We start from the raw sequence: 231,037 nt of genomic DNA, 5'->3' as shown, positions 1-231,037 counted from the left end.
GGACCAAGAGCATCACCAGCCTTTCAGGATGGCAATTGGTGAGACTGCACCGGGTCTCGTGCCTACCGAGACCTTAAGGTAACAGGGCCGAATACGTTATGAATTATAATCACATTAGTGATTTTGTGACTCCGTGAGGAGTCTCAAAGAAAAATACACGAAATGCACAGTCGAGACTTTCGAATGTGGCTCTTCACTTTGCGTGGCTAGCAGTTGTAAAACTGTCAAAACCTTTTTTTTAGGGCGTTCTGGCCTTGCTTACAAGATAAATGTCCTTTCCTTTTGTTTGTTTAGTAATTTAATTTATCTCACTCTGGAACTCCCTGTGGCATCCCACCCCCATTTTTTTTCTACTTCGTAGTCTCTGGTGTTTCTGAGCAGTCCCGACGCAGAGGTGGCTGCACACAGAACTGCACTCCAATAAGTTCGCCTCTACTCAAAAAGATTTCGATAGTTCTAAATACTACTTCAGAATATTCGTTCCTGCATTAATTCAAAAGGACAAGCCTCAACCACTCAAATACCAGGATGAATTTTTTTCCAAACCTCCTTCAAAATAAGGATTATAAGTGAAGCAGTGAAGGGTCCCCGAGCTCAGTCTTCTCAAAACTTAAGATCTTCATAATCCACCGATAATTTGAAAATATCGTCCCTTAAAAAAATGCTCTAGTATATTTTGAATCGTAGAACATTCCAGAAAATTCTATAGCTTAGAAATCAAGGCTTTATGCCAGAAAATGGGAAGGGATTCTTCGTACTTCCATAAAAGACAGGGGCAGTGTAATTTCACTGACGGGAAAAAATTTTTCAAAAAAATTGGTTTTATAATTTTGAGATTTCTCTAAGAGCGGATTTAACACAAGAAAAATTTTTCACGCGTAAATTATACATCAGAAAGATAATAAGGTCTATAGTCTTGTAGGTTTAATTACACTCATATGAATACAAATTTGTATCAATGAGTGATTTCTTCCGAAATCTTATATTTGATAATTGAGTTACATTCCTCCGAGTAGACTATTTAGTCCTTTCTTATGCTTAAACTTGAAAATGCTTAAAATAAAAATGAAGGACGTCTGTGGCAGCAATAGTTTTCAACATGACACAAAAGATATTGAAAATAATTATTAAACCAGCAATATGTTCTTCACAGTTATGACTTGAGTTATCAGCTCATCAGATTAGGACACAAAAGGGAGCGTAAAAGCCTTGTACTAGTCTTGGTACAAATGAAAAATACTTAAAAAATGATAGATAAGATATGAAAAACAATATTCATTTATCCAAAAATTCAGAATTTCAAGAAAATACTTGTTTTAATATAAACCTTTTTCAGTGAATTGTTGCAAAAAAAATCGAGAATTTCGTATATTGTTTTCAAAATGACCATGAGAAAATTTGACTACTTTAACAATTTTGTTTAATTTTTGGACTTAATAATTCGCTTTCATGCACAAAATTACGCCTAAGATGAAATTTTAATTCCGAACCATCCGATGTATTTAAGGATTTCTTGCTATGTGGCTAAAGAAACATAAAACAGAATGGTATAATAAGTATGTTCACGACCGTGCCACCTCAAGAAAGATCAATGGCACGAAGAACCACATGGAAAATATTTTAACGTTCATCAAATGAATCATTTTTAATACTGTTTGTCTATCTCTTCATCATTCTCTAGGCGTTAATTTTATTGTTTTTTGCAAAAATGTCGATGTTATTTTAATTATAATATATATATATATATATATATATATATATAGAATGATTAGAATGATTAGATCTTAATGAAATTTGATATTTAGAAGGATCTTGTGCTTTAGAGTTCTTATTTTAAATTCCGACGAGATCCTGTGGCATTGGGGGGAGTTGGAGGGGAAACCGGAATTCTTGGAAAACGTGAAAATTGGGTTATCTTTATCTTATGACTAGGTGATCAGATCTTTGATACATAGAAGGATCTTATGTCTCAGATGCTCTATTTTCGACTCGAATCGGATCCGGGGACATAGAGGATTGGAGGGGGGAAACAGAAATCTTGGAAAACGCTTGGAGTGGAGGAATTGGGATGAAGCTTGGTGGGTAGAATAAGGAAATGTCGTAGATACTTGATTGTAATCGTATTGGATTCGCTCTCTTTGGGGGAGTTAGGGGTGGGGTTCAGTGCTTTGGCAAGTTTGATGCTTCTTGACGTGCTAGGACGATGAAAATTGGTAGGCGTGTCAGGGAGCTGCACAAATTGACTTGTTTAAGTTGTTTTCCCTGATTCAACCATCTGGGGGCTGAAGGGAGAGGAAAAATTAGAAAATATGAGGTATCAAAACTTACGAGTGGGTGATCGGATCTTAATGAATTTTGATATTTAGAAGGACATCTTGACTCAGAGCTCTTATTTTAAATCCCAACCGGCATTAAGCCTCTGATTTTCCTTTTAAGTCAATTTATTGATTCTTAGAATTTTGTTAGAGCTCATACGATATGAGCTCTTGGCTCTTGTTTCTGCTGTGATTGTTTGTCTAATTTTTGTTCGTTTTGGGTTTCATTTATTCTTTACTAGTAATTTCTGGTCGTTTTTAGTTTGAGCAATTATATGTTTTTATATCTTCTGATCTTAAGTTGGATATGACCTTTACTTTTGTTTGAAAACTTCTTTTTCGGGAAGTTTTTTTAAATCAATCTTTCAAAGCATTCCAAGCATACGGTTTGGACTTTCTATCTATACTAGAAAAACAATTTCGCGTAGTATTAGAAGTTGAAACTTGCATTTTTATCGAGAACAGTTGACGCAAGTAACAAGATTTAGGATACAGAACCTCTTCCATGTAAATTAATGTTAGATTGGCCATTAGCTCTTATGATTTTTGCTGTGTTCACATTTTCACTACCCCTTTTACTTAATTGAAAATTCAACTTCCTAAATTTTTATCAATCATGTTTGATTTGAATGTTGAAAAAGGTAAACGCAAAATGGTATTAAAATATTTATTTTTAGGCTGTAATTTATTACAAGAGCTCGAAAATGAAAGACTGAATAAACATCGTAAATGAAATTTATATACACTATTTACAATATCATACAAATTATAATTGAAAAGCTTTAAAGGGGTTATCCACTCAAGTATCTAGGGGGAGGATCCGTTTGTACTCTAGAATTCTTATTCAGCCATATTCTTGTTGGAATGTTTTGACAACCCATAAAATGAGAACGTAGCTCTTGTCTTGTAAAAGGTGGGAGGACGTCACAAGGTGCACCAAATATGTTCAGTCTTTTTGAGCCATTCGTGCCATCATAAATATATGGAGTGCTGTGAGCCATAGTTGATATTGAAGCCTAAAAGATAAGTAAGCGCTCTGAAAAGATAGTCTTAAACATTATCTTTTAAATAGGAGTATTGATTCGCATAGAAGACACAAAATATTCAGGATCTTTGCGTGAATATCTTTTTGTCATAGACAACACCATTTCTACTCACTCAAAAATTTTCCTGGATATTTTATTTAGCTGGCACACACGTATTAAAAGTACTAAACGAGTGAATTTACAAATGAGCCAAATTACAAATTATAAACATCGCCGTGTACATTTTTAGAGAAAATTACTTAAAAATCTTACAGGCTACAAACAAAATTTAATCTTCTTGCTTTGATGTTTTTCTGGCTTTCGAACATGTTTTCATTGAAGTTTTTGGTTCATTTTGTTGCAGACTAACAATTCGTTATTTAAATCCTGATTTATGTGCGACAAAATTCACCATAAATTCAAAAGTTTTCCGCGGGGAACTATCAGGGTTGGAATTTTCCAGGGGAATTTTCCGTAGGGGAGGTCTTTTCCAGGAAGAATTGTTTACGTGAGGGGAAAATAATTTTACATTATTTTCCATGCCAACAATGTACTGTGGTGCAAAAAATGTGCTGAGGGGTTGGCATTTGCTACTTCCCGAAAGAATTACACCCCCCCTTGACTTTGAAAACTGCATTGTATTTCGAGCAAGATTTAAAGGGAAAATTTGGAAGTGGCATACTGACAAAAAACAGAATATCATGCAAGCAATGTAATATATTGAATGAATGAGATGGTGCCGTTTCCACCAAAACTATTTTGGTTTCTTACACCCCTTTGAGAATATTTTTTGCCATCATTTTTCAGTTTTCTTGAGAAGAAAGGATCTATCAGGCCAATTTTAGTGAAAGTGAGAATCCCTTCATCCCTCCTTCTGTATTTAGCTCGTTATCGTGGATTAATAGGGGCACAAAAGCTAAATATTTTCTGAGTACAGTTTATTGCTTCTGAAGCATTATTTCGTGGGTAGTTTGTTCGGTGTTCGTTGTTCGTTGCATTAACCAATTCCAAATGCTTGTAAAATTCAATGAAGAAAATCAAGATTATGTAGGTTCCTCATATTGAGAGTGCAAACGGTTGTGAAATTAGCTAATTGGGTAAGCCATATTAATATAAAGAATATATTGACAATATAGCGTGTTTTATGCGAATACAGAAAACAAAAATATATCGTGGTCACTTAAAGTAGCAGTTTATGGTGTGTACAATATTTAAGGTCTTTCACTGCAACTCAACAGTACGATCAATTAAGATGAAGATAGTTAAGTGAAATAAATTGCTTTGTAAGCACTATTTAAAATATAGGAAATACTTACGTTAAATACATCCGTGACACAGATATGGGCATGCTTAAATCCTGTCCAGTGCCTAGTAAATTCATTATTCATGGATATTTGGGAAGGTCGGCCACTTGCAAGAACAATGGCATTCTTGTGCTTTTTAGACTTAGCTATAATGTCAACTAGAATCCCTGCTTGGGTTTGGTCTGCTATAATAACCAGATGGCGAGCTTGGCAATCCTGTATATCTCGGAGGAATTCGCGAATAAGGTAAACTTCTGTTTCGTCAGCCTAAAAACATTTTGCATGCTAAATTTAACATAATAAATGACAGAAAGTAATTTTAAGCTAATGGTTTGAAAGTATATAGGGTGTCGAGAATAATTTGGCCTATACTAAATTCCATTCTCTACAAAATTAATACGCAAAAAAGAACAAAAAAAACAAACAAACAATAAAATAAGATTCCCTACTTAATAAGTGGGTACATAGAGCTAAAAAATCAATAAAAAATTAAACATTAAAATCAAATGCATGATCATTATCCTTCGCAGAGCTCTATTACCAGGAATGCAGGGAGACGAAAGACAAAGAAAGAAAATGACGAACAGCCTCTTTAAATGAAAGTCATAAAAGTTACAACGAAACTTTGAAGTCACAAAAAAAAGTTATGCTCATGAACATTCTATTCGGGCCTGCCCCAAAATATCCAAAAAAGTGGAAAAGACGACTTCCAGAATCTCGGTATGGAAGCATAGAAAACTATAGTAAAATGTGCTCTATGTTTCAAGTGGTCTCAGGAAAACATTGGCGTCAATTGGTTTGAAGGGGGGGCGCAGGGAGACATAAACCTTAGTTGTTTTGCCACGTCCCCCAAGTTTAAAAAAAATGTGTCATCTTTATTTTGTGAAATATACTATTTTGGGTAGCAATTAGTGTGGCGGGGGAATAGGTGGGCATAATGCTCCCCTAAATTTTTGCGAAGTCCCCCTAATTTTTGGATATTTTTTTTTGGTATCTTCACTGGAGTATGCATTTCTTGTAGTACTCACTGTAAAAACCTGAAAAAGAGCAAATTTGCCTACTTGGATTAAGATCAATACATTTTTTCCCCCTAAAATTTTTCGTGAATTGACGCCACTGCAGGAAAATGGAAAAGAAAATGTTTAGAAACAGAATAGTCATGTACGCAGAAATACAAATTAAGGGAGCAAACTATTTTGAGGGAAGGTTAGTATTAATTAAAAGGCAGAAAATAGATGAACTGTATGAAATGCACTATACAGTATTTACTGCATACGATTAAGCTCAAGATTCTTAAGATTGAGGGGGAAATAGATGGTCTTAGGCTCAGAACCCACCCTCTACGTTTGTTCAGACCTGTAAAACATTGAGGCTAATTATGGATGCATGTAATCCTTATTAAAATGTTGAATATTTATCATCAAGTGTTCTCCTCATACACATAAACCACTGTTATACCATAGCCATACCCATAAGATACCATTCTATTGAGACCAGAGTGCAGGTCTTCAACTTGGGGAAGGCGTATTTTGTCGCCATAAATGATGCGTCATTCCTGCGATACTTTTATTTTTGGTCGTGCTGTAGGGGATTTAAATGAAATTGCAACAATAAATAATTTATTTGTAATATTATTTACAATAATAAATAAAAGGCAGAAAATAGATAAACTGCATGAAATCCACTAGACAGTATACACTGCATACGATTAAGCTCAAGATTCTTAAGATCGAGGGGAAAGTAGATTGTCTTAGGCTCAGAACCCACCCTCTACGCTTGTTCAGACCTGTAAAACATTGAGGCTAATTACGGACGCATGTAATCCTTATAAGGATGTTGAATATTTATCATCAAGTGTTCTCCTCATACCCGTAAACCACTGATATACCATACCCATACCCATAAGATACCATTCTATCGAGACCAGAGTGCAGGTCTTCAACTTAGGGAATGCATATTTTGTTGCCATAAATCATGCGTCATTCCTGCGATACTTTTATTTTTGGTCGTTCTGTAGGGGATTTAAATCAAATTCAAGTACAAAACAAGCGTCCTTTATGTGCTACACCAAAAGACTCAAATGGAAGTTCTGTAGTTATTTTTTGAAAGATCCGTACCTGAAACAGCTTTTATTTGTGGCTAGAAATTCCACGTGTGGCTGGAAATGAAACGAAAATTTCGCTTAAAAATATAAACAATATATTCCCTTCAGTTTTTCACTGATCATATTGACCTTCTTCAAGATACAAAACTTCTCCTAATTATAAACTGACACAAATTGTTACTGGTCACTGTAAAATAAATTCTTTTTTTTCTGCAGAAATAATAAAAGTAGCTGCTCCGCTTGTGATTGCGATGATGAAGAGACTTTATTTCATTATCTTTTTAACTGTATTTTTTTAATGAAAGAACCAAAATACAATATAAATTACAAGAGTTTTCTTACTTCGATATATGACTATCTACCTTAGTTCTTCTGCTCTAGGAATGATGCAAGGATGGATAATAGATAGACTTATCTATTAAGAAATGAACTAACATCATTTTTATACAATCCTAATAAGGGGGTAATGCCAGATTTGCCTCTCACTCAATCATACTATCCGTCTTGGTTTTTTCAACAATTAGCATACTTGAGCCGAACAAAGAGACTGGATATTGTATATATATATTTGTTTTCTTACTCTCCTTCATTAATTTCTGTTAGTAAATGTTGTCTATTTATTGTTTTTTTTTTTTTTTTGTATTTAGCATTTTGTTTTTCAGTTTCTGATTTTTTATCCTGTATTTTGTAGATTAGATAGTGAAATAATCTGTACGGGTTTAATCACTGGATAAAATCATTCATTCATTCATGTCAAGTCCTTACTTTTGGTATATATTTTGAAAACTTTTGGCAAGTCTCTTAATTTGAATCATTGGAACTTTTTGACACTTTTCGAGGAAACCAATGTCCTCAAATACAAAACAAACACCATGGTTTTCGAAAAATTTTTTTCATATTATTTTTTTTTTCAAACATCTCTTTCGTGAAATAAACTATGATGTATGCATGTTTTAATTAAGTATTTGGTTCTTATGTCTTATAGCCCCCTCACTTAAGTTCTTCCCCACTTGAAGGTGACACATTAACTAATCGAGAAATTGTTATTGAGTTGGAGTAAGGAGCGACTCGGGGTCAATTTTAGCTGAAACTCTAAAAAACAGAATTTTGATATCAATAGATACATCAAAAGAATTACTTTATTATGCTGATTCTAGATACATAAGATTCATCAAGTTAGTAGTATCCATCAAAAGTTACGAGCCTGAGAAAAATTGCCTAATTTTGAAATAGGGGGAAACACCCCCCTAAAATTTGGATAAAAATCACATAATCAGATTCAGCATACCTGAGAATCCTACTGTGGAAGTTTCAAGCTCCTATATACAAAAATGTGGAATTTTGGTATTTTTGCCAGAAGACAGATCACGGATGCGTGTTTATTAATTTTTTTTTTCCAGGGGTGATTGTATTAAAATAAATCCTAGTAGATCCGGCGAGGGCACATTCAAACGGAAATTGAAAGTTGTAGTGCCATTTTTAAGTGACAAAAAAGGTTGGAGGACAAATGGCCCCTCTCTCACTCCCACTTATTTCCAAAATGTACCTGATCAAAATTTTGAGACAGCTATTTTTTCAGTATAGTAAAAAAATCAAATAACTATGTCTTTAGGGGTAAAATGACACCCAACAGTCGATGGAGAGAGGCTTGTAAGTTATGGAATTTGCGCATTGCTTACGTATACTATTTATTATTGGGAAGCATAAAGACATTTTTTGAAGGGGGGGATTTTTCGCTTGAGGTAGATTTCCATTGGGATAATCTTCCTTGAAGAGATAAATTTCCAGGGGAGGGGTGAATTTTCCAGGGAAAATCTTACGCTGGGGGGACCTGACAGAATTACTATACAAAATTTCTTTTAATTGTCTTACATTCTATTTGACAACTCAATTCTGCATGTGGAGATGTTCCGAAGAAAATATCCAGGGGGTATTTTCCACGTGTTTTGATTTCCAGAAACAAATTTCTACGGAAGGGGACACTTCCAGAGTGATCGAGAAACCGATTAGAGATTAAAGTCCTTTTCAAATGAAAGTATGGTAAGGAAAATTCTTCTGGCTGAATCGTCCACAAGAAATATTACGGGTAGGGGGATTTTCATTGAGGGTGGAATTGTCTGAAGGGAACATGACAAGGGGAGTGTACTTTACGTTGGATGAAAATTTTACGGAGAAGCTTTCCGTGAAGGGGGGTTATATCTTATGGAGGGTCGGCAAGATGTACCTGCATTATTTGAAAAACGAAAATAAATTAAATAAAAAAGCAATTGTTTTTTTAACTGAAAGTAAGGAGGAACACTAAAACTGAAAACGAACAGAAATTATCCTGTATTTGAAGGGTTGTCCCCTCCTCAATACCTTGATGTTTACGCTAAAGTTTGACTGTTTTTCTCAATTATTTAAGAACGGCTACAGAAACACAGGGGCTGTTGAATTAGAATAGGAAGCTTTTTTAAAACTTCTACCAGCTTTAGCCTAAACAGCAAGGTACTGATGAGGGGACAACCCTTCATATTAGGAATAATTTCTGTTCGTTTTGAGTTTTAATGTTGCTCCTTACTTTCAGTAAAACAAACTTTTTTTTTATTTAATTTATTCACAAGACTTAATTATAACTCAGAAATTTACTACAAGGCCGTCGAAGACTTTGGTAAGCTAAGATCGAATTTGATGGGATAGCTTTTCTTGTCACTGCTCCAAAGATAATTTCTTGCTATTAACAAAAAATACTATAAAACATTAAACGATATATTTTACACTTGTATTGAACTGTGTTACATCACACTTAGTCCGAGTTTCAAGCAAAGCAAAAAGCGTGTCCCATGAAGTCTAGGAATAATACATCTTTGTCTCGTAAATTGGAGCCGATAATTTCCTCATATCTAAGTGGGAAGATTTATTTATTAAGCAAAAATTCTTTAAAGGTTCACTCCGAGTGAAGCTTAGACTAGAGGCGATTTTAGAGGAGGAGCAGAGGGAGCACTTTCCCCGCAGAAATTTCAGGGGCACAAGATTTCAAATAAATAATCCAACGGTTGTAATCATTTTGCAATTTTTTAAATTACATTTTTATCACAATAAAACAGAGGGCACAGTTAATAAAGGAAAATGATCAATAGGCTATTAATTAATTAATAAAGCAAATAGAAAAAAAAAATACTAGTTAAAATAATTAATAATTATTAAATAATTAAAACAATAAATCTAAAAAATATTCATGGATTAATATATTAAAAATAACTTTGTTAATAAATGAAATTCTGTTAAAATTTGGCCTGAAAATTCCTTTGGAGACAGGTGGATGCTAATCAGTATTTTTCTCCAGGTGCAAGAGAGGACAGAAGATTAAACAGATATTTAGAATTTTTTTGTTTTCATGGTATCAAATTAGTATTCAGCCACTTTACTTTCCTTAAAGTTATTCCCCTGTTCAGCAGAGAGAAAAAATCAGTTAAATTATTTAGAATATTATCAAAGGATAGTAAAAAACTTCTTCATAGACTTCATGCTAAAATCAAGTTAGAATTTTTAAATACTTTTTGAAATTAGTCCCTTCAATCTTGCTCTTTTAAATTCAATTAAATTGGAATCAGAGAATGACAATCATTTGGTTATGCAATTTAACCACATTGTATATTAGATCGTCCGACCATGTAGATGACGCTCAAGTATTTAGCACAAACAAGAAAAAATACTTAATTTATTGCCTATCAGGGAGCTCGACTGTCCTCTACCAAAACATAATTATGTTTTCATAATTATTACAATAATTTTATTTTCCTAGTTTTCAAGAGAATATTGAAATAGTAATTTTATTATAGAAGAAACAGATGAAGATAAAGACTTTTATCTTCGAAAGGTAGAAATTAATAATATAAATGATAAAATATGAATAACACAATTAAAACGAAATACAAGTAATTATATGACGCTTGGGCATATTTGTAATAAACGTAAAAAACCAGCACCAATGACCTCGTAACGATTCTCAGAAGAACTAAACGAATTTTAAAAAAGATTAAATTAATTTTTACCCAATATGTATTCGGTCACTACTGATTATGCTATGCTGGTATGCAGAAAAGCAACAAAACCGACGGTTCCCTTTACATGTAGCGCAACTTCACAGAGAAATAAAGAGGATTCATCACCCCCCTCCCCGAAAAAAATCAAAAGGACTAGATTTCTACAATGAAAACTCAAAGTTGAGATGTGAAACGAATATTTTCCTATTTTGACCACCTTCCCATGGCAAAAATCTTCTAATCTCTTCTGTGTTTCGATATAATAAGGAACAACTTACGATTCCATTTCCGTCAGAGTCCCAAAGGTACATGGCACCATCACTTCTAGTTGGACTTGATAAGTATATTACAAGAGAATCAACACAATGGGAGGTTGAGCATAAAGTCCTAGTATGATAGCGTAGAGCAAGCTTAAGAGCAGAGGGGTACATTGCAGGGTTCTGAGGGGGTGATAAGGACGGCTGATGTTCCTCGTCATTGACTGAAGCTCTTTCAAGTTCTAAAATATACAAACATATTTATTAACTATTAACTATTAGCATATATTTCATGTTTTTTTTTTTTACTATACTGTTTATTTAGAAGAAATGATTTTTAGCTAACAAAGTTACTATAAATATTGTGTAAAAACTATTTTATAGGAATCAGAACTCTAACAGTACTACAAGGTCTTAAGAATCAAATATTGCTCAAATCTTAAAAAAAATTGTTCCTATTTGAGAGTTGACTTGCCCTGTTCTGCATTTTTCTCCTTTTTAATAACGAGTTATCTTGAGAAGCTATCTTGAGAAGATATCAGCCTCCCGAGTTTTGACTATAAGCCACGCCGTACCACATAGTAACAGGTTTTCGCCATTAGAAGAAACTGATTTTGCAGACCCGTTGGAACACTAGAAAACTTTTATCCGCGGCTCTCTCAATTTACCCCCAACTTTTAAAATTGAACCTCTTCCGCTCCCACTTCAAAACTGGTTTAGTAGTCTATTGGTCCTGGGTGGTAAGTTTGAGCGTTACGACAAACCTATCTTTAATACCCCGAATCATAATATTTCACTTTTAGGTGATGTTCTCCCCACTCCCATTATTAACTTTAACACTTACAACCCACCAAAGTTGCCTGTAAATAAAGCTTTTTTGAAAAAATCTGTCGTTAAACAGTTCGATAAAAAACGTCATCATTTCCTCGTTTTCCTCCTTACTGACGTAGAAAGTTTGAATTTTGAAAAGTTAGTTCAGTTAGAAGCAAGAGCAAAATTGAACCATATTGATATAATTGCAGTTACTGAAGTCCAGGCACAAAATATACATCTCCTTAAAATGACCTTTTTCAGGAGTTTATAAAGCTATGCCCGGTTGACAACCCACTGGGGGAAAAGGAGGAGGGGTAATGGTTTTCGCAAAGGATTGCCTATATCCTACCCTTATCCATGTGCCAGGGCTAGGTGATTGCGATGAAATCATTTGGATATCTACTAAGCCCAAATGCCTGCCTCGGCGTTACACTAATTTAATCATTTACTCGTTTCATTATTCACCCGGACAGAATACTTGTTCTCATCGTAATTTTCATGAGAGGTTACAAGGAAGTCTTGACTATGTGACGAAAAAGTATCCAAATGCCAGCATTTTTATAGCAGGAGACGCAAACGAACTAAGTTAATTATCAGTGCAAAGATCAGAAGCTCAAGCAAATTTTTGATTTCCAAATTATAAAAGGTTGAACCAGTTCGGATGTTATTTGCACCAACCTTAAAACCTTTTACAATACTCCAACTACCCTTCTCCCTCAGTGGTAGCTATCATTTCATGCTACAATTGAAACCACTGCTGATTTTTAAAATAAATTACTCAGTTTCTGGATTTTCTTATCGGCCAATAAAAAGTAAAGGTCTTTTTGATTTAGGATCTTGGATTACGTCTGAAAGTCGGAAAGATGTTGTGTCATGTGTAAACCTTAATTTAAAGGTTAGTTTGTTTCAAACAAAATTAATGACAAATTACAAAAATTATTTCCCAGAGGTTACCAAGAAGATATGCTCCTCGGGCAAGCCTTAAACTAATGAAAAAATAAAAGGACAAACCCCGTTTGAAATTAAAACTTTTTCGCCACGGAAACAAAGATGATGTCTTAACCCTCCGTAAACAAATAAAGAAAGAAATACATCGTGCTGCTTCTCGTTATGGTAAGAATAAATTAAATTACTTAAAACAGAGCAAACCTCAGCAATGGTGTAAGAAATCGAAAGAAATAGGGGGTCGCTCGTGCAAGAACCTTGATTTCCTTCTGGGTGAACCGCCTGAACAGACAGCCAATGAGCTTAATAAACACCTAGCTAGCATTGCGCAAGCGATCACCCCTTTATCGGAAAACCATCTAATCCTTGAAACTCCAAAAGATAAAATCCCGGAAATTTCAGCGAAGCAAATAATAGAAAAAATACAGAATCTGAAAAAAACTAGTATTTTTCCCATTGATATCCTAACTGATCTAATAAAAATTCCTGATAAACTATCAACACCCCTTGTTACTATTTTTAAAAATCCCTGATAAACTAATAAAAATCCCTGATAAACTATCAACACCCCTTGTTACTATTTTCAAAAATCACTGATAAACTAATAAAAATCCCTAATAAAAATCCCTGATAAACTATCAACACCCCTTGTTACTATTTTTAATGATATTAGTAATTCCGGATGTTACCCCTCGTGCTGGAAGCTGGGCTATTATCCAAAAGAAGGGAGACCTGAATGATTTTACTATTGAGTAATAGAATTTTACTATTGAGTAATAGAGACCTGAATGAGTAATAGAAAAAATACAGAATCTGAAAAAACTGGTATTTTTCCCATTAATATTCCAACTGATCTAATAAAGCATTCGCTGATAAACTATCAACACTCCTTGTTACTATTTTTAGTGATATTAGTAATATATCACTAATAATACAAGTACTTCTACTAGTATTAGTAATACTACTAGTAATAATACTAGTACTAGCAATAATACTAGCAATTCCGGATGTTACACGTCGTGCTGGATGCTGGGCTATATTACTCCAATCCAAAACAAGGGAGACCTGAATGATTTTATTTGAGTACGACCAATCATCTTGAACTCAGTTTTCTCTAAAATGCACGAGAGTTTCTTAACTAAGAACTAAGTAACTTAACTAAGAATTAAGAATTAACTTAACTAAGTTTAAACCTGAAGGAGACATCTGCTTCACACTCCCTCGTTAGTCTTCTCGACACCGTTCTTAAAAATCTTAAAAACCCTGACACTTGGTTAAATCTTCTACTAATTGATTTCCAGAAAGCGTTCAACCTAATTGACCACAATATCCTTGCAAATAAACTGCTGACCGAGTTTCAAGGGAGTCCCTTTCATTTTAAAATTGTTGCCTCCTTTTTAACATATCGTTCTCAAGTGCTTAAATATAAGAATGTGTATTCCTGCACCATTCCTCTTTTCTTCCTATCTAAAAATCTTGAGACTATTTGATATTCAAACCAGTCAAGATTATAGCTGTTCCACAGATTGGACCATTGCTCTTTTCTCCATGCAAAGAAAAACAAAACATTGTATTTGGCTAATTTTTAGTAAATTAAAATCCTCTTTTTTTAGTGCATTATGTTGCTCGATATCCTATGTTCTTTATAAAATTCTAATCTTTAATTGAATTCTTTTGTGCAATGAATGTAGTTGCAAAGAGAGAGATGAAGGTAATGATACTTTGAGAACGGATTGTAAACGCAAAAACCAAATATTAAAAAAATATTTTAGAAACATTTTAAAATATTTTCCCTAACAGGACCCCTCCAGGAAGTAGTTCAACGACTAAGTGGCATCCACCTAAAGTGGGTTTGAATCGAAGTGGATTGGCATACCCCTGAAGTGACATCCCCCGGAATTGAATGAATATTGTTGCGTTAAATTTTATGTATATATATAAACCTTAAGGAGGTATCATGAATCGGAATCCATCAATCAGAATCTCGATATATTTTTTCTAAGTTTGGTATCGTTTCTGTAATCAAGTATGTTTTTGCGATTGTTTCATAATTCGACTGTGTAATTCTGCTTTTCTTAAAAAAATTGTATATTTTCTTTTTGATCAAAAAAGAAACCTCCCTTTTCTCATTGTATCAACTAAGTAATTTTTCGGGCAGTATCTTTTTTGACAAGTAAATTTCTGATGTATTTTGAATACACCTCGAATTTATTTTTTAAAGATCCTTCCCACTGATCAGGCGTTTTTGAAGGATTCTATTTTGTAAGGGAACCACTTGTTTAAAATAAGTAAATTATATGGAAACTATGAGATGCATGAAACAAAGAAGAGGAAATATAATAGGTGGAAAAAAATCAAATAGCAGAGAAAAACGAGCCAGTAGAGAAATATGAAGCGAAAATAAGCAAAGATTTCGACAAGGACCTCTGCCAAGTCGTCCTCAGTGCTAAGAAAAATTAAAAACGATAAAAACCAAACAAAACAATCTGACCTTTTGAAGCGGACTTCGCAAGAGACAAATAGCACAGCTTAGATACAAATACAGTTATGAAAACTCGATTTATTTTTGTAACACAGTGTGTGGTAGCGATGCTAGCGGCTGGAGACAGGAAACTGGCAGTCTGAATCTAAAAGTCGGAGCAATTCACAGCTTAGATACCAATAGTTCAGAGCTACGGTATTCCCGACTATGGTGTTGTAGTACGGTCTACGCGTCGGAGCGCGTGCTTGGACGAGGTGCCAAGTTCAAAGCTCTGTGCCAAATGCTTCTCACGGGCAAGATAGGAATTTTCATAACTGTATTGGTATCACAGCTTAGATACCAGTATACAGTAGTGAAAATTCCTATCTTGCCCATGAGAAGCTTTTGGTACAAAGCTCTGAACTTGGCGCCTCCTCTAAGCCCGCTCCGACGCGTAGATCGTACTAAAACACCATAGGCGGGAACACAATTTTGTTTTGTTGCTGCCAGTTTCCTTTCTCCAGTCGCTAGCATCGCTACCGCGCACTGTGTCCCAAAAATAAATAGAGTTTTCATAACTGTATTGGTATCTATGCTGTGATTGGTATCTAAGCTGTGACAAATAGATGCTGAATCAAAACAAACCTGAATAAATGAAAGACACATTCACCAATTTGATTGCGCAACAATTCTTTGCTCAGCAATCGATTTAGTCCACTTGCCTGAGTGTTTCTTTCTTCATCTTATGTTTCTGGTCAACCATTAATCAGCCAGATTTTTATATTGAATAGATAAAATGTATAGTGACTATTTTGCATTTTCATCATTTTGCTAAAGTGGACATTTTCATTATGGGTTTGATTTGTGACGGAAAAATTGGAGTGTAGCTAGCCCCCACCCCCCCCACGCCCTTCTCCCCAAAGACATCCGATGAAAATTTAGATATAGCCATTCGGTTCAGCACAGTTGAAAGCTACAATGACTATGTCTCTGGCCATGACATGACCCCCACTAGCCCCTGGGGAAAGTGCCGTAAGTTACGCAATTTGCCCACTATTTCCATGCAGTATTTGCCTTTGGGAAATATACTGAAATTTTGGGGAGGGGGGGAATTTTATTTTTTTTTCCATAGAAAATATTTTTTAGGGATTCCCCAAACTTCTCCAAAAGAAGTTTGGGTCCTCTTAAGTCGTATCGAAAATGAATACTAACGAGGACTATTGATTTATATATTGTGTTAGCGTCAGTATTTAAGAACACCAATTGTCGGGCAGAATTTGTAGATCATAGTTTTCTTTTCAGCCAACTCAAAAGTCTTCAAGTCTCTGGGGGAAAGTGAAAGCACTGCGTCGCTTTGTTAAGCAGAAACGCCAGAAAAATTGACAGAAGGTAAAAACGTTAATACACACACGGTGTAAACACGAAAGGTGACGGGGGAGGATCTGAGGAATAGCTGGATATGAGTCATAATTGGTATAAAAGATAAATCAGAATCTCTAGGTGCAAGACTAAAAACGCTATTTTATCAGTTATTCGAGTCAGCTTGGCGAGTCATTAATTTATATTTGGTGTCAAATTACAACTGTTGGATACAAAGTTTAAGTTGGCATACCGAAGAGTAACTGCCCATTTTGGCACTAGAAAAAAAACACAACCGTTTAGAGGGGTCACAGTAATTTTCTCGCGGTCTTCCAAGCGATTCTACTGATGAAAACAAACTTGAACTTCATGACATCTGATTAATTTTCAGGTATTTTTGTTATTAGAATTAAACCTGAAATTCGTAAACAAGAAATTATTGAGAAAAATGCTTCAGAAACCTTTCTTGTACAAGATTGATTGTATTATGTGACTAAAGTGTTTCTATCTTTTGTCAATACCGTAGAAAATTTTTAACATTCTTAGAACAGGCTATTATATTGAAATCGAGATATCAACCTGTAATTGGATTCAATCAGAATCTATAAAAATTCTGGCATCATTCCCTCGCTAATATATACTCCTTTTAGGGAATAGCCCGTTGGGAATATTATTCTATGTGGTTTTGTTAGCTTTTTTGGAGGACAGATGATAGTTTCTTCAGAGAACGTCTAAAGTAAGTAATTTATAATTGCTCAGAGTCTTTTAAAATAGACTAGCTTAATATCTGCTTATTATATTCAGTAGTAATTAGTTTGATGATCCTCTCATGGTAAGTTCTTAAGAAAATTAGAAACATGTATTTTCTTTCAAAAGAGGGGGAAATGATGGGATAATAAGGAGAACAAAAGAACTAAGGACTATAATAAGGATTAGATTAGTGTCTTTTGGGAATTTTGGTGACAGTAGAGATTTCTTTGTTGCTTAGTCAATGGTTTGTTAATAGCTTTTGTCCCCTTTGAAGACGTAGAAGTGGAACCACTTGCGAAAGCAGAGTATTAAATTGAAAATGAAAAGGCCATTGAGAGAAAAGTAAACTTTTGTTGATTGAAATTGTGCTCATCCCTAATTGCATCGCACAGTTACTGAATTAAATTACTTTTTTATTCATTTATTTTTTATTTATTAAAATGTTTTATGTTTTTTATTTATGTAAGCAGAGCATTAAGTTGAAAATACAAAGGCCATGTTGAGAGAAAAGTAAACTTCTGTTGATTGAAATTGTGCTTATCCTTAATTGCATCGCAAAGTTACTGTGTTAAATTAATGTTTCTTTATTTATTTATTTTCACTAGCATTCAATTAACCTCGACTTAATGGATGATTATTGGTTTTGAACAGAAAAATTGATACTCATCTTGTCTTTACTTACACACGTCTTATATATATATATATATATATATATATATATATATATATATATATATATATATATATATATATATATATATTATATATATATATATAAATATATATATATATATATATATATATATATATATATATATATATATATATATATATATATATATATATATATATATATATATATATATATATATATATCCCGAACTTCGTTTGGTATAAAGTGCCGTTTTAGTTCCATTGCCTTATGCATTTTCACAAGTCAATCGCAAAATTTCCCATTTTTTAGAGACAAAAACCCCGCCTTTCCAAATCACCCTATATGTATCAAACATCCTGCAGAACCGGTTCTGCACCAAAAGTAAAGCCGAACCTGATTGACTCTTTTGTGTGAAATTAAGAAAAAAAACCAGGTTTTTTCAAATCAAACAGTTCGTGGTAACGAACTGTAGTAAGGAGCGACCCGGCTCAATAGTAACCAAAACTCTAAAAAATGGAATTTTGATACCAATACCTACATCAAAAGAATCGCATTTTAATGCTGATTTTAAATATATAAGTTTCATCAAGTTTAGTCTTACCCATCAAAAGTTACGAGCCTGAGAATATTTGCGTTATTTTAGAAAATAGGAGGAAAAGCCCCCTAGAAGTCATAGAATCTTAACGAAAATCACACCATCAGATTCAGCGTATCAGAGAACCCTACTGTAGAAGTTTCAAGCTCCTATCTACAAAAATGTGGAATTTTGCATTTTTTGCCAGAAGGCAGATCACAGATGCGTGTTTATTTGTTTTTTTTGTTTTTTTGTTTTTGTTTTTTTTTTCCCAGGGGTGATCGTATCGACCCAGTTGTCCTAGAATGTTGCAAGAGGGCTCATTCTAATGGAAATGAAAAGTTCTAGTGCCCTTTTTAAGTGACCAAAAAAATTGGAGGGCACCTAGGCCCCCTCCCACGCTAATTATTTTACCAAAGTCAACGGATCAAAATTCTGAGATAGCCATTTTATTCAGCGTAGTCGAAAAACCTTATAACTATGTCTTTGGGGACTACTTACTCCCCCACAGTCCCCATGGGAGGGGCAACAAGTTACAAACTTTGACCAATGCTTACATATAGTAATGGTTATTGGGAAGTGTACAGGCGTTTTCAGGAGGATTTTTTTGGTTGGGGGAGGGGTTGAGAAGAGGGGGATATGCTGGGGGAAATTTCCATCGATAATTTGTCACGGGGGAAGAAAATCTCCATGAAGGGAGCGCAGGATTTACTACCATTATTTAAAAACACAATGAAAAAATAAATATGAAAAAGTTCTTTCAGCTGGAAGTAAGGAACAGCATTAAAACTTAAAACAAACAGAAATCATTACCCATTTGAGGGGCTCACCTCCTCCTAATACCTCGCTCTTTACGTTAAAGTATTTTAAGTAATTTCAACTATTTATTCTACGGCTTTTGTGATTCTGGGGTCATTCTTAATGAATTGGGACAAAATTTAAGCTTTAGTGTAAAGAGCGAGGATCTGACAAGGGGGTGAACCCCCTCATAGTAATAAAAATATGAGAATACAAAAGTTCTTTACGTAAGCTAATTTATAAGTTGCGTAAATTTTTTACTAATAAAAATATTCGCAAAAAATTAAAAGTTCTAGTTCCCTTTTTAATTTAATTTTAATAGTTCCCATTCGATCAAAATTATGAGAAAGCCATTTAGCCAAAAAAAAAAAAAAAAAAAATGCAAATTTCGTTTTAATTATTCCTCTGCGGAGAGCCAAAATCAAAACATGCATTGATTCAAAAACGTTAAGAAATTAAATAAAAAAAAAATAAGTTTTTTTAACTGAAAGTAAGGAGCGACATTAAAACTTAAAACGAACAGAAATTACTTCGTATATGAAAGATGCTGCTTCCTCATCAACGCCCCGCTCTTTACGCTGAAGTTTTTTACTGTTTTAGAAAGAAGAATTGAGAGACAGAGTCAAAATTTAGCGTAAAGAGCGGGGCGTTGATGAGGAAGCAGCCTCTTTCATATACGAAGTAATTTCTGTTCGTTTTAAGTTTTAATGTCGCTCCTTACTTTCAGTTAAAAAAACTTGTTTTTTTTATTTAATGAAAGTAAGGAGCAACATTAAAACTTAAAACGAACAGAAATTACTCCGTATATGAAAGGGGCTTTTCCTCCTCAACGTCTCGCTCTTTACGCTAAAGTTTGACTCTTTCTCTTAACTCTATTTTTAAAACAGTAAGAAACTTTAGCGTAAAGAGCGGGGCGCTGAGGAGGAAAAGCCCCTTTCATATACGGAGTAATTTCTGTTCGTTTTAAGTTTTAATGTTGCTCCTTACTTTCATTTAAAAAAACTTGTTTTTTTATTTAATCTCTGGACGATTTTGAATTAATGTTTGTTTTGATCTTGGCTCTCCGCACATAAATAATTAAAACGAAATTTGCATATTAATTAATTGCAATTAATTGGAATACTTTGAGAAAAAGGAGTGAGGGAGGAGGCCTAGTTGCCCTCAAATTTTTGGATTACTTAAAAAAGCAACTAGAACCATTAATTTTTTACAAACGTTTTCATTGGTAAAAAATATACGTAAACTTACGAATTAACTTACGTAACAAACTTCTATATTCGTATGTTTTTATTGCGTTTATGAGGGGGTTCAACCGCCAGCGATACCTCGCTCTTTACGCTAAAGCTGAAATCATGTCTTAATTCCTTAAGAATGACCTCTGACTCACAAAGACCGTATAATAAATAGTTGAAATTACTAAAAAATACTTTAGCGCAAAGAGGGAGGAATAACGAGGAGATAAACCCCTCATATGCGTAATAATTTTTGTTCGTTTTAAGTTTTAATGCTGATCCTTACTTTCAGTAGAAAAAACTTTTCATATTTTTTTTCCTTGCTTTTTCAAATAATGCTAGAAAATCCTGCGCCCCCTTCATTGAAATTTTCTTCCCCCATGAGAAGTTTCTCCATGGAAATATCCTCCCGCGTAACTCCCCCCTCAACTTTCCCCCTAAACCAAAAAAAATCCCCCTGAAAACGTCTGTACACTTCCCAGTAATCATTACTATATGTAAACACAGGTCAAAGTTTTTAACTTGCAGCCCCTCCCACGGGAACTGCAGGGGAGTAAGTTGTCCCTAAAGACATAGTTATTTTTTCGACTATGGTAAATAAAATGGCTATCTCAGAATTTTGATCCGGTGAATTTTGGGAAAAAATGAGCGTGGGAGGGGACCTAGGTGCCCTCTAATTTTCTTGGTAACTTAAAAAGGGCATTAGAACTTTTAATTTCCGTTAGAATTAGCCCTTTCGCGACATTCTAGGACCACTCAGTCGATACGATCACTCCTGGGAAAAAAACAAACAAAAAAACAAATAAACACGCATCCGTGATCTGTCTCTGGCAAAAAAAAGCGAAATTTCACATTTTTGTAAATAGAAGCTAGAAACTTCTACAATAAGGTTCTCTGATACGCTGAATCTGATGGAGTGACTTTCTTTAAGATTGTATGGCTTTTAGGGGGTGTTTCGCCCTATTTTCTAAAATGAGGCAATTTTTCTCAGGCTCGTAACTTTTGATAGGTATAACTGATCTTGATAAAACTTATATATTTAAAATCAGCATTACAATGCGATTCTTTTGATGCAATTATTGGTATCAAAATTCCATTTTTTGGAGTTTCGGTTACTATTGAGCTGGGTCGCTCCTTACTACAGTTCGTTACCACGAACTGTTTGATAACAGTTTGTAGTAACGAAGTGTAAGTATGGAGTGACGCAGATAAATAGTAATCGAAACTTAAAAAACTGAATCTCGACATCAATAGATTCATCATAAAAATCGACTTATTGTGCTGATTTCAGGCGTTTAAAATTTATTAAGTTTAGTTTTAGTAATCAAAGGCTATGTACCTGAGAAAATTTGCCTGATTTTTGAAAAAGGGGAGAAACACTCCCTAAAAGTCAAGGAATCTTCAGAAAAATCACACTACCAGAATTAGTCCATCAGAGAACCCTACTGTAGACGTTTCAAGCTCCCATCTTCGAAAATGTGGAATGTTGCCTCTTTTTTTTTGTTAAAAGAAAGATCACGAATTCATGTCGATTTTTTTTTCTAATTATTTTTTTGCCTTCACAAGTGGTGATCGTATCAAACCATTGATCATAGAACATCCAGAAATGGCTTATTCAAACGGAAATTAAAAGTCCTAGTTCTTTTTTTTAGTGACCAAAAAGTTTGGAGGGCATCTAGCCACCCTTCACTCCCCTTTTTTTCCCAAAGCTGTTTATTCAACATTTTGAGATAGCCATTCAGCATAGTTGAAAAGCCGAATATCTATGTCTTTGGAGATGACATGACGTCCCACAGCCACTGGGGAAAGGCATTTAAGTTATTAAATTTGCACATTGTTTACGTAGGTTATAGTACTTGTTATTGGAAAGTATGCATACATTTTTTGGCGAGGAAGGGTAGGGTGAATTTTCTACTGAAGGTATTTCCTGTAGGGGGATTTTTTTATGGGGAAGGAAGTTTCGAGGAGGTAAGCTTTTCAGGAGAAATTTAACGCTGAGGGAATTTGCAATAATTCTTATAAGAAATTCTTTTTACTTGTCTTACTTTCCATTTACCGACTGAATTTTACATGTGGAAATGCTAATGGTAACTGTCCGCGGTAAATTTTCATCGGGATTGAATTGTTTAGAGGATCGTTGCGTTGAGGGGAAGCCGAACTTTCCAGTTTTATTTAAAATGCGATCAGAAATCCAAATAAATCACTTACTTCATTTGAAAGTAAGAAGCAACATCAAAACTTGAAACAAACAGAAATTATTGTCTGTTCGGGGAGTTTTCCCACTTCTTAATACCTAACTCTTTACTCTAAAGTTTGACATTTTGTCTTGATTCTTTAAGAACAATTCCTGCAACACAGGGGTCGTTTAATTAGAAAAATAAGAAGTTTTTTCAGAGACTAAAAACTTCTTAGTCCTTTTAATTAAGAAAACTCTCAATTAAGAAAAGGCAGTTTATCAGTTTAATCCACTGAGTCTAATGAGAGGATGAGGTAGTCGGACTCAAAGTAAATAGTTGTATTAATCTGTGATGTACTCAGAAAATCTTTGTTTTTCGAATATTTTATTTGCAGAAGCGAGTTAAAACTTGGACTAATATCCAAGTCTTAGGAAAATATTTGGACCCATGAAAAATTTTTCTTCTCAGAAAAAAGAAATTGTCTTTAAAAGAGGATTAAGACAGAAGAATTTATGATTCTTGTAGTCCCATTCTTAAGAAATTTTTTCCTTGTCTTGTAAACTTCTTAATTTATAGCCATGGGTTATACAGCATTTGGTGCAAAATGATATGGCGTTCCTTATTGATGGATGGGAATTTTTTCCTATAAAAGTGTGAAGAATATGTTTTTCTTGACTATGATCGTGTCTAAGGTTTTATGCTAGGGGGTCAGAATCTAGCCTTACAGACGCTTTTAAGGAGTTTCTATGAGTCTAATGATTTTTCTAGGGGTTATTGTTCCCCTTTTGTGTCTTGCCCTTGTGCCCATCGTGTGTACTAGTCTTGAAACATGTCAAAATTTTCTCATAAGATGCATGAAAAACAACTATGCTAACAAAAACTTAAAACCATGGAGCTATGCTTATAAAAACTTAGTACCGTAAGTTGATTCTGAAACTGTTTAGTAAAATTTTTATGGCAAAACCTTTGAAATCAAACCAAAAATATTTATGTGACTGCTTGGCAAAATAGTTATTCAAACTTCAAACGCATGGCTTATGGCTCTGTATATCTATTAAATAAAAAAAAAATCTGCCAAAAAAGAGGAGAAATTAAAAATTAAACCAAACAGGCTTCCCCCTGCTCTTTACGCTAAAGACTTATAGTGTTTTAATGATACTTGTCACACTGATTCAACGACCCTTGTTTTGAGGAAACGTTCTTGAAAGATTAAATAAAAAAAAAAACAATTGTTTCAACTGAAAGTAAAGAGCGACATTAAAACTTAAAACGAACAGAATTCATTCCCTATATGAAAGGGGTTGTCCCCTTCTCAACGCCCCGCTCTTTACGCTAAAGTTTGGCTCTTTCTCACAATTCTACTTTTTAAAACAATAAAAAGTTTTGGTGTAAAGAGCGAGGCGTTGAGGAGGGGAAAAGGGCTGTTCTTCGGGAGAACGCAGAACACATAACCAAATCATGGCGCTCGACCCATCTTGTTTCGCGAAGTCCGGCCAGGTTCGGTTTTCACGAAACCAGCAAGAGTTAGTTCATCTTTTCTTTCAGATTTTGGGTTCTGAGTGGCGAAGCACTGTAGAAATTGCAAATTTGCAATAAGGTCCCAAAGAATTGCTCAAATGCTGGAATGGAGCAAACAGATGAAATGACAAAGTTGACACTGTGTGCGCTACAGTGGACGTAAAGTGCCTTTAAATACAGTTGGCATACAACGGCCTGAACGTCCCTTAGATGGCCACTCTTCACTGCCGCGCCATCATACCCCTAGTCAACTATCTTGTTTAAGTCAAGTTCAAGGCTTTCCAAAAAATGCAGAATTGCCGAAGCGAGACCTTTGTCCTGATAAATCCGTAAGTGGGACAAAACCAAGAAAATCCTCGTGAAGATTTCCAGCAGAGGTGTATCCGACGCAAACACATAGCTATTCCGTATCGGGAACGTACGCCATTTCGTCAGCAAGCACCAAAAGGCAAGGACTTGCGTTTACTTTTTTGACAATTATGAATTTCTCAACAATCGGCAATCAGACCATTCTGAACCTTTGGAGAAACATAAGTGGCATTTACTGCTGTTTCACCAGACTTTTTTCACCAATCCTTGCCCTTAGTCGAAAAGAGATCGGAAATTGACATAATTTTGAGATGGTTCTGGATCTGTGAGTGAAATGGGACCGGAATCATCCGTACCCCGAAGGGCAAGCTGTTGCCTTCCGCAAAATATTCCGCAAAAAAAAAGATTTCTCATTTTTGTAGATAGGTGCTTGCTTGAAAACTTTAGAACAAGGTTTTCTGATACGCTGAATTTGATGTGTAAATTTTATCATGATAAATCAAGGTGTAAATTCTACCCCCTTTATCGAAAATAGAGCAAATTTTCTCAGCCTGCTTACTTTTGATGGGCGATTTTAAAATTAATGAATTTTAAATGTTCAGAATTATAATGGAAAGAAAATTCTTTTGATATATATATTGTTATTACAATTCACCTTTTTTATATATATATTCAGCTTACTATTACCCCATGTCACTTCTCATCTGAAGTTCATCACCGTGAACTGCTAGAGATTGAGATAAAGGATCTCGTACCACTGTCGATATAATGGTTCTGCACCATTATCTGGAGTAGCTCTTTCTAGCGCAGCGCCTTCTTATTCTCGTGATCCGTGGTGCAAATTTTTCAATTAATTTTTGCGACCAAAGACGAATCTTGTTTGTTTATTAAATAAACAAATTTAATTTTGTTTTCAAAATTTAGCAAATATACAAAACATTGTTTAATTTCTTTTTATAGTTGCCAGTCGGGGTTTGAGTCATTGTTATGGTATTAGAGGGCTAACACAAATTCTGCTTTCCCCATTGGGCAAATTCTTCAAAAATTTACTAGTTGAATAAAATTATACTACCCCAATTAGCTGAAAATAGCCTAGCTCCGTAGCACTGGTCTTGACTTACAAAGGCATCCATGGGGGGGGGGGGTAAGGAATTTTAGCATTCCCCTTTGAATGAAAGCTAAAATATCCGATAGTTAAAATTATATGATACTTCCAAAAAATTTATATTTTTAGGAAACATTTTTTTTAACAGAACCAACATATTTCGAAAAAATACGTGCATACACCCTTGTTGGCTATCTTCACTTTAACGACGATACTTTGATTCACATTTTGCCTACTTTTTAAAATCTCCTTTGCCAAACTCGGATTATTCTAGACCCCTTGGCGGCAATAGTCTAAACTTGTGGCACTTACCTTGACTTATCCTTACTCCATTGGCAAAAAAAATCTTCACATTCGGCTTTCCAAAGCCATTGTGTCGAAGCAGTTTGTACATGGACAAAACATTTGACAGTGAATCATAGCCACTCATTTGCCAATTCCAGCCACCCGCTAGTATAACAGCTTGATCACACGTTTCAAAAGCCCGGCACCTTGTTCGCACATATTCATGAGTTGTATCACACCTTTTTGTATTTGTACTCAAAGGGTCACAAATAATTTCCGCTGTTTCTTCTCGTGAGCGTAGTGACGGACAATTAGCATACCCTTAAAAAGAAACTAATTAAATCTAGAAAATGATTAATTTCGGCATAATCTACACTGTACATATACCGCATTAATTATTTACAGAGCAGAAAATCTTGAACAGTATTCAAATAGAGGATAAGAAGCAGAAGAGATGCTCGGAATCGTTGTCTCTTGTCTATAGTTTATGGATGGCGTATGGACAAACAATGACCATACTTTAGCTTCCACCATAAGCCAAATAAATGATGATTGGAATATTGTAAAAGCTATGTTTAAAATACACAATACAAAAAGAAAACTCTTCCACATGAATAGGAACACCCGACAGAATGAGGCTGTCCTATGAATCAGCCTCTGGTGTCACACTCTTCTGGTGTTATATTGTTGAATTTTTCATCTTGGACCGTATGAAGAAGACGATTTACATTATACCTATGTGAGAACTTTAGGACTTATTCAAAGGCCGTTATAACGCAGGAGGAGGTTGTTTCTAGAGCAATAAAAATCTTAAGACTCGCTATATTCTGGACTCTTTCCCCAAAGATAATTTCCCAAATTTTAGAATTAATTCCTACCTACTTCCGGGCCTGCATTGTGCAAGGCATTTTCAGGAATTGGGCAATGATAGAGATGGAATAGAGATTAGACTTCCCTCATGTCACAACAGAGACTATTCAGAAAGTGCGACGATTTCTATTATTTTAAAAACCTACGTAATTCAACTGAAATTTTGCTGGGTATTCAATGCTAGAAAGCAATAGTTCGTCGTACAAGAAAGGTATTTTAGAGAGTCTTTAAGGCCAGGGAGGCACAGTTGCATAGTCAGGAATTTATAGTGCAAAAAAAGTTTGGGAGGGTTAGACATAAAAATTGTCTTTTATAAGTCAGTCAATATAATGTCAATAAAAGTCTTTTTCCCCCAAAGTCTTATTCATCCCCAAAACTGTTGCCAAGACATTGTAGATATGCTAATTCGATAGTCTGGGTGCACTTAGCGTGTTTTGATCTACCACTCCCCCTCCCCAAGTCAAAATCCTTAATTCATTGTTCCCCCTTTAACACGACCTAGAAGTTTCTATTTTATCCTCCAAGGAATTCCTGACACATTGCATTCAAGTGCGCATAACGTCTTTTAATGTGTTCAGTTACCCGTGGGGTTTCCACATCATATCCTTGTGCAAACTTGGGAATCTTGTCCAAATGAACGATCCCTAAGAGCTTTTCTACTAAAGTCTCTGTGAACAATGGCTAATTAGTGTAGTGCAAGGCTATTGGTCCTGGGGTTGGGGATTTCTTTGACCTGGGAAGCATGATTATTAGAATTTTCATCATTTCTGAATAAAATCATTGTCTCCAAATTCAATACAACACCATGAGATTAACGAGAGAGGAGTAAAAGGACAAGGGAAGGAGGTTGGTTGCCCTTAAATCACGTTTGGCCCTTAAAAGAGCGTTTGAAATTTCGGTTTCCAGTTGAATGAGCGTCCTCTCAAGCTTTTATTACCAATCTCCCATGACCTCCCTTGAGAAGTGGCCGAGCAAAAGTCTCTTCCCTCTTATTTGACCCTTTATCGGGCATAATTTGGGGAACTAATATTTTTTTTTTCTTTTTCCCGTTTGCATTGAAGTCTCATTATCTCACGGATGCAAGTTTTGAGCCTATAAAAAAATGTTTTAACCCCTTTTCAGGCCCATTTTTCGAAGGGGGCCGTGCCCCGGAAATTTTTCATCTACATTGGATCCATTGCCCTATGGACCTATGGTCGTAAGATTTAGACTGGACAGAGTCAAAAGTTTTTTTTTACTGTTTCCAGATCCCCTACCATCCCTCCCCTTCTAAAACAAATTACGTAATTCCTGGAGGTTTATCTACTTGACCTTACGACTATTTCAAATAATATTACTAAATCAAAAATTTGATCAGATGTCTTTGGAGTTTACATAGGGGTCGGATGGCAAAAAAGGTATGGGACGGGACTGGTTGCCTTTACTCACTTTTAAGTCTTAAATATACACTAGAAATTTCCCAAAGGAATGATTTCCTCGGAAGTTTACGCCATCACCTCTTCCCCGTGTTCCGAAATATATAAAATGAACGACGTTTCAAAATAAAATGAATTTAAAAATGCGCTGACTGGCCCTTTATTTAAGCAGCGCTATTTTTACTGACGGGGTGTTAAAGATTATATCGATGGAAGTTCTGCATAACTTAGATCTTCTACGCGGCTGAAGCCCTCGCGCCCTCTACAACAGGGCTCTCTTGTGTCTAATACATTGTATATATACGCTCAAATACATTGAAACATTGTATATAAAAGCACAATGAGTCTCGCAACGAGGCTCTTATACAGTATTTTAATGTATTTTAGTATATGTATATGTTACCGTGAATGTCCGAAATCTGGTTAATGTCGACATTCACCGTCGAATATTCAAAATTCCTTTTTCTCTGGCTGGATTCAATTAGCTTTGCAAACCAGCTTTTTCAGTCTTATGTAAGCTATTAAATGAAAAAAAAAAAAAAAAAACAAGTTTGTTTTAACTGCAAGTAAGGAGCGACATTAAAACTTAAAACGAACAGAAATTATTCCGTATATGAAAGGGGCTGTCCTCTCTTCAACGCCTCGCTCTTTACGCTAAAGTCTGACTCTTTCTCGCAACTCTACTTTTAAAACAATAAAAAACTAGCGTAAAGAGCGAGGCGTTGAGGAGAGGACAACCCCTTTCATATACGGAACAATTTCTGTTTTTTTTTTAAGTTTTGATGTCTCTCCTTACTTGCAGTTAAAAAAAACTTGTTTTTTTATTTAATTTCTGAACGTTTTAAAATTTTGGCTCATGTTTTGATTTTGGCTCACCTACTACTACTACTGCTACTACTAATAACTCACTGCAGCACCAAGCCGCCTGAGGCCAACACAGCTACGCACGCTCCTCCTCCAACCTAATCTATTTATAGCCTCCCTCTTTACACCCTCCCAGGAAGTTCCCATTTCCTTTAAATCTTTATTCATGACATCCTCCCAACCCAGACAAGGACGACCTGCTTTCCGTGTAACCCCAGACGGTTGGCCAAAAAGGACAACGCACATGAGAAATTAAAACAAATTTGCATATTAATTTTTTTTTGTCTAAATGGCTCTCTCATATTTTTGTTCCGACGATTTTGATAAAAAATGGTGAGGGAGGAGGCCTAGTTGCCCTCAAATGTTTGGTAGCTTATAAAAGCAACTAGAACTTTTTAGTTGTTTTTTTTTTACGAACATTTTTGTTAGTAATAAATATACGTAAATTACAAATTAACTTACGTAACGAACTTCTATATTTGTATATTTCTATTACACATATGAGAGGGTTTGCCCACTCGTCAATGCCTCGCTCTTTACACTAAAGCTTAAATTTTGTCCTGTTTTTTTAAGAATGACCCCAGAATCACAAAGGCCGTAGAATAAATAGTTGAAATTACTAAAAGTACTTTAGCGGAAAGAGCGAAGTATTTAGGAGGAGATGAACCCCTCATATGCGTCATAATTTCTGTTCGTTTTAAGTTTTAATGCTGCTCCTTACCTTCAGTTGAAAGACTTTTTAATTATTATTTTTTCAATTTTTTAATAATGCTAGAAAATCCTGCGCCCCCTTCATGGTATTTCTTTTCCCCCATGACAAATTTCTCCAAGTAAAGATCCTTCAACGTAGCTCCCTCCCCTCAACGAAAAAAAACAACAACTTGAAAACATCTGTACGCTTCCCAATAAGCATTACTGTATGTAAACACTGGCAAAGTTTGTAACTTGCAGCCCCTCCCCCAGGAATTATGGGGGAGTAAGTCGTACCCAAAGACATCTTATTATGTTTTTCGACTATGCTGAGAAAATTGCTATCTCAAAATTTTGATGTGTTGACATTGGGAAAAAAAATGAGCGTGGGAAACAAAATTGTGAAAACTACAACAAAGAATTATGGAAGGAATATTGTTCCCCTCTGGAGGGAATTATCTGCTCAGAGCACATCATATTAAACACATAACCAAAATACCAACTAAATGTTTAATTAGAATATAGCTACAATATATTTTCCCAGCGAGCCGAAGCTAATTGTCTCGTATTCATATCGTCAAAAACGGATTTTGTCTCATGTTCACGATCCAAAATCTCGAGCGTTTCTCGTATCAAACAGTTCGTGGTAACGAACTGTAGTAAGGAGCGACCCGGCTCAATAGTTACAAAAACTCTAAAAAATTGATTTTGATATCAATAGCTACATCAAAAGAATCGCATTTTAATGCTGATTTTAAATATATAAGTTTCATCAAGTTTAGTCTTACCCATCAAAAGTTACGAGCCTGAGAAAATTTGCCTTATTTAAGAAAATAGGGGGAAACACCCCCTAAAAGTCGTAGAATCTTAACGAAAATGACACCATCAGATTCAGGGTATCAGAGAACCCTACTATAGAAGTTTCAAGCTCCTATCTACAAAAATGTGGAATTTTGTATTTTTTGCCAGAAGACAAATCACGGGTGCGTGTTTATTTGTTTGTTTTTTTTTCCCCAGGGGTCATCGTATCGACCATGTGGTCCTAGAATGTCGCAAGAGGGCTCATTCTAACGGAAATGAAAAGTTCTAGTGCCCTTTTTAAGTGACCAAAAAAATAGGAGGGCATCTAGGCCCCCTCCCACGGTCATTTTTTTCCCGAAGTCAACGGATCAAAATTTTGAGATAGTCATTTTGTTCAAAATAGTCGAAAACCATAATAACTATGTCTTTTGGGATGAATTACTCCCCCACAATCCCTGGGGGAGGGGCTGCAAGTTACAAACTTTGACCAGTGTTTACATATAGTAATGGTTATTGGGAAGTGTACATACGTTTTCAGGGGGATTTTATTTTGTTTGGGGGTGGGGCTGAGAGGAGGGGGTTATGTTGGAAAATCTTTCCTTGGAGGAATCTGTCATGGGGGAAGGAAAATTCAATGAAAAGGGCGCAGGATTTTCTAGCATTACTATAAGAAAACAATGAAAAATAAACATGAAAACGTTTTTTTCAAATGAAAGGAAGGAGTAGCATTGAAAATTAAAACGAACAGAGATTATTACGCATATGAGGGGTTCTAAAAATACTTTAGCATAAAGAGCGAGGTATTTAGGAGGAGATAAATAACTCGCTCTTTATGCTAAAGTATTTTTAGTAATTTCAACTATTTATTCTGCGGCCTTTCTGATTCAGGGTGTCATTCTTAAGGAATTGGGACAAAACTTACGATTTAGTTTAAAGAGCGAGGTATTAACGAGGGTACAAACCCCCTCGTATACATAATAAAAATATAAGATTATGAAAGTTTGTTACGTAAGTTAATTCTTAAGTTACGTATATTTTTTACTAATAAAAACGTTCGTTAAAAATCAAAAGTTCTAGTTGCCTTTTTAAGTAACCGAAAAATTGGAGGGCAGCTAGGCCTCCTTCTACACCCCTTATTTCTCAAAATCGTCTGATCAAAACTAAGAGAAAGCCATTTAGCCAAAAAAGAATTAATATACAAATTTCATTTTAATAATTTATGTGCGGAGAACCAAAACCAAACATACATTAATTCAAAAACGTTCAGAAATTAAATAAAAAAAACTAATTTTTTTAGCTGAAAGTAAGGAGCGGCATTAAAACTTTCCTCGCTCTTTACGCTAAAGTTTGACTCTTTGCCACAATTCTACTTTTTAAAACCATTAAAAGCTTTAGCGCAAAGAGCAAGGGATTGCGGAGGGGACAACCCATTTCATATACGGAGTAATTTCTGTTCGTTTTAAGTTTTAATGCCGCTCCTTACTTTCAGCTAAAAAAATTAGTTTTTTTTATTTAATAATACATAAGTATCAAAAGATATTTCGGACTTTCACCGGTGAATGTCGACATTTACCAATTTACGGACACTCAGGGTAACATGTACATCGCAAAGAATTAACTACAACAAAGAATTATGGAAGGAGGGCCGCCCAGAGCGCATTGTATTAAATACGTATCCTAAACTAACATAACCTAACCAAAGTACCAACTAAATGTTATATAGAATATAGGTACAATTTATTCTCCCAGCAAGCCAAAGCTAATTGTCTCGTATTAACATCGTGAAAAACGGGTAATGTCTCATTTTCTCGATCCAAACTATCGAGTGTTTCTCGTATAATACATAAGTATCAAAAGATGTTTCGGACATTCACCGGTGAATGTCGACATTCACCAATTTGCGGACCCTCACGGTAACATGTACATCGCATTTAAACATCAGAGAACCCTACTGTAGAGAACACGAGGCCTTCAGCCGCGTAGAAGGTCTAAAGTCGCGCAGAATCTCCCTCGATGTGAATAATAGAACCCCTATCCCTCCACCTAAAATTCTGTAACAAAAACAGGATTAAGAACTGATTCAACAAAACTACTGTTCATAGAGCATTTTGACGAATATTCAAATTTTGTAACATTTTAAATTTTAAGCAGAAAAAACCGAAAAAGTGAGACGCTGCTAATGCACTTATAATTATCGATATTTCCAACTTAACAGCAAGAAATAGGCCTGGGTATGATTTGAAAAACAATCAGAAAAAAAAACTGAAATAAAGTAGTAATATTAAAACTTAAAACGAACAGAAAATATTCCGTCAATGAGAAAGAATCCCCCATCTTCAGCCCCTTGCTCTTTTCACTGAAGTTCCACTTTTTGTTTCATTTCTTTAGGAGCGACTGTTTCAACACAAGGGCTATTGAATTGGAATAAGAAGCTATTTAATGGCATTGAAAAATTTAGCACAAAGTGCAAGAGGTTGAGGAAAGGTCAATCCTCAATATGTAGAATAATTTCTGCTCGTCTTTAGTTTTGATGTTTAAATAGCTTCTGTTGAAACACAAAGGCTATTGAGACCCTTGCTTTGAGTTGAAAAATCTTTGGTTTTTATCTAAAATTTTAAAAAACTCTAGTTGGCTTGTTCGTTTGTAATATAAGGAACTAAGGAAGTGTCCATTTAAAACTCAAGTCGACTTAGATATTCTAAAACACGAAGTTTTTTGCAAGAAAATTTAGCTGAAACAAACATCGTGAAACACTTCATCGATTACTCCAGTCAGTTTTTATGTCTGTTTAGCCTATTGTTAGCTTGTCTGTTAAACTTGTTTTCCTTATTCCCAGATAAATTTTCAAATTAATATTCATTTTAAATCTAAATAATTTTGGTTGGATCTAAGAAACCAAATGATTTTTTTCTCAGCAGCCATAAACGTTCTCAGCAGTTAGGAAGAAATCTGTTTTTCGCTAGAATCTATGTATAATCTTCATTCCTTTATTTCTGTACAATTTTAATACTCCCCTTAGTGCTGACTTGAACTTACATAAAACGGAAATTTCAACTTGTTCGTGTCTAAAATTGAAATTACACACTTCTAAAAATATATCACTTAAAAATAACATCCAAGTGGCGAATCGTAACGAATATACATAAATAACAAGACTATATTATTAGACCCCTAAGCTGGTGGAGGGGCCAGTAATTTGACTTGTGACAATTTGAATTACAAGTGGCCAAGAATTTACAAAAGCTTAGGATTTCTGGGGGAGGGTCGAGCCTCCCCCTCAGGTACGTTCTGGCTCGTTATAAGATAAAAAGAACAAAATTACTAAAATACAATTTATCACGATTTCTTTAAACAATCCCTTTTTGGACGGAAACCAAGAACCTCCTTACGGCAACATTCCTTTAGCTCTCGAGAAAGGAATGAAGTTGATGACATTCTTAGGTAAAGTAAGAAACTTGGAGAAATTAATATCCAAGTAATGTAGCTAAGATCAACAAAACTCACCTGGGATATTGTCCCTGCATACAAGTCTCTGTTCAATTTGACGAGGAGCGGAATTGACAAGATGAACTAGAGGTAAAAAATCAATTTCACATTTTTTCTGATGGAATGGATGGCGACGACGTTGATTTGTTGAGCGTCTTCGATCGATGAACTGATTGCAGCGGCTCTTCAAAATACGGAACATACATTCTCTTGGGCCTAGAAGCCGAGCCGGGAATTAATAAATAAAGTCAGTTCGCATGAATAGTTGTTTTATATGAGGTTTAAATTGGCTGAGGGTTTTAAGCTTGATTTCTAATTCTAACAGTTTGACTTCTTTTTTTTTTTTAGCTAAGGAAAAGTATTTCTATGATGAAAAATTGTATGTTTGACCAAAGGCCAATGTGACCAAATGTAATATATGTACGCTACTACTACTACTAATATAGCAACGGCTCTTCAAAGTACGTAATAAACATTCTCTTGGGCCTAGAAGCCGGTTCAGGAATTAACGTTTAAAGTCAGTTCGCACAACCAATAGTTTCAAGCGAGGCTCAGATGAAGGTTTTAAGCTTGCTTTTTAATTTAATTTGATTTTATTTTTTAAATTTTTTTTTGTTAAGAAAAAGTATCTCTTTTAACCATGAAAAATTTTATGGTTCCTGAGACTCAATCTTACTCTTAGTTCAATGTATAGTCACTAGGAAAGCAGTAGGTAGGGTAACACATTGCTAAAGGAGAAAGAGACAGAGAATCAAAGAAAGAAAGAGAGAGAGAGAGAGAAAGAACTATTGTTCTCTTTTCCTTTGTAGATTAATTTTCAAAAAGCAAGGTTTTCTTACAGAAGTAAGGAGCAAATTTGAAACTTAAAGTGAGGAAAAATTACTGCTACGTTGGCTTCTAGCTTAAATAAACAACCGACATAAGAAAAACAAGATGCTCTCTGGATAAAAAAAAAAATTCAATGAGTAGCCTGGGGAAAATAAAAGACTAATCTGTAAGTCCCCCAGTGATCAAGATATCGATAACTTTTAGTATACAATTATAATTCTCTAAGAAACTCAAACAAGTTCTCAGTGAAACGTTAGGTTTTAGAATTCTATATATATATATATTTTGAAAAATGTCACGAGTCAACTTGTTTGAGCTAATTGTAGTTGCATCTTTTCTCATTGGGGAAGCAATAATTTTCATTCGTTTGAAGTTCCAACTTCACTCTTTTCTTCCGTAAGGCATATTTTGACTTTTCAAAAATTCATTTTGACTAGATTACATTTTTCTTTAAACATCGAAAATAAACCGCAAAAAAGATCTTTAATTTAGGTGATGAAACAAAAAAAAGTCAAAATAATTTTAGCTTAAATACAACATTATATATAGGTTTTTCTTTCAACCTTGCTTAAACTCTTCCACCAAAAATATAATACTTTGTTACAGAACTAGAAAGTCAAAGGTGTGTGTTGTCACTAATATCTTTGATAATTTTTTCTTCTTAATTTTTTTTTCAAATGCTTACAATGGCCTGCGTAGCGCAGGTACCGGTTTCCTGATTTTCTGCCTTCGGCCGGGAGTGTAATGCGTGGTTAGGAGCAGATCATCCGACACTTCCCGTGTTTCGCCCCAGATATCTCCAGGTACCTATTTGGTCAACTCTAGTGGAATTTTTCACTCAGCCAGGCAGTTTTACTAGCCAGGCAATGTTTTTTTTAACATGCTTTTAGTTGTTGTTTACTATTAGGGTTAGGAGGGGAAAAACAAGAGGGGGATTATAAATTTCATGTTATAAATTTTTTACCATGTAGATTATAGTGACCACCATGGAGGCCAAAAGCCTTGTTATGGTTCCTAGCCTTTTCATTCAAGAAGGGGCCTTATAGCACTTTACGACGGAGTTACTAAGACAAACCTATGAGAGCCACATAGATAGGCACATTTAGACAGTTCTCTGCCATCTCGTTGTAACCCGCTTGTCTTGGCAAAAAAAGTAATTATAAATATATATTGAGATGAACTTTAAGCACATATGAAAGTGGTTTCCTTCCTTTTGAAGAGGGAGGACTAGCTCATAGTTACTGCAGACTTTGTGTCATTACCAGCTGATGATTTATCATGGTTTCTGCAGTAGCTGTAACAAGGTAAAGAACGAACCGCGGCCCATAGTATAAAAAACAAAACAAAAAAAGAACTCGATAGTGACCAAAAGTTCTGTTTGTACCTGATTTAGTATTGGTAACTATTATCGCGGTTAGTCTTAATAGTAAAATGCTATTCTGAAAACTAATTTATGGGAATTTCAAAAAATGGCCTGAAATCACTGCAAAATAGCATCAGATCTAAGCAGAAAGTATACCACTAGAATCGCCATGGTTGAAAACCGTAAACAGAAAACTTACAGTCCCTTGGCTTAAACAACAAGGAAAAGCACTGTTTTGCATGGGTAGCACTGCTGTGTTTTTCCTTCTCCACCGATAGCGTGGCATCGATACATTATAAACAGCTTTTTAAGGACCCAAAAGCACTGTTTTGCATGGGTAGCACTGCTGTGTTTTTACTTCTCCACCGATAGCGTGGCATCGATACATTATAAACAGCTTTTTAAGGACCCAAAAGCACTGTTTTGCATGGGTAGCACTGCTGTGTTTTTCCTTCTCCACCGATAGCGTGGCATCGATACATTATAAACAGCTTTTTAAGGACCCAAAAGCACTGTTTTGCATGGGTAGCACTGCTGTGTTTTTCCTTCTTCACCGATAGCTTGGCATCAATACATTATAAACAGTTTTTTAAGGACTCAAAAGCACTGTTTGCATGGGTAGCACTGCTGTGTTTTTCCTTCTCCACCGATAGCGTGGCATCGATACATTATAAACAGCTTTTTAAGGACTCAAAAGCACTGTTTTGCATGGGTAGCACTGCTGTGTTTTTCCTTCTCCACCGATAGCGTGGCATCGATACATTATAAACAGCTTTTTAAGGACCCAAAAGCACTGTTTTGTATGGGTAGCACTGCTGTGTTTTTCCTTCTCCACCGATAGCGTGGCATCGATACATTATAAACAGCTTTTTAAGGACCCGAAAGCACTGTTTTGCATGGGTAGCACTGCTTTGTTTTTCCTTCTCCACCGATAGCGTGGCATCGATACATTATAAACAGCTTTTTAAGGACCTAAAAGCACTGTTTTGCATGGGTAGCACTGCTGTGTTTTTCCTTCTCCACCGATAGCGTGGCATCGATACATTATAAACAGCTGTTTAAGGACCCAAAAGCACTGTTTTGCATGGGTAGCACTGCTGTGTTTTTCCTTCTCCACCGATAGCGTGGCATCGATACATTATAAACAGCTTTTTAAGGACCCAAAAGCACTGTTTTGCATGGGTAGCACTGCTGTGTTTTTACTTCTCCACCGATAGCGTGGCATCGATACATTATAAACAGCTTTTTAAGGACCCAAAAGCACTGTTTTGCATGGGTAGCACTGCTGTGTTTTTCCTTCTCCACCGATAGCGTGGCATCGATACATTATAAACAGCTTTTTAAGGACCCAAAAGTACTGTTTTGCATGGGTAGCACTGCTGTGTTTTTCCTTCTCCGCCGATAGCGTGGCATCGATACATTATAAACAGCTTTTTAAGGACCCAAAAGCACTGTTTTGCATGGGTAGCACTGCTGTGTTTTTCCTTCTTCACCGATAGCGTGGCATCAATACATTATAAACAGTTTTTTAAGGACTCAAAAGCACTGTTTGCATGGGTAGCACTGCTGTGTTTTTCCTTCTCCTCCGATAGCGTGGCATCGATACATTATAAACAGCTTTTTAAGGACCCAAAAGCACTGTTTTGCATGGGTAGCACTGCTGTGTTTTTCCTTATCCACCGATAGCGTGGCATCGATACATTATAAACAGCTTTTTAAGGACCCAAAAGCACTGTTTTGCATGGGTAGCACTGCTGTGTTTTTCCTTCTCCACCGATAGCGTGGCATCGATACATTATAAACAGCTTTTTAAGGACCCAAAAGCACTGTTTTGCATGGGTAGCACTGCTGTGTTTTTCCTTCTCCACCGATAGCGTGGCATCGATACATTATAAACAGCTTTTTAAGGACCCAAAAGCACTGTTTTGCATGGGTAGCACTGCTGTGTTTTTATTTCTCCACCGATAGCGTGGCATCGATACATTATAAACAGCTTTTTAAGGACCCAAAAGCACTGTTTTGCATGGGTAGAACTGCTGTGTTTTTACTTCTCCACCGATAGCGTGGCATCGATACATTATAAACAGCTTTTTAAGGACCCAAAAGTACTGTTTTGCATGGGTAGCACTGCTGTGTTTTTCCTTCTGCACCGATAGCGTGGCATCGATACATTATAAACAGCTTTTTAAGGACCCAAAAGCACTGTTTTGCATGGGTAGCACTGCTGTGTTTTTCCTTCTTCACCGATAGCGTGGCATCAATACATTATAAACAGTTTTTTAAGGACTCAAAAGCACTGTTTGCATGGGTAGCACTGCTGTGTTTTTCCTTCTCCACCGATAGCGTGGCATCGATACATTATAAACAGCTTTTTAAGGACCCAAAAGTACTGTTTTGCATGGGTAGCACTGCTGTGTTTTTCCTTCTCCACCGATAGCGTGGCATCGATACATTATAAACAGTTTTTTAAGGACCCAAAAGCACTGTTTTACATGGGTAGCACTGCTGTGTTTTTCCTTCTCCACCGATAGCGTGGCATCGATATATTATAAACAGCTTTTTAAGGACCCAAAAGCACTGTTTTGCATGGGTAGCACTGCTGTGTTTTTCCTTCTCCACCGATAGCGTGGCATCGATACATTATAAACAGCTTTTTAAGGACCCAAAAGCACTGTTTTGCATGGGTAGCACTGCTGTGTTTTTCCTTCTCTACCGATAGCGTGGGGTCGATACATTATAAACAGCTTTTTAAGGACCCAAAAGCACTGTTTTGCATGGGTAGCACTGCTGTGTTTTTACTTCTCCACCGATAGCGTGGCATTGATACATTATAAACAGCTTTTTAAGGACCCAAAAGCACTGTTTTGCATGGGTAGACTGCTGTGTTTTTACTTCTCCACCGATAGCGTGGCATCGATACATTATAAACAACTTTTTAAGGACCCAAAAGCACTGTTTTGCATGGGTAGCACTGCTGTGTTTTTCCTTCTCCACCGATAGCGTGGCATCGATACATTATAAACAGCTTTTTAAGGACCCAAAAGCACTGTTTTGCTTGGGTAGCACTGCTGTGTTTTTCCTTCTTCACCGATAGCGTGGCATCAATACATTATAAACAGTTTTTTAAGGACTCAAAAGCACTGTTTGCATGGGTAGCACTGCTGTGCTTTTCCTTCTCCACCGATAGCGTGGCATCGATACATTATAAACAGCTTTTTAAGGACCAAAAAGCACTATTTTGCATGGGTAGCACTGCTGTGTTTTTCCTTCTCCACCGATAGCGTGGCATCGATACATTATAAACAGCTTTTTAAGGACCCAAAAGCACTGTTTTGCATGGGTAGCACTGCTGTGTTTTTACTTCTTCACCGATAGCGTGGCATCAATACATTATAAACAGTTTTTTAAGGACTCAAAAGCACTGTTTGCATGGGTAGCACTGCTGTGTTTTTCCTTCTCCACCGATAGCGTGGCATCGATACATTAAAAACAGCTTTTTAAGGACCCAAAAGCACTGTTTTGCATGGGTAGCACTGCTATGTTTTTCCTTCTCCACCGATAGCGTGGCATCGATACATTATAAACAGCTTTTTAAGGACCCAAAAGCACTGTTTTGCATGGGTAGCACTGCTGTGTTTTTCCTTCTCCACCGATAGCGTGGCATCGATACATTATAAACAGCTTTTTAAGGACCCAAAAGCACTGTTTTGCATGGGTAGCACTGCTGTGTTTTTCTTTCTTCACCGATAGCGTGGCATCAATACATTATAAACAGTTTTTTAAGGACTCAAAAGCACTGTTTTGCATGGGTAGCACTGCTGTGTTTTTCCTTCTTCACCGATAGCGTGGCATCAATACATTATAAACAGTTTTTTAAGGACTCAAAAGCACTGTTTGCATGGGTAGCACTGCTGTGTTTTTCCTCCTCCACCGATAGCATGGCATCGATACATTATAAACAGCTTTTTAAGGACCCAAAAGCACTGTTTTGCATGGGTAGCACTGCTGTGTTTTTCCTTCTCCACCGATAGCGTGGCACCGATACATTATAAACAGCTTTTTAAGGACCCAAAAGCACTGTTTTGCATGGGTAGCACTGCTGTGTTTTTCCTTATCCACCGATAGCGTGGCATCGATACATTATAAACAGCATTTTAAGGACCCAAAAGCACTGTTTTGCATGGGTAGCACTGCTTTTTTTTTCCTTCTCCACCGATAGCGTGGCATCGATACATTATAAACAGCTTTTTAAGGACCCAAAAGCACTGTTTTGCATGGGTAGCACTGCTGTGTTTTTACTTCTTCACCGATAGCGTGGCATCAATACATTATAAACAGCTTTTTAAGGACCCAAAAGCACTGTTTTGCATGGGTAGCACTGCTGTGTTTTTCCTTCTTCACCGATAGCGTGGCATCAATACATTATAAACAGTTTTTTAAGGACTCAAAAGCACTGTTTGCATGGGTAGCACTGCTGTGTTTTTCCTTCTCCACCGATAGCGTGGCATCGATACATTATAAACAGCTTTTTTAAGGACCCAAAAGCACTGTTTTGCATGGGTAGCACTGCTGTGTTTTTCCTTCTCCACCGATAGCGTGGCATCGATACATTATAAACAGCTTTTTAAGGACCCAAAAGCACTGTTTTGCATGGGTAGCACTGCTGTGTTTTTCCTTCTCCACCGATAGCGTGGCATCGATACATTATAAACAGCTTTTTAAGGACCCAAAAGCACTGTTTTGCATGGGTAGCACTGCTGTGTTTTTCCTTCTCCACCGATAGCGTGGCATCGATACATTATAAACAGCTTTTTAAGGACCCAAAAGCACTGTTTTGCATGGGTAGCACTGCTGTGTTTTTCCTTCTCCACCGATAGCGTGGCATCGATACATTATAAACAGCTTTTTAAGGACCCAAAAGCACTGTTTTGCATGGGTAGCACTGCTGTGTTTTTCCTTCTCCACCGATAGCGTGGCATCGATACATTATAAACAGCTTTTTAAGGACCCAAAAGCACTGTTTTGCATGGGTAGCACTGCTGTGTTTTTCCTTCTCCACCGATAGCGTGGCATCGATACATTATAAACAGCTTTTTAAGGACCCAAAAGCACTGTTTTGCATGGGTAGCACTGCTGTGTTTTTCCTTCTCCACCGATAGCGTGGCATCGATACATTATAAACAGCTTTTTAAGGACTCAAAAGCACTGTTTTGCATGGGTAGCACTGCTGTGTTTTTCCTTCTTCACCGATAGCGTGGCATCGATACATTATAAACAGCTTTTTAAGGACTCAAAAGCACTGTTTTGCATGGGTAGCACTGCTGTGTTTTTCCTTCTTCACCGATAGCGTGGCATCGATGCATTATAAACAGCTTTTTAAGGACTCATTTTAAATTAAATTGCTAGTTCTACGTGCTTTTGTAGTTGAAAAAACATAAAGTTAAAAACAAATATAATTTTTTGGAAAAACTGCATTATCGCATGCAAAATGATGTTATACTGGACATGTCATATTTGAGTGACTATGCTGCCTATTCCCATCGTTCTTTACTATACCCAGCTAAGAAAAGGCCGAAGGCTTTTTCCTATGTCTATTACTTCAGTAATTAACAACACAAATTTACTAACACAGTTTTGGAATTGACTTACGGTGCTAAGTTTTTATAAGCATAGTTGCTTATGGAAACTGATAAAAATTTATAAAATTTAAAACTTCTAAAAAGTATAGTTGCTTATCATGCACGAACTTTTTTGCGACTGTGACTATTTTACGGCAGTCAAAATTCAGAAATATATGGTGGTCTCAGTGTATTTACCCACCCATTACCGTAATGATACAGTAGAAAGATAATTTGATCAAGCTTGCACCCTAGTCAGTTCCTTCGTGTCTGATTGTGAAGTGCAGAACTTAGCAGTAGTCCTTGCTGGTGATATAAACTGTTATCTTTTTGACGACAGTACCAGTCGCGCAAATATCCTGAATAGTATCTGCCCTCAGCTGTTGGTGGTCGAGAATGCCTAAGGTTTCACATACAACCATAACTCTGGCAGTACCTCTTCTCTGGACTTTTTCATGTTTCTCATGTTTTCTCTGAATGTAAAACCAGACTCCGGATCCTCACTTATCTCCACTTTCCAAATCTCAGACCATACGCCTATCAGTAATATATTCCCTGTTCAACTTATTGCACCAAGTGATCCAGGTTCAGAAAATTGTAGTAAATGACGTGAAACCACTGAATGGGCTTACGTTGAATATGTTTACGTTACGGGCTGTTAGTGATTCTATTTTGAAAAAGATAAAAGTGCTGTTTCATCTACTTTCCCCCCCAAAAAAAACCTATTAACCTTTGCAGAGAAGCAAACCTTCCTGAATGTTTACTGTGCTGAGATCGTTCACGCTCTACGCGCTGCCGAGCGTGCTATTGTACCCATAAGAAGAGTACGTCTTGGGACTGAGGAGCATGGTTGGTTAGGTAACCCTGACCTCGTTGATTCTTGTGCGAAATCTAAATTTTGGTTTTGTGTCTGGAAGGAGTGTGGTATGCCAGGGCAAGTTTTGGTAAATGAAATTCATCTGAAAACAAAGCGACATTCCGCTAATGTGCTTAGGCAACACCTGGCTAAATCAGTAGCTGAACTATCAAGTGAAGCAACAAGTGATCCTAATTTCCTATGGAAAGTGCTCAAAAGAGATAATTCAAAAGCCGATAATTCTGTCAAAATTACCAGTGACCAGGGGTATGGTTATTTTAAAAGCTCATTTTCCAAGTTTGATACATCATTGTCAAATCAATATGAAAGGAAGCTTGATGGTTGCTTTGGCCAATCAATTGATGAGATCAGTTTTACTGTTCCTTGATCAGCGATTACTGAGTACATTTCTGAGCTAAAAAAGAAAATTTCTCGTGGTGTTGATGACCTCTTGCGCAAAGCATCTAAGATTTGGTTCCCCTCTCCTGACTGAACATCTGACTTTACTCTTTCAGATAATATTCTGTTGTGGTATAGTTCCTGATTATTTCAGTACTGGAGTAATAACCCTGGTATTAAAAAGGGGAAAGCCCTCGCACAAATGATCTTCTTTTAGGCTAATTACGGTGTCACCGGTTTCGTGCAAACTTTTTGAGTTACTAATTATTGACGAGATATCTGATAAGTGTTAAAAACCGGATAGCCAATTCGGCCTCAAGAAAGGAGTAGGCCGCGACCACGCTCACCATTTGATTGCTAATTTACTTCCACAGCTCATGAAAATAATGAGGTGTTATCTTTTGCTGTGTTAGACTCATCTAGAGCTTTTGACACAGGCGTATACCCGCATATCTTATTGACTGCTTATAAACGTGGAGTTAATATTTCTGTCATCAAATCGATATGTGATATGTATAAAAAGCTAAATGTCAGAGTTAAGGTCACCATGTCACCTGGTACGGTAGAACTCACTCCTTCAATTCCTATAAAAAAAGGGTATTAGACAAGGCGCTGCTATTTCTCCGCCCCTGTTTAATAATATTGTTATTGTACCGCAACAGAAAGTTCAAACCACATGTATATCTAAAGATACTGATGTTTCGCAAGCTAACTATGCGGGTGACATCCTTAATATTAGTAGAACAGCCTTTGCAATTGGGGAAATTTTGTGAATTCTCGATAAGGAGTATAAACGTAATGGTCTTCGATTTAATGAGGGTAAGACTGAGTTCCTGGTGTTCAATCACCGTTCAGATTGCCCGAAAATTATTCATTTAGGTGAACATGTAATTAAAGTAAAAGATACACTAACGTTTCTTGGTGTATCGATTGGGTCAAATCTTAGCGCCACGCGTCAAATTCTGACAGATTTTTTTTTTTTACCGGAAAATTTAGGAATGCGTATGGTTTACTAGTTGAGTTAAATTTTAAATTTAACCGCTGTATCTTAGCTAGCGTTTATAATGCATTTGTTGTTCTGCATTTACTCGCCCTTGTACCATTTTGGTCTCTTCTTACTACTTTAGATATTAAAGATGTACGGAGACGTTTCTACAAGTATGCGAAATATTTGTTATGGCTGCCTCTGTGGACTAGCAACAGCTCTCTATCCTCGTGGTACGGAGTTGCTAGTCCAGTGTCCGCAGTACAGAAAAAAGAGAGGCATAGGAGGCAGACTATTGGTGAAAGCTCCTCTGAAACTGTTCTTCGCTGAAAATATGTTTGTTCTTACATATAATTGCCATAGTTTGCATTTTTTTCTCTTTTTTTCTTGTCAGTTCTTCTAAATTTTGGTTTTGTTTGTATTTGCCAGAATTTATTTGTTTCTTTCTCTTATCTTTCTTTGTGCTCCATCAGTGTTGTAATCAAACAGTTCGTGGTAACGAACTGTAGTAAGGAGCGACCCGGCTCAATAGTAAACGAAACTCTAAAAAACAGAATTTTGATGCTAAAATATACATCAAAAGATGGACAGTAAATTTATATATATGGTGGCAATATATATGTGGCAATTATATATATGGTGGCATATATGATGGGCAATATATATATATATATATATATATATATATATATATATATATATATATATATATATATATATATATATATATATATATAGCTGTAAGTTTTTGCAAGCATGGTTATTTTTTATCTATCTCATGAGAAATTTTTTATATGTTTCAAGATTAGTAAAGACAACAGACCAAAGAGCGAGGCACAAGGGTGAACAATAACCCTCTGTACCCATTAATCCAGAGCATTAATGAAAAACTATTGTTAAAAATTGTTGCAAAACTTTGTCCAGTAAATAAATGGTAAGTCAAAATGCTGATTCTTACAGAGACAAAAGGAAAATATTAGAATAGTTTTCTAATCAATTAAAAAGACTCTGTCAATAAAAAAAAACAAACAGAAATCGATTTCAAAAAATATTTTCTACAAAAGAAGTTTTTCAAAGAAAAATAAAGAGTTACTTTAAGCCAAAGATGAGCAAAAATACAGTCGAATAATTTTTTAGGTGTAAAACCACCATAAATGAATAAATAACACCTAAAACTAACAGAAATTACATTGATAAGTCCAAACTCAAAACGAACAGAAACCGAGAGGACTAGGGCTGACACTTCCCTCGCTTTTTAAAGACCAAAACATAACTTCCGCTTTAGTGAAAACAAAATGCATTTTAAATGTTTAATTTTTTTTTAACTTTAATTAATCGAAAATCTTTAGGTATTTCTGGAATCAATTGCAAAATATACATTCATATATATATATATATATATATATATATATATATATATATATATATATATATATATATATATATATATATATATATATATATATATATATATATATATATATATATATATATATATATATACTAGCTGTTGGGGTGGCGCTTCGCGCCACCCCAACACCTAGTTGGTGGGGGCGCTTCGCGCCCCCCCCAAGCCCCCCCGCGCGCGTAAGTCGTTACGCGCCATAATAGTTACGCGCCATTGTAGTTGTGTCCCTATGTCCCACCTGTGAATATAGATATATATATATATATATGGTTTTAACTACGTAAAACTTGCGAATATACAACATTCTTTGCTGTCCCATTGTCTTTGCATATAAATAGATTGTCAGGTTATCCCCCTGTTTCCCCCGGTGTCCCCGTTGTAGTTGTGTCCCTGTGTCCCGGTCGTCATTTATATTCCCTGTGTCCCGCGTCCCGGTCATCATTTGTATCCCGGTGTCCCGGTCTGTATATACATTCGTTTTTTAGTTTTGTTTTTCTCCTTTATTTTTTTCCTTTTTTTTTCTTTTTTAGCTTATTTAGATTTTTAGATTTTTTAGTTTTTTTTATTAGTTTTTAGTTTTTATTTCTTTTTAGTTTTTTTGTCCCGGTCGTCATTTATATCCCCCTGTTTCCCCCGGTGTCCCCGTTGTAGTTGTGTCCCTGTGTCCCGGTCGTTATTTATATTCCCTGTGTCCCGGTCGTCATTTGTATCCCGGTGTACCGGTCTGTATATACATTCGTTTTTTAGTTTTGTTTTTCTCCTTTATTTTTTTCCTTTTTTTTTCTTTTTTAGTTTATTTAGATTTTTAGATTTTTTAGTTTTTTTATTAGTTTTTAGTTTTTTTTTCTTTTTAGTTTTTTTGTAGTTTTTACCTTCTTTTTAGTTTTGTTAATTTTTTTTTTTACTTGTGTCCTGGTCGTCATTTATACTCCCTGTGTCCCGGTGCTTTGTTGATTGCTAATCGAACATTCCTTTTGTCCTGGTCGCTTTCTCTTTGAGTGTCGTCATTTATTTTTTTCTTTTTTAGTTCTTTTAGTTTTTACCTTTTTTGTTTTTTTTTAGTTTTTAGTTTTTTTAGTTTTTTACCTTTTTTTAGTTTTTTTAGTTTTTTAGCTTTTTTATTTTTTTTATTAGTTTTTAGTTTTTTTGTAGTTTTTGCCTTTTTTTTTAGTTTTTTGTCCTGGTCGCTTTCTCTTTGAGTGTCGTCATTTATTAGTTTTTTCCTTTTTTTTTTTAGTTTTTTATTGGTTTTTACCTTTATTTTAGCTTATTTTTCAGTTTTTTCCTTTTTTTTAGTTTTTTTATTTTTTATTTTTTTTAGTTTTTTACCTTTTTTTAGTTTTTTTAGTTTTTTTAGTTTTTTAGCTTTTTTACTTTTTTTATTAGTTTTTAGTTTTTTTTTGTAGTTTTTGCCTTTTTTTAGTTTTTTCAGTTTTTTTTTTAGTTTTTTATTGGTTTTTACCTTTATAGTTTTTTTAGTTTTTTAGCTTTTTTATTTTTTTTATTAGTTTTTAGTTTTTTTTTGTAGTTTTTGCCTTTTTTTAGTTTTTTCAGTTTTGACGTCACCTAATCCAGTTTTTTCAGGTGACGTCACCTGACACATCCATCCACACATCCATCCACACATCCACAGACAGACAACTTATTTTTATATATATAGATATATATATATAAGTTGTTTCGCATTATTTACACAGAGATTCTTCAGACCCACTGAAGGTGCGTAGGGTGTGGACAAGCTATTGCTGAAGTTTCAGTTGCTAAGCCTTCTTTACAGAGACAGAACAGCCTATATAGACACATGACAGACTATATCTGTCTTTATAGGCTGAGGAGACAGGCAGCAAGCCTTTTGCCTAACCTTGCAGCTGTGGGAATTCAATGCCTGGTGCCATATTTCCACCAGAAGATCAATCCAATATGCTACCACAGGTTAGGGGTCATTATACAAGGCAAGAGAATATCTCCGTGATGTTTTTGGTAATTCTTTATAATACGACGGCTCATGTTTAGTTGGTTAGACTCTGAAAGAGTAAGGAAGGATATAACAAATTATGAGCTATTACTCAGTCGGCTATTAACATGCAACTTTTGAAACTAAGATGCCGAACCTGGTAGAAAAATCCAAAACTTAAAGTTGAATCGACCATTACTCTTTTGTTACAAGTTAGATTTCCTGTAGAGACCAGTAACCAGATGAACCATGAGAGACTTATTTCCATTACGATAATCCACCGTTAAAAGGATTTACTTCGGTCCTTTGGTCGGCGGCAAAATATTAGCTTCTAAAACCCCGTCAATAGCCATGTAAAAAAGAACTATATGAGAATATAAGTATAATGCTCTTTACAGAACACTGTAGTATCTTTTACATTGAGAAAAGCTTAGCTTCCACACTAGTTTGTGTCGGTATGTTCCTCTCAAAGACGAAGGCGTTAAACACGCATTGGCGGTACCTTTGATCAAGTCTTTGTCGGCATGTATCCCGGGTAGTGATGTGTATAATCGGCTATGATGTATGAGAGCTCTTGGTAAATACAAGCTGCGTTACGAAATTGGAGAAAAGTAGAAATCTTTTCCATAAATGAAAATAAGAATACTGGAAACGTCGATGACTTGTATTTGATATTACTGTTTACTATCTGTCCAGACACTAAGGCAATTGGCATAGAACTCGTAAAAGCACAATGGAAGGAATTTATTTTGTGGGGTAGGGGAGTGGGGAAATCCGAAAAAAGCATCGACAAAAAGAAAGAATTATGAGATCATAACAAATGATATAAATCGGGATTTCTGGGGTGGGTATGGACACAAAGTTTAGTCCGCCCTGCATAGGCTAGCATGGAATGGGTAATTGTGTCTAACACACGGCAAATACTCAAGTGCTTCATTTAATTAGAGATTAGAACCTGTTTTTTTTACGTTGAATCCTAATGAAATATCACAAAATATGATGAAATTACAAGACTTTAGTGCTAAATTTGTGCTATATATTTGCACATTAGGGAGGGGGTGGGGGTGGTTAGGTACAGCAGATCTGCATGAAAAATGTGTTAGATAAACTTATTCTGCATATTATGCAGTAAAAATTGTTTTATAACTTCAAACTGTCCAAATACTTTACCCAAACCCCCTAATGTGAAAATATATAGACCAAATTATATATTTTACATCTATTCTGTCACTTGTATTTGTCTTGTCTCAAGCTAAGCTGAAAGAAACTAATGAAGAAACCAGTTTCTTCTCGAGTTTTACACACTAGAAACTTGAGTGTTTGCCGTATAATTCACAAGTACAGTTGAAAGTTATTATCCAGGACTGGCACTTACGGCAGTTAGCTACCAGCTAGGCATTTATATTTTTTTTCTTCCAATGTCAGGAAATTGCGAACATAATCGGAATAGGGCATTGAGTTTTTACTAGCGAGCTTACCTACAAGTATTCCTTTGTTTTTTAAACAGGCCTGCTCAGTCATATTTGTCTCGATGCCAAATAAGTAAAGTGTGTGACCCATCATCGCATGCGGAAAGAAATCAAGCACCAGCCACGAGTCGTGCGACCTGACACGTTTTAAACTATTATCTGGCAATATGGCATGCTGTTTAGCATTGGTTGGGGAAGCGAAGTAGAGAGCAGGCACATCGTTGTGTCTGAAAGAGAAAATTTGAAATAAACTGTTCTATCTGCAATGGAACAGTGAGCTATCTGCAATAGAACTGTCTGCAACCTCCTATAGGGAGGTGCTTTTATATCGTATATACGATATAAAATGTATCAAAAGTGAATAAGTATCACATTGAAAAAAGTGATTATTATCTTGTAGAATCCTGATGAATACACTTGTTAAAAGGATAGCGTGGGAAGTACTCCACAGATTAATGACTGACAAGGAGATTGCTTTACAAACAAAGAAATTAGTTCGATCGTGAAAAACTGTCCAAAATTTAAGCATACTAGAAAAGAAATTGCTTGCTCTTCTACCCAAGTGAAGATGACAGGATGCTACGCTTCCTCCTTCCCTAAGTAAACTCAACAGTTTGCCGATCAAGGGTGTTTCCAGGAATTTTGCTCAAGGGAGGGGGTATTTTCGTTCCAGAGGGATCCATAAAAACCGTTACAAAACTTATCAAAATCAGTTTAGATGCATGTTTATTCATTTTTTTATTGGTCAATTTTTTCCTTCCGGGGGGGAGGGGTCAAACCCGGTAATCCCTACCCCTGGATACGGCCTTGTTGACAAGACAAAATACTTTTTTTTATCAGTTTACATACAAGCAGAGTTTTTGCAATGAAAATTGTTGGATCATTATGCAGATTTAAGGTGTCAATTGTAGGTTCAAGGGGAAAACCGATAATAGAAGGAAGGATTAGAAGAAACATCAATTAAGCATGGAAGTGGATAAAATCTGGGGAAGGTAAACAGGAAGGGTGTGCGAAAGCACAGGATGGTTGGCCCCCAACCCCCCATTGCACTTCCTGGATGAACGGCCAAGAAACGGAGATTAGCACCGCCGGTAGGAACTGTAAAATCTAATACCGTATTTTTTTACCTTTTAGTTAGAAATAAAAAGCGAGAAACTCAATTAATGACTCTTTCCGCATTTTATAATTGCTCCTGAGGCAAGTTATGTTTTTGTCCTTACAGGGGCTGAAAAAAGGCCCGTAGTAACCGAAAGTTCAAAATAGCACATCTAAAAAAAACTATCTAGTGAGAAAAATTGCCATTTGTAGCTGATTCAGGAATGGCAATCACTATTTCAATTGTTCTTAATGATAAAAATTATTTTGAAAATAAATTTGCATGAATTTTAAAAAATAGCCTGAAACCCATTGAAAACGGCATCACAGCAAACTAAAAAGTAGAGCATTAGGATCACCGTTGTTGAGCATTCTAATCGGTAGACCTACAGCCCCCAATTTGAACAGCAAGTAAAATCCTGTTTTTGTATAGGTAGCACTGTCCTCTTCTTCTTTTATTCCTACTCCCCCTTTTTATTGCTAGTAGGGCACTGAAATATCATAGAAAGTTGTTCAAGGGCCCATTTAAAAGTTAGTTTTTACAACTAATTATTTTTGAACTAGTTAAACAAGAATAGAGACAGTGTAGTACCTTTTGGGGCCATATTAAGGGTTCAAAGAGGAATTTCCCCCGAAAGCGCTTATTATATTTTAGAGAGCATGGAAAAGGCACCAAGTGATGTGTCTAATTTCTTCCTAGACATATAATATATAAAAATATAAATTTACTGACTCTACTTCAAACAGTTCTCCTAAATAGCATTGCGAGAAAAAATGAATGGAGACCGAACCGCAAACGATATTAAACAATGAGGAGAAACTAGCCAATCCAAGGGAATAATCATTGCAGTATCAAACACACATACGGGATTTTGTTTAAGGGATGGGACAAAAAACATGGAGAAGACAGTTAATAAAAATAAATGACTGGATAATTCTCAAAATTTTTGGTCGGGTGTATCTGACAACCCTCCTGGAAAGGATAATTTTTGTAATAGGAAAACCGCTCCTAATTTAAAAGCCCCGAGTGCATGCACATACGCCAAATTGGCTTCAAACACTCCCTAAAATATCCCAAAATTTCTTTGACACAGGTTTCAATTCTAGCTAGCACTGAAAAATAGTGTAATTGTGCTCTCTTTTGTGTCTATAAACGTTCAAAGCTTAAATTGAAAAAAAGTTCTTATGATATTATCTGAAACCTTCATTCTGAGTCTAAGCCCTTCAATTCATAGGTATATCCAGGGCTTCGTGCCGAGAGGGAAAGGGAGAGGAAAATTTTAACTAATTTTTTATACTCTAGTTTGGAATGGAATTGTCAGTTAAAATACCTGCAATATATTTTTTTTTTAACAACTTGGATGAGCATTCGTCTAGTCAAAAAGCCAAATTTGACAATTTTGATTGCAAATTGTCATTTTTTTTTGCACTAGAGATCTCTTTGCAATGCTATTTTCTTCTCGAGAGCTTCCTTCCAAAGCTTTATTCCTTGGTACATCTAGAGTCAACGAATTTGTTAAGTAATTATTTGGAATCAGCCAAGCACTGGTTGATTCTATTCTTCCGAAAAAGAGCTGCAAAGATTACTGATTATTTAAAAAATAAACTTTTAAATATTTTTTTTGTCTTAAAGAGTTAGTTTTAACACTTAAAAGGAAATAACTTTCTTGTTTAACTAATGTGGAAATACTTTTAAAAAGCACCTTATCTGTCCTAGTCCCAAGCAGATCTTCAACGCGGCACTTCCCCATCTAGCAAGCTGCTCGCTGTCAATATTATCCTCTTTTATCTCATCTCCCATTCTTTTATATTCAGCTATCCCTTCATCAATATTTTCTACTTCATCTTCTTCTATACTTAGACTTTCACTTCCGGTTGTAGTCTTTGAAGGTACTTGAGGTCGCTTTCTTGGTCCGGCGGTATTAGTGATCAAATTCTCATCTTCTCTTGGCTCACACCATGTTCCTATCTCGTCATCGATAATCTTAGACAAGTCGTCTTCGAGTTGGCTTTTTCTAGAATTCAGTTTTTGGTAATTATTCCCTGGGAATGAGCCATAACAACAAACATATAGAACAGTTATAACGGATAATGCTTTCTTCATGGTTTAAAAGCAACTAAAAGAGTAACTTGGCTGTGGATGGGATACTTCTGTTAGTTTTTTCGACTCTCCTCCTATTGGTTCCTTTGTTGACTATTCAAGGCAATTTTAATGCTTAGTTTTGCTACACAAAGCATGCCGGCCCCTCAGGGCATTTATAAGGTGGAGATCCGTCTTCTAAAATCCACCAATCGGTATACATTTCAATTTTAATCGCAAAAGGGTGCATCTTTGGATGATAACTCAATCCCCAGCTACCGGTGTTAACTGTTAGCACGGTTGCCACAAGCCAGTAAAAAGAATAGCACTAAATTTTCAAGTTAGTTGAAACAATCAAACAAAACTGGTAGCATTATTTCTGCAAACATAGTTGTGCAGGTTGCAAAAATATGAAACAAGTCCCAGTAGGGATACAGAACTGAAGATTCCCACCTTCCGCGTTTAGATGCCTCTGAATTAAAAAGAGTTGGGAGCATCTTAAGGATGACAGTTCAATCCTCAGCTACCGGTGTTAACTGTTAGCACGGTTGCCACAGACTAGTAAAAAGAGTAGCACTACATTTTCAGGTTAGTTACAACAACCAAACAAAAACTTAATGTATGGGGAGTTTTACAGACAGCGATTACTGGCGGCAAGAATATTAGGTACTTATCGGTTATATAATAGACACTATAAGATTTCGACACAGGAAACTGGTCACGTAACTTCTTTATACTGTTGATCATTTGGATTTACAACCGGTTAGCAGGCGGCAGTAAAGGCAGAAGGAATACCTCCTTTTAATGCCATTCTTAATGACATTTCTGCGTTCTGGGTACATGATTCTAAGTTGTAATTTTACAATTTTCCTAATAAAGTATTATATTTTCACCCTATTTTGTTTTATTTCATTAGCTTTATCAAGAATTTGGGCTATATATTTGCACATTAGGGGGGCTGGGGGGGGTAGGGGTAAAGCATAGCATATATTAAATACAGCAATGGTTAGTTTACGAATTTAATATATGCTATGCTTTACCCCCCCCCTAATGTGCAAATATATAGCCCAAAATTGTTTCTGAACTATTATATATTCACCATATTTTGTTTCATTTCATTAGCATTAATCATACTTCACTTCCCCAGTGTCTATTATATAACCGATAAGTACCGAAAATTAAGATCCCGTGTAGACTTAGGCCTGAAGATCATCACCTTACGCACTTACATAGAACTCAAAAGAAGCTTCACTACGGCCAAGAGTGTAATTTTAGCTATTGAACAAATTTTGACCAAATGTGACCAAATTTTAGCAAGTAAAAACCCTAATAAGTGAGGTTTATGCTCAGATTTTTGAGGCAACCTCAACTAAACCAGCTATAAAACAAAAAAGGAAGGAAGAATTACATTTTGAGAAAAAAGAGAATGACAGTAGAAAAGAGACAAACCCCATACATATAAAAAAGCTTCTATAGCACAAAACACTGAAAATAACAAGATAAAGAGAAGAATAGTTTTGTTAATCAGTTTACATGGTTTTAAATCTTACTAGGTTAAGTTTCTGACACTGATTTTGAGAATAGGATAATTTCTTCCGTTTTCAAACCTAAAAGAAGCCCCTCAACTCTTAAAAAAGTATCGTCCCTTGAAAACTAATGTTTAAAAAAATACTTACAAAATAACTATTAGCAAATTTTTTCGCCTTTAATCTATATTTTAAGTGGGAGAAATATAAAATTTTCCTCAGTCATGTTATCCCGGATTAAGGCTGGATTTATGGGGTAGGATTAGATGGTTGGAGCTTCCTCTCCGAAATCTTTGCCCACTTGTAAAAATGTGACAATACTTATTAACTAAATTCTTGACGCGATTTTTAGAGTTTCTTTTTGTACTCCCCCTAAAAACATCATAGACATGGCCTTGTCCTGGATACACGCTATGTTAGGATAGAATGAATGGCAAAAACTTAAAAGAATCTGCATTTCTCTATTTTCGATTACAATGCATTCTATAAATTTTGTTTTTATTTGTTTCAGTATTATTTCTCTTCCCTTGTTTAAATGCGATCGCAGAACTAGCTATATATTTTATCTTTGAATTTGTTTATTATTTATTTACATTATATTTTGAAATGTATCTTATAGTTCTTATTTTTAAATTTTCTGACAGAAATGGATTAATAGTACTGACAAGGGCGCCGGCAGAAAATTTTCCAGGGGGGAGGGGGGCAGACACCAAAATAGCAATGGTGGTTGGGTTACAGGAAATATATTTCAGGATGCTTTTTCGTAGGAATAAGTTTTTTTTTAAAATACTTTTAGGAAAAAATACTCAAATAAAAAACAATTAAATTGCATGCAAAATGAAACAAAATACAGTAAATTTTAAACGATAAGGATTCCCGGCGAAGGGCCCAATTTATTTAATCAATAATTTATTTAATTACTATGGATTTAATCTGAAAAGAAAATCAAACTCAAACTAAAATTACAGAAATATTTATTGCTTTGATAGATTATAACAGGTGTAAACTTGTCTTTGTACACTTTCCTACGCCTTAGAATAGTTTACAGAAGGAGTAGAGATACTCAAAAATCATCCTGCCTGCATAGATACCACGTTTTGATTTTATAACGGCCATGTAAAATGCACTTCTTTCATAACCTGACAATTCTCCCCCTCGAACTTCAAAATCCCTTATATATTCGGACATTACAAAAATAGAATAGCAAAAGAAAAAACAAAATTTAAACAGGGAAAAGCTTGTTTTCTGCAATTTTAGGGCATCAAACTATGACTTTACGCCAAAGAGGACGAATTTGCAATCAATTGAAAATTTTGAGAAGCTAATTGCTTTAAAAGTATCAATAACTATATTTTAGGCTTCCCAGTTGCAAAAGAAGTAATTCCACATGGTGGCAGTACTAGATTCAACCAAGTTGATTCGCTTTATTTGTAATGAAATTGGGCTACGCTTGGTGATCTATAATTACGTATCAGCTATAATGAGGGGAGGGGATGAGTCATTGTTTAGGTGGTGTTACGGTGATTCCTAATAAAAGTACATTTTAATAAAGAAACTGCTTACTCTTCATAAGGCTTCAAATAATTGTTGAAAGAAGTAGTGAGGAGTAGGAATTAATAAAATGTTTTTCTATACAGCTAAAATGTTATATTCAACCCCAAAGGAAATTTCTTCGAGGTGGCAAATACTGCTAGGAACTTAGTTCTCAGCAATTTTAAATGGTAATACTTTTCTTTTTCTATTTATATGAAGTACTTCAATGTATTTGAACAAATGTATGTAATGTATTTCCTGATAAGAAAATACTATTGTAGAGGTTGCGATGGCTTCAGTTATGTCGAAGAACAGAAGTCTCACATAATTTCCATCCATACGAACAATAATGCTCGTTTTCATCCATGGAAATTCTTTTGTAGTAATATTAATATGAACTTTTTACCAGAATTGCTATTCATCACCAATTTTTTAAGTATATTCAAATTTTATCCAAAATTGAAATTGCAAATTTATACTTGGTGCGGTACTAATCAACGTTAAAATTATTGATTTACACATTTTAAAAGCAATTAACTTAGGATTTAAAAAACCGGTACCTCAAATTAGATTTTGGTTCGGCCATGGTATGATTTGGAAAATAATCAGAAATCAAACAGTTCGTGGTAACGAACTGTAGTAAGGAGCGACCAGGCTCAATAGTAACCGAAACTCTTAAAAATAGAATTTTGATACCAAAAGTTACATACAAAAATCGTATTTTAATGCTGATTTTAAATATATAACTTTCATCTTACAATTAGTCTTACTTATCAAAAGTTACGAGCCTGAGAAAATTTGCCTCATTTTAGAAAATAGGGGAAAACACCCCCTAAAAGCCATACAATCTTAACGAAAATCACACCATCAGATTCAGCGTATCAGAGAACTTTATTGTAGAAGTTTCAAGCTCCTATCTACAAAAATGTGGAATTTCGTATTTTTTGCCAGAAGACAAATCATGGATGCGTGTTTACTTGTTTTTTTGTTTGTTTGTTTTTTTTCCCAGGGGTGATCGTATCGACCCAGTGTTCCTAGAATGTCGCAAGAGGGCTCATTCTAACGGAAATTAAAAGTTCTAGTGCCCTTTTTAAGTGACCCAAAAACTGGAGGGCATCTAGGCCACCTCCCACGCTCATTTTTCCCCAAAGTCACCGGATCAAAATTCTGAGATAGCCATTTTATTCACCATAGTCGAAAAACACCATAGTCGAAAAACTTAATAACGAGGTCTTTGGGGACGACTTACTCCTCCGCAGTCCCCGAGGGAGGGGTTGCAAGTTACAAACTTTGACCTGTGTTTACGTATAGTAATGGTTATTGGAAAGTGTACGGACGTTTTCATGGGGATTTTTTGGTTCGGGGGAGGGGGAGGAGAGTTGAGGGGGGGGGGGCTACGTGGGAGGATCTTCCATGGAAAAACTTCTCATGGGGGAAGAGACTTTCAATGAAGGGGGCGCGGGATTTTCTAGTTTAAAAAAACAATGAAAAAATAAATATGAAAATTTTTTTCTACTGAAAGTGAGGAGCAGCATTAAAAGTTAAAACGAGCAGAAGTTATTACACATATGAGGGGTTTACCTCCTTGTAATACCTCGCTCTTTACGCTAAAATGTTTTTAGTAATTTCAACTATTTATTCTACGGCCTTTGTGGTTCAAGGTCATTCTTATGGAATTGGGACAAAATTGAAGCTTTAGTGTAAAGAGTGAGGTATCGACGAGAGTGAACCCCCTCATATACGCAATAAAAACATACGAATATAGAAGTTCGTTACGTAAGTTAATTTGTAAATTACGTATATTTTTTACTAATGAAAATATTAGTAAAAAATTAAAAGTTCTAGTTGCCTTTTTAAGTAATCAAAAAATTGGAGGGCAACTAGGCTTCCTCCCTCGCTCCTTTTTTCTCAAAATCTTGCAAGTAAAACTATGAGAAAGCCATTTAGCCCCCCCCCCAAAAAAAATTAATATGCAAATTCCGTTTTAATTATTTATGTTCGGAGAGCCAAGATCAAAACATGCATTAATTAAAAAACATCCAGAAATTAAATAAAAAACAAGTTTTTTTTTAAATGAAAGTAAAGAGTGACATTAAAACTTAAAACGAACAGAAATTACTCCGTGTATGAAAGGGGCTTTTCCTCTTCAACGCCCCGCTCTTTACGCTAAAGTTTTTTTACTGTTTTAAGAGGCAGAGTTAAGAGAAAGAGTCAAACTTTAGCGTAAAGAGCAAGGCGTTGAAGAGGAAAAGCCCCTTTTATATACGGAGTAATTTCTGTTCGTTTTAAGTTTTAATGTCGCTTCTTACTTTCATTTAAAAAAACTTGTTTTTTTTATTTAATTAAACAAAAAAACGAGTTTTTCACCTGAAAGCAAGGAACAGATTTGAAACCTATTTAAACAGGTCATTCTTTATATGAAGGAGGCTGGCTTCTTTTTAGCTCTTTACTCTTTACTGTGAAGTTTGACTTTTGTCCAAATTCTTTAAGAAAATTTGCTATTTGAAAAATAAGAAGGATTTTTCAAAGCACTAAAAACTTTTGTTTAATGAGCAAGGTGTTGAGAAGGGGGTTTTTTGCCTTATATACAGAATAATTTCGATTTGTTCTAAGTTTTAAACTTGTTCCTTAATTTAGTTGAATACCTTTTCGATTTGTTTAATTATATTTCACGAAACTGTCAAGTTTTATGAATACAATAATTTTTTTAACTTAGAAAAACGATCAGTATTTCAATGATTTCTGTTTGAATTTCGATGGGTAATCAAACAGTTCGTGGTAACGAACTTTAAGATAGGGGCGCCCGTTTCAATAGCAACCCAAAGAAACGGAATTTTGATACCAATAGATACATCAAAATAATTAGCTCATTATGCTGATTCTAAACACATAAGTTTTGTTAAGTTTAGTATTACCAATCAAACGCTAAGAGCCTGAGAAAATTTGTTTGGTTTTTGAAAAAAGAGGGATAAACCCTCTAGAAGTCATAGATTCAGCGTCATAGATTTAGAAGTCATAGATCCAGATTCAGTGTATCAAAAAACCGTTCTATAGAGGTTTCAAGCTCATATCCACAAAAATGTGGAATTTTGTTATTTTTGCCAGATGAAAGGTCACGGATTCGTTTTTATTTGTTTTTTCCCCAGGTTCGTATCGACCAAGTAGGTCTAGAACGTCGGGAGAGGCTCCATTCTAACTGAAATGAAAAGTCTTAGGGCTCTTTTTAAGTGACCAAGAAATTAAAGGGCAACTAGGCCCCACCCTCGCCACTATTTATCCAAAATCCTCCGATCAAAATTTTGAGATAGCTAGTTTGTTCAGCATAGTGAAAAGGCCCAATAACTATGTCTTTGGAGATAGAATGATCCACTAAAGCCCCTGGGGAAAGGTTTGTAAGTTTTAAAATTTGCCCATTGTTTACTCATAGTATTTGTTATTGGGAAGTATATATACATTCTTCGGGTGACGAGGAAAGGATGAATTTTCTACTGGGAGGATTTCACGGGAAGAATTTTCCATGGACAGAGAAGTTTCCAGGGGGCAAACTTTTCAGGGAAAATTTTACACTGGGTGAATTTACTAGAATTCCTAAACGAAACTATATGTCTTGTTTTCTCTTTACTGATTCAACTTTACGCGTGTAGATGCTAAAGGTAATTGTCCACGCTAAATTTTCGTCAAGATTGAATTGTCTACAGGATGCTTCGGCGGGGAGGGCGAATTTTCCGTGGAGGAGAAGCTAGATATCCTGGCGTTATTTGAAAAACGATCAGAAATATAAATAAACAGGTTTTTGAACTGAAAATAAAGAACAACATTAAAACTAAAAACGAACGGAATTTATTACATATATGAGGAGGGGTGCCCCCTCATCAACACCTCGTTTTATTTTCGTTCTATTTATTTTATTGAGCCGTGTCGGTCCTTCCTACAGTTCGTTACCACGAACTGTTTGATTCTAAATATATAAAAAATTTCAGTTTATTGTTACCCAAAACAAAAAATCTGAGATAATTTGTCTTGTTTTTCAAAAAAGGAGACTTTCCCAAAAGCGAGCGATATTATTGAAAATCCTTTACTAGAAACATCATATCAAAGAACCCTACCGTGGAGGTTGCAATCTCTAGTCTCCAAATGTGGAGTTTTGCATTTTGTTTTCACAAGAAACATTGTTGAAGTATGTATATTTGTTTAGTTTTTTTGTATGTTTGTTTGTTTTATTTATTTGGTTTTATTTGTTTATGTTTATTCGTTTTCTTTTGTTTATTTGATTGAACTGCCCAGAAGATGTTTCTGTAGGGAGGGGGATTTTTCCATGGAGGTGGAGCCAGATATCCTGGTGTCATCTAAAAATGTTCGGTGATTAAATTAAATAACAAGTGTTTTGCCCTTTCCTCAACACATCGGTCTTTACGCTAAAGTTTAAATTCTGTCCCAATTTTGTAAAAACAACTCCTGAAACACAAGGGTCCTTTAACTAAAACAATAAGTAACATTTTTTAATGTCGAAAACCTTAAGCGTGAAGAGCGAGGGGTCAAGGAGGGGGCAACTCTCCTCATATACGTAACAATTTCTGTTCGTTTCAAGTTTTAATGATGCTCCTTACTTCCATTTGAAAAACTTGTTTTTTTATTTAATGAAGCTTGGAGACATTTTTCAAAATTTTTCTAAAGGCAATAGAAAAAGTATTTCAATTTAAGTAAAAGTAAATAAATTTGAAAAAAGTAAATGATTACAAAAACACGCAAAACAATAGCTTACTAACAAAAACTAGGATATAAACTCCCAGCATTCAGTTCTGTTGAGGAATGCCGAATCATTTAATGGATATTTCTTAGGAATATCGGCAGTTTTGAACTCGGTTATCAAACACCAAAATATTTAATGCCTTTAGATTCAGCGTTTGCAAGAAGTATCACATCATCAAAGTAGTTTGTTCAAAGCAAAACATTAAAACTAAGATTAAGAAAATCAAATAAAAAGTTTTAGTTCAATATTTCAAATTTAATATTAAATGAAAAAACAATGTAATTGACACCTTTATGCTTTATAGCAGTAAAAAATTAAATGTTTTTCAAAGTGACAACTAGATAAAAACAATTACTCACGGAAAAAAATAAATAAATAAATGATAATAAATGACAAAAACTCATCCGTTCAGGGGAAAATACAGAAATTTTCAATATTCCGCTCAGGGAAACATTTCTGACATTTCAAGATTTCAAACATATAACATTTCAAACATATAGTGGCTTCATATGATAGCTAATGGATACTCTTGCAATGCAAGCAAAAGTTGAAGGCATATTTTCACCAAAGTTGCCCCGTATTAAGTTGTTTTCCTTGTGCTTTCTATAACTAGACCTCCGTTGCCTGTGCAACGGGAAGTGTTGCAGCAACTGTGCCCTGTTCCTTAGGGCACAATTGCGGAGCAACACGTGCAACTGTGCCCTACGAGACACAGTTGCGGAGCAACAGTCTCCATTATGTCCTTCAGAGGACATTTTTCTAATGCGGCTTCGATTGTCTTAACTTGACGCCAATTCGAAGTATTATGTTTCGAGACGCACATTTCGGGAATTATTTCCGGGAAATCTGAAAGAGATACGGAAATAACGTTTTATTGTTTTCTGCTTAACTTTTGATGGTCTAAACTAGGAATTATAAAACAAACCAAATTCACCAAAAAATTTAAATTGCCCCGAGGGCATGACAAAACTTCCAAATAGAAAAACCCAAAGAAGGAATTTTATTTCGGAGAAACTATTATGAGCTCCAGTTGTTAGGAGATCGAGACCTGTCGAACCGCGTTGGAAAAAAAATTCTAGCTGGTCCAGAACAGAAGTTACCTCTAGAACGTCGAAACTTCGGAAATTATTTCTTAGAGAACGAAGCAACTTGGTATATAGAACACTTCACTTCTTCTTGCATACTTTTCATAGCACTACTCTATAAAAATATAAGAAACATCAAAATCGAAAATTTGAAAAAATTCCAAAAAAAATCGGAACGAGATGGACTTTTCCGGATTTATTTCCGGGAAATCTCTAAGAGCTACGGAATTTTGTGCTCCGGTTCTCGAAGAGACAAATGAAAGTTCTACATGAGTTCAGCATAACTGTATTTCTAACAAGTTTATTTCCGAAGCTAGGGTCATCTTAACTTGACGCCAAACATCGAACGCAGAGTTTCTAAGAAAAAAACGGTTTTATTTTTTTTTTATGAAAAACTGTTAGAAATTTTAGGAACTTCTCTGGAACTTTTTTACTCTGTTTCACGTTTCCCCTCCCTCTGAAAAATCTCAAATTTTTAACTCTTACCACTTCGGAGCTACAGGTCGCTGATCACGGTGAAAAAAAAAAAAAAAAAAAAACTACGAAAGCAGTAGTGTTGCTCCGCAACACAATTATTCTCTGATTTAATGTTATCAATAGTTAGGCTCTTGTATTTTCGTTATTGACAAGGATCGTTAATTACTTACAATTCATTGCTATGAAGAATATGATTTTTTTTATTAATCTAACCAAATCATATAAAAAAATCTTTGTGGAAAACTAGAAAGGGGTCACTCAGTCACAAATTAGAACTTATATTTTCCTTGTTAAGGGTCAAAATCTATTGGCAGGCAGCCATCAAAGAGGCAACACACATTTTTCAATGTTTTTTTCCTATTCCACTCTCTTTTCTTTGGTTTCCTTATAGTTACTTTATACTCCCAAATTTCCAAGAGGGCCATGGCTCTCTTTCTTCTTCCCCTACAGGCGTTATGTTTCCTATGTGTTTTCTGGTTCTCGATCTCGTCACAGTCAGTTCAGTTTAGTCAGTTTAGTCTCGATTTCGTCACAGTCAGTTTACTCGTAAACCGGTTTAAACGAGTGATGCTAACAGGGTAATACTAAGTGGTATTTAAAATATGAGAAAAATTTATCATTTTTGAGGGTTCTTAAAGGGTTTAAAAATGAATTTCTGAATAAAGCGATTATTATGCTCGGAAAGAGCAGAAAAAATGCATCGAGAGGTATGTTCACCTTATTCGTAGGTCACTGATATATACCGCCCCAAATTTATTAACTTCGTATGAGAGCTGTCCCCTCCTCAGCCCCCCTACTCTTTAAGTTAAAGTCTGACTTTGTGTCCCAATTTATAAGAACGGCTGCTAATACCCAAGGGTCGTAGATTTAGAACAATTCAAGCTTCGGCATAAAGAGCGAGGGATGAGAAGGAGAAGCCCTCCCCGCATTATACACACAATAATTTCTGTTTTTCAAGTTTAATGTTGATACTTACTTTCATTTGAGAAAACTTGCTTTCTTTTATTGATTTTCTGCTTGTTTACACATAATATAATCAAGGTTACAAGGGCACCCGCTGAAAATGCTCTAGGGGGGGGGGCAAAATAGCATTAGTAGGTTGAGGGGCACTGGAATAATTCTTAGGTTACATTTTTAGGAATAAGTTTCTTTTCAAATACACTTGTAAATAAGTTTTCAAAATAAAAGAATAACTGACTTTACAAGCAAAATGAAACTAAACTCGGCAAATTTTATACGGCGTGAATTCCTGGCCAAGGGATTAAACCGTATAATCTATTATATACATATTTTTTGCTGTTTATGGCTAAGTGTATCAAAAAGGAATGTTTCTTGGATTACTAAGTTTATCAAGTTAAAACTCTCATTGAAGGCTGAGGGAGATAACGAACTACGTCAAAATGCACTATATGCATCCAGTTTGTAAAAACTGAGTGTCTGCAAAATCTCATGGATAGTTAAGGGCATTAAGTTGAAATTTCTCAGGAGCAGTTTAAGGTTTTAAGTTGAAACTTTCAAGGAATGTAGAAGAGATGTTGAACTAGATCTAAAAATACTTGATGTAGTAGATTGTCCAAAGTGCGTATGTGCAGCTGCGCTTCTGGGGTCTCTTCTGCCCAGGACTAAATTTGGTTTAGATTTATTTGATTAATTTGTTAGTAATTTATAAATTATTTTCATTTATTAACTGTGCCCTCTATTTTACTTTTATAAAGATAAAATTTTGAAAACTGCAAAATGATTATAGCCGTTAGACTCTTTATGTGAAATTTGGCGCCCCAAAAATTTCTTCGCCCTGGGTAAGTGCCCCTCTGTCCCCTTAAAACCTCCTCTGTGTGTGTGAAACGCCTCAGGGGCGGCTATGGGTATTAAGTTGAAACTGTCAGGCAATCTTGAGGGAGGATAATCAATTGGAAGATTTTCAATTTGTAGAAAAGACAACTTTTCTAAACCACGCCATAAATATGTTCGCGTCAGTCATAAATATTAGATTTTAAAAGTTACCAATAAAGAAAGGTGAGCAATCAGTTATTTGTTCTTTTATACCGTTTTGACTCATGCATAATTTTTGGAAGATTCTCTCAGGAGGGTTTTTATGAGTATGTTATCTGAAAATTTGTTTTTTAATCAAAAGCTTAGTTCAGAAACACTATGAACATCGATTTCAAATTGAGCCAAATTTATACAATGTTTTTTTATGCATTTTTTTATCCATTTTTTTTTATAAATTTATACAAATTTATACAACGCTTAGACCCCCTTTTGCAACGTAAGAATTGAAATGAGAATCAATGAGCAAATTGATCATTAAGCAAAAAATGTGCAAACTAGAAACACCCACAAACCTTCGAAAGGCTAGTGCGTCTTTTGCGCATTGCTGAAGCCAAATATATTGAAAACATTTTTTCTTATTCTTATAATATTGAAATACAGTTCTGTGCTTGCGCAATGGGATTGGTCCCAGCTCGATAATATAGGAACCAGAGTTCAAAAACAAACTGTTGCAAAACATCGCAGGACTTACACAAGGACCTTCGTAGTCAAGAAGCATCAATCCATTAAAATAAAATATTGAAATATAAGAAAATCTGCTAAATCAGATTTTTAGGTACTGAGATTTTCAAATATAATTGCACATTAAACCATCAGTTTATTTTCATTTGTTTTTCCAGTCATCTCAATTTCTCCAGAGATTTTATTTCATTTTATTGGCAGTAGCTTTACTTTTGTGCGTAGTGATTCCAGTGCGTTTTAAGTTTGACTCGAATGTCAAATCTGATGAGTAAGTCAAAGGTATTCAAAAAAGACAGGATTTATGACATTATTGCTGCAACCGTTCAGCTCGGGAGGTAAAAAAAAGGGGGAAGTCTTTCTTTTTATCTGTGCTTCGATTTGATTTCATCTTCATTTCAAGTCCATGTCTCACACTGTTTTCCTGATCGGAATATATTTCTTACTCAGGTTTCTTCTGTCAGCCTACTACTACTCCGTTGAACTACTGATTTCCACCGTAAAAACTGCAGCCGTTAAGAGGTGTCATATTATCTGGGAGAAAATTTTGTTGTAAGTTTCTGTTCTTGTAAAATAAATGATTTTTTTTTGTATTTATTGATGCCTAAGAAACAAGAAATGGAAACTGAATCATGAGAACTAGATATTAGACTGTAAGCCTAGGAAATTGAACAACGCTAATGATGAAAATCCAATAAAAGAACAGAAAATCTAACAAACAAGATGAAAATCCAATAAGGATCTTAAAGTCCAACTTGTTGTTTTGTCAACAAATTGAAAATTCAATTCGGGCATGGGAATCCAAAAATTTTGTTTTTCAACAAGTTGGAAATTCAGTAATGATCAGGGAATCCCATGGTCTTTAATATTAAATTCTCATATTTTCAGGTGTTGAAATTGCAATTTTGTTGTTGATATACATTAAAAATAATATTTGCTGAATCTCAAACAATTTGTTTTTACAGTGTACACCCCGATACCTACCAATGAAGTAATTACCCCTTTACAAACTTGAATTGGAAGATTTGACTTATTTTTTGAAAAAAAAATGAATAGCTTTGTCAATCATTTCTCCGAAAAACGATGATTTTATCAATGAAGATTACTTTGAAATTCGTTTCAAAACATTATCTACCAATAAAATAATAGCACCTTTATAAACTGATGCCGAAGATTTGACTTTTTTTTTAGAAACGATGATCAAGTGTTGCCTCATGATGCATCGAAAAAACCTAATTAATTTTTCTCATGACTCAATTCATCCTAAACTGGGAGGTTATTTTCTTTTTCCTCTTTGGAGAATATTTTCTCCCAGTTTCTACGTGTTCTGAGATATTGACTGCAAATAAGCCCTAGTCACTAATTTAAAACTCATACACCTACCCCCAGAATAGGAATTTTCTAAAATGTCAATCAAATTTTATAAGAATTGGGCTAAGACATTCCCCACCCCCTTTCAACAAGAAAACCTTCTGGATAACAGTTATATTCACTAAAGGCTTTTAATGAAATTACAAGCCTTACACCCAGCGCATTAACTTATACTCAACGCCCCGCTCTTTACACTAAAGTTTGACTCTTTCTCTTAACTCTACTTTTTAAAACAGTAAAAAATTTTAACGTAAAGAGCGGGACGTTGAGGAGGAAAAGCCCCTTTCATATACGGAGTAATTTCTGTTCGTATTAAGTTTTAATTTCGCTCCTCACTTTCAGTAAAAAAAAAAAAATGTTTTTTTATTTAATTTCTGAACGTGTTTGAATTAATAAATGTTTTGGTTTTGGCTCTCCGCACATAAATAATAAAAACGAAATTTGTATAATATTTTTTTTTGGCTAAATGGCTTTCTCATTCTTTTAGCCGGAAGATTTTGAGAAAAAAGAAGTGGGAGAAGAGGCCTAGTTGCCCTCCAATTTTTTGATTGCTTAAAAAGGCAACTAGAACTTTTCATTTTTTACGAATGTTTTCATTAGTAAAAAATAGACGTAACTTACGAATTAACTTTCGTAACGAACTTCTATATTCGTATGTTTTTATTACGTATATGAAGGGGTTCCCCCTCTTCAATACCTCGCTTTTTAGACTAAAGCTTAAATTTTGTCCCAATACCTTATGAATGACCCCCTGAATCCCAAAGGCCGTAGATTAAATAGTTAAAATTACAAAGAATACTTTAGCGTAAAGAGCGAGGTATTACGAGGAGGTGAACCCCTCATATGCGTCATAATTTCTGTTCGTTTTAAGTTTTAATGCTGCTCCTTACTTTCAGTTGAAAAAACTTTTCATATTTATTTTTTTATTGTTTTTTAGATAATGCTAGAAAATTCTGTGCCCCCTTCATTGAAATTCTCTTCCCCACAGAAAATTCCTCCATGGAAAGATCTTCCCACGCAGCCCCTCTCAACTTCTCTCCCCCCAAAAAACAAAAAAATCCCCCTGAAAATGTCTGTACACTTCCCAATAACCATTACTATATGTAAACACTGGTCAAAGTTTTTGTAACTTGCAGCCCCTCCCATGGAGACTGTGCGGGAGTAAGTCGTCCCCAAAGACACAGTCATTAGGTTCTTCGACCATGGTGAATAAAATGGCTATCTTAGAATTTTGTTCCGGTGATTTTGGGGGAAAAAGAGTGTTGGAGGGGGCCTAAGTGCCCTCCAATTTCTTTGGTCACTTACAAAGGGCATTAGAACTTTTAATTTCTGTTAGAATAAGCCCTCTAAAAACATTCTAGGACCACTGAATCGATACGATCGATACAAATAAACACGCATCCGTGATCTTTCTTCTGGCAAAAAATAAAAAATTCCAGATTTTTCTAGATAGGAGCTTAAAACTTCTACAATGGGGTTATTTGATACGCTGAATCTGATGGTGTAATTTTCGTTAAGATTGTATGACTCTTAAGGGGTGTTTTTCCCCTAAAATAAGGAAAATTTTCTCAGGCTTGTAACTTTTAATGGGTAAAACTAAATTTGATGAAACTTATATATTTAAAACCAGCATTAAAATGAGATTCCTTTGATGTAATTATTGGTATCAATTAGAGTTTCTATTTTCTAGAGTTTCGGTTACTATTGAGCCAAGTCGCTCCTTACTACAGTTCGTTGCCACGAACTGTTTGACAAAAGTGAATAGAGAGCAACCAGCCCCTTCCTTATAAGCCTATCATTTTTCAAAAAATGTATGATCAAAATTTTGATCAGCAGAATTATTTTTTTCAGTACTGTTGGAAGATCCAGCAATTATATCTTTCGGGATATCAACCTCCCAACAGTCCTCAGGGCAAGGGCTTCAAGTTAAGCAATTCAGTTGAATCTTTCAGAGAATGTTGAAGGGGGGTGTTAAACTAAATCAAAACACGTTATGTGGATACAGATTGTGAAACCTTCTTATGCTAATACTCCTGCCACTATTATTACTGCTTTGCAACTACTACCGCGACTAAAGCTAAGGCTACTAGTATTAATTTTATTATTACTGCTGCTACTGCTGCAACTAAAACTAAGGATATTAAGGCAAAAACTTTAAAATTTAAACTTTATGGAACTAAATCGAAACATACTATACCCACACAGGTTGTCAAGAGGACGTATCAGAACGTTTCAGGAACGGTTGCTGGTATTAAGTTTAAACTTCCAGCGTATATTGAAGGGGATGTTGAAGAAACCAAAGGTGCTATGCGTGTAATGCTACTAATGCAACTACAACTGTTACAGCTATTACGCAATTAAGAGTGTTAAGATAAAGCTTTCAAAGCCTTCCTAGGCGGATGTTGAACTAAATGAAAAATTTCTAGTGCTCTTTTTAAGAGTCGAAAGAGATTGGAGGGCAAGCAGCACTCCTACCAAGCCAATTCATTTTTCTAACACGTCCTGTCAAAATTTTGAAATAGCTATCTTGTTCAGCTAATATGTTGCTAATGTTGCTAAACTGAATGTTGCTTTAAAACTAAATTAAAAGGCACTGTTTATATAGTTGCCAATAAAAAACCTCAGAATTATTTCTAGATGGACTGAAGGCATTGAGTTGAAACTTTTGGGGCTACTACTATTACTGCTTCAACTCTTAGAATTTAAATAAAGCAAAAGAGTTTAAGTGTGTTCAGGTTGTCAAATTACATAGATAGAATTTTTTGGGAGTGATTTATGTTTTTTTCAGGTCAAATTCATGAGCTATAAAATTAGATTTAAATAATTCTATTTGCGTTAGGATTAGACACTGGTGAAAAAATTTCTCCAACATGCAAATAGCCAGCCAAACTATGGATTTCATGGGAAAAAACCGAAAAGAAATAAAATTTATTTTTTTCACGAAAAAGCTTATGTCAATAATCAAAGAGAAATCAATTTAAAAAAACAAGTTTTTCGAAGAAAAGTAGAGCTCCATTAAACCAAAAATGAGCAAAACTAAAGTCAAATGATCCTTCAATCGTGAAACAACCAAAAATTACCATCAATAAATACATGAAACTCAAAACGAACAGAAATTACAAGAAATAAGCGAGTCAAGAGTTTTTTTTTAGGTCAACTTGAGAAATTATAAATTAAATCAAACAATACTATTTTTTCAGGAAAAAATCCGAAAAGATACACAATATTATGTTTTTCCACAATAAGACTATGTCGATAAAAACGAACTGATATTAATTTAAAAAACTTTTGGTTCAAAATAAGTTTTTCAAAGAAAAGTAAAGGTTTTCATTAAGCCAAAATGAACAAATATAAAGCCAAGTAATCTGCCAAGCTTAAAATTACCACAAATCGTTTTGGGTAAATGAAACCCAAAACGAATACAAATTACAAAAAATAACCGAGTCAACCTCAAAACGAAAAGAAATTGCACGAGTAGGGCTGACAACTCCCATAAATTCTCAAGTCTAGAAGATAATTTGCACTTTAGTGAAAAACAAAATACATTTTAATGGTTTTCACTTTTTTACTTTACCAATTTATTTAACCTTAAGGAATAAATTAAATAAAAAAACAAGTTTTTTCAACTGAAAGTAAGGAGTGACATCAAAACTTAAAACACACAGAAATTACTTCGTATATGAAAGAGGCTGCTTCCTCATCAACGCCCCGCTCTTTACGCTAAAATTTGACTCTTTCTCTCAATTCTTATTTCTAAAACAGTAAAAAACTTTAGCGTAAAGAGCGGGGCATTGATGAGGAAGCAGCCTCTTTCATATACGAAGTAATTTCTGTGCGTTTTAAGTTTTGATGTCACTCCTTACTTTCAGTTGAAAAAACTTGTTTTTTTATTTAATTTCTGAACGTTTTTGAATCAATGCATGTTTTGATTTTGGCTCTTGGCAGAGGAATAATCAAAACGAAATTTGCGTATTTTTTTTGGCTCAATGGCTTTCTCATAATTTTGAGAAAAAAAGAGCGGGGGACGAAGCCTAGTTGCCCCCCGATTTTTTGGTTAATTAAAAAGGCAACTAGAACTTTTAATTTTTTACGAATCTTTTTATTGGTAAAAGATTTACGTAACTTATAAATTAGCTTACGTAAAGAACTTTTGTATTCTCATGTTTTTATTACATATATGAGGGGATTCGCCCCATCGTCAGTACCTCGCTCTTTACACTAAAGCTTAAATTTTATCCCAATTCATTAAGAATGACCTGCTGAATCACAAAAGCCGTAGAATAAGTTGTTGAAATTACTGAAAATACTTTAGCGTAAAGAGCGAGGTATTAGAAGGAGGTGAGCCCGTCATATGGGTAATAATTTCTGTTTGTTTTAAGTTTTATTGCTGTTCCTTACTTCCAGCTGAAAAAGCTTTTTCAGTTTTATTTTTTAATTGTTTTTTTTTTTAAATAATGCTAGTAAATCCTGCTCTCCCTTCATGGAAATTTTCTTCTCCCATTACAAATTATCGAAGGAAAGTTCCCCCAGCATATCCCCCTCTTCTCAACCCCTCCCCCAAACCAAAAAAATCCTCCTGAAAACGCCTGTATACTTCCCAATAACCATTACTATATGTAAGCACAGGTCAAAGTTTGTAACTTGTTGCCCCTCCCACGGGGACTGTGGGGGAGTACGTCGTCCCCAAAGACATAGTTATAAGGTTTTTCGACTACGCTGAATAAAATGGCTATCTCAGAATTTTGATCCGGTGACTTTGGGAAAATAATTAGCTTGGGAGGGGGACTAGGTGCCCTCCAATTTTTTTGGTCACTTAAAGAGGGCACTAGAACTTTTCATTTCCGTTAGAATTAGCCCTCTTGCAACATTCTAGGACAACTGGGTCGATACGATCACCCCTGGGGAAAAAACAAAAAAACAAAAAAAACAAATAAACACGCATCCGTGATCTGCCTTCTGGCAAAAAATGCAAAATCCCACATTTTTGTAGATAGGAGCTCGAAACTTCTTCAGTAGGGTTCTCTGATACGCTGAATCTGATGGTTTGATTTTCGTTAAGATTCTATGACTTTTAGGGGGCGTTTCCCCCTATTTTCTAAAATAACGCAAATTTTCTCAGGCTCGTAACTTTTGATGGGTAAGACTAAACTTGATGAAACTTATATATTTAAAACCAGCATTAAAATGCGATTCTTTTGATGTAGCTATTGGTATCAAAATTCCATTTTTTTGAGTTTTGGTTACTATTGAGCTGGGTCGCTCCTTACTACAGTTCGTTACCACGAACTGTTTGATATCAGTTTATGTATATTAAACTGATAATCCAGGGCAATTTTTTTTTCGTTTTTCGTTTGTTACTTGTCTTTGAAAATTTTGTTTCGTCCGTAAAGTTTTTTAAATTAATTTTCTAGAAATAACGAATAGCATCACATATGTTCTATGTCCACTCCATGTATACTTACGCCTCGTTTGAAGAATACAGACATGAACGGTAGAAATCTATTTTTACCATTAGCTATGAAGGTACAACCCCCTTGTAATTGTATAAAGATATTTTAGAATTGACTATGGTTACTTAATATACATTATGTGATATTTTATTTTAAAGCCTTGATTTGTATTATACCCTCTTTATAACCAAAAAATTCCTATCGACTGATTCCAACCTTTTATTTCACACCTAAGAGCAAACGGAACCCTGAAGGATGACCCTACCTCGTCCGCTATCGACTTTTTTCATTTGTGTCGCCAATCTAATTAGAATTGATTGGGCGGTCTTGCCATAACAAAACTTGGATAATATAACAAATTATATAAAGCTTGGATAAAGATCCAAATAAATGACTGAAAACTAAGAGCCAGCATTTTTTCCAAGAATTTTCAAAAACAAACATTTAACATTTCGTATTTTTACCGGAGATAGTAAGCTTCAGTTTTAGTGGAAGTTTTATCATCAGACAGCCAAAAGTTTTGTATTCAAGCGTAATTTTATTTTTGAAGCTAAGGAGAGGGCAGTTTCTAAGAATACTCTCGTTTTTTTGTATTTTTCATTTTAATTTTTAAGTATTGTATTGTATTATGTTGTATTTTTTATTGTATTATATTTTTATTTTATTTTTAAACTCAGGATAAGGCAGTTCCTAAAAATGTTCTCGAATATTGTATTAGAGCAGAATTTTATTTTTGAAGCTCAGGATTAGGCAATTCCTAAAAATGTTCTAGCATACCTCTTAAGGAACCACTAAAAATTGGCTGCAATGAATTATCATTTGAGTAATTTGGCCGCTATAAGAGTTCCGTGTGGTGCTACCCGCTATGTTTTATAAGCTTGCCAAAAAAGGGACAATATTTGCAGGAATTTTCAAAAACAAACATTTAACTTCTCGCATTTGTGCCGGAGATAGTAGCTTCAATTTTAGTGGAACTTGTATCACCAGACAGATCATTAACTGTATAAAGATGTATATAAATACAGAGATATTCGAGCAGAATTACTTTGGAGGCTCACGATAGGGCAATTCCTAAAAAAAGTCCTAGCATGCCTCTTAAGAAACCACTTAAAATTGGCTGCAATGAATTACCATTTGAGTAATTTGGCCGCTATAAGAGTTCCGTGTGGTGCTACCCGCTATGTTTTATAAGCTTGCCAAAAAAAGGGATATAATATTTCATGCTTGATATCTTGCATACCGTCCTTGTACAAAAATCTAGTCCTCGATGCCACTCAAAAACCCCGACCAACTTTTACAGTTTTCCGCTGTCATTAAAACTTGTACCACAAAACATATCACCTCTTGGATTACCGTAGCCAGACTTTGAAATGAAGTCAAAGATCTATCCAAAATTTTTGTAGGGGGATGGAATGTTCGGATGGGGGAGGATAAAAAAGCTTTAAAGACGCATAAACAATTTGCTTATATGCATTTTTACCGGTCAACTAATCTTCTTTTTTTTGGGGGGGGGGGTTCAAACTCTAAAACACCCCTAGATGCGGCCTTGAATGGGGTCCACAAATTTCAATCTATTGACGTCTGATACAGACAGTTGACTCAAAAGTAAAGTTGTCTATTTTCTTTCCCTGAAAGAAGAAGCAGAAATTGTAGCTCCATATTTACAACCTTACTGATCTCGTTCATAAATTAGATTTATTCGGTAACCCAGCAGCCAACAAGAGTCCATTGCTGTTACTGAATAAGGTAAAATTGTTTAGTCGGTAATCAGGACTTCGACATAACAAATCTAGTACCAAGCCCACATTATCCCAGTTAAGCAGAGAATTATTAATTTTATCTATTACTTGCTGGTGCATTTACTCATCCTGCTTCTGTCGGCAAAATCCTTAAAGATACCGCTCATGAGGCAGCTTAGCAGGGGTCCTGTTTATTACACGCGACTACAAAGACGCCGCTCGCCACTCCTCTGTCCGCCTTCTGCTACCTTCAACACCCCACCTGTAGCCATTATATACCTCTTCATTATAGGAACAAATTACTGGGCTAAATTGCTAACAAAAAAGCACTTTTTTTTAATGACCAAGACAATTCTATGATAGGGTATTCATCTCAATTCTATCATAGGTTAGAATAATACTTTCTATGCTGTATTAGAATAATATTTTCAGTGAACCAAGGACATTTTACAGAATGAATTTCACTAGGGACGGAGTTAAAAATCATATTACCAATGCTAACACATCCCCCCATTCCTCAGGAAAGATCTAGCTTTTTTTCCTCTACAAGTGGTTAATTATATACACCGCTCAAAAAAAAAAAAAAAAAAAAAAAAACTGTTACCTCTCCAACGGATATTCCTCCTGCAAGACTACACTTTTTATCCGAATAACTGTCTGTTTCCCCTCCCGCAATTTAAACGTAAATCATATAAAAAATATTTCAGGTGCTCACCCTAAACTCACATCAAAGAAAGGCTCTGTTACACCAATAAAAAAAGATAATGATGGCTTTGAGATTTTTATAGGTTGTTTGGGAGATTTCTAGCAGATTGGCTAAAAGCAAAAGATACGCATATCGTAGATGATTAAGGGGAAGAGTTTTTTTCAAATCAGAGTAAGGAGCAGCATCAAAATTTAAAACGAAGAGAATTTTACCACATATGAAGGGGAGGAGCACCCCTTTCTCAATACTTTGCTCTTTACGCTAAAGTTTGAATTTGTGTCCCAATGCTTTATGAATGACTACTCAAGTACAGGACTAGTTTATGTGGAATAAGATGGATGTTTTCCAAGCACTGTAAAATTTCAGCGTAAAGAGCTAGGCCCCCTCATGTATGGTAAAATTGCTGCTTTTTTTAACCTTCAAAATTGCCCCTCGCTTTCAATCGAATTTTTTTTTAATTGTTTAATTGTTTTCTTGATCCGGGAAGAGCTGGAAAAACTGTAATAATATATTTAAATTTCTAAATTTCGCTCTTTCTCCTTTGAAAAGATACGGTCACTCCTGTGCATAATTAAATAAAAAAACAAGTTTTTTTAACTGAAAGTAAGGAGCGACATTAAAACTTAAAACGACCAGAAATTACTTCGTATATGAAAGAGGCTGCTTCCTCATTAACGCCTCGCTCTTTACGCTAAAGTTTGACTCTTTCTCTCAATTCTTCTTTTTAAAACAGTAACAAACTCTAGCGTAAAGAGCGGGGCGTTGATGAGGAAGCAGCCTCTTTCATATACGAAGTAATTTCTGGTCATTTTAAGTTTTAATGTCGCTCCTTACTTTCAGTTAAAAAAACTTGTTTTTTTTTTATTTAATTTCTGGACGTTTTTGAATCAATGCATGTTTTGATTTTGGCTCTCCGCAGAGGAATAATTAAAACAAAATTTGCATTTTTTTTGGCTAAATGGCTTTCTCATAATTTTGATCGAATGATTTTGAGAAAAAAAGAGCGGGGGAGGGAGCCTAGTTGCCCTCCGGTTTTTTGGTTAATTAAAAAGGCAACTAGAATTTTTGATTTTTTAAGAATATTTTTATTAGTAAAATATTTACGTAACTTATAAATTAGCTTAAGTAAAGAACTTTTGTATTCTCATATTTTTATTACATATATGAGGGGGTTCCCCCTTGTCAGATCCTCGCTCTTTACATTAAAGCTTATATTTTGTCCCAATTCATTAAGAATGACCCCAGAATCACGAAAGCTGTAGAATAAATAGTTGAAATTACTAAAAATACTTTAGGATAAAGAGCGAGGTATTAGGAGGAGGTGAGCCCCTCAAATGGGTAATAATTTCTGTTTGTTTTAAGTTTTAATGCTGCTCCTTACTTCCAGCTAAAAGAACTTTTTCATATTTATTTTTTCATTTTTTTTTTAAATAATGCTAGTAAATCCTGCGCTCCCTTCATGGAGATTTTGTTCCGCCATGACAAACTATCGATGGAAAGTTCCCCCAGCATATGCCCCTCTTCTCAACCCCTCCCCCAACCAGAAAAATCCTCCTGAAAACGCCTGTACACTTCCCAATAACCATTACTATTTGTAAGCACTGGTCAAAGTTTGTAACTTGTTGCCCCTCCCACGGGGACTGTGGGGGAGTGAGTCGTCCCCAAAGACATAGTTATAAGGTTTTTCGACTACGCTGAATAAAATGGCTATCTCAGAATTTTGATTTGTTGACTTTGGTAAAATAATTAGCTTGGGAGGGGGCCTAGGTGCCCTCAAATTTTTTTGGTCACTTAAAAAGGGCACTAGAACTTTCCATTTCCGTTAGAATGAGCCTTCTTGCAACATTCTAGGACAACTGGGTCGATACGATCACCCCTGGGAAAAAGAAAAAAACAAAAAAAAAAACAAAAAAACAAAAAAACAAATAAACACGCATCCGTTATCTGCCTTCTGGCAAAAAAATACAAAATTCCGCATTTTTGTAGATAGGAGCTGTAAACTTCTACAGTAGGGTTCTCTGATACGGTGAATCTGATGGTGTGATTTTCGTATTCTATGACTTCTAGGGGGTGTTTCCCCCTATTTTCTGAAATAACGCAAATTTTCTCAGGCTCGTAACTTTTGATGGGTAAGACTAAACTTGATGAAACTTATATATTTAAAACCAGCATTAAAATGCGATTCTTTTGATGTATGTATTGGCATCAAAATTCTATTTTTTAGAGTTTTGGTTACTATTGAGCCGGGTCGCTCCTTACCACAAACTGTTTGACAATCATACCTTTTTTTGTAACTTTTTTCGGCTTTAGAATTCAAATGTGTAATTTATATGATTAAACATGGCATCCATGGTTCCATACCAATTGGACATTACCTTTACAACCTTTTTACCTGCATTAAAAATTAATGCCTCCAAGGTCACGAATAGGGCATAGATCAACGAAAAGTATAGCATGGCTTGACATAAAAAGTATTGTACCAAAGGGGGGACAAAAAAATACTTACCATCGTATTTAGTCAAGGGAGGTTCAATCTAATTTTCACTAAAATGGTGATATCCCCATCAACCTGTGAAATGCAAGCTTTCCAGAAGCCAGGAGCCGGCGTATCCTCCCCCCAGAAAATTCCCCTTTTGAAATCCCCCTCCCCGCAGAAAAACTGAAAATTCCTCCACAGAAAATTCCCCGGTGGAAAATCAACCCAGAAAACTCCCAGGATAAGTCCCCTTGGATAATCTCCCTATGGAAAATTCCGTCAAACACACAGCTGAGCAGCCACAGAAGAAGTATAAAATTGTACCTCAGAATGTCGATCAGACGTCCTAAGCGATAAGAAAAGGACCAGATACCAAAAACGGTTTTAGGACAGGGACTATTTGGTCTCCAATCACTTTCGGCTTATATATATATATAAAAAAAATTAGTAGTCTCTATTTTCAATTGAACTAGTATCCTTCGAAATGTGTATAACCACGAAGGGGAGGCTAGGGATGAAGAAAGGACAGCCCCTTCCTATGCGGAATAAATTTTGCCAATTTTGGGGTTTAATGTTACAGAAATATTCGTAAAAATCAAGAAGCATTCAATATTAATTTCTAATTCCCTCCCACCCCTCCCTTAGAACTAATTCTGCATTTATCTGAAGGCTCAATAAGAGTTAGGATGTTTCGGCATTAAAATGAGCCCTTTGACGCATGTGCCCACCTCCAAAGTTTATAAGACCATCCTTCCCATGAAAACTCTATTTTTTAGCAATGGCAGCCTGCTTAGCTTAAAGCCCTTGTCCGTCTGGCTGGATGGAGGGTTGTCAAACCCGGAAGCAGGGTTATTTGACCTTCAAACTATTTACACAAAATAGCTAATTTTGCAATACTTTCCTAGTTGTGTTTGAGAAAAGGGGGGAGGAGTTTCCAGGGGATATTTTTCCGCGAGAATTTTCTGTGAGGGAATTTTCCGGGGGAGGAATTTACCGAAGGCAAATGCTTAGGTCCCTAGAATCCAATCTTGCCTAGCTTTTTCTTTTTTAGTTTTGAGTTTTTAGTGTCAAGTCATATAGCAGAACACACATAATTTGAAGAAGGAGATAATTAGTTATCATCTTGGAAGATTTGCTACAGTTTTCCAGGCTGAAATGTTTGGATTAAAACAGGCAGCTGGAACACTGATGCAGAAAGCAATTACCGGTAGAAATATATGTATTCCCACTGATAACCAAGCAGGCATTAATGCTCTTCAGAATATATAGAGCCGTCAAAGAAGCGAGTTGGAATGTAAGAAGCATTGAGAAGTCTAGCATCCAAATGAAATAGAATCATTCTGATTTGGACCCTGGACGTTCCGGGATTGAAGAAAATGAGATAGCGGACTATGCCGCCAAGACTAGAAGATCAATGACAGGCTATGGACCAGAACCTTTTATTCCCGTTTCTCAGAGCTGCCGCAAAGTGGCAATAAGTAGATGGAGCATTAGAAGAATGAATCAGAATTGGCAGAGGAAGATAGGATATAATGAAACAAAGGTGGCCAAAACAAATTAAATAAACAAAGGTGTTGAAACCAATGAAACTGGTTGCTAGTCCAATGCGTCTACACTCTAGAGGTATTGGAGACTTCATTGATCACACCTTTTAGATCATGAGAGCCTGATACTTAAAGCACTGTCGTCTGGAAAATTCATATCTGTCAAGAATTGCAAGAAGCCTTGTGCTTGTCCACAGATGCTCCACTTTGATTTATCAGTTCATTAACCAAATTTCAATCTACAGCGCAGTTTAAAAATACGGAGGAGTGGGGAGATCCCTCTTTAGCTTCAAGCTCCACATGAAACTTAAAAGTGTCGTGCTATCCTTTTACGCACTTCAGAGTATCTTGACGAATTCTTGTGGTGCATCTTCTTCAGCCACAGCTTTACATAGCTCCTCCTTAACAAGAGAGTCAAATTCCATAAGGCGATGAGAAGGGGTGATGGAATATGTTATTCCATTATAGGCTAAGGCAAAAAAGCCAACACCTATTCAGGGGAAACTCTGCCTGATATGAAGACTGCTTATTACAAACAGTTACTCGTCGTGTTATTTTTGAATTGCTTCAAAAGGATGACACTGAATATTTTATGGCTTGGTCAATCAGGGAGATGGCCTTATAGTTTCCAGAAGTGGCTTTGTTTCTTCAAAAAAAAGGTGCCTGTAAATGATCTGGCACGCCAGAAAGTCAATATTGAAGGAAGGCTGTTCCGCTTGCTAGGATCGCAGCAACACGTTCCAGATGAACAAACTCTATTTTCCTAATCTAAGAGCAAAACTTGTAGGAAGAGGTTGACTATTGTAGTACGTTGCATACTCTGATTGGAATTAATAGAGATCCACTCAGTTCTCTTGTGCTTCTTTATTTACTGATTATGTTATTCTGATTCATATTTAAAAACATTGATCTAAAGCTATTTAATTGATTTGCCCTTTTTTTTATGTTAATTTGCCTGGGTTGAAAACATTAAACCAAGTAAGATCTGTTTTATATGAAGACAGGCCTGTTATCTTTCCGAAAATAAAGAGAGAGAGAGAGGAAGAGAGAGAGAGAGAGAGAGAGAGAGAGAGAGAGAGAGAGAGAGAGAGAGAGAGAGAGAGAGAGAGAGAGAGAGAGAGAAAGAGAGAGAGAGAGAAAATAGCAATCTATATATATAAAAATAAGTTGTCTGTGTGTCTCTTTGTCGAGTGACGTCATGTCATCAGGTCATCATGTCGTCATTACGACGACCTTAATGACGACCGAATTCCCGGTCACACAAATGACGACCGGGACAAAGGGAATATAAATGACGACCGGGACACTCAAAGAGAAAGCGACCGGGACACAAGGAATGTTCGATTAGCAATCACCATCAACAAAGCACCGGGACACAAATGACAACCGAGACACAGGGAATATAAATGACGACCAGGACATAAGTAAAAAAAAACTAAAAAAACTAAAAAAAGGTAAAAACTACAAAAAAACTAAAAAGAAAAGAAACTAAAAACTAATAAAAAAACTAAAAAAGCTAAAAAACTAAAAAAACTAAAAAAGAAAAAAAAAATAAAAAAAGGAAAAAAACAGAAAAATAAAGGAGAAAAACAAAACTAAAAAAAATAAAAATAAAAATAAAAAAACTAAAAAGGTAAAAACTACAAAAAAACTAAAAAAAAGAAAAAAACTAAAAAAACTAAAAAAAAGTAAAAATAAAAAAAAATAAAAAGAACAAAAGGGGAAAAACACAAAAAATTATTTCATCATATACCAATTCAAAAACGAATGTATATTCAGACCGGGACACCGGGACACAAATGACGACGGGGACACAGGGAATTTACAGACTGGGACACCGGGACGCAAATGACGACCGGGACACAGGGAATATAAATGACGACTGCGACACAGGGACACAACTACAACGGGGACGCCGGGGGGCAAAGGGACACAACTACAATGGCGCGTAACTAATATGGCCCGTAACGACTTACGCGCGTGGGGGGGCTTGGGGGGGTACAAAGCGCCCCCACCAACTAGGTCCACCCCCAACAGCTAGTTAGAAAATAAGACTGATATCCAAAAAGTGAAGCAGTCTTCTGGAAGATCCTTGAACCGCTACTGATTATGCATTGAAAAAAAATGGCTTCATTTAAGCTTTTATTCTTTTTTTTATGGCTACAACAATCTTTTTGAGACTGTCATCTGCTTAAAACCAAAAAGAAAAGTCTACAGTCCTTTAAAATAGTCTAAAAACTAACTTGTATTCAGAACGTGAATAAGTCCTCTGGAAGGTCTTTTAGCACCTACTGTTTGTGCATTAGGGGGAAAAACATTATGTTCTTACAGTTACAAGCTAGATTGGTTAAAATTAGCCTTTTTTTAGATTTTCATCTGTTTAAATGAGGAATAGCGCCACCCCAACACCTAGTTGGTGCACCTTCCTTTGGCCATGCATGGTGATTTTTCATTCAGTGCACCGCATGGTCCATATTTCATATTTTTACAACAATAACTAACAATAATATTAATATCAATATCAATAACTAACATTACAACAATAAATATCAACATTTTCATCAGGAATTTCAGTGGAAATCACATCGTCAATTTCATTAGAAGTAATTTTATCATGTAGCCAGATTAAAATATGTGCGTGTGGCATTCCTCGTTTTTGCCATTCCACTGAGTACATCCAGCATCGCACTGCCCCAAATACTACTCTTTGAGCAGCTTCCTCGGCTGTTGCCATGTCAACAAACAACTTCATGACGGCATAATGCTCAATCCTTATGATGACGTCAGTCAACAAACATGCATGACGTCAGTCAACACACAAACAAACAACTTATTTTTATATATATGGATAGATAGATTACTCAAAGATAATAATTACAAAGTTATTCACATATATTTTGACAAGGGATTACAACAATTCAAAACATTAAAAAAGAAAAGTAGAAGTTTGAAGCTTAGTAGAAATTGTTGTTAGAAATTGGACTTCGTTGATAATTAAACATCTTTGAATAGACTCCGCATGAAAATGTATTAAATTGCATAAGCACCAAAAAATAGTAATTGCACAGATATTTCCATATATTTTAACCAAGGATAACAACAATACAAAAGCCTTAAAAATAAAACCCGAAGTTTGAAGCTTAGTAGAAATCGTTGTTAGAAAAACGTCATTACTGTATTACTTTTCTTATAATAGTTAAGTTACCGGTAATTTGCCAAGCTAGAAATGATATCTTTCAAAGCTATATTATTCCTGTATCTAGCAACTTTCGTCTGTGCAAAAGAGGATGATGTCATCGTTATTGGCGAGGATAATTGGAAAGACTTGTTAAAAGGCGAATGGATGATTGAGTTTCATGCTCGATGGTGTCCAGCATGTAGGACTCTTCAGCCTGTCTGGGAAGATCTGGGATCCTGGAGTGATGATCTTGGCATTAAGGTCGCAAGAGTAGATGTCACTGATGCTCCTGCTTTAATTGGAAGGTTTATGACCACAGCTCTACCGACAATATTTCATGCTATTGACGGGGAGTTTAGAAAATACAAAGGACCAAGAGGAAAAGACGATTTTATTACATTCATTGAAGAAAAGAAATGGAAAGAAATTGAGCCACTGTCTTCATGGAAAGCACCTGATTCAGTTTGGATGTCTACTGTAGCTTGGTTTTTCAAAATGTCAATGTTTTTGAGGGGAGCTTTCATCTACCTGACAGAAGATGTGGGTGTGCCTTATTGGGCTGGCTATTGTATTTTTGCAGCTCTTAGTGTCACCGTTGGTGCAATTCCAAGCTTAATATTCTTGGTATTCTTCACCCACCTTCTTTGCCCGCCAAAATCTGAACCAAAGAAGAAAGCAAAATCAGATGATGAAAAGGACAATGAACATGAGGACAAGGATAATGTCGTGGCTGAAGATTTAATTGACCAGGCCGTAGAAAAGAAAAACCGAGGAGACTGCGCAGCGAGATTCTGAGCCTGATTTAGATGTAGAGCAGATGGGTAGTCCCCGAAGTCTTAGAAAGCGAAAGTCCCGGAAAGATTAAAGCTCCTGTGAACCTCATCAATCTGGAACATTTTCTCCTTTTTTTTTAATTATCTTGATCTGATGTTTTTTTGATTGGAAATAATCTATGTCTCTTTGGAATGATAATAAAAATAAAGTCTTGATTCAGAGTTTGTTGTGTGAACACATTATTTCTGGATATTAACCTATCAATAAAGTAAGGCTTCTCCCTGCGTTATTTTCCCTAGAGACAATTATAATCCGATTGTCTTATTTAACTGCTATTGACATTAAATCGCATGGGATTTAGTGACTTAATAAGTACAGAGTCGTGAAGAAAGAGATTCAATTAGCAGTATCTATCAATGAAAGTTCTTAAGCCAAATCTATTAAGTGAGCATCTATTAGACAACATATTTATGATAGCTGTATAGGAAAAATAGTAAATAGTGTTTTTTGAAAAAAAAAACCTGTAATTTTTTTGGCGAAAAAAGGGATAAAAATCGTCGAGTTTTCTAACTTTGCAGAAGGGAGCGGGAACGGTACAGAAGTGCCGTAGTACCAGCCGTACTTTTGTACTTAAACTGCTGGGGATAAGTGTACTGGGTCCCGCACTTCCCATTTTGTTAGAAAAGTGAGAAGTTTAGTAGAGTGCGCAATATGCAGTAGGTAAATTAATATTAATTTTCAACCCGATACTGACCTTTATTACAAGATCGATGCTGGACGGCATAAAAATAGACACAATATGCTCTAAAGTTATTGGTTACTACGATCCTGAAGTGATTCAAGAAGCCCAGCAAGTGGCTCATTCCTAACTGAATGTTTCTAACCGTATGGTTAAGCATAACAAATCTGAAGATACTGTGCTTGACATGTGCAAATGGCTTAATCTTGCTGCTAAGGAAAAACATCAAATTCCAAAATTTCTGATTTTCTCACCTTGCGAAGTCCCAACTATTGGCCATGCGGTAGTTGCTACTCTGACGTCTAAAGTTAATGAATTAGCTTCTAAGGTTGACGGTTTTTCTGCAGTCTCTAGCCAATCTGCTGTGAATTGGACCTCACTTGAATCACCGCCAAAACCGGTAGATCCTATGCCTGTTACCTGCTCATTGGTCCTAAGAAACTGGCCTAAGGATCTCACATTCCCCCGTTCCAGAAAATAATTTCTGGATAGCCTATGCCTGGCAGTCAGCAGTAATATAGCCGAGCTGAAGCACTCAGATAACGAATGAAAAGTGGTAGTTAGGTCAAAGGCTACTGCTAACAGTCTAGCTGATAAAGCAAAGAAATTTCAGCGTGACATAATTGCATCTGTGAAGTCCCCCGCGCATATTGGAATTATTCAAAGTGTGCCTCCTGAAATAGATGAAACTTCATTTCAGAGCATGATCTCCAAATGCACGAAAACCGTACGCCGTAGATCTTCTCAGGTTCATAAGACGTACTTTGAATCATGGTATGATCTGGAGGAGTTTCTCGAAGACTCGATTAAAATCGGGTACAAAAGACTTCACATTCAGGAGTATTTATTCCTGCCAAAACGCTTTTTTCGTGTCATACCCGTGGGCATTTATCTAAAGACTTCCTCAACAGACCCACCTATTAAAGATGTGGATCAGTAAATCACACTCATCAGTAGTGTGATCGGAGATTTACTGGATCAGTAAATCACCGATCGTAATAGTCCCTGGTCAGAGCGTATGTTTTGTTCTGAATGCAATATAGCTGGGCATACTTGTCACAGCGTAAAATGCCTGAATAATTAACAACCTACAGAGAAGACCACGAAAATAGCACCTAGATCTTGCTACGTCTACCGACTTATTAAGGACTTTTTGGTTTATTTCATGGAATATTAACGGTAATGTTGTTGCAAAGATTCCTATTTTTGAAAAAGTACTAACTCAATCTGATGTGCTCTGCATCCAAGAACACCTTTTGACGGTCCGCTCCCTTGGCCTTGTCAAAATCAGTCCAAATTACGCTACGTATTCTGTACCAGCAAAGTCAATTCATTCCCAAGGTAGACTCTCCAGCGGTATTACCACTTTAGTGACGACCAACCTAAAATCAAGTGCCTTCGATTCTAATGATGCTTACATAGCTCTCCGTGTGGAAAACACTGTCATTATCAACGTCTACCTCCCCACTGACTATCGAGATGAGAATTCAGAAAGGTCGTTTGCCCTTGCTTCAGAGAAGCTTAGTTCGTGTATTGAGGAAATAAATAAGCTAAGCATTCCATGCAGAGAGTGAAGGGGGGGGGGTAGCCCTTAATAACTTAGAAATGATTTCTGTTTCTTTCAAGTTTTAACGTTGTAGTTTTGTTGTTGTTTAAGTTTGTTATGTTTAAAGGTATAAAAAATATTTGGTTCAAGAGGCACTTCTAGGGCCAGACGAAGAACAAGAATAACATTCGAAATAATTTTATACTATTTTCCTTAAAAAAAAATCCAGGTGGCAATTCGTGCTCCAGACTTCGTGCGCTGCGTGGTAGAATCACTCGAGCAGGAAAACGCTTGCTGAAACACGAACGAAGGATTTTCGGGAAAACTCAGTGAAGGAAAAATATGTTGAATAATTACTAACACTTAATCCTCTAAACTTTTTACTGAAGATTCCAAAGAAAATTCTGTCAAGTTGTACATATTTTTTTTTCAGAGGAGAACAATGGGTTATTCAGAACCCTCTCCCATGTTATCCTTGTAAGATTAAATAAAAAAAAACAACTAGTTTTTTTAACTGAAAGTAAGGAGTTACATTAAAACTCAAAACAAACAGAAATTACTCCGTGTATGAGAAGGGGTTGTTCCCTTTTCAACGCCCCGCTTTTTACGCTAAAGTTTGACTTTCTCTCAATCCTACTTCATTAAACAGTAAAAGAATTTAGCGTAAAGAGCGGGGCGTTGAGAAGGGAGCAGAACCTTTCTTGCACGGAGTAATTTCTTTTTGTTTTAGGTCTCTCGCCCTCTTCATTGAATTTCTCTTCCCCCTTGACATATTCCTCCAAGAAAAGATCCTGGAAAATAAAATAAAATAAATAAACATGCACCCGTTATAGCAAAATATACGAAGTTCCACATTTTGTAGATAGGACCTTGAAACTTTACAATAGGGTTCTCTGATACGCTGAATGAGATGGTGTGATTGTTGTTAAAATTCTATGACTTTTAGGGGGTGTTTCCGACTCTTTTCCAAAATAAGGCAAATTTTTCTCAGGCTTGTAACTTTTGATGACAAAGACTAAATTTGATGAAACTTATATATTTAAAATCAGCATAAAAATTCAATTCTTTTGATTTATCTTTTAGTATCAAAATTTCGTTTTTAGAGTTTCGTTAACTATTGAGCCGGGTCGCCCCTTACTACAGTTCGTTACCACGAACTGTCTGATAGGGGCTAGGCTTTATTACAAGAGCGATTACCTGGGTTTAATTTAAAAAGTGAAAGTGCAAAAATATCTCATATTTTCAAATAAAAATTTAAACATTAGTTTTTCAAGGTATTTTGAATCATTACAATCATTCAAGGTTACTCGACAAGACTTTTATTCAAGAGGAAAACATGTAAAGTATATGATAGCCCCTCGAAATTAAATAGACGGTAACACAATCAATACATGTTGATCAATGACCTAAGAGTAACCTTGCTCTTAGGTCAGGAGCTCTTAGCTGGAGAGCATTTCTTACTCTCCAGCAAAAAAAATGCTTGATTTTTTCTTACCAAAGTTACATAAAAGTTCGAAAATGAAGTTCTAATAAAAGCTCTTCGTGATGTTTTGTATCGCTGTAGTTGTTTAAGGCCGCTGTTCAAAAATTTAGAAAAATAAAGTGAAGCACTCTATTTAGAAAGCACTCTACCCAAGAGGGAAAGTGCACGGAGTAAATGATAGCCTTTCAAAACTGAAAGTTCGGTTGCACAATTAATCTATCTCATGAGGAATATCCTGGATTTATGTCAGAAATTTTAAATATGTTAAGGTTTGAAACAAAAGTTCAAATATAAGCTCTGCACGGTATTTTGTTTCACTATAAATCTTTATAAAAATCAGCATAAATAATAACAAACTTAAAAAATCTGACAAATAAGGTAAGACAATTTTTTTTAAAAGCACTCTACCAAAGAGGGCAAGGGAATGGAGTAAATGATACCCCTCCAATACTGAAGGTTCGGTGGCACAATTAATCTATCTCATGAGAAATACCCTCTATTTAGGTCAGAAGCTTTAAATACGTTAAAGTTTGAAACAAAAGTCCAAGTATAAGCTCTGCGCGGCATTGTGCATCACTATAAATCATTAAAAAATCAACATAAATTATAACAAACTTAAAAAACCTGACAAATAAGGTAAAACAATGTTTTTGAAAGCACTTTATTCAAGAGGAAAGTACACAAAGTAAATGATAGCCTTTCAAAATTGAAGGGTCGGTAGCACAATTAATAGCCATGTCTGTAAGTGGGAGAGCGGAATACAGAAGATTAAAGGCCGTCATCTATGACTTGAGGTGTAGTTGTATAGAGCCTTTAATTTACTTACCGGCACCTATCTGCTCAGCCTCACCAAATTACATAATTGTGAGGGTTGGTTACAATGAAGCTGAACGACTGAACGACATGCAAAAGAATTATCTTCCCAGATTTTGTGCATTTGGATACAGACCTGTCACGGGATTTCGCTGAAATCTCATTAACCTTGTGATTATCTTGATATAGTATTTTCTAATGAATGGCAGCTATCAAAAACAAACTAACATCAACAAAGGTGTTTAATTGACTTTGTTTTCATGGTTGGCGCCTATTTTATATGGCTTATATTCAGCCGCTGTTAATAACATGGGATTTGTTAGCGTAATAAATATTCAAATTTAAAACTCTTACTTTTTTATTTGTATAAATCGAATTTCTTTTTAATTACTTTTTTTTATTTTTGAGCCGTGTACACGGGGTTGATGTTTTATATTTCATAGTTGTAGTTATGTTTTACGAAATACTGTTTACATATTGTGATTTCCAGGGACAACATTGCTTTATAAGAAAGGCAAATAAATTCCTTCTTATTGCCATAAAAAGAAAATAAACACCAAAAAAATGTTGTTCTTACGTGCAGGCGCGTACGCAGACTTTTGTTTCGGGGGTTGCATAGCCTACCCATTTTACAACCCATGTAGTGGGCTACAACCTATTGCGGGTAGTCCAGCATATTTTCTTTGCTTCCTGTTATTCTTTTGCTATAATAATTTTTTTTTAATATGTCTCTAACTATTAATTGTTTTCCATATGATTAGATCTTAGACAAATAACTATAAAAGTGGCAAAACCGGTAAAAGTAGCAAAAGTGGCAACATACCTTTGCAGTGGTGATATGAGGGTGAGAGAGAGAGAGAGGGGGGGGGCTTAACACGGAAAAAACCTGCAAAGTAAAATCTGATTGGACAACATTGAATAGTGACAGAACCATTGTAAAAAGTATCAAACAGTTCGTGGTAACGAATTGTTGCAAGGAGCAACCCGGCTCAATAGTAAACGAAACTCTAAAAAACGGAATTTTGATGCTAAAACATACATCAGAAGAATCGGATCTTCATGCCGATTTTAAATATATAAGTTTCATCAAATTAAGTCTTTGTCATCAAAAGTTACGAGCCTGAGAAAATTTGCCTTATTTCGGAAAACAGGGCAGAAAACCCCCTAAAAGTCATAGAATCTTAACGAAAATCACACCAACGCATTCAGCGTATCAGAGAACCCTATTGCAAAAATCCCTATTCCTAAATTCCTATCAAGCTCCTACCTACAAAAATGCAGAATTTTGTATTTTTTGCCAGAAGACAGGTCACGGGTGCGTGTTTATTTGTTTATTAAATATAAAAAAAACAAGTTCTTTAAATGAAAGTAAGGAGCGACATTAAAACTTAAAACGAACAGAAATTACTCCGTATATGAAAGGGGCTTTTCATTCTCAACGCCCCGCTCTTTACGCTAAAGTTTGACTTTTTCTCTTAACTCTACATTTTAAAACAGTAAAAAACTTTACCGTAAAGAGCGGGGCGTTGAGAAGGAAAAGCCCCTTTCATATACGGAGTAATTTCTGTTCATTTTAAGTTTTAATGTCGCTCCTTACTTTCATTTAAAAAACTTGTTTTTTTTATTTAATTTCTGAACGTTTTTGAATCAATGCATGTTTTGATTTTGGCTCTCCGCAGAGGAATAATTAAAACGAAATTTGTATATTTTTTTTTTTTTGGCTAAACGGCTTTCTCATAATTTTGACCGAATGATTTTGAGAAAAAAAAGAGCGGGAAAGGAAGCCTAGTTGCCCTCTGATTTTCGGTTAATTAAAAAGGCAACTAGAGCTTTTAGTTTTTTACGAATCTTTTTATAAGTAAAAGATATACGTAACTTATAAATTAGCTTACGTAAAGAACTTTTGTATTCTCATGTTTCTATTACATATATGAGGGGGTTCGCCCCCTCGTCAGTACCTCGCTCTTTACACTAAAGCTTAAATTTTGTCCCAATTCATTAAGAATGACTCCTGAATCACAAAAGCCGATGAATAAATAGTTGAAATTACTAAAAATACTTTAGCGTAAAGAGCGAGGTATTAGGAGGAGGTGAGCCCCTCATATGGGTAATAATTTCTTTTCGTTGTAAGTTTTAATCCTGCTGCTTACTTCCAGCTGAAAAAACTTTCATATTTATTTTTTCATTTTTTTTAAGTAATGCTAGTAAATCCTGCGCTCCCTTCATGGAGATTTTCTTTCCCCATGACAAATTCCTCGATGGAAAGTTCCCCCAGCATATCTCCCTCTTCTCAACCCCTGCCTTCAACCAAAAAATCCTCCTGAAAACGCCTGTACACTTCCCAATAACCATTACTATATGTAAGCACTGGTCGAAGTTTTGAACTTTTAACCCCTCCCACGGGGACTCTGGGGGAGTAATTCGTCCCCAAAGACATAGTTATAAGGTTTTTCGACTACGCTGAATAAAATGGCTATCTCAGAATTTTGATCCGTTGACTTTGGTAGAATAATTAGCGTGGGAGGGGGCCTAGGTGCCCTCCAATTTTTTTGGTCACTTAAAAAGGGCACTAGAGCTTTTCATTTCCGTTAGAATGAGCCCTTTTGCAATATTTTAGGACAACTGGGTCGATTCGATCACCCCTGGGGAAAAAACAACAACAAAAAAAAACAAACAAACAAACAATAAACACGCATCCGTGATCTGCCTTCTGGCAAAAAATATAAAATTCCACATCTTTGAAGATAGGAGCTTGAAACTTCTACAGTAGGGTTCTCTGATATGCTGAATCTGATGGTGTGATTTTCGTTAAGGTTCTATGACTTTTAGGGGGTGTTTTCCCCTATTTTCTAAAATAACGCAAATTTTCTCAGGCTCGTAACTTTTGATGGGTAAGACTAAACTTGATGAAACTTATATATTTAAAATCAGCATTAAAATGCGATTCTTTTGATGTAGCTATTGGTACCAAAATTTCAATTTTTAGAGTTTTGGTTACTATTGAGCCGGGTCGCTCCTTACTACAGTTCGTTACCACGAACTGTTTGATTTGTTTGTTTTTTTTCCTTTTCCCCAGGGGTCATCGTATCGACCAAATGGTCCTAAAATGTCGCAAAAGGTCTCATTCTAACGGGAATGAAAAGTTCTAGTGCCCTTTTTAAGTGATCAAAAAAATTGGAGGGCACCTAGGCCCCCTCCCACGCTCATTTTTTCCCCAAAGTCAACGGATCAAAATTTTGAGATAGCCATTTTGTTCCAAATAGTCGAAAACTACTATAACTATGTCTTCGGGGATTTTTTTGGCTTGGGGGGTGGGATTAAGGGGAGGGGGCTATGTGGGAGGATCTTTCCTTGGAGAAATATGTCACGGGGGAAGAGAAACTCAATGTATAGGGCACAGGATTTGCTAGCATTACTATAAAAAAAAATGAAAAAATAAACATGAAAAAGTTTTTTCAATTGAAAGTAAGGAGTAGCATTAAAACTTAAAACGAACAGAGATTATTACGCATATTAGGGTTCTAAAAATACTCTAGCATAAAGAGCGAGTTATTTAGGAGGAGATAAATACCTCGCTCTTTATGCTAAAGTATTTTTAGTAATTCAACTATTTATTCTACGGCCTTTGTGATTCAGAGGTCATTCTTAAAGAATTGGGACAAAACTTAAGATTTAGCTTAAAGAGCGAGGTATTGACGAGGGGACAAACCCCCTCATATGCATAATAAAAATGTATGAATATAAAAGTTTGTTACGTAAGTTAATTCTTAAGTTACGTATATTTTTTACTAACAAAACGTTCGTTAAAAATTAAAAGTTCTAGTTGCCTTTTTAAGTAACCGAAAAATTGGAGGGCAACTAGGCCTCCTTCCCCACCCCTTATTCCTCAAAATCGTCTGATCAAAACTAAGAGAAAGCCATTTAGCCAAAAAAAAGAATTAATATGCAAATTTCATTTTAATAATTTTGTGCGGAGAGCCAAAATCAAACATGCATTATTTCAAAAACGTTCACAAATTAAATAAAAAAACTAGTTTTTTCAACTGAAAGTAAGGAGCGACATTGAAACTTAAAACGAACAGAAATTACTCCGTATATGAAATGGGTTGTCCCCTCTGCAATTCCTTGCTCTTTATGCTAAAGTTTGACGAAAGCAAGCGCTTTTTCAGTGTCTACCCTCAGTATTTAAGGTCCTAACGAAAGACCTCAGTTTTACATATATCCACTATAGTGCTTCTGTCTCAAATTTAAACCGCTGTATCTGCTATCATTCATTACAAACTTCAGCAGAACATCTTGATGAAGAGGAGAGAGATTATGATCATTTACCTCTGTATTTTGATATTATGGTTTCTTCTGGCATATACTCTACCAACCCTCAATGTCGCATAAGTGGTTTGAAAAACATGATTGGTCTAGTGCGAACATGCCTCTTTACCTTGCTACACTTGGAGCTCTACTGTCCACCGTACGTGTCCCTTTCCATCTTCTTTGCACAAATGCGTACCGTATTATTGACAATACTCGTGCTGATTTGAATCGCTATTATCGTGACATTATCTTATGTATAAAGCAAGTTGAAGATGTGGCCATCCCGCTGATCCGTGTCAGGCGGAAATACCAAAAAACCAATTTGGAAGTGTGATCCTTTGCTGAAAAAAGTCAAGAATAAGGCCAAATTCTGGTTAAGAATCTGGTCTGCCTGTGATCGACCTTCTCGGGGTACTGTGTTTGATCTAAATCAAAAGACGAAACTCGAATATAAACGCCATCTTCGTGCCGTTCGTTACTCCGGTGAAACTTTTCCGAAAAGTAATAGTGAGTGGCGAAAAGTGATAAATTCTGCCAAGTTTCCGGATGCAAGTTCTAGTGATATTATATCTCGTCCATCTTGGATCGAACATAAATATTTTCGAAAGTTAATTATGCAGTGCATAAGTGTTTCTCATGTTTGCTCGAAAAAAATTTGCCGTTACGTTTATGTCAGAGACATGTGATTTCATTTGAAAAGTGGGCTATTGTTAAAGGTATTAAGGGTTTAAAATCAAAATCTTTGGATATTGATGGGATTAGTGTTTTGAATCTTGTTCCGAATTCTTTTGAACTGGTATCTCATCTCAAACTGTTTTGTCAAATGTGTTTGAGTAGTTCGTGTGTGCCCGACTCGTTCTTATGCGGTAGCGTTACGTCACTTCTAAAAAAAATGAAAAGATCCGGTTTCTTGTAGTTCTTATAGGCCCATAACGGTAGCTTGTACTCTTAGCAAGCTTTTTGAACATCTCCTACTACCTTATATCACTAAGCTTGTTCTAAATGATGATAATCAATTTTGTTTTAGATCTGGGCTAAGCTGTCAGCATGTTCACCGTGCTTTGACTTATTTATGAAAAGATGCCCATCGCACTCGTCGCGTACTTCATTTGGCAACCTTAGACTTGACTAAAGCATTTGACAGTGTTTTTCATACTCAAGAATGGACAGCATTATGCCAGAGAGGAGTAAATCCGTCGGTAATTCACGTGTTTCGTTTTTGGTACTCCCATTCTTACCTTCGCCTTAAGTCATTAGATAATTCTTATTTTGGTCATATCCCTGTTCGTTGCAGTGTAAGACAAGGGGGAGTTCTTTCGCCGTATATTTTTAATGCTTGTATTGAAAATGTATTATCAAAAATATCGACAACGTGCCTGCTAGGACCATCTGATATCTCATATCTGGCTTATGCGGATGACCATCTTCTGATTAGTCAAACTGAGTCTGGTCTTGCCCGTTCAGTGAAGTCAGTTACTTCTGCTTTCTGTGATATCGGCCTGTTCCTAAATATTGACAAGTGCGAGTTTCTTGTTTTCAACGGTAATAATTGTTCAGAATCACTATACTGCGGTGGTTTTAGTATTCCTCGTGTTAAATCGTTTCGTTGGCTTGGTATAACAGTTTGCGATTCTATGAATTCTCTCCGGTCTCGTGCTGTCAAAGACATTAGTGATAAGCTGAGGCTCGGTTCTCTAAGATTGTAGCAAATCGTGGACACTATAGGAGAAGAGCGCTAACTCGGCTTTACTCAAATTTTTGTGATCATTCTGTGCTCTTCTGTTCTCGTATTAGGCCACTTCTGTTGACTGGTGATCTAAAACGTATTCGCATAAATTATTACCGGTACTGTAAATTTCTTTTATGTCTACCTCGTTCTTACCTGAATACAAAACTGGTTAAAAAGTATTGTGCGACAGATATTACTGGTGCTTTCGAAAAATTATCTGCGAAGCTAGCTATTGAAGCGCTTTATAGGCTAGGATGTTTTCATCGCCTTATCCGTCTTTTTTCTGTATGTGATTAAATTTGTTTCTTTTGTATTACTTTTGCTGTTTTTCTTTTGTATTTTACTCCACTTAACCTCTGTTTTGTGAAGTGGGTGATAAATAAATTACTATTATTTATTATTAATTCTACTTTTTAAAACAATTAAAAATTTTAGCGTAAAGAGCGAGGAATTGCAGAGGAGACAACCCATTTCATATACGGAGTAATTTCTGTTCGTTTTGAGTTTCAATGTCACTCCTTGCTTTCAGTTGAAAAAACTAGTTTTTTTTATTAAATAATAGCAGACGCTGAACTTGAACTTGAAACGTACTATAATAGTAATTGTTATTATTTGATAACTCTTCCATATTCTATACCCTTCTAATCCCTGTGAGGCAATTGGCAAAAGTGATCAAAGAGCTCTTTCTATCAATCGCAATGGAAACCATATGGTAAAATTTTCGTAAACAAATTATGGTTTCTGTAGTGTTTAATAATGTGAACTTGACTTGTTATAAATGAAAAATGAAAAATGAGCCATTTGGTACCATGAGAGTACTATATGGTACTATAAGTAATATAAAGATACTTTATAGTGCTAATAAGGTAAATATATACTAAAAAAATTGAGCCGTTTCTTTTGATGCTTAAATTATGCAGGCTTATCTTAGAATTGACAAGATTTTTGAAGAGACTAAATTTCAGCTGGGGGTGCAAATTCGGCTCTGGGGGGGAATCGAGGTCTAGGTGGGGCAACTACCCCTCCTAAATTTAACTACATCTGCGTGCATTAAAAAATTATAAGTTGTGTGTTAACATGCTAGCCTATTGTCAATATAGATTATTCAAAACAAAATGAATCTAGTAGTCTAAGCCGTATCTCGAATTTTCGTTCGGGGGGGGGGGAATAAAAAAACACTTCAAAAGTTGCTTATTTGTTACTTTTTAGTACATCGGGCAAAAATATTGGAATGATTGTTCAAACAGGGCAATCCCCCTCGATACGGCCCTGCTATGAGTATTAAAAAATTCTGGTTAGGCCAAAATAAATTTAGATCCTTAATTGAAATCAAAATTTTATCAGCTAAAGTTAAGCTAATTATATATTTTTCTTATTCCGCTGGGTATTGCACCATCAGTGATACTCGGAGTTCTAAATTTCCATGAAACTCGTTTTTAAGCGCCACACTTTTCGCACTTGACGGTTTGCTGTTGTCTTTGGGTATATCACTAACACTGGGCCTACTGAACAATTGTTGATGCTTGGAGTTCTAAATTTCCACGAAACTTCAAGATAGTTCTAATGACAACAGACGCAAAGCTAAGGTTAACATTAATAATTTAAGGTATCTGTAACTTCTACTAGTCCGAATGTTCGTATTTCAGGATTCAAATGCATGATTGAGATCAAATGTATACTAGATTAAATGCAGTGTTGTGGAAGTAACTAATTATAAGTATTTAAGTACGTATTTAGTTACAAATAAAATCAAGTAATTTAGATACGTTTTTTTTTTGTATTTTGTGTTCCTAAATACTTTTGTCTATCAAACATAGTTTTCAAGAGTATTCATTATTTTTTGGACTGCATAGTTTGTATGGTTAGGTTTTTATGGCACTTGGTATTAACCAAGTGACATATAGCAGTCGCCAATTCTGTCGGTCTGTCTGTCGGTCTGTCGGTCCCGGTTTTGCTACTTTAGGCACTTCCAGGTAAGCTAGGACGATGAAATTTGGCAAGCGTATCAGGGACCGGACCAGATTAAATTAGAAATAGTCGTTTTCCCGATTTGACCATCTGGGGGGAGTGGGGGCCCGGTTAATTCACAAAAAATAGAAAAAATGAAGTATTTTTAACTTATCAGCGAGTGATTGGATCTTAATGAAATTTGATGTTTGGAATGATATTGTGTCTCAGAGCTTTTATTTTAAATCCCGACCGGATCTGATAATATTGGGGGGAGTTGGAGGGGGAAAACCTAAAATCCCGGTTTTGCTACTTTAGGCACTTCCAGGCAAGCTAGGACGATGAAATTTGGCAAGCGTATCAGGGACCGGACCAGATTAAATTAGAAATAGTCTTTTTCCCGATTTGACCATCTGGGGGGGGGGGAGAGTGAGGGCCGGTTAATTTGGAAAAAATAGAAAAAATGAAGTATTTTTAACTTATGAGCGGGTGATTGGATCTTAATGAAATTTGATGTTTGGAATGATATTATGTCTCAGAGCTCTTTTTTAAATCCCGACTGGGTCTGATGACATTGGGGGGAGTTGGAGGGGGAAACCTAAAATCTTGGAAAACACTTAGAGTGGAGGGATCGGGATGAAACTTGATGGGAAAAATAAGCGCAAGTCCCAGATACATGATTGACATAATCGGAACTGACTTGCTCTCTTTGGGGTAGTTGGGGGGGGGGGAGTAATTCTTAAAAATTAGAAAAATGAGGTATTTTCAACTTACCAACGGGTGATCGGATCTCAATGAAATTTGATGTTTAGAAGGATATCGTGTCTTAGAGCTCTTATTTTAAATCCCGACCGGATCTGGTGATGGGGGCGGGGAGTTGGGAGGGGAAACCTAAAACTTGGAAAACACTTAGAGTGGAGGGATCGGGATGAAACATGGTGGGAAAAATAAACACAAGTCCTAGATAGATGATTGACATAAACGGAACGGATCCGCTCTCTTTGGGGTAGTTTGGGGGGGGGGTTAATTCTGAAAAATTAGAAAAAATGAGGTATTTTTAACTTACGAACGGGTGATTGGATCTCCATGAAATTTGATTTTTAGAAGGATATCGTGTCTCCAAGCTCTTATTTTAAATCCTGACCGGATCTGGTGACATTGGGAGAAGTTTGGGGTGGGGAAACCTAAAATGATGGGAAACGCTTAGATTGGAGGGATTGGGATGAAACTTGGTGGGAAAAATAAATTGGTATGAAACTTCATATTTAGAAGGACCTCGTAACTCCGATATCTTATTTTAAATTTCAACCGGATCAAGCGTAATTGGGAGGGGGCAGTTGGGGGGACCGGAAATCTTAGAAAATACTTAAAGCGGTGAAATCAGGATGAAACTGGATGGGAAGAATAGAAACCTGTCTAAGATACGTGACTGACATAACTGGACCGGGTATGCTCTCTTTGGTGGAATTTGGGGGGGCGGGGGCGGTAATATTGAAAACTGAGGTATTTGTAACTTACGAAAGGGTGACCAGATCTTAATGAAATTTTATATTTAGAAGGATCTTGTGCTCTAAAGTTCTAATTTCAAATTTTGACCAGATCCTGTGACATTCGGGGGAGTTGGAGGGGGGAACCGGAATTCTTGGAAAACATGAAAATTGGAGTATTTATATCTTACTAATAGATGATCGGATCGTAATGAAATTTGATTTTTAGAAGGAATTCATGTCTCAGAGCTCTTATTTCAAATCCCGACCAGATCTTTTGACATTGTGGGGATTTGGAGGGGGAAATCTTGGAAAAAACACTTGGAGTGTAGGAATCGGGATGAAGCTTGGTGGATACGTGATTGACAGAATCGTACTGGATTCGCTCTCTTTGGGGGAGTTGGGGGGAGGGGTTCAGTGATTTGGCGAGTTCGGTGCTTCTGGACGTGCTAGGGCGATGAAAATTGGTAGGCGAGCTGCACAATTTGACTTGATAAAGTCGTTTTCCCAGATTCGACCATCTGGAGGGCAAAAGGGAGAGGAAAAGTTAGAAAAAATTAGGTATTTATAACTTACGAGTGGGTGATCGGATCTTAATGTATTTTGAAATTTAGAAGGACTTTGTGACTCAGAGCTCTTATTTTAAATCTTGACCGGCATTAAGCCTCTTATTTTCCTTTTTAAATCAATCTATTTATTCATAGAATTTTGTTAGAGCTCATACCATATGATCTCTTGGCTCTTAGCTCTTCTCGCCTCGTCACGAGTGCCATATGAGCTCTTAGCTCTTGTTAAAATACTGAGTTAGAGGAAGACCCATAGGAGCACTTTACTGGAGGCCAGCTATATTTATAGAGTAGGTACATATAAAAACAACAAAAGTTCAGTAGCCAAGGGAAAATTTTAATTGGTCGTCATTGTCAGGCAAGGTTTTATGCGTAGGACCACTAGGCGTAGGTCCAAGGAATAAAAATTAGGTGGAACATATGTGGAGATGCCGTTTTTGAGAAGTTATTAAATTTTAGTCTCCGCTTCAAGCTTTTACTTCTTATGAGACAAATGATAACATCGGGTTGAAACAGAGATTTATGTGGAGATGAGACAGGTGATAAACATCAAAATGGATATTGTTTTAACATCTAACCACAAGTAGACTTGTATGCAGCCATGATACTACCTATCCACGTCACCTAGCCTACTCCTGCATCCACTTCCACGTGGTTAACCTGACATAGCAGACTTGTAAATGTCTACTTGCCAGTTGTTTCCCTACTGGTTGTAACTCTTTTCATAACAAGTCTTTTTCCTCTCCTAGCTGAAAAGGTTAATTAAGCAATTTTGAACCTGTTTCTTAAACATTAAAAAATAGGTTTGAGAAGCAAAATAACATTTAATTCAGATAAGAATAAGTTTGTGGGTCTTTTGGATGCAGTATGTAACAGAATCACTTTAGAAGACTCAGACTAAAGCGTGGATGCGCAAACTGTAAGGGGATTAAGGCTAAATTTTTATTGTCAGGGTATAAGGATGAGGTTTTTGGACTTTGGTACTTCCGTACCCCTTGACTGCTTTGCCTTCTTTTGCAACAAACAATTCGAAATAATTGACGAATAGGGAAAGAAAAAAGAGCCAAGAGCTCATATCGCACTTGTGACGAGGTTGGAAGAGCCAAAAGCCAAGATTTTCTTCCCCCCGAGTTTCATTACGATCCCTTCACTCTAAGCGTTTTCCAAGATTTCCGGTTTCCCCCTCCAACTCCCCCCAATGTCACCGGATCTGGTCGGGATTTAAAATAAGAACTGAGACAAGAGGTCCTTCAAGATGTCAAATTTCATTAAGATCCGATAACCCGTTCGTAAGTTAAAAATACTTAATTTTTCTAATTTTTCTGAATTAGTCGTCCTTCCACTCCCCCCAGGTGGTCAAATCAGTGAAGCAACTATTTCAAATTTAATCTAATTGGGTCCCTGATACGTCTGCCAACTTTCAGCGATCGCTACTATCGATCACGTATCTAGTTTCGGATCTTCTTCATGCAAAAGTTGGGTGGTCCGGGATTCAAACTTGAGACTTCTTGCACCCTAAGCGAGAATCATACCCCTAGACCACAAGCCATGCTTAAAAGAACAATCACTTGTTTAATTGGCAAATAAATTTCTTCTCAACTATCTTGTTCGCTTCCTTCCCCCCCCATAAGGTCAAATCGGAGAAGAGACTATTTCTAATTTAACCTAGTCTGGTTCCTGATACGCTTGCCAACTTTCATCGTCCTAGCTCATCCGGAAGTGACCAAACTAGGAAATCCCCCCTCCCAACTTCCCCAAAGAGAGCGGATCTGGTCCGGTTATGTCAATAACGTATCTAGGACATGTGCTTATTCGTCCCAACAAGTTTCATCCCGATCTCTACCCTCCAAGCGTTTTCCAAGATTTCCGGTTTCCCCCTCCAACTTCCTCCAATGTAACCGGATCTGTTCGGGATTTGAAATGAGACACAAGGTCCTTCTAAATATCAAATTTCATTAGGATCTGATCACCCGTTCGTAAGTTGAATATACCTCATATTTTCTTTTTTTTCGAATTACCCCCCCCCCCCCCAACTCCCCCAAAGAGAGCCAATCTAGTCTGGTTATGTCAATCACGTATCTAGGACTAGTGGTTATTCTTCCCACCAAACATCATCACGATCTCTCCACTCTTAGCGTTTTTCAAGATTTGCGGTTTCCTCCTCCAACTCCCCCTAATGTCACCGGATCCTGTCAGGATTTAAAATAAGAGCTCTGAAACACGACACTATACCTGACAGAAACAGTGATAATAGAAATTCGGAAAGTGGAAATGACAGCTCTGTAATTGTTTCAGTTGGAAATTTACTTGACTAGCAGACATAAAAATGAGACGAAACAGAAGAATACGGAATTGAAAACTACTTATCCCCTCCCCTCACTTGCGTTGTGCGATCCAAGCCCTGATTCTTGTTACTAGTAAATATGGTGAAACAGCTATTCAAATGTGCCATGTAAAGAACTGTACCATGATTCAATGGGGAAGTGTCCTGTGAAAGGCAACAAGGTAGAGCTTAAAAACCCTCTGATAAAAAACAAAATTCAAGGTCAAAGCAGCTGATTTTTTCCCAATGCAACTCGGTGGAATTTTCGAATTGATGCTGTGAAAGAGATTGTCGAAGTGCAGGACCTCAAGGGAGGAAAATGAGTTCTGAGACCATACTGGCTATGCATGACGTATGAAAACAAAGAAAGGAAATAATAAATGAAAAGAGAAAAATCAAATAGGTGGAAAACGTGGATTTTATCAGCCAGTAGCAAAAATATGAAAAACAAACATATATTTCCACAAGGACCTCCGTCAAGTCGTCCTCAGTGCTAAAACAAAAAAAAATAAGAAAGAAGAAATAGAAAAAAAGAAACAAAGAAGAAACAACAACAAAATCTAACCTTTTTAAGTGAACTGTACGAGAGGCAAAAAGACACTGAATCAAACAACAAAAACCAACTTGAAATCAATGAAAGAGAAGTTACCAATTAGATTGATTAAGTATCCTTTGCCTTGCAACAGATTTCGCCTGTCTACAATTTTATTTTTCATTAGATATGTGTACAGGTTGTCTTAAATTAGACTGGGCGAAAATATTCATAGAGTCTTTTAATATTAAATAATTATAAATTAGGCTTAAGGAAACATCTCCCGTGTCTCTATTTATAGAGACACGGACTCAATTATAGATTTATAGATTTATAGAGACTCTATTCAATTTCTTGGAAACTTGCGAAAGAAATCGAATTGTTCCTCCTTCTTTACGTTACAATTTACACTTAGGTACACAATCTGAAGGCCCATTTAGCCAGAGAATAGGTTTCAAAACTCTAACACATATTTTAAAAGACCATAGACTCAAAAGATATATCCTTAGTAATAAAATATCTAATTTCAAATCTTTATTACATCAGACTTTATCCGTTCCAGATTTTCTCCAAATTTTAAATATCTCACAAAGGTCTTTCCGACACGTTTTTAATTTAGCGAAAACTCGCTTATCAGAAAAATTTTCAAAACTCGAATTTCAACATTTTCAACAAACACAGATTTTCCTTCCTACATTTTGTCCTGGTTCTCCTTTGGAAAATCCATCTTCCAGAACGATTGCATGAACACAAAATTTCAATTGACAAGTCCCTGAGATTGGAAAATAAAAATGACAACTTTAATTCAGCTCTGGCCCAGCATATATACGAAAATCCTGACCATTTAGCTCTTTTTGAAGAGGCAACTTTAATATCTACCGTAAATGGCCTACCACAATATTTTAAAGAGGCAAATGAGATAAAAAACAACAACATATAAATAAAAATTTTGCTATAAATAGAGACATGGGAGATATTTCCTTAAGCCCGATTTATAATAATTTAATATTAAAAGACTCTATGAATATTTTCGCCCAGTCTAATTTAAGACAACTTGTCCGCATATCTAAGGAAAACCGAAATTGTACACAGGCGAAATCTGTTGCAAGGCAAAGGATACTTATTCAATCTAATTGGTAACTTCTCTTTCATTGATTTCAAGTTGGTTTTTGTTGTTTAATTCAGTGTCTTTTTTCCTCTCGTACAGTTCACTTAAGAAGGTTAGATTTTGTTGTTGTTTCTTTTTTTCTTTTTCCTCTTTCTTAATTTTTTTTTTAGCATTGAGGATGACTTGGCGGAGGTCCCTGTCGAAATATTTGCTTGTTTTTCATATTTTGCTACTGGCTGATACAATCCTCGTTTTTACCTATTTGATTTTTCTCTTTTCATTTATTTTTGTCCTTTCTTTGTTTTCATACATCCAGGGAGGATGGATACTGGGACAAATCTGTGACCAAATCATTGATTTGATTTATGAAGAATTGATACATATTGTGCTAGCCAAAGCTGGAGATCAATTGACTGATTGTGATGATATGTTGACTGAATTGATCAAAGTGACATTGATCAATTGTGATGAGCTTTAATTTCAACAGTGATGTCGTTGAACGAGCACGGATTCTTCTTTAGGCTGTAACATCAAAATTCAGTTACTGAGATGAAAACCGTTGAACGGTAAAAACTGTTAAACGGTAAAAACCGTTCGATTGAGGTTTTGAAATAATACCCTGATCATGCAAAGGTTTTCTAAAAGTTCACTACTGCCATACCATCGCCTGATCCAGTGGAACGTCCGGTTCTCACTACAAAGCAGTCAGATTGGAAATAAGAGGTTTGAGGAACTTTCATTGTTAAAAGCAAACTCCCAACTTTGAATAATGAATTTCTTAAGAATTTTCATCATAAATGGCACGCTTTGAGAAAAAAGGTGTTATGTAGCTAGAGTAATTTGCATTTTTTGGTTTCCATATGATTTATTATTATTTCTTTTTTGTTTTCTTTATTTGCTTTTTTCTCTTTTCTCTTTTTTTATGTAGCATCCATTGGAGTCTGGTTAATCTATTTAATCTTGTTTAATTTATTTGATGTGTTTAACTTTTTCATTTTACTGATTTAGTACTTAATTGAATCGTACGTACCCCTCCTTCTTTTTACAGGCCTAGGAGCCTTTGGGGGGTTAGCACAATGTAAAGGGGTTGAAAAATGTATTGTAAGAACCAGACACTGAAGGCCAAATACATGAATTGGCTATTATAGGATTTTGGATTTTAGTGACCTGTCTTTACTTAATTCTCTCAAGCTTTAGTATAATTATTACATAGCTCTGACATATCTGTCAGGTTTAAAGTTTTATTAAAAGTCGAGGAAATTTAAAGAATTACGGAAATACAAACAGTAAATACTAAATATTATACATTGCTATGTTTCAGTATATTTATTAAATGGCCAATTAATACATACACAGTTGCAAATTTACTGGCTTAACGGACAACGATTGCAAGATTTTGCAATGGAGCCTATGTGTCGCTTTCCAGAAGTCCCAACAATACCTAAAACAGAAGAAAAAAATTCAGTTAAATCCTCAAAGAGCTTACACTTTTTCGCGGTTTTCAATAATTGACATTTATCAGAACAAATTTGAATGTCTTCAAAAGTAAGACCGAAATGTGGATGTTTGCCACATACCTACCTTTCTACTAAAAGTTTTGAAATGGGTAAAAGAGGTTGAGATTTGGAAAGGCCTTGCGTCCAATTTAACCGTTCTTCATTGCCCTTAATCCTTGTCATGGTTGCAGCAGTACATGCAGCCTAGTAAAGAGCGAACCACAGCTCATAGTAATCAAAAGTTAAAAAATCCGTTTAGAAAAAAATGCATAGTAAAAAAAAATGCCATCTGACACTGATTCGGGAATCATAACTATTATTTCGGTTCGTCTTAAAGGTAAAAGTTTCTTGCGAAAAGAAATTTATGGTGATCTCCAAAAAAACTGAAACCCCTCAAAAATGAGGTCAGATCAATGTCGTTTTCATTTGCCTTTCTTCCTTTTCGGATGCACAATCTTACGTACGGAGAAAACATTACAGTGGAATTGTCAAGTAAATAATTTGAATAAGTAAGTATAATAATAAGTAATCGTTCTTTCAATATACAACTTTGAGGAGTTCCAGAACCACATGCCTACACTTCTCCAACCACTAAGTGTCAAGGGGTTGGGGTCAAGGGTGTAATTTCCTATGGGACAGAGGGAGAAACTGCCCCTCCCTGACCTCAAATTTTCCCGGATTCCAGTTTGCCCCCCCCCCTCTGCTGAAATTATAAGAAAGAAATTATAGGAAGGTCGTAAACATAGTAATATCTTTTATATGAGCTATTAAAAATCCGTCTAAGATGCCTGCAATACAATACACCCAATAACAATACACCAATACCGATACATGTGATATCGATACGCCCGATACCGATACAGCATACAGCCCTTTCCCCAGGGACTATGGAGGGTCATATTATCACTAAAACCAATGAGAGTTGACCTTTGAACTATTTTGAACACAATGGCCTTCTCAAATTTTGATTGAATAACTCTGGGGGGAGGAGGTCCTTAGGGAGAGGGGCTAATTGCCCTCTAATCTTTTTGGTCACTTAAAAAGGCACTAGCATATTGAATTTCTGTTCAAGTAAGCCATTGAACATCTCTCTATGATGTTCTACTAATTCGCTAGCCCTGGTAAAAAAAAAAGAAAAAAAAAAAGAGACACATCAGTGCTACCCATGCAAAAAAGTGATTCCCCTTGGTGTTCAAAGTGGAGGACTGTAATTGTCCTAAGAAATATTTTCAACCATTCTGATTCCAATGGTACACATTTTATATCGATCTGATGCCATTTTCAAGGGGTTTCAGGTTCTTTTTCGAGGCCACCATAAATTTTTTTGCAATAAAATTTTACTTTGAAGATTAACCGAAATAATAGTTACCATTCCTAATTCAGTGTCAGATGGAAATTCCTTTTCACAAGGCAGTTTTTTTAACAGCGCGTTTTTCAACTTATAGTTACTATGGGCTGTGGTTCGCTCTTTACTAGGTTGCAGCTACTGCTGCAACCATGGATTTTTTTATTTTTTAAACAAGATATTGGTCTTTAGTTCTTTACTTTAATATTGAAATAGATTTTCTTAGTTTTAAAAATTAAATTTAGTAGCAACTAAGAAAGTTTCTCCAGGCGAGTAGCTTCGGCGCAGAAGGTTAACTAAGTAGACAGCTTTGTATATCCAGACATATTTGTGGCAAATTTTGCCAGCTCAGCAGAAATGTGCCTTTAGACTTAGGGAGTTATTTGACCTGTCCCTAAATAGAAAAGCCACTCATTGCTTAGAAATGAATCGAAATTTCGAAAAAAGATAATTTCTTGCATAAGTAGGATAAATGGCATCATAGAATAAGCTTGTTTTCATTAAAAAAAAAACGTGATATAGATCTTTAATTCTTTGTTTTAACATTGAAATAGATCCCTTCCTGGGACATGCTTTAAAAAATGAGACTAGAAAATGACTGAAAAAAAGCACAGGATACCGACACCGATATGCCCGACGCGATATATGTGATACCAGTACGCCCGATATCGAAACTGCGATACTGATACGCCCGATAACACGTACAGCCATTCCCCAGAGACCATTGGGGGTAATAAAATCACCAAAACCATATCTACTGGACCTTTGAACTGTGTTTAACAAAATCGCAATCTCGAAATTCTTATAGGACGACTTTAGGGGAGGGGCTCTTTAGGAAAGGGAAAGGCTATTTGCCCTCGAATCTATTTGGTCGCTTAAAAAGTGCTAAAAAATTTAATTTCTGTTCAAAAGAGCCATTAAATATCTCTTTATGATCGCTAGCCCTGGTGGAAAAAAGCCCTGGTTGTCCTAGGTTAGGTGTTCGACCATGCTGATTCCAATGGTTAACTTTTTGTTTCGATCTGACACCATTTTCAAGGGGCTTCAAGCTCTTTTTCATAATCACCATGAATCTCTTCCCGGAATAAACTTTTACTTTTAAAATTAACGAAAACGATAGTTACCATTCCTGATTCAATGTGAGACTAAATAATAAAAACAAGTTTTTTTAACGGAAAGTAAGGAGCCACATTAAAACTTAAAACGAACAGAAATTACTTCGTATGTGAAAGGGGCTGCTTGCTCATCAACGCCCCGCTCTTTACGCTAAAGTTATTTAGTTTCTGAACGTTTTTGAATCAATGCATGTTTTGATTTTGGCTCTCCGCAGATGAATAATTAAAACGAAATCTGCATATTTATTTTTTTTGGCTAAATCGCTTTCTCATTGTTTTTATCGAATGATTTTGAGAAAAAAAAGGAGTGGGGGAGGAGGCCTTGTAGTCCTCCGATTTTTTGGTTACTTAGAAAGGCAACTAGAACTTTTATTTTTTACGAATGTTTTTATTAGTAAAAGATATACGTAACTTATAAATTAGCTTACATAACGAACTTCTGTATTCTCATGTTTTTATTACGTATTATTTTATATATATAGATATGAGGGGGTTCACCCCCTCGTCAGCACCTCGCTCTTTACGCTAAAGCTTAAATTTTGTCCCAATTTTTTTAAGAATGGCCCCTGAATCACAAAAGCCGTAGAATAAATAGTTGAAATCACTAAAAATACTTTAGCGTAAAGAGCGAGGTATTAGGAGGAGGTGAGCCCATCATACGCGTAACAATTTCTGTTTGTTTTAAGTTTTAATTCTGCTCCTTACTTTCAGTTGAAAAACTTTTTCATATTTATTTTTTCATTTTTTTTAAATAATGCTAGAAAATCCTGCGCTCCCTTCATGGAAATTTTCTTCCCCCATGATAAATTCCTCCAAGTAATTTACAAGGAATTTTCTCCAACATCCCCCTCTCTTCTCAATCCCCCCTCCAAACCAAAAAATCCCCCTGAAAACGTCTGTACACTTACAAATAACCATTACTATATGTAAACACTGGTCAAAGTTTGTAACTTGTAGCCCCTCCCACGGGGACTCTGGGGGAGTAAGTCGTCCCCAAAGACATACTTACAAGTTTATTCGACTACGTTGAATAAAAATGATATGTCAGAATTTTGATCCGGTGACTTTGGGAAAATAATTAGCGTGGGATGGGGATTAGGTCCAATATTTTTGCTCACTTAAAAAGGGCACTAGAACTTTTCATTTCCATTAGAGTGAGCCCTCCCGCAAGATTCTGAGCCCTCACTGGGTCGATACGATCACCCCTGGGAAAAACAACAAAAAAAAACAAAAAACAAACAAAAAATAAACACGCATGCGTGATCTGCCTTCTAACAAACAAAAATACAAAATTTCGCATTTTTGTAGATAGGAGCTTATTCTCCTTGTGGAAAATGCCCCCCCCCCCTAGAAAATTCCTCCCAGAAAAACTCCATGTGTTGCCCAAAAACAAATTCTATATTTAAGCAATAGGAGAATTTTAGAACTTATAGCCTTTTCTCCAGGAGCATTTGGGTGATATCACCCCTGGGGGTAGAGTTATTAGACCTAACAGTGCTAAATTAAATGGATATGTTAAAATTTTGATAGGATTTCTTCGAGGAAAAGAAGGGCATGGGAAGTCGGCAAACTACCCTCCAATCTTTTTGGTTACTTAAAAAAGGCACTAGAACTTGAATGAGCCCTCTCTCAATCTTTTAGGACCATTGATTCAATACGAAAAATCACCCTTGGGAAAAAAGCACGCATCCGTGATATGGGAAAAAAACATGTATCCGTGATTCTGACAACAAATACAAATACAAGTTCTTAGATAGGAACATGAAACCTATACACTAGGATCCTCTAATATGCTGAAACTGATGGTGTGGTTTTCATTAAGAACGATTTACTTTTTGTGGGTGTTTCCACCCTTTTTCAAAAATAAGTCAAATTTTTTTAGGCTCGTGACTTTTGATAGGTAACATTAAACTTAACGAATTTCTTGCATTTGGAATCAGCATAGAAATCCAAGTCTTTTGAAGTATTAATTTTTATCGAAATTCTTTTCTTAGAGTTTTGATTAATATTGGGTCGAGTCGCTCCTTACTTACATTTTGTTACCAAGAACCGTTTGAAAAAAAAGATTCTGTCGTCTGGACAAAACTTCCAAATAATATTATAATCCTCCTCCAATGACCAAACATAAAAGAAATTCTGGATAATAATAAATTAGGGGAGGAAAGATTTATTTGTCAATTACAAGAAAGTAATTATGTTGTTTCCATTAATTACAGTTCATTCATTAAGATTTTCACAAATTTAATTTTTGCTGAGTTTTGTGTGATTTTATACTTTTTAGTATTTCTAAATTTCAAGGCACCATCATAGCTTTCCATAGATGGCACTTCATTTAGATTCCAAGGAATACCACTAGAATGCCAGTCATTTTAACTGTAGTAATGTCTATAAACATTGTTGTGGCACGAAACCGAACGTCCCCTGTGGCTTGTATTTTTAAAACTGTATCCATTGCTTGATACAAAAAAAAAGTTTGATAGAACCATTAATTGGATTTTCTGTATTTAATGGGGACTACCAAGGGCAATAGTTTTTATACAACTATTTATAGTGAATTTTTTCAAAATAGTGAATTCTTGGTGCGCTGGATTCGGGATCCCTTGTCTGAGAGGACGCGGGTTCGAATCCCAGTGTACCCAATTCTTCAGTTTGGGACGGGGGTCAGTGGCGTGACTCTGTAAGCTTAGCCAGAGTCGACCCAGCTCTAAATGGTACCTGGAGAAATCTGGGGAAGGTAAACAGGAAGGGTGTGCGAAAGCACAGGATGGCTGGCCCCCAACCCCCCATTGCACTTCCTGGCTGAAGGGCCAAGAAACGGAGATCAGCACCGCCGGTACGGACTGTAAAGTCTAATGCCGTTTCCTTTACCTTTCACTTTTTTTCTTAATTTCCGTTGAAGCTAATAAATCTTGAAAAGCAGGTATTTTCTACCTAAAAATTTCTCATTTTGCACCTTTGATTAGTCTTCCTTGTCAGTTTAAGAGTAAACGCAAGAAAAAATTACGACAGCACTTTTTTTCGTCTTGTAGTACTTTTTTCTGGTAAGATTGTGATCACGTGACAAAGTGAAGTGGTAGCTCCGCATTAAATTTACCAAAAGTTGGAGAATACCAGAAAATGAATGAACAATCCTGTTGAAATCTTAGTTAATTAGACACTTCACTTAGTAAAATGTGTCTAAAGTTGGATATAGGTTCTGTACCAAAATTGCATCAGCAAGGACGTAACACCTGGCAGATGGAAAAATTTATCACAAAAAAAGGGCACGAGAAAGGCTACAGAAATAACCCAACGCCAACTGCAATTATAACCTAACTGAAGTAAAACGTTGTACATTCCAAAATTTATAAAGGAACGCTCAAATTGTTTACATGAAACTGCATTGGAATTTGCAGATTTAGACACCATTTGGATTAGAAAATCCGATTGAGCTTGCACATCAGGAAATCTTTACTAATGCTTGCCATTAGTGCTGTAATAAATAGTCAGAATAGTTATTTAAGTGGTGATCTACGAACATCATCATTTTTAACTAATTATTGAATATTAAGTTGGCAGGCTACCAAATTTTCTTTCCACATAGATGAAGTACTCAAAGTGAGATTGCCACTCAACTATTAGGAATTCATTAAATTTTTATATAGATCCATACTTACCTTATTACCTTACTTTACCTAGTTACCCGCAAGGTATTACGTACTTAAATATGTCGTACTTACCTCTTCTTAAAGCAGAGGGGAGTCTGGTCTTCATACTTATCTTACTTTACCTAATTACCCGCAAAGTATTTCGTACTTAAATGTATCGCACTTACCTCTTCTTATATCAGAGGAGAGTCTGGCATTCTTCATTCGTCTATTGTAAGCCGCCGGATTAATTATCGTTCTGATTCCCCTCCGTTGCCGAAAAGCTTTAAGAAGGTATGTGTCAATGGGAGAGGTAGAGGGGGGATGTCGAGACCATGCTGCAACTGGTAATTTACTTTCAAGGTGATTGCTGGATTGAGCACGTCCACCACTATAAATTTTACGTACTTGACCATAGCCTCGTATTTGAGCTTGTTTAAAACTGGGACTATTGTAGTACCTCAGACGCTGTCCTGATTTAGCCGCAAGGGAACCAATGTGACGCTTTTCCAGAATGAATTTAGCGTTTTGATCGTTTAGTCGAGAGTCCTGACATAGGATCTATAAAAGTAAGTTTCATGTACTTATTCCCAAAACAAAAGAGTTGATATCACATTTTCATAATCTTAAAGGAGATTAAAAGAGTGGTTTGAAGCTATTGATAGGTGGATAGGTAGATTTTTACTTAAGCCTTTATATCACGTACATACCAATTAGTCGCAAAAAGGCCGTTCTGGCCTGTAATAGCGACTATATTCATGTTACATTAATCATCAATAATACTAACTCATTAAATACACAAAAAAGAAAAAAAGGCCTAAAAAATTCTGGATAGCCCACTCTCATTCAATAGCCCACTTCTAGGAGATAGTCCGCTTCTCTTCACAATCATGATGACGGGAAATTTTTTTTAAGGGGATTTAGGTTAAAAGAAAACATTTAAAAGTTATATTTATAACAAAATATTTTTAACCAGTATCTTATCTTCTCCAAGAGGGGGATTTCTTTTGGATGAATTGGTATATGAATTCTCCTACTTTCACCAACCCTTGTATACAGTATATATTTTTAAGATTATTAGTCTTCGAGCCACAAAATATACCTCCAAAATAATAATCAGTTAAAATTAGCCAGCTGTAGCACCGTTAGAAGTACAATATTTTCAGCAGAAGATAGCAATAACAAGGCTGTTAACCCATAGTGTAAATGGTCACAATAAGACACTAAAGTGTGTGTAAGATCGGAAGAGAAAAAACAAAAATACCGAGTCAGGCTCAATATTAGCTCACATGCACGATGTGAAGTTTCCACAAACCTTCATTTGTACCGTTATCTTTAGGAAAGGTATGATACTGTGACACATAAAATTGACCTGTTTTTACTGAAGTACCTAGGACAATGGGAAATGAAGCTCACTTTTGAAGAAAACTGCAAGACTAGTCCCTTTGGGTTTGGATATGATAAAATTCTTCTGTGATAGTTTTCTTTATACATTAATTCCATTCTTAAGATTGAAATGTAACTTAACATGGAAGATTGTCTTTTACCACTAAAAGCTATGTAAAATTTCTCACTTACAACTAAAATTTTGAAATGTGATAAAAGAAGATGAAGATTTCCTCGAGACTAATGAAACCTATAAGCTCCTCAATCAAGTCGGAATCAGAAATTATCAGAGATTATCAATGATAGCTTCTCAGACATCCCAACAATCGAATAAAATTTGACAGTGCTTTCAGTAAACAGCATAAGAGCACCATAATCCCCCTATAGTACGAATTTTTACGTCACAATTTTGTAATAACTGTCTTATCATTAATTGCTACAAAAAAAATACTATTAACCCTTATGTATCTTTCTTATCTTCAGAGAGGATAAGTAAAATACATAAACATGTTAATCTATCTCCCCCTCTGCAAGAAGAAGGGGAGATAGATTAACAGGGTGGTAGTGTGTGACTCAACCGCAAAATCTCTCATCTCAGAAGTACCATTACCTGAAAGGGTAAGTGCTACTGAACTAACGGTTATGTAATTCACTCCTACCAAAGAAATACCATTAATCCTCTACGTATGTTACTTATCTCAGAGACGAGCAGAAGGAGGGATAGGGTAACAGAGTGGTAGTGTGGGAGGGAATTTTTTGAGGTTAAATTAGTTAAAAAGTCTCTTTTGTTTCAGCAGAAGGTAGCAATAACAAGGCTGTAAAACCATAGTATAAATCGTCACAATAAGACAGTATAGTATGTGTAAGATTGGAAAAGAAATAACACAAATACCGAGTCAGGCTCGATATTAACCCACATACACGATGTAAAATTTCCTCAAATCATCCTTTTTACTGTTTTCTTTAGAAAAGGCATGATGCTGTGACACATACAATTGACCTGTTTTACTAAAGTACCTCGGACAATGGAAATTAAGTTTGATTTTTTTTTTTTTGATTGGTCAAACAGATACACGCACAACCATTTATGCCTTGAAAATTCGATAGATTGGGAACTCAATTTTCAATATGAAATACACTGCAGCTGAAGATACAAAAATCACTGGCGAAATGTCTACAATAAATAAGCCAAATACACATGGTAGTAAACGGCTTAAGAAGGTAAAGCTTTCACTTTGGAAGGTGCAGTTGTCTTTGGAAATAAATAGGTTGTTAATCTTTTGGATATTTACAGAAAAAAAGTCGTAACAATAAGGGAAATGATGTACAGCCCTAAGAACTTCATAACTTTCAAACAACAACAAAAAAATATAAGAAAACTGCTATTTTCAGGTGCGACTTTACCTAACATAGGCTCAGGGGGTAAAAATTGTTTTAGTTTTGTGGGGCTTGGTACACAAGTCTGTTCTATTCTTTGACACAGACAAACTAATGACATCTGTTGCAAATGCACTCAAACGATCATGAAAGATCGAAAATATTTTGGAAAGCTCAATATATAGTTTTTCAATAAATTTAAATTGACCGACGAGCCTAAAAATATTTTCACGATCACGTTCTGGCACCCTTTAAGCTAAAACTGTCACCTTATGCAAAACGGTGCTTTAGCACAATCTTTTTTGACAATTAAAAAGGTCATTAAAAATTATAATTTTGTGATGAATTTACTGGTAAAGTTTTTCATCAAAATCGCTAACCTTTTTGGGACTAGTTTATCCTTTTTCCTAAACTGGGCACAATTCTCAGACTCGTAAGTTTGGAACTTAATGAGTGTTAAATATGTTGAAGAGTCGTTAAAATAAATATCATTAGTGTAATAATGTAGGAAAACTGCTTCCACAAAAATTTTTTTTAAAAGAAAAGTTAAAAGCTACATTAAATCAAAGATGAGCAGTAATAAAGTCAAATGTTAATTCCAGTCATAAGCAATTGCAGTTGCAACCACAATTAGTCGCAGTGGCAAGCAGTCATAGCCACAGTCGCAAGTATTCCAAAGTAGTAGCAGTAGCGGCAGTAGCAGCAATAATAGCAGCAGCATTGGCCCTGATAGTTTCGAAATAATAACTTTAACCGTTCCTAAAATGTTCCAGATACGCCCTTTTAATGAGCTCGATGCACATAATGTCGTTTGTTGTAGTTCATTATCCTTTCAACATTCCCTGAAGTTCTACTTTAACACACTTATAGCCTTTTCGGACAAACCCCAGATCAAACACCCAATAGTAAATCAATCAATCTTATATATAAACAATGGGCAAATGACTTAATTTATAGTCTTTGCTCCAGAGTCTGTTGGGGGCACATTATCCTCGAAGGCATAACTATAGGAAGGCATAACTATAGATAAAAGGCACTGTAATATCAATTAATACAGCCAAAAACTTGGATTTTCTAAATATTAAGAGTTTGGATTAATCTAAATATTTATTAAGTTTGAAGGGACCTTGAAGTTAAGAAGATGAGAAAATTTGCCTGATTTTGGAATATTGGGGAAAATCCCCGAAAAATACGAATGATCTTGTTTAAAACCAGACCATCAAACTCAGTTTATCATAAACCCTGTTGCAGATGCTTCAAAATCCTATCTACAAAATGTGAAAGTTTGCACATTTTTCTCCAAAGAAAGACAGTGGATGTTTTCTTTTTCGGGAACGACCACACCAAACCAACGGCTCTAGAAAATCTGGATAGAGCTCATTGGACCAAAAACTAAAGTTCTAGTGTCTTTTTTAAGAAGCCAAAAAAATCGTGCCACCTGAAACTGGTGTTTTCTGCCGTAGTTGTAGCACAACTTTATGATTTTGCCCAAAAATACAGATTTTTATCGATTAATAATTCCGACCTATCCAATCGATGTAAAAATATAAAAAATAACATGCTCGACCTTTTAGTTTCTAATGAAATATAGCCGTGGAATGACACATTCATTTCTAAAAAGTCACGTAATCCATTTAAGATAAGAATCTAATGTAGATATCAAACAGTTCGTGGTAACGAACTGTAGTAAGGAGCGACCCGGCTCAATAGTAACCAAAACTCTAAAAAATGGAATTTTGATACCAATAGCTACATCAAAAGAATTGCATTTTAATGCTGGTTTTAAATATATAAGTTTCATCAAGTTTAGTCTTACTCATGAAAAGTTACGAGCCTGAGAAAATTTGCGTTATTTTAGAAAATAGGGGGAAACGCCCCCTAAAAGTCATAGAATCTTAACAAAAATCACACCATCAGATTCAGCGTATCAGAGAACCCTACTGTAGAAGTTTTGAGCTCCTATCTACAAAAATGTGGAATTTTGCATTTTTTGCCAGAAGGCAGATCACGGATGCGTGTTTATTTGTTTTTTTTTCTTTTTCCCAGGGGTGATCGTATCGACCCAGTTGTCCTAGGATGTTGCAAGAGGGCTCATTCTAATAGAAATGAAAAGTTCTAGTGCCCTTTTTAAGTGACCAAAAAAATTGGAGGGCACCTAGGCCCCCTCCCACGCTAGTTGTTTTCCCAAATTCAACGGATCAAAATTCTGAGATAGCCATTTTATTCAGCGTAGTCGAAAAACCTTATAACTATGTCTTAGGGGACGACTTACTCCCCCACAGTCCCCGTGGGAGGGGCAACAAGTTACAAACTTTGACCTGTGCTTACATATAGTAATGGTTTTTGGGAAGTATACAGGCGTTTTCAGGAGTATTTTTTTGGTTTGGGGGAGGGGTTGAGAAGAGGGGGATATGCTGGGGGAACTTTCCTTCGAGAATTTGTAATGGGAGAAGAAAATTTCCATGAAGGGAGAGCAGGATTTACTAGCATTATTTAAAAAAAAAATTAAAAACTAAAAGTGAAAAAGCTTGTTCAGCTGGAAGTAAGAACAGCAATAAAACTTAAAACAAACAGAAATTATTACCCACATGAGGGGCTCACCTCCTTCTAATACCTCGCTCTTTACGCTAAAGTATTTTCAGTAATTTCAACTACTTATTCTACGGCTTTTGTGATTCAGGGGGTCATTCTTAATGAATTGGGATAAAATTTAAGCTTCAGTGTAAAGAGCGAGGTACTGACGATGGGGCGAATCCCCTCATATATGTAATAAAAACATAAGAATACAAAAGTTCTTTACGTAAGCTAATTTATAAGCTACGTAAATCTTTTACCAATAAAAAGATTCGTAAAAAATTAGAAGTTCTAGTTGCCTTTTTAATTAACCAAAAAATCGGGGGGCAACTAGGCTTCGTCCCCCGCTCTTTTTTTCTCAAAATCATTCGATCAAAATTATGAGAAAGCCATTGAGCCAAAAAAAAATATGCAAATTTCGTTTTGATTATTCCCCTGCGGAGAGCCAAAATCAAAACATGCATTGATTCAAAAACGTTCAGAAATTAAATAAAAAAAACAAGTTTTTTTAACTGAAAGTAAGGAGCGACATTAAAACTTAAAACGCACAGAAATTACATCGTATATGAAAGAGGCTGCTTCCTCATCAACGCCCCGCTCTTTACGCTAAAGTTTTTTACTGTTTTAAAAAGAGGAATTGAGAGAAAGAGTCAAACTTTAGCGTAAAGAGCGGGGCGTTGATGAGGAAGCAGCCTCTTTCATATACGAAGTAATTTCTGTGCGTTTTAAGTTTTAATGTCGCTCCTTACTTTCAGTTAAAAAAACTTGTTTTTTTTATTTAATTTTCTTTAAGGCTTCATTTAACTTCATTTTAGGGCTTTATTGAATGTGTAACTGGAGAAAATGGGCACCTGGGGAAATCTGGGAGGGTAAACAAGAAGGGTGTGCGAAAGCACAGGATAGTTGCCCCCCCCCCCACCCCAATTGCAATTCCTGGCTGAAGGGCCAAGAAATGGAGATCAGCACTGCCGGTAGGGACTGTAAATTCCAATGCCGTGAATGTCACTCTGAATGTTTGGAGGGCAATTACCGAGTATCCTCAAAGAAGATTACGTTGTTTGAATGGGAGAATTAGCATCTAGGGAAGAGATTTTGTTTTATGTCAGGGGCATGACTTCTTCATAAGCTCTCTGCAGATAAAAAGTCATACTTTCAATTTCATCAATCACAAATGAAAGTCTTCAATTATCTGTAGGGAAAAAAATCCATCAATAGTTCATCATCCCAATCCCATAACCAATCCCAGACAATATGCCCGAATTATTGCTGAAACTAAATGCATTTAAATTACAATCATAGGCTCAGATAAGATACTATTGAATAAAAAGAAAAATATAAAAAATGCTTTCTAAAATAAAAACATGCTACTGGAAGTGTTAATCTTGCAATAAAAAAAAGATCTTTTTGGAATTTTGCTACAATATGATTTGGTACATTGGCCATGGGAGAGACAAGTGGAAGTTTAATATAGCGAAAGAGATTAATTGCTATCTAAAGTAAAAATCAATAAATTAGTGAGAGGTTTAGGTAGTGGGAAGATCTATATTTACCCGCTTATAGATGGACCACATAAATTAGAACAAGGTAGTCTTTCCGTAGCTGGTAAATCTTTGCGTTTCAAATCAACTAATATTTTTGAGCCTGATAGGGAAAAAGTGGTTTCCAAAGGTATTCTGGGGTCTAAACATCTGCTTTATAGTGACACACTCACGAAACCCTCAAACGGTATGCCCACCAAGAAAAATTGATGCTGCAATAAAGAAACAATTGAAGTTGTAGAAGAAATGAACTTAAAAACAATGAAGTTACAAATTGCCCACCAAAGAAAAACTGACGCTGCAATAAAGAAACAATTGAAGTTGTAGAAAAAATGAATTTAGAAACAATGAAGTTGCAAATTGCCCACCCATAAGAAATTGATGCTGCAATAAAGAAACAATTGAAGTTGTAGAAAGATGAAATTAAAAACAATGAAGTTACTAATTGCCCACCAGTAAAAACTGATGCTGCAATAAAGAAACAATTGAAGTTGTAAAAAATGAACTTAAAAACAATGAAGTTGCGAATTGCCCACCCATAAAAATTGATGCTGTAATAAAGAAACAATTGAAGTTGTAGAAAAAAATGAACTTAAAAAGAATATATATATATATATAAATATATATATATAATATATATATATATATATATATATATATATATATATATATATATAATATATATATATATATATATATATATATATATATATATATATATATATATATATATATATATATATATATATATATATATATATATATTTTAAATAAATATATATTAAAATTATATAAAATATATAATATATTTTAAATATATTTTAAGTAAATGTATATATATATATATATATATATATATATATATATATATATATATATATATATATATATATATATATACGAAAAGAAAAATCACCAATGCAACAGCACAAACACATTAAAAAAGAAAAAAAAAAGGAGACAGAAGGAGAAAAGGAAGACTGTTTTCCCAAATTAGTGACTAATATAGATCAGCACTTGAATGAGGCCTTAACCCTACTCATCCATACAATCACATAGGTCAAACAGCATGCCATACACAATCCACCATAAAGAATAATCCATGGACAGGCAGTCATGTCGTCAATAAGTATAAGTCGTCATTTACCAAACAATAAAAATAGTAAGGACAAATAATTCAGAGGCAACAACCCAACACAAGGGCTCATCAGGAGAATACACTTGCCTATAGGGTTTCGGCACTTTAAATTCTCTACCCAGTCAAGTGTTGTGCCTACCACAGAATATCCATGGTGTCCCCGTGTCAGGTATCACCCCCAAAATATATGCCTATGAAAAAAAACCCAGCAAATGTAGAACAATTAAGTAACACCAAAACAAGCTTACCCTGTTAATTCTAATCCCTATTCGCAAGTTTGGAGGTTTTATCCTTCCTCCCAATATTCAATAGACTTAAGGTAAATTATTTCGATTACCATTACTGAATCAGCTTCAAATGGTAATTTTCCTCACTTGAGAGGTTTATTTTCAAAAACTTTTAAAATTTTGGTTACTATAAGCTGATGTACTTTTTTTCCTATAACTTAATTTCGGAAAAAACTTTTCCTACAAGAAAAAGTGTTTTGAAGAGAAATTAAAAGCTAAATTAAATCTACGACAAGCAGGAATAAAGGCAAATAGTAATTGAAGTACAAAACAAACACAAATAACAATAAATAAACAAATCAAACCCATAACAAACTGAAATTACAATAAATCATCAAGTCAAACTTAAAACGAAAAAAAAAAAACTACCAATAACCGAAGAAGCTCTAACGCCACCTGTTTCTCTAAAGACAAGAGCTTTTCTATTTTTTTCCATGTCTTATGTTTTCATTTGTCGTATGATCAACAAAAAAAGAAACAAAATCCTCATAATAATCAAGACTACTGGAAAGAGCTAACGAACTTTAGATTGATAGTTAAATATATATCAATATTCATTCCTGAAAGTCTCAGTTTGTTGTTAGCACTGCTCTAGTTTCTGGTAGTTCCTATAACAGTAGTAGCCACAACATTAGTTGTAGCCGTACTAGTAGTAGCCATAACAGTCGCACTAATAGATTTCGTATTAGTTGTAATGATACTAGCTGTGAAAGGAGTAAGAATAGTAATATAAGTAGACATAGTCATAGTAGAAGACGTAATAGTTGTTAAAGTAGCAGTAGTCATAGCAAGAGTAGTCGCCACAGTAGCTGCAGTAGCCGCATTAGAAGTACCCTTTGCAGTAGCAGTTGGAATAGCAGTAGTTTTGTAGAATTAGCAGTCGTACTAGTGGCAGTCATGGAAATAGTAGTCTTAGCAGTAGTAATTGTAGTAGCAGTAGTCGTAAAAGTATCAATGGTAGTGTTATTGGTCGTAGGAATAGTAATCGTAGTGGTAGTAGTTGTAAAAGTAGTACTTATATATGTCATAGTAGCAGTTATCATAGTTGCAGCAGTTGAAGCAGTAGTGGTCGTAGTAAAAGTGGTAGTAGTAGAAGTTGTAGTCTAAGCACTAGTGCTTCTAGTAGTTACAATAACAGATATCGTAAAAGTGGCAGCCCTAGCATAGTAGTTATAGCATTAGTAGTCTTAGTAATAGAAGTAATAGGGGTCACTGTATGTGTTGTCATAATAGTGGTATTTGTAGCAGTGGTTGTAATAGTAGTAGTTGCAGTTACAGGAATAGCAGTCGTAGTAATAGTAATCGCAGCAGCAGTTGTTGTAGCATTAGAAATTGAAATAGTATTTATTGTAGTAGTAGCAGTAGCAGTCATAGTCCTAGTAATAGTAGCCGTAATAGGTGTAACAGTAGTATTCGTAGAAGTACGCGTAGTAAGAGCAACAGTTGAAGTCTTACAAGTAGTTATTGTAGTAGTAGCAGTGATAGTTGCAGTAGTAGTATACACATAGTGTCTTATGGTTAATTCAGCATACCCCTCAGCACACCCTAAAAGTTTCGTCTTAACAGCCTAAACCGTAATACCCTAAGCGTATCAGATATTGATGATACGCCTTTTCACAATCTGAATATACGCAACGTGTTTTTATTTAGTTCCATCCCTCTCAACATAAAATTGTATCTTAATACCTTTAGCCTTTATGGAGACATAGGATCAAACACTCTCTGTCTCCCCAATAACAAACCTTTATGTCAACAATATGCAGCAAGTATAACTATCTTTCCTTGCCTCAAGGACTTTGAGGGTTATATCACACCCGAACGTATAGGTATAGTTTGGACCTTTCGACTATTTTGAACAAAATGGCTATCTGCAAATTTTATCCAATGTCCTTGGGGAGAGGGAAGCAAGAAATACAGAGGGAATCGGGTGGGGATTTTCACCTTCCAGTTTGCTTGGAATTTTAAAAAGGTTGCTAGAACTGTCAATTTCCAGTTGATTGAATCCCCTCCGAAGTTTCTATGCCAGTTACTTCCATACGAAGTTGCCTGGTGAAAACAATAATGCATCACGTTTTTTTTTTTTACGTCAGCTCTACGGCAATGCCAATGATTTTGCAAACATGGTTAAGCGTTCGAATTTGATCTTTATTTGTCTTGCTTCTAGTGACGAGTGAAACACAGTGAATCAGGAAGTGCAGTCACTCAAATATTGCATCATTTCCCTGTGAAGCAACGTTTCAAAAGATACATGTATTGTATTATCTCGACAAAAGGTAAAGGTGTTACATTATATTTTATATCAAGATTCCACATTTATCACAAATGGCGTGGTACTTATATTGTTACTTATAAGGTTACTTAACCTCAGTTTCTCCAAGTTGGGTGGAGCAGAAGACGTCGACGGTGCTTCTCCACGACAAAATTTCTTAGAGCTTGTGGCCACAGATTTTCAAAAAAATATTGCTGCCAGTACAGCAGTCACTCAAATATTGCATCATGTTCCAGCGAAACAACGTTTCAAAAGATGCATGTATTGTATTATCTCGACAAAAGGTAAATGTGTTCCATTATATTTTATATGATCATTCCATTTTTATCACAAATGGTGTGGTAACATTGTTGCTTATAAGGTTACTTAACCTCAGTTTCTCCAAGTTGGTTGGCGCAGAAGACGTCGACGGTGCTTCTCAATAACAAAATCTTTTATAAGTCGTGACCACAGATTTTCAAAAAAATATTGTTGCCATTACAGCATCCTTCTCAAAGCATAAGGAAAACGTTGCTTTCTGCGACCCAAGTCTTCCAATGCCAAGGGGGGCCCAGACTCAAAACCTTGGGGGAGCCTAACATCGCCCATACAGACTTCGTGGCTATGATAAGGCCATCTGCTACTCTTGATTTTCTGAACAATTAATGGCTGCTTAGTTTTTTCACGTACGAAGGTATACACAATAATGTCAGACCAGTTAATTCTTAGGGTAATCCAGAGGTAGTTATTTTTAAAACCCCATATTTGTTTTTCTGTCGTTTTGTAAGTGCCTATGCCTAGTATCCACACATTAATTCAGTGATGACATTATTATTTAGAAGTTGGTGCTTTAGCTTCAGAGAGTATGCAGTTTTTCCAGACTTTACTCGGTTAGGTAATAGCCATGCCAGTATAGGCAATGCGTTTAGTAATTGGGCTTTCCAGGCTTTGACAATTGGCTAGCTGTCTAAAATGCTACATGAGGTTACCAAGGGCTGCCTTCAACTTGACGGCAATTGGAGCTCTTCATTTACCATCAAAACTGGTATGGGACGAGGGTATTCTGCCATCAAGGAATTTTTTGACTGTGCCACAGATTAGGTCATGATCCGGACAATTGACCACTTGTCTTTTTCCCTCTAATTTGGAGACCAAGTCCTTACCGTTGAAAGCTCCACGCATGACCTTGCAGTGGTTACCAACTCTATCCAAGGGCTGAAAGATGTTTTCAATAAATGCAGAAAGAATCCGCAAAAGTTAAGCTTAAAGTAAATTGGGGAACAAAAAAGGATAATGGTAGGGGAACCACCAGACCCGGTTACGACATCATAGCTTGATAAGCCCATGTTGAAGTTGCTTCAAGTTTCATCTATCTTGGCTCTATCATTTCAAACGAAAGCTATGTGGATGCAAAACTCAGTGGAACAGCTCCTTTTGTAATTGGAAGACTCAATACCGTGTAGAGATTGCATTATATTTCTAGACACACAAAGATGTGCATATACTACTCATCATTAGGTTATCCCTACTCCATGTGGCTGAGACAGAGCCCCCTTAATCCTACCATCAAGTTTATGATAGACTTATGCTCGACTTTGACTCCATATCTCATAGTTGGTCTCCCTCAAACAGCAGACCTCAGGTCAGGTGAAAGGACAGCCAAAAAAAGTTTGGCAGAATGGCCGATATTGAAGTTGACAAGGCCACCCTCATAGCAGCAGATTAGCTCACATTGGAGAGGTAAATTTGTGATGCTCTCTACGTTACGTGGCAGAAGTCCTGTGCAAAAGCAAGTGACTAAACTAATTAGAGGCTTTGGTTAATTTCTGATAGCTAACGACACAGAAGATAAATGCGCAAAAGACAGAAACTTATATAACAAGTTTTATTAGAGACATACTAAGTCTGACCAGAGTCTTTTTTTATTAAAGTCTTGTTTGTTCGTAAGCAGAAAAAGGTGAAGAGCAATTGGATAAATATTACATAAATCTTACGTTATCTGTACATTTCTTATTTTCTTGAAGATTAGTTGGCAGGAACAAATAACTTGCTAGTCTCCCCGTCATCCCCGTCTCCGGTCATCCAAAGAGGCACTTCAATTCCTTTTAACAATTAAATAAAAAAACGAATTTTTTTAACTGAAAGTAAGGAGCGACATTAAAACTTAAAACGCACAGAAATTACTTCGTATATGAAAGAGGCTGCTTCCTCATCAGCACCCCTTTCTTTACGCTAAAGTTTGACTCTTTCTCTCAATTCTTCTTTTTAAAACAGTAAAAAACTTTAGCGTAAAGAGCGGGGCGTTGATGAGGAAGCAGCCTCTTTCATATACGAAGTAATTTCTGTGCGTTTTAAGTTTTAATGTCGCTCCTTACTTTCAGTTAAAAAAACTCGTTTTTTTTATTTAATTTCTGAACGTTTTTGAATCAATGCATGTTTTGATTTTGGCTCTCCAAAGAGGAATAATCAAAACGAAATTTGCATATTTTTTTTTTCTTGGGCTAAATGGCTTTCTCATAATTTTGATCGAATGATTTTGAGAAAAAAGAGCGGGGGCGAAGCCTAGTTGCCCTCCGATTTTTTGGTTAATTAAAAAAGCAACTAGAACTTTAAATTTTTTACGAATCTTTTTATTGGTAAAAGATTTACGTAACTTATAAATTAGCTTACGTAAAGAACTTTTGTATTCTCATGTTTTTATTACATATATGAGGGGATTCGCCCCATCGTCAGTACCTCGCTCTTCACACTAAAGCTTAAATTTTATCCCAATTCATTAAGAATGACCCCTGAATCACAAAAGCCGTAGAATAAACAGTTGAAATTACTAAAAATACTTTAACGTAAAGAGCTAGGTATTATAAGGAGGTGAGCCCCTCATATGGGTAATAATTTCTGTTTGTTTTAAGTTTTATTGCTGTTCCTTACTTCCAGCTGAAAAAGCTTTTTCACATTTATTTTTTAATTTTTTTTTTAAATAATGCTAGTAAATCCTGCTCTCCCTTCATGGAAGTTTTCTTCTCCCATGACAAATTCTCGATGGAAAGTTCCCCCAGCATATCCCCCTCTTCTCAACCCCTCCCCCCAACCAAAAAAATCCTCCTGAAAACGCCTGTATACTTCCCAATAACCATTATTATATGTAAGCATAGGTCGAAGTTTGTAACTTTTTGCCCCTCCCACGGGGACTGTGAGGGAGTAAGTCGTCCCCAAAGACATAGTTATAAGGTTTTTTGACTACGCTGAATAAAATGGCTATCTCAGAATTTTGATCCGTTGATTTGGGAGAATAATTACCGTGGGAGGGGGCCTAGGTGCCCTCCAATTTTTTTGGTCTCTTAAAAAGGGCACTAGAACTTTTCATTTCCGTTAGAATGAGCCCTCTTGCAACATTCTAGGACAACTGGGTCGATACGATCACCCCTGGGAAAAAAAACAAAAACAAAAAAACAAATAAACACGCATCCGTGATCTGCCTTCTGGCAAAAAATGCAAAATTCCACATTTTTGTAGATAGGAGCTCGAAACTTCTACAGTAGGGTTCTCTGATACGCTGAATCTGATGGTGTGATTTTCGTTAAGATTCTATGACTTTTAGGGGGTGTTTCCCCCTATTTTCTAAAATAACGCAAATTTTCTCAGGCTCGTAACTTTTGATAGGTAAGACTAAACTTGATGAAACTTATATATTTAAAATCAGCATTAAAATGCAATTCTTTTGATATAGCTATTGGTATCAAAATTCCATTTTTCAGAGTTTTGGTTACTATTGAGCCGGGTCGCTCCTTACTACAGTTCGTTACCACGAACTGTTTGATACACCTAATTAAGGATATAATTCATGGGACATTTATTGAATATTTGCCATCGAAAAATATAACAGAAACAGGAGCTTAGCTTTTATGACACAGTTTTCCCTTTTATGAGGATGTTAATTTTTAAAGTTGCCAAATCAATATGAAGGTCATGGGAGTGAATATTAATTATATGCTGTTATAAATTAAAAATAACAAAATTATTAGAGAAAATGAGCCAAAGAGATCAGTTCTAATGACTGAAGCCTCCCCTGATTTGATCCCAATTTTGTTTTGCCACTTCATGCTTTTCCAGCTACTTATCATATTTCATACTGTCAAAAATATTGAAGCATTGTCAAATCCTTCAAAAGTGAAATTTTTCATCCTCTATTGCTATTCAGAAAAACAGTCATAGTTACATGTATATACATAGATTTGCCTCTTTTTCCAAATTCTGATTTTCATTGGCCAAATCTGTGCTAGCTAGTAGGATATTTGGTAACAATATAGCTGGACTTACTTTCAAACTGTTAGAACCCACCCCCTTCCAAGGTAAAAAAAACAACAACAAAAAACAATGAATGATTACTTTTCGGAAAAACTACAGAATCCTCGTTGATGAAACCATACCATAAAAAATTCAATACGTACAATATGAAAAATAAATAATTGTTTGAATGCATAAAAAAGAACAAAACAGATAGGTTGGTAAACAATATAATCGGGTTTTATTTTATAATACATTAAGTGTAATTATTTGGTAAAAAAAAAACTGTTTTTTTAGTAACTAAGATAAACGAGCACTTGAACAAGGACTTGACCTTACTCATCCATCCAACCACCTAAGACAAAACAGTATAACCAATCCATCAACCAAGTGCCCATCGTGCCCATCATGCCCATGCCATTAACCAAATGCCCATCATTAATGATGTCCAAAATCGAGCTAAGTTAATGTAAGTCGTTGTACAACTACAAGTAAAAGCACCTTAAATCTAATAAAATATTCCCCAGGTGACAATTTGCTATGTGCCTGAGAAAATTTGCCTGGTTTTTGAAAAAGGAGAGAAACAACCTAAAAAAACGATCAATCATCGCCTCACCAGATTAAACTTATCGATAAACCCTATTGTAGAAGTTTCAAGCTCATATCTACAAAACAAAAAGGAATTTTGATTTTTTTTTTTGCCAGAAGAAAGATCACGTAAGCGTGTTTATTTGTTTCTTTATTTATTTGTTTTGGTTTTTTTCTTTCCCAGTGATAATCAAACCAAAGAAATGGTCTGAATCGGAAGAGGGCTCATTTATTTCTAAAAAAAAATTTGGAGAAAAAAAAAATCAAATTCTTCATAGTAATTAATGGAAACTAAATAGCGATCTTTATCATAGGCAGCGCAGTAGCGCTGCCTAAGTAAAGAACGCTGTTGGCACAATCTATTATTTATTTTTAGACCAGGAAACTTCGTATAGAAAGAGTTGCCATACAAACTTCAAAAAGGGCTCATTTGGTCGGAAACTGCAATTTCTAGTGCCATTTTACTAGTCGAAAGTGATTGGAGGGTAACCAGTCCCTCCATGCCAATCATTTCCCAAATAAATTCAATCCCTATTTTGAGATAGCAATTTTGTTCAGCATAGTTGTAATTATGGCTTAGTAATTATGTCTTTGAAGATTACAACCCCCCAGAGCCGGGCTTAGTGCAAGGGTTGTAAGTTATGTCTTGGCGGCATATAAGGTTTTTTTTTTACAGAAAGGATGGTTCCTATAAACTTCGAAGGGGGCTAATTGGATTGGTAATCAGAAGTTCTAATACCCTTTTTAAGAGCCAAAGTGATAAGAGGGCACCTACTCCCTCCCCCAAACGTCGTATTTTCCAGAAATACATCCAATAGGAATATTGAGATAGCCATTTTATTCAAAATAGTCCAAAGATCAAATAATAAGGTTTTTGTTGTTGAAACAAACCCCAAGAGCCGGAGTGTAAAAGTTGTAAGTTATGACCCGGGGGTGTTTAATATTCTTATGAAAGGGATGGATGTACAACCTTTAGAGTAGGCTCATTTGGTTGAAAATTGGATGTTCTAGTTTCCTTTTAAGAGTTAAAGGTGATGGAGGGCAACTAGCCCCCCTGACTACCCCTCTCTTCACCAAACACGTCTGATTGAAATTATGAGACCTATATTTATTCAGAATAATAAAAAAAACGCATAACAATGCCTCCAGGGCTGCCAAAACCCCCAGAGCCCTGGGGTAAGGATTTTAACTTATGCCCTATGGGTATAAAAGGTTCTTATGGAATAGGTGTTCGTATAAACTTCAGACGGGGCTCATTTTATTTGGAATTAAGAGTCATAGAGCCCTTTTTAAGAGTAAAAAGTGATTTAAGAGCAAACGGCCCCCACATCCACTATTTCCCCAAACATATCCAATCAAAATTCTGGGATAGCAATTTCGTTAAGCGTAGTTGAAGGGTCTGAAACTTATGTATTTAAGGATGAAGATCCCCCCACAGCCCTCAGGGCAAGGTTTGTAAGTAATTTCCGTAGGGCAAATAAGGTTATGATAGAAAGGGTGGTCGCAAATACTTCGGATGGAACTCATTGGATTGGTAATCTGAAGTTTTTGTGGCCTTTTTAAGAGTCAAAGTGATCATAGGGCAACTACCCCCCACACGTCTTGTTCTCCCGAAATACATCCAATCGAAATTTCAAGATATCCATTTTGTTGAAAATAGTCCAAAGATCATATAACAAGGTTTTTGGGGTTGATACAAACTACCAAAGCCTTGGGGTAGGGGCTGTAAGTTATGCCCAAGGTGCATTTAAGGTTGTAATGGAAGGGATGGGTGTATAAACATTAGACGTTGCTCATTTGGTTGAAAATCGGAATTTCTAGTCAAACAGTTCGTGGTAACAAACTGTAGTAAGGAGCGACCCGGCTCAATAGTAACCGAAACTCTAAAAAATGGAATTTTGATACCAATAGGTAAATAAAAAAAGTCGTATTATAATGCTGATTTTAAGTATATACCTTTCATCAAGATTAGTCTAACCTATCAAAAGTTACGAGCCTGGGAAAATTTGCCTCATTTTAGAAAATAGGGGAAAACACCCCCTAAAAGTCATACGATCTTAACTAAAATCACATCGTCAGATTCAGCGTATCAGAGAGCTTTATTGTAGAAGTTTCAAGCTCTTATATACAAAAATGTGGAATTTCACTTTTTTTTGCCAGATCACAGATGCGTGTTTGTTTGGTTTTTTGTTTTGTTTGTTTGTTTTTTTCCCCAGGGGTGATCGTATCGACCTAGTGGTCCTAGAATGTCGTGAGAGGGCTCATTCTAATGGAAATTAAAAGTTCTAGTGCGCTTTTTAAGTGACCCAAAAATTAGAGGGCACCTAGGCCCCCTCCCACGCTCATTTTTTCCCCAAAGTCACCGGATCAAAATTCTGAGATAGCCATTTTATTCATCATAGTCGAAAAACTTAATAGCGATGTCTTTGGGGACGACTTAATCCACCGCAGTCCCCGTGGGAGGGGCTGTAAGTTACAAACTTTGATCTATGTTTGCATATAGTAATGGTTACTGGGAAGTGTACGGATGTTTTCAGGGGGATTTTTTTGGTTTGGGGGGGGAGTTGAGGTGTGGGGGGTGCTACGTGGGAGGATCTTCCATGGAAAAACTTTTCATGGGGGAAGAGACTTTCAATGAAGGGGGCGCAGGATTTTCTAGCATTATTTAAAAAAAAACAATGAAAAAATAAATATGAAAAGTTTTTTCTACTGAAAGTGAGGAGCACCATTAAAACTTAAAACGAGCAGAAATTATTACACATATGAGGGGTTTACCTCCTCGTAATACCTCGCTCTTTACGCTAAAGTATATTTAGTAATTTCAACTATTTATTCAACGGCCTTTGTGATTCAAGGGTCATTCTTATGGAATTGGGACAAAATTTAAGCTTTAGTGTAAAGAGCGAGGTATCGACGAGGGTGAACTCCCTCATATACGCAATAAAAACATACGAATATAGAAGTTCGTTACGTAAGTTAATTCGTAAATTACGTATATTTTTTACTAATAAAAATGTTCGTAAAAAATTAAAAGTTCTAGTTACCTTTTTAAGTAACCAAAAATTGGAGGGCAACTAGGCTTCCTCAATCGCTCCTTTTCTCTCAAAATCTTACAATTAAAACTATGAGTAAGCCATTTAGCCAAAGAAAAATTAATATGTAAATTTCGTTTTAATTATTTATGTTCGGAGAGCCAAGATCAAAACATGTATTAATTAAAAAACGTCCAGAAACTAAATAAAAAAACAAGTTTTTTAAATGAAAGTAAGTTACGACATTAAAACTTAAAACGAACAGAAATTACTCTGTATATGAAAGGGGCTTTTCCTATTCAACACCCCGCTCTTTACGCTAAAGTTTTTTACTGTTTTAAGAGGTAGAGTTAAGAGAAAGATTCAAACTTTAGCTTAAAGAGCAAGGCGTTTAAGAGGAAAAGTCCCTTTCATATACGGAGTAGTTTCTGTTGGTTTTAAGTTTTGATGTCGCTCCTTACTTTCATTTAAAAAAGCTTGTTTTTTTATTTAATTATCTTTTAAGAGCCAAAAGTGATGGAGGACAACTATTCGCGCTCCAACTACCCATGTTTTTACCAAACACATCTAATTAAAATTATAAGACAGCCATTTTATTCAGAAGAGTCCAAAGAATATATAATAATGCCTACATGATTGACACAACTTCCCAGAGCTTTGAAGCAAAGGCTGTAAGTTTTCAGAGATGTTTCAAAGTTTTCAAATCAAAGATGGGACCCATTTGATTTTAAATTGGAAGTTATATTATCTTTTTTAGGATTCAAAAGCAATTTGAGAAAAACCAACCCCCCTTCCTCCAAGTCCATCATTTCCCAAAACAAACCTTCAAACAAAGTTTTGTGACTTCTATTTTTTGAGTATTATTGAAAGGCTCAATAATTATGCGTTTTGGTATGTCAAACCCCTCCCCCACCCGTTGTCTCAGGACAAGGGTTGTAAGTTAGTAGTTTTTTCATTGGCTACATATAGCATATCTTATTGAGAAAAGGTATCTATGTTTGATTTTTACTTTCCCAAAATATGAAGGGAATTAAGGTGAATCTTTCGGGATTTGTTGAGGGGAGTGTTAAGCTAAATCAAAACATATTATTTGTATACGTGTTGTCAAAAGGGCGTACCTCAGAAGTGACTGAGTATATGAATTTGGAACTTTCAGAAAATGACAAGGGAGATGATCATAAAGGCAAACAGATCATAAACCCAAAACGAGCAGAAATTAACATGAGTAGGGCTGACGAACGGTATGTCTACTCAAGGGCAGATCATAATTTGCAGTTTACAGAGACAGTTCAATTCTTACAACAGGGGGGGGGGTTGTAACAGTAGCCCATTTGTAAGAGAAAAACTAATCGCAATTAGTGAAAGGCCAATATTGAAAAATTAGCATAAATAGCAGTAACGATTTGAGAAAGGTCACTCCTCAAAAGGCTTATCAAGTCTTAGCATCTGCCCGCCCACAGAGGCCTTACTCGTTTGCTTTGGTTTCTTGTTCTTTCTGTTTTGTGTAGTGTTTGTTTTGTTTCTTTTATTGATACTCCGCTTTGATTTTTGTAGCGGGTCAAAAATAAATTATTATTGTATGCAAGGTAAGAAAATTCAGCAAAATCAGAAAGACAATTACCCAAGATCTTAGCCAGAAGAGTTAAAACAAAAATCGAACGTCGTAACGAACTATACGTAAGGAGCGACCTTGGAATTTGCTTGAGTACTTTTTTCGTGGGGGAGATTTGGTGGGGGAGAAACTTTCGTGGGGAAATTATCCACAGGAGCAAATTTTCACAAGAGGGGCTGGGGGTAAAAATTTATACAGAAGGGGGGGGACTTCCGGCGTGATTGAGAAAACAACGAAAAATCAAAGTCTTTTTCAAATAAAAGCATGCCAAGGAGAATTTTTCATTTGGAATCGTCCAGAAAAGTAATTTTCTGAATTTTTTGCACGGATAGAATTTTCCGAGGGTGTATTTTACTTGGGAAGAACTTGCCATGGGGAAGTTTTTCGCCATTATTTGAAAAACGATCAGTAATTAAATAAAAAAAGTGTTATCAACTGAAAGTAAGGAGCAACATTAAAGCTCTAAAGTTTGACTTTTTGTCCTAATTCGTTAAGAATGACTCCGGAAATACAAAAGCCGTTTTATTAGAATAAGAACCTTTTCTAAAAGTACTATAAAAGTTTAGCGTGAAGAGTGAGAGATTGGGGAGGAGACAACCCCCTCGTATATCGAGTTAATTCTGTAAGTTTTCAGTTTTAGTGTTACTCCTTACTTTCAGTTGACAAAAAATGTTTTATTTAATCTTAAAATGAGTAAAAGATATAACTACTCCCTGCCTTGCCCCCTTTTACTTGCTTACTTTTAAGAAGAGACACAGGCTATTCAGCCGAACTCGGTATCAAGAAGCTGCTGGACCAAATGCTTCCATTGGGTTCTGTCTTCTGTGATTGGTCGAAGAAAACTCCTATTATACAACCACAGAAAAGATAATAATGAGGACTTCTTTCCCAAGACAGTGAACCAACAAAACCTATTTGAATATTTCGGCCCTATATCTATATCCCGCCGTCTTCAGCAAAGAAAATAATAAACAATAAAACGCTTACAATAAAAGCTCTCGGCTAAAAATCTATTTTTTTTAATAGCATTGGCATCATTACTTCTTAACGAAAAGTTCAGCCAAGACTGTGTGATAAAAGCTAACATTTTACAAGCTAAAAAGGTTCATTCATTGAACTAACTGTATTTATTAAAAATTGGAATAATTTATTATTGCGATATTTGCTTTCTCTGCAGTGTCTCAGTAGTGCGATACACTGCAGTTCTCGGCAGTGTGATATTCAAATAGGTTTTGTTGGTTCACTGTCTTGGGAAAGAAGTCCTCATTATTTTCTCTTCTGTGGTTGTATTATGGAAAGGCAGTGTGGTCTTCGTTATTATTTAAAACTCCTTTTACACCTTGTCTGACCATGCTTTGGGAATCCTCTAAACGTTTCGACATCCTTTCTGACGACGTTATGCCAAGATTGCATCTGGCCACCTGACTCCCCTTTGTTTCTTAATAATAGAGGATAGCACATTGCTAAATTCAAGAAACGTATTTCAATACTAAAATGAAGCTTTATAACTGAAACATTAACCCCAAAACTATGTAAAGAAAAAAAAGTTGACAATGGACCACACTATTGAACGCTTTTGAAAGATCATGGTTGCAGCTGCAACCTAGTAAAGACTGAACGGCGGCCCATAGTAACCAGAGTTAATTTTTTTTAAATTGTCTAGCGAGAAAACATTGCTATTTGTAGCTGATTCAAATATGAGAACTATTATTTCGAATAAATGTTATTTGAAAACAAATTTGCAGGAATTTGCAGGAAATGGCTTTGGAGCAAAATGACAAGTACAGTATTGGATTTGCTATTGTCAAAAACCCTTTGCAGGAAACCAACAGTCCCCACGTTGAACGACAAGGGAAACCACTTTTTTGCATGGGTACTACTGATGTGTCCTCTTTTTTCTGCTGTTTTTTTTCTTCTTCTTCTTAACTTTTTCATTACTGGCCGTATAAAGGGGGGAGGGGGCTAGGAGGCTTGCAGCCCTTTGCAGGAAACCTACAGTCCCCACGTTGAACGACAAGGGAAACCACTTTTTTGCATGGGTACTACTGATGTGTCCTCTTTTTTCTGCAGTTTTTTTCTTCTTCTTTGTAACTTTTTCATCACTGGCCGTATACAGGGGGGAGGGGGCTAGGAGGCTTGCAGCCCTTTGCAGGAAACCTACAGTCCCCACGTTGAACGACAAGGGAAACCACTTTTTTGCATGGGTACTACTGATGTGTCCTCTTTTTTCTGCTGTTTTTTTCTTCTTCTTCGTAACTTTTTCATCACTGGCCGTATACAGGGGGAGGGGGCTAGGAGGCTTGCAATCCTTTGCAGGAAACCTACAGTCCCCACGTTGAACGACAAGGAAAACCACTTTTTTACATGACTACTACTGATGTGTCCTCTTTTTTTTGCTGTTTTTTCTTTCTTCTTCTTCGTTGCTGGCGGGGAACAGAAACATCATACAGAGCTAGTTAAGGGCTCATTTAAAAGCTATTGTTTTCTATGTCCAATCACTTTTTATAAATTAGCCTTAATATTACTATAATTTTAGGTGACACTATTTTGGGGAAATCGAAAGCCTGTGGAAACTGAAAGAGGTACTATGATAATCTCTATCGTTTGAAACCCTACTGAACAGGAGAACTGGGGGGCTAATAAGACATTATAGAGAGCTGTTTAAGTGCTCATTTGTAAGCTAATTTTTAATTTCAATCAATTTTTATAAAGTAGACGCGATAAGGCCATAATAAAGTGTCATATGACACCAATAAACTACACTTTTGTTTTTTCCATTTTTTTTAACGTAACTGCCAAAAATGGAGTTTTCCAATGAAAAGACAGCAAAACCAAAAAAGGTATATAGCCTTTTTTTGTGGATTAATGAAAGGGATCCATGCCTTTTTGATCTAGGTACGAAAATACGCATGATATAAACCTAATTGTCCATTTGGATTTACATACCTTTTGGACGTCAACCGCAGTCAAACACAAAGATAGATACACTTGAATCTTCATAAGGTCAAATACTGCACTACCAACTCTTTCTTAAAAAGAAAAGGGGAGATACTGAGTCGCCTAAGACATAGAAATATGTCAGCCAATGGAAGGACTTGTTCGAAAGTTGCGTCAAAGAAGATAAATTGAAACTTCAATGGGAACATAAAGGACGTAGGAGTAAACGAAGTAAAATATTTTAGGTAATAAATAAAAGCTTACCCATAATTTAACTTGAGTCGTGGACTCACAACAAGAGTTGAAGGTTAAGGCATACAGGGCCACAAATAAAAAAGAGAGGCGGCCTCTCTAAATGTCTAAAGATCAATCGAAACTTGGTTACGGTCTAAACGAGCTTCCCATATTTGTGTGCATTTCTTTTTGGGGGAAGGGAGCAGCCTGAAATACCCCTTGAAATGCGAGACCTCTTCAAAAATAGATTTCCATATACGTTTCAAGGGAAAGGTTCAAAGATACTATCGACAGTTTTGGATGCAAAAAGTAAAGTTTACTTCCAAACACAGTGTACAACCCTTAATTTAAAATAAAATTTAAATTCGAGGTAATACTCACAAGCATTTATCTTTACAACCAAACATTAAAAAAATAGTTTCTTGAGCTAAAAATGTACCATTTCTAGGACCTTAACCCACGGCTCCTTCAAAGCTATTAGTTTCAGTCCCAATGATTTCGAATTTTGCAGGTACTACTTAAACAAATATTCCTCAAAAGGCTAACGCCTAAATTTCAGACTTTAATTCATTTTTACGCAGTTGCACTTGCAATTATGCAGCGGTCGGTTTGGGTCGAGCTAACTACATCTATAGTCAAACAGTTCAGGGTAACGAATTGTAGTAAGGAGCAACCCGACTAAATAGCAACCGAAACTCTAAGAAACGGAATTTTGATACCAATAGTTACATGAAAAGAATTGCATTTTATTGCTGATTTTAAATATATAAGTTTCATCGAATTCAGTCTTACCCATCCAAAGTTACTGAAAAATTTGCCTTATTTTAGAAAAAAGGGAAAAACACCCCATAAAAGTCATATAATCTTAACGAAAATCACACCGTCAGATTCAGCGCATCAGAGAACCTTAATGTAGAAGTTTCAAGCTCCCATCTACAAAAATGTTTTTTTTCCAGGAGTGATCGTATCGACCCAGTGATCCTAGAATGTCGCAAGAGGACTCGTTCTAACTGAAATTTAAAGTTCTAGTGCGCTTTTTAAGTAACCGAAAAATTGGAGGGCACCTTGGCCTCCTCCCACGCACATTTTCCCCAAACGTTACCGGATCAAAATTTTGAGACAGATATTCTGTTCAGCTTAGTCAAAAACCTAATAACTATGTTTTTGGGGGCAACTTAATCCCCACAGTCGGCGGAAGAGGGGCTGTAAGTTAAAAAATTTTGACCATTGTTTGCATATAGTAATGGTTATTATGAAGAGCACAGACGTTCACGGGGGGACTTTTCTCGTTAGGGTGGGGGTGGGTCGGGGGTTAAATGGGAGGATCCTTCCATGGAGGTATTTATCATGAGGGAAGAAAATTTCCATGAAGGGGGTGCAGGATTTTCTAGCATTATTTAAAAAAAGCAATGAGAAAAGAAATGTTTTTTTTCAACTGGAAGTAATTAGCAGCATTAAAACCTAAAACGAACATAAAATATTACGTATGTAAGGGGGCTCAGTGTTTTGAGTCATTTCAACTATTTATTCAACGGCCTTTGTGATTCAGGGGTCATTCTTAAGGATTAGGGACAAAATTGAAGCTACGTAAGTTAATTCGCAAGGTACGTATGTTTATTAACAACAAAAATGCTCGTTGAAAAAATAAATAAAAATCTAGTTACATTTTTAAGTAGCCAAAAATTGGAGGGCAACTATGCCTCCTCCCACACCCTTTTTTTTAATCAAAATCGTCTGATCAAAACTATGAGAAAGCTATTTAGCAAAAAAAATTTAATATGCAAATTTCGTTTTAATTATTCATGTGCGGAGAGAAAAATCAAAATGTGCACTAATAAAAAAAAAATCAGAAATTAAATGAAAAAAAAACAAGTTTTTTTTAATTGCAAGTAAAGAGCGACAACAAAACTTGAAACGAACAGAAATTATTCGGTATATGAAAGGGATTGTCCCCTCCTCAACATATCTATCTTTATGCTAAAATTTTTAATTGTTTCAAAAAGTATAGTTGTGATAAAGAGTCAAACTTTAGCGTAAAGAGCGAGGCGTTGAGGAGAGGACAACCCCTTTCATTAAACCATCAGTTAATTTTCATTTCATAGTTTTTCCAGTCATCTCAATTTTTATAGAGATTAAATAAAAATAATTTTTTTTAACTGCAAGTAAAGAGCGACATTAAAACTTAAAAGGAACATAAATTATTCCGTCTATGTGCGATTATATTAATTCGTAAAAATCTCAGTAGCTCAAAATCTAATTTAGCAGATTTTTTTTGAATTTCAATATTTTATTTTAATGCATTGATGCTTCTTGACTAAGAAGTACTTGCAGTTAATTTTTTTTTTTTTGTTTAATAAATTAAAGATCGTTTCTACAATTTAAGCTAATTTGTGGCTTTTCCATAATTTCTTTAAGTATTATCGAGAAGTTTCTTTGCAGTCGGGTTCCAGCTTAGGGTTTCATCTCTTGAAGCTAAATGTCCTGTAATCCAAACAAAAAATCTCAGAAGCATTAGTTTTGAAAAGAAAACACAGAAAAATCCAAGAAAATTGCTCAGGTAAATTATATGACTAATCATTTTGATTAGTTGATAATGATTTGACTAATTATTTTGATTAATCATTTCACCCGTGGCATTTTATTTTTAATTCGAATTTAACACTAAAGACTACAAAAACAAATCACAGGAAATGGCAATAGGATAAACCTTCGCTCACCCCAAATTTAACTGTTGTGTACTCTTAATTAAGGTAGATTTTGCCATTAAAAACAGCAGATAAGTAAACACACATACAGAAAAAGTCATAGGCTTTGAAATTGAATTATAAATCTTCATTCTAGTTCATACTAAATAAAGTGCCTCGAGTGTAGGATGGAGTGCAAGTTTTTTATTCTTAGGGGGAGGGGGCTGGTCAAAATAGAACATGAATAAGTTAATTCTATGAGGATTATAAGACAGGGTAAGGTAAACTGTATTAAAAAACAAAAAAAGACCATGCACATGAAAAATTTAGAAATAATACTACATCTTTCGAATTCCTAAGTTAAGTCATAGAAAATGCATCAACGGATCCCGTAAATGAAACCCTTAACTAAATAAATAAACTGAGATTACCCTTTAATAAATAAATTTTGCAGATACTATTGCTATTGTACAGATAAATTCTGGAGACTTACTTTTTAAGACACCCAGAAGTTATACTCTTTCCCCCCAAATTTACCCCCCCCCCCCTTGTTGTAGAAAGTCCCTAGCACTAGCTAGAGCAATGCACCAAATCACTCTCCTCATCTTTGTGAAGCGAGCCAGCATACCCATTTTTTCTACAACTATACCCATACAACTACAGTATACCCATTTTTTCTACAACTTTTTTTTGCATACCTTTTAAATCCTGCTCTAATTGGAAGGTAATTAGTCGTGAGCTACATCCTTTAAGTGAGATATCTAGCTGGTAAATCGAGCTTAAGGTAGAACCCCTGCCCATAACCTACATTAACATCTTTATAAAACGTCGTATTTTCCGAATTTTTCTTTACCCCCTCACTCCAATTGGTTTGCCAATCGGTCCTGTATGCGGAATGTACATACATGGCATTGGTCCTGTATATGTATTAAATAAATAAAAAAAAAATGTTTTACTGAATGTAAGGAGCAACATTAAAACTTTTAACGAGCAGAAATTATGCCGTATATGAGGGGGGGCTGCTCCCTCCTCAATACCCCTCTCTTCACGCTTAAGTTCTTTAAGACCTTTCGGGAAAACTTGTGAATATAAATCGTACGACCCTTTTGTATCAGGTATCCGTCTTAAAGAACGGAGACAAAAGCTAGAGCTAAAAAACAAAACTTTAAGAACTAAAGAGTGGGCTAATTGAAGAGGGGAATACCCCCCATATACGGAATAGTTTTTGTTCGTTTTAAGCTTTGATGTTGCTCCTTACTTTAAGTAAAATAAAAACTTAATTTTTATACGATTTCTGATACGATTTTTATAAATAATCCAAGAAAATTCACCCCTTTCAATGGAATACCCCTCCATGAAAATTTCCCACATTGAAACTTCCTTCCGCGTTAAATTCTTCCACCGAATTACCCCAGACAATTCCATCCTCGCTGCGAATTTCTCGCCCCAAAAAATTTCTCGCTTCGGATTTTGCCTAAATATTATTCATTAGCATAGTTTCATTAGAAGAAAGACTTGTTATTATTTCATTTCTGATCCTATTTTAAGGAAATGGGGGAATTCCACATGCGTGGAAAATATTTCCTGAAATCCCCCCACCCAAAGGAAAGTTTCTCCCGTAAAAAATTTCTCCTGGTGATATTTCCCATTCCCATTGGGATGTTCCCCCCCCCCCCCACATAAAAATCCCCCAGAGAATTCGGACTCCACTGAAAATTTCCTCTGGACAGTTCCTCCAGAGCAGTGCTGTCACTTACTTGAAGTACTTTTACTTGAAGTACTACTTAAGTGAAATTTTCAATTACTTGTACTTGTACTTAAGTAAAAACTCTAGGGTGTATTTATTACTTGATACTTAAGTAAGATTACGAAATACTTATTGCTTAAGATACTGATAATGTACTTGTTTATCAAATACTTTACCTTTGACACGAAAATTTTTTGTGCGTGTACTTAGGCAATGTACAAGAAAACGTCGTCTTTGGATTTAGAGTAAATTCAGATATAGCTCCTTGTCGTATTTTTGGATGTGAAATAAGGTATTTGCTTATGACGAAAAAAAATTATAGTGTATGATTGTCACTTGGTTGAATTTTGTTTAAAAGTTATATAATAAAAAATTGTATACGTCAAACATCCATGTAACATCTATACGTCAGAATATATTCAAACATTTGTGCAATTACTAGTTTTTTACTGCGGTAACTTTAATACAGATTGTATTATTGAATACTTGATTAATATAGAGTGGTAGAGAAAATGGAAAAGAACTGATTTTCTTTTTTTAGTTTTTTCTTTTTTATTTTTATTTTTTTTTATTTTTTAGTTTTTTCAGAATTTTTAATTTTTTAGTTTTTGTTTCTTTTTTAGTTTTTTTCTTTATTTCTTCTTTTAATTTTTTTTAGTTTTTCTTTTTCCAGCTTTTTTTTAATTTTCATTTTTTAGTTTTTTTAGTATATTTTTCTTTTTTTGTTTTTTTCGTTTTTTACCTTTTTTAGTTTTTTAGTATTTCTTTCTTTTTTTAGTTTCCTTTTTCTTCTTTATTTTTAGTTTTTCTACTTTCTTAGCTTTTATTTTTTTAGTTTTTTTCTTTTTATTTTTTAATTTTTTATTTTTTTCCTTTTTTTATTTTGTTTTTTTTTTACTTTTTTAACCTTTTTTATTTTTCTTTTTTTCAGTTTTTTTAGTATTTTAGTTTTTTCTTTTTTAGTTTTTTCTTTTTTTAGTTTTTTTTTCTTTTTTAGTTTTTTCTTTTTATTTTCTTCTTTTAGTTCTTTTCTCTTTATTTTTTTCCTTTTCTTTAGTTTTTGTCTTTTTTTCTTTTTTTAATTGTTTTTGTTTTTTTTCTTTTTTTTTAGTTTTTTGTTTATTTTTTTTAGTTTTTCCTTTTTTTTAGTTTTTCCTTTTTTAGTTCTTTTAGTTCTTTTTTTAGTTCTTTAGCAGTTCTCCCACCAGGCAGCAACGTTGCGGCTATTCCGGACGACGAAAGGGTCAACGCTATGTTGTTTTTGGATCGAATTGACGCCAGAATCAATCTAAATCGAAACGTTTTACCAGTTCCTTCAGGCACATCCAAGAAGAAGATTTCTCAATCTTGATTATCGACACCATGCATTATCTAATCATAATTGCATTTTTGTTCAGACGTTAACTTAGAAATATTTGTTTTGTACATACGACAATAGATCAATTGTGTTGTAACTTTGTTGAAGATCCGATTCGACACATGTAGAAATAGCAGCAGTACGATTAGGTAAAGGCATTCCCAAATGCATGAGAAGTATGTTTGCCATACTTAAGCACAAATCTTCAATCATAACTAAAGTGCAGTCAATCAATTTTTCAATAGTTATTAGAGGTCATATCAAAGGAGGTGGCACACTGGGCTAGGAATACTAAGTCAGAGGAGTACTGGTTCATATCCTGGCATGACAAGTTATATTGTTTGAAAGAGGAGTGAGTAAGCTGAATGTAAGCTCAGTCACAGTCAAGCCAGCCAATTTTTGATACAAAGTAGATCCTTGTGGTCTTGAACAAAAGGAAAATATCCATAGCAGAAAGAAAATGGCTGAAAAATGTGAAAGTTTAGTTTTATGCCAACAAATTTTCAGATTTCAAACCTAGCCCCCTCCCACGCTCATTTTGTTGAGATAGCCATTTTGTTCAGCATAGTCGAAAAACATATAATTATGTCTTTCGGACGACTTAATCCCCCACAGTCCCCGGGGGAGGGGCTGCAAGTTACAAACTTTGACCATTGTTTACACATAGTACTGGTTATTGGGAAGTGTACAGACGTTTTCTGGGGGACTTCTTCAAGTTAAAGGGGGGAGGTCGGGCGTTACATGGGAGGATCTTTCCATGGAGGATTTTATCATGAGGGAAGAAAATTTTTACGAAGGGAGCTCAGGATTTTCTAGCATTATTTAAAAAAAAAGAATGAGAAAATAAATTAAAAAAAAGGTTTTTCAGCTGGAAGTAAGGAGCAACATTAAAACCTAAAACGAACAGAAATTATTACGTACATAAGGGGGTTCGTCTCCTCCACATTACCTCCCACTTTACACTAAAGTATTTTTAGTGATTTCAACTTTTTGTTCTACGGCCTTTGTGATTCAGGAGTCATTGTTAAAAAATTGGGACAAAATTCAAGCTTTGGGGGCCTGTTCCCTCATATATTCTATATATATATACTAGCTGGGATCAGGCGGCTTCACCGCCTGGCCCCATCTAGTGGCACGCGGCATTCTTCTATATATGGATTCTCATATGTATATCCAACGATGTGCACTAATTTTTAACTGCGTAAAACTTGTGGATATACAACATTCTTCGCAGTTCCATTGTCTGTGGATTTAATAGATTGTCCGGTTTATCAACTCTTGAGCATGCAACATATAATTTTCCATGGGAAAAACAATCAGTATTAAGATCTATAGCGCATTTTTTCTAATGAATGCCCTTGAGCTTTGTTGATGGTGATTATACAGCAGTTTTTTGCAAAAGAATCATTTTGGCATAACGAAAAGAAAGCAGTTAACGTTGTATCTGGTGGATTCACGGCTCTTTGTTGCACGTTGGATTCCGAAAAATAAACACGTTGACGATTCTGTAAATGTACCGCTAAGTGAACAACAGCTGGACTTCGTTCATGTATCGGAAATGAAAGAATTTGCCAAACAGCTTCATTACTGCTTATGTATCTTCCAGCCTGATATTGTACGATTTCATCGATATCACTGATTTCGGACTGCAAGCCAAAACTGCCATGTCAGTGCCTTTGCTGACGTATTTACATATGTATTTGATTGCTTTCACGGAGTTACAGAATTCAACTTTTATGTGTGCATTAAATGTTTTTGATAATAAAGGGGAATATGGAACAACCCACTGGTTATCTACTTCGATGGTGGTACCGTTGCGCTTCTTTATTATTGCCGTTTTACCACAATCTTAAGTAGATCTTCTTCTATATTATGGGTAACCATCATTGCCAGTAATTGTGTTGGGTACTAAAAGTCGAGGATGTTCCTTTGTTCACCTTCCTATGGCCATGCATGGTGAATTTTCGTTTTCTGTGCACCGCAAGGTTCATGTATCATATTTTTTACCACAATACCATATAAGCCCTTATCGACATTTCCATCAAGTATTTCAGCGGAAATCACATCGTCAATTTCATTAGAAGTAATTTTATCATGTTGCCAGATTAGTATATGTGTGTGTGGCAATCCTTGTTTTTGCCATTCCACTGAGTACATCCAGCATCGCACTGATCCAAACACTTTAAGTTTTACTACATAGTTTATCAGTGATTTCAACTTTTGCCAGAAGACGCGGGCCGTAATGTCATGTCTATGAACCGCCGATTGTCCTTGAAGTAAAAGCTGCTGTATTTCGTCCCAAGATTGATTACATGTAAATGTAATAAGTAAATCAGGGCGACCATAGAGACAAACATACGCAATAGCATCTCCTTTCTTGATTTTTCTTTTTTTTAGTTTTTTTCTTTTTAAGTTTTTAGTTATTTCCTTTTGTTTTCCTTTTTTAGTTTCTTATTTTTTTAATTATCTTTTTTTAGTTTTTTTTTCTTTTTGGTTTTTTCTTTTTTTTTCTTTTTTTCTTTTTTAGTTTTTTAATTTATTTTTTGTTTTTATTTTTTATTTCTTTTTCTTTAGTTTTTTGTCTTTTTTATTTTTTTATTCTTTTTTATCTTTTTTAGTTTTTTCTTTTTAGTTTTTTTCTTTTTTTATTCTTTTGATTTTTTAGTCTTAGTTTTTCTTTTTTAGCTTATTTTCTTTTTTTATTTTTTTAGATTTTTGATGTTTTTTTTTAGTTTTTCTGTTATTTTAGTTTTTCTTTTTTCTTTTTTTTTAGTTTCTTCTTCTTATTAGTTTGTATTATTTTGTAGTTTTTTCTTTTTTTATTTTTTTTTAGTTTTTTAGTTTTTATCCTTTTTTTCTCTTTAGTTTTTTTAGTTTTTTACCTTTTCAAGTTTTTTCCTCTATTTTAGTTTTCTGTTTCTTCTTAATTTTTTATTTTTTTTCCTTTCTTCGTTTTTCTTTTTTAATTTTTTCTTTTTCTTTTTCTTTTTGTTTTGTTTTTTTTTAATTTCTTTTTTTTTTAGTTTTTTCTTTTTCTGTTTTTTTCTTTTTTCTACTTTTCTTTTTTAGTTATTTTTCTTTTTTAGTCTTTCTTCTTTTTACTTTTTTATTTTTTAGCTTTTTCAGTTTGTTTTTTATTTTTTGTTTGTGTTTTTTTATTTTTAGGTTTTTTCTTTATTTAGTTTTTCCTTTTTTAATTTTTATGTTTTTTTTTCTTTTAGTTTTTTAGCCTTTTTATTTTCATATATTTATCTTTTCTCTTTTCTTCTTTAGTTTTTTTTAGTTTTTTAGCTTTTTTCTTTTTTTTTCTTTTTAGTTTTTTACGTTTTCTTATTTTTTTAAGGCTTTTTCTTTTTAGGTTTTTTTTTTAGTTTTGTCTTTTTATTTTTTTTTATTTTTTGTTTTTTTCTTTTTATTAGTTTTTTTCTTTTTAGTTTTTTTAGTTTTTTACGTTTTTTTCTTTTTTCAGTTTTCTTTTTCTTCTTTATTTTTCACACGTCATATACAAACCCTCAAACAAAAATACATACAACTTATTTTGATATATATAGATAGTGTAAAACAGTTGTTGATCTATTGAAAAGGAAACTAAAATTGAAACAATTAAAAAACAAAGATGAGTACATAAAAAAATTTCATAAAGTAGATCCTTGTGGTCTTGAACAAATGGAAAATGTCCATATAAAAAAGAAAATGGCTGAAAAATATGAAAATTTAGTTTTATACCAACTTGAAATAGTAGGGCCAACCAATAATTCAGATTTTATAATAGGTCGGCAAGTGAAATACCGAAGCCAGGATTCGAACCTGAAGCCTCATTAGTCAAGGACATACCTTATCCCTCACCAGACAAGGCGCTCTACCATTTGAGCTACTTCGGCATATATCTATTCGTTTTTGAATCGGTATATGATAAAATAAATTAACATAAGAAAAATCATCTATTCCATAGTTCATTTCATGTTTTGTATTTTTGATGTTGTAAAGGTGCTCTTCGTTATCAAATTAAGATCTGAAAAAAGGTATAGGATGGGGAAGTCTTTGTAATTCTGGGAATAATCATTTTTTTATTAGTTATTAGAGGTCATATTGTAAAGGTGCTCTTCGTTATCAAATTAAGATCTGAAAAAAGGTATGGGATGAAAAGTCTTTGTAATTCTGAGAATAATCATTTTTTTAGTAGTTATTAGAGGTCATATCAAAGGAGGTGGCACGCTGGGTTAGGAATCCTAAGTCAGAGGAGTACTGGTTCATATCCTGGCGTGGATAAAAAAAAATATCAGAAGATGATAGACTAGAAAAGGTCACGAATATCGTAGAACAAGGTGCTGATATCACAGTGTTGGCAATAAAAACAATCATAGCCGGGTATATATATTGCTGTACAATTTGACTACTTAAAAATTCTTAAAATATTTCATCTAACAAACTTGTGTTCGGCTCGATGTAAAAAATACTGATGGCAAACAGTTCTTGATCCATTGAAAAGGAAATTAAAACTGAAACAATTAAAAAACAAAGATGAGTACATAGAAATTTTTCATAAAGTAGATCCGTGTGGTTTTAAACAAATGGAAAATGTCAATATCAGAAAGAAAATGGCTGAAAAAGATGAAAGTTTAGTTTTATGACAACTTGAAAAAGCAGGAACAACCAAATTGGACTGAAGCCAGGATTCGAACCTGCAGCCGCATTCGTCATAGACAGACCGTCGGCCTGACCATGACGAGGCGCTCTACCATTTGAGCTACTTTGGTTAGTATACATTTGTTTTTGATTCGGTATATGATGAAACAAATTAACATAAGAAAAATCGTCCAGCCCAGACTTCATTTAATTTTTTCTGTTTTTAGAGGCTGTAAAAGTGTTCTTCGTTTTCAAATTTAGATCTGAAAAAAGGTATAGGACGGGAAGTCTTTGAAATTCTGGGAAAAATCGATTCTTCAGAAGTTATTAGAGGTCATATCAAAGATGTTGGCACGCTGGGTTAGGAATCCTAGGTCAGAGGAGTACTGGTTCATATCCTGGCGTGACAAATTATATTGTTTCAAAGAATATTCAGTAAGTCGAATGTAAGCTCAATCACAAGTAGTGCAGCTCTACATGGGTGCCCCCTTACCACAATGGCACTTCCTGGCTGAAATTAAGCTAAAAATCAAAGCTGAATCTTTAAAACGTAACAAAATGTGTTTAATAACCATTTTTATACAATTTTAATTTTCATTTGATAACTTTCCCTTGCTGAACAAACTATAGTAGCAGATTTGCTAATTCTTATATGTAAGAGTTTTAGAATAAGAGTGAGATGAGTAAACAGTTGTAGCTCTAATTAAACCAATGGTTTTGTACTGCAATTTTAAATCAATAATATAAAAAGAATTATAAGGATTTACATTAAATTTAAAATCAAAGAAATAAATTTGTGCATTATTTCTACGACTGAACAATTTTTCTAATATTAATTTATTTCATCTTATACCGATTCAGTAACGAATAAATTCAAGGCGAAGTAGCTCAAGTGGTACAAAGTTTTGTCATGGTCAGGCCCATTGTCCGTCTATGACGAATGATGCTCCATGTTCGAATCCTAGTTTCGGAATTAATTTTGTTGAAATTACTAATTCTTTTGTCTTGTGTCAAAAACTTTCTGAAACTAAAAGACAAACACATCTCATCGTTAAAAAATGGCCTGAAACCCCCACAAATAGTACCGCCAAACTTCATGCAATAGCATATATATATATATAAAAATGTAGCGTCTGTCCGTTACACTATCTTTAGTGTGGAGGCTCCAGGTCCGAATCCTGGCTTTGGCATTCATTTTGTTGTTATTACTGTTTTTCTTTTATATCTTGTATCAAAAATCTTCTGAAAGTAAAAGAAAAACAAATCTCAGTGTAAAAAAATAGCCTGAAATCCCTAAAGGTGGGCACCAGAAACCGAGCTATTTGAGGCCTTGACCCAAATATTTGATTTTCTACGGGATGGATTAGCGACGGGAAGAATTTCCTATTGGGATGGAAATTTCTGGGGTTTAACAAAATTAGGTTCAAAAATTGTATCTTTTGATGCTTGAAATGGGTCTCCTTCAGTGGTGTCTGTTGGGGGAAGGGATATTTGTTCCCTAGATCAACTAAAAATACATTTGCTCTCCTCTCCTACTTTTTTTAAGTCACGGCCCTTCTCTCCTTGCAACTTGTAACTCTCCCCTGAAAAATAAAGGCAGTCTAAGAATCACTATCAATCTTTTGGTGTGTATCTGAATGTCTGAACGTAGATGTAGATGGTGCAAGATTAGTCTTATTCCTGTTTACATATTAAAAAAAATATTTTAGGCGATATGGTGCTTCAGATACTCAGTTGCAAGAGGATCCAGGTAAAGGGCAAGCGCATACATTAGCGAGAAACAAGGTCACATGGCTTCTTAGGACTAATCGTGAAGAGCTTGAGTCTTGCAACTTGTGACATTTTTCAGGGGAGGGGATATTTTCTGAGGATGGATTTTCTGAGGGAAGAATTTCCTATTGGGATGGAAATTTCTGGGGGTGAACTTTCGAGGAAAAATTTTAAATGGGAGGGATTTGTAAGAATTTTTATCCGAAATTCGTTTTATTTGTCACATTATCGTTGAAATAGTTTTGTCTGACTTTGTCTGACACTCCCGAAATAGTTTGTCTGACTTATAAAAACGTAACAAAAAGTGGATATAAACCAATTTGTAATGTTTTTTTTTTATTTTTTTGTAACTAGGATGTACAAAGTAAATCCTTGTGGTCTTCAACAAATAGAAAATGTCCATAAAAAAAAGAAAATGGCAGAAAAATATAAAAGTTTAGTTTGATGCCAACTTGAAAGAGCAGGGCCAACAAAATTTTCAAATTTCAAAATTGGTCAGGAAGTGAAAAGCTGAGAAAAGAACAATCAAATATTTGATAACATTATCTTCTGTTACACATATATCGAAGAATACTTATTCCAAAGACAGGATTCGAACCTGGAGAATCATTCGTCACAGATAGACCGTTGGCCTAACGATGACAAGCCACTCTACCACTTGAGCTACTTCGCCTTGTATATTTTGTTTTTGAATTGGTATATGATTAAATAAATTAACATAAGAAAAATCACCCAGCCTAGAGTTTATTTCATGTTTTCTGTTTTTAGATGTTGTAAAGGTGCTCTTCGTTATCAAATTAAGATCTGAAAAAAGGTATAGGATGGGGAAGTCTTTGTAATTCTGGGAATAATAATTTTTTTATTAGTTATTAGAGGTCATATTGTAAAGGTGCTCTTCGTTATCAAATTAAGATCTGAAAAAAGGTATAGGATGAAAAGTCTTTGTAATTCTGAGAATAATCATTTTTTTAGTAGTTATTAGAGGTCATATCAAAGGAGGTGGCACGCTGGGTTAGGAATCCTAAGTCAGAGGAGTACTGGTTCATATCCTGGCGTGACATGTTATATTGTTTGAAAGAGGAGTGTTTGGAAGAGAGGGTTTTATTTAGTCTCGTAAAGTAGTTTCTGTTTGTTCCAAATTATAATAGAAATTTATTTCTTTGATCCTAAATTTAATATACATCCTTATAGTTCTTTTTTATTTTATTGCTTTAACAACATTGGTTAAACAACATTGGTTTAATTCGAGCTAGCATTATTTACTCATTTCATTCATATTCTAAAACCTTACATACAAGGATAAGCAAGGTTGCACCTGAAATTTTTTCGGCAAGGGAGATCTATCAAATGAAAATTAAAAATAAATAAAAAATGTTATTAATGTTATTAAACACATATTGATACATTTTAAAGATTCAGGTTTGACGTTTAGTTTAATTTGAAAACAGGATTTATATCTAAGAAGAGTTATGCAAAATACGAAGAAGAAATATTATTGAAATGTGCCCTTGTCTACCAGGAATGCATAGTCTTGGTTCACATACACGAGGCATTTTCATCAAATTCTGAGAAACATCTCTTAATATGGTTTAAATTTACCTCCTAATAAGTCATCCCTTGGGCACAGGTAAACATCCACTATTAAGAAAGAACCAAAGAAATCTTGAAGAAACACGTCCGCGACGAAAGAGAATCCAGGTTCGAATCCTGGCTAAGGCATTCATATTGTTGTTATTACTGTTTTTCTTTTATATCTCGTATCAAAAATCTTCTGAAAGTAAAAGAAAACTCATCTCATTGTACAACAATGGCCTGATATCCCTAGAAATGGATACCAGAAACCGAGCTATTTGAGGCCTTATCTGCAAAAAAAAAATATCAGAAGATGATAGACTAGAAAAGGTCACGAATATCGTAGAAAAAGGTGCTGATATCACAGTGTCGGCAATAAAAACAATCATAGCCGGGTATATATATTGCTTTTCAATTTGACTACTTAAAAATTCTAAAATATTTCATCCAACAAACTTGTGTTCGGCTGGATATCAAAAATACTGATGAGAAACAGTTCTTGATCTCTTGAAAAGGAAATTAAAACTGAAACAATTAAAAAAACAAATATGAGTTCATAGAAATTTTTCATAAAGTAGATCCGTGTAGTTTTGAACAAATGGAAAATGTCAAAATCAGAAAGAAAATGGCTGAAAAATATGAAAGTTTAGTTTTATGACAACTTGAAAGAGCAGGAACAACCAAATTGGACCGAAGCCAGGATTTGAACCTGCAGCCATGACCATGACGAGGCGCTCTACCATTTGAGCTACTTCGGCTATCATATATTTGTTTTTGATTCGGTATATGATGAAACAAATTAACATAAGAAAAATCGTCCAGCCCAGACTTCATTTAATTTTTTCTGTTTTTAGAGGTTGTAAAAGTGTTCTTCGTTTTCAAATTTAGATCTGAAAAAAGGCATAGGACGGGAAGTCTTTAAAATTCTGGGAAAAATCGATTCTTCAGAAGTTATTAGAGTCATATCATAGATGTTGACACGCTGGGTTAGGAATCCTAGGTCAGAGGAGTACTGGTTCATATCCTGGCGTGACAAATTATATTGTTTCAAAGAATATTCAGTAAGTCGAATGTAAGCTCAATCACAAGTAGTGCAGCTCTACATGGGTGCCCCCTTACCACAATGGCACTTCCTGGCTGAAATTAAACTAAAAATCAAAGCTGAATCTTTAAAACGTAACAAAATGTGTTTAATAACCATTTTTATAGAATTTTCATTTGATAACTTTCCCTTGCTGAACAAACTATAGTAGCAGATTTGCTAATCCTTATATGCAAGAGTTTTAGAATAAGAGTGAGATGAGTAAACAGTTGTAGCTCGAATTAAACCAATGGTGTTGTACTGCAATTTTAAATCAATAATATAAAAAGAACTATAAGGATTTACATTAAATTTAAAATCAAAGAAATAAATTTGTGCAGTATTTCTACGACTGAACAATTTCTCTAATATTAATTTATTTCATCTTATACCGATTCAGTAACGAATACATTCAAGGCGAAGTAGCTCAAGTGGTACAAAGTTTTGTCATGGTCAGGCCCATTGTCCGTCTATGACGAATGATGCTCCATGTTCGAATCCTAGTTTCGGAATTAATTTTGTTGAAATTACTAATTCTTTTTTCTTGTGTCAAAAACTTTCTGAAACTAAAAGACAAACACATCTCATCGTTAAAAAATGGCCTGAAACCCCTACAAATAGTACCGCCAAACTTCATGCAATAGCATATCTATATATATAAAAATGTAGCGTCTGTCCGTTACACTATCTTTAGTGTGGAGGCTCCAGGTTCAAATCCTGGCTTTGGCATTCATTTTGTTGTTATTACTGTTTTTCTTTTATATCTTGTATCAAAAATCTTCTGAAAGTAAAAGAAAAACAAATCTCAGTGTAAAAAAATAGCCTGAAATCCCTAAAAGTGGGCACCAGAAACAGAGCTCTTTGAGGCCTTGACCCAAATATTTGATTTTCTATGGGATGGATTTTCGACGGGAAGAATTTCCTATTGGGATGGAAATTTCTGGGGTTTAACAAAATTAGGTTCAAAAATTGTATCTTCTGATACTTGGAATGGGTCTCCTTCAGTGGTGTCTGTTGGGGGAAGGGATATTTGTTCCCTAGATAAACTAAAAATACATTTGCTTTCCTCTCCTACTTTTTTTAAGTTACGCCCCTTCTCTCCCTGCAACTTGTAACTCTCCCCTGAAAAATAAAGGCAGTCTAAGAATCACTATCAATCTTTCGGTGTGTATGTGGATGTCCGAACGTAGATGTAGATGGTGCAAGATTAGTCTTATTCCTGTTTACATATTTAAAAAATATTTTAGGCGATATGGTGCTTCAAATTCTCAGTTGCAAGAGGATCCAGCTAAATGGCAAGCGCATATATTAGCGAGAAACAAGGTCACATGGCTTCTTAGGACTAATCGTGAAGAGCTTGAGTCTTGCAACTTGTGACATTTTTCAGGGGAGGGGATATTTTCTGAGGATGGATTTTCTGCGGGAAGAATTTCCTATTGGGATGGAAATTTCTGGGGGTGAACTTTCGAGGAAAAATTTTAAATGGGAGGGATTTGCAAGAATTTTTATCCGAAATTCGTTTTATTTGTCACATTATCGTTGAAATAGTTTTGTCTGACTTTGTCTGACACTCCCGAAATAGTTTGTCTGACTTATAAAAACGTAACAAAAAGTGGATATAAACCAATTTGTAATGTTTTGTTTTAATTTTTTTGTAACTAGGATGTACAAAGTAAATCCTTGTGGTCTTGAACAAATAGAAAATGTCCATATAAAAAAGAAAATGGCAGAAAAATATAAAAGTTTAGTTTGATGCCTACTTGAAAGAGCAGGGCCAACCAAATTTTCAAATTTCAAAATTGGTCAGGAAGTGAAAAGCTGAGAAAAGAACAATCAAATATTTGATGACATTATCTTCTGTTACACATATATCGAAGAATACTTATTCCAAAGACAGGATTCGAACCTGGAGAATCATTCGTCACAGATAGACCGTTGCCTAACCATGACAAGCCACTCTACCACATGAGCTACTTCGCCTTGTATATTTTGTTTTTGAATTGGTATATGATGAAATAAATTAACATAAGAAAAATCACTCAGCCTAGAGTTTATTTCATGTTTTCTGTTTTTAGAGGTTGTGAAAGTGCTCTTCGTTTTCAAATTAAATCTGAAAAAAGGTACAGGTGGGAAGTCTTTGAAATTCTGGGAGAAATAAATTCTTCAGAAGTTCTTAGAGGTCACATCAAAGGAGTTGCCACGCTGGGTTAGGAATCCTAGGTCAGAGGAGTACTGGTTCATATCCTGGCGTGACAAATTATATTGTTTCAAAGAGGATTCAGTAGGTCAAGTGAAAACTCAGTCACAATTAATCCAGCTCTAGTTGGGCGCCCCCTTATTAGCTTTGCACTTTCTGGCTGTCTTGAAATTCAACTAAAAATTAAACCTGAATCTTTAAAACGTAACAGAATGTGTTTAGTAAGATTTTTTGTACATTTTAAATTTCCATTAGATAGCTCTCCCTTGCCGACCAAATTGTAGGTGCAGCCTTGTTTATCCTTGTATGTAATATTTTAGAATAGTAATGAAATGAGTTAACAGTAGTAGCTCAAATTAAACCAATGGTGTTGTACAGCTATTTTAAATCAATAAAATAAAAAGAACTATAAGGGAGAGTTATCAATTGAAAACAAAATTGTATAAAAATGATTATAAAACACATTTTGTTACATTGTAAAGATTCAGGCTTAATGTAACTAAAACGTTCGTAAAACAAAATAAAAAATCTAGTTACTTTTGAAGTAACCAAAACATGAGGGCAACTGGGTCTCCTCTCCCATCCCTTTTTTTCAAAATCGTCCGATCAAATCTATGAGAAAGCCATTTACCAAAAAAAAAAAAAAATAATATATAAATTTCGTTTTAATTATTCATGTGCGGTGAGCCAAAGTCAAAACATGTATTAATTCAAAAACGTTCAGAAATTAAATAAAAAACAAGTTTTTTTAACTGCAAGTAAAGAGCGACATTTAAACTTGAAAAAAACAGAAATTGTGCCGTACTAGCTGACCTCTGCCACACGTTGCTGTGGCGCTGCGTGCCCCAAAAACACGTGGAGTGTCACCTAATCCCCCTACCCCCCTGTATTACCTGTTACCTATAAATCTTTATTCCAGTTCATGCTAAATAGAGCGCCTCGAGTGTAGAGTGGAGCGCAAGTTTTTTTATTCTTAGGAGGGGGCGGGGTCGTCAAAATAGAACATGAATAAGTTAATTCTACGAGGATTATAAGAAAAGGTAAGGTAAATTGTATTAAAAAACAAAAAAAACATGTATATAACAAACTTAGAAATAATGCAAACTCTTCCCAATTCCAAAGTAATAGAAAATGCATCAACGGATCCCGTAAGTGAAGCCCTTCATTAAATAAATAAACTGAGATTACCTTTTAATAAAAGAATTTTCCAGATACCATTGCTATTCTACAGACTAATTCTGGAGACATACTTTTTAAGACAACCAGAAGTTATAACTCATTTCCCCCAAGTTTACCTTCTCTTGTCGTAGAAAGTCCCACGCACCAGCTATAGCAATGCACCAAATCAATCTCCTCATCTTTGCGAAGCGAGCAAGTATACTCATCTTTTCTACAACTTTTTTTTCGCAAACCTTATAAATCTTGCTCTAATTGGAAGGTAATTAGTCGTGAGCTACATCCAATAAGTGAGATATCTAGCTGGTAATTCCAGCTTAAGGTAGAACCCCTGCCCATAACCTACATTAACATTTTACAAAACGTTAACTTTTCCGAATTTTTCTTTACCTCCTCACTCCAATTGGTTTGACAATCTCCCCTCCCTTTTTCGAAAATCAGGCAAGTTTCCTCAGGCTCGAAGCATTTCAAGGGCAACACTAGACTTAGTGAACCTTATATATTTGGAGTCACCATAATAACCAGATTTTTTTTCTTATGTCTATTGGTATCAAAATTCCGGTTTTAAGAGTTTTGGTTGCTACTGAGCCGTGTCACTCCTTACCTGTAGTTCGAGTATTGATTTTTTCCAGAATCTCAAAGACTCCCTAGATTATACTGATTATAATTTCATCATTTAAAGATTCAAAAACGAATAAATTTAAGCCAAAGTAGCTCAAACGGTACGGAGTTTTATCATGGTTAGGCCCATTGTCCGTCTATGACGAATGATGCTCCATGTTCTTAACCTGGTTTCAGAATCTTCCAAGCCAGGATTCGAACCTGGAGCCTCATTCGTCATAGACAGACCGTGGGCCAGACCATGACAAGGCGCTCTACAATTTGAGCAACTTTGGCTAGAGTAGTTCACTTATTTTATTGATTTAAAATAGCAGTACAACACCATTGGTTTAATTCGAGCTACCACTGTTTACTCATCTCATTTTTAATCTAAACTCTTACATATAAGGATTAGCAAGGCTATACCTACAATTTATTGAACAAGGGAGGGTTATCAAATGAAAATTAAAACTGTATATAAATGTTATTAAATACATTTTGATACGTTATAACGATTCAGATTTAAATTTTGGTTGAATTTCAAAACAGCCAGGAAGCGCCAAGGTGGCAAGGGGGCATCAGTTTAGAGCTGGCTTGACTCTGACTGAGCATTCAACTTACTCACTCCTCTTTTAAACAATATAACTTGTCACGCCAGGATATGAGCCAGTACTCACTCCTCTGACCATGGATTCCTAACCCACTGTGTCATCTCCTTTGATATGACTGAATAACTACTAAAAAATTTATTTTTCCTAGAATTTCAAAGACTTCCCATCATATACCATTTTTCAGATCTAAATTTGAAAACGAAGAGCACTTATTTTAATTTATTTTATCATATACCAATTCAAAAACTTAAAGATATAAGCCGAAGTAGCTCAAGTGGTAGAGCGCCTTGTCATGGTCAGGTCCACAGTCTATCTATGACGAATGAAGCTTCAGATTCGAATCCTGGTATCGGTATAAAAATAAAATGCACTTGAAACTTTTTAGATGTCTTGGAAATAATCTTGCCTCTTTGTTGACTGACCGCAAACGCGTCAAACATTTAAGCACAGTTATGTTTATTTCTCTTATCCTCTACAACAAATTTATCCATAAAAAATAAAATTTAGGATAAAATTTATCCCTAGAAAATATCCCCTCCCCTGAAAAATTTCGGTCCACTTTCCTCTAACAAATACTATATGTAAACAATGATTACATATAGAAACAGAATATACGTAACAGAAGACAATATCATTCAAATATTTGATTGTTCGTTTCTCGGCTTTTCACCTGCCGACCAATTTTGAAATCTGAAAATTTGGTTGGTCCTGCTTTTTCAAGTTAGCATAAAGCTTAACTTTCATATTTTCAGCCATTTTCTTTCCGATATGGATATTTTCTATTTGTTCAAGACCACAATGATCTACTTTGTATCACAAATTTTCTGAAGGTAAAAGACAAATACATATCATTCTTAAGAAATGGCTGTGATCCCTTAAAAATAGTACCACCGAACGTCATTCAATACTTTATAACTATAAACTACCTAAAAAGTAAAACTTGTGTTATAATTAAAATGATGTCATAAGGAAATAATTTATCTTGATTGTGGCTTTTATTTAGTCTTGTAAAGAAGTTTCTGTTTGTTCCAAACTCTGATAGAAATTTTTTTTTCTTAAATTTAATATACATCCTTATAGTGCTTGTTATTTTATTGCTTTAAAATAGTAGTAAAACATCACTGGTTTAATTAAAGCGCCACCCCATCACCTAGTTGGTGGGGGCGCTTCACGCCCATCCCCAAGCCCCCCCCCCCCCGCGCGCGTAAGTCGTTACGTACCATATTGGTTACGCGCCATTGTAGTTGTGTCCCTGTGTCCCATTATTCACCTCATTATTCTAATGATTGCCCTTGAGCTTTGTTGATGGTGATTGCTAATGGAACATTACCTGTGTCCCCGTCGTCATTTATATATCCCCCCTGTGCCCCCCGGCGTCCCTGTTGTAGTTGTGTCCCTGTGTCCCGGTCGTCATTTATATTCCCTGTGTCCCGGTCGTCATTTGTGTCCCGGTGTCCCGGTCTGTAATTTCTCTTTGAGTGTCCCGGTCGTCATTTATATTCCCTGTGTCCATTTATATTCCCTGTGTCCCGGTCGTCGTTTGTGTCCCGCTATCCCGGTCTGCAATTTCTCTTTGAGTGCCCTGTCGTCATTTATATTCCCTGTTTCCCGGTCGTCATTTGTGTCCCGGTTTCCCGGTCTGTAGTGTCATCTTATAATGACGTCATATGCAAAGCCTTATATACATATATCTTGCGAATATACAACATTCTTCACTGTCCCATTGTCTGTGCATATAAATAGATTGTCAGGTTTACCGACTCTTGAAAATGGAACATAAAATGCCCCCCGGCGTCTCCGTTGTAGTTGTGTCCCTGTGTCCCGGTCGTCATTTATATTCCCTGTGTCCCGGTCGTCATTTGCGTCCCGGTATCCCAGTCTTTAATTTCTCTTTGAGTGTCCCGGTCGTCATTTATATTCCCTGTGTCCCGGTGTCCCGGTCGTCATTTGTGTCCCGGTGTCCCGGTCTGTAATTTCTCTTTGAGTGTCTCGGTCGTCATATATATTCCCTGTGTCCCGGTGTCCCGGTCTGTACAGTCATTTTATAATGACGTCATATACAAAGCTTTATATACATACATTTGCGAATATACAATATTCTTCGCTGTCCCATTGTCTGTGCATATAAATAGATTATCAGGTTTACCGACTCGTGAACATGCAACATATAATTGTCCATGGGAAAAACAATCCGTATTCAGATCTATATCTCATTATTCTAATGATTGCTCTTGAGCTTTGTTGATGGTGATTGCTAATCGAACATTCCCTGTGTCCCGGTCGTTATTTGCGTCCCGGTGTCCCAGTCTGTAATTTCTCTTTGAGTGTTCCGGTGGTCATTTATATTCCCTGTGTCCCGGTGTCCCAGTCTGTAATTTCGTCAGTCAGCAAACATGACGTGAGTCAACAAACAACTTCGCTGGCAATGATGGTTACCCACAATATAGAAGAAGATATACTGAAGATGGTGGTAAGATAGCAATAATAAAGAAGCGTAAAGTAGATCGAAGTAGATAACCAGTGAGTTGTTCCATATTCCCCTTTATTATCAAAAACATTTAATGCACACATAAACGTTGAATATTGTAACTCCGTGAAGGCAATCAAATACATATGTAAATACGTCAAAAAAGGCCGTGACATGGCAGTTTTTGGCTTCCAGTCCGAAATCAGTGATATCGATGAAATCGTACAATATCAGGCTGGAAGATACATAAGCAGTAATGAAGCTGTTTGGCGAAGTCTTTCATTTCCGATAAATGAACGAAGTCCAGCTGTTGTTCACTTAGCGGTACATTTACAGAATGGTCAACGTGTTTATTTTTCAAAATCCAACGTGCAACAAAGAGCCCTGAATCAACCGGATACAACGTTAACTGCTTTCTCTTCGTTATGCCAAAATGATTCTTTTGCAAAAAAACTGCTGTATACTGAAGTGCCTTCGTATTACACGTGGAATACTAAAAATAAATCATTTGAACGTTGAAGACAGGGTAAGCCAGTCGAAGGCCAACCTACCATCTTCAGAGATACCACGATAGGAAAATTCTACACCATTCATCCCAATACACATGAATGCTACTTTCTACGCCTGCTTTTGGTGAATGTACCCGGTCCGAAGTCCTTTGAGTATTTGAGAACTGTAAACGGTACTATGCATGACACTTACCGTAGTGCATGCCAAGCTATGAATTTATTGGAGAATGACCAACACTGGGATAACTGTATCAATGACGCGTGCGAAACGTCAACTCCAAGTCAAATTCGTGCAATATTTGGATTCATACTAACAACTTGCTCTCCTTCAGCTCCTACAGAGTTATGGGATAAATTTAAATCGAAAATATCCGAAGATATACTCCATCGAAAACGGTTAGAGACGTCAGATATGACTTTTGATTTTACATCAGAAATTTATAACTACACTTTGGTTATTATTGAAGATTTGTGCTTATGTATGGCAAACAAACCTCTTCAGGATTAGGGAATGTCTTCACCTAATCGTACCGCTGTTGTTTCGACACGTGTAGAATTGGATCGTGAACAAAGTTAAAACACGAGTGATCTGTTGTCGTATGTACAAAATAATATTTCTAAGTTAACATCTGAGCAAAAAGACATTTATGATACGATAATGCATTGTGTCGATAACAACGTTGGAGAAATCTTCTTTTTGGATGCACCAGGTGGTACTGGTAAAACGTTTGTGATAAAACTGATTCTGGCATCAATTCGATCAAAAGATGATATAGTGTTGGCAATTGCGTCGTCCGGAATAGCTGCAACGTTGCTGCCTGGTGGAAGAACTGCTCATTCCGCTTTGAAATTGCTTCTGAATTTGCATTCTACAGAAACTCCCACGTGCAATATTTTCAAACACCTGGGATGGGTAAAGTATTGCAGCAATGCAAACTTATTATTTGGGACGAGTGCACAATGGCACACAAAAAATCGCTCGAGGCTCTGGAGCAATCATTGCGAGATTTGAGAGGAAATTCGAAACCCTTTGGTAGCACATTAATATTGCTTGTGGGAGATTTCAGGCAAACATTACCTATAATACCTAGATCAACCCTTGCAGACGAAATGAATGCTTGCCTGAAAAATTCTAATTTATGGGCACACGTAAAGACATTAAAATTAACTACAAATATGCGTGTCCGATTGCAAAACGATGACTCTGGTCAAACATTTTCAGATCAATTGCTGGCAATTGGAAACGGAAAGCTCCTAGTAGACTCAATTTCAGGACGTATACAACTACCCGCTGAATTCTGTAATTTAGTGACGTCCAAAAATGAATTGGTTGAAAAAGTATTTCCGAATATTCTAACCAATTATAAAAATCATAAACAGCTAAGTGAACGAGCGATTCTGGCAGCCAAAAATATAGACGTCCACGAAATCAACAATATTGTTTTGACCAAGATTCGAGACCAGGCAGTCCTTTTCAAGTCAGTCGACACAGTTCTGGAACCAAATGAAGCGGTTAATTATCCATCTGAATTTTTAAATTTCCTGGATCTCCCAGGGTTTCCACCACACGTGCTAGAACTAAAAATAGGCGTACAAATAATATTGTTACGAAATATCAACCCACCAAAGCTTTGCAATGGCACGCGACTTGCCGTAAAAAAAAACAATGGAAAACATAATAGAGGCAACAATCTTGACAGGGCCTTTTGAAGGTGAGGCTGTTCTTATTCCTCGCATTCCCATGATTCCAACAGATATGCCTTTTCAAGTTAAAAGATTGCAATTCCCAATTCGATTAGCATTTGCAATCACAATCAAAAAAGCTCAAGGTCAATCATTAGAAAAATGCGGTATAGATCATAATACAGATTGTTTTTCCCATGGACAATTGTACGTTGCATGTTCGAGGGTCGGTAAACCTGACAATCTATTTATATGCACCGACAATGGGACATCGAAGAATGTTATATATTCGCAAATTTTACGTAGTTAATTTGTATCTATATATATGTAAAAATAAGTTGTTTGTGTGTCTGTCGACTGACGTCATGTTTGTGTGTCAACTGACGTCATGTTTTTCGACTGACGTCATTATAAGGATTGAGCTGTATGTCGTCATGAAGTTGTTTGTCGTCTGACGTCATGGTTTTCGACTGACGAAATTACAGACCGGGACACCGGGACACAAACGACGACCGGGACACAGGGAATCTAAATGACGACCGGGACACTCAAAGAGAAACTACAGACTGGGACAGCGGGACACAAACAACGACCGGGACATATAAATGACGACCGGGACACTCAAAGATAAATTACAGACCGGGACACCGGGACACAGGGAATATAAATAACGACCGGGACGCTCAAAGAGGATGTACAGAATGGGACACTGGTATCATACAGAATCATAGACATGACATTACGGCCTGTGTCTTCCGGCAAAAGTTGAAATCACTGATAAACTACACAGTAAAACTTGAAAAAGTGAATTCAACTTTTGCCAGAAGACGCGGGCCGTAATGTCATATCTGTGAACCGCCGATTGTCCTTGAAGTAAAAGCTGCTGTATTTCGTCCCAAGATTGATTACATGTAAATGTAATAAGTAAATCCGGTCGACCATAGAGACAAACATACGCAATAGCATCTTGAGCATATTCATGCATATGACGGGGACTGCCAGCATATGACGAAGGTAAAATCGTTATTTTTCCAACGTTAGTGGTATTACTGTCATTTACAACTGCATCTCGCAAATGAATGTATTGTTCAGAGCGGAGCTTGGTCTGATTCAGACGGATAAATAGCAAACGTTCTGATTCAATCTTTGCATATATATCAACGATGTATTGGTGAAACAATTGACGACATTTTAAAATACGATTATCTTCATTGTGACAAATCATTAGTTTATAGGAATAATAATTTATGGCGCTGCATTTCTCATTCGTTTGGTTATTACTGGATGGAACTATCAATTTATTATTTAAGTGATAGCCGTCGACAACATCCCAAAAAACTGATAGGATATTGTAGGGCATTGTAGCATCGATGAGTCTCAGCAATTCTTACCAACTGAGCGTTTCGCTTATGAAGAATAACATCTCTAGGTAAAAACTGATCACCGACCATAACGATTGCCACTTCGTCGATAGTTGGAGCATTGTATCTACGCATATGTTCACCAGTAGGTTTGCTGTTTGTGTAGGTTAGCTGTTCAAAACAGCAACTGCGGTTGCTGTTTTGAACAGATGTACTAAATCATTATTTTCGTGGAAAAGATGTTACAATTGGGAAACGATAGTCCTTTCAACGTCGGGAGAAATTTCGCATCGTGCCTTCAATTCAGAATTGCTATCAGTGATGAAGTACAGTTGTAAAATTTTATGATTCTCCACCTGAGAATGGTAGAAGGGACCCTGCTCTATGATAAATTTGCCCTTTTACTTTGAAAGTAGGCATAAATTGATCTTGATTTTCGATTTGGGCACCAAACAACGTCATTTGGAAACATGAGTTATATTCTCTGATGTTTAATAAAAAAACGCTTAGATTCTGACGTCGTTCCAGTAAGCAAAGTCTTCAATGGCTCTGGTGGTGCAGCCAGTTGAGGAAGTTTAACTTTTCCTGAGGCGCAACACATTCCCATTGTTTCACCATTAAATTTCAAGGCCTTACAATAGGGACAAATTTTAGACATAGTCCCGATTTCAACACATCTACTCAAGGTATAATCATTGTCTGGGCTGTACCTGAATGCCAGGCGATTATTTTCACGTTGCTCTTGTGATTCCTCGGCACGCTTTCTTTTGGCATTTTTTCTTTGAGCCTCAAGCCTGTTTTCACGTTGTTATTGTGATTCTTCGGCACGCTTTCTTTTGGAATTATCTCTTTGAGCCGCAAGCCTCTTTTCACGTTGCTCTGGTAGTTCCTCGACATGATCAAGTCTGGTTTCGCGTTGCTCTGGTAGTTCCTCGACAAGGCTTCTTTGACGTAAATTGCACATTCCTTATTTGGCCCTTTCTCTTTGAACCGCTAGCCTGGTTTTGCTTTTTGGTAACATTATATCTTTTGACATTGATTGACACTTGGAAAAATTTTCTTTGAGGGCCTAGCATGCTAAAGCTCAACAATTTCTAATAAACCTCAAGCTTTTGGGTATCTGTTTTAAGGTTTTCGAATTATTTTAATCCATTGTCAAAATATGTTAAAATATTTGTGCAATTACCAGTTTTTTACATTTTAAACAATTTAATAAAATTGAAAAAGCCTGAATTTTTCGAATACTTATTATTCAAAAGTTTTTCATTTTTTATTTTGTTTCTTTTTTATTTTTTATTTACTCTTTTTTTTGTTTTTTTTCTTTCTTTTTCTTTAGTTTTTGTCTTTTATTTTTTTTCTTTTTTTTAGTTTTGTTCTTTTTAAGTTATTTTCTTTTTAGTTATTTCTTTTTTTGGTTTTTTGATTTTTTAGTCTTAGTTTTTCTTATTTTATTTTTTTTGGATTTCTGATGTTTTTCGGTTTTTTTGTTATTTAGTTTTTCTTTTTTATATTTTTAGTTTCTTCTTTTTTAATTTGTGTTCTTTTTTAGTTTTTTCTTCTTTTTTTAGTTTTTTTTTTAGTTTTTTGTTTTTATCTTTTTTCTTTTTAGTTTTTTAGTTTTTTACCTATTAAAGTTTTTTTTTATTCTTTTTTAGTTTTCCCTTTCTTCTTTATTTTTTAGTTTTTTCTCCTTTCTTGATTTTTCTTTTTTTTAGTTTTTTTTTCTTTTTAAGTTTTTAGTTTTTTACTTTTTTGTTTTCCTTTTTTAGTTTCTTAAAACTAAAAAGTTTTTTTTAGTTTTTTTAGTTTTTAGTGTCCCGTTTTTGTTTTCCTTTTTTAGTCTCTCTTTTTAAGTGTCCCTGTGTCCCGGTCGTCATTTATATTCCCTGTGTCCTGGTCGTCGTTTGTGTCCCGGTGTCCCAGTCTGTAATTTCTCTTTGAATGTCCCGGTCGTCATTTATATTCCTTGTGTCCCGGTCGTCATTTGTGTCCTGGTGTCCCGGTCTGTATATACATTCGTTTTTGAATTGGCCTTTTTTTTAGTTTTTAGTTTTTTACTTTTTTTTACTTTTTTTTAGTTATACCTCATGATTCTAATGATTACACTTGAGCTTTGTTGGTGGTGATTGCTAATCGAACATTCCATATGTCCCCGTCGTCATTTAAATATCCCCCTGTGCCCCCCCGGCATTCCCGTTGTAGTTGTGTCCCTGTGTCCCGGTCGTCATTTATATTCCCTGTGTCCCGGTCGTTATTTGTGTCCCGGTGTCCCGGTCTGTATATACATTCGTTTTTGAATTGGTATATGATGAAATAAATTTTGTGTTTTTCCCCTTTTTTTTAGATTTTTTTGTTTTTACCTTTTTTTAGTTTTTTTAGTTTTTTTCTTTTTAGTTTTTTTTTGTAGTTTTCACCTTTTTAGTTTTTTCATTTTTATTTTTTTTAAATTTTGTTTTTCTCCTTTATTTTCAGTTTTTTCCTTTTTTATTTTTTTCCTTTTTTAGTTTTTTTAGTTTTTTAGTTTTTTAGTTTTTTTATTAGTTTTTAGTTTTTTTCATTTTAGTATTTTTTTGTAGTTTTTACCTCTTTTTTTAGTTTTTTTTAGTTTTTTTTTTTGGCTTGAATACATTCGTTTTTGAATTGGTATATGATGAAATAATTCATACGTCATATGCGGACAGACACACAGACATAACACACAAACAACTTATTTTTATATATATATGTATAGATTATTTTTATATATATAGATATAGATAAGTCACCCTTTGGCACAGGTAAACATCCACTATTAAGGAAGAACCAAAGATATCTTGAAGAAAATGTCCCTGACGAAAGAGGCTCCAGGTTCGATTATGGCTTTGGAATTCATTTTGTTGTTATTACTATTTTTATTTTATATCTTGTATCAAAAAATTTCTGATAGTAAAAGAAAAACACATCTCGTTGTAAAAAAAGGTATGAAATCCCTAAAAATGGGTACCACAAACCGAGCTATTTGAGGCCTTATCTGCAAAATAAAAAAAAAATTGGTACCAGAAACCGAGCTATTTGAGGCCTTCTCTGCAAAATAGAAAAATTCTGAAGATGATAGACTAAAAAAGATCAAGAATATCGTAGAAAAAGGAGCTGATATCACAGAGTTGGCAATAAAAACAAAAATAGCCCGGTACATATTGCTGTTCATTTTGGCTACTTAAAAATTCTAAAATATTTCGTCCAACAAACTTGTGTTAGGCTGGATATCAAAGATACTGAAGGCAAAAAAGATGTTGACCTATTGAAAAGGAAATTAAAACTGAAACAATAAAAAACAAAGATGAGTACATAGAAATTTTTCATAAAGTAGATCCTTGTGGTCTTGAACAAATGGAAAATGTCCATATTAGAAAGAAAATTGCTGATAAATATGAAAGTCTAGCTTTTGTATTTCCTTCAATCCCCTTGTATATTCAGGGATCAGTCTTTGTCTCGTATCCATTCTATACTCGTGTCCAGATTTTTTATTTTTATCCAATTTGAACTAATAGCTACAAGGCTACTTTGAATATGTCATTGTGAATAGACAAATATCTATAACCGTGTTACAACGTTTATGAAACGTGTTGAAGATACCAGTTTTATCTTCAACAGGCGTTTCCATTTTCGTGAAATAGGGGAAAGTTCCATGTTCGTAGAAAAATCTTTGCAGCAATCAAAGATTTTTCATGCCAATTTTGCAGATATATGCTGAACCGGCTGAAGAAAAAATTTTTTTTTTCGTTTTAACTTTCAACTTTGCTCTTTACAATCGAAGGAAAGATTTACTTTTTGTTGCTAATTGGGTAAATCACCTATGAATAATTGATCAAATTGACAAGTATACTTAAAAAAAGAGTAAAAAAAAGAAAAAGAAGGGAAAGCAAATTTAGGCGTCAGAAAAATCTTTGGGGGGAGGCTAAGGCCCCCCAAAGGCCCTATTTGTTGCTTAGGTTTTCACCTGAATAATATTCATTAGCATAGTTTTATAAGAAGAAAGACTTATTGTTATTTCATTTCTGATCCTTTTTTAAGGGGGTGGGGGAATCCTGCATGTGTGGAAAATATTTTCCGGAGCTCCCCCCACCCGATGGAAAGTTTCTCCCTCAAAAATTTCTCCTGGTGATATTTCCCCATGGAGAATTTATCACGTGGGAAGTCCCCCCACGTAAAAATCCACCAGAGAATTCGGACTCCACTGGAAATTTCCTCAGAACAATTCCTAAAGAGCATCTCCGAATGTAAAATAGGGTCTCCAACGATAAAGTAAGACAAATAGAACAAATTTCGGATAAAAATTCCTCCGTTTAAAATTTTTCCTCGAAAGTTCAACCCCAGAAATTTTTATCCCAATAGGAAATTCTTCGCTTATAAAATTCATCTCTAGAAAATATCCCCTCCCCTGAAAAATTTTGGTACGCTTTCCTGTAACAAATCTATATATATACAAAAATTTGTTGTATGTGTGTTATTTCTGTTACACTGTAATTGTTACGCCAGATTATATCTTCTATATAAAAATAAGTTGTATGTATTTTTCTGTTGAGGGTTTGCATATGACGTCTGAAAAATAAAGAAGAAAAAGAAAACGAACTAAAATGTAAAAACTGGGAATTGCATAAATATTTCGAAATGTTTTGACAATAGATTAAAGTAATTCGAAGACCTTGAAACAGATACTTAAAATCTTGAGGTTTATTATAAATTGTTGAACTTTAGCAAGCTTGGCACGTGAAGATTTTTCCAACTGTCAATGTTATAGAATGTTACCAAAAAGAAAAACCAGGCTTGCGGTTCAAAGAGAAAGGGCCAGATTAGGAATGTGCAATTTATGTCAACGAAGGCGTGTCGAGGAACTACCAGAGCACCGCAAAACCAGACCTGCTGCTGAAAGAGAAAGAAAAAAAAGAAGGTGTGTCGGAGGAATCACAAGAACAACGTGAAAAAAGGCTTGCGGCTTCAAGAGATAATGCCAGATTAGGAATGTGCAATTTATTTCAACGAAAGCGTGTCGAGGCTGCTAAAAGAGAAAGTGAAAAAAGAAGGCTTGTCGAGGAATCACAAGAGCAACGTGAAAACAGGCTTGCGGCTTCAAGAGATAATGCCAAAAGAAAGCGTGCCGAGGAATCACAAGAGCAACGTGAAAATTATTGCATGGCATTCAGGTACAGCCCAGTCGATGATTATAGTAGATGTGTTCAAATAGGGACTATGTCTGAAATTTGTCCCTGCTGCAAGGCCTTGAAATTTAATGGTGAAACAATGGGAATGTGTTGCGCCCCAGGAAAAGTTAAACTTCCTCAACTGTCAGCATCCCCAGAGCCATTGAAGTCTTTGCTAACTGGAACTACGACAGAATCTAAGTGTTTTTATCAAACATCAGAAAATATAACTCATGTTTCCAAATGACGTCGTTTGGTGCCCAAATCGAAAACCAAGATCAATTTAGCCTACTTTCAAAGCAAAAGGGCAAATTTATCATAGAGCAGGGTCCCTTCTACCATTCTCAGGTGAGAATCATAAATTTTTACAACTGTACTTCATCAGTGATAGCAATTCTGAATTGAATACACGTTGCGAAATGTTCCCCGGCGTTGAAAGGACTATCGTTTAAGAATTGCAACTTCTTTTCCACGAAAATAATTATTTAGTGTATCTGTTCAAAACAGTTATCGATTTGATGCCTACTAATACGCATAAAATTGTTATTTCCGCTGACACAGCGCCTACTAAAGAACATGTGCGTATATACAATGCTCCAACTATCGACGAAGTGGCCATCGTGATGGTGGGTGATCAGTTTTTACCTCGATATATTATTCTTCATAAGCGAAACGCTCAGTTGGTAAGAATTGCTGAAACTCATCGATGCTTCGATGCCTTACAATATCCTATCATTTTTGGGATGGAGCCGACGGCTATCACTTCAATAATAAATTGATAGATCCATCCACTAATAAACAAACGGATAAGAAATGCAGACCAATGAATAATTATTCCTATAGACTAATGATTCGACACAATAAAGATAATTTATATTTTAAAATGCCGTCAACTGTTTCACCAATACGTCGTTGATATGTAACCAAAGATTGAATCAGAACGTTTGCTATTTATCCGTCTGAATCAGACCAAGCTCCGCTCTGAACAATACATTCATCTGCGAGATGTAGTTGTAAATGACCGTAATACCACTAACGTTGGAAGATTAACGATTTTACCTTCGTCATATGCTGGCAGTCCCCGTCATATGCATGAATATGCTCAAGATGCTATTACTTATTTATTAAATTTACATGTAATCAATCTTGGGACGAGATACAGCAGCTTTTACTTTAAGGATAATCGGCGGTTCATTGACATGACAATACGGCCCGTGTCTTCCGGCAAAAGTTGGAATCACTGATAAACTACATAGTAAAACTTAAAGTGTTTGGGAGTGCGATGCTGGATGTACTCCGTGGAATGGCAAAAACGAGAATTGCCAAACGCACATATACTAATCTGGCTACATGATAAAATTATTTCTAATGAAATTGATTATGTGATTTCCGCTGAAATACCTGCTGAAAATGTCGATAAGGGCTTATATGATATTGTGGTAAAAAAATATGATACATGGACCTTGCGGTGCACTGAACGAAAAATCACCATGCATGGCCAAAGGAAGGTGCACAAAGCAATATCCTCGACTTTTAGTACCCAACACCATTGCTGGCAATGATGGTTACCCACAATATAGAATAAGATCTACTGAAGATGGTGGTAAGATAACAATAATAAAGAAGCGTAACTGTACCACCATCGAAGTAGATTGTTCCATATTCCCCTTTATTATCAAAAACATTTAATGCACACATAAACGTTGAATATTGTAACTCCGTGATGGCAATCAAATACATATGTAAATACGTCAAAAAAGGTAGTGACATGGCAGTTTTTGGCTTGCAGTCCGAAATAAGTGATATCGATAAAATCGCACAATATCAGGCTGGAACATACATAAGCAGTAATGAAGCTGTTTGGCGAATTCTTTTATTTCCGATACATGAACGAAGTCCAGCTGTTGTTCACTTAGCTGTACATTTAGAGAATGGTCAACGTGTTTATTTTTCAAAATCCAACGTGCAACAAAGAGCCCTGAATCAACCGGATACAACGTTAACTGCTTTCTCTTCGTTATGCCAAAATGATTCTTTTGCAAAAAAAACTGCTGTATACTGAAGTGCCATATCTTGGATTCATACTAACAACTTGCTCTCCTTCAGCTCCTACAGAGTTATGGGATAAATTTAAATCGAAAATGTCCGAAGATATACTCCATCGAAAACGGTTAGAGACGTCAGATATGACTTATGATTTTACATCAGAAATTTATAACTACACTTTAGTTATTATTGAACATTTGTGCTTATGTATGGCAAACAAACCTCTTCAGGATTTGGGAATGTCTTCACCTAATCGTACCGCTGTTGTTTCGACACGTGTAGAATTGGATCGTGAACAAAGTTACAACACGAGTGATCTGTTGTCGTATATACAAAATAATATTTCTAAGTTAACGTGTGAGCAAAAAGACATTTATGATACGATAATGCATTGTGTCGATAACAACGTTGGAGAAATCTTCTTCTTGGATGCACCAGGTGGTATTGGTAAAATGTTTGTGATAAAACTGATTCTGGCATCAATTCGATCAAAAGATGATATAGTGTTGGATATTGGGTCGTCCGGAATAGCTGCAACGTTGCTGCCTGGTGGAAGAACTGCTCATTCCGCTTTGAAATTGCTTCTGAATTTGCATTCTACAGAAACTCCCACGTGCAATTTTTCAAATCACCTAGGATGGGTAAAGTATTGCGGCAATGCAAACTTATTATTTGGGACGAGTGCACAATGGCACACAAAAAATCGCTCGAGGCTCTGGAGCAATCATTGCGAGATTTGAGAGGAAATTCGAAACCCTTTGGTAGCACATTAATATTGCTTGCGGGGGATTTCAGGCAAACATTACCTATAATACCTAGATCAACCCCTGCAGACGAAATGAATGCTTGCCCGAAAAATTCTAATTTATGGGCACACGTAAAGACATTAAAATTAACTACAAATATGCGTGTCCGATTGCAAAACGATGACTCTGGTCAAACATTTTCAGATCAATTGCTGGCAATTGGAAACGGAAAGCTCCAAGTAGACTTAATTTCAGGACGTATACAACTACCCGCTGAATTCTGTAATTTAGTGACGTCCAAAAATGAATTGGTTGAAAAAGTATTTCCGAATATTCTAACCAATTATAAAAATCATAAATAGATAAGTGAACGAGCGATTATGGCAGCCTAAAATATAGACGTCCACGAAATCAACAATACTATTTTGACCAAGATTCGAGACCAGGCAGTCCTTTTCAAGTCAGTCGACACAGTTCTGGAACCAAATGAAGCGGTTAATTATCCATCTGAATTTTTAAATTCCCTGGATCTCCCAGGGTTTCCACCACACTTGCTAGAACTAAAAATAGGAGTACCAATAATATTGTTACGAAACATCAACCCACCAAAGCTTTGCAATGGCACTCGACTTGCCGTAAAAAAAAAAAACAATGGAAAACATAATAGAGGCAACAATCTTGACAGGGCCTATTGAGGGTGAGGCTGTTCTTATTCCTCGCATTCCCATGATTCCAACGGATCTGCCTTTTCAATTAAAAAATTGCAATTCCCAATTCGATTAGCATTTGCAATCACAATCAAAAAAGCTCAAGGTCAATCATTAGAAAAATGCGGTATAGATCATAATACAGATTGTTTTTCCCATGGACAATTGTACGTTGCATGTTCGAGGGTTGGTAAACCTGACAATCTATTTATATGCACCGACAATGGGACATCGAAGAATGTTATATATTCGCAAATTTTACGTAGTTAATTTGTATATATATATATATATATATATATATATATATATATATATATATATATATATATATATATATATATATATATATATATATACTAGCTGTTGGGGTGGCGCTTCGCACCATCCCAACACCTAGTTGGTGGGGCGCTTCGCGCCCCCCCAAGCCCCCCCGCGCGCGTAAGTCGTTACGCGCCATATTAGTTACACGCCATTGTAGTTGTGTCCCTGTGTCCCACCTGTGAATAGAGATAGATATAAATATATGTTTTTAACTACGTAAAACATGCGAATATACAACATTCTTCGCTGTCCCATTGTCTGTGCTTATAAATAGATTGTCAGGTTTACAGACTCTTGAACATGCAACATATAATTGTCCATGGGAAAAACAATCCGTATTCAGATCTATACCTCTTTATTCTAATGATGTGTCCCTGTGTCCCGGTCGTCATTTATATTCCCTGTGTCCCGGTCGTCATTTGTGTCCCGGTGTCCCAGTTTGTAATTTCTCTTTGAGTGTCCCGGTCGTCATTTATATTCCCTGTGTCCCGGTGTCCCGGTCGTCATTTTTGTCCCGGTCTGTAATTTCTATTCGAACAATCCCTGTGTCCCGGTCGTCATTTATATATCCCGCCTGTGCCCCCGGCGTCCCCGTTGTAGTTGTGTCCCTGTGTCCCGGTCATCATTTATATTCCCTGTGTCCCGGTCGTGATTTGTGTCCGGGTGTCCCAGTCTGTAATTTCTCTTTGAGGTTCCCGGTCGTCACTTATATTCCCTCTGTCTCGGTCGTCATTTGTGTCCCGGTCTGTAATTTCTTTTTGAGTGTTTTTTCTTTTTAGTTTTTTTTTAGTTTTTTAGTTTTTTCTTTTTTCAGTTTTCTTTTTCTTCTTTATTTTTCAGCGTCACTATGAAGTACATATCGACGAACCTTTGTTTTTTTAACTTAAATCTGGTAGGCATTGATGACCTTATCCAAGTCAAAATCCCAAACCCAATCATCATCGCTATCATTTTCAGTTTTGATATGTTTTGACTCTCGCTGTCCAGGTGGATTTTCATCTAACTGCACGGTTTTGCGTTCTTTAGCCGCCAGCCTATTTTCTTGCTGTTCTTGTGATTCCCCGGCACGCTTTCTTTTCTTACTTTCTCTATCAGCTGCAAGCCTGTTTTCTTGCTGTTCTTGTGATTCCTCGGAACGCTTTCTTTTCTTACTTTCTCTATCAGCAGCAAGTTTTTTGGCATAAACTCTTTGAGCAGCTTCCTCGGCTGTTGCCATTGTAGATTCTTCAGTCATTTTACAATTAAACATTTTTCCGTGAACAAATTTCTTAAATACCGTTAATGACGTCACCGTCATAGCAAAAATGACGACAACTAACTTCCTGACTTCAGCAAGCCTGATTTCTTGCTGTTCTTGTAATTCCTCGGCACGCCTTCTTTTTTCACTTTCTCTTTTAGCAGCAAGTCTGCTTCCGCGTTGCTCTGGTAGTTCCTCGGCACGCTTTCTGTTCTTTCTTTCTCTATCAGCCTCAAGCCTGTTTCCTTGCTGTTCTTTTGATTCCTCGGCACGCTTTCTGTTCTTTCTTTCTCTATCAGCCTCAAGCCTGTTTCCTTGCTGTTCTTTTGATTCCTCGGCACGCTTTCTTTTCTGACTTTCTCTATCAGCAGCAAGTTTTTTGGCATAGACTCTTTGAGCATCTTCATCGGCTTTTGCCATTGTAAGTTCATCAGTCATTTTAAACTTAAACATTAATAGATTTCTACGTGAACATATGTCTTAAATATCTTGAATGACGTCACCGTCGTAGCAAAAATGACGACGACTAACTTGATGACTTCAGTCAACACAGAAACATGACGTCACCTGACAGACAGACAGACACACAGACAGACAACTTATTTTTATATATATAGATATATATATATATATACTAGCTGTTGGGGTGGCGCTTCGCTCCACCCCAACACCTAGTTGGTGGGGGCGCTTCGCGCCCCCCCCCCCCCCAAGCCCCTCCACGCGCGTAAGTCGTTACGCGCCATATTAGTTACGCGCCATTGTAGTTGTGTCCCTATGTCCCACCTGTGAATATAGATAGATATATATGTATATATATATATATATATATATATATATATATATATATATATATATATATATATATATATATATATATATATATATGTTTTTAACTACGTAAAACTTGCGAATATACAACATTCTTTGCTGTCCCATTGTCTGTGCATATAAATAGATTTTCAGGTTTACCGACTCTTGAACATGCAACATATAATGGTCCATGGGAAAACAATCCGTATTCAGATCTATACCTCATGATTCTAATGATTGCCCTTGAGCTTTGTTGATGGTGATTGCTAATCGACCATTCCCTGAGTCGCCATCGTCATTTATATATCCCCCTGTGCACCCCGGCGTCCCCTTTGTAGTTATGTCCCTGTGTCCCGGTCGTCATTTATATTCCCTGTGTCCCGGTCGTCATTTGTGTCCCGGTGTTCTAGTCTGTGATTTCTCTTTGAGTGTCCCGGGCGTCATTTATATTCCTTGTGTCCCGGTGTCCCGGTCGTCATTTATATCCCCCTGTGCCCCCCGGCGTCCCCATTGTAGTTGTGTCCCTGTGTCCCGGTCGTCATTTATATTCCCTGTGTCCCGGTCGTCATTTGTATCCCGGTGTCCCGGTCTGTATATACATTCGTTTTTTAGTTTTGTTTTTCTCCTTTATTTTTTTCCTTTTTTCTTTTTTTTCTTTTTTAGTTTATTTAGATTTTTAGATTTTTTAGTTTTTTTATTAGTTTTTAGTTTTTTTGTAGTTTTTACCATTTTTTTAGTTTTTTTAGTTTTTTTTTGCTTTGTTGATTGCTAATTTATATTATATTTATATTTATATTTTTTATATTTATTAATATTTTTTTAGTTTTCTTTTTCTCTTATTTTTCAGTTTTTTCCTTTTTTTAGTTTTTAGTTTTTTTTTGTTTTTTACCTTTTTTTAGTTTTTTTAGTTTTTTTAGTTTTTTAGCTTTTTTAGTTTTTTTATTAGTTTTTAGTTTTTTTTTTAGTTTTTGCCTTTTTTTAGTTTTTTCAGTTTTTTTTAGTTTTTACTTTTTTAACCTTTTTTTAGTTTTTTTTTAGTTTTTTAGCTTTTTTAGTTTTTTTCTTTTTAGTTTTTTTTGTAGTTTTTACCTTTTTTAGTTTTTTTTCGTCTTTTGTATTAGTGTGAAATAATTCAGACGTCATATGCGGACAAACACGACGTCACTCGACAGACAGACAGACAGACATAACCCACAAACAACTTATTTTTATATATATTTATTCATATTTTTTTAGTTTTCTTTTTCTCTTTTATTTTTCAGTTTTTTCCTTTTTTTTAGTTTTTTTCTTTTTTAGTTTTTAGTTTTTTTGAGTTTTTTACCTTTTTTTATTTTTTTTTATTTTTTTTAGTTTTTTAGCTTTTTTAGTTTTTTTATTAGTTTTTATTTTTTTTGTAGTTTTTGCCTTTTTTTATTTTTTTCAGTTTTTTTTAGTTATTAGATTTTTACCTTTTTTTGTTTTTTTTTAGTTTTTTAGCTTTTTTAGTTTTTTTTTCTTTTTAGTTTTTTTTTGTAGTTTTTACCTTTTTTAGTTTTTTTCTTCTTTTGTATTAGTGTGAAATAATTTAGTGTGACGTCACCTGATCCACAGATCCACAGATCCACACACAGACAACTTATTTTTATATATATAGATATATATATATATATACTAGCTGTTGGGGTGGCGCTTCGCGCCACCCCAACACCTAGTTGGTGGGGCGCTTCGCGCCCCCCCAAGCCCCCCCGCGCGCGTAAGTCGTTACGCGCCATATTAGTTATGCGCCATTGTAGTTGTGTCCCTGTGTCCCACCTGTGAATATAGATAGATTTATATATGTGTTTCAAACTACGCAAAAATTGCGAATAAACAACATTCTTGGCTTTCCCATTGTCTGTGCATATGCAAAGCCGTATGTACTAATAATGACGTCATATACAAACGCTCTTTTTACAAACAAACAAACATGCATCCACATAACTCGTTTTTATATAGATAAATACAATACAAATTAACTGCGTAAAACTTGCGAATAAACAACATTCTTCGCTGTCCAATTGTCGCTGCATATAAATACATTGTCAGGTTTACCGACCCTCGAACATGCAACGTACAATTGTCCATGGGAAAAACAATCAGGATTAAGATCTATACCACATTTTTCTAATGATTGACCTTGAGCTTTGTTAATGGTGATTGCAAATACTAATCGAATTGGGAATTGCAATCTTTTAAATTGAAAAAGCAGATCCGTTGGAATCATGGGAATGCGAGGAATAAGAACAGCCTCACCCTCATAAGGCCCTGTCAAGATTGTGGCCTCTATTAGGTTTTCCATTGTTTTTTTTTTACGGCAAGTCGCGTGCCATTGCAAAGCTTTGGTGGATTGATATTTCTTAAAAGTATTATTGGTACGCCTATTTTTAGTTGTAGCACGGGTGGTGGAAACCCTGAAGGATCTATGGAATTTAAAAATTCAGATGGATAATTAACCGATTCATTTGGTTCCAAAACTGTGTCGACTGACTTGTAAAGGACTGCCTGGTCTCGAATCTTGTTCAAAACAATATTGTTGATTTCGTGGACGTCTATATTTTTGGGTGCGAGAATCGCTCTTTCACTTAGCCATTTATTATTTTTATAATTTTTTAGAATATTCGGAAATACTTTTTCAATCAATTCATTTTTGGACGTCACTAAATTACAGAAATCAGCAGGTAGTTGTATACGTCCTGAAATTGAGTCTACTGTTTGACCAGAGTCATCGTTTTGCAATCGGACACACATATTTGTAGTTAATTTTAATATTTTTACGTTTGCCTATAAATTAGAATTTTTTAGGCAAGCATTCATTTCGTCTGCAGGAGTTAAACTACGTAAAAATTGCGAATATACAACATTCTTGGCTTTCCCATTGTCTCTGCATATACAAAGCCGTATGTACTAATAATGACATCATATGCAAACGCTCTTTTTACAAACAAACAAACATGCATACATACAACTCGTTTTTATATAGATAGATAGATAGATAGATAGATAAAATACAAATTAACTGCGTAAAACTTGCGAATATACAACATTCTTCGCTGTCCAATTGTCGCTGCATATAAATAGATTGTCAGGTTTACCGACCCTCGAACATGCAACGTACAATTGTCAATGGTAAAAACAATCAGTATTAAGATCTATACCACATTTTTCTAATGATTGACCTTGAGCTTTGTTAATGGTGATTGCAAATGCTAATCGAATTGGGAATTGCAATCTTTTAAATTGAAAAGGCAGATCCGTTGGAATCTTGGGAATGCGAGGATTAAGAACAGCCTCACCCTCAAAAGGCCCTGTCAAGATTGTGGCCTCTATTAGGTTTTCCATTGTTTTTTTTTACGGCAGGTCGAGTGCCATAGCAAAGCTTTGGTGGGTTTATATTTCTTAAAAGTATTATTGGTAGGCCTATTTTTAGTTGTAGCACGTGTGGTGGAAACCCTGAGAATAATATCTCGAGGTAAAAACTGATCACCGACCATAACGATGGCCACTTCGTCGATAGTTGGAGCATTGTATCTACGCACATGTTGGCCAGGAGGCGTTTTGTCAGCGGAAATAACAATTTTATGCGTATAAGTAGGCATCAAATCGATGGCTGTTTTGAACAGACGCACTAAATTATTATTTTCGTGGAAAAGATGTTGTAATTGGGAAACGATTGTCCTTTCAATGTTGGGAGAAATTTCGCAACGTGCATTCAATTCAGAATTTCTATCACTGATGAAGTACAATTGTAAAAATTTATGATTCTCGCCTGAGAATGGTAGAAGAGACCCTGCTCTATGATAAATTTGCCCTTTTACTTTGAAAGTAGACATAAATTCATCTGGATTTTCAATTTGGGCTCCAAACGACGTCATTTGGAAACATGAGTTGTATTTTCTGATTCATTTATATTCCTTATGTCTGGTGTCCCGGTTGTCATTTATATCCCCCTGTTTTATATCCCGCTTATTTTTCTGTTTTTTCCTTTTTTTAGTTTTTTTTACTTTTTTAGTTCTTTTAGTTTTTACGTTTTTTAGTTTTTTTTAGTTTTTTAGATGAATTTTTTTTTTAGTTTTTTACCTTTTTTTCTTTTTAGTTTTTATTGGTTTTTACCTTTTTTTAGCTTTTTATCTTTTTTTTTTTTTTTTTTATCTTTAATTTTATTAGTATTCTTTTTCTCTTCTATTTTTCATTTTTCCTTTTTTTTAGTTTTTTTTAGTTTTTAGTTTTTTAAGTTTTTTCCTTTTTTTAGTTTCTTTAGTTTTTTTAGTTTTTCGGCTTTTTTATTTTTTTATTAGTTTTTAGTTTTTTTTTGTAGTTTTTGCCTTTTTTTAGTTTTTTCAGTTTTTTTTTAGTTTTTAGTTTTTTACCTTTTTTAGCCTAACCAGGATTTGAACCTGGGACCTTCATTCTCCGTTCTGACACCCTCTCTCACCGAGTGACTACTCCAGCATGTTCATTTTGGTGTTTTAAATGGTATATTATTAACCAAATTAATGTGTTTTACAATATACTAAGCATCGTCATAACAAAAATGATGGCAACTAATTTCATGACGTCAGCCGAAACATGACGTCACCTGATCCACAGATCCACAGACAACTTATTTTTATATATATAAATATATATATATATATATATATATATATATCTATAATTCGAAAACCTTAAAACAGATACCCAAAATTTTGAGGTTTATTATCAATAAAAAGAAGAAACTTAAAAAAGAAAAACTAAAAAAGAAAAAAATAAGAAAAGAAAAAACTAAAAAAGAAAAAAAACTGAAATGAAACTGTATCTATATATCTATATAAATGACGACCAGGACACTCTAAGAGAAATTACAGACTGGGATACCGGGACACAAATGACGACCGGGACACAGGGAATATAAATGACGACCTAGACACAGGGATACAACTCCAACGGGGACGCCGGGGGCACAGGGGGATATATAGATGACGACGGGGACACAGGGAATGTTCGATTAGCAATCACCATCAACAAAGCTCAAGGGCAATCGTTAGAAAAATGCGGTATAGATATGAATACGAATTGTTTTCCCATGGACAATTATTATGTTGCATGTTCAAGAGTTGGTAAACCTGACAATCTATTTATATGGACAGACAATAGGACAGCGAAGAATGTTGTATATTCGCAAGTTTTACGTAGTTAAATATATATCTATATATATAAAAATAAGTTGTCTGTGTGTGGATCTGTGGATCAGGTGACGTCATGTTTGTCCGCATATGACGTCTGAATTATATCACACTAATACAAAAGAAGAAAAAAACTAAAAAAGGTAAAAACTACAAAAAAAACTAAAAAGAAAAAAAAACTAAAAAAGCTGAAAAACTAAAAAAAACTAAAAAAAGGTAAAAATCTAATAACTAAAAAAAACTGAAAAAAATAAAAAAAGGCAAAAACTACAAAAAAAATAAAAACTAATAAAAAAATAAAAAAGCTAAAAAACTAAAAAAGCTAAAAAAAACTAAAAAAAGGTAAAAAACTAAAAAAAACTAAAAACTAAAAAAGAAAAAAACTAAAAAAAAGGAAAAAACTGAAAAATAAAAGAGAAAAAGAAAACTAAAAAAATATGAATAAATATATATACAAATAAGTTGTTTGTGGGTTATGTCTGTCTGTCTGTCTGTCGAGTGACGTCGTGTTTGTCCGCATATGACGTCTGAATTATTTCACACTAATACAAAAGAAGAAAAAAAACTAAAAAAGGTAAAAACTACAAAAAAAAACTAAAAAGAAAAAAAACTAAAAAAGCTAAAAAACTAAAAAAAAACTAAAAAAAGGTAAAAAACTAAAAACTAAAAAAAACTGAAAAAACTAAAAAAAGGCAAAAACTAAAAAAAAAACTAAAAACTAATAAAAAAACTAAAAAAGCTAAAAAACTAAAAAAACTAAAAAAACTAAAAAAAGGTAAAAAACAAAAAAAAAACTAAAAACTAAAAAAGAAAAAACTAAAAAAAAGGAAAAAACTGAAAAATAAGAGAAAAAGAAAACTAAAAAAATATTAATAAATATAAAAAATATAAATATAAATATAATATAAATTAGCAATCAACAAAGCACCGAGACACAAATGACGACCGGGACACAGGGAGTATAAATGACGACCAGGACATAAGTAAAAAAAAAAAACTAAAAAAACCAAAAAATGGTAAAAACTACAAAAAAACTAAAAACTAATAAAAAAACTAAAAAATCTAAAAATCTAAATAAACTAAAAAAGAAAAAAAAGAAAAAAGGAAAAAAATAAAGGAGAAAAACAAAACTAAAAAACGAATGTATATACAGACCGGGACACCGGGATACAAATGACGACCGGGACACAGGGAATATAAATGACGACCGGGACACAGGGACACAACTAAAGTTAAACTTCCTCTATTGGCTGCACCACCAGAGCCATTGAACTTTGCTTACTGGAACTACGCCAGAATCTAAGCGTTTTTTTATCACAGATCAGAAAATGTAACTCATGTTTCCAAATGACGTCGTTTGGTGCCCAAATCGAAAATCCAGATCAATTTATGCCTACTATCAAAGAAAAAGGGCAAATTTATCATAAAGCAGGGTCCCTTCTACCATTCTTAGGCGAGAACCATAAATTTTTACAATTGTACTTCATCAGTGATAGAAATTCTGAATTGAATGCACGTTGCGAAATTTCTCCCAACGTTGAAAGGACAATCGTTTCCCAATTGCAACATCTTTTCCACGAAAATAATATTTTAGTGCGTCTGTTCAAAACAGCCATCGATTTGATGCCTACTGATACGCATAAAATTGTTATTTCCGCTGACAAAACGCCTCCTGGCCAACATGTGCATAGATATAATGCTCCAACTATCGACGAAGTGGCAATCGTTATGGTCGGTGATCAGTTTTTACCTCAAGATATTATTCTTCATAAGCGAAACGCTCAGTTGGTAAGAATTGCTGAAACTCATCGATGCTACGATGCCCTACAATATCCTATCATTTTTTGGGATGGAGCCGGTGGCTATCACTTTAATATTAAATTGATGAATCCAGCCACTAACAAAGAAATGAATAAGAAATACAGTGCAATGCATTATTATTCCTATAGACTAATGATTCGGCAGGATGAAGAGAATTATATTTTAAAATGCCGTCAATTGTTTCACCAATATGTCGTTGATATGTATGCAAAAATTGAATGAGAACGTTTGTTATATATCCGCCTGAATCAGACCAAGCTCCGCTCTGAACAATACATTCGTTTGCGAGATGCAGTTGTAAATGATGGTAATACCACAAACGTTGGAAGATTAACGATTTTACCTTCGTCATATTCTGGCAGTCCCCGTCATATGCATGAATATGCTCAAGATGCTATTGCGTATGTTCGTCTCTATGGTCGTCCAGATTTATTTATTACATTTACATGTAATCAATCTTGGGACGAGATACAGCAGCTTTTAGTTCAAGGACAATCGGCGGTTCATAGACATGACATTACGGCCCGTGTCTTCCGGCAAAAGTTGAAATCACTGATAAACTACAGTAAAACCTGAAAAAGTGATTTCAACTTTTGCCAGAAGACGCGGGCCGTAATGTCATGTCTATGAACCGCCGATTGTCCTTGAAGTAAAAGCTGCTGTATTTCGTCCCAAGATTGATTACATGTAAATGTAATAAGTAAATCCGGGCGACCATAAAGACAAACATACGCAATAGCATCTTGAGTATATTCATGCATATGACGGGGACTGCCAGCATATGACGAAGGTAAAATCGTTATTCTTCCAACGTTAGTGGTATTAGTGTCATTTACAACTGCATCTCGCAAATCAATGCATTGTTCAGAGCGGAGCTTGGTCTGATTCAGACGGATAAATAGCAAACGTCACTAAACAATTTAATAAAATTGAAAAAGCCTGAATTTTTCGAATACTTATTATTCAAAAGTTTTACATTTTTTATTTTGTTTCTTTTTTATTTTTTTATTTTTTTTTGGTTTTTTATTTTTTCTTTCTTTTTCTTTAGTTTTTCTTATTTTTTTATTTTTTATTTATTTTTTTTATTTTTTTGTTTTTAGTTTCGTTCTTTTTTAGTTATTTTCTTTTTAGTTATTTTCTTTTTTTGGTTTTTTGATTTTTTAATCTTAGTTTTTCTTATTTTTTCTTTTTTCTTTTTTTTGGATTTTTGATGTGATTTCAGTTTTTTTGTTATTTTAGTTTTTCTTTTTTATGTTTTTAGTTTCTTCTTTTTTTAATTTGTGTTCTTTTTTAGTTTTTTCTTCTTTTTTTAGTTTTTGTTTTTAGTTTTTTAGTTTTTATCTTTTTTCTTTTTAGTTTTTTTAGTTTTTTACCTTTTAAAGTTTTTTTTATTCTTTTTTAGTTTTCTCTTTCTTCTTTATTTTTTAGTTTTTTCTCCTTTCTTGATTTTTCTTTTTTTTAGTTTTTTTTTCTTTTTAAGTTTTTAGTTTTTTCCTTTTGTTTTCCTTTTTTAGTTTCTTATTTTTTTAATTTTCTTTTTTTAGTTTTTTTCTTTTTGGTTTTTTCTTTTTTTTTCTTTTTTTATTTTTTAGTTTTTTAATTTATTTTTTGTTTTTATTTTTTATTTCTTTAGTTTTTTGTCTTTTTATTTTTATTTTTTTTTTATCTTTTTTAGTTTTTTCTTTTTAGTTTTTTTCTTTTTTTATTCTTTTGATTTTTTAGTCTTAGTTTTTCTTTTGTAGCTTTTTTTCTTTTTTTCTTTTTTTAGATTTTTGATGTTTTTTTTCAGTTTTTCTGTTATTTTAGTTTTTCTTTTTTCTTTTTTTTTAGTTTCTTCTTCTTATTAGTATGTATTATTTTGTAGTTTTTTCTTTTTTTATTTTTTTTAGTTTTTTAGTTTTTATCCTTTTTCTCTTTAGTTTTTTGAGTTTTTTACCTTTTAAAGTTTTTTTCCTCTATTTTAGTTTTCTGTTTCTTCTTAATTTTTTAGTTTTTTTCCTTTCTTGGTTTTTCTTTTTTTAATTTTTTCTTTTTTAGTTTTTTCCTTTTGTTTCGTTTTTTTTAATTTCTTATTTTTTTAATTTTTTTAGTTTTTTCTTTTTCTGTTTTTTTTTTCTTTTTTCTACTTTTCTTTTTTAGTTATTTTTCTTTTTTAGTCTTTCTTCTTTTTACTTTTTTATTTTTTAGCTTTTTCAGTTTGTTTTTTATTTTTTGTTTGTTTTTTTTCTTTTTAGGTTTTTTCTTTATTTAGTTTTTTCCTTTTTTAATTTTTTGTTTTTTTTCTTTTAGTTTTTTAGCCTTTTTATTTTTATATATTTATCTTTTCTCTTCTTTTTTAATTTTTTCTTCTTTATTTTTTTTTAGTTTTTTAGCTTTTTTATTTATTTTTTTTTCTTTTTAGTTTTTTACGTTTTTTTATTTTTTAAGGCTTTTTCTTTTTAGGTTTTTTTTTAGTTTTGTCTTTTTATTTTTTTTTTTTTTTTTTTTTTTTTTTTTTTATTAGTTTTTTTCTTTTTAGTTTTTTTAGTTTTTTACGTTTTTTTCTTTTTTCAGTTTTCTTTTTCTTCTTTATTTTTCACACGTCATATACAAACCCTCAAACAAAAATACATACAACTTATTTTGATATATATAGATAGTGTAAAACAGTTGTTGACCTATTGAAAAGGAAACTAAAATTGAAACAATAAAAAAACAAAGATGAGTACATAAAAAAATTTCACAAAGTAGATCCTTGTGGTCTTGAACAAATGGAAAATGTCCATATCAAAAAGAAAATGGCTGAAAAATATGAAAATTTAGTTTTATACCAACTTGAAATAGTAGGGCCAACCAATAATTCAGATTTTATAATAGGTCGGCAAGTGAAATACCGAAGCCAGGATTCGAACCTGAAGCCTCATTAGTCAAGGACATACCATATCCCTCACCAGACAAGGCGCTCTACCATTTGAGCTACTTCGGCACATATCTGTTCGTTTTTGAATCGGTATATGATAAAATAAATTAACATAAGAAAAATCATCTATTCCATAGTTCATTTCATGTTTTGTATTTTTAGATGTTGTAAAGGTGCTCTTCGTTATCAAATTAAGATCTGAAAAAAGGTATAGGATGGGGAAGTCTTTGTAATTCTGGGAATAATCATTTTTTTATTAGTTATTAGAGGTCATATTGTAAAGGTGCTCTTCGTTATCAAATTAAGATCTGAAAAAAGGTATGGGATGAAAAGTCTTTGTAATTCTGAGAATAATCATTTTTTTAGTAGTTATTAGAGGTCATATCAAAGGAGGTGGCACGCTGGGTTAGGAATCCTAAGTCAGAGGAGTATTGGTTCATATCCTGGCGTGAATAAAAAAAAATATCAGAAGATGATAGACTAGAAAAGGTCAAGAATATCGTAGAAGGTACTGATATCACAGTGTTGGCAATAAAAACAATCATAGCCGGGTATATATATTGCTGTTCAATTTGACTACTTAAACATTCTTAAAATATTTCATCTAACAAACTTGTGTTCGGCTGGATATAAAAAATACTGATGGCAAACAGTTCTTGATCTATTGGAAAGGAAATTAAAACTGAAACAATTAAAAAACAAAGATGAGTACATAGAAATTTTTCATAAAGTAGATCCGTGTGGTTTTAAACAAATGGAAAGCGTCAATATCAGAAAGAAAATGGCTGAAAAAGATGAAAGTTTAGTTTTATGACAACTTGAAAAAGCAGGAACAACCAAATTGGACTGAAGCCAGGATTCGAACCTGCAGCCGCATTCGTCATAGACAGACCATCAGCCAAACCATGACGAGGCGCTCAACCATTTGAGCTACTTTGGTTAGTATACATTTGTTTTTGATTCGGTATATGATGAAACAAATTAACATAAGAAAAATCGTCCAGCCCAGACTTCATTTAATTTTTTCTGTTTTTAGAGGCTGTAAAAGTGTTCTTCGTTTTCAAATTTAGATCTGAAAAAAGGTATAGGACGGGAAGTCTTTGAAATTCTGGGAAAAATCGATTCTTCAGAAGTTATTAGAGGTCATATCAAAGATGTTGGCACGCTGGGTTAGGAATCCTAGGTCAGAGGAGTACTGGTTCATATCCTGGCGTGACAAATTATATTGTTTCAAAGAATATTCAGTAAGTCGAATGTAAGCTCAATCACAAGTAGTGCAGCTCTACATGGGTGCCCCCTTACCACAATGGCACTTCCTGGCTGAAATTAAGCGAAAAATCAAAGCTGAATCTTTAAAACGTAACAAAATGTGTTTAATAACCATTCTTATACAATTTTAATTTTCATTTGATAACTTTCCCTTGCTGAACAAACTATAGTAGCAGATTTGCTAATTCTTATATGTAAGAGTTTTAGAATAAGAGTGAGATGAGTAAACAGTTGTAGCTCTAATTAAACCAATGGTTTTGTACTGCAATTTTAAATCAATAATATAAAAAGAATTATAAGGATTTACATTAAATTTAAAATCAAAGAAATAAATTTGTGCAGTATTTCTACGACTGAACAATTTTTCTAATATTAATTTATTTCATCTTATACCGATTCAGTAACGAATACATTCAAGGCGAAGTAGCTCAAGTGGTACAAAGTTTTGTCATGGTCAGGCCCATTGTCCGGCTATGACGAATGATGCTCCATGTTCGAATCCTAGTTTCGGAATTAATTTTGTTGAAATTACTAATTCTTTTGTCTTGTGTCAAAAACTTTCTGAAACTAAAAGACAAACACATCTCATCGTTAAAAAATGGCCTGAAACCCCTACAAATAGTACCGCCAAACTTCATGCAATAGCATATCTATATATATAAAAATGTAGCGTCTGTCCGTTACACTATCTTTAGTGTGGAGGCTCCAGGTTCGAATCCTGGCTTTGGCATTCATTTTGTTGTTATTACTGTTTTTCTTTTATATCTTGTATCAAAAATCTTCTGAAAGTAAAAGAAAAACAAATCTCAGTGTAAAAAAATAGCCTGAAATCCCTAAAGGTGGGCACCAGAAACCGAGCTATTTGAGGCCTTGACCCAAATATTTGATTTTCTACGGGATGGATTTTCGACGGGAAGAATTTCCTATTGGGATGGAAATTTCTGGGGTTTAACAAAATTAGGTTCAAAAATTGTATCTTTTGATGCTTGAAATGGGTCTCCTTCAGTGGTGTCTGTTGGGGGAAGGGATATTTGTTCCCTAGATCAACTAAAAATACATTTGCTCTCCTCTCCTACTTTTTTTGAGTTACGCCCCTTCTCTCCTTGCAACTTGTAACTCTCCCCTGAAAAATAAAGGCAATCTAAGAATCACTATCAATCTTTTGGTGTGTATCTGAATGTCTGAATGTAGATGTAGATGGTGCAAGATTAGTCTTATTCCTGTTTACATATTAAAAAAAATATTTTAGGCGATATGGTGCTTCAGATACTCAGTTGCAAGAGGATCCAGGTAAATGGCAAGCGCATACATTAGCGAGAAACAAGGTCACATGGCTTCTTAGGACTAATCGTGAAGAGCTTGAGTCTTGCATCTTGTGACATTTTTCAGGGGAGGGGATATTTTCTGAGGATGGATTTTCTGCGGGAAGAATTTCCTATTGGGATGGAAATTTCTGGGGGTGAACTTTCGAGGAAAAATTTTAAATGGGAGGGATTTGCAAGAATTTTTATCCGAAATTCGTTTTATTTGTCTTACATAATCGTTGAAATAGTTTTGTCTGACTTTGTTTGACACTCCCGAAATAGTTTGTCTGACTTATAAAAAAGTAAAAAAAAGTGGATATAAACCAATTTGTAATGTTTTTTTTTTTTTTTTTTTGTAACTAGGATGTAAAAAGTAAATCCTTGTGGTCTTGAACAAATAGAAAATGTCCATATAAGAAAGAAAATGGCAAAAAACTATAAAAGTTTAGTTTTATGCCAACTTGAAAGAGCAGGGCAAACCAAATTTTCAAATTTCAAAATTGGTCAGGATGTGAAAAGCTGAGAAAAGAACAATCAAATATTTGATGACCTTATCTTCTGTTATACATATATCGAAGAATACTTATTCCAAAGACAGGATTCGAACCTGGAGAATCATTCGTCACAGATAGACCGTTAGCCTAACCATGACAAGCCACTCTACCAGTTGAGCTACTTCGCCTTGTATATTTTGTTTTTGAATTGGTATATGATGAAATAAATTAACATAAGAAAAATCACTCAGCCTAGAGTTTATTTCATGTTTTCTGTTTTTAGAGGTTGTAAAGGTGCTCTTCGTTTTCAAATTAAATCTGAAAAAAGGTACGGGATGGGAAGTCTTTGAAATTCTGGGAGAAATCAATTCTTCAGAAGTTCTTAGAGTTCACATCAAAGGAGTTGACACGCTGGGTTAGGAATCCTAGGTCAGAGGAGTACTGGTTCATATCCTGGCGTAACAAATTATATTGTTTCAAAGAGGATTCAGTAGGTCAAGTGTAAACTCAGTCACAATTAATCCAGCTCTAGTTGGGCGCCCCCTTATTAGCTTTGCAATTTCTGGCTGTCTTGAAATTCAACTAAAAATTAAACCTGAATCTTTAAAACGTAACAGAATGTGTTTAGTAAGATTTTTTGTACATTTTAAATTTCCATTAGATAGCTCTCCCTTGCCGACCAAATTGTAGGTGCAGCCTTGTTTATCCTTGTATGTAATATTTTAGAATAGTAATGAAATGAGTTAACAGTAGTAGCTCAAATTAAACCAATGGTGTTGTACAGCTATTTTAAATCAATAAAATAAAAAGAACTATAAGGGAGAGTTATCAATTGAAAACAAAATTGTATAAAAATGCTTATAAAACACATTTTGTTACATTGTAAAGATTCAGGCTTAATGTAACAAAAACGTTCGTAAAACAAAATAAAAAATCTAGTTACTTTTGAAGTAACCAAAACATGAGGGCAACTGGGTCTCCTCTCCCATCCCTTTTTTTCAAAATCGTCCGATCAAATCTATGAGAAAGCCATTTAGCAAAAAAAAAAATTAATATATAAATTTCGTTTTAATTATTCATGTGCGGTGAGCCAAAGTCAAAACATGTATTAATTCAAAAACGTTCAGAAATTAAATAAAAACAAGTTTTTTTAACTGCAAGTAAAGAACGACATTTAAACTTGAAAAAAACAGAAATTGTGCCGTACTAGCTGACCTCTGCCACACGTTGCTGTGGCGCTGCGTGCCCCAAAAACACGTGGAGTGTCACCTAATCCCCCTACCCCCCTGTATTACCTGTTACCTATAAATCTTTATTCCAGTTAATGCTAAATAGAGAGCCTCGAGTGTAGAGTGGAGCGCAAGTTTTTTTATTCTTAGGAGGGGGCGGGGTCGTCAAAATAGAACATGAATAAGTTAATTCTACGAGGATTATAAGAAAAGGTAAGGTAAATTGTATTAAAAACAAAAAAAAAACATGTATATAACAAACTTAGAAATAATGCAAACTCTTCCCAATTCCAAAGTCATAGAAAATGCATCAACGGATCCCGTAAGTGAAGCCCTTCATTAAATAAATAAACTGAGATTACCTTTTAATAAAAGAATTTTCCAGATACCATTGCTATTCCACAGACTAATTCTGGAGACATACTGTTTAAGACAACCAGAAGTTATAACTCATTTCCCCCAAGTTTACCTTCTCTTGTCGTAGAAAGTCCCTGGCACCAGCTATAGCAATGCACCAAATCAATCTCCTCATCTTTGCGAAGCGAGCAAGTATACTCATCTTTTCTACAACTTTTTTTTTCGCAAACCTTATAAATCTTGCTCTAATTGGAAGGTAATTAGTCGTGAGCTATATCCAATAAGTGAGATATCTAGCTGGTAAATCCAGCTTAATGTAGAACCCCTACCCATAACCTACATTAACATTTTACAAAACGTTAACTTTTCCGAATTTTTCTTTACCTCCTCACTCCAATTGGTTTGACAATCTCCCCTCCCTTTTTCGAAAATCAGGCAAGTTTCCTCAGGCTCGAAGCATTTCAAGGGCAACACTAGACTTAGTGAACCTTATATATTTGGAGTCACCATAATAACCAGATTTTTTTTCTTATGTCTATTGGTATCAAAATTCCGGTTTTAAGAGTTTTGGTTGCTACTGAGCCGTGTCACTCCTTACCTGTAGTTCGAGTATTGATTTTTTCCAGAATCTCAAAGACTCCCTAGATTATACTGATTATAATTTCATCATTTAAAGATTCAAAAACGAATAAATTTTAGCCAAAGTAGCTCAAACGGTACGGAGTTTTATCATGGTTAGGCCCATTGTCCGTCTATGACGAATGATGCTCCATGTTCTTAACCTGGTTTCAGAATCTTCCAAGCCAGGATTCGAACCTGGAGCCTCATTCGTCATAGACAGACCGTGGGCCAGACCATGACAAGGCGCTCTACAATTTGAGCAACTTTGGCTAGAGTAGTTCACTTATTTTATTGATTTAAAATAGCAGTACAACACCAATGGTTTAATTCGAGCTACCACTGTTTACTCATCTCATTTTTAATCTAAACTCTTACATATAAGGATTAGCAAGGCTATACCTACAATTTATTGAACAAGGGAGGGTTATCAAATGAAAATTAAAACTGTATACAAATGTTATTAAATACATTTTGATACGTTATAACGATTCAGATTTAAATTTTGGTTGAATTTCAAAACAGCCAGGAAGCGCCAAGGTGGCAAGGGGGCATCAATTTAGAGCTGGCTTGACTCTGACTGAGCATTCAACTTACTCAATCCTCTTTTAAACAATATAACTTGTCACGCCAGGATATGAGCCAGTACTCACTCCTCTGACCATGGATTCCTAACCCACTGTGTCATCTCCTTTGATATGACTGAATAACTACTAAAAAATTGATTTTTCCTAGAATTTCAAAGACTTCCCATCCTATACCGTTTTTCAGATCTAAATTTGAAAACGAAGAGCACTTATTTTAATTTATTTTATCATATACCAATTCAAAAACTAAAAGATATAAGCCGAAGTAGCTCAAGTGGTAGAGCGCCTTGTCATGGTCAGGTCCACAGTCTATCTATGACGAATGAAGCTTCAGATTCGAATCCTGGTATCGGTATAAAAATAAAATGCACTTGAAACTTTTTAGATGTCTTGGAAATAATCTTGCCTCTTTGTTGAATGACCACAAACGCGTCAAACATTTAAGCACAGTTATGTTTGTTTCTCTTATCCTCTACAATAAATTTATCCATAAAAAATAAAATTTAGGATAAAATTTATCCCTAGAAAATATCCCCTCCCCTGAAAAATTTCGGTCCACTTTCCTCTAACAAATACTATATGTAAACAATGTTTACATATAGAAACAGAATATACATAACAGAAGACAATATCATTCAAATATTTGATTGTTCGTTTCTCGGCTTTTCACCTGCCGACCAATTTTGAAATCTGAAAATTTGGTTGGTCCTGCTTTTTCAAGTTAGCATAAAGCTTAACTTTCATATTTTCAGCCATTTTCTTTCCGATATGGATATTTTCTATTTGTTCAAGACCACAATGATCTACTTTGTATCACAAATTTTCTGAAGGTAAAAGACAAATACATATCATTCTTAAGAAATGGCTGTGATCCCTTAAAAATAGTACCACCGAACGTCATTCAATACTTTATAACTATAAACTACCTAAAAAGTAAAACTTGTGTTATAATTAAAATGATGTCATAAGGAAATAATTTATCTTGATTGTGGCTTTTATTTAGTCTTGTAAAGAAGTTTCTGTTTGTTCCAAACTCTGATAGAATTTTTTTTTTTCTTAAATTTAATATACATCCTTATAGTGCTTGTTATTTTATTGCTTTAAAATAGTAGTAAAACATCACTGGTTTAATTAAAGTGCCACCCCATCACCTAGTTGGTGGGGGCGCTTCACGCCCATCCCCAAGCCCCCCCCCCACCGCGTAAGTCGTTACGTACCATATTGGTTACGCGCCATTGTAGTTGTGTCCCTGTGTCCCACCTGTGAATATAGATAGATATATATATGTTTTAAACTACGTAAAACTTGCGAATATACAACATTCTTCGCTGTCCCATTGTTTGTGCATATAAATAGATTGTCAAGTTTACCTACTCTTGAACATGCAACATATAAATAATTGTCCATGGGAAAAAGAATCCGTATTCAGATCTATACCTCATTATTCTAATGATTGCCCTTGAGCTTTGTTGATGGTGATTGCTAATGGAACATTACCTGTGTCCCCGTCGTCATTTATATATCCCCCCTGTGCCCCCCGGCGTCCCTGTTGTAGTTGTGTCCCAGTGTCCCGTTCGTCATTTATATTCCCTGTGTCCCGGTCGTCATTTGTGTCCCGCTATCCCGGTCTGCAATTTCTCTTTGAGTGCCCTGTCGTCATTTATATTCCCTGTTTCCCGGTCGTCATTTGTGTCCCGGTTTCCCGGTCTGTAGTGTCATCTTATAATGACGTCATATACAAAGCCTTATATACATATATCTTGCGAATATACAACATTCTTCACTGTCCCATTGTCTGTGCATATAAATAGATTGTCAGGTTTACCTGTGCCCCCCGGTCGTCATATATATTCCCTGTTTCCCGGTCTTCATTTTTGTCCCGGTGTCCCGGTCTGTAGTGTCATCTTATAATGACGTCATATACTAAGCTTTATATACTTATATCTTGCGAATATACCACATTCTTCGCTGTCCCATTGTCTGTGCATATGAATAGATTGTCAGGTTTACCGACTCTTGAAAATGGAACATAAAATGCCCCCCGGCGTCTCCGTTGTAGTTGTGTCCCTGTGTCCCGGTCGTCATTTATATTCCCTGTGTCCCGGTCGTCATTTGCGTCCCGGTATCCCAGTCTTTAATTTCTCTTTGAGTGTCCCGGTCGTCATTTATATTCTCTGTGTCCCGGTGTCCCGGTCGTCATTGTGTCCCGGTGTCCCGGTCTGTAATTTCTCTTTGAGTGTCTCGGTCGTCATATATATTCCCTGTGTCCCGGTGTCCCGGTCTGTACAGTCATTTTATAATGACGTCATATACAAAGCTTTATATACATACATTTGCGAATATACAATATTCTTCGCTGTCCCATTGTCTGTGCATATAAATAGATTATCAGGTTTACCGACTCGTGAACATGCAACATATAATTGTCCATGGGAAAAACAATCCGTATTCAGATCTATATCTCATTATTCTAATGATTGCTCTTGAGCTTTGTTGATGGTGATTGCTAATCGAACATTCCCTGTGTCCCGGTCGTTATTTGCGTCCCGGTGTCCCAGTCTGTAATTTCTCTTTGAGTGTCCCGGTGGTCATTTATATTCCCTGTGTCCCGGTGTCCCAGTCTGTAATTTCGTCAGTCGGCAAACATGACGTGAGTCAACAAACAACTTCGCTGGCAATGATGGTTACCCACAATATAGAAGAAGATCTACTGAAGATGGTGGTAAGATAGCAATAATAAAGAAGCGTAACGGTACCACCATCGAAGTAGATAACCAGTGAGTTGTTCCATATTCCCCTTTATTATCAAAAACATTTAATGCACACATAAACGTTGAATATTGTAACTCCGTGAAGGCAATCAAATACATATGTAAATACGTCAAAAAAGGCCGTGACATGGCATTTTTTGGCTTCCAGTCCGAAATCAGTGATATCGATGAAATCGTAAAATATCAGGCTGGAAGATACATAAGCAGTAATGAAGCTGTTTGGCGAAGTCTTTCATTTCCGATAAATGAACGAAGTCCAGCTGTTGTTCACTTAGCGGTACATTTACAGAATGGTCAACGTGTTTATTTTTCAAAATCCAACGTGCAACAAAGAGCCCTGAATCAACCGGATACAACGTTAACTGCTTTCTCTTCGTTATGCCAAAATGATTCTTTTGCAAAAAAACTGCTGTATACTGATGTGCCTTCGTATTACACGTGGAATACTAAAAATAAATCATTTGAACGTCGAAGACAGGGTAAGCCAGTCGAAGGCCAACCTACCATCTTCAGAGATACCACGATAGGAAAATTCTACACCATTCATCCCAATACACATGAATGCTACTTTCTACGCCTGCTTTTGGTGAATGTACCCGGTCCGAAGTCCTTTGAGTATTTGAGAACTGTAAACGGTACTATGCATGACACTTACCGTAGTGCATGCCAAGCTATGAATTTATTGGAGAATGACCAACACTGGGATAACTGTATCAATGACGCGTGCGAAACGTCAACTCCAAGTCAAATTCGTGCAATATTTGGATTCATACTAACAACTTGCTCTCCTTCAGCTCCTACAGAGTTATGGGATAAATTTAAATCGAAAATGTCCGAAGATATACTCCATCGAAAACGGTTAGAGACGTCAGATATGACTTTTGATTTTACATCAGAAATTTATAACTACACTTTAGTTATTATTGAAGATTTGTGCTTATGTATGGCAAACAAACCTCTTCAGGATTTGGGAATGTCTTCACCTAATCGTACCGCTGTTGTTTCGACACGTGTAGAATTGGATCGTGAACAAAGTTAAAACACGAGTGATCTGTTGTCGTATGTACAAAATAATATTTCTAAGTTAACGTCTGAGCAAAAAGACATTTATGATACGATAATGCATTGTGTCGATAACAACGTTGGAGAAATCTTCTTTTTGGATTCACCAGGTGGTACTGGTAAAACGTTTGTGATAAAACTGATTCTGGCATCAATTCGATCAAAAGATGATATAGTGTTGGCAATTGCGTCGTCCGGAATAGCTGCAACGTTGCTGCCTGGTGGAAGAACTGCTCATTCCGCTTTGAAATTGCTTCTGAATTTGCATTCTACAGAAACTCCCACGTGCAATATTTTCAAACACCTGGGATGGGTAAAGTATTGCAGCAATGCAAACTTATTATTTGGGACGAGTGCACAATGGCACACAAAAAATCGCTCGAGGCACCCTTTGGTAGCACATTAATATTGCTTGTGGGAGATTTCAGGCAAACATTACCTATAATACCTAGATCAACCCTTGCAGACGAAATGAATGCTTGCCTGAAAAATTCTAATTTATGTGCACACGTAAAGACATTAAAATTAACTACAAATATGCGTGTCCGATTGCAAAACGATGACTCTGGTCAAACATTTTCAGATCAATTGCTGGCAATTGGAAACGGAAAGCTCCTAGTAGACTCAATTTCAGGACGTATACAACTACCCGCTGAATTCTGTAATTTAGTGACGTCCAAAAATGAATTGGTTGAAAAAGTATTTCCGAATATTCTAACCAATTATAAAAATCATAAACAGCTAACTGAACGAGCGATTCTGGCAGCCAAAAATATAGACGTCCATGAAATCAACAATATTGTTTTGACCAAGATTCCAGACCAGGCAGTCCTTTTCAAGTCAGTCGACACAGTTCTGGAACCAAATGAAGCGGTTAATTATCCATCTGAATTTTTAAATTTCCTGGATCTCCCAGGGTTTCCACCACACGTGCTAGAACTAAAAATAGGCGTACAAATAATATTGTTACGAAATATCAACCCACCAAAGCTTTGCAATGGCACGCGACTTGCCCTTAAAAAACAACAATGGAAAACATAATAGAGGCAACAATCTTGACAGGGCCTTTTGAAGGTGAGGCTGTTCTTATTCCTCGCATTCCCATGATTCCAACAGATATGCCTTTTCAATTTAAAAGATTGCAATTCCCAATTCGATTAGCATTTGCAATCACAATCAAAAAAGCTCAAGGTCAATCATTAGAAAAATGCGGTATAGATCATAATACAGATTGTTTTTCCCATGAACAATTGTACGTTGCATGTTCGAGGGTCGGTAAACCTGACAATCTATTTATATGCACCGACAATGGGACATCGAAGAACGTTATATATTCGCAAATTTTACGTAGTTAATTTGTATCTATATATATGTAAAAATAAGTTGTTTGTGTGTCTGTCGACTGACGTCATGTTTGTGTGTAGGTTAAATTACAGACCGGGACACCGGGACACAGGGAATTTAAATAACGACCGGGACGCTCAAAGAGGATGTACAGAATGGGACACTGGTATCATACAGAATCATAGACATGACATTACGGCCTGTGTCTTCCGGCAAAAGTTGAAATCACTGATAAACTACACAGTAAAACTTGAAAAAGTGAATTCAACTTTTGCCAGAAGACGCGGGCCGTAATGTCATATCTGTGAACCGCCGATTGTCCTTGAAGTAAAAGCTGCTGTATTTCGTCCCAAGATTGATTACATGTAAATGTAATAAGTAAATCCGGTCGACCATAGAGACAAACATACGCAATAGCATCTTGAGCATATTCATGCATATGACGGGGACTGCCAGCATATGACGAAGGTAAAATCGTTATTTTTCCAACGTTAGTGGTATTACTGTCATTTACAACTGCATCTCGCAAATGAATGTATTGTTCAGAGCGGAGCTTGGTCTGATTCAGACGGATAAATAGCAAACGTTCTGATTCAATCTTTGCATATATATCAACGATGTATTGGTGAAACAATTGACGACATTTTAAAATACGATTATCTTCATTGTGACAAATCATTAGTTTATAGGAATAATAATTCATGGCGCTGCATTTCTCATTCGTTTGGTTATTAGTGGATGGAACTATCAATTTATTATTTAAGTGATAGCCGTCGACAACATCCCAAAAAACTGATAGGATATTGTAGGGCATTGTAGCATCGATGAGTCTCAGCAATTCTTACCAACTGAGCGTTTCGCTTATGAAGAATAACATCTCTAGGTAAAAACTGATCACCGACCATAACGATTGCCACTTCGTCGATAGTTGGAGCATTGTATCTACGCATATGTTCACCAGTAGGTTTGCTGTTTGTGTAGGTTAGCTGTTCAAAACAGCAACTGCGGTTGCTGTTTTGAACAGATGTACTAAATCATTATTTTCGTGGAAAAGATGTTGCAATTGGGAAACGATAGTCCTTTCAACGTCGGGAGAAATTTCGCAACGTGCATTCAATTCAGAATTGCTATCACTGATGAAGTACAGTTGTAAAATTTTATGATTCTCCACCTGAGAATGGTAGAAGGGACCCTGCTCTATGATAAATTTGCCCTTTTACTTTGAAAGTAGGCATAAATTGATCTTGATTTTCGATTTGGGCACCAAACAACGTCATTTGGAAACATGAGTTATATTCTCTGATGTTTAATAAAAAACGCTTAGATTCTGACGTAGTTCCAGTAAGCAAAGTCTTCAATGGCTCTGGTGGTGCAGCCAGTTGAGGAAGTTTAACTTTTCCTGAGGCGCAACACACTCCCATTGTTTCACCATTAAATTTCAAGGCCTTACAATAGGGACAAATTTTAGACATAGTCCCGATTTCAACACATCTACTCAAGGTATAATCATTGTCTGGGCTGTACCTGAATGCCAGGCGATTATTTTCACGTTGCTCTTGTGATTCCTCGGCACGCTTTCTTTTGGCATTTTTTCTTTGAGCCTCAAGCCTGTTTTCACGTTGTTCTTGTGATTCTTCGGCACGCTTTCTTTTGGCATTATCTCTTTGAGCCGCAAGCCTTTTTTCACGCTGCTCTGGTAGTTCCTCGACATGATCAAGTCTGGTTTCGCGTTGCTCTGGTAGTTCCTCGACAAGGCTTCTTTGACGTAAATTGCACATTCCTTATCTGGCTCTTTCTCTTTGAACCGCTAGCCTCGTTTTGCTTTTTGGTAACATTATATCTTTTGACATTGATTGACACTTGGAAAAATTTTCTTTGAGTGCCTAGCATGCTAAAGCTCAACAATTTCTAATAAACCTCAAACTTTTGGGTATCTGTTTTAAGGTTTTCGAATTATTTTAATCCATTGTCAAAATATGTTAAAATATTTGTGCAATTACCAGTTTTTTACATTTTAAACAATTTAATAAAATTGAAAAAGCCTGAATTTTTCGAATACTTATTATTCAAAAGTTTTACATTTTTTATTTTGTTTCTTTTTTATTTTCATTTTTTTTGGTTTTTTATTTTTTCTTTCTTTTTCTTTAGTTTTTGTCTTATTTTTGTATTTTTTATTTATTTTTTTTATTTTTTTGTTTTTTAGTTTCGTTCTTTTTTAGTTATTTTCTTTTTAGTTATTTTCTTTTTTTGGTTTTTTGATTTTTTAGTCTTAGTTTTTCTTATTTTATTTTTTTTTTCTTTTTTTGGATTTTTGATGTTTTTTCAGTTTTTTTGTTATTTTAGTTTTTCTTTTTTATGTTTTTAGTTTCTTCTTTTTTTAATTTGTGTTCTTTTTTAGTTTTTTCTTCTTTTTTTAGTTTTTTTTTAGTTTTTTTAGTTTTTATCTTTTTTCTTTTTAGTTTTTTTAGTTTTTTACCTTTTAAAGTTTTTTTTTATTCTTTTTTAGTTTTCTCTTTCTTCTTTATTTTTTAGTTTTTTCTCCTTTCTTGATTTTTCTTTTTTTTTAGTTTTTTATCTTTTTAAGTTTTTAGTTTTTTCCTTTTGTTTTCCTTTTTTAGTTTCTTATTTTTTTAATTTTCTTTTTTTAGTTTTTTTCTTTTTGTTTTTTTTTCTTTTTTAGTTTTTTAATTTATTTTTTGTTTTTATTTTTTATTTCTTTTTCTTTAGTTTTTTGTCTTTTTATTTTTTTATTCTTTTTTATCTTTTTTAGTTTTTTCTTTTTAGTTTTTTTCTTTTTTTATTCTTTTGATTTTTTAGTCTTAGTTTTTCTTTTTTAGCTTATTTTCTTTTTTTCTTTTTTTATTTTTTTAGATTTTTGATGTTTTTTTTTCTGTTTTTCTGTTATTTTAGTTTTTCTTTTTTCTTTTTTTTAGTTTCTTCTTCTTATTAGTTTGTATTATTTTGTAGTTTTTTCTTTTTTTTATTTTCTTTAGTTTTTTAGTTTTTATCCTTTTTTCTCTTTAGTTTTTTGAGTTTTTTACCTTTTAAAGTTTTTTTCCTCTATTTTAGTTTTCTGTTTCTTCTTAATTTTTTAGTTTTTTTCCTTTCTTGGTTTTTCTTTTTTTAATTTTTTCTTTTTTAGTTTTTTCCTTTTGTTTTGTTTTTTTTTTAATTTCTTATTTTTTTTATTTTTTTTTAGTTTTTTCTTTTTCTGTTTTTTTTTTCTTTTTTCTACTTTTCTTTTTTAGTTATTTTTCTTTTTTAGTCTTTCTTCTTTTTACTTTTTTATTTTTTAGCTTTTTCAGTTTGTTTTTTATTTTTTGTTTGTTTTTTTCTTTTTAGGTTTTTTCTTTATTTAGTTTTTTCCTTTTTTAATTTTTTTGTTTTTTTTTCTTTTTGTTTTTTAGCCTTTTTATTTTTATATATTTATCTTTTCTCTTCTTTTTTAATTTTTTCTTCTTTAGTTTTTTTTAGTTTTTTAGCTTTTTTCTTTTTTTTTTCTTTTTAGTTTTTTACGTTTTTTTATTTTTTTAAGGCTTTTTCTTTTTAGGTTTTTTTTTAGTTTTGTCTTTTTATTTTTTTTTTTATTTTTTTTTTTTTTCTTTTTTATTAGTTTTTTTCTTTTTAGTTTTTTTAGTTTTTTACGTTTTTTTCTTTTTTCAGTTTTCTTTTTCTTCTTTATTTTTCACACGTCATATACAAACCCTCAAACAAAAATACATACAACTTATTTTGATATATATAGATAGTGTAAAACAGTTGTTGACCTATTGAAAAGGAAACTAAAATTGAAACAATTAAAAAACAAAGATGAGTACATAAAAAAATTTCATAAAGTAGATCCTTGTGGTCTTGAACAAATGGAAAATGTCCATATCAAAAAGAAAATGGCTGAAAAATATGAAAATTTAGTTTTATACCAACTTGAAATAGTAGGGCCAACCAATAATTCAGATTTTATAATAGGTCGGCAAGTGAAATACCGAAGCCAGGATTCGAACCTGAAGCCTCATTAGTCAAGGACATACCATATCCCTCACCAGACAAGGCGCTCTACCATTTGAGCTACTTCGGCACATATCTATTCGTTTTTGAATCGGTATATGATAAAATAAATTAACATAAGAAAAATCATCTATTCCATAGTTCATTTCATGTTTTGTATTTTTAGATGTTGTAAAGGTGCTCTTCGTTATCAAATTAAGATCTGAAAAAAGGTATAGGATGGGGAAGTCTTTGTAATTCTGGGAATAATCATTTTTTTATTAGTTATTAGAGGTCATATTGTAAAGGTGCTCTTCGTTATCAAATTAAGATCTGAAAAAAGGTATGGGATGAAAAGTCTTTGTAATTCTGAGAATAATCATTTTTTTAGTAGTTATTAGAGGTCATATCAAAGGAGGTGGCACGCTGGGTTAGGAATCCTAAGTCAGAGGAGTACTGGTTCATATCCTGGCGTGAATAAAAAAAAATATCAGAAGATGATAGACTAGAAAAGGTCACGAATATCGTAGAACAAGGTGCTGATATCACAGTGTTGGCAATAAAAACAATCATAGCCGGGTATATATATTGCTGTTCAATTTGACTACTTAAAAATTCTTAAAATATTTCATCTAACAAACTTGTGTTCGGCTGGATATAAAAAATACTGATGGCAAACAGTTCTTGATCTATTGAAAAGGAAATTAAAACTGAAACAATTAAAAAACAAAGATGAGTACATAGAAATTTTTCATAAAGTAGATCCGTGTGGTTTTAAACAAATGGAAAATGTCAATATCAGAAAGAAAATGGCTGAAAAAGATGAAAGTTTAGTTTTATGACAACTTGAAAAAGCAGGAACAACCAAATTGGACTGAAGCCAGGATTCGAACCTGCAGCCGCATTCGTCATAGACAGACCGTCGGCCTGACCATGACGAGGCGCTCTACCATTTGAGCTACTTTGGTTAGTATACATTTGTTTTTGATTCGGTATATGATGAAACAAATTAACATAAGAAAAATCGTCCAGCCCAGACTTCATTTAATTTTTTCTGTTTTTAGAGGCTGTAAAAGTGTTCTTCGTTTTCAAATTTAGATCTGAAAAAAGGTATAGGACGGGAAGTCTTTGAAATTCTGGGAAAAATCGATTCTTCAGAAGTTATTAGAGGTCATATTAAAGATGTTGGCACGCTGGGTTAGGAATCCTAGGTCAGAGGAGTACTGGTTCATATCCTGGCGTGACAAATTATATTGTTTCAAAGAATATTCAGTAAGTCGAATGTAAGCTCAATCACAAGTAGTGCAGCTCTACATGGGTGCCCCCTTACCACAATGGCACTTCCTGGCTGAAATTAAGCGAAAAATCAAAGCTGAATCTTTAAAACGTAACAAAATGTGTTTAATAACCATTTTTATACAATTTTAATTTTCATTTGATAACTTTCCCTTGCTGAACAAACTATAGTAGCAGATTTGCTAATTCTTATATGTAAGAGTTTTAGAATAAGAGTGAGATGAGTAAACAGTTGTAGCTCTAATTAAACCAATGGTTTTGTACTGCAATTTTAAATCAATAATATAAAAAGAATTATAAGGATTTACATTAAATTTAAAATCAAAGAAATAAATTTGTGCAGTATTTCTACGACGAACAATTTTTCTAATATTAATTTATTTCATCTTATACCGATTCAGTAACGAATACATTCAAGGCGAAGTAGCTCAAGTGGTACAAAGTTTTGTCATGGTCAGGCCCATTGTCCGGCTATGACGAATGATGCTCCGTGTTCGAATCCTAGTTTCGGAATTAATTTTGTTAAAATTACTAATTCTTTTGCCTTGTGTCAAAAACTTTCTGAAACTAAAAGACAAAAAAAAAAAAATTTCAAGTAATTTAACCTGTAGTCAACCTGCGTGTGTTCCCCAGCGAGAACCTCCAACAGGTGCGACTCTAGTTTGGCATTTGTGAAGGGACACACATGCACTGAAAGGTGTAGCATAAATGGCAGACAGTAACAACGGCAATCCAAGGGATAAAATTAACCCTTGACTGGGCTGCCCACTTAATTCAACAATCTTTCTTGGCTTTTTTCTACAATTGGCCATGACTTCCACTTTTCCCACAACTATTCCCTCTTTTTTAAATTCAAATTGAACACATCTCATCGTTAAAAAATGGCCTGAAACCCCTACAAATAGTACCGCCAAACTTCATGCAATAGCATATCTATATATATAAAAATGTAGCGTCTGTCCGTTACACTATCTTTAGTGTGGAGGCTCCAGGTCCGAATCCTGGCTTTGACATTCATTTTGTTGTTATTACTGTTTTTCTTTTATATCTTGTATCAAAAATCTTCTGAAAGTAAAAGAAAAACAAATCTCAGTGTAAAAAAATAGCCTGAAATCCCTAAAGGTGGGCACCAGAAACCGAGCTATTTGAGGCCTTGACCCAAATATTTGATTTTCTACGGGATGGATTTTCGACGGGAAGAATTTCCTATTGGGATGGAAATTTCTGGGGTTTAACAAAATTAGGTTCAAAAATTGTATCTTTTGATACTTGGAATGGGTCTCCTTCAGTGGTGTCTGTTGGGGGAAGGGATATTTGTTCCCTAGATCAACTAAAAATACATTTGCTCTCCTCTCCTACTTTTTTTAAGTTACGCCCCTTCTCTCCTTGCAACTTGTAACTCTCCCCTGAAAAATAAAGGCAGTCTAAGAATCACTATCAATCTTTTGGTGTGTATCTGAATGTCTGAACGTAGATGTAGATGGTGCAAGATTAGTCTTATTCCTGTTTACATATTTAAAAAAATATTTTAGGCGATATGGTGCTTCAGATACTCAGTTGCAAGAGGATCCAGGTAAATGGCAAGCGCATACATTAGCGAGAAACAAGGTCACATGGCTTCTTAGGACTAATCGTGAAGAGCTTGAGTCTTGCAACTTGTGACATTTTTCAGGGGAGGGGATATTTTCTGAGGATGGATTTTCTGCGGGAAGAATTTCCTATTGGGATGGAAATTTCTGGGGGTGAACTTTCGAGGAAAAATTTTAAATGGGAGGGATTTGCAAGAATTTTTATCCGAAATTCGTTTTATTTGTCTTACATAATCGTTGAAATAGTTTTGTCTGACTTTGTTTGACACTCCCGAAATAGTTTGTCTGACTTATAAAAAAGTAAAAAAAAGTGGATATAAACCAATTTGTAATGTTTTTTTTTTTTTTTTTTTTTGTAACTAGGATGTACAAAGTAAATCCTTGTGGTCTTGAACAAATAGAAAATGTCCATATAAGAAAGAAAATGGCAGAAAAATATAAAAGTTTAGTTTTATGCCAACTTGAAAGAGCAGGGCCAACCAAATTTTCAAATTCAAAATTGGTCAGGAAGTGAAAAGCTGAGAAAAGAACAATCAAATATTTGATGACATTATCTTCTGTTACACATATATCGAGGAATACTTATTCCAAAGACAGGATTCGAACCTGGAGAATCATTCGTCACAGATAGACCGTTGGCCTAACCATGACAAGCCACTCTACCAGTTGAGCTACTTCGCCTTGTATATTTTGTTTTTGAATTGGTATATGATGAAATAAATTAACATAAGAAAAATCACTCAGCCTAGAGTTTATTTCATGTTTTCTGTTTTTAGAGGTTTTAAAAGTGCTCTTCGTTTTCAAATTAAATCTGAAAAAAGGTACAGGATGGGAAGTCTTTGAAATTCTGGGAGAAATCAATTCTTCAGAAGTTCTTAGAGGTCACATCAAAGGAGTTGACACGCTGGGTTAGGAATCCTAGGTCAGAGGAGTACTGGTTCATATCCTGGCGTGACAAATTATATTGTTTCAAAGAGGATTGAGTAGGTCAAGTGTAAACTCAGTCACAATTAATCCAGCTCTAGTTGGGCGCCCCCTTATTAGCTTTGCACTTTCTGGCTGTCTTGAAATTCAACTAAAAATTAAACCTGAATCTTTAAAACGTAACAAAATGTGTTTAGTAAGATTTTTTGTACATTTTAAATTTCCATTAGATAGCTCTCCCTTGCCGACCAAATTGTAGGTGCAGCCTTGTTTATCCTTGTATGTAATATTTTAGAATAGTAATGAAATGGGTTAACAGTAGTAGCTCAAATTAAACCAATGGTGTTGTACAGCTATTTTAAATAAATAAAATAAAAAGAACTATAAGGGAGAGTTATCAATTGAAAACAAAATTGTATAAAAATGCTTATAAAACACATTTTGTTTCATTGTAAAGATTCAGGCTTAATGTAACAAAAACGTTCGTAAAACAAAATAAAAAATCTAGTTACTTTTGAAGTAACCAAAACATGAGGGCAACTGGGTCTCCTCTCCCATCCCTTTTTTTCAAAATCGTCCGATCAAATCTATGAGAAAGCCATTTAGCAACAAAAAAAAAATTAATATATAAATTTCGTTTTAATTATTCATGTGCGGTGAGCCAAAGTCAAAACATGTATTAATTCAAAAACGTTCAGAAATTAAATAAAAAACAAGTTTTTTTAACTGCAAGTAAAGAGCGACATTTAAACTTGAAAAAAACAGAAATTGTGCCGTACTAGCTGACCTCTGCCACACGTTGCTGTGGCGCTGCGTGCCCCAAAAACACGTGGAGTGTCACCTAATCCCCCTACCCCCCTGTATTACCTGTTACCTATAAATCTTTATTCCAGTTCATGCTAAATAGAGCGCCTCGAGTGTAGAGTGGAGCGCAAGTTTTTCTATTCTTAGGAGGGGGCGGGGTCGTCAAAATAGAACATGAATAAGTTAATTCTACGAGGATTATAAGAAAAGGTAAGGTAAATTGTATTAAAAACAAAAAAAAAACCATGCATATAACAAACTTAGAAATAATGCAAACTCTTCCCAATTCCAAAGTCATAGAAAATGGATCAACGGATCCCGTAAGTGAAGCCCTTCATTAAATAAATAAACTGAGATTACCTTTTAATAAAAGAATTTTCCAGATACCATTGCTATTCTACAGACTAATTCTGGAGACATACTTTTTAAGACAACCAGAAGTTATAACTCATTTCCCCCAATTTTACCTTCCCTTGTCGTAGAAAGTCCCTGGCACCAGCTATAGCAATGCACCAAATCACTCTCCTCATCTTTGCGAAGCGAGCAAGTATACTCATCTTTTCTACAACTTTTTTTTTTGCAAACCTTATAAATCTTGCTCTAATTGGAAGGTAATTAGTCGTGAGCTATATCCAATAAGTGAGATATCTAGCTGGTAAATCCAGCTTAAGGTAGAACCCCTGCCCATAACCTACATTAACATTTTACAAAACGTTAACTTTTCCGAATTTTTCTTTACCTCCTCACTCCAATTGGTTTGACAATCTCCACTCCCTTTTTCGAAAATCAGGCAAGTTTCCTCAGGCTCGAAGCATTTCAAGGGCAACACTAGACTTAGTGAACCTTATATATTTGGAGTCACCATAATAACCAGATTTTTTTTTCTTATGTCTATATGGTATCAAAATTCCGGTTTTATGAGTTTTGGTCGCTACTGAGCCGTGTCACTCCTTACCTGTAGTTCGAGTATTGATTTTTTCCAGAATCTCAAAGACTCCCTAGATTATACTGATTATAATTTCATCATTTAAAGATTCAAAAACGAATAAATTTAAGCCAAAGTAGCTCAAACGGTACGGAGTTTTATCATGGTTAGGCCCATTGTCCGTCTATGACGAATGATGCTCCATGTTCTTAACCTGGTTTCAGAATCTTCCAAGCCAGGATTCGAACCTGGAGCCTCATTCGTCATAGACAGACCGTGGGCCAGACCATGACAAGGCGCTCTACAATTTGAGCAACTTTGGCTAGAGTAGTTCACTTATTTTATTGATTTAAAATAGCAGTACAACACCAATGGTTTAATTCGAGCTACCACTGTTTACTCATCTCATTTTTAATCTAAACTCTTACATATAAGGATTAGCAAGGCTATACCTACAATTTATTGAACAAGGGAGGGTTATCAAATGAAAATTAAAACTGTATACAAATGTTATTAAATACATTTTGATACGTTATAACGATTCAGATTTAAATTTTGGTTGAATTTCAAAACAGCCAGGAAGCGCCAAGGTGGCAAGGGGGCATCAATTTAGAGCTGGGTTGACTCTGACTGAGCATTCAACTTACTCAATCCTCTTTTAAACAAGATAACTTGTCACGCCAGGATATGAGCCAGTACTCACTCCTCTGACCATGGATTCCTAACCCATTGTGTCATCTCCTTTGATATGACTGAATAACTACTAAATAATTGATTTTTCCTAGAATTTCAAAGACTTCCCATCCTATACCGTTTTTCAGATCTAAATTTGAAAACGAAGAGCACTTATTTTAATTTATTTTATCATATACCAATTCAAAAACTAAAAGATATAAGCCGAAGTAGCTCAAGTGGTAGAGCGCCTTGTCATGGTCAGGTCCACAGTCTATCTATGACGAATGAAGCTTCAGATTCGAATCCTGGTATCGGTATAAAAATAAAATGCACTTGAAACTTTTTAGATGTCTTGGAAATAATCTTGCCTCTTTGTTGAATGACCGCAAACGCGTCAAACATTTGCACAGTTATGTTTGTTTCTCTTATCCTCTACAATAAATTTATCCATATAAAATAAAATTTTGGATAAAATTTATCCCTAGAAAATATCCCCTCCCCTGAAAAATTTCGGTCCACTTTCCTCTAACAAATACTATATGTAAACAATGTTTACATATAGAAACAGAATATACGTAACAGAAGACAATATCATTCAAATATTTGATTGTTCGTTTCTCGGCTTTTCACCTGGCGACCAATTTTGAAATCTGAAAATTTGGTTGGTCCTGCTTTTTCAAGTTAGCATAAAGCTTAACTTTCATATTTTCAGCCATTTTCTTTCCGATATGGGTATTTTCTATTTGTTCAAGACCACAATGATCTACTTTGTATCAAAAATTTTCTGAAGGTAAAAGACAAATACATATCATTCTTAAGAAATGGCTGTGATCCCTTAAAAATAGTACCACCGAACGTCATTTAATACTTTATAACTATAAACGACCTAAAAAGTAAAACTTGTGTTATAATTAAAATGATGTCATAAGGAAATAATTTATCTTGATTGTGGCTTTTATTTAGTCTTGTAAAGTAGTTTCTGATTGTTCCAAACTCTGATAGAAATTTTTTTTTCTTAGATTTAATATACATCCTTATAGTGCTTGTTATTTTATTGCTTTAAAATAGTAGTAAAACATCATTGGTTTAATTAAAGCGCCACCCCATCACCTAGTTGGTGGGGCCCTTCACGCCCATCCCCAAGCCCCCCCGCGCGCGTAAGTCGTTACGTACCATATTGGTTACGCGCCATTGTAGTTGTGTCCCTGTGTCCCACCTGTGAATATAGATAGATATATATATGTTTTTTTAACTACGTAAAACTTCCGAATTTACAACATTCTTCGCTGTCCCATTGTTTGTGCATATAAATAGATTGTCAAGTTTACCTACTCTTGAACATGCAACATATAATTGTCCATGGGAAAAACAATCCGTATTCAGATCTATACCTAATTATTCTAATGATTGCCCTTTGAGCTTTGTTGATGGTGATCGCTAATCAAACATTCCCTGTGTCCCCGTCGTCATTTATATATCCCCCTGTGCCCCCCGGCTTCCCCGTTGTAGTTGTGTCCCTGTGTCCCGGTCGTCATTTATATTCCCTGTGTCCCGGTCGTCATTTGTGTCCCGGTGTCCCGGTCTGTAATTTCTCTTTGAGTGTCCCGGTCGTCATTTATATTCATTGTGTCCATTTATATTCCCTGTGTCCCGATCGTCATTTGTGTCCCGCTGTCCCGGTCTGTAATTTCTCTTTGAGTGCCCGGTCGTCATTTATATTCCCTGTTTCCCGGTCGTCATTTGTGTCCCGGTGTCCCGGTTTGTAGTGTCATCTTATAATGACGTCATATACAAAGCCTTATATACATATATCTTGCGAATATACAACATTCTTCGCTGTCCCATTGTATGTGCATACAAATAGATTATCAGGTTTACCGACTCTTGAACATGCAACATATAATTGTCCATGGGAAAAACAATCCGTATTCAGATCTATATCTAATCGAACATTCCCTGTATCCCGATCGTCATTTATATATCCCCCTGCGCGCCATTCCAACAGCTAGTTGGTGGTATCCCCCGAGCGCATAAGTCGTTACGTGCCATATTAGTTACGCGCCATTGTAGTAGTGTCCCTGTGTCCCACCTGTGGATATAGATAGATAGATGTTTTTAACTACGTAAAACTTGCGAAACAACATTCTTTGCTGTCTCATTGTCTGTGCATATAAATAGATTGTCAGGTTTACCTGTGCCCCCCGGTCGTCATTTATATTCCCTGTTTCCCGGTCTTCATTTGTGTCCCGGTGTCCCGGTCTGTAGTGTCATCTTATAATGACGTCATATACAAAGCTTTATATATTTATATCTTGTGAATATACCACATTCTTCACTGTCCCATTGTCTGTGCATATAAATAGATTGTCAGGTTTACCGACTCTTGAACATGGAACATAAAATGCCCCCTGGCGTCCCCGTTGTAGTTGTGTCCCTGTGTCCCGGTCGTCATTTATATTCCCTGTGTCCCGGTCGTCATTTGTGTCCCGGTATCCCATTCTTTAATTTTTCCTTGAGTGTCCCGGTCGTCATTTATATTCCCTGTGTCCCGGTGTCCCGGTCGTCATTTGTGTCCCGGTGTCCCGGTCTGTAATTTCTCTTTGAGTGTCCCGGTCGTCATTTATATTCCCTGTGTCCCGGTGTCCCGGTCTGTACTGTCATCTTATAATGACGTCATATACAAAGCCTTATATACATATATCTTGCAAATATACAACATTCTTCGCTGTCCCATTGTCTGTGCATATAAATAGATTATCAGGTTTACCGACTCTTGAACATGCAACATATAATTGTCCATGGGAAAAACAATCCGTATTCAGATCTATATCTCATTATTCTAATGATTGCTCTTGAGCTTTGTTGATGGTGATTGCTAATCGAACATTCCCTGTGTCCCGGTCGTTATTTGTGTCCCGGTGTACCAGTCTGTAATTTCTCTTTGAGTGTCCCAGTTGTCATTTATATTCCCTGTGTCCCGGTGTCCCGGTCTGTAATTTCGTCAGTCGACAAACATGACGTGAGTCGACAAACAACTTCATGACGGCATAATACTCAATCCTTATAATGACGTCAGTCGACACACAACTATGACGTCAGTCAACACACAAACAAACAACTTATTTTTGTATATATAGATATAGATAAGTCACCCTTTGGCACAAGTAAACATCCACTATTAAGGAAGAACCAAAGAAATCTTGAAGAAAATGTCCATGACGAAAGAGGCTCCAGGTTCGATTATGGCTTTGGAATTCATTTTGTTGTTATTACTATTTTTATTTTATATCTTGTATCAAAAATTTTCTGATAGTAAAAGAAAAACACATCTCGTTGTAAAAAAAAGGTCTGAAATCCCTAAAAATCGGTACCACAAACCGAGCTATTTGAGGTCTTATCTGCAAAATAAAAAAAATTTTGGTACCAGAAACCGAGCTATTTGAGGCCTTCTCTGCAAAATAGAAGAAATCAGAAGATGATAGACTAAAAAAGATCAAGAATATCGTAGAAAAAGGTGCTGATATCACAGAGTTGGCAATAAAAACAAAAATAGCCCGGTACATATTGCTGTTCATTTTGGCTACTTAAAAATTCTAAAATATTTCGTCCAACAAACTTGTGTTAGGCTGGATATCAAAGATACTGAAGGCAAAAAAGATGTTGACCTATTGAAAAGGAAATTAAAACTGAAACAATTAAAAAACAAAGATGAGTACATAGAAATTTTTCATAAAGTAGATCCTTGTGGTCATGAACAAATGGAAAATGTCCATATCAGAAAGAAAATTGCTGATAAATATGAAAGTTTAGCTTTTGTATTTCCTTCAATCCCCTTGTATATTCATCGATCAGTCTTTGTCTCTTATCCATTCTATGCTCGTGTCCAGATTTTTTATTTTTATCCAATTTGAACTAATTGAACTAAGGCTACTTAGAATATGTCATTATGAATAGACAAATAGCTATAACCGTGTTACCACGTTTATGAAAAGTGTTGAAGATGCCAGTTTTATCTTCAATAGGTGTTTCCATTTTCGTGAAATAGGGGAAAGTTCCATGTTCGTAGAAAAATCTTTGCAGCAATCAAAGATTTTTATGCCAATTTTGCAGATATATGCTGAACCGGCTGAAGATAAATAATTTTTGTTCGTTTTAACTTTCAACTTTGCTCTTTACGTTTGAAGGAAAGCTTTACTTTTTGTTGCTAATTGGGTAAATCACCTATGAATAATTGATCAAATTGACAAGTATACTTAAAAAAAGAGTAAAAAAAAGAAAAAAAGAGGGGAATGCAAATTTAGGCACTAGAAAAATCTTCGGGGGGGGGGCTAAGGCCCCCCTGGATCCACCCCTGCCATCCTTGCTGCGAATTTCTCGTCCCATAAAATTTGTTGCTTAGGATTTCACCTGAATAATATTCATTAGCATAGTTTTATAAGAAGAAAGACTTATTGTTATTTCATTTCTGATCCTTTTTTAAGGGGTTGGGGGAATCCCACATGTGCGGAATATATTTCCCAGAGTTCCCCCCTCCTAATGGAAAGTTTCTCCTACAAAAATTTCTCCTGGTGATATTTCCCCATGGAGAATTTCTCAAGTGGGAAGTCCCCCCATGTAAAAATCCCCCAGAGAATTCGGACTCCACTGGAAATTTCCTCAGGACAATTCCTCTAGAGCATCTCCAAAGGTAAAATAGGGTCTCCAACGACAAAGTAAAACAAATAGAAAAATTTTTGGATAAAAATTCTGGCAAATTCCTCCCGTTTAAAATTTTTCCTCGAAAGTTCAACCCCAGAAATTTTCATCCCAATAGGAAATTCTTCCCGTAAAAAATTTATCCCTAGAAAATATCCCCTCCCCAGAAAAATTTCGGTACGCTTTCCTATAACAAATACTATATGTAAACAATGTTTACATATAGTAACAGAATATATGTAACAGAAGACAATATCATCAAATTTTTGATTGTTTGTTTCTCCGCTTTTCACTTCCCGACCAATTTTGAAATCTGAAAATTTGGTTGGTCCTGCTCTTTCAAGCTGGATAAAACTAAACTTTCATATTTTTCAGCCATTTTCTTTCTAATATGGACATTTTCCATTTGCTCAAGACTCCAAGGATCTACTTTGTATTAAAAATTTTCTGAAGGTAAAAGACAAATACATATCATTCTTAAAAAATGGCTGTAATCCATTAAAAATAGTACTACCGAACGTCGTTCAATACTTTATAACTATAAACAACCTAAAAAGTAAAACTTGTGTTATGATTAAAATGATGTCATAATGAAATAATTTATTTTGGCTTTGGGTTTTATTTAGTATTGTAAAGTAGTTTCTGTTTGTTCCGAACTCTGATAGAAATTAATTTTTTTGATCTTAAATTGAATATAAATCCTTATAGTTCATTTATTTTATTGATTTAAAATAGCAGTAAAATACCATTGGTTTAAGCTACCACTATCTACTCATCTCATTCTTATTCTAAAACCTTACATACAAGGTTAAGCAAGGTTGCACCTGAAATTTGTTCGACAAGGGAGAGCTATCAAATGAAAATTAAAAATATATAAAAAATGTTATTAATGTTATTAAACACATTTTGTTACGTTTTAAAGATTCAGGTTTGAGGTTTAGTTTCATTTGAAAACAGGATTTATAATTATTATTTGATAACCCTCCCTTGCTCAACAAATTATAATTGCAGATTTGCTAATCCTTATATGTAAGAGTTTAGAATAACAAGAGCTAAGAGCTCATATGGCACTTGTGACGGGTCGAAAGAGCCAAGAGCTCATATGGTATAAGCTCTAGCAAAATTCTAAGAATCAATAGATTGCTTTAAAAGGAAAATCAGAGGCTTAATACCGGTCGGGATTTAAAATAAGAGCTCTGAGTCACAAAGTCCTTCTAAATATAAAAATTAATTAAGATCCGATCACCCTTTTCTAATTTTTCCTCTCCCTTCAGCCACCAAGATGGTCGAATCGTGAAAAACGACTTTATCAAGTCAATTTGTGCAGCTCCCTGACACACCTACCAATTTTCATCGTCCTAGCACGTCCAGAAGCACCAAAATCGCCAAAGCACTGAACCCCACCACCTAACCATAAAAGAGAGCAGATCCAGTCTGGTTACGTCTATCACGTATCTAGGACATTTATAAGTGTTTTCCAAGATTTCTGGTTTCCCCCTCCAACTCCCCTCAATGTCAAAACATCTGGTTGGGATTTGAAATAAGAGCCCTGAGACATGAATTCCTTCTAAATATCAAATTTCATTAAGATCTGGTCACCCGTTCTTAAGTTAAAAATACCTCAATTTTTCTGATTTTTCCAAATTACCAACCTCCAGCTCCCTCAAAGAAAACGGATCCGTATCAATTATGTCAATCTCGTAACTATAACTTGTGCTTATTCGTCCCATCATGTTTCATTCCGATCTCTCCACTCTAATGGCTTCCAAGATTTCTGTTTCCCCCCTCCAACCCTCTATGTCCCCGGATCCGATTCGAATTGAAAATGGAGCATCTGAGACATAAGGTTCTTCTATATATCAAGTTTCATTAAGATCTGATCACCCATTCGTAAGATACCTCGATTTTCGCGTTTTCCAAGAATTCCGATTTCCCCCTGCAACTCCCTACAATGTCACCGGCTCTGTTCGGGATTTATAATGAGAGTTCTAAAGCACACGATCCTTCTAGATATCAAATTTCATTAAGATCTGATTACCCATTCGTGAGTTACTAATACCTCAATTTTTCTAATTTTTCCGAATTATCCCCCCCCCCCAACTCCACCAAAGAGAGTCCGATTATGTCAGTCACCTATCTTGGACTTGTACTTATTGTTTCCACCAAGTTTCATCCTGATCTCTCCGTTTTAAGCGTTTTCCAAGATTTCCGCCGCCCCCCCCCCTGATGACACTGGGTCCGGTCGCGATTTAAAATAAGAAATCTGAGTTTTGAGGTCCTTCTAAATATATAATTTCATTCAGATACGATCACTCTTTCGTAAGTCAAAAATACCTCATTTTTTAAAAAATTTTGGAATCAACCCTCCCCCCCTACAACTCCCCCAAAGAGAGCAGATCCGTTCCGGTTATGTCAATCCCGTATCTAAGACTTGTGCTTATTTTTCCCACCAGGTTTCATCCCGATCCCTCCATTCTAAGCGTTTTCCAAGATTTTAGGCCCCCCCCCAAACTTCCCCTTAACCGGATCCGGTCGGAATTCAAAATAAGAGCTCTCAGACATGATATCCTTCTAAACATCAATTTTCATTAAGGTGCGATCACTCCTTCGTAAGTTAAAAAACCTCATTTTTTCAGAATTAACTCTCCTCCTCCCACTCCCCCAATAAGAGCGGATCCGTTCCGGTTATTTCAATCACGTATCTAGGACGTACGATTATTTTTACCACCAAGTTTCATCCCGATCCCTCCACTCTAAGCGTTTTCCAAGATTTTAGGTCCACCCCAATGTCACCGGATCCTGTTGGGATTTAAAAGAAGAGCCCTGAGACACGATATCCTTCTAAAAATCAAATTTCATTAAGATCCAATCACTCCTTCGTAAGTTAAAAATACCTCATTTTTTCTAATTTTCAGAATTAACCCCCTCCCCCCCAACTTCCCCTGTTTGGGAAAAATGAAAATTGCATAAAAATGGTTATTAAACACACTTTGTTACGTTTAAAGATTCAGGTTTAATGTTCAGATTAATTTCAACGCCTCGCTCTTTACGCTAACGTTTGACTCTGTCACAATTCTACTTTTTCAAACAATAAAAAAACTTTAGCGTAAAGAGTGAGGCGTTGCAGAGGGATAACCCCTTTCATATACGGAATAATTTCTGTTCGTTTTAAGTCTTAATGTCGCTCCTTACTTGCAGTTAAAAAAACTTATCTTTTTATTTAATTTCTGGACGTTTTTGAATTAATGCATGTTTTTATTTTGGCTCACCGCACATGAATAATTGAAACAAAATTTGCATATTTTTTTTTGGCTAAATGGCTTTCTCACAGTTTTGATTGAATGATTTTGAAAAAAAAAGGTGGGAGAAGAGGCCAAGTTGCCCTCCAGTTTTCGGTTACTTAAAAATGCAACTTGATTTTCTATTTCTTTACGAACCTTTCTGTTAGTAATAAACATGCGTACCTTACGAATTAACTTACGTAACGAATTTCTATATTTTTGCATTTTCATTACGTATATGAGGCAGTTTCCCCCCTCGTCAATACCTAACTCTTTACACTAAAGCTTGAATTTTATCCCAAATCTTTAAGAATAACCCTTGAACCACAAAGGCCGTAGAATAAATAGTTGAAATTACTAAAAATACTTTAGCGTAAAGAGCAAGGTATTGTGGAAGAGACGAACTCCCTTATATACGTGATATCTTACGTTCGTTTTAAATTTTAATGCTACTGATTACTTACAGGTTAAATTTTTTTTTTATTTTCTCTCTGTTTTTTTTTTAATAATACTAAAAGATCCTGCCCCCCTTCATGGAAATCACCATCGTCAGTTCTTCGATCATCAAACAGTTCGTGGTAACGAACTGTAGTAAGGAGTGACCCGGCTCAATAGTAACCGAAACTCTAAAAATTGAATTTTGATACCAATAGTTACATCAAAATAATCGCACTTTAATGGTGATTTTAAATAAATAAGTTTCATTAAGATTAGTTATACCCATCAAAAGTTACGAGCCTCAGAAAATTTGCCTCATTTTAGAAAATAGGGGGAAACACCCCCTAAAAGTCATATGATCTGAACAAAAATCACACCATCAGATTCAGCGTATCAGAGAACCTTATTGTAGAAGTTTCAAGCTCCTATATACAAAAATGTGGAATTTCACATTTTTTGCCAGAAGACGAATCACGGATGGGTGTTTATTTATTTTTTTTTTCCAGGGGTGATCGTATCGACTCAGTGGTCCTAGAATGTCGCGAAAGGGCTCATTCTAACGGAAATTAAAAGTTCTAGTGCCCTATTTGAGTGACCAAAACAATTGGAGGGCACCTAGGCCCCCTCCCACGCTCATTTTTCCCCAAAGTCACCGGATAAAATTCTGAGATAGCCATTTTATTCACCATAGTCGAAAAACCTAATAACTATGTCTTTGGGGACGACTTACTCCCCCTCAGTCCCCGTGGGAGGGTCTGCAAGTTACAAACTTTGACCTGTGTTTACATATAGCAATGGTTACTGAAATGTGTACAGACGTTTTTAGGGGGATTTTTTTTTGTTTTTTGAGGGGGGGAGTTGAGGAGGGGGTTACGTGGGAGGATATTTCCATGGAGGAACTTCTCATGGGGGAAGAGACTTTCAGTGAAGGGGGCGCAGGATTTTCTAGCATTATTTAAAAAAAAACAATTGAAAAATAAATATGAAAAGTTTTTTCTACTAAAAGTGAGGAGCAGCATTAAAACTTAAAACGAACAGAATTTATTACGCATATGAGGGGTTTACCTCCTCGTAATACCTCACTTTTACGCTAAAGAAATTTTAGTAATTTCAACTATTTATTCTACGGCCTTTGTGATTCAGGGGACAAAATTTAACTTTAGTGTAAAGAGCGAGGTATTGACGCGGGTGAGTCCCCTCATATACGCAATAAAAGCATACAAATATAGAAGTTCGCTGCGTAAGTTAATTCGTAAGTTACGAATATTTTTTACTTATGAAAACGTTTGTAAAAAATTTAAAGTTATAGTTGCCTTTTTAAGTAATCAAAAAATTGGAGGGCATCTAGGCCTCCTCCCTCGCTCCTTTTTTCTCAAAATCTTCCGATTAAAACTATGAGAAAGCCATTTAGCCAAAAAAATTAATTCAAAAATTAATTCAAAATTCAAAAACGTCCAGAAATTAAACAAAAAACAAGTTTTTTAAATGAAAGTAATGAGCGACATTAAAACTTAAAACGAACAGAAATTACTCCGTATATGAAAGGGGCTTTCCCTCCTCAACGCTCCCCTCTTTACACTACGGTTTTTTACTGTTTTAAAAAGTAGAGTTAAGAGAAAGAGTCAAACTTTAGCGTAAAGAGAGGGGTGTTGAGGAGGAAAAGCCCCTTTCATATACGGAGTAATTTCTGTTCGTTTTAAGTTTTAATGTCGCTCCTTACTTTCATTTAAAAAAACTAGTTTTTTTGTTTATTTACACTAAAGCTTGAATTTAGTCCCAATTTTTTACATTTTACCAATTTTAACAAATGATTATCTCAACAAAATGAGCGTGGGAGGGGGCCTCAGTGCCCTTAAATTTTTTTGGTCACTTAAAAAGGGCACTAGCACTTCTAATTTCCGTTAGAATGAGCCCTCTTGCGACATTCTAGGACCACTGGGTCGATACGATTACCCCTGGGGAAAAAAATAAATAAATAAACACGCATCCGTGATCTGTGATCTTCTGGGAAATCTGTGATCTTCTACATTTTTGTAGATAGGAGCTTAAAACCTCTTTAGTAGGGTTTTCTGATACACTGAATCTGATGGTGCGATTTTCTTTAAGATACTTTGACTTTTAGGGGGTGTCTCCCTTTATTTTCTAAAATAAGGCAAATTTTCTCGGGCTCGTAACTTTTGATGGGAAAAACTAAACTTGATGTAAAACTAAACTTATATATTTAGAATCAGCGTACAAATACAATTCTTTTGATGTAACTATTGGTATCAAAATTCCATTTAGAGTTTCGATTACTATTGAGCTGGGTCGCTCCTTACTACAGTTCGTTACCAAGAATAGTTCGGTAAGTTTCCTAAAGTTTAGTCTTACCCATCAAAAGTTACGAGGCTGAAAAAATTTGCCAATTAAGGTAATTTAAGAGATTTTATGGGCTGCAAAGAACGACATTTTCCCTGTTTTTAATGGTGATCTAGGTGTAAGACAGCTAAAAAAAATGGCTGTCCAGTCTGAATTCTAAGTTTTGATAAGGTGGGATTCAGTTAATGAGTGAAGGTTGTTTAAACGTAGCCTATGAAGGGGGAAAAAGAACATGGCAATTGAAAAACAAAAGATATTTTGTTACAAAATGAAGTTTTGGTTTTGTTTGGAATGAAGCTAGAGGATCCAATGGCACGCCATACATTTTAATAATATTTTTTCTTCGTATTTCGTAAATAACACGTAACTTCGTAACTCTCGTAACTTCGTATTTCGTAAATAACGTATTTCGTTAACTTTTCTTAAATAACAATCCTGTCTTGAAATTAAACTGAACTTAAATTAAATTAAATTAAATTAAACTTAACTTAAATTGAAATTAAACTGAAATTCAACTATACATTAAACCTGAATCTTTAAAACGTAACAAAATGTGTTTAATAACCATTTTTATACCGTTTTAATTTTCATTTGATAACCCTCTCTTGTCCAACAAATTGTAGGTGCAGCCTTGTTTATCCTTGTATGTAAGAGTTTAGAATAAAAATGAGATGAGTAAACAGAGGTAGCTCGAATTAAACCAATGGTTTTATACTGCTATTTTAAATCAATAGAATAAAAAGAACTATAAGGATTTATTAAACAGTTCGTGGTAACGAACTGTAGTAAGGAGCGACCCGGCTCAATAGTAACCGAGACTCTAAAAAATGGAATTTTGATACCCATAGTTACATCAAAAGAATCGCATTTTAATGCTGATTTTAAATATAAGTTTCATCTTTTGGTTTAGTTTTACCCATCAAAAGTTAAGAACCTGAGAAAAATTTGCCTCATTTAGAAAATAGGGGGAAAAACCCCCTAAAAGTCACACAATCTTAAAGAAAATCACACCATCAGATTCAGCGTATTAGAATTTTGTGTTTTTTGCCAGAATCCAGATCATGGATGCGTGTTTTTTTTCCCCAGGGGTGATTGTATCGACCCAGTGGTCCTAAAATGTTGCAAGAGGGCTCATTCAAACGGAAATTAAAAGTTCTAGTGCCCTTTTTAAGTGACACGAAAATTGGAGGGCACCTAGGCCCCCTCCCTTGCTCGTTTTGTTGAGATAACCATTTTGTTAAAATTTGTAAAATGTAAAAAATTGGGACTAAATTCAAGCTTTAGTGTAATGATCGAGGAATTGACGAGGGGGCAAGCCCCCTCATATACGCAATAAAAATCTAGTTACTTTTTGAAGTAGCCAAAAAATGGAGTTCAACTAGGCCTCCTCCCCCTCCCCTTTTTTTAATCAAAATCGTCCAATCAAAACAATGACAAAGCCATTTAGCCAAAAAAATAAAATGCAATTTTTTAATTATTCATGTGCGGTGAGTCAAAATCAAAACATACATTAATTCAAAAGCGTTCAGAAGTTAAATAAAATTGGAGGGTAACTGGGCATCCTCTCCCTTCATTTTTTCTCAAAATCATTCGATCAAAACTATGGGAAAGCCATTTAGCCAAATAAATAAATATGCAAATTTCGCTTTAATTATTCATCTGTGGAGAGCCGAAATCAAAACATGGATTAACTACAAAACGTTCAGAAATTAAATAAAAAAAAACAAGTTTTTTTTAAACATCAAGGAAGGAGCGACATTAAAGCTTAAAACGAATAGAAACTATTCCGTATATGAAAGGGGTAGTCCCCTCCTCAACGCCTCGCTCTTTACGATAAAGTTTTTTATTGTTTTAAAAAGTACAGTTTTGACAAAGCGTCAAACTTTTAGCGCATAGACAGGGCGTTGACGAGGAGACAACCCATTTCATATACGGAATAATTTATTTCTGTTCGTTTTAGGTATTAATGTCGCTCCTTACTTGCAGTTAAAAAAAAACTTGTTTTTTTTAATTTAATCCCGTTAAAGGATTAGTTTAAACATATGAAAATGAGTTGGTCCTATAATTTGTAGAGCCTCAACATCAACTGTTTGTTTCACTAGCTCAAAGCCAATTGTTTTGTCAAAGCCAAGTATTGTTTTATTTGTATGTGTATTGGGGTTGTAAGCCCAAACAAGCTTTGCTTCGGGCCATTTGCTTGTTTTGTTTTGTTATTTATATTAATAAACCCATCTTTCTCTCTCTAAAAAAAAAAGCCAATCAAAATACATTGCATTGGACATTACAGGACTAAGAATGGTCCTTACCAGTGTCTTATATGTTGAGAGGAGGAAAATCTTTCCCATTTTAGGGCACATGCAAGGAGTTAGCAGATTTGAGGAGGGAGGTGTTTTCAGCGGAGTTTGAGGTTTGATGATTTTAAAAGGTTGGGAAAATTTTCAAAAAAAAATATTTTGACAAATTGTGAAGAGGTTTAATTTAGTGTGGTTTTGAGTTGTAAATAATTTTGTATTATTGTTTTTATCATTAATTCTATTTTGGGTGCGAGTATTGTTTGTTATTAAGGTATTAAGGTATTGTGGGTTTTATTATCTGTATTTTGTTACTGTTGTGCATTGTTATGCTACGATATCGTTTTTGTTATGATTGTTTGAATTAGGTCCGCAGGTATTTGTTTTTTTTTCACATAAGGGAGCTTTATTATGAGCAAAAAACTTAAAAAAGAAAAAATGCCAAGAAGCCCAGAAATCTAGGCGTGTGCGGTATACTCCAGATATAACATAATTAACAACTAATAATTAAATAAACAATAAGCAGAACTAAACAAACAAATACGGGTTCCGAAACAGCGTTGCCAAAACTTTTTGGACTAAAGTGTCAAATTCAGCGAAAAAGTGACACTTTTAGTGTCCTCCTAGAAAATTAGCCAATATACTTTAAAAGTTGACAAAAAAGGCTTTAAACGGTTTTCTCGCAACTCCATGGCCAGATTTACGTTCTTCTTTTTCAATTAAAAGCAAAGCGGTTCTTCAAATAAGTAAAATCCCATGTAAAACCTCAAATCGCCTAATACGCGAAGAAGAAAAAGAATTCAGTACAATTTTTCGGGTTCTCTCGAACCTTCGGTTGTACTAGTTATTTTTTTCTGAAAATTCACCAAAGTCCTGTTTTTATTATGGCGTTTTCCACCACCAGAGCCGGCTTTGCCGCTTTTTGGGCGACGGCTTTCATTTTCGTCGTTTTTGGCAAATAATTCGAAAGCGCAGTCTTATTTCAGGAATTGCACAAGATTCTGAATCATTTGTGTTGCGTTTGCGGTGTTACAGGAACGTAAACAAAAGTTGGATTACAACTAAGATGAATGAAAAAATGTGTTGTTTAGTTTTTACGTTTTCAGCCAAAATGTCTACTCTGTACAGAGAGAAAACGAAAACGGCGATAAAACCTGTCTTCACTATGAGCCTCCCCAGCCGTCTCGGCCAGAAAACGCCATAATGAAGACAGGGCTTAAAAGATTTGTGCCAGCACACCGCAGATACGATGTCTGTCGCTGCCGACACGGCTTAATTGCCCTCGCTCCTTCTTTTCCTTCAGTAGCATATCAGATCTTCTGCAAAATTTTGTCGACCACTTCCCATAGACTGATATCAAAAAGCGAGTGAAACGCGCTTGGCTTGGAACGTGCTGCACATCCTTTTTTACCTGGTTTTCGCCAACGCGTTTGGTAACGCTGCTCTCGCAAGAATACACAACCACAGCGTTAATGTATTCATGAGATCAATTGACTAAGAGATTAAACTTGATAAGGAGAGAAATAATGACAAGACAAATATCACTTGTTGTGACAATTATCTTGTCAAATAATGACAAGACAAAATCACTTGTTCTCTATAAAGCTAATTTATTCTTCAAAAAACAAAGAAATGTCAAATTCTTTGCAAGTAGTGACAAGACAAATATTACATGTGCTTAATCAAATGTTGAAAAAAAAGAAAAAGCACAGAAAACCAAAGAAAAAGGCTTTTTGGTGTCAAGAATAGCTATGGTTTTTCGAGGACCGTTTATCTCTGGCTACTCTCTTTCGTCTGGGAAGAGGTCGATGGCGTCTTTAAGAGACAATGGAAAGGCTTATTTAATCACAATCCTTTTCACCAAAAGGAGAATGGTGCACAACAAATGTCTAAGCAAACCCGAAATATCTTGCGCTAGGCCTTTGCCATCCTCGCGGCTCAAGATGGACCGAACCGAAAAACATAGACAGCATGAAGGGACCTTTACAAGGGAAAGACTGTGCTGGATTTCACATACGGTGCATTTCACGTTATGAAGGATTACGAAAAGTGAGCAGATACAGAATGAATCAGATTCCAATTCAGAAGGTTGGTTTCAATAATAGCCTTCTGTTTCTTCTCTTAACAGTCCACCAGGTTGCAGCATGTAAAACAAAACATTTTTCACTGCCGTTCTTGCATCCTTTCATCACTTTAGGCAAAAGGCACATTTCGTTAATTAGTGCTTAGTACACTGGATGGGATGTTCAGTCTATGACAGTATTACGAGATCTTGACAGACCAGAGAATTTTCTAGTGGACTAGACTGTACCCATATGGGACAGGGTCCACCCTCTCAAATGCATGTGAACCTAACTGCATATTTACCAAAAGCCTAATGTCTTACTTTAAGACAAAAACGAGCCTGAAAAGCACAAAGCACAAATTAAAAGCAGTTGCAGTTAAGAAAAAACTGAAAATAAATTATTGATTTCGAAAAAATGCCAAAAAGTGTCCTTTTTTCAAAAAGTTGCCATTTTTCACCCAATAGTGGCACGGTGTCACCCAGAGTGAAAAAGTGTCAAAAAGCACTAAAAGTGGCCCTTTGGCAACCCTGTTCCGAAACAAAACTAAAAATATCTGTATTGCTTGCGAGAAAAACTACCACAATTGCTTTCCTTTTTCATCACACAGCAGCTCCCGAAAGGCCGGCCTCTCAATCTCCTCATACAAACTCACAGGAATCATATTCCATACAACAGGCCAGATTTGACGCATTGAAAACCCAGACCCCGTGGATTTTTTGGATGGTTTCCTAAATTTCGTACATTATAATTATGAGATTGCGATACAGTCATGAAAATATTTCCAAGACAATCAGGCGCTAGAAAATGTATCAAATCAAGCATAAACTGACACTTTTAAAACAAAAAATAGGCCAGCAAGCGCCATAGTATGGATTTTGTATAAGTTTATCTAACCGAAAACCGAGAATTACATCCATTTAAAATATGAATAACAGAATTTTGTAATATACGTAATAATTTAAAGTGAACAGCGAATGTAATTGACCAAACCGAACAACAGCATAACAAGTAAGAATGGACTAGTGAAAAATACAATAGTCTTAAAACATGCTGTGGAAAAAAAATGGTTCATTTTTCTAATAATTCCTGCATTTCTTGCAACTTTTGAAGTGATGCACTGAATATGATCTGAAAAACTGATCGTATTCAGTTTTCATTCTAAATAAATATGGAAAATCAAGCTTTAAATAAAAGAATGTTTTCCCATTCTGCCTTCTTTTCCTCTCTCTTTCCCTTTAAGGTTAATCAAATCAGCACGAAGCCGGGAAATTGAATTCAAGGTCTCCACATCCATTGGAAAAAATGAGTGTGATTGAATGGTACCTAGCTTTTAGTGTCTTCTTGTATACTGACCTTCATTTTTATGGGGAAATATGCGTAATATGCGTAAATATGCGTATTTTTAAGCGTAAATGAAACGCAAATGGAACATTTTTATCCTGTTGGTCCTTTTCTTTAGAAACTGAAAGAAACTGAAAAAAACTTCGTCCAAAATGACACCAAGATACTTTACTATAATTAGATATTATATAATTAGTATAATTAGATACGAAAAGATGGGGTGATTGTCCCCACTCACGTGCAAAATAATCCCGAATGTAGCATTATAAATGAACTGAAATTAAAGAGAAAAAAAATTAAATGAAATGAAAGGAAACATCTTCCCTCTCGATCTCTTTCACTGTATACTTAAGTTTAAATTTTTTCCAGTGCTTATAGAAAACATGTTTCAACGCCATAGAAGTGAGAATAAAATAAGTTTTCTTAGTGCCTCTTTACTAATTTCCTTCGAGGCACAGGTGCATAACCAACTTTAAGCTCTTTAAGCCAAAGATAATGATTTGTTGAATGGCCAAAAACTATTGACGCTGATTTACTATAATTGAGTTTCAATTTGCTGAGGCGTAGCCACTTTTCAATCTTGGCCATATCATCTGATAGCGTCTGATCCAGCTCTTGTTCAGACCTTCCTGCCATTGTATATGAAATGTCATCAGCAAATAATAACAAAGATTTCACCGGTTTAAGGGTCTCATCATTAGCTTCAATTCTTTGGTGCAGGTTAGAATAACATTTACATATATAGAAAAAATAACGGGCCAAGGGGCGATCCTAGGGGAACCCCTCAAGTAGTTTTACAATCATGAGAATGTGCACCATTTACTTTCAAAAACAAGTATCTGTTACTCAAAAATGAAGATATTAAATTCAGGATACTACCTCTCACTCCGCAATTCTCCATTTTTTTTTAAATAAAATTCCATGGTCAACTGTGTCAAAAGCTTTCAAAATATCTAAAAATACTGTAGCGACCTTCATCTTACTATCCAGAGCATCATTAACCAAAGCCATCAAAAACTGCAACGTGTGTTCAGTTGATCAATTTTTCAAAAATTCTAGAATATATAAGTAGAAGCAATATCGGTCTGAAATTACTGCAATCATCTCGGTCACCACCTTTATGCAATGACACAATTCTCGCCCTTTTAAAATTATCCGGAAACGTCTCATCCTTGAAATACCCATTTACCATTTCCACAAACATGGGTAAAATAGATATCACTTAGAGTTACCAAGTCAGATCCTGTGGCGCCATTTTTCATCTCGTTCACACATTATGTCACATCGAGAGCGTTGGTTTTCTGTGATAGCAAGCTTGTATCACTTGGAGGAGGCAAATATTTTACATACGTTCCTTCTTCAAAGCGTTCCTCAATCGATGTTTTTATATTCATTCCAACTTTAGAAAAATAACTGGCCATTTCATTTGCAGCTTTGTGGTGGTTAATGTTACCAACAAATTGTGGCAATGGTAAATTTTTCCCACCAATAACCGATCGATTGTGGCAATGGTAAATTTTTTCCACCAATAACCGATCGATTGTGGCAATAGTAAATTTTTCCCACCAATAACCGATCGAATAATTCTCCAAGTCTTTGCAGAGGAATCCCTTCAGCCTCTTCAAACTGCTTTGCAAAATAATTCCGCTTCGCCTTTCTTAACAATTTGTTCGATGCAATATTATATTTCTTATATATATCACGGTCCAAGTCCTTGTTTCTTAAAATACTTTTTCTATATAATGCATGGCTTTTTTCAATAGATTTAATTAAAGTCCATGTTATCCAAGGCCTTCCGGGTCTTGCATCTTTTCTGTTTGTTTTTTTCTTATGCACGTGTCACAAAGAATATCAATAATTTTGCTATACCATTCACTAAATTTATCATCAAAAGTGGTAAACTGGTTTAAAAAAGACCAATCAGACCTGCCCAAGGCTTCCCTAAACTTCGATAGACCAACTTTCGCAAAAATCTCCTGATTAAAACTATTACGATTAACTGAACCCACAGCTTAGATACCAATACAGTTACGAAAACTCCTATCTTGCCCACGAAAAGCTTTTAGTGCAGAGCTCTGAACTTCCCGCCTCCTCCAAGCCCACGCTTCGACGCGTAGATCGTACTACAACACCATAGGTGGGAACGCAATTTTGTTTTGTTGCATACACAGCTTAGATACCAATAGCAGTTTTTGATACCAATTAGATACCAATACAAGTTTCCTGTCTCCAGCCGCTAGCATCGCTACCGTGCACTGTGTCACAAAAATAAATCGAGTTTTCATAACTGCATTGGTATCTAAGCTGTGATTGAACCACAATGAGAAGCTTTAACATCATAATAACCAATAATTGCATAATGATCTGACACATCATTAATGATTACTTTTGGCTTACTAAATTTCTTATTGACAAATATATTATCAATTAAAGTAGCAGTATTCTCCGTTACTCTCATGCAAACATAAATAGTAGGAAACATACTGAAACTACACATTAAATCACAAAAACTTCGGCAAGTTTTATTATTTTGTTGCACCAAATCAACATTAAAATCACCCATGAAACTACATAATCCGGATATCATCGGAATATTTTCTAATTGGTTTCAATTAATTCAAGAAATTTACGATTCGGTGCTGAAGGAGGTTTATACACAGTAATCACGAAAAATTTATTCTGCGTCTGGGTTCCAACCTCCAATACCAAAGTCTCACAAACCATCTCAACATACACCGCTAAACCCTCTCTTACCTTAGCTTCGAAGCACGATCTGACGTAAGCTGCCAACCCACCATGCCTGGACTCGCTCCTATTCTTCCTAAAAAATTATAAGACTCAATATTTAATAGCTCTTCATTTCTAATACTTAACCAAGTTTCCGTCAAACCAAGAACTTCTATCTTATGCACATTATAACACAACTCAGATAAATAATTATAAGAACTATTCAGCCCTTGACAATTTAAATAAAAAAGCAATAAATGATCTTGTCGATTCAAATCCAAATCATTCATTAATTCACAATCAAAAATATACTTCGACAGCTCATTAGCACCTTGAATACTCTGAAAAGACGCCTCACCCCAATCATCACGCAAAACTTCATTCATTTTTTCATAGAATTTATCTTAAGTAGTTCAATTTTATCCTCAAGTTGCATCACAGTCATATTGAGCACTACCTACATACCATGAGCCTGTACCTGTATACCTCCTCATATGTTGCAAATAATAATAACAAAATTCCTAAATATACTCAGCCAGCAAAGGCTCCTGTTGGCACAAAAAAAAAACAAATAACAGTATAACAAAAAAGAAACAATATTTATTGTCACCAATATTATTTTTATTGCATCGAACCAAACTAACTCAACAAATACTTCATCAGTAACACTTTTTTCTTATCAAAACACATAAAATGTCTGACCCTCCACAAATTCACTAAACAAAAAAAATTATTCGCTCGTGTAATTAAGTCCATATTGTTACTTTTTTGCTTTTGCCATGGCCAGATGAGGCTATTGCAGCAATAAACATCTAAATATATGTTTATCTATATAATCAATTATGCTAGGTTGATCCAACTGACAAGTAAATTCAACCGCCTCTGTATCTATACTTTACCAAATTGAGATAAACCTGAATAACAGTCATCACTCCTAAAACAGCATTAAACGAACAACAATTTCTATTTGCAGAATTTTTTCTAAACTTGGTTTTAAAGTTTCGGTTCCAAAGGGTTGTGGTTCGATCTTTACTAGGATGAAGCAATTGATGCAACCATGATTAGCCGAGCTAGTAGAGCCATACAAAGGCGATGGAAAATGGAATCAAAAGCATTAAAAAAGATGCCGCTATGGTTTAAAAGACCGTATAATAACTGCGATTTTTACCTTTTGTAACAGAAAATAGAACTTTCAAACAGTTCGTGGTAACGAACTGTATTAAGGAGTGACCCGGCTCAATAGTAACTGAAACTCTAAAAAGTGGAATTTTGATACCAATAGTTACATCAAAAGAATTGCATTTTAATGCTGATTTCAAATATATAAGTTTCATCAAGATTAGTTATACCCATAAAAATTTAGGAGCCTGAGAAAATTTGACAAATTTAAAAGATAAGGGGAAACACCCCTAAAAGTCATACAATCTTAACGAAAATCACAACATCAGATTCAGAGTATCAGAGAACCTTATTGTAGAAGTTTCAAGCTCCTATCTACAAAAATGTGGAATTTCACATTTTTTGCCAGAAGACATATCATGGATGCGTGTTTATTTGTTTTTTTTTGTTTTTTTGTTTTTTTGTTTTTTTTATCAGGGGTGATCGTATCGACTCAGTGGTCATAGAATGTTACGAAAGGGCTCATTCTAACGGATATTAAAAGCTCTAGCACCCTTTTTAAGTTACCAAAAAAATTGGGGGGGGGGGCACCTAGGCCCCTTCCCACGATCATTTTCCCCAAAGTCACCGGATCAAAATTCTGAGATAGCCATTTTATTCACCATAGTAGAAAAACCTAATAACTAGGTCTTTGGGGACGACTTACTCCCCTGCAGTCCCCGTGGGAGGGGCTTCAAGTTACGAACTTTGACCTGTGTTTACATATAGTAATGGTTACCGGGAAGTGTACAGCCGTTTTCAGGGGGATTTTTTTGATTTGGGGGGGGGGGGTTGGAAGAGTTGAGGGGGGGGTTAAGTTTGAGGATCTTTCCATGGAGGAACTGCTCATGGGGGAAGAGACTATCAATGAAGGGGGCGCAGGATTTTCTTGCATTATTTAATAAAAAACAATGAAAAAATAAATATGAAAGGTTTTCTACTGAAAGTGAGGAGCAGCATTAAAACTTAAAACGAACAGAAATTATTACGTACATGAGGGGTTTACCTCCTAGTAATACCCCGCTCTTTACGCTAAAGTATTTTTAGTTATTTCAACTATTTATTCTACGGCCTTTGTGATTCAGGGGTCATTCTTAAGGAATTGAGACAAAATTTAAGCTTTAGTGTAAAGAACGAGGTATTGACGAGGGGTGAGCCCCTTCATATACGCAATAAAACCAAAAACAAAAGTTTTTTACTGTTTTAAAAAGTAGAGTTAAGAGAAAGAGTCAAACTTTAGCGTAAAGAGCGAGGTGTTGAGGAGGAAAAGCCCCTTTCATATACGGAGTAATTTCTGTTCGTTTAAAGTTTTAATGTCGCTACTTACTTTCATTTAAAAAAACTTGTTTTTTTATTTAACTTCTACAAAAGTTCCTCCATTTCCCAATTTCCTAATTGAATTTTGGGCTTTGGTTTTGACAAGATAAATTATATTTATTTATAAATACGATATACAATCTGTATTACATTATTCTAAACTCGTTCATTTTGACCGAACGTCATTCCCGCTTTTTTATGTCAAAATTAATGATGGTATTATTGTCAAAATACATTATTTATTAGTCATTTTAAAACCCTTAATTAAATTTTCTATTTGACATAGATCCAAAGCACCATTGTAAGAGAACCATTCCCTGAATTTTCAGGAAATCAAATTGTTTTAAAGATTTTTAAACGAATCTGAGGCTCAGCCAATTGGGGTCGTACACACCCCCCTCCCTGAAAATTTATTTCGTGAAAATCATCCCCATGGAATCAGTCCTTTAAAATAGATCTCATTCAGATTCAACAGCCCTTGTCTTTGAGTAGTCTTTCTTAAAAAATTGTGACAAAAAGTCAAACTTTATTTATAGTGTAAAGAGCGAGGGTAGAGGGAGGGGTAATCCCTCATATATACGGAATAATTTCTTTTCATTTGAAATTTTAAGAGAGCTCCTTATTTTCAGCTGAAGAAACTTTTTTTACAATTTAATTTCTGACCGCTTTTCAAATCGTGCTAAAAAATCACCTCCTCCCCCATGCAAAATTTATGTTTGACAATTTCCTATAAAATCTTTCTTCCCCACAGAAATCTGCCCGCATGCACAATCTAACCCCTACCAAATTCTGTATGTTTACCAAAAATGGGCAGATAGCATAACTTTAAGTCTTTTTAACTGGTACTGTGGGGGGTCATATCGTCCTCAGTAAAAATGAACGAATTCCACAACAAATAGCATTAACCAACGGACAAATTGCATATCTTAAAATTCTTTCCCCAAGGACTATGGGGGTTGATATCATCCCAGAAGCATAGTTATCTGGCCTTTCAAGTTGGCTGAATCAAATGGCTATCTAAAAATTGTGATTGGATGTCTTAGGCGGGAAAAGGGGGCGTAGGAGAGGAACTAAATGCCCTCCAATCTTAACGATCACTTGAAAAGAAAACTAGAGCTTTTTTTCCGTTCGTTCAAACCCTTTTTCGATATTCTAAGAGGATTGGCTCGATACGATCAACCCTGGGAAAAAAACAAACAACAAATAAACACGCATCCGTGATTTTTCTTCTGGCAAAGATACCTGATTCCACATTTGTAGATAAGAGCTTGAAACATTTGCGTTGGGTGTCTCTGATGTGCTGAATATGATGGAGTGATTTTCATTATGATCGCTTGACAATTTGGGGATGTTCCTCGCTTTGTCAAAAATCAGGAAAAATTTTCTCAGGCTCGTAGCTTTTGATGGGTGGCATTAAATTCCATGAATTTCATATTTTTAAATCATCATAAACAGCCAATTTTTCTGATGTACCAATTTTTATCCAAGTTTTACTTTTTAGAGTTTTGGTTACTGTTTGGAAAAGATCTTTTTTTTACTTTTTCTGAGAAAGATGATCATGGATGTGAGTTCATTTGCTTTTCCTCTGGAGTGATCGAACCAATTTTCCTAAAATATCGGGATAAGGATCATTAGAAACAGAATTGAAAGTTCTACTGACATTTTTATGCAGCAAAAACAGATTGTGCCACAACAAAGGGTTGTTTTCTGTCGATTTGAAGTGCAAACCAATAATTCTGGCCATAGGAGTGCTAAAAAATTATCGAGTGAAAATACCAAGGTAGCCATTCGATTCAAAATTACTGTAAAAGAAATGTCTTCAGTGACAGCAATGCCGCGTAGGGGCGCATTCATTCATAAACATGTACAGAGTGCATTTAAAATCAAAGGTTTAAATAATTTCGTGATTTTTGTGTAGCTTCACTCTTTTTCGAAATTCCAGAGTTAAACCTTATACTATAAAGATAAATCTAAGCTGGCATTTCTCAATTAATATTACACAAAAATGTTCATTTTCTAAAGAATTGTTTCAAAATTTCCTTTCAAGTTTCAGTTACTATGGGCAGTGGCTCTCTTTATTAGGCTGCAGCTAATGCGGCAATCATGACTGACTGAACATATATTAAAAAGAATAATAATAATGGAAAAAAATTGTATGGTTTAAACAGCCGTAAAATTATTCTAATTATTTTCTTTTGTAAGAGACAAAATAGAGCTTTTTCTATAAAAGTTCCTCTATTTCCCAATTTCCTAAACGTGTTCTAACAAAGAAAACCGCAATTTTTTTTTTGGATAAAAGAGGCGTGGTAATTACTTCCGTTGTACTGGTATATTAAGAGTAATATTTTGAATTTTCGTAAGTATTATTCAAAGTTACCAATATGATATACCAAGTTCTATTCCTAAATTTTATCGTATTTTTTACAGTTTATAAAACTGCATATGGACAGGGTAAGTCAAACTCTTAAAAAAATTACTACATTAAGAAATGCTTTTCATTGTATTTTTTTAAAATACTTCGGAATAAATAAGAATTTTTTCTATGAAAAAAAATGTCATTTAGGGGGAGGATGGGCTGTGTACAGTTTCAGGTCTGTAAGAAACGACAGAACGCTAAAAGGATATGCTGATTTTGCCATTAAATATGACAAAATTTAGTCATGATTTATGCCCATTTAATGGGAATCACGCATTAAACAATCAACCATAAAATCGCCCACAATTACGCCCATCTAGTGGGGAAATTTCCACTGATATTCTTGGTTAGCTTTTTGGCAATGTGTTTAGCCTAAGGAAAACCTTGTTTATTTTTATTACGGATTCATGAAAAATTTCATATTACTGGTTACTAGATATGTGAATAAGTGATCGTACGCCAATAGGCAAAGGTGGATGGGGATGCTGGCCGATATTTTTACCTGCTATTCACACTTCTTAGTGTGAAGAAGCGAAATGTAGTGAAATATTGTGCAATATTTGGAAAAAATATTGCTCTTGTTCTGTGATAAAATCTTTCGTAAAATCTTACCTTCTTTACTTCTTAAAGTCTTTATTTTACACATCTCCCAATTACTAGAAAGAGTTTGCAGGCAACCCTTCTTAAATAAATTTTTTTAATTTAGCGTATACTTAAGTTTAGTTTTTATAGGTTTCCTTTGTCTCCTTTTTCTCTCCTGTTTTTTCATATGTCTCTTGGTTCTCTAAGACAGCATGGTGAATACCAAATTGAAACACAACACCATATAGTTTCTTCCTAATAATTGATTTCTTTACTTTTCGGAGTCAATTTTTCTTACTGTGTTTCACTATGAATTCCCAGTCCAGTTGGGTTTTTAAATTCCCAATCCCACTGGAGTTGGGGGTAAATTTACCGCCAAAGGACCACGCCCTAGAGAATCAATAACTCGGATTCAGGGTTGCAGTTCATTTGTTTCTTGCGTTTCTATCATTAATCAAACAAAACATAGTATTCAAAAATAAAAAACCATCAAACCTATCATTTAGCACAGTGTATGAGCGTAAGCTAAATAAAGTAAATATGGTATATAGTAGGCTAAACTAAATATTAATAAATAAGGACCCACGCGTCACTATTCTGGTTTTTGATAACAGGAACAGATGGAAATCAAACAGCTCGTCGTAACGAACTGTAGTAAGGAGCGACCCGGCTCAATAGGAAACGAAACTCTAAAAAACGGAATTCTGATGCTAAAAGATACATCAAAAGAATTGAATTTTTATGCTGATTCTAAATATATAAGTTTCATCAAATTTGGTCTTTGTCATCAAAAGTTAAGAGCCTGAGAAAATTTGTCTTATTTTGGAAAATAGGGGGAAGCCCCCCCTAGAATGTCGCAAGAGGGCCCATTCTAACGGAAATGAAACGTTCTAGTGCCCTTTTTAAGTGACCAAAAATTGGAGGGCACCTAAGCCCCCTCCCACGCTCATTTTTTCCCGAAGTCAACGGATCAAAATTTTGAGATAACCATTTTGTTCCGCATAGTCGAAAACCATAATAACTCATACCATAATAACCATAATAACCATAATAACGAAAACCATAATGTCTTTGGGAATGACTTACTCCCCCACAATCCCTGGGGGAGGGGCTCCAAGTTAAAACTTTGACTAGTGTTTACATATAGTAATGGTTATTGGGAAGTGTACAGACGTTTTCAGGGGGATTTTTTGGTTTGGGGGTGGGGTTGAGGGGAGGAGGCTATGTGGGAGGAGCTTATATTGGAGGAATATGTCATGGGGGAAGAAAAATTCAATGAAAAAGGTACAGGATTTTCTAGCATTACTACAAAAAAAAACAATGAAAAAATAAACATGAAAACATTTTTTTCAATTGAAAGTAAGGAGTAGCATTGAAACTTAAAACGAACAGAGATTATTACGCATATGAGGGGCTCTAAGAATACTTTAGCATAAAGAGCGAGGTATTAAGGAGGAGATAAATACCTCGCTCTTTATGCTAGAGTATTTTTTAGTAATTTCAACTATTTATTCTACGTCCTTTCTGATTCAGGGGTCATTCTTCAAGAATTGGGACAAAATTACGATTTAGTGTAAAGAGCGAGGTATTAACGAGGGTACAAAACCCCCTCGTATACATAATAAAAATATAAGAACATAAAAGCTTGTTACGTAAGTTAATTCTTAAGTTGCGTATATTTTTTACTAATAAAAACGTTCGTTAAAAATTAAAAGTTCTAGTTGCCTTTTTAAGTAACCGAAAAATTGGAGGGCAACTAGGCCTCCTTCCCGACCCTTTATGTCTCAAAATCGTCTGATCAAAACTAAGAGAAAGCCATTCTAGTTGCCTTTTTAAGTAACCGAAACATTGGAGGGCAACTAGGCCTCCTTCCCCACCCCTTATTTCTCAAAATCGTCTGATCAAAACTAAGAGAAAGCCATTTAGCCAAAAAGATATTAACATACAAATTTCATTTTAATAATTTATTTGCGGAGAGCCAAAATCAGACATGCATTAATTTAGTTTTTTTAACTGAAAGTAAGGAGCGGCATTATAACTTAAAACGAAAAGAAATTACTCCGTATATGAAATGGGTTGTCCCCTCTGTAATCCCTCGCTCTTTACGCTAAAGTTTGACTCTTTGCCACAATTCTACTTTTTAAAACAATTAAAAGCTTTAGCGTGAAGAGCGAGGGAATGCGGAGGGGACAACCCATTTCATATACGGAGTAATTTCTGTTCGTTTTAAATTTTAATGTCGCTCCTTACTTTCAGTTAGAAAAACTATTTTTTTTTATTTAATCCCATAATAAATTCTAGTATGAAATTGTGAAAACCAGAGTGAAAACTCCTGCAGTGAAAAGTTATTAAAATGTCTAGTAGCTTCTCGGGAAAAATTTCAATAAATGTTTTTTAGCACTTTAAATAAGAAGCAAAATGAAACTATTCTAGCTTCGAAAACGGGGCTTCTTTCGGATCATAATGTAAGGATTAAATAGAAAATTGAATTACTAATCCGAAATTGAAAAAGAAAATACAAAATTCGGTTTTTTCTTCGGTTCAAAAAATTTTCCTGGAAAAGTTTTTTTTAGAATTCTGAATTCAAAATTTTAGTTTTCAGTTTTTTATTGTTTAAAAAAGTACAACTGCGACAAAGAGTCAAACTTCAGTGTAAAGAGCGGAACGTTGAGGAGGGGAAAGCCTCTTTCAAATACAAATAATTTCTGTTCGTTTTAAGCTTTAATGTCGTTCCTTACTTTCAGTTAAAAAAATTTACTTTTTTTATTTAATTTGTACACAAAGCTCGGGGTCACAACTAGACTGAAACAAAATTGATCGATAAGTGGCTTATGTAAGATTAAACATCTTGACATTGCGAATGCAAATAGAGCTTGAGGCCAAGCGTAAAGAGCAAGGCGTTGAAGAGGGAGACCCTCTTTCACATACGAAGTAATTTCTGTTCATTTCAAGTTTTAATGTCGCTCCATACTTTCCGTTAAAAAATTTGTTTTTTATTTAATTTAGCAAAGACGTTACTAGATTAAATTCAAAAAAATTACGGAATACACAATAAACAATGTACACCCATTAAACAAACAAAGATTAAGCAGTAGAGTAAGTTTTTTACTAAGGCTGGCAGCAATGAATTCGTGCAGAGGAAAATCAGGTGGGTGATGGTGAGTATAATAAGCATTGATTCTTTGCTGTTAATAATAAAGTGCATATCCTCTTTCCACTTCCTTCAGCTCCCGTGCCTATCATAGGCGCGTCATATTTTCTTCACTATACTTCCTTTAAAATCTATTTTGGGGAACTATAAATAAATTGAGAGCTAAATAAGACCTTTGAAAACATTTTTTAGTTTTTGAAACATTTCGTTTAGTTTTCAAACAGTTTTTGTTTTAGTTTTCAAAGAAGCACAAATAAAACCTTAGCATTTTGATGGATATGTGTCTAACTTATTTGTGGTACTTTCTGGTCCTTTTAGCTTTGACTCCAATATTTATTGTAGTTTCTGTTGTTTTTGTTATCATACTTTCAATAATGTTATATTTTATCTTTCAGTGTTTTATCTTTTTTTTTTTTTATTGAACTAACTTATTGTCAATTTTTCAATGGACTTTTTATTTCAGTCCCGTCAGACGAAACGATAAAAACGGAGTGTATACTGTTTTGTGAGGACCGGAAAAATATCCGCTTTCCCACACGACACAAGACTTGAACTCCCGTAGCCCCTCCCCCATGAAAAGCTTTTTCTAAAGATTTAAGATTGACCCCCAGGCTGTGAGACCAAATAGGATGTGTTTCCAAAGCAAATTTTTGTCACTATTTACTGAAACTTGCTATCCGTAAGCAACGTCAACAATGTAAAATACTTGCTTCCTCTAGGTATCAGCCTCCGTTGCAAAAAATCACGTGATTATTTTCAGAGCTGAAGTTTAGTGATTTGCTGAGAGTAAAAAACAATTTCTAGTTATCCAACATAAGATTTCTGCTCGTTTCGGCTTCGGTATAGCTCTACAGTTTGAAAAAAAAAACTTCACTTTATTAGCTGAATCCTTACAAAAAAACGTCAATTCACACAGAAGTTTCCTTCCAAATGGTAACCTAAATGTGGGTTTCTAAATTGAAAAGACCTTAAATCTAATATATTTATTTAGCATAAATTATATCCAAAATTATAAACCGTTAGTCCAAAAAAAAAAAATACAACTCCTCTTCAACCTTTTCAAGAAGAAAGAATACCCAAAAGACCTTTATGACCTTTTCAAGCAATTTTTTCAAACCTTTGTTTTCTCCCCTGAGGAAAATTCGAAAATATTTCTTTAAAAATAACTTCTGCAACTCCAATGTTTAGTTTCTGAGACAATTTACTTCTCACAAATGACGGTGGATACCCTGTGCCACCTTTTGGCGCTAGTAAACTATATGTTTGCGTAGTAAACGATTATGATGTTTGCACCAGTGAACACATGTGTGTCTGGCGAAAAGTTCTCTAATACATAATCGTAAAACATGACTACTTTTCTCTCGAAAAACCCAGCTTGATCGCGCGAGAACCTCCTCTGCAAGAAAAATGGATATGACTTTTCGCTGCAAAAAGCTTCTACCGCTCAATTCGATCATCCCACTTTACAAGTTTTGCATCAGAACGATCACCGAGTATGGATGCCCATTGCATATTGGTGCTCCAAAAACGTTGTTGGCATTATTCAAAGATCCGCAATCACTTCAAAAGATCCCTAATAGGGTATATTCAGTCAATCCCCATGACTCTTTCCAGTCTGTTAGTGGAAGGCTTGATCTTATTTTGTTTTTTCACGATATTCTGCCAAATCAATTTTTCTTCTTTAGTTGTATCCTTTCATCAATCATTTTGTTATTTGTACAACAAAATATAGAATTGATGCTATCATCAAATATGTGCTTTGGAATTAGGAATTTCTAGAATTAGTTCGGGGACGAGAGGTAAATGTTGTTCAAACTATTTCAAAAAAGAAAGAGGATGTACTAAAGATGCTTTGTTGCTGAAAAAATTTCGTTTTTTATTTAATTTAATCTTGGGTCTTCTTTTCAATTAAAGATTTTGTCTTTTAGGATGCTCAATCACACTGTCTAAGGATCTACCTGAAAACCCACCACTAATATACTCATCAGCAAATAAGCTGCTTCTTCCTAAAGTTGTCAATTCAAACCGCGTTCTTAGCCTCCAGTCTAAAGAATCTATACAACTAACTTGCCCTGGAACTGGTAACTACCTAACGTTCACTAAAACCCCAACGGCAACAATATCTTGCGTCTCCGGTCTGAAATTTAAACACCTCAATAAAGAGTATTCATTTCCTACTCTGACATGTCTAAGAGGAATAAAAGAAGATATGAAAGAAGATGGAAAATGCGGAAACGATAAGATGAGCACAATGGTACTTATTGGTTGGAATACCGAGGGTACATTCAAAGAGCAAATAAGAGTATGTTTCAATAAGATTGATTCTGAACCTTTATATACTTCAGCAATTATTAATGGGACTGGTCTTGCTGCGCAAGATGCTGGTGGATCACGGCCAAGTTTCAAAGAAGGTTATCACTATGGTTACTATCGCGATGTCTCAATGAACGAAGCTTATGCTCAAACAAACCAAGAAACAGTTTTTAATACCACATTTGGAAGTGCATTAGCACAGAAATACCTTGATACTTCTAAGCAATTGTATCTAGCGAGAGGACATTTAATAGCAAACAGTGATTTTGTCTGGGATCCAATGCAAGATGCAACTTTCTACTATATGAATGCCGCGCCTCAATACCAAGTTATAAATAATGGAAACTGGAAATCTATTGAATCTGCTGTAAGAGACCTCGCAATTAAACTGAAAACTGATCTTCAGGTAAGATTTAAAATAAATTTGGCTTGATTTTCATTAAAAACAGAAAGCAAATAACTTATGAATTATTTGATGAAGAAAAACATTTTCTTACTAATATATTATACCAAGGGTTCACAAAATCACCGAATTATTATATTCATAATAATTTTGGGAGGGGAAAGGATTTTTTCTCCAAATTTTTCATGAAGATACAAAGCAAGGCATTTTTCAAAACCATGAATTTTGCTTTTTCAATAATTTTCAACAAAAATACCAAAACGAGGAATTTTCCAAATCTAGGAAGGGTATTTTCACCTCCCCAGCTTGCGATCATGTGCTACATAGCAGTGGTGTGCATAACTCTTTGTTATGCAAACCTATTTTGACCCAATATTTCTCTCTTATGACCATTTTTGAAAATATATAAGTTTGTATTTTTCCCGTGATGGAAGGTTAGGCTCCGGTATCAAACCAGGCGTCATACAAAGTCGATAGAGGGATGTTTCAGAGGTTTTCCCGTTCCACCAGTTCCTATCAATCATTTAAATTTGCAGACGTAATTTCCGCCCCACCAAAAAAGGTTTATTGTCAAATAAGCTATCAAAAGGCTATCTTTTATCTTGAACCATCAAAGAACTTAAGTAACTTAAATTTGTATGTTCATAAACACTGCTTATTCCATACATCTGTCGGAAAACAGCTCATTAGCATCCCTAATCTTTTTTCCTCGTTAGAAGAAATTATAATCAAGCCTTGATCTAACCTTATAAATAATTCCATGCCGAGTTAATTTATAGGAAACAGCCTGAGATATTACTGTGCCCTATATCACCATTTTGCAACTGAAGTACTCGAAAAAGCAGCTCTGATGCAGGAAAAATCACTATTCTTAACTGAATTAGCCTTTTTTTTTTAAGGCAGGGCCAGGTGAAGAGTTTTCCTTGGTGAGAGTATTGCTAAACATTCCTCTAAATAATTCAGCCACTAAACTATAAGACATACAACCAACTCATTTGTATTTCAAAACGGGTACATATAAGAGAATCAAAAAGCAAAATTTAAATTCGTTAAATTTCATTTCAAACCATATTCTAAAATAAAATCATGCCTGAACATTGATAGTCAAACGAAATTATGGGGAGGGGAGCCCCACCACAGAAGATAGCTTTAGCATGTAACGATCAGGAAATTTAGTTTTTTTTTGTTTTTTTTTTTACGAAAATAGCTTTAACCGGAGCAGGACATAACAAAATGTCGAATAAACTACAATATGAAAAAGATTTTCCGCATCACTGAAAAAGGATGTCGCTTCTGAAAGTCGTGTAAGCATAAAGCGTAAATCTATAAGCCAACTTAAAAATGATCTAACAATGGTGCTATTTTTTTAAATTTAAATAATGTTCCAAAACGTTAGGCTTAAAGTTAAACGGAAACAATAAAGCATTATCTGTCATTTATGTTATATGAAAATTCAATCTTCAAAATTGGGCTGAGCTGGGCTGGAGGTCAACTAAACGCTTAATTCTGAAATTGCATAAAAGTCAAATGCGAAAAGTAAAAATAAAAGTGAAACGAAAATACTTGAATTAAAGGGATTTAGAATCAATCAATCAATCAATTTATTAATACTAAAGAAAACTATTACAAAAGTAAATCAATTAATAGGCCCAAGAAGCTATGCTTGTAATGGGCCACAGAGAACAAAAAAAAAACACTTATAAAATATATACAAAAAAAAAAAAAAAAAAAAAAAAAAAAACACTGGAACAGGACAAGATTTTAAAAGAAGAGAAGTGACATACAAATTGGGATAGAATTAAAAGAGAGACAAAAATTATTTAACTGGAAAGACCCGAAGAAATAATGCATTTGCAGAAAGAAAAAGAGGGACATCCAAAGGGATGGAGTTCCATAATAGAATTGTCTGATATACAGGAGACCTCTGAGCGGCTGTAGAGGATCGTTTTGGTAAAATAAATCGTCGAGCATAACCAAGTACAAACATTTATTTTATATAATCAGTCATATTATATAATAAGTAATGTTGGTAGCTAAATAAAACCCATTTATGGGAAAACTGTTTGTTTGTATATATTAATATAACAAAGCTGTAAAACTAAATATCATTCGTATATGTCTCACCCATCTTTTGATATGGTACTATAGAAAAATGAAAGTGTTTTTA

The 231,037-nt window shown here is 35.1% G+C and overlaps 4 protein-coding genes and 1 long non-coding RNA gene across 8 annotated transcripts in view; 3 read left to right on the top strand and 2 right to left on the bottom strand.

The window, feature by feature from the left end:
- Positions 1-2,974: 2,974 nt before the first annotated feature.
- LOC136027444 (uncharacterized) lies at positions 2,975-52,272 on the bottom strand. The gene is made up of 7 exons (XM_065704724.1): positions 51,816-52,272; positions 49,027-49,244; positions 34,156-34,353; positions 26,039-26,332; positions 11,052-11,272; positions 4,657-4,911; positions 2,975-3,331 (listed from the first exon to the last, which is right to left on the bottom strand). The coding sequence occupies exons 1-7, from the start codon at positions 52,214-52,216 to the stop codon at positions 3,107-3,109; spliced, it is 1,812 nt and encodes a 603-aa protein (XP_065560796.1). The 5' UTR covers positions 52,217-52,272; the 3' UTR covers positions 2,975-3,106.
- Positions 17,164-118,047, top strand: LOC136027446 (uncharacterized). 4 transcript variants are annotated; one of them, XR_010617596.1, is made up of 3 exons: positions 17,164-17,344; positions 64,525-64,626; positions 117,943-118,047. It is a non-coding gene; the product is annotated as an uncharacterized LOC136027446 (long non-coding RNA). The 4 variants fall into 4 exon arrangements; XR_010617597.1 differs by lacking the exon at positions 117,943-118,047 and adding an exon at positions 100,213-100,412; XR_010617594.1 differs by lacking the exon at positions 117,943-118,047 and having other exon boundaries at positions 64,525-64,704.
- LOC136027442 (thioredoxin-related transmembrane protein 1-like) lies at positions 78,752-84,075 on the top strand. The gene has a single exon (XM_065704723.1). It carries the CDS (start codon positions 80,587-80,589, stop codon positions 81,331-81,333), a length of 747 nt encoding a protein of 248 aa, XP_065560795.1. The 5' UTR covers positions 78,752-80,586; the 3' UTR covers positions 81,334-84,075.
- LOC136027445 (uncharacterized) lies at positions 101,141-130,592 on the bottom strand. The gene is made up of 3 exons (XM_065704725.1): positions 130,489-130,592; positions 107,667-108,039; positions 101,141-101,337 (listed from the first exon to the last, which is right to left on the bottom strand). The coding sequence occupies exons 1-3, from the start codon at positions 130,540-130,542 to the stop codon at positions 101,261-101,263; spliced, it is 504 nt and encodes a 167-aa protein (XP_065560797.1). The 5' UTR covers positions 130,543-130,592; the 3' UTR covers positions 101,141-101,260.
- Positions 130,593-222,319: 91,727 nt separating this feature from the next.
- LOC136027441 (uncharacterized) overlaps positions 222,320-231,037 on the top strand; it is a 15,304-nt gene continuing 6,586 nt past the window's right edge. The window contains exons 1-2 of the mRNA XM_065704722.1: positions 222,320-222,456; positions 228,083-228,873. Of these exons, the coding sequence (XP_065560794.1) occupies positions 222,387-222,456; positions 228,083-228,873 (861 nt within the window). The 5' untranslated portion in view covers positions 222,320-222,386. The remainder of the gene's footprint in view (positions 222,457-228,082; positions 228,874-231,037) is intronic.

This window comes from Artemia franciscana, chromosome 5 (assembly GCF_032884065.1).
Source record: "Artemia franciscana chromosome 5, ASM3288406v1, whole genome shotgun sequence".
Taxonomy (NCBI): Eukaryota; Metazoa; Arthropoda; class Branchiopoda; order Anostraca; family Artemiidae; genus Artemia; species Artemia franciscana.
The sequence above is the reverse complement of the archived record's forward strand: the minus strand, read 5'-3'. Positions and strand labels throughout refer to the sequence as shown.

Bases quoted from the DNA above. Each gene is read 5' to 3' on its own strand.
- LOC136027444 (XM_065704724.1), bottom strand. From the start codon at position 52,216: ATGAAGAAAGCATTATCCGTTATAACTGTTCTATATGTTTGTTGTTAT. The intron at 11,273-26,038 runs GTAAGTGCCACA...TGTATATTTTAG, and splicing joins TGGAGTAAGGATAAGTCAAG to AACTTGAAAGAGCTTCAGTC. The intron at 3,332-4,656 runs GTAAGTATTTCC...CTTATCTTTTAG, and splicing joins GTGTCACGGATGTATTTAAC to GCTTCAATATCAACTATGGC.
- LOC136027445 (XM_065704725.1), bottom strand. From the start codon at position 130,542: ATGAAGATTCAAGTGTATCTATCTTTGTGTTTGACTGCGGTTGACGTC. The intron at 108,040-130,488 runs GTATGTAAATCC...TTACTTTTATAG, and splicing joins CTGCGGTTGACGTCCAAAAG to ATCCTATGTCAGGACTCTCG. The intron at 101,338-107,666 runs GTAAGTGCGATA...CTTCTGTTTTAG, and splicing joins CTCCTCTGATATAAGAAGAG to GTATTGTTGGGACTTCTGGA.
- LOC136027442 (XM_065704723.1), top strand. From the start codon at position 80,587: ATGATATCTTTCAAAGCTATATTATTCCTGTATCTAGCAACTTTCGTC.